Source organism: Carettochelys insculpta, chromosome 27, assembly GCF_033958435.1.
Source record: "Carettochelys insculpta isolate YL-2023 chromosome 27, ASM3395843v1, whole genome shotgun sequence".
In the NCBI taxonomy this organism is placed as follows: Eukaryota; Metazoa; Chordata; order Testudines; family Carettochelyidae; genus Carettochelys; species Carettochelys insculpta.
Genome location: NC_134163.1, coordinates 13,656,748 through 13,931,108, shown reverse-complemented (window position 1 = coordinate 13,931,108; position 274,361 = coordinate 13,656,748). Strand labels below are relative to the sequence as shown.

General features: G+C 50.8%; 6 protein-coding genes across 39 annotated transcripts; 1 reads left to right on the top strand and 5 right to left on the bottom strand.

Annotated features, from left to right (window-relative positions):
• Positions 1-4,436: 4,436 nt before the first annotated feature.
• Positions 4,437-8,330, bottom strand: LOC142002458 (cocaine- and amphetamine-regulated transcript protein-like). The gene is made up of 3 exons (XM_074978600.1): positions 8,211-8,330; positions 5,865-5,948; positions 4,437-4,544 (listed from the first exon to the last, which is right to left on the bottom strand). The coding sequence occupies exons 1-3, from the start codon at positions 8,328-8,330 to the stop codon at positions 4,437-4,439; spliced, it is 312 nt and encodes a 103-aa protein (XP_074834701.1).
• Positions 8,331-13,424: 5,094 nt separating this feature from the next.
• LOC142002315 (uncharacterized) lies at positions 13,425-21,299 on the bottom strand. 6 transcript variants are annotated; one of them, XM_074978326.1, is made up of 11 exons: positions 21,180-21,299; positions 19,169-19,240; positions 18,532-18,669; positions 17,914-18,108; positions 17,293-17,487; positions 16,625-16,741; positions 16,332-16,390; positions 15,699-15,762; positions 14,907-15,020; positions 14,455-14,540; positions 13,468-13,605 (listed from the first exon to the last, which is right to left on the bottom strand). In XM_074978326.1, exons 1-10 carry the CDS (start codon positions 21,225-21,227, stop codon positions 14,457-14,459), a joined length of 1,086 nt encoding a protein of 361 aa, XP_074834427.1. In that variant the 5' UTR covers positions 21,228-21,299; the 3' UTR covers positions 13,468-13,605; positions 14,455-14,456. The 6 variants fall into 6 exon arrangements, 4 of the variants coding, with proteins under 4 accessions (XP_074834428.1, XP_074834427.1, XP_074834426.1 ...); XM_074978325.1 differs by having other exon boundaries at positions 13,470-13,605; positions 14,451-14,540; XR_012642645.1 differs by having other exon boundaries at positions 13,553-13,605; positions 15,699-15,767.
• A 9,957-nt stretch (positions 21,300-31,256) lies between these two features.
• On the top strand, positions 31,257-33,447 carry GADD45B (growth arrest and DNA damage inducible beta). Its single transcript, XM_074978254.1, has 4 exons — positions 31,257-31,498; positions 31,621-31,722; positions 32,193-32,409; positions 32,674-33,447. Exons 1-4 carry the CDS (start codon positions 31,455-31,457, stop codon positions 32,785-32,787), a joined length of 477 nt encoding a protein of 158 aa, XP_074834355.1. The 5' UTR covers positions 31,257-31,454; the 3' UTR covers positions 32,788-33,447.
• A 50,573-nt stretch (positions 33,448-84,020) lies between these two features.
• Positions 84,021-225,336, bottom strand: GNG7 (G protein subunit gamma 7). 26 transcript variants are annotated; one of them, XM_074978115.1, is made up of 7 exons: positions 225,219-225,329; positions 200,679-200,755; positions 200,069-200,159; positions 194,083-194,128; positions 139,724-139,749; positions 94,411-94,529; positions 84,021-89,979 (listed from the first exon to the last, which is right to left on the bottom strand). In XM_074978115.1, the coding sequence occupies exons 6-7, from the start codon at positions 94,489-94,491 to the stop codon at positions 89,854-89,856; spliced, it is 207 nt and encodes a 68-aa protein (XP_074834216.1). In that variant the 5' UTR covers positions 94,492-94,529; positions 139,724-139,749; positions 194,083-194,128; positions 200,069-200,159; positions 200,679-200,755; positions 225,219-225,329; the 3' UTR covers positions 84,021-89,853. The 26 variants fall into 26 exon arrangements, 17 of the variants coding, with proteins under 17 accessions (XP_074834216.1, XP_074834217.1, XP_074834215.1 ...); XM_074978116.1 differs by having other exon boundaries at positions 194,101-194,128; XM_074978114.1 differs by lacking the exon at positions 194,083-194,128 and adding an exon at positions 179,255-179,314.
• Positions 225,337-241,493: 16,157 nt separating this feature from the next.
• Positions 241,494-255,722, bottom strand: DIRAS1 (DIRAS family GTPase 1). Its single transcript, XM_074978561.1, has 2 exons — positions 255,257-255,722; positions 241,494-245,784 (listed from the first exon to the last, which is right to left on the bottom strand). Exon 2 carries the CDS (start codon positions 245,758-245,760, stop codon positions 245,164-245,166), a length of 597 nt encoding a protein of 198 aa, XP_074834662.1. The 5' UTR covers positions 245,761-245,784; positions 255,257-255,722; the 3' UTR covers positions 241,494-245,163.
• Positions 255,723-261,946: 6,224 nt separating this feature from the next.
• SLC39A3 (solute carrier family 39 member 3) lies at positions 261,947-270,210 on the bottom strand. Of its 4 annotated transcripts, none has more exons than XM_074978570.1 (4): positions 270,171-270,210; positions 267,322-267,652; positions 266,232-266,732; positions 261,947-262,675 (listed from the first exon to the last, which is right to left on the bottom strand). In XM_074978570.1, exons 2-4 carry the CDS (start codon positions 267,526-267,528, stop codon positions 262,454-262,456), a joined length of 930 nt encoding a protein of 309 aa, XP_074834671.1. In that variant the 5' UTR covers positions 267,529-267,652; positions 270,171-270,210; the 3' UTR covers positions 261,947-262,453. The 4 variants fall into 4 exon arrangements, with proteins under 4 accessions (XP_074834671.1, XP_074834670.1, XP_074834668.1 ...); XM_074978569.1 differs by adding an exon at positions 269,283-269,345 and having other exon boundaries at positions 262,539-266,732; positions 270,171-270,203; XM_074978567.1 differs by having other exon boundaries at positions 262,539-266,732.
• Between the last annotated feature and the right edge of the window lie 4,151 nt (positions 270,211-274,361).

Below are 274,361 nucleotides of genomic sequence, written 5' to 3'. Positions count from 1 at the left end.
AGGGGGGAGCTGCCTTGAGGAGGGGGTGGGGTCTGGCTGTAGCTGTTGTTCCTGCCCTGGGGGTGCCAGAACCAAGCTGGGGCAGGGCTGCACTTACCCCAGCAGGACTCAGCAGCTGTTCCATGTGGCTCTGAGCCAGGGAGGAGGGAGCTTGGTGCTGCCCCAACAAAAATCTCAGCTCCTGGTGTGTGAGAATCCATTTCCCTGTAGACACTCGGTGAGTAGCCAGAGCACCAATACTCCCCTTCCCCAGGCTGCATTAAAAGGCTTGGTGGGCTGGATTCATTTCCACGAGCCCCCCCCCCACCTACTCCAGCAGACCTGGGCCCTGCTGCACCCCCTGTGGTGAGCCTGGGGTGAACCTAACACTCGCCCTGACCAGGCCCTTGCTTGTCCTCCAAGGGGCAGGATATCCCCTTGTTAAGAGGCCTGTGGCTGCTGCAGGGGAGCTGCTCAGTTTGCCTAGGGGTAGGTAAAGGCACCCCATGGGCCAGCCTAGGCTACACCCAGGAGTGAAGGTGAGTGACTAGTAGCTACAATGGAGCGCCTCCTGCTAGGTGGGAGGGGGCTGCACCTCGGTGCTATGCTCACCCCCACAAGAGGGCAGCATCCTTGGTAGCTCCAGGGGGGTGGGGGAGCAGGGGTGGAAGTGGAACCCAAGTGACAGCTGGAGAAGTTGGCTTATTTCAGGGCCCCCACAGCTGCAGGGGGTGGGGGAAACTCTAGTCCCTATGTTTAACTCTCTTCCACGCGCTCCTCCCATTCTCACCCCTCCCGCAGGGGAACAGGGGTGCCCTGCGGCTCCTTGGCTTGAAGGAGTTTCCAGTTGAGTTCAAGGGCTCTCAGCAGCCTTACCCCTCCCTCCCCTACTGCTGCTCTCAGGGCGTCCCTGTGCCACACACCGAACCCCAGGTAGGTTTCTTTCTCGCTGCTGGTGTTAGGCTGACCCCAGCCTGAGGTGAGCTTCCCCCTGCTCGAGGCTAACGCCTCATCTGGCTGAACTTGCTGGCAGGGGGACAGCTAGGGCAGGCTGGGGTTTGCTGTCCCTCTAGTGCAGCTAGGTGCTCCCTGAGGGGCCTGACTGCTAGTGGGGAAACTCCTGCAGCCAGCTGTGGCTTTTGGTGGGGTGTGAATTTCCTCCCTCCCGGGCAGGAGGCTTGCTCCCATGGTGCTGGGCCCTGGCTGTGTGCTAATCATGTCTCATGCATAAACAGCTGGGCAGGGCCTCCTCAACTAGCTGATTCCTTGCAAGGTGCTGGGGCTGGGCAGAGGATCATTAATGCTTCCCCTGAGCTGCCCAGGCCTGTGGGTGCCTTGCAATGAGCAGAGCAGCTCGGGTAGGGTAGGGGCTGTAAGCTCAGGGCCCTTTGCCAAGCAGAGTCCAGTCCTGCTGGAGCTGGTTGACAGTGGAGAAATCGGAGAGGGTCCAGAGGAGAGCAACGAGAATGATCAAAGGTCTCAAATGTGACCTGTGAAGAGAGGCTGAAAGAATGGGGCTTGTTTAGCTTGGAAAAGAGAAGGTTGAGGGGGGACATGATAGCAGTTTTCAGGTATCTAAAAGGGTGTCATAAGGCAGAGGGAGGGAACTTGTTCTTTTTGGCCTCTGAGGCTAGAACAAGAGGCAATGGACTTAAATTGCAGCAGGGGAGGTTCAGGTTGGACATTAGGAAAAAGTTCCCAACTGTCAGGGTGGTCAAACAGAATCAGTTGCCTGGGGAAGTTGTGGAATCTCCATCTCTGGAGATATTTAAGAACAGGTTTGATAAATGTCTTTCAGGGATGGTCTAGACAGTACTTGGTCCTGCCATGAGGGCAGGGAGCTGGACTCGATGGCCTCTCGAGGTCCCTTCCAGCCCTACTCTTCTATGATTCTATAACAGCCCTGTGGGCTCCCTCAGCTTCATTGCAGGGCTGGGTCCCAAGCTGGAGCCTAGGCCAAGCACCCTGCTCTGTCTCAGTGCACCTTAGATTGCTATTACCAGGGGAGCTGTTGGCAGGGGTGCTGGCACAAGGCCAGGCTGTGCAATGAGGAAACGGCCAGCTGTAGGCCTGTTAGGTATGGAGGGGAGCAGCAGGAGCCCCTGCTGAAGAGTTGCAGCTCCATCGGGGGCACTGCTCTGCCAAGCTTCCCCCAACAGGCTTGCAGAGGGGGCCTGCCTGGATGACAGCTGCGTACAGAGGGGCTTAGACCCTTGCCTGTTTGCTGGGGTCACTTGGAAACATGCCCCAGGCAGGAGCAGAGTTTGGCCAGGCTCAGGTGGGTCCTGAGCGGTGCTCCCTTGGAATTCCTCTAGCAAGGTGTGGAATAAATTTTATGCACCCCTGGAGCCACACAGTGTTTGAACCCCCTCCTGGGCAGCTGCCCCAGCACTCAGCCTACAGGCACTACTGTGTCAGCAGCCCTGGTAGCTCCTGCTGCAAACACCAGCTGCTGCATGCAGAGTTGAGAGCTGCTGCCAGGGGCCAGGTAGGGACCAGAGGCAGTTGCAAGTCAGCACCTCTGACCATCTCCCCCAGCACTACAGTGAGGAGGTGCCCTGCAGTGGGAGTGTTTGTAGAGGGCTGTCCCCCACCAAAGGGCTGAGCTAGCCCTGGCTCTGGAGGGGAACGTGCAGCGTCTTGTACCTGGGTGGGCCCCACCTGGCTGCCGTCACTAAGTCTCTGCCCAGACTCTCACTCTGCCTGCACCAGGCTTCTGGGGAAACTGGTGGAGCAGGGGAGGGGACAGCGGGGGAGCAGAAGTCACCGAAAAGAGGAGGCTGGAGACAGGTAGTTGGGTACAAATCATTTAATAGGCTGTGGGGATGCTGCACCCCCAGCCTGGGCCATGGCTGTGTGAGCTCCCCCCAGCTGGCTGCGCACCAGAGAGGGGGGAGGCAGCTGTGGAAAGAATCCAATCCCCTCCCTGACCCAGAGGTGGCTTCGCTGCTCTCTGCTTTGCTCTCCCTTCCTGCGGGGGCTGTCCTGGCTGGCTCAGGGGCACAGCTGGGTACAGCTGCTGTAACCACAGAACCTTGGGGGTCCAGCTGGCATGGGGGGGGCTAATAAACACAGGGGGATGGGCTCTAGTCTGGTCCTGCGGTGGCAGCTAGAGCATCCCTCCTGGGGCCAGGCTGGGCGCTCAGGAGCAAGGGGTGAGCTACATACATGTTTCACGGGGCTGGGGGAGGGGCAGTGGGCCCACCCCGTGGCCCTGCAGGCCTGCCCTGGCCACTTGCCTTGGGCTCTGCTCCTTTCCTGCAGCAGTCTGAATTGCAGGGGTGGGCTAGAGGAGGAGCAAGCCAAGACTCCCCCCACCATAGCCTCCAAGGAACTCTGGAACCCCACCCCCTGTGGCCCCAGCAGAGATGGGTGACCTGGTGTCTGGGGGCTACACTAACAGGGACTCTGGGGTGTCCCTGCCCTGGGGCCCCATGCTCTAAACCAGCACCAGGGGCCAAGGAAGGGGTGTGATCCCTGTTGCCTTCAGAGCTGGGGGTTTGTCCCAGGTCAACAGTAGAACTGGGGCTCCCGACCAGGGCCGTAGCCCCTAGGCTGGCCTTCCCCACGTTCCCTAGTGCCTCCAGCTCCCCGTGGGCACCATGCTACACGGCCTGACTGCTTGCCTAGCGCCAAGGGCCGGGGCTTTGGCTCAGCGGACACAAAGCTGATATGGGTGGGATGTTCCTGGGGGACTGCTGATCTCCAGGCTTTGCATGCAGCATGGTTTGCTCAGGTCCCCTTTCCCTGCCCTGGGGCTTCCCCGCACAGACAAGCCAGAGCTCCCCTAGTGGCCCTGCAGGGAAGCCCTGGGTGCTGATGGCACAGCATGTGGTATCCTGCCCCTCAGATTGCTTCTCCCCATGTGTGAGGGATTCACAGAGGGCTCTGAAGCTGCCATAGCTGATTCTGATGCTAGCTGACTCCTGAACCTTCATGCATGAGCCATGGCAGGGCGAGATGAGGCCAGAGAGCGGTGTGCTGGCAGCTGGTATCTTATGACCATATTAGAGCAACCCCCAGGCTGCTCTAGCTACAGCCACAGCCCAAGCAGAGGCAGGAGAGGCTGCAGCCAGCAACCACCCCCTCTGCACTGAGCAGAAACAGGTGTAACAGAGAATCTTTGGGCAACGTGTTTTCAGTGCAGGGAGCCCAGATTGGAGGGGCTGGGGAATGTTGAGTCTTTGCTGGCCCCACAGAGCTCAGGGGCTTGGCACCTCTGGAAAGCGACCAGGCTGGCTTCTCTCAGCACCTCTCCAGGGAGCAAAGCAGTGACAAGGGTTGCATGGAGAATGTCTTCCCTCAAGGGCTGGGGAGGGAACCTTGGGGGGAAGTGACAGGATTCTGCTTCGTAGCCCAGCAGAGAAACCAGCCGGGCCTCCTGCCCAGCCAGGCACATGGAGTGAACGGAGACAGAAGCTGCTCCCCTGCCTCTGGCCCTCCCACTCGTGTCTGCCTCACAAGCACTTGAGGATGTACAAGTTGCAGGCTGTCCCGCGGGGGCAGTTGCAGAGTCGCCCGATGCGGGCGCCTTTCCTCAAGGCGCACGGCTCTCCGGCGTCGCACTAGGGGAGAGAAGAGCAGTCGGGGTCAGAAGAGCCGAGAGCTGCTGCCTGCACTTAGCTCCTTCCCGGGCACTGAGCTGGTGCAGCAGGCTGGCAAATCAGCACAGAATAAATCTATGCAGAATAAATTTTGTGCACCGAAGCATGTGTGGATGTGCACCACCAATAGAAAGACATGCTACCAGCAGTAGGCACGCTGCTGAACATCTGGGCAACATCTGACTCTCTCCTGGGTGGCTGGCACCCAAGCGCTCAGCTAAGAGGGTGTGATGGGGTTCAAGGGTCCCCAGTTTCTGCACCCCATCCACTGGCAGGAGTGACTCACTCAGCAGGAGAGCAGCGGGTTTATTAGCCGAGAGGACACGGTGTCGTACAGAAGAGTCAGTGCAGCTGGCAGAGGCAGCCAGTCAAATCTATGTTGGGGAGAGGAGGCCCCGAGGGGCCCCCAGAGCTGGGGCCTTGCCCCCTCCTTTGTCTCTCTCTCTCCCAGCCCAAACTCACTGCTTCCAACTCCCAGTTCCAATTCGAACCACCTCCCCTTTGTCTGCAGCACTGAGGTGTCACCTGGTCAGCTCAGTTACCCTCAGCAGGAGCCCCCCACCCTCTGTGAGCCACTCAGGCACACAGGTATCCCCCACTCCATCTCAGAGGGACTGCTGGATATGGCTCCCTGCTCCCGATCGGGGCTGGTCACACTGCAGCTGCGGGTTAGTGGGAGGCCCTCAGACTAAAGGGAACCAGGGGCCTGCAGGATCCCGATGCACTGCTCTGCCCTGAGCAATTGCAAATCTAGAGCATGCGACCGAGGCGCTGATAGGGCATGGCCTTGTCCCTGGGTGTGACACTGGATGCTGGTTACATCCTGGCATTGTCCCCTTAAGAGCAGGCAGGCGCAGGGCCCTTACCCGGCTGTAGCCTGTGTTCGCAGAGCTCGGGGAGAGGGAGAAGCAGCCTGGAGACAGTTTGCTGCTTCCAGAGCATGGACGACCTGCCTGGGTGACTGCAGCCTGCAGGGCTCCACTGTATCTCTCCGCAGGCAAACCCAGGGGCTGGGGAAGCTGCCATGGCCGGGGGACGTGGGATGTCTCCATCACCGGCTGTGGGAGTTGCTGGCTGCTCCAGGTGCTTTGGCCTCTTTGGTCAGGCTCCCCAGGAGGAACGTGGCGCTCCAATCCATCCCCGCTACAGGGAGGTAACTGCCAGGCCTCACCCCTGCAGGGCAATTTCCTCACCACCTCCCCAGGGCAGATCAGCCCAGCCAGGGCTTCTTAAAGCCTCAGCACTGAGCCAGCCAGTGGCGGCGGGAGGGAAGGCACTTACCGAGGGCAGAGAGCCCAGCTTCTTCTCCACGGAGGGCAGCCGCTCCGCCTTCAGCTTCTCCAGCACCTCTTGGAGAGCTTCAATCTGTGGAAGGGAGAGAGAATAGGGCAGGTGCTCAGCAGGGCGTGGGCGACCTGGTCTCCAGCCAGCGCTGCAGCGGGGAGCTTGGATTGATCCCACCCAGGGGTCCCTCTAATTTTTCCATCCACTTGGGGAATAAATTTTGTGCTGTGCACCAAGGAATGTACAGCTGTGCACCACCCATATACACACAGGCTGTGGGCGCTCTGCCAATCAGCTGGGCAGCACCCGAATCTCTCGCCCAAGTGCTCAGCTCACAGGGAACATGGGTTTGCCCCAGCTCCAATAGTGTGGTTGACAGGTGGCTTCATCCAGTAGCACTGACGTGAAGGGAGGTCTGATAACACTGTCTCGCCTCCGGTGCTCTGGGGTGTGACGTTCTCACCAGCCTGAGCGCCGGAGCTAGGGGCCATCAGGGTCATCCCAGTGAAAATCAACAGGGGCCAGGAGTGTCTTGTGCGCCATGCAAGGCGCAGCCTCACCAAGGCTGCCCAGACACACGGGGCATCGGGAGGGGCGGCCCGGCACCGTGTGTCAATGGGTGGTGCACATTGGCACATGCCACAGCGCAAAATTTATTCTGGCTGGGTCAGTGAGTCTCAGGAAACGCCCCCCCAGCCACGTTTCTCCAGCCTCCCCTCCCGCCGCCAGTCACTCGCCTGTCTGTACCTTCCCAAAGCTGGGCCTCGCTTTGTAAAAGGGGGGTCAGTCTGCCCCATTCCTGGCCTTAGCCGCTGAGATCATGGGCCTCTCTCGCAGCGCGGCTGTGCAGTGCCTGGCACGGTGGGGCCTTGAGCCAAGTTCAGGCATCTAAGCGCACCTAATAAATCCTCTCCCTCTCGCTCAGGACTTTGAGGTGCCCTATCACCGCAATATTTCAGTGCTGCTTAAAGCCCAGCCTATTACCCATGACAGGCAGGGATCTCTGTAGCTCTCGCCCGGTAAAGCTTTGTATCATTCTCAACCAGCCCAGCAGCGTAACTTTAACTCCTCGAAGTTCTCCTCCTTGCAGCCCTTGGGCCCCTGAAGGAAACGTAACCCAAAAGGCCAGTTAGGGTCACCTGAGCAAGAACAGCCATTGGCTGGGGAACTTTAAAAACAGCGCAGCCAGCCAGTGGGGCGGCTTGGGAATTCAGAGCCAGGGGCCAGAGCTCTCCTCCCAGCTGCCTCCCTTGAGCAGCGACATTCTGGTTAACCAGTTTAAAGTGGTAAGTCAAATATTAAGAGCCCCCCCCAACCCCCCCAAGAAAACCTCCCCCTCCCTAATGCAGCTGCAGCCAGGCTCTAGAAATGCAAGTGGCAATCCCGTGACCCACTTGTTTTCTTTGCGCACCAAGCTGTGCCGAGAGGCAGGGAGTTAACCTGTTTGGAAGGGCACTTGCTGTTTGTTGCAGGCTGGGGTTGGCCAGCTAGGCTCTGTAAGAGGCCAGTTGCTTTCCTGGCCACACCTGCAGCAAACCCACGGCCATGAGGGATTTATGCACAGCCCAAAGTGGCTGTCACTGTCACCTGGCTGGCCTTGCCCCCTAGACCCCTCTGCAGGTGGGAAGCCCCGTTCGACCTAGCTGGGCTAGTAACAAGTGAGCCCCTCCCAGGAGTTCGTGATGAGCCCCTTGCAACGCCCAAGCGTTTAGCAAAGGACTTGAGCCCCTGCTACTGGGGCACCCAGAGCGTCTCTCCCCGTCGAGCTGGAGCTGGGAGTGCCAGCCCTGGAAGAGGCGTGCCGGCCAGCCTCGCTGGAACTAGCAGGCTAAACCCCCAGTGTAGCCCTGCGGTATCTGCCTCAGGTCCCAGCCAGATGCAGCAGCTTCCTACCTGCGGCTGGTCTCCCGAGCAGAGCTACTTGCCACACATCTGCACAGGCTGGCACGGACCCCCTCCAGGGCACAGGCCTTTTCAATGGGTGTTGGGCACAAATCTCAGGCTAAGCCACTGAACCAAGGCCACAGAGGGGCAGTGGCAGAGCCAGGGCATGAACCCAGCAGCCCAGTCCCCTGCCCATCCACCCCACCAGCAGTCCCTGGGAGCTGAGCACTTGGACAGGTTCAAGGGTCACCCAACTGATGAGCAGCGCGCCCCCCCCCGCAGGCGGCAGCATGTGCTTCTGTGGGTGGTGCACACCAGCACACGCCTCAGTGCATGGAATAAAATTTATTCCACTCATTGATGGAAAAGTTAGCGGGAACCCTGCTCCCCACTGGCCCTTGCAGGCTCCCCAGCTGCAAACCCCGCACCCACTAGTCGGGCTGCCCTGTCCCCACTTACCAGCTCCTTCTCTTGGCTGGGGCTGTCTGCAGCCCTGGGCTCCAGGGTCTCCTGGCCGGTGCCCAGCAGGAAGAGCAGCCCGCAGCCCAGGCAGAGTAGGCAGAGCCGGGAGCTGGCCATGGTCCTGGAGTTCAGCCCTGACCCCTCTCCGGCTGCTCTGCGCAAGGGGCTTTATACAGCGTGTGGCTGCGGAGAGGCACCTCCCCAGGCGCCCGATTGGTGGAACCGCAGCTCCTGGCGAGGGGGCGGCCCTGTCGGCCTGGGTGGGGGGAGATGGGGCTGTCACCTGTGATGGATTTTTAGCCCCCCCCACCCCTTCCTGCCAGCTCTCTGCCAGGCGCTTGCGTGGGCATTTCCCCAGAAAACGCCCTGTGGTGGGCACAGCTGCGCCCCGCACGCTACCAGGCTGGTGCCAGCAGCTCTGGAGACGTGAGCCACCCCTGGCTTCGGCACTGGCGAGGCCACAGCCAGAGCCTTGGGGCCAGTTCTGGGCCCTCCAGTATGGCAAGGGTGTGGACACACTGGAGTGGGGCCAGCAGAGGGCAACGAAAATGACTGGGGGGGGGGGCAGGAGCACATGACCTATGGGGAGGAGCTGAGGGGCTTGTTTCATTTGCAGAAGAGAAGAGTGCGGGGGGATTTAATAACAGCCTTCAACTTCCTGCAGGGGGGCTCTGCAGAGGCTGTGCTCAGTGGTGACGGATGGCAGAACGAGGAGCAATGGGCTGAAGTTACACAGGGGGAGGTGTAGGTTGGGTATTAGGAGAAACTCTTTCCCCAGGAGGGTGGTGCCACACTGGGATGTGTTGCCGAGAGCGGTGGGGGAATCTCCATCACTAGAGGTTTTTAAGCCCCGGCTTGACCAAGCCCTGGCTGGGATGATTTAGTTGGGGCTGAGCCTGCTCTGGGCAGGGGGCTGGACTTGATGACCTCCCGAGGTCGCTTCCAGCCCTGGGGTTCAATGGGGATTAGGACTGGCTGTGCTGAGGTGGAGCAGGAGCAAACTCCCCATTAGGGGTAATGCCCTCACCTGCCCGCCCAGCCCCTCCAAGCATAGGGCCAACCCAAACTGGCCAGCCTAGGCTGCCCCCCCACAACCTCTCAACAGTCCCCCCCTCCCCCCCACTGACTGGGCTACTGCTGTCCTCACACCAGGGCTCGCAGCTATCACAGTGCAGAGCATCCACCCTGGACGCTTGTATGAACCTGGAAGTGCCCCACGCTGCCAAGACAACCACCCCCCGCCCCCGGGCCTCTGCCAGCGTGACCCGGGGAAAAGGCCTTCCTGGCCCCAAACGTCAGAGAGCCCCTGAGCATGTGGGCGAGGCCCAGCAGCCAGGCCCAGGGAGTGCATCCACAGCTGCCATGCAGAGGCCTCCCCAGCTGTGACCAGGGGCAGGGTGAGGTTTTGATTCCCCTGGTTGAGTTGTGTGTTTCCTACTGTCCTGTAGCAGCACCAGGCGGGTGCCTCAGTTTCCCCAGGCACAGCATCCGTGCATAGTGGTGAGGGGAGTGTTGGCGTGATGACTTCTCACACATAGGCAATGGCCCTCCATGACCTTTGTCACCCAGGCCACCAGGTGACCCCTTTCTACCCTGGGAAACAGGACAAAGGCAGGAGGAGGGGCCTGGCTGGTTGGAATTGGAACTGGGCTGTGGGGTAGGGCAGTCTGGGCTGGCTGCAGAGGGAGGAAGGGGGCCAGGACCCAGCTTGGGGACCCCTCTGGGCCCCTCTCCCCAGGATGGATTGTCCTCACAGCTCCTGGTTCCTGTGCTGATAAGTCTGTTCTGGGCTGTATCCCTGTTGCCTGATAACCCCCGTTTTCCCTACGTGAGAGTCATGCCCGACTGAGGCTGGGGGGGCAGGGCCTGGGGATCCCCCCCCCCCTTCATGAAACCACCTCATGTCCCATTGCCATCCTAGGGTGGCCAGGTGTGGTTGCCCTCCTAGAAGGCTCCTCACACAGCATCAGCTTTCACCAGTCATCTTTCATGCCTGGCAACTCCACATCAACTTCAGCAGCTGGGCAGACAGCGGCCCCTGTAAGACAAGTGCTTGGGAGGCTGCTCTGGGGACAGTCCAACGCTTCCTGGCTGATTAGCAGAGCGACCAGCTGGCTTTGGTTTTGCTACTGGTGGTGCAGAACCACACATGCCTTTGTGCACGTAAACTTTATTCCACACATGGATGGACACAATGAGTACATAAGCGCAGCCAGGCTGGGTCAGACCAAAGGTGCATCTAGCCCAGTGTCCTGTCTGCCACCAGCGGCCACTGCCAGGTGCCCCAGAGGGAATGAACAGACCAGGCTGTCCCCTGTCACCCATCACCATTGGAAGGAACGTTGCAGGCAACCCTCCCTGCCTGCCCCTTTATTGAACCTGCATGTGGCCTCGGCTACAACCCAGCACCAGCTGCATTCAGGGGTCAAGCACAGCCAAGTGCATGCAGCCCTGACTGGAATTAATTCAGAGGCTCCTCTTGAGAGCAGCCCAGCTCAGTGGGTGCAGCTGAGTTCTAATCCCGTTACTGGCAGCTAACTGAGGCGCTCTTGCTTTTTTTCCTGCCTCAGTTTCCCAAATCTGTAAAGTCACTCATGCTGGTTCCGCCAGCCTAGCCAAGAGCAGGAGTCGCACAGCTGGGCACCCCATGTGCTGGAGCCTGTCGGGGGGAGGCCTAACACCTGTTTCTTTCACGCCCTGGGCCCTGTGAGGAACCCAGCTTGGCCGCACAGCAGGGGCTGAGCCTGATGGAGAGGCAGGTGGTGACGCAGGCTGCCTGGATCAGAGAGTCTTAGGCAGGTGGAGACGTGGCCCAAGTTGTGGGCGTAGCAGCTTAACTCCAAAGGTTGGAAAATCCATGGATCAAACGGGCCAGGCCTGGGCCCCTGAAGCTGCATCACATAACACTTCCCCTGTCAATACGCATCAGGGCTGATCCGCCAGGACGCCTGCTCCTCGCTGGTAAATCACTCCAGCTGTCCAGCCCCCGCAGGCTAATGGGCCAGTGGGGACCAGCCAGGCGCTGGGCGGCCATGCCGAGACCGGCACATGGGCCTGCCTCAGTGCATGGCGGGGGCGGAACCGGCAGAAGGGCTGGGGAAGGGATTTGGCTTCCACGGCTGCATCCTGGCTCTGCCCGGGGCACAGAGGGATGGGGCTGGGGCTCTGTGCCGGAGGCATTAAGGCCATGGGGCTCCGTCTCCTGTGATAGACCCTGAGCCTCCGGCTGAGCTACAGCTGGCCCCACACCAGCATTTACAGGTGTCATGTTAGAGAACCTGTGCTGGACGCTCATTCAAACCTGTGCAGTCCCCATGCTGCCAGGGCAGTCCCCCCCCCGCCAGCGGCTCTGCCAGTCTGACCTGGGGAAAATGCCTTCCCGGCCCCAAACATCAGGGAGACCCTGAGCGTGTGGGTGAGACCCAGCAGCCGGCCCCAGGGAGAACCACCTGCTGGCGCCTCCCCTGGAATTCGGCTGCCCGGGGTGGGTCCCACTGGTGAAGACAAGGCCCAGCTGGCTGGTGGGAGGAGGGAAGTTCCTGTGCCCCAGCTGGTGCTAGCCAGGCTCAGGGCCAGGCTGAGGGCCCCCTGTGCTCCTCTCTGGGTGTACGGAAACATCCCATGCACCCCCCAGCAGCTCACCTTCCCCGCATGCTGGGGCAGCAGTGAAATTAACCAGCCCACTTCCCTGTCCCCAGGACACCCTCCCAGGGGTGAGCGGCAAGTGCCCCTCACTAGTGCCTGGGCAGTGACACAGCCTTCCGGGCAGCTGACAGGCTAGGGAGCAGCAAGGTCTGGGCACAGCTCCGCTGGCAGCCGCCCAGAGCAAGGGCAGCCACTTCCCTTGGCAAACATTGCTCCTCCTGCCCGTTCTCAGCTCCTTCCCCTTTGCCAGCGCCCAGCCCCTCCCTACCCAGCCTGGCACCTTCCCAGGAACAGCTGGCGGCTGCAAGCTTCAGCCAGCCTGTACCCAGGGAAATCCGGGCTGAGCAGGTGGTTGTCAGACACGGACAGCGCTGCCTCCTCTCTCCTGCCCTCGGGAGACCTTCTCAAAGCTGCACCTGGCGTTCTGCTCTGGCTAGGCCGACCAGCCCGACCTAGCGCCAGGAGCCCCCTATCCCCAGCTGGCTTCAGCGTGGGGGGAGGACAGCAGCCCAGGTCAGGAGCTCTGCAAGTGAGCCTGGTGGGGGGGCTGGGGAGACACAAGCAGCTGGGGGCATCAGTCCCTGTGCAACAGATGATATTTTGTTTCCTTCTAATTTTTTTCCAGCCGGGGCGGAATAAATTTTACGTGCTTGGAGGCTGGTGCGGATCTGCACCACTGTAGAAACACAGGCACGCTGCCTGGATCTCTCCTGCCTGGATCTGCCTCAGCCTCCAGGGAACACTGGTCAGGACTGCGGGGCATTGGCAGAGCAGGGGGAGGGTTAATAACCCCTGGGGGTACAAGTGCAGCCAAGGGAGCGCAGCTTCCTACCAGCTGTCCCCAGCCCCAGGCCGGCGGAGGTCAGTACTGGCTGTAAACACCCTTTGTTCTGAGTCTTCATTGGCACCTGCAGCCAGGCCCCTGGGCGCAAATCCCAGCAGCTGGGAGCAGCGGAGGGGCAGGAAGGGGCTGGCCAGCCCTCAAAGCAGGGGAGCCCTGGCAGGCGCTTGCAGCTCCAGCCCCGCAACTGTGGCTGATGGATGTGGGACAAAAGCAGGGAGAACAAGAGATGGCAGATTCCCATCTGGGCTCCGCTGCTAGAGCAGCCCCCCCCGCACAGTGGTGACCCCCGGCTGCCGCTTCCTGATCAGGGCTGGGGGAGCGGGGGGAGGATTTAAGGCTATGTGGAGCCAGGGGCCTGGATCGGACCCTGCGCTGCTGCACTGCGGCAGCCCCATGCGGCACAGATGTGGTGGGAGGAACGCCAAGGCAGGGACAGTCTGTCCCTTTGACCAAGGCCCAGAGAGACACAACATGCCCAAGGCCGCCCAGGGAGTCTGTGGCAGAGCCAGGACTCAAACTCAAAACTTCCCCAGCTGGTTTATCCCTGCTGGGTGGCACAGGCCCAAAAACTGCACCCCCCCCAACCCCGCCCTGCCCCAGTCTCTCAACCCAGCACCGTAGCCAACCGGGGGCACAGCAGCACCCGTCACCCCACCCGGAGCAAGAGCCGCCTGGCGCACAGTGTCTGAGAAATGCCATTTATTGGACCTGCCGCTGGGCCCCAGCCGTCCCGTCTGCCCTTCCTGCTGCTGGGGAGCGGCGTCTGCACAGCACGCCCGGGGCAGGCGGGGAGCCAGAGCGGGACGAAGGCTGCGTCCCTCCTCTCCCTCCCTGGGGTGCACGCTGGTGAGTCCTGGTGCTCTAAGCACGAGTGCCGGGCGGAGACCTCGCACCAGGGGAACGCTGCAGAGGAAGAGAGGAAGTGACTCTGCTGCCCCCTGCCGGAGGCTCCCGGCTCGCACGGGGAGGAGGCTGCAGGACACCGGTGGGCAACCGTCCTCCCACAAGCCACGTCTCAAACTTCGTACTGGGCACAGGCGGGCTCTGGAGCCCCTGGAAGGGGCGGGACCTCAGGCTGGGGGGCAGGGCTACCGCAGGAGCATACGAAAGAGAATTGTGTGAGATGGACTTCATGGCACAGATGGAGAGAGAGAGAGAGAGAGAGAGAGAGAGAGAGTGTGTGTGTGTGTGAGTGAGAGAGAGAGAGACAGGGTGTGTGTGTGTGTGTGTGTGTGTGTGTGTGTGTGTGTGTGTGTGTGTGTGTGTGTGTGTGTGTGTGTCAGAGAGACGGGCTCTGTGTGTGTGAGAGAGAGAGAGAGAGAGAGACAGTGGCTCTGTGTGTGTGTGCGTGGCACAGACGGGGGGGGTGTCGGTGACACAGTGAGCACTGGCCGCTGCTGGGCACGTTTCTGCGAGAAGTCGCCCTCTGCCCCCCTCAGGGAAATCTGCCCTGGTCTGTTGTCTCCCCTCCCCAGCTCTGCACTTCTGAGTCACTCACCAGCCACGCTTCAGCCTGGAGCAGCTCCGCTGTGTGTCTCCTTCCTGGCCCCGGCTCTGCAGGGATGGGGCACAGGGGCAGGGGAACCCCCTGACTTCAGAGCTATCCCCCCCACCCCGCACGCAGCTGGCAGGGGCATTGGCAGGTCCGGGTGAGGCAGAGCCCTGTGCCACACAGACCCCATCTCTGCCTCCTGCCCCACAGCTGGGAGCCACCCCCATACCCCCAATGCACACAGCACCAACCCAACCTGCCCCTAGCTGCACGGGGACGACTTCTTCCGCCCTGGTCCCTGCTTCGGCAGTGGGGGCGCCGCCTCTGCCCGGCCTCGTCTGAGTCCCTGCAAGACACAGAAGAGTTCCCATGTAGCGTTCGACAGCTGTCAGCTCCAATCCAGCCCCGGACGCAGGCCCATTCTTCTGCCACGAGCCCCCTGCGCGTGCATCTCCAACCCCCTACAGCAAGGGGCGCCCCAGGGAGGTCGGCCCCCTCTGCCCAAGAAACCTTCTCCAGTTAGCGCCTCCCCCCAGGCTAACCTCAGGGCCGCAGGCTGCCTTGGGCAGGCTCAGCTCCGCCTGCTGCTCTCTGCAGCACTGGGGGGCCAGACCCCGAGTGGCTGACGCCTTCCCCCGCAGGGGGCCATGGTGCTGGGGGGTACGGCACCAAGCCCCAACCCCCGGGGGGCCCCTGCCCTGCCAGGCCATACCATGTAGAAGCCGGTGTGATACCCGCTCATGTACCAGGCCAGGAGCACACAAGCCAGACCTCCGCCCTCGGCGTCCTCCGGGTCCAGAAGCGGCGGCGGAGGGGGAGGGACCGCCTGGAACAGCAGCAGCAGAGTTCCTGCTCAGGAACCTTCCCCAGCCAGGCAGAAAGTCCCCTCTCCCCTGGAGGGGGGCCACGCTCGCAGGATGCGCAGGGGCCCTGGAACGTTACCCGACCTCCCTCCCCACACCCCCAGCAGCAGAGATCCTGTGCACAGACCTTCCCCGGTAACGCACAGAACCCCGGCTCCTCGGGGGGAGGGAGGAGGTGCTCCCAGGATGCGCAGGGGTCCTGGAGCGTTACCCGACCTCCAGCTGCTCCAAGGTTGGGGTTCTGCCCCTCCCTACCCGTGAGACACACATCCACAGCCCGCTGGCGCCACCCAGTGGCTGCTGTGTGCTCCAGTCGGCGCCACTCCCCTTACCCCGCCTCCCCCCAGCACAGGCAGGGGAAAGTGGGGGTGCAGCCGCGCCAGGCTCAGGGGCCGGGGTGGTTCAACCTGACCTAGCAGCAGGGAGGTCCCCTCCCCACACCCCTGGGATGCTGTTTTCCAGACCCAGCAGGCCCTGGGCGGCCGGCCAGAAGAGATGGCACAGCCCACGCTGCCCTAGACGCAGGGTTCTGCGCCGGCTGGCCAGTGAGAGCAGGAACAGCCGCGGCCCCGCTCCGGCACGGCAGGTGTTGCCGGGGGCTCTGTGTTTGGGGGGGCCCGAGGAGGAGCACAGACACTCACCGGGGGGCCGGCAGCTCGGTGGGGCGGGGGGCCGAAGGGCAGCAAGGGACCCGGCCACCAGGAGCTGCTCTGAAAGGGAGGCAGAAAGCTCAGGGGTTAATGGTCCGGGGAACAGAGATGGCCCCGTGGAGGGGGGATCCCAGCAGCTCCCCTCAGCCAGTCCAATCCTCCGGGGGACGTACCTCACCACTCCCCCCCACCCCCAGACCCTAACAGGCTGCCCCCTTCCCTGCCCCCACCACCCAGGCTCTGGCCACAACCTCTAAAGGGAAACACTCTTGGGGGGACAGACTCAGGGCAGGTGCTGGAAGGGGCTAATCCCACGAGCCCCTGCTCCAAGGGCCCCATGCCTCCCTCGAGCGGCTCTTGTGCGATGCCACTGGTGACACCACATGCCTACGGCACAGCCCGAGTACAGCCCTGACTCCTGGGGAGAGAGACTCCTGGCAGCACATTGCCCCCCAAACCCACACTCGGGGGTACTGGGGCAGCCCCCCCAGTGCCATGCTGAGCATTGGGCTCAGCTCCCCTTCTCAAGCCTGGGCAGAGCTCCCTGCTGAGACACCTTGCTCCCGGGCAGTAGCCAGGGCTCCCCCCACAGACGCAGCCCCGACCCCGCACATACAAACTGACCCAGCCAAACCCCGCGTAGCTTCCAGGCTCTGAGGTTGCAGCCGGGGGCTCCCTGGAAGCTGAGCACATGGGCGAGTGTCAGGCGGCACCTGGCTGGCTCGCAGAGCGCCCCCAGCCGGCAGCGCCTGCTCCTACGGGTGGTGCACATCAGAAAATTTATTCCGCCCATGGAGGGAACAAACCAGCGGGGACCCTGGCGGGCAGCCCATGGTGCAGGGGGAAGTGAAAGTGGTGGGGGCTGAGGTTTAAGCTCTCCGACCTGCTGTCCCACTGGGGCAATCCCGGGCGCTCACCTTGGGGGGAGGGGGGAAGCAACGCGCCCACTCCTCTTTCAGGCTCTGCTTCTTCCAGCTGTGGGGTGGTGCGTGGGGAGGGCCGGGGTGCCGTCCCCTGGGGGGCTCCTCTTCAGCCTGGCCAAGGAGACGGGTCTGAGCAGAGCGCGCCCCTCCCAGGCCCTGCGCCAGGTTTGGCCCAGCCCCCAGCAGGCGGCAGAGAGCACCAGACGTGCAACACCCCCCACCTGTCCCGGGGGAGCCCCAGAAAAGTGGGGGCACACAGCTGCCTGGGAGCGGTGGGGCTGCTGTCAGCACCGAGGGGCACAGGGCCGGGGGCGGGCGGAGCAGGACGTGGAGGGAAGGGCTGTGGGACCAGAGCTGCACCGTGCGGGGAGCAAGCAGGAGCCCAACAGCCTGGGAAGCAGGGGAGGGAGAACAAGGGAGCACAGGGAAGAGAAAACGGCGTTTCCAGCGTGTTGCACGGAGGGCTCGTGGCTGGGTAGAGTTAAGGGGAGGGGAGTTAATGAGGGCCTGGGGGCAGCTGCAGCCAGGGGGGGGGGGTCTGTCTACACTCGATAGCTCCCTCCCTAATCAGCCCTCTCTCTCCCCTCCCCCCGTGGCTCAGTCTTGGGGTGGGGGCTCCTTTAATAGCCCTGGCTGCCCCCCCCCCCCCGAGGGCCACTCACCCTCCAGCTGCCCAGGCCCCCTTCCAAGTCCCCGCTGGGGGGCAGCAGCTCTTCCAGTGCCTGCTCTTCCTTGTTCCCATAGCCGTCAAACTCCACCAGGCATCTCCCGGCCGCGGCATCCACCCGCCGCACCGTGGCCGGGTAGAGCAGCCCGTCCTCCGACCAGACGGCCCTGCAGGCATCGCCCGCCTTCCACTGGGGAGAAGCACCGAGCGAGCACACGTGAGAGCCTGGCTGCTAGGGATCCCCCGGGGCCCCAGAGTCTGTGTCTGCCTCAGGGTCCTGCCACACCCCAACGCGGGACAGCACCAGCTGCCTCCCGCCGCTACGGGCCTCAAATCGGACCCAGGCATCCTGACTCACAGCCCTGGGCTCTGGTCACAGGGGCCTGGTCCCCACCCCGCTCTGGGAACAGAACCCAGGTCTCCTGATGTTCTCCCCTGCGCTAACCACTCAACCACACTTCCCTCCGCTCCAGGAATAGCTTTAACCACCGCACCATGCTGCCTCCCATTCAGACAGGTCTCAGTCCCATCCTGGGCACACGACCGACCCCTCTGGCTCGGCGCAGCTAACCCGTCAGTGGCCCCACTAGCCAGGCTGCTCCCAACAGCACCTCACCACTCTCCGGGGCTCCGGCGAGCCACAGCTCTGGTCGGCAGGGAGCAGGTCCTGCAGCCGCTGCTCCTCCCGATTGCCGTAGAGCTCGTATTCCACCGTGCAGGTGCCTCGCTCCTTGCTCAGGGCCACAAGGCGAGCCGGGTAGAGCAGCCCGTCTTCAGACCAGACGGCACAGCAGGTGTCCCCCACCTTCCACTGCAGGGAGACACGGGGCCGGGGGTCGGGGTCGGGGCCACGGCAGGGCCACGGTCCGACCACAGCCCCCACTCCTCAGCAGGAGCCAGCCCACGGCGGTGCGATGCACACGCTGGTGTAGGATTTGCACTATTCCACGCTCTGCTCCCACCCCTGCGCTGACTCCTTGCCCTTGCTTCCCCTTTCCGCCTCCCGCTTCCAGCCACATCGCAAAGGCCCACCCCCAACCTGGGGGGAGGAGCCATGGGGAGTCCCGCCCCTTAAAGGGACAGAAACCAGCACACACCACCCCCGCCCCCAACTGTCCCTCCCAAGGACCCAGAGAGGAGGTGCTGTATGATGCCAATGGTATCTCCTGGCCTGTAGGAGCAGGATGGGCTGGTTCTACTGCATGAAACTCGCCTCCTTTTGCTCTGCACTCACCTGGGAGCCTTCCTCCTCTTTCTCCTCCTTCTCATCTTCCTCCTCCTCCTCCTCATCTCCCTCGCTGTCGGCCCCACTGGAGCCTGAGGACTTGGAGGTCTTGGATTCCCTCTCCTTGTCACCCGCTCCCAGGGCGTCCTGCAACATTGGAGAGGCCACAGCCGCTGAGAGAGGGATGGGGGTTCGGGGGCGGGGCCGGGACACCAGTGTTCCCTGGAAGCCGAGCACTTGGGTAGCTGCTGGAGAGACTGAGGCGCCCACAGCTGGCAGCATGCATTGGTGGTGCACATCCACACATGCCTGGGGGCATGTAAAAAATGTATTCTGTGCACAGGTGGAAAAAAGTAGCGGGAACCCTGGTCCCCACCTGTCTGAGAGAAGCTGGAAGGACCAGTCATTCCCTGCCGGGCTGAGGGGGGGCAGACATGGAGGGGACACCCCAGAACAGGTGGCCAAAGCCAGCTCTCAGACTCGCGCATGCAGCCAGGTCACTGCCCCACAGGGAGCAGACGGCAGCCTGTGCCCCAGTACCAAGGCGGCTGGGGTCTGTAGGATCTGAAGCAGGCGGCGGGTGGGCACAGCCCATGGGGGTCACGGGGGGAACTTCCCCAGATGTGGGGTTCAGAGAGGGCCTCACCTTATAGGAGCGGACGGCGCGGTCGTAAGAACGGATCAGAGCACAGTCGTCGGCCGCGGCGCAGTCTGTGTTCTGCAAAGAGCAGCGCCCCATTATGGGGGGCGGGGAGAACACAGCACGGCAGGGGGGGGCGTCCTTCCGCTGAGCCCAGCCACCCCAGACAGCTGCCCCAAAAGCATGGCCTGGGCTGACCGGCAGAGCGGCAACTGCCTGTGCCAGTGACCCCCTCCAGGGGCCACCCAGCCACACCAGTGCCGAACTTGCTGACAGGGCTCTCTCTTATTCCCCAGCACCCTGCGTCGTGGCCACACGCAACTCAGGTGGTTTGTTTGAAGCTCGCGGTCATTGTGGTCCCGGCATCGCAAGAGGTCCCAGCGTCCACTTCAAAATCAAACCCATTTCTATCCCACCGAGTCACAGAGGAAACCTTCAAACCATCAGCCTGGGAACGTGCTTGGGGGGGGGTTGGTCCCCGATTTTGCCTGCTTGGGGTACGGAAGGAACCTAAAGGCCTCTGGCAACCGCCAGCACCTCCTCTGATGCTTACACCCAAAAGCTACAGTCCCAGTGAGCCTGGACACATTTCAACCAACCCCCCTCCCCTGCCTAGAGAAACTGATCCACAGCCAGAAGGGCGTTACCACCATCTCACTCTTCAGCGGTGGCTCTCACCAGGCTGTCCGAGGTGAGATGGGGAACAGTCCAAAGTCACGCTGCAAGAAACCAGCAGAGCTGGGCATAAAAGCCCAGGTCTCTGTGGTCCCAGTCCAGGGCTCTGTTCACTGGGCCACACGGTCTGCGCTCGTCAGCCATGTACTTCCCCGACCATGACCCTGCCAAAGCTTCCTCTTTTGTATCCAGGGGGCTGGAACTCTGCAGGGCTACTCACAGGCTTAAAGTTAAGCACCTGCTTAGCTCTGTGCAGGCTCAGGGCCCCTTCTGAATGAATCAAAGCAGCAGTCTGACCCACCCTGTAACACAGGGTTCGCTCACTCCTCTAAACCCCAAGATACAAAACACAAAGAAGTAGGTTTGGCACCAGTGAAATCCTTTGTAATAAAACCAGGTCACTGCTGTGATATTAGAAGCAAAAAGCATACAGGCATTGCTACATCTTGGGGTCCCTGGACCCTGGGGGTCTGCGAGGGCATTGCAGGGGCTTCATGAAATAAATAAATAAATAAATGATCCTAGAAAACAAGTTTTAAATAAATTGCAAAGTTACGCTCAATTATTATTTCTAAATAATAATTAAACTAATTTCAATTAATTTAAATGAATAATTTAAATAAATAATTTAAATCTGATGAAGCGGGACTTTGCCCACGAAAGCTCATGCTCCAAAATACCTATCAGTCTATAAGGTGCCCCAGGACTTCTTGCTGTTTTTAAATTAAATATCGTCCCATTGCAAAGCACACGTAGTGGCAAGATTTGGCTCGGGTGGGGGCCCGCAAATGGTTTGGGGAATGACTGGGGATCCACAAATGGTTTGGGGAATGACTGGGGATCCACAAATGGTTTGGGGGGGGTCGATTGGGGGCCCACACTAGAGAAAGTTTGGGAACCACTGTATTACCCAAGCCACAGGGCAGGAAAAAAACACCAGCCTGACACTGACAGCCACCGGGCTGCCACGGCACCCCCTTCTCCAAGGGGCGCTACTGGAGTCCCCCAGGGTATTCTAACCTGCCCCCAGAAATGAAAACCCCCTTTAGGGAGGGGGCAGCCCCAGCGCTCCCTCTTTGAACTCAGCCTCGAGCAGGAAACTCCAGGGGAGCAGCTTTTTGTGAGCAAATGCAGCATTTCCCCATTGCTTTGCAAAAGGGGGGGGCGCAGAGTCCTCTCTGTGGGCTCCCCCCAAAAAAGGCCGAGGGAGGAACCCCCCCCCCCACTCGTTAAGAGCTTCCCCCTCCCCCCAAATTCTAGAGAGGCTGAAGCCCTGGGGCGTGGGGGCTTTTCAGCAGCTCCAGTGTCCGACCCTTTCGGGCTACAGCTCCCCAACACTCACCTGCTGCCCCTCCTTCTGATACACGATCTCCCCCGCACACTCAGCCATTGCACTCAGCGCCTGCGCCCCCAATACAACTTCTTGCAAAAAGCTCCATGCAGGTCAGGACCGCTGCAAGGCTCCCTGGGAAATGTAGTCGTCTTCGCCGCCCAGCAGGCTGGGACTCCAGCCCCCAGAAGGCATTGCTCTCCCCCGTCCCCCGAGTGGGAGCGGGCCGGCTGTTCCGCACAGCGCCCTCTGGCGGCAGGAGGCGCGCGGCACCGTCTTGCGGCGGCCGAAGTTCACAGCCTTCGGTGAGGGAGTCCATCGGTGTAACAAAGTGTGTCAGTGCTCAGCCCGAGCTGGGTTAGCTGCTTTAGGGCTGAGGTAGAGCGCTCTCACGGCCGGGGCCCTGAGGTCTCAGCTTCCACACAGGGAAGGCTAAAAACCAGTTAGCCCGGCTGGTATAACGGCTTCCTTGGGGTTAGACTATCTGGGAACCTAAGAGATTAGGGCCCAGGCCTGCCACAGACTCCCTGGGCTGCAGCTTTTTGCGTCTCAGTCTCCCACCTGTAAAATGGGGCTAATGATCCTCTCTCGTCTAGTTAGAGACGCAAACTCTTTGGGGGCAGAGACTGTCTCTCACTCTGTGTCCGCGCAGCACCCAGCATGGCAGGGGCCCTGACAGGGTCTCTACATCCACCTGGAAATGTAAATAAAAGTACTGAACAAATTCTAGCTGCCATGACAGACAGCGATTTAATAACACCTCCATGACCCGTGTCCCCGTAAGGTGTGAGCAAGGACTGCCTCCCAGGAGAGAATCCAAAGCTGCCCAGCTGATTAGCAGAGCACCCACAGCCAGCAGCGCGTATTGCTTCTGGTGGCGTGCCGCCGCACAGCTAATGTAGTTTATTCTGTACGTGGATGGAAAAAGTTAGAGGGAACATTGGTGGTGACGACTGCAGCCTCTCTGCAAGGAGGAGAAAAAGCTTTGGCCCAGGTGAAGCAACAGTTAAAGCTGCTAAAACTCTGCCACAACCAACGCTGCATGGGCTATTTCCCCAGGAAGCTAATTCACCTCTGGATGGCTTTAGGTCCACTGCTACCTTGGATGCCTGGTGCTGGAGAGGAGGGGATCCACCAGTGTTCCCTCTAATTTTTTCCATCTATGGATGGTATAAATTTTGTGTGCACCAAGGTGTGTGCAGGTCTGCACCACCCATAGAAAAACAAACTGCCGGCTGTGGGTGCTCTGCTAATTGGCTGGGCGGCACCTTGATCTCTCCTGGGCTCAGCTTAAAGGGAACACTGATGACCATGGATTAATGCAGTGTCCTGCACCCTGGATCAGGGCCTCTCTGACCTGTTCTAATACGAACAATAACGACTGACACTTTGAAACGTGCTGCAAATGCCACCTGGCCCATCCCATGATCGACACCGGAGCGGAGGGAGATGCTGGTGGTGTTGGAGTTCTGCCCTCCTGAGGGTTAGAAGCTTGAAAATGTGGGGCCCAGTTAGCTCTCGCAAAACACAAGAGCTCCCGCTGAGGCCTTTAAAACTCCAGGGCTGGCTGCACAGCCGGAGGAAATCACCAGCACTCTGGAATGTCAGTGGTGCTCGACTGGTTTGCACGGGTGGGTCGTGTTCCCCTGGCTGCCCTGGGGAATCACAGACATCTCAAGGGCTCATCAGATCCAGTCCCCTGCACTGAGACTGGACAAAGGAGCCCTGCCGGGAACCTGTCCCCACCGGTTCTTCCAACCCCCGGGGGACTGGGATTTCATGGCCATGGTTAACTCGCCTCTCCCCAGAAAGCTTCTCCCAATATCCAACCCAAATCTGCCTTGCAGCAAAAGGGACCGATCGCACCTTACCCTGCTCCCAATAGACATGAACAATCCGTCCCCTCTCTCTCTATCACAGCTTTCAGCCTATCCCCTGCACGGAACAAAGTCCCCAGGGTGCTGAGATGACTGAAGTACACCTGGGTTCAAACAGGAGCTAGTGAAGTTCATAGGTCCCATCGATGGCTAATCAGCCTTGGAGGCCAGGGTCATAACCCCCATGCTGGGATGACCTTAACCCTCCCACTGCCAGGAAGCAGGAGGGGTTGCTGTGGTCTGTACGCTGCCCATGAAGCTCTGGGGCAGTCTAGAAATCAGGACACAGACTAGAGAGGCCAAGGGCCTGTCCCAGACAGAGGTTCTTAGGAGTTAGAAACTCCCATTTCCTTGGAAAGCGAAGTTAAAACTGAAGCATGTAAGTCTGAGAAACTTGAAACCCCTCAGATCTAGTTCTTTCAACAGTGCCTGGTTCCTCTCCACGAGTCTTCCGGGCTGGGTTCTCTGGAAGCTGAGTGCTTGGGCGAAAGCCCAGGAGAGATTTAGCTGCCGCTCAGCTGATCCGCAGAGCAGCCACAGCTGGCAGCTTGTGTCTCCATTGGTGGTGCACCTCAGCATGTGCCTCGGTGCGCCAAATAAAATTTATTCCACCCGTGGATGGAAACAGTTAGAAGGACCCTGCCCAACATTTGTCTTCCAGCTCAGCATCGGGACAGCCTTCTGAACGGCAAGGTGCACCATGCTATACCTGGTGCGCTCAGAGGTGGGCACAAAGCCTGAGTGGCCATGGAAGAGGTAACGTTCCTAAAGGGTTGAGACCTCTGGACTCGGAGGAGCAGAGATGGAGAGAGAGAGATGTGGTCAGAACAGCCGTGGACGTGCAGCTGCTCTAAAACTGGCCCCTCCACACCCAGTGGGGACCTCTGTGATGCATCAACAAAATATACATAATGGTCAAAAGACCTACCTTCCTCCCACATACACACCACACCCCCTCACACACTCGCAGTGCACACCATCACCTGGCACGCCCCTTGCACACTGACATGGGGAACCATCACACAGAACCCCCTTGCACACTCACAGTGCCCACCATCACTGGCACACCCCTCGTACACTAACATGGGGAACTATCACACAGCATCCCTTTGCACACTCATGCAGTGCTGTGCATCACCACACAATGCATACTCACCCTGTGCAAAACTTGACACGGCCCCTTGCACTGCCACACTGTGCACTATCACACAACACATACCCCGTGCACACTGGCCCAGCACAGCCCCTTGTGCACTCAGGCTCTGCACACCTTCCTGACACACACCTCCACACTGTCGAAACACTGCTCCACTCCTGAGTCCTCCCTTCACACGTGCGCACCCCAAAGCCTCACACTCACACCCTGGGGCTCTCACCCCCCCCCCAGCTCTCCGCTGCACCGTGTCCCCTTCACACAGCACACACACATACCTGTAAGAGGTGAGCGCGCCTGCCCTGCCTCCCCCAGGCACCTACAAATACCCGCAGCACAGACCCTGTGCTCTGCCAGCAGGTGCTTCCCACACAAGGGAGCATGTCTGGGCCACATGCATGTGCTGGAGGTACACACCAGCCCAGCAGCCCCGTCGTCATGCCACCCCCACCCAGCGGCTCACACTCCTGCCATGCCGCTGGGAAGTGACAGCTGCCGGTTGCTAATCGCTGCCTGCAGCCACCCGTAGAGCCCGTGCACTCGCCTGTCCCTTCTGGCACATGGCAGCAAGCATGGCTGGCCACGTGCTCCCCCCAGACGCGGGGCGTGATACTCGGTCTCCATAGCAAGAGGCGGCAGGTACAGGCAGCTGCTGCCAAGCCCATTTCCAGCCAAGCAGGCCTGGCAGCTGGCTGGCCTGGAATCCCACCTGCACAGGGCCCTCCCCGTCGCGCCCCTACTTCTGCAGCTCCATACCCCAGGGGGGGACCAGCAGGGCTCCAGCCCCACCCACCCCGATTTGTGAACCTTGAGAGCCCCCCCCACAGCTGCAGCTTCCATCCTGCATCTGACTTGGCTGGGGTGCTAAGAGCAAGGGGGCAGGTGGCTTTTCACTGCGAGCGGGAGAGCTGTAGACCAGGGCTCCCCATAATTTTTTCCATCTGAGGGCAGAATAAATTTTTTCTGTACACCGAGGCATGTGCAGATGTGCACCTCCCATAGAAACACAGGCTGCCGGCTGCGGGTGCTCTGCTAATCAGCTGGGCACCACCTGAATCTCTCCTGGGCCCAAGCGCTCGGCTTACAGGGGACGCTGCTGCAGATGCATGTTCCTAGGGTCTGTATCTGCCAAACTCCTCTTCCTCCAGTGCAGACCAAGGCCAGGGCTTGAGCTCCCAGACCTAGGTTACTGGCAGCAGGGCTGAGCTGGGTCGAGACGACAGGAGTGGTGCTGAGCTGGTTCGAGCTGGCGAACAGGATCCATGCTCATCTCAGAGCTAAGCCAGGTGGTCAGTGCAGAGCACAGGGCAGACCCCAGGTAGAAATGTCTGTCTGGGACCTGCCCAGAGGCCAGGTCCTGCAGACGTGTAACATGTGTGCATCCAGGAGCCTGCCCCGTGTGCATGGCCAGCCACGCAACATGCGTGTCCACACAGGCAAGGGCAGACACAACACACGCATCTGTGGCCTGACTCACAAACAACATGGACCTGCACGCACACACACACAGACAACGCCCACCTGACTGCACACGTGTGTGCACAAGCCATGTATGTCTCCAGACGCATGCAGCTCACACTCATCCGCCACACCCAAGCACACAAAACACACCCACATGCCTACTCAGCAGATTCCCACACCAACACATGGGCTTACATGTGTGTTTGCACACGTTATATGCACACACCCACATGCAAGGATGCACGCTCCCCCGCCACACCCCCGTGCAGGCATGTGCACACGGCTTGCCCCCCACCCCCCAGCTCAGCCCCTCGGCCCTGGCAGCCCACATGGGCGCTGCATGGCAGCCTCGGAACACATGTTTCTGGCAGGCACCTACGATCCAGGGATTAAAAACAAGAATGAAGCAGCCACTACACAAGCGGTTGCTAGAAAAGCTGGATGAAGGTCAAGAGCAGAGCAGGGGAGGGGGCCCCCCCCATGCCCCACACATCACCTGGTCCCGCACACGCCGCAGCGGCGGCGGCGGCTGGGACTGACACATGCCCAGCACAATGGGGTCACTCAAGCGGCACTGACTGCCACTCACACAGACACGCAGGCTGCTCATCAGCCCCTGCAGCTGACGCAAAGCCAAGGGGCCGGATCTGCAGCTGGGGGTCAGCCGGCCTCACTCCTGTGCCCCAGCCTTTCCACCTCCCCTCGCCCTGAGCTGTCTCCCAGCTAAGCAGGGCTGCAGTACACCCCACCTCTGCTGCCAGCCAGGCACATTGACACTGGCTCTGCCCAGCACGGCCTGGCTGACAAAGCTCGGTGTCTCCTGAGGGTGAGATTTCTGGGGGTCGCTGGTTTCAGGTACTGCAAGGATGAGAGACAAGGAGACCAGGGGAGGAGAAGTGGGGGGGTTGGAGAGGTAGCTGGGAGGGACAGGGATGGGGGAGGGATGACATATTCTGGCGTCTGTCCTGACCCGGAGAGGACGTGGCTGGAGCTGGGGGCAACTCTCAATAATTACCCTTCCTCCCCAGTCTTGTTATGGCAACAGCCACTTCTGTTGCCCTGGCAACCAGGTAGGGGTCCCACATGCCACCTGAGCACCACACCCTGGAAGTTCTGTGGGCCCCAGCAGCAGGCCCAGCAGAGTGAGCCCCAGGCAGGGCTGGCGGGAGCTGGGGCGAGGTCTGATAGGAGGTAAGGTGCTGGGGGAACCAGCGCCTGAAGAGAGGCTGGTGGGAAGAGGGGGTGAGCCACCCCCGTGCCTTCCCTCCTGCCCACAGGCTCCTGGCAGCCTGCGGAAGCCGCTCCCCAGAAATGCCTCTTCCCAGGAGCTGAGCTCCTGCTCCAGCTGGCCCCTCCCAGGATGGGCTGAGTGCATCCTGCTGGGCAAAGTCCCTGCTCATGTGGTCCCCGATGGCAGCTGCATGCACCAACGACCCTGTGTCCATGCACACAGCAGGCTCGCTGCTCCATGCCTGTACCCCCTGCTGCACCCTCCAGCAATCCCTCTGCACCCAGCGCTGGAGCCCAGCCCCAAGGCCTTGCCACGGGGCCAGGCTGCACCCCTGGCATTTGGGGAACCCCCGGCCAACATCAGCCACATGCTCTCGCTGAAGCCCCAGAAACACACCAGCTGCCAGCTGCCTCCCCGGCCCGCTCCCAGGCTGGTGCTACTCTACAGCTCCCAGGCCAAGTTCATAGCAGGGTAAATCCTGATCAGCTCAGAGAAAAACACTGCACAGGCCAAGCCAGCGCATGGCCAGCCTGTGGCAGGGAACACAGAGCTGGCAGGATGCCCTGCCCCTACCGCTGGGCAGACACAGAACGTTCTCTGCCTGCAGCCAGAAGGAAGGGAGAACAACAGGATGGGGAGGCTGGGCCTTAAAAACACAGAGAAAGAAATCAGATCTGCCTGAGGCAGCAAGCGGAGGTCAAGTCAGTGGGTCTCCGCCTGCCTGTAGCTGGTATCAACTAGCTAAGACAAACACACAGACCCAGCTCCAGCCCAGCCAGTTGACTGTTCCACCACTGGATCCCCAAGCCCTGTGCAGAGCCAGTTTCATCTGCCCCACTGCACAGAAGGGGCAGGACCTCCGAGCCCACAGCAAGGGTGGCACTCAGTACCCCACCAAATGGAGGTGGGGAAAGTCCCGCCAAAGTTACTTGAGTAAAAAGGCAGCTGCTTTCACTTCTGGATACTTGAGTACAATAAAGATGGTGCCGTGGGTGCTTTGCTCAAGTAGTTTTCCAGCGGCACATGGGTGACTTGTACTTAAGTACCTTCCCCACCCCCAAAGCAGCTGCACTTTTACTCAAGTAACTTTTTGGGGACTTTTTCCACCTCTGCCACCTAAACAAAAGAGAATTCAGCAGGGAGCCAAAGGGAGGGCAGCGCTGCTGGATTCTTGAGTCCTTCTGTTGGGGGGGGCCACAGCTTAAAGAGGGGCACCTCTGAAAAGCAGGCCTCTTTCAGAGGCCTCAAGTTGCTCCCCCAGATCGGTGCCTGCTTTCTGTCACCCCCCCACCCCACACGATCTTACACGGACAGAAGCGTCAGGGGCAGCTGCGTTAGCCTGTAGCTTTGCAAATAACGAGCGATCCTGTGGCACCTTAGAGACTAAGCAGTTTATGAGGGCAGGAGTAAAAGCCACTTCTTCTGCAGGGTTTATGCAGCAGGGACAGTGGGGGATTCGTCAGCACGCCAGCCCAGCAGGTGACAGCAATTGGCCACGGCTGCATCCCCGGGGAAGCGTCCCACCCAGGTGCCTGTTCCCCTATTCACAGGATGGTGCTGTTGGACCAGCGTTCCCTGTAAGCTGAGTGTGTGGGTGGCCCAGAAAGGTACAAATGCCGCCCAGCTGGTAAGCAGAACCCCCACAGCCGGCAGCCTGTGCCTCTATGGGTGATGCACATCAGCTAATGCCTCTGTGCACAAAACAAATTTTATTCTGCACACGGATGGAAATGGTTAAAGAGAACAGTGTGTGAGGGTGGGGGCCGGGATCGCCCCGGGGAGAGATGTGGCCCACTAACACCACATGGAAACAAAAGACCAGACCAGGAGCCCTGCAGAAAGGGGCTGGTGATTTGTAAGTCAAGCTCATTTCTGAGTTCCTCTGTGGTGTCCCTGCGGGGCCTAGTACAACAGCAGCTGGCCCCACAAAGCGGCTTCAAGGTGCCACCCTACTGCAAAGAACGAAGCAGGAGAAGGCTAACGAGGAGCGGCGCTAACGATCCCCCACATGACATCCCCTTGTACCCATTACTGCAGGACTGTCTGCAGGGCTGGGAAGCCAATGGCAGGCCCTTCGGACCTGCTTTTAGCCCCCGTCCTGTCCTTATTCCCATGACCCAAGCTATGACCTTTGGCTAGGAGCCCTCACTGCCGGGGATCTCACCGCTCAGCTTCCCCCAGGGTGGCAGGAACTACCCCACCTGGGCAGGGCCCGATTAGCCAATGTCTGCAAGGCGCTTTCAGTAGAAAAGCTCCATGTGAAGGCCATGGGATTAACGGATTAATGGTTAGACTAAGGCAGCAGGGCTAGCAGGGTGTCTGCATCCATCTCAGCGTGCAGTGTCTTGATTTACCTACCCCCACCTTTGTCCCGCTGTCTGTCCATCCAGCCCCAACCGCGCCATCTAGCTATCACTACAGCCCCCCATCCAGCCCCACACATGCTCTGCCAGCCCTATATACACCCCCAGCTGTCTGTCCATCCTATATACAGCCCTCTCTGCAGCCATCCACTGAGCTCCATACACACCCATCCATGTCTATAGCCCCCATACCCTTCCCTCTATCCAGCCCCACACACACTCACCCAGCCCCACAGGCACCCCTCTGTCCAGCCCTAGAGGCACTCCTCTCTCCCACACACACCCCTGCGTGGATGCTTCCCACCTGCGCATGTACCTGGGGACTCGCACTGAGCTCCAGGGCGGGGCTGCCCCGGGCTGGTCGCTCCAGGCGCCCCCAAAGCCAGAGCTGCCCCCTCCGCGGCCCCCTGCTGCGCACGCCTCGCCCGCTAGGTGGCGCCCTTGCCCGCCGCGCGCGCCCTGCCGGCTCGGTTTGCAGCAGGCGCGCGTGGCGTGGCTGGGCGCTGAGCCCCCGGGCAGGGCACAACCGCTGGGCACCAGCCGCCCCGACCGCTGCAGCCAGGGCCGGTCACGGAGGCGGTGGGAACTGGCCTCTTTGCAGCCTGCCGCCCAAGCTCCCTCAACGCCCCCTCCCGCGGGGCATGCACTGCAGTCCTTCCGCCCCCCAGGCTGAGCGGGGGGCCCGCAGCAGCGCGATGGGGTCGTGCCCAGACCCAGCTGCTCCACTAGGGACCAGCCTAGCAGCCAATGGCCAGTAGCTCCGTCTGGGTTTTTTGCAACCCCCGCACGGGCTAATCTCCCCCTGCCAGCAACGCGCCTCCCTTGATTTAACCTCGGCCCCTTGCAACGCGCGCTCTCGTGCACCGGGGGACCTTTTACCTCCGCAAAAAGTTCAAGGCAGTTCAGGCTACAGGCCCGAGCGCCCCCCCCCCCCCCCCCCGCTTTGCAGAACGGACTGTGCTGATCTGCAGTTCCCGCCGCCCCCCCCACGGGCGGAGGGTGCGGGACAACCTTTGGCAAATGCACGCAAAATGAGAGAGCAGATCAAACTACACACTGTCTCGTCTGAGTTTCCAAAGTCTGTGAGGGAGCCGGAGATGGGGGGGAGGTTAATTCTCCTCCTGCAGTCTTGCCACCCAAGCTGTAGCAAGTATTCAAGCTAGGATTGTGCGCAGCTAACCGCCTGTGTGTCAGGAGCAGCGGCGCGCGCACGCGCGCGCGGCAACACTTGTTGTGAAACGAGTAACCGAGTTTTTGCAAACTGCAGAAACCATGACTGAGTCTCCAACCTCATGATTCACTCATCCTTTCCCCTGTACCGCCTACGCCACACGCTCTGCCTTGGCTGCAGACGAGACGCAAGGGTGGATACCCCCCTCCCCCACATAATTGGGGGCGCGGGGAGACAACGCGCCCTTTGCACCGCAGGGAACTCACTGGACGAGGTTGCTGTTTGCAGCTCGCTCGTTTGCAGCTAGAAAACGTTTCCCTTTTGCTTCCCCCCTCTTTGCAACATGCACCCCCCCACGGGTGGGGTCTGCCCCTGAGCAGCTGGCCGGGGAGGGGGTTTCCATTGGTTTGCATTTCACTGCACACCCTCGGGACAGTCAGGGCCTCTAAAAATAGCCTCTCCAAATTCTCCAGCCGGGATCTCTTGCGCCGCTTTCCCCTGGACAGACCCGCTCTGCAAACCTGCCCTCGGCTGCCAGGGCAGCGGTGTGGAAATCCCAGTCCCCTGCCCAACAGAGGAACAACAACTGCTGGGAAATTTCAATCGAAACTCTCCCGTTGTTTTGCTGCCTGCCAAAGCGGGGGTGGGGGGAAGGCCCCCGCCCCACGTGGGGCGCACGGGGCGCCAGTCACCCGCGGGGGGAGCCAATCAGCGGCCGCCGTGGGGTTTTCCCCTTTGTGGCCCGGGAACCAATAGGAAAGCGGCTTGGCCACGCCCCGTGGGCCAGGCTATAAGAGGCGCCCGCCGGCCCGGCCGCCTGGGTTCGGCTCGGGGTGTTCGGAGCGCGCGGGTGGCGGATTCGGAGCGGCGCCGGATTCGGAGCGGCGCCGGATTCGGAGCGGAGTTCCCGGCTGCGCGTGGAGGAGCGACTCCGGTGGATTTACTGCCCCGGCGCTGGGCTCTGAGCCTCGCGGCTCGGCTGCTGCGGCTCCCTCCGGCTGCTCCCGGCCGCTGTGGATTACAATTGCAATATGACCCTGGAAGAGCTGGTGGCCTGCGACAACACTGCCCAAAAGTAAGTGTCTCCCGCCGGGCGCTGCGGCCGGAGCTGGGCCCCTGGCGAGCCAGGGGGACCCCCCCTTCCGCAGCGGGGCTGGACTCTAATGCCGCCTGTCCCTCTTGTGCCCCTTCCCGAAGGATGCAGGCGGTGAGCGAAGCGGTGGAACAGCTGCTGGTGGCTGCCCAGAGACAGGACTGCCTGACGGTCGGCGTGTACGAGTCGGCCAAGCTGATGAATGTGTGAGTATCTCAGCGGCTTGGGGAGCAGGCTGGGCCCTGGGTGCTTTGGTCTGTGGGAGGTGGGGCTGTAGGCAGCTGGTGAGGGGGCTGGAGGATGGGGGTGGGGTCTGAGTTCCCTTGAATTTCCCATGGGGGGTGGAATAAATTTTGTTTGGTGTTTTGTTGTGTGCAGTGATAGGCCCTGGGTGCTCTGATAATCAGCTGGGGGGCAAGTATCTGGCTTCCTGGGGCTGCTGGGGCTTTAAGGCAGCTGGGGAAACTCCCCCTGGGGTGCATCTGGCTGTGAAGGGTTCGTGGAAAAAACGTAACTAGAGTCCCAGCTCTGGCATTGGCTGTGGAGTAGCTGGTGGGTGTAGGGAGGAGGCTGGAAGGCTCCTTAGATGGAGAATCAGTTGGGGTGGGGGTGGGGTTCTGAACTGAGCTCCCTTGCCCCCCCAATTCTGATGCCTGTGGCTGTCGTCCTCCTGCAGTGATCCGGACAGTGTGGTGCTGTGCCTCCTGGCCATCGATGAGGAGGATGAGGACGACATCGCCTTGCAGATCCACTTCACCCTCATCCAGGCCTTCTGCTGTGACAATGACATCAACATCCTGCGGGTGTCTGGCATGCAGCGGCTCGCCACGGTCCTGGGTGTGACCACGGAGGACAACAGCGAGCCCCGGGACCTGCACTGTATCCTGGTGACGGTGAGTCCCTGTTGCTAAGCAGTGAGAGTGTGGTTCACCCACCAGCCAATCGTGGCTCAGCCTTGCTGGCCTTGGCCTTGTGATGCAGGGCTGTGACTGGCAGCGGCGTGCCCTGGGGCTGAGCCAGGGCGTTCCAGGGATGTGTGCCTTACCTAATGACTTGTGGTGTGGGTCATGGCCGAAGCATGCCAGCCTTCCTAGCAATGGGCCGGCCTGGCCCATGTGATGCAGTTTTGCTAATGGGTGTCTCTTTCCTCTTTCCAGAATCCCCATACTGATTCCTGGAAAAGCCAAGGCTTGGCAGCAGTAGCCAGCTACTGTGAGGAGAGTCGCTGTAACAACCAGTGGGTCCCCTATGTCCCGCTGCTGGAGCGTTGAGTCGGCTGCTTCCTTTGGGCCTGAATGCGTCTTTTTAAAAAAACAACCTTTCAAAAACCAAAAAACCACCCCATCCAAACAAAAGCCAGGGAGCGACGGGGAGGAGAGCCCTAGGCTGGCAGCGATGGTGTGCATGGATGGGGAGGTGCGGCAGGGGCCTGGCAGAACTGAGCCTTCGTGACGGGGCTGTGACGAGCAGAGAGAGGCAGTGATCTTAAAGGAACAGCTCGCCGGAGCAGGCTGGCAGGAGACATGCTTGGGAGACTGACTGGCTCTTAGGAGTGTGAGGAGTGTTCAAATCCTGTATGCAAGGTGGTTTTTCTGACTGCAGAAGCCACAGATCCATGGCAAGAGACTGGTTTTCCCTTGGTTTCCTTTCTCTGCATTGGCTTGCAGAACGGGCGGGGGCTGGGGGATGTCTTGCCAAGGACTAATGTGGCAGGGTGGGACGAGACTGGATTTTATTTGCATCTGCTTTGTGGTGTGGACAGAAGATGCAAGGACTGATAAGGACAGTTGCAAACCAACTTTTAGCTTTTGGTGACTAGAACATTGTCTACTGTTATAAGCACAAGATTTTTTTTCTCTGTACTTGAGCCACAAAGTCTGAGTTAATCTATTCTTGTATGATGAACTTGCAATAAATTTCTGAAACTTAAATATCACTTCCTCTTGCATCTTTCCCCCCTTCCAACTGCACCACTTCCAGCTCTTACTCATTGCATCAGAGCAGAGTGTCCTGTACTGTGTGATTAGATCAGGATGTAGCTGTGTTCTTAAACCTGCTTCCAGGAGCCAGCTCTAGTCTCGCTTTTTTTGCAGAATACTGTGTGGCTTTCTGGCTCCCTGGCGCCACCACTTCTGTAAACTAACAGAGCCTTAAACACGCAGCAATTAAGGGCAGGCCTGTTGCAAAATGCCATGTGAGATCCTGCTGGGTGCAGCCTCCTGCCTAGTCTGCAGCCAAACAGGATTTCATCTAGTTTCGGGGTGTGGAGGACAACATGAGCCAAGTTTGGAGAGTGGGGACTGAGTAGGCAAGTGCTAATTAGTCTGAAGTTGACTCAAAGCTGTTTCCTCTTCCTTCCCCCACCACGAATTTGGGAATCTGAGGTCATCTGCTTTGACTGTAGATCTCCTGGGAGGCCCAGAAGTTGCTTTTGCCTGTACCCCACACTGCCAGCTTTACCTCCAAACACCCCTTGCTGGCTCTGGTGGTCCTGGGCCTGCCTTCTGGGTTACCCGCACAGTGGCTGCTTAGCTGTTAGTGAGGTGCTTGATTCCCTGGGTGCTGAGGGCACCTTAGAGGACAATGGGTACCTGCTGAACAAACCCTTAACTTGCAGCAGCCCCTTACCCCTGGCCTCTAAAGGATCCCTTGTAGAGACTAAGCAGCCTGCTGAACACTAGGGGAGAAGCCCCAACAGCTGGGGCCCCCCTTGCTGCTGCTGTGGGGGTGGGGGGTGACTGATTCTCAAGTGAATAACCCTGCAGAGCAGCCTGGTCTCAGCTTTGAGTTGCTGAGGAGCCAGCCCATGGCCTGTGCTAACCCAGCTCAGCCACCTGGGTACTGGCTGAAAGGTCCAAACCCCCTCTAGGTCCTTGTGGAGCAGGGTTAGTGTGTGGGAGAGCTGTGTTGGTCTTCCCCAAGACTTATTCTTTATTTCCCCTGCCCTCCAATCCACCCCCTAGGCATGAGGCTTCCCCTGGCTGGGGCATTACTAGCTCAGCATCCCATGCAGATGGGAGGGGAAAACACATGGGCAGGAAAGCCCCTCCTCCCTCCTGGCCCACTCAGCAGGGCTGTAGAGCTGGGTGAGGGCACCAGCTACCCTCTGCTGAACTGGTCCCTGGGTGTGCACGTAGCAGAAACAAGGAGCAAAATAGCCATACAGGTTTGTAATGGGGCATAAGGCCCAACTCTGGGCTATTGGCTGTGTTGAGCAGCTCACAAAATACCCTTTAAATACTGCAGGCTCAGCTAACCAAAGATCTAGCCTCAGCTGGGTCAGGTTGAGAGAGGCCCCCTCCGTGCTCAGGCTGTACAGCTTTCGATCTGTCCATGTCCAAGCTGCTAGCCTTGACCCCTTTCATAGACGGCGCAAGGAAAGTGAGGCAGGGGGCTTTCCACCCTCCCTGCGAGAGACCAAGTGGAACTGGTCTCCTGAGCCTCATGCTGACTCACTGGTTAAAGGTCAGGAGGAGATTCAGGAGTGAGTGTCTCAGATTTGGGGATGACTTTGATTGAGGGTCAGTGCTGGGTGCTGGCTGCCCTGTGGCATTCGCCTTCCTCCACTGCTGCAGCCGTGCTCCTGAGCTGCAGGTCTGCAGGGGCTGGCAAGCATGTGCGGGTAATAGACCTGAAAGCATTGCTAAGCAGGCTGGGGTATTTCCATGGGGGGGGGTGGTCCCTGGTGTAGGTCCATGCTCCAGAGCTCTGCCTGGTCCGTGAGCAGAGTCCCCTGCTGCTATGAGCTGCTTTCAATTCTCAGTCAGTGGGACCAGCCTTGAGGAAACAAAATTGAAGCCGAGTAGGTGGTTTCCTGTGGCCAGGGTTCCCCATGACAGCCCTGGAGGAGGGAGTCAGGTTCAGCAGCTGGCACAGCTGGGGACAGATCAGCTTGCTGATGGGAAAGCCTATTGCATCTGCAGGGAACCAAGCACTGGGGGAGACCCAAGGCAAGAGGAGGGCTTCTAGGAAGCTGAAACAAGATGTGGTCAGGGCTCTTCCTTCCACAGTGCTCAGCTCCCTTGCCCCAGACCTGCTGGATGTCCAACCACATCCTCCCAGCTTTAAGCCTGGGCATGTCCCTGTGTAGGACCTGCAATAAACACAGGTAAAACTGACCAATCTCCCTGGCCTGCAAGAAGGTAAGTCACATGGAGGGGGGAGCTTTGCAAACCTGGCAGACGTAGAAAATTGCATATGTGATGGCACATGCTGTGTGCAGGGGCTGGGGGGGTCATTGCTCACATACCTGCATCCCTTTGCTCAGCGTGCAACCTGTGGGTGAGACCATCACGCATGAGCATGTTGACATGTGCCAGCTCATGCATGCATGTGCTGTGTGCTTGTCACATGTAATTGGACGAGTCTTCACTGCTCCTGTTCAAGGTCTCCAGCTCCATCCTTCTGCAGGGGCTGGGGGCTGAGAGGGTCGGGAATGGGCTGGTAAGAGTCTGGCCACCACTGAGCAGGGGCCAGCTGAGAGCAGTTTCTACCCCTTGCACCCTGCGCTACCTGGCCGCAGGCTCTGCTCTCCAGCCCCACTTGCCGGGAGCCTGGCAGGAGGACGCCGAGGATGGGTGATGGGACAGACCATTGTCACTCACCCCCTGCCTCTGCAGAGACATGCCCATGACTCTGGCGGGGCAGGCCCCAGCTCGTGGGTGTGAGGAAGGAGGGGGCATTGCAGAGGGCACTGCCATGCAAGAAACTGGTCTTTGAGCACAAACTTCTCCCCTTCCCTGGGCTGCATGGGCAAGGGATGGCTCCATTGCCTTGCTGGGGCTGGCTGTTCCCAGCCTCCTTGGAGACCCGCTGGCTTCTTGGCAGCCCTGGGTCCCCACCCTGCCCTACAAGCTCTGCTGGGGGGGCATCTCACAGCCACAGACGCTCATCAGAAATCCCCTGCACCGCCTTCAGATGGAGGGAGACAGAACCCGGTGTCTCCATGATGAAGTCAGCACAATCACTAACCACACAGCACGGAGGCGGCAGGGTGCTGAGCGAGGCCTGCAGCCTGGGGTGGGGGTGGGGGTGCCGAAGAAGGGGACAGACATGCAGGATCTAACTAATTGTCAGGGATTAAGCCAGGGAGGGACAGAGGGCAGGGGGATTCGGTGCCCCCTCCGGAGACATCCTCCCAGCAATGTTCTCTAACTTTTTCCATCCATGGGTGGAATAAATTTTGTTGTGTGGGCGGGAAGTGCACCACCCACAGACACACAGGCTGCTGGCTGTGGGCGCTCTGCTAATCAGCCAGGCAGCACCTGAACCTCTCCTGGGCAGCTGCCTGAGTGTTCAGCTTACAGGGAACACGGCCCCTCAGCCTTGTACCCTCCCTGGGCCCTGCCCCCAAACCCGTGGCAGCCAACAGGCGTCTATCTTCCTACGCCCATTGGATCTCCTCCCATGTCTTCCTGGAGCCAGGGCAGCCAGCTGTCTGCCTGCTTCCAGCCTAAGGGTGGCACAGGGGTGAGGGGGGTGTGGGGCACAGCCTTGCCCAGCTGTATTACAGTGGGGGCGGGGCTGGGCCCTAGTGGCACAACACCCCTCTTTGCCCTATAGCTGGGGGAAGGGCTACCACAGAGCCCTGAGCCCCACCAGCATGGAGCCATCTGACCTGCCACTCCCTGCGCTACACCCATTCTGGGCCTAAAGCGAGGGGTCGGGGTGGAGTGGGGTGGGGACCATTACCTCGGGGTCAGAGGAGGAGGGCTGGGAGGCAGTGCCCCCAGCTTCCATGCTGGGCTCTGCCACTGATTCTCTGCATGACCTTGGGGAAGTTCCACCCTGGCTCCATGCCTCAGTTTCCCCACCTCCACTGTGGCAGTAGAGCCCACCACTGCCAGCAAGACTTGGCTGAACATCCCTGCCCTTGGGTCCCGGGAAGCGGGTGAGATGCTGGAGTCTGTCTGCAGGATCAATTGGATGCAGATGGCAGGCTTTCTCCAAGGTCCCCGTCTGAGCTGGCAGGGCCACCTCCAGGACTGCCTCCCCTAGGGCAGGGTGAACCTCACCATCTCACCCACACGCAGGGAAGGCACGCTGCCTACATAGTGCGCTGAGCGCCTTGGGGTTTGGCAAGGGACAGCGCAGTCACCGTCTCGGTTGGGGTGTGAACAAGCCCCCCTCTGCTCCCCCAGCACAGCCAGTCACAGCCCTGTAAAACGCCGGCGTAAATAGGCTCCCAGGGCTCTTAGCTGCTCCCCTCGTGGAGGTGGCATATGGAAAGAGCTGGGAGAGACCAAAACTTCTGCAGGGAGACACCAGCACCTCTCCCAGTGCAACTAGTTAATGATTCAGGCTTGCCATTCTCCTTGGAGCAAACGCCTGGGCCTCGCAAGTGTGTCAGTGTTCAGGAAGGAGGAAGAACTGGGGATTCCCCTAGGAGAACATGCAGGCAGTGGAGGACATGCAGAGTAGAGCAGCATGCTGCGTCTGATCTGGCAGCAGCTCCTGCACAGGCGGAAACGGCCATGCAAATGGAATCAGGTGGCCACGCAAACCGACAAGGAAGTAACGCGTCTGACTCCAGCTCAGTGCTCACCTGGGAGGCCCTGCCAGCTCAGCTGGCAACCTTGGAGAAAGCCTGCCATCTGCCTCGGATTGATCCTGCAGCCAGGCTCCAGCATCTCACCTGCTTCCCGGGTCCCAAGGGCATAGGGACAAGTTCTGGTGGCAGTGGTGGGATCTAGAGCACCCCGGGGCTGGAGCATCCAGCAGTATATGACTGGGATGCAGGAGGAAGAAGGGGAGCTAGTGAGATCCAGGTGTGCTGAAGGGCAGTGAGGTGCAGTTCCCCGAGGCGGCGTGGACCAGGACCAGGGTGACCCACAAAGACTCTGGCCCACTCAAGGGCAGCTCGTCCCCACTCTGTGCCTCCTCTGTGAAGCTGTGGTGTCTGGAAGGTGAATAAGGCAGCCAAGCCATGCCAGAGAAGCAGCTTAGCCAGACAGCTGATGCACCCCTGACAGCAGCCAGAACGCAGGGGTTGCAAATACGCTGAGGTTTGTGGCCCTGGGTGGAGCCTGCACCCCTCAGCGTCAGGGCATGGAGGGCTGGACAAACTCATGTGGAAATCTCCCCAGCGGGCACTGTTTTGGGTTTAAGGCAGTGCACTGCCTTAGCTGGGGTTTTTGTGGGCTTTCCCAGGGGCCTTCAGGCTGCAGGCCAGACAAGGCAGAGTTTGAGGCCATTGAAGGGCAGCAAATGCCAAACCCACCTTCATGCTGTAGGGCATGAACCAACTTCCAACCCATGCAGGTCAGGAAGCAACATTCCCTGTGGTCAGATTATCCCATTTCTGCCTCCCGCAGGGATCCTGGCATGTTCTCTGGGCACTGACTGCTGCCAGACAGCTAGATGGAGCCAGTCTGGCCATTCCTGCAAGCAATGGTGACCAGGCCAGCACCAGGTAAAGCCCTGTCCCAAAGATCGTGGAGGTCAGGCCAGCATTAGCCCTAGTCCTGATGCCAGTTGTGGGCCCCACCCTGGGCTGAGCTGGGCGCAGGAATGTACAGGGGCAGGCTGCTCCCACTAATCAGATAGAATAAAGGTGTGGCAGAGGAAGCCACTTTCATTTAACCCCCTTCTGGAGCCCTGAGTTAGAGCCTCAGTCTTTTCATTCAGACCCTAGATCCTTGCTCACATGTGTAACAAGGTATGTTGGGTCTCAGCCTAGCTCCCCTGGCTGAATCTTGCCCATAGTGCCTCACCAGCCAGCTCAGTCTAGGACTATCCCAGGAGCAGGGAGGACACTACAGGTCAGGAGTGAGGTGCAGGTGAGAACCCAGGCCTGGACCAGGGTTTGCTCTAAATTTTTCCATCCATATGCAGAATAAATTTTGTTATGTGCACTGAGTGCAGATGTACACCAGCAGTAGAAAAACAGGCTGCCGTCTGCAGCTGTTCTTCTAATGAGCTGGGTGGCACCCACGCACTCAGCTTACAGGGGATGCTGGCCTGGACAATCCCAGGTGAGTAGGTCAGGACAAAGAGAGGTGCAGTGGGGAGCCCAGCCTGAGGACTAGGCCAGCAGCTCACAAGGCAGAAGCCCGGTGGCCACACAGCCAGCACATCCCGAGGGCAGTTGTGAAGTCTGCTCACCCACGCACCTAGCCTGGGAAGGGTTGTCTTCTACGCCAGGGTGTCCTTGCCCCCCAGGGCCTGAGCTCCTTTGGAGCCAGGGTCAGAGCAGCCAGCTCGTCACATGCCGTCTCAAAGGGAGCTGAGGGGCTAGTGAGAGCAGCCCCTTGTGTGCAAAGCGTGCAGGCGGTCATTTCACGTAATGGTCCCATTGGCATGGTCACTATCACTTTGCACGACCCACGGTCCTTTGCACGTGGCACCATGAATCGCAAAGCAACTGACAAAGGTGCCTGAACTTCCAAATGGGGAACCCAAGGTAGGATTAGTCCAGCATCAGAGTCAGGAGTAAAACCAGGATGCAAACCCTCCTGCTCGAGATAACACCAGCCTCCCTGCAAGGAACCCAGGAGTGCTAGCCCTGCTCCACCTGGGAGACCCAGAAATAGAACCTGGGACTTAGGAATTCTAGTCCCCCATCCTGGTCCCCCTTATTCTTCTACCATAATCCAGATACCCAGAGGCTCCCGGTCCCCCTGTATTGGTTATTAGACCAGATGTTCTAACTGCCAAGCGCTGCTGGTCCACCTGCAGGAAACACCCAGCTGAAAACCCAGCTGCGGCTCTGAGCCGGCACTAACGTGTAACATGGAGGCTGCACAACACTTCCTACTTGTTGGTTTCACTCTTGCACGCGCAGCTTCCCTGCTCACGCCACCCCCCCCCCACTCACACACTCACACGTTCCCAGCTCCCCGGCCTTGCTCAGGGCTGCTTTGACGCAGCTTTTCCAGCGTCACCGCTTCAGATGACGACTCTTGTGAGCAAACACCATGAAAGCACCAGTGTGCGGGACGAGGGGGGGTTGCGGGGGGGGGGGGGTGTCCACCAGGCACTGACAAGGCACGTTCGTTAATGACAGCCCACCCGCACCTCGTGCCTCCCAGCCGCAGAGCTCCAAGCACTTCTCTACTATTGACCCGATGCAGCTCCAGAACTAGAATTATTTTGTCAGACGGGGAAACTGAGGCACAGAGCAGTGACTGGGCTGGCACAAGGTCATGCAGAGAAGCGCTAACTCCCAATCGCCCCCTCTAAGCACCCCAGAAGTGGCTGCATTTCAGTGCTGTTGCTGGGGTCATTTATGCTGCGAAGCACTTTGGGCTCGCAGCAGCTGCAGTCAGGATTGCCCTGGAATCCAGCTTTCTGTGTCCCTCCACCCAGCACTGTCCCCCACATCTCTCTGCAGCCCGCCCCAGCTTACCACCCCCCCCCACTGCCTCTGTCACTGCCACACCAACCCCTGGTGACCTGGGGCCTCTGGGCCTGTAGAACATTGTGTGCCAAAGGCCACCCTGCTCTAAAGGCAGGGACTGCAGGGCTGATAAGGACACCCGCCCTGCAAACTGCTGAAATCAGCTTTCACCAGCGCAGAGCGAGCAGCCTGCAGAGAGAGCTGCTGTTGGGTCTCTCAGAACAGAGGGGAACAAGCTCTGGTTTCCCCAGGCCCCTGCTTTTGGAGAGCAGGGTGCGGGGGGGAAGAAGCGGATGGTCATGTGATGTATGTTGCTTTTCACCCGCGGCGAGGGGTTGGTTGCAAAGTTGCCCCTAAACTGAGCACTTGGAGAGATTCACGTGCTGCCCAGCTGATTAACAGAGTACCCACAGCGAGCTGCTGTATTTCTGGCAGCGGTGCACATCCGCACACGCCTGGGTGCAGTAAAATTTATTCCACCCACGGGTGGCAACGCTGAGAGGGAACATTGATTGGGAGCCTCCTCTGAGACCAGAAGTAGTGCAGCGTTTCCTGGGCCAATGTCACCTCCAGTGACATCACACAGGCACGCGATAGCCTGCCGTGAACTCTCGCTGTTTACAAAGCTCCTTGTCTCCCGGCCTGTTGGGCTGGTATTAATTATTAGTTACGTGCCGGTAAGGTGTGGGCTCCTGCTCGCCACATTCCTCCCCTGGGTGGTTTGTTGTTCAGGGCCCAAGCAGTCTTTGCCAGGTTCAAGCCACCAGGAAGGGGCCTGGTGGCGGGAGGCAGGTGTGTCTGGGGCTGGAACTGGCTGCCAGAGAAAAAAGAATCAATGCGAATCACAACCTGTGATGGAGTGGGGGGGGGGTGCATGTGTGAGACTCAGGCTGGATGTGTGAGACAGGCAGAGCAGCTCCCAGCAGCTAAGGATGACCCTGGGGCTATAACCTAGGCTGGCAGGTAACACTTCTGCCCTGAACAAAGAGGACGGAGGAGCCAAAGGGGGTTTTTTGAAGCGGAGGCTTCAGTTAGATGCTGGGGGTGGGGAGGGAGCTGGAAGGCAGCCAGCTGGGCGAGGGGGGCAGCTACACCCCAGAGGGGCACCCTCGGGCTCCTCTCCCCAGGATGGGTTGGAATGACTGTCTCTGACTGCTGCACTGACACTTCTGTGAGAACTTGGGCCTCTGTCGCCTAATAAACTCCCTGTTCTACCTGCTGAGTGAGAATCATTCCTGCCCGCAGATGGGGTGCAGTGCATGGGGACCCCGAACCCCATCACACCCCCCCGGCAGCACAGACCAATGGAGAATCCCCCCGCCATGAGCAGGAGCAGCTGGCAGGGTGCTGAGCCCCTTGGGTCCCCGGTGCGAGGATGCCCAGTTTTGCGCACACACGGTTGTTCATGCACGTCGGGGGGGCACATCTTGGGCCACTCAGGCTGGGAGTTTCCACCGCTCCACAGCTCCCACTCCAAGCAGCAGGAGTGGAGCAGCTGTTGGTGCCCTGTCCTGATTTCACCTGCTGGCTCCCTCCCCTGCTGTTGTGTCCCAGTGTCACCCCCGGGCTGGGCGCACCACGCTCACTCACATGGCCGTGCACGTGTCTGCTGCAGCCTGCACCTCTCCGGCCACATGCACCATCCAGCCGTGGGCAGGGAGTCACCCTGGGCATGGCACGGGGGGGCCGGCTGGAGGGAAGCCCCTGCCTCGCTTGGAGGTTCAGCTGGAGGGCCCTGAAAAGCGTGGGCTGCGCCCGCCGTTCATCTAGAACCTGAGGAGGCAGCTTGGCTTGGGCCCAGCCTCACATGCATCCCCCGCACCTGCAGCTGGTGCTGAGCAGACCCTTGCATGCAGCAGGAGCACCGTACGCACGGCTTGTGGCCAGCACTGCCCGCCCCTGGGTGCTGCCTAGACCTGGCCATTGCACATCTGGGTGCTGCTGCTGCGCAGCTGATCCATGGCCACATGGTGCTGCCCGCCTCCCCCCAGGCCCTCGGCTCCAGACCAGACTGTGCCCAGCTCTCAGCTGCAGGTGCTGCAAAGCCAGCAAGGCTGACCCGTTGGCAGTGCTGCAGGGACCAGCTCTGGGGCCGCCACGCTGTGTTGTGGCTCCAGCAGCCGGATGCAGCCCTGAGTCCCCGGTGGCAGCTGCTTGTCCTGCCCTGCCAGCACTTCTCGGCCACGGCTGGGGACAGATACAACAGCAGCGGCCGAGCCTGGGACAGGAAGCTGCATCTCATCTCTGCCAAGCCTGAGTGGCCAGGGGAGGAGAGATGCCAGTCAACAGGACCTGAATGGGGCAGTCTGCCCTGCTCTAACCCCTAGACACGACAGCCCTGCAGAACTGGGACTGGGCCCAGGCGGCCTGACTCCCCAGCCAGGCTTTCCGCTAATATTTTTCCATCCAAGGGAGGAATAAATTTTGTTCTGTGCACTGAGGCAAGTGCGGATGTGCACCACCCATAGAAACACAAGCTGCTGGCTGCAGACGCTCTGCCAGTCAGCTGGGCAGCACCTGACTCTCTCTCGCATGTCCTCCAAAGCACTCAGCTTACAGGGAACACTGCCCCCAGCCTCTTGCTCACCCTGCCAGCTCAGCCTCGTGCTCTCACACGTCATTCGATTTGCACTGTTGTCACAGACACTCGGGGTCCCTGAGCTCAAGGCCCCGGCAGATTTGGCCCCTTCTCCCCACCCACCCCCCTGCCTCGCCAGCCCTGCGCTCAGCCTACGTGTGATGAAGTGGGCGTGTGAGGGTTTTATTCCCCTGGTTCAGCTACATGCGTTTCCTGATGCCCTGGAGTAACCTGAGGCAGGTGCCTCAGTTTCCCCAAGCCCAGCATCAGTGCACAGTGGTGAGGGGAATTTTGGTGTGATGACTCTCACACGTAGCCCATGGCCCTCAGTGGGCTTTGTTACTCAGGCCACCAGGTGATACCTGGGAAACAGGCTATCTGGTTGGAATTGGAAGCGGGCAGTTGACGAGTGGGGCAGTCTGGTCTGGCTGGAGATGGGGGTAGGGACCAGGGCCTGGCTTGGGGACCCCTCTGGGCCCCTCTCCCCAGGATGGTTGGTGCTGACGGCTTCTGGTTCCTGTGCTAAGTCTGTTCTGTGCTGTGTCCCCCTCGACCAATAACCCTCCTGTTCTCCCTGCTGAGTGAGAGTCACGTCCGCTTGTGGGCAGGTGCATGGCCTGGGGACCCCCGCCCCTGACGCTGTGACAAGGAGCCCGCTGGGGTTTGCCGTCCGGCTCTGTTTACATCCGTTTCAGGTGGCCAAGAACTCACCAGCCGCCCCACGCCTGGCGCGGTGGGTTGGAACTGTGGCTGGCCCTTTGCCTAGGCAAACCCAGCTGCGATTTCTCCTTTGTCTCTGCGGCAAGGGGCTGGCATCCCTGTGAGACGGGCTCTGCAAACACCCCTGGAAAACAACCGCGGCGCACTCACCGAGCGAGCAGCAGCCCCCACATCCCCACTGGAGAACAGTGGCTGGGTGCACGTAGCCAGGGGTTGGGTGGGGTGAAGGCAGGGAGCGGCTGCACTCTCTGCTAGAACAGCTGCCCAGGGGCCATGCACGGTGGCCTGTCTGCCCGTGATAAATGCTGTGCACACATACACACACACACACACGCTTGTGCACACACACATGTGCACAAACTCTCGCACTATTGTAAGCCAGAGCCCCTCCCCACCTGTACAGCCCCGGCAGAGCTGCCCCCAGAAGCCCCCACACCTCCGGCCCTCCACCTTCTGCCTCCCCACCCGTGCATGTCAGGTTGGTGCTCCCCTGTAATTAGCCACCAACATGCCCGGCTGCTGCTTGGCAGGCGGGGTGGTACCCTCGCTCAGACGTTACTCACCCCTGCTTGGCTCCAGCCCACGCTGACGACTCACAGCCCAGCACAAACAGAAAACAGCCGCAGGTACTTCCAGCTGCCCCGATGGGGAGATGGACAGGGATCGGGTTCAAGGGTCCCTTTAATTTTTGCCATCCATGCGCAGAATAAATTGTGTTCTGTGCACCGAGGCCTGTGTGGGTGTGCACCACCCACGGGGACTCACGCTGTCGGCTGGGGGCGCTCTGCCAATCAGCCGGGCAACACCTGACTCTCCTGAGTGACTGCCCTAGCGCTGCACGAACAGGAGCACGGCCCAGGGGCTAGTGCCCTAGCTGATTGCTACAGGGCGCAGGGGTGCACAGGAGCCAGCGTTCTCTGCATGCTGGCCGCTTATGCATCTGGTCAGCAGCCAGTCAAATGCTGCCCAGCTGATGAGCACAGCGCCCGTGGCCGGGTTTCTGTTTCTACGGGGGGGTGCACATTTCACAGGCCTCAGTGTACAGAACAATATTTATTCCGCATGTGGGTGGGCCGGCTTTGCGGGAACATTGAGGCAAGGAGCTGTGTCTGTTAGCCCAGCAGTGATGACCTGGTAGCCGGTGGGGGAGGGGAGAGAGAAACCAGTTCTGCTCCCGCTCCCTTTCGGGCAGCTCTCTGGGGCACCGTTCAGCCCCTGGTGGGAAGTGAGCCGCACAGTGCACGAGGGAGGCCAGGCGTGCCAGCTACAGTGCAGAGAGACCCCAGCCTGTCCTGGGTGCTGCTGCGGAGTTTTCACCCAGGGTAAGTGCCACAGTTCTGACCTGCCAGCGCAGGGAAGGGGCAAACCAGGCTCCTCCCGCCCTCGGGGTACCAGTCCTGGCTCACCCCATGCATGGGGCAAGCGAGAGGAAACAAGGGCACATGCACACGCTGGTTTCCCGCTGCAGGACAAGCCGGCCAGCTGGCCCCTTGTTGTGGGCTCTCACAGGAGGCAGCTTGGAGGCAGAGTGGCCTAGGGGGTAGCGCACCAGCCTGGCACTCCCCCCCCCACCAGGGTTCTCCCCCCCCACAGACAGCTGGGTGGCCCTGGGCAAGTTACAGCCCCGCTTTGTGCCTCGGTTTCCCCTCCTGCCTTTTGTCTGTTTAGACAGGCAGCAGTGAGGGCAGGGCCTGGCTCTGAGTCTGGGCAGCGCCTGGCACAACAGCATCCTGACCTGCTGGGGCCTCTTGGTGCTCCCATAACACCAGTGGCCTGGGTGTGGGCAGGGGTTTGCAGTGGGCCATCCAGTGCATGGGTGGGATTCCAGCCCCTCCTCTGCAGGGTGCCGCTGTCCTCTGCAGAGCCACCAAAAGGGCCAGGGAGACAGAGAGGGGGTCTGGTTGGGGGGGGCAGCAAGGTGGGCTGCAGATAAGCCATAGATGGGCAGGAATGTGGGGCCGGATGTGCCTCTTCCTGTCCCTGACAATGTCTCCATCCTTATCACGGCTGCTCAGCAGGGAGCCGGGGGGCCGGGAGCTGGAGACACTCTGGGGGGCAGCGCCTCTGGGATGGTTCAGAGCACACGGCACTGGGCTGCAAGGCAATGTTCCTGCAGCTGCTCCCTTGGTGAGCCACGGGCACGAGTGCAAAGCTGACGTGCGATGCTACTGGCTGGCGGTGGCACGGCTTTGCACGAGTGCAGTGGTCTTGCACGAGTGCAGTTCTGGGGAAGGTGGCAAGTGGCCTGAGATTTGCTGTGCCTGACAGGTTCCTGTTTACACCCTAGCAGCTGCACTGACGGGCAAGGAGTGGTTCCTGATTCACACGCACAGCCAGGCCCAGGAAGCTAGCCCCCGGGCCTGATTCCAAGGCCCTGCAGCTCATGCCTTTGCACCAGTGCACAGGAGGTGGAGGTGGATGTGAAACCCCAGCAAAGGGGAGCAGCAGTGTCTCCTCAGGGGGCAATGTAGGAGAGGCGGGTTCCCCTAGCCAAGAGGCCATCCCAGGCCAGAGGGCCTGACTTTGCACGGCCCAGCTTGTGTCCTCGTGCACACTCGTGCAAAGTGAATATAAAGCACTCCCTGTTGGTGTGAAACACACTTTTGACAGCCTCTGCAGCCCCCATGCACATTGCTTCACTGACCAGCCATGACGCATCACTCCCTGCCTGGCAGCTGAGCGACTGCCCTCCCTGGCCCATACTGCCCAGCTGGCAGGCAGCTGGCTGTGCTGTGAAACCAGCGTGCCAGACCCCAGCCAGCCCCTGAGGGCCCCTTGCTCAGGGTGTCCCTGCCACAAAAGCTGCCACTGTCCCTGCAGGCAGCAAGCATTGGTATATGGAGCCTCCCACAGGAGGGAAACTGAGGCAGAGCCAGGTCACAACACACCTGAGTTACCCAGTGAATGATCAGCTGACAATCCACCCCTATCCACTCTAACCACTAGTCCCCGCTCCCCCTCGGAGCTGGGGCTAGAGCACAGGAGAGCTGAGTCCCAGCCCTATCGACTCCAACACATTCTGAAGAAATCTCTGAGGTCGGCACCTGTCGCCAGGGCGCTGGCTCAGCACAGGTACGTGCCAACAAAATCTACACCCCCTCCCCCACCGGGTAGGTCACCGCCCCACTGGCGCATCCGCTTAAACATTGCCCTAAACCTCACCGCTGGGGCGATGCCTTCGGCCGGGCGGGGCTGCGCAAAGGGGCGCAGCAGCGAAGGGGTTAAAAGGGGCCGGGGGGGCCGGGGCAGAGAGGGGAGCAGAGCCCACATGGGAGCCTGAGGCTGATGCTGGGAGCTGGCAGCCACGTGGCCTGGCAGACCGGTTCCGTGGCCTGGTTCCTTTGAGGCAGCCCCTCCCCGGGGTGGGGAGGCCGGAGGGCGGCCGGATTTCCGGCCAGGTGGGAACGTGCAGGGGGATCCAGGTTGATCCCAGCCACGTGGGGGCTGCTCCAGGGACGCCCCCGGGAGCTGGTTATGCTCTGTAGCCTCTGGCTGGTCTTCCCGCCATGGCTCTGCGCTGCTGCCAGCTGCGGAGACCTGAGCGTGTCCGTGGGCTGTCAGCTGCTGCGGCAGCCGCCCGTGGGTGCTTGGGGCGGCTGCCTGGTTGTTTTCCTGCACTGAGGCACGTGCCGGCCTGATGCACTGAGGGGCGTCCAGAGGGACTGCAGGCAATGGGCCAGCGCCCTCCTCCGCTGGTTTGTGCCCACGGAGTCACGCTGGGAAAAGGGGCCCTGCCCAGCCCCCCGGGGTGTGTGACTGGTCCCACGAGGACAACCCAGCCTGAAAGCGCCTCCCAGCTGGAATCGGGGGGGGGGGCGGGGGGCAGCCACAGCACAGTGCACCCGCCTCAGATCTGGGGGTAATTGCCCCCCAAGTCAGTCTGACCCTTTCCCCTGCCTGCCCCTGCCTGCCCCCCCCGGCTGTGGCTGCCCAGCACCAAACCTCAGGGTCTTAGGGGACAGCTGGGCGGGGGGAGCAGCGCAGGGAAGGAGCTCGGAGCAGCCCCCCTGCAGCAGGGGGTTTACAGGCAGGGCTGGGAGCAAGGCTGGCGGCTTTGGTGCTGGGCACCAGGAGGGCCTGGCGCGGCCAGGCTGAGAGCAGGCAGCGTGGCCACGAGGAGAGTCCAGAGCATGTCTGTGCCGCGTAGCAGAGGGGATGAGGGAGAAGGACGTGTGGGGGGGGTCAGCTCCCTGCTCCCTCACAACACAGCCAGGGCTTCCCCTGCAGCTCAGCCTGGTCCCCAGTCAGGGTGCTACCCCCCCCGCAGGGTCAGGCAGGGCTCAGACTCAACTGCAGCAATAGCCAGACTTGCCAAGCAGCCAGAGAACAACGCCTAGGCCTGGCATGGGACCCAAGAGCTCAGGGCAATGGGCCAGGGGCTGTGCGTTTGCCGGGGGATGCGAAGGCTGTGTGTCTGCCGTGGAGCGCGTCAGCTCAGTGGGGTGTGGAGGCTGTGTGTGCTGGCAATGGGGCGTGGAGATTGTGCGTTTGCAGTGGGGTATGGAAGTTGTGTGTTTGCAGCAGGCTGCAGGCGCTGTGTGTATGTGCAGCAGGGTGTGAAGGTTGTGTGTTTGCAGCAGGCTGTGTGCATTTGCAGTGGGGTATGGAGATGGTGTGTTTGCAGTGGGGTGCGGAGGTTGTGTGCGGTGGGGTGTGAAGGTTGTGTGTTTGCAGCAGGCTGCAGGGGCTGTTTGCGTTTGCGGTGGGGTGCAAAGGTTGTACGTTTACAGCGGGGTGCAGAGGTTGTATGTTTGCAGCAGGGTGCGGAGGTTGTGCGTTTGCAATGGGATGCAGAGGTTGTGTGTTTGCAATGGGACGCAGAGGCTGGGGCCACAGAGGGTTACCTGCAGCACGTGGGGGGTCGACGGGGGTCTCTGACTGGCTGGGGACTGGGACCGGTGCCCAGCTTCCGGACATGGCTGGGGAGTGAGTCTGGGGAAGGGCCGGGCTCCGTCCCGGCTGGGAGGCAGGACAGCTTGTTCGCTCAAGCTGGGCATGGGGCCAACAGCTGGGGGAAGCTTCGGGGAAGTGACGGGGCCGAGTGCAGGCTCCTGGCCTTGAAGGGGCCCAGCCCCATTCTGCAGCAGGGCAGTGGGGCTGGCAGCGAGACCGGCAGATCCTGAGCTGCCCGAGGAACGAGGGGTTTGGCCCCTTAGCAGCACCCCACTGATGCCCACCTGCCCCCCACCCCCGTACACCAGCGTCCCCACCACTGCCAGCCAGGGGCCAGGGCCTCGGCTGTTGCAAAGTGGCTGATGTGAGTGGGGGAGAGGGGCTGGGCACTGCCCCCATGTGCCCAGTGCTGGTGCAAGAGAAGCAGGTGGCTGTGCCACAGACACTCACCGCTCACTCCTGCCAGGCACCCCCGGACAGAGGCGCAGGCGCACAGCCATGTATCGAGAGCGGCACATGCCCAGCCGGCGTGGGAGACCCCGGCTGAGCTGTACAGCTGCAGCAGGGGCAGGGGAGCGGGGTCTGGTACTTACGGTGGGGAGAGGGCAGGGAGTCAGGATCCCTGCATTCTATTCCCAACTCTGGGAGGGCAGCGTGGTCTAGTGGGTAGAGCAGGGAGGTGGGCTGGGACTCTGGACTCCTCAGCTCAGCGAGGAGAGTGTGGCTGATGGGTGGCCTCTTGGTAGCGTCATAGCAGTGACGTGCTGTGTCACCTTTGGCCGCCTTGTGCCTCGGTTTCCCCACCTGTACAGCAGGGGTGAATGCTTCCTGACCCCCAACGGTGGCTGCTGCCTCTAAGGACCTGTGAGGTCCCCAGACAAAAGGCGTTAACAAGCTGGACCGAGGCTTTACGAGTTCTTGAGCTGCTGTCCCGTACGCAATAGGTCTGGTTAAACAGCCTGCGAGGGCAGGGCTGGGACAGGGTTAATGGCGTGAGGCTCTCAGATGGGTGGATGGGGAAGGGGGACTGAGCTGCCGATAAAGCCAAAGGGAACAATGACCCCAGGGAGACAGGCGGAGAGACTACAATGAGTAGCCTGGTTTTCACAAGCGCTCAGCACGTTGCCCCCCCCGCGCCCCCCCACAAGTGTTCACAACTCAGAAGTGTGGCCCACAAAAGTCACGAGCTTGGCTTAGAAATTACGAAGGTTTCAAGAAAGTCCCACCTTTGGGGTTCTCCTTCTTCCCTCCTGCTCTCTGCCCCATTCAGGCAGCTTTTCACTGTGGCCAGGAAGGCAAGAAACATTGTTTTCTGCGTTGGTTGTCTGTGGAAGCTGAGCATCTTGCGCCACCCCAGGACTCCAGAGGTTGGAGGTTCAAGAAAAAGCACCAAAGCATTGCAAGATTCTTAATACAATCGTTAGCAACACTGGCACTGCTGATCGTTTGGGGACAGCCTACGCCTGATCCAGGGCTTGCCTTGCAAACCTCCTCTTTCAGCTATTTCCACCCACCCCTCTTTGCACACGCATGTGACTTCACATACGACGGCCCATAAAGCTAAGTGTTTGCAGGCTTGGGAAGGGGAGTGGTCCTTACTACTCCATTGGGCACCCACAAGCCCAACTGTGCAGCAAACCCAACTGCAGATTTAATTTAATTGTGAGCAAATTTAACTGTGAGCAAATTACGAAATCCTGCAAGCGGCTTGTGCAAACAGCCCGCAGCCTTTGCTAAGAGCCGGGTTGTTCAGCAAAGCCGCGGTCGGAGAGCTTTCCCAGAAGAGAATGACGTCCTTGGGAACACAGGGTGGCCTAGTGGTTAGGACACCACATGGGGCATCAGGAGCCCTGACTTCTAATGCCTGCTGTGATGGACGACAGTGGGCAAACTAGAGTTTGTCAGGGCGAGGCTGGTCTCTCACCATGGTTTCGTGCAGCACCTGACACATAGGACCTATCTGAAATGGTGGTGCAGGAAGCTGGGAGAATTATCCCCCTGCCCAAGGATGAAATGCTAGCATGGGGGGCTGAGCTGGGGGGGGGCACTTTCCCCAGATTTCAATTGCAAAAAAGCCCAGCACAGTGGGTCCTGTGCCACTGGGAGGCAAAGGATGAACGCCCCCTTACTTAACCCCAGCAGTGCGCCTCCTGTGGAGGGTTCTCTAGACTGATGTTTCTCAACCTCTTTTTACAAAGTACCCCTGTGAAAAGAACTAGAAGTACCCCCTGCACCCAACATTTTCAGCCACACGACATTTTCTTTCCACCCTTGCACCACGTTTGTTTAAACAACTTAATCATCGCTGGTTGGTTGGAAGAAATGGCCTGTAGGCAGCTTGCCATCCAGCTTACGAGCATGCAAAAAGGATAAATAAAGAAATTAGCTGAACGTAAAGCCGGTCCAATATTTAATGCATAAGAAGGTTGAGTAAAGCTGAGCTCATGCACCCGCTGGGGAGCTCTGTGTACCCCCGGGGTACACGTACCCCTGGCTGAGACCCATTGTCCTACACACCGAGTCATCTAAGCTCCCTGGTCCCACAGCTGCAGAAGCCACACACAAAGCCTCTGCTGCCTTTTAAGGCCTCACCTGGGAAAGGTTCTCCCCATGTGCCCAGCAGTTCCAGGCCTCCGCCTGGTGGGCTCACTCAGTCCCCAGCCTGAACAGACCCTTTCCACCTGGATCGGTGCCTACTGCCGACATCATGCAGTGACCCCCACCTGAGCAGAACAGCTGAGGGTCCCTCGCTGCTCCCCAGGCTAGGACCCTGCCTTAAGTAGGCAAGGAGGCAGTGTGGCCTAGTGGATGGAGTCCTGGATTCTGGAGGCCTGGCTTCCGTCTCCATCTCTGCCACTTGCATTGTTGGGGAATGAGGGGCAAACAGTCGCCCGGCCCCCTGCCTCAGTTTCCCCACTGGAGGCTGGCACGTGCTTTGCAATCCGTGGCTGAAAAGCCCTGAGTCAGCACTGGGTATTGTTATTAATTTATCGCTGACGAGCAAGCCCCTGTGCGCCAGCATCCCATTGCAACAACGAACCCGCCCGACCTCGACTTTTCCCAGCCCCCTTCGTCCTGCACGGCTGGAGCATTGCTTGGGTCAGTCCTGTCCCGTACACAGGAAGACGTCAGCTGATCCCTGGTAAGTTACGAGCAAACCCAAGAGCCATCTGGCCAGCAACACCCGGCCAGGAACTCTGATTGCCTCGCTCTGGCGTCACGGCCGCCCCCCGTCAGCGAACGGCCCAGAGGTCAGAGCTGCACGGGGCTGAGCCGGGCTTTCTTGGCACGGCCGCGGCAATGCGCAGGGCTGGCGGCCGTGCCCTGAGAGCGCAGCACGTCTCCTGCCAGGGAGGGAGCACCGCTGTGCCCCCATGGGAACCCTCATCCACGCCTGGCCTGCCCCGGATTCCGCGCTCTCCCGACCTGCAGGAACTGCCGCGTAAACATGGCTCTGCTGCACTCCATGTGCTCTGCCAGTGACCCGGGAAGGGCCCGCACAGGGTTCCCGGGGCAGCCGTGGGAAGTTGGCTGGCTCCTCCTGCGTCACAAGGCCGGGAGTCTCTGTAGGGAGAGGCGCCCTGAGAGGAGCCTGCAAACTCTGCAAGGCCTCTCTCGGGTGCTGCCACCAGAGCACCCCTATGCCTACCGCAGGCCCCCCCCTTTCGTACTCAGCCCCCCCCCAGCTTCCTCCCTTTCCCCAGTGCGGGAGTCAGACATGCTCTGACTCGCTTCTTTTCAAAAGAGTCAGCTAAGGAAAAAAACATTTAACGTCAGCTGGAGCCGCTTCTCCAAAACACAGAGAGCACGGGGAGGGGAGGACAGATCCCCCTGTCCCGCAGCCAGACTCCAGGCCAGGCAGAGCAGAGCAGAGCAGAGCCAAAGCAAAGGACGGGGCGATTACCTGGCGCTTCAGTTTCGGTGAACAGTCGGATACTCCGCTGCGAAATAAAGAGCCAGGAAGAGCTCTTGGAACTAGGTGTGGGATAAAGAGATAGAGCGAGAGATGTGCAGAATCAGGGCCACAGGACAGATCTCTCCCTGTTGGTCTTACCTGCCTGTGCCCTGCAGCCAGAACCCAGAGCTGAGCCTGGTTCCCCCAGCCCAGCAGGACTGGGCTGTGGCTCCCACCTGCCCTGGCGTGGCTCCCCCTGCTCCTGCCAGCATCCCTGGTTAGGAGTTGCATCCTCTCCCGGCTGTTCTCCTCTCCCCCCAGGGCTGCCCATCTCCCAACCCTGGGGCCTTGGCTGGACGGGCTGTCAAAGGGAAGGGTGATCCCGGTGATCCCTGGAGCTGAGCTCCTGGTATGCATGGGAGGCGCTGTGCCCCAGGCTGCCCTGCCGTGAGCACCCTATCAGCCAGCACCAGCCCCCTCTGCTCCCCACCCCACCCCACCATCTGCAGAGATAGGCCCCTCGCGTTCCGTCGGTCCCAGGATCTCAAACGTGGCCGGCAGACCCAGGGAAGACCCCAGGGCTGCTTTATGTGACAATAGGTCTGAGAGACCCCAACTGAGCTCAGGGCCCCCTTGTGTGCTCACTCTCTGCAGACAAAGGCCGGGGCAATGACTAACCCTAGTCTTTGGATGGGGAAACTGAGGCACTGGGTGATTAAGTGACTTGCTCAAGGTCATGTGAGTATTCTGTAGCCAAGCCAGGGACTCATCCCTGACCTGGGGCCCAGCCTACTGCCTTAGTCCCAAAACCAGTTCAAATCGCTGGACACTGAGCAGGCTTAGAGTCGAGCCTTCTGTGACCCCTTGGCTGGGGACAGGCTTTCACCTGGTTTCATAAGAGCGAGCGGGGAGGGTGGGTGAGAACATCACACTGTGGAAAGAGGGAAAAAGCCCCTCAGACACCTGCTGGTAGCAGGGGCTGATTTGTTCCCCTCTGCGGAGAGCTGTGAGCTGCCCAGGACACGGCCCTCAACCTGCCGGTCTGACCATATCGTGGGAATCTGGCTGGCCCAGAGCCAAACCCGTCTCCGAACCCAGATGCAGCTCATGCGGAGGGCGCAGTGAGAGCCACTGCAAAGAGCCGATGGAGGGGGTCTCAACGCTCCATGGGGCCAACTTCAGCGGCCAGACCCAGGTACCCCCGGGGGGAGCCAGATGGGGCTGGATTCTGCAGCATCCTGCCAGTTGTCACTGCTGAGTCGGGGCAGGGGCCTGGATCGTTAACCCTAGAAGGACCCAGTCTGATTGATGCATCTGCCAGCTGTGAACACAGTTTGTGACTAATCACCCCACGGTTCCTGTGTCGCGCCCCAAGGGGCAGGCAGGGGAGGGAAGGGTTAACAGAAGTTCACTGAACACAGACCCTGACCCTGTGGCTGCATCCCCTCCCCCCCCTCCCCCCGTGCCCCAGGCATGAGATACTATCACAGTGGGCTGAGACCATCCCACTCACTTCACCTGTGATGGGGCGCATGCTGTCAGCCTTAGCTCAGCCATTCCCCCTGGCTGCATCACCTCCCAGAGGTGACCAGAACAAGCTGTGCTGTCTCTGCGGCACTGGGGGATGTCACAGCTGCAACATTCACCTGTGTGATGAGCTCGTCAGGCATGAGTGACTCATTGCTGTGGCTGGCTCTGAACTCCTGCCTCCCAAGGTCCCAGGGTGTTATATAAATAACAACCACCTGGACGGTCCCAGCCGGGCTCTTAAGGCCGTGACAGGTTTAGGAGGCGATGCGCTAAATTCCCCGTGAGCCAAACAGGTGTGCAGCCGCCTGGGGTCGACCCTGCCCGACGCCCTCACCAACCCATAAACTTCACTGCTCTTACCTGTAGTCCCATAACATCTAGCGACACCCCCAACGACAGAGATCAGGGCCCCCCCCAGGCGCTGCACATGCTCTGCCCTGAAAGAGCCACAAGCCGAATAGACCAAAGGTGAGAGGGGAAACTGAGGCATGGCACAGCCAAGCCCCTTGCTCCCTGTCCCAGAGCAGAGGCGGGACTAGGTAGGACCAGAGCTGCTGCCCCCCCCAGCACAGCTTCAGTTCTCACTCCCGACCCACTTCTCTTTCCAGGGACTGTTCACTCCCTCTGGGGCACCAGGCATTGGCCGCTGTGGGCAGACAGGGCACTGAGGTAGAGGGACCCTTGGCCTGACCCGGTGTGGGCGCTCTTACGTTGCTATGAGCAGCGAGATGTTTTCCACCACTACCCCCTGCTAAACCGGGCGGCGTGGGGGGCAGGTCACAAGCCCTGGACTTTAAAACTCTTCAGCTTTGGTGTTTCTGGTTTTTTGCACCCACTGGCTGGCTGGGGGCGCAGTGAGGGGCCGGCAGGGCAGCCAGAGCCCCACACGACTGGCCCTCCAGCTCAGCGAGGTCACTGCTCCCGAGGCGATCTCCTGGGGTAGCGCAGTTTTGCTACCCATGTGGGCAGAGCAGCGCGGTGATTGGCTGCACGGGGGGCACCCGGCTCTCGCCGCATCCCTCCGCTCCTGTGCCCTGGCTTTGTGCGCAGGTCACGTTAGTGACATCGGTGAGTTAAAAACACCACGGAGGGAAACCTGGAATGTGCCCGGGCAGCGATGGCCATGGGCTGCAGGTTTCCCACCACCCTAGAGCCTCCTAGGCAAGGCTGTCGAAGAGCCTTGTGAGGGCCCCCCAGCCAGATGGCTCATGCCTCAGTTTACCAACTGCCCGGGTGAGGGAGCAGCGTTCCCTGCAAGCTGAGGGCTTGGTCGATGCTGCCTGGCTCATCAGCAGTGCGCTCAGGGCCAGCAGCCTGTGTTTCCATGGCGGTGCACCTCCGCACACACCTCAGCGCACAGAACAAACTTTCATCCGCCCTCGGAGGGGGAAAAAAATTAGAGGGCCTCTGGCTGGGGGACGTCACTCAGCAGCGAAGCTGGAGCCCTGGAGCACCACCCTGTGCCTTGGCCGGGTGTGGTCAGGCACCTGCATCTCAATGGGCGTCAGGGACCTAAATTCCTGCCTTCGTGATGCTCTCTCCTGCGCTGCCCTTTGCTAGTTCCTGGGCTGACTCCGCACCGGCTCGTCACGGAACAAGCCCCGGGGCGGAGGCGGGGTGGAAACCGCTGAGGGGCGGGAAGGAATGAGCAGCAGAAGCAGAGCGGCGTGGCTGGGGGGAGGCCAGGGGGCAAGGACGGGGGCTGGGCCCAGAACTGCCACTGCAGCAGGCCCCGGGGGTTACGCCCGGCTGGGAGCCCTGGGACCAGGCAGGCTGCAGAGAGGCCAGACGCAGGTTCCCCGTCCCGCCAAGCTGCGCTGTGGGCACTCGCGGGGCTGGGGCAATGCGTGCGGGATCAGGCCCAGCTAGGTGCCCCTCTCAGCTCATTCCCGGGTGCCCCCCACATGCAGCCTCCCAGTCCTCTCTGCTTGTCCCCCCCGCCCCAGAGCTCCAGGCAGCTGCCGCAGGTTGAACACCCTGGCCCTGCCCAGACCAAGGCGGCCAGGGGGAGGGGGCCGGGCCGGAGGACCCCCCCGGCGGCTGTGCTGGGAAGGGCTCTGGATTGCCTGCTGTGCCCTCCTGCCATCAGGAAGGGCAGAGGTGACTGGGGAGCCGGGGGGAGAATGAGGGCACCTGGTGGCTCGGGGGCCTCCGCACACACACACACACACACACAGGGCCGTGCATTGCTCATTACGCGCGCGCGCGCACACACACACACACACACACAGGGCCGTGCATTGCTCATTACGCGCGCGCGCACGCTGTGATGGGGTTCTGGGGTCCCCCAAGCTCTGCACCCCGGCCGTAGGCAGGAGAGTCTCTCACTTAGCAGGAGAACAGCGGGTTTATTAGCCGACAGGACACAGCATCGTACAGAGGAGTCAGTGCAGCTGGCAGAGACAGCCAGTTCAATCCATGTTGGGGAGAGGAGGCCCCGAGGGGCCCCCAGAGCTGGGGCCTTGCCCCCTCCTTTGTCTTTCTCTCCCTCAGCCCAGACTAACTGCCTCCCAACTCCCAGTTCCAATTCAAACCCCTCAGGCTCCACCTCCTCCTTTGTCTGCAGTACAAAGGTGTTACCTGGTTGTCAGGGTTACCCTCAGCAGGAGCCCCACACCCTCTGTGAGCCACACACACACACACAGTTATCCCCTACTCCATCACATCTCTCCCCCCTTCCAGACCGAACTGAGCGGGGTCACTCAACTGGTGACCTGGGGAAGTTCGGGGCTCTCCCCTTGTGACAGGGCATCGGCTGTACCCTCTGTTCTCCCCTCGATGTGCACCACCTCCACATCATAGTCCTGCTGGGGGAGGCTCCAAGTCAGGAGCTTGGTTTTGGCCCTTTTCATGTGATGCAGCCGGGCAAATCCCTTTAGTTCCCTTGGGTTGGTTGGTCTCGCTGCTTCGGCCCCGGTCCATCAGCCACGTTCTTAAGTCGGGCGGGCAGAGCCCATAGAGATGCTGCAGCACCAACAGATTAAACAGGTGTTTTGTGGTCTGGGTCCTGCCCCATTTGACCACCAGTCCATACAGCTGCTCCAGCCAATGTCTGGAATTCAGTTACAGTCCAGTAACGGAAGGTACAAATGCTTCCACCCTTGGCATTTAGCCAGACCACCACAATGGCTGTGTGCCTTAGTTTCCCCTTCCATGCCACACAAGAGGTTTGGAATGTTCCTCCTCATGTTAGAGGTTGCAAGACTAGTTACAGGGAACAATGGTGACATTTCAGAGTTACAGACTCCTTCAACATACAACTCATGCTTCTACATTAATGTTATCATGTTACATGGCTCTTTCCAAACACTTAGTGCATGGTACAATTTTACAGCTTTTGGTAGCAGCACCCCTTGGTTACAGCAGTCAGCGTGAGTAACAGAACAACCCCATTGCAACTGTACATTTACGTTGCTCTTTGGTAGACCACAACTTTTGTGTAACCTTCTTGAGAATCTGGTATTTTGGGGATAAATGGCTGAGGCCTTTCTTAGCACCATCAAGTTTTAATAGTCTCTTTTGCCCCCTGGGGTGGAAATTTGATCTCTTTGGCTGTGCCCTCCCTTTTAACAAGAGCTGGGCCATTGATGATCTCAGGGAGATGCCCCCTCCCAGCCAGTTTGGAAATTTGCAAACCAAACTGCTTTTTGAGAGTTGTTTTGTGAGTCCCAGATGCAGAATCCACATGGAGGAATCCCTGTTTATCCCTTACTGGCCCACCAGGCCCACAGCTCCTTCATCCTTCCACCTCCAACTACTGCCTCCCCATGGAATTAGAAGTCGAATCCAGTATGAGAATATAAGTGTTTCCACCATTTGGAGATGGGGAATTGCTGGCGCTCTCCTGCATTCTACAGAGATTGGCTGTGCAGCTGTTTTACTTGGTTCTCACAGGGCTGCTTACGTTCCCTGATAGTTTTTACTTTACTTGCACCAGCTTCCAATTCCTGAGAAACTTTTACCCTGCCTGCTTTGGACCCTTCCAGAGCACAGCCAGTGGTTTTACACTCAGGCAGGTCCTGGCCATCAGGAGCTGAAACAAACTTCTCCCCAGGCAAAGGGTTGCTCTGGCTCTTACAGACATGCACCTTTCCTGTTCACTCTCCTTCACCTCACTCCCATTTTCTGCAGTCCCCACAGACGGGTCAGGAAAAGTTTCAGGGAAATTCTCTTCCTCAAGAGCTCCGCCAAACAATAACTCACCCCTGTCTGGCTCCACAGGGGCACTGCTCCCTTGAGCCACAACCAGCTCCTGGGTTTCACCTACACCCAGGATCACTTCTGGCCCATTAGGCAGATTTCCACGTAATCCCCCTCCAGGCAGACAGCCAGTACCACCGGACAGAAGGTTAGGATCCCTTTCCTCCCTTCTGCTACCAGCTCCTTTATTTTCATCAGTCAGCGTAACTTCATTGCCCGTCTGTTCTTGTGTCCTGGCGAGAGGATGACTCTGGTAGGACAGAGTCCTCTCACCCCCTCCCAGTAACACCTCAGCATCAGGCAAAGAACAAGTACCAGAATCGTCTGGTCTCTGGGATTCCCTGATGATACTAACTGGATTAGACCAAGTTAAAGCATCATCCCCCCTGAGAGACACAGAGGTAGGCCCACTTCCCATCTGGGCTTCAGCTGCCCTCAGATCCAGCTCTGGGATCTTGGCTCCATCTTGAGCCCTCACAGGCTCAGGCAAAGGATTCACTTCCCCAGAAGCAGAAGCACTTTTCTTGCACCAAGGACCAGTGTCCTTAGCAGGGACACCACTGCCCATTCCAGAGCCCTTCCCTCTGCTCCAGCCCCCATGGCCGGATTCAGAGACACACCTGGAATGCTCTTTTCTGGTGGATCCTTCTCCAGCCATCCTAGGCTGGGGAATCTTCCTCAGACAATGGGCTAGTTTCCTAAATCTAGGTTCCTAAATCTGAGCCAGCCTTTTTAGGAGACAAATCTGAGGAACTCACTCAGATTGAAGTGACATTAGAGGAGGTTTTGGAATTAATTGATAAGCTGAATAGTAACAAGTCCCCAGGACCAGATGGCATTCACCCAAGGGTTCTGAAAGAACTCAAATGTGAAATTGCGGAGTTATTAACAGTGGTTTGTAACCTATCCTTTAAATCCACTTTGGTACCAAATGACTGGAAGACGGCCAATATAACACCAATATTTAAAAAAGGCTCTAGAGGAGATCCTGGCAATTATAGACCGATAAGTTTAACATCAGTACCAGGCAAATTAGTAGAAACACTAGTAAAGAGTAAAATTGCAAGGCACATAGAAGAGCACGAATTGTTGGGCAAAAGTCAGCATGGTTTCTGCAGAGGGAAGTCGTGTCTGTCTAATCTATTAGAATTCTTTGAAGGGGTTAATAAACATGCGGACAAGGGGCACCCAGTGGACATAATATACCTAGATTTCCAGAAAGCCTTTGACACGGTCCCACACCAAAGGCTTTTATGTAAATTAGGTGGTCATGGGATAGGAGGAAAGGTCCTTTCATGGATCGGGAATTGGTTAAAAGACAGAAAACAAAGGGTGGGAATAAATGGTAAATTTTCACAATGGAGGGGGGTAACTAGTGGTGTTCCCCAGGGCTCAGTCCTGGGACCGATCCTGTTCAACTTGTTCATCAATGATCTGGAAAATGAGGTAAGCAGTGAGGTGGCAAAGTTTGCAGATGACACCAAGTTGTTCAGGACAGTCAAAACCAAAAGGGATTGTGAAGAACTACAAAAAGATCTCAGCAAACTGAGTGATTGGGCAGCAAAATGGCAAATGAAATTTAATGTGGGTAAGTGTAAGGTAATGCATGTTGGAAAAAATAACCCAAATTACACGTACTACATGATGGGGTCAAATTTAGCTACGACAGATCAGGAAAGGGATCTTGGAGTTATAGTGGATAGTTCTCTGAAGACATCCACGCAGTGTGCAGCGGCAGTTAGTAAGGCAAATAGGATGTTAGGAATTATTAAAAAAGGGATCGATAATAAGACAAAAGATATCATACTTCCCCTATATAAAACTATGGTACGCCCACATCTCGAGTACTGCGTGCAGATGTGGTCTCCTCACCTCAAAAAAGATATATTGGCATTAGAAAAGGTTCAGAAAAGGGCGACTAAGATGATTAGGGGCTTGGAAAGGGTCCCATATGGGGAGAGGCTAGAGAGACTGGGACTTTTCAGTTTGGAAAAGAGGCGATTGAGGGGCGATATGATAGAGGTATATAAAATCATGAATGGTGTGGAGAAAGTGAATATAGAAAAATTATTTACCTTTTCCCATAATACAAGAACTAGGGGACACCAAATGAAATTGATGGGTAGTGGGTTCAAAACTAATAAAAGGAAATTTTTCTTCACACAGCGCACAGTCAACCTGTGGAACTCCTTGCCCGAGGCGGCTGTGAAGGCCAGGACTCTATTAGGGTTTAAAAAAGAGCTTGATAAATTTTTGCAGGTCAGGTCCATAAATGGCTATTAGCCAGGGATAAAGTATGGTGCCCTAGCCTTCATAACAAGGGCAGGAGATGGATGGCAGGAGATAAATCACTTGTCTTCTGTTCTCCTTCTCTGGGGCACCTGGCATTGGCCACCGTCGGCAGATGGGATGCTGGGCTTGATGGACCTTTGGTCTGACCCAGTATGGCCATTCTTATGTTCTTATGTTCCTCATTGGCACCTTTTCCAAACGCAGGCTTTGCTCTCTCCCCAGGCTGCTGCTGCTGCTGTTCAACACAGACAGACAATGGGAGACACTCTCTCCTTTGTCCCAGCCCCCCGGCTGGTCTCCACACACACACAGAAGGTGAAGCAGCTTCTCTCACAGACAACTTGCCATTCCCAGTGGATCAGCTGCTTTCCTGCACAGACACACAGGCACCTTCCTCGGCCCAGGCCTGGAAACCTCTTCGCAGGTCTGTCTTGGCCACTAGTAGATGATGGGTTGGAATCGCTCCTTCCCTCCTTGAGCTGCGGCAGGCCACTCGGTTCAGAACTCCATGCAGTCCAGGGTTCCCTGCCCCGATCCGGGCTCACCTCTGCAGGATTCTCCTTAACCCTCAGCTCCGCCACTGCACATCCAGGCTGCCTTGTTCAGCTCCTTTAATCTCGATTCGGTTTCCAGGTGCTGCCACTTCACAGCGGAGTTGCTCAGCGTGGTTGCAGGCTCTTAGGCTGATGCCCTCTGCACCCCACGATTCCTGGAAGAATCCCTTCAGTGTGCCAGGCTCCTTGCGGGTCACAAGCTGCCCGGGGTTAGGCTGTAGGCCCCTCCGCCCTCTGGGACCGACTCCAACAGACTCCCAGCGGAACCCCTTCTTCAGTGCGACACCCGCTCTCAGGGACCATGAGCACCCTGTCTTGGGAAGAACTCATTCAGCGTCAGCCTCCTCATGGGTCACTTGTTCCTGGGGGTTGGGCTCTCGGCCCCTCCACCTTCTGGGGCCGACTCCAATGGACTCCCAGGAGTAACCCCTCCTCGGGTGTGACACCCCTTCTCGAGGACCACGACCGCAGTTGCTTGGGTTCGGCCGCAGGCCCCTCCGCCTTGGGGAGCTGCACCTCACTGCCCTTCAGCACACCTGGGTCTCGCAGGCCCCACTTCTTCCGGGGCCCCGGTCACTTACTGCTGGATGCTCCATCCTCGGGGTGCAGAACATCCCACTCCTGACACCAGTGTGATGGGGTTCTGGGGTCCCCCAAGCTCTGCACCCCGGCCGTAGGCAGGAGAGTCTCTCACTTAGCAGGAGAACAGCGGGTTTATTAGCCGACAGGACACAGCATCGTACAGAGGAGTCAGTGCAGCTGGCAGAGACAGCCAGTCCAATCCATGTTGGGGAGAGGAGGCCCCGAGGGGCCCCCAGAGCTGGGGCCTTGCCCCCTCCTTTGTCTTTCTCTCCCTCAGCCCAGACTAACTGCCTCCCAACTCCCAGTTCCAATTCAAACCCCTCAGGCTCCACCTCCTCCTTTGTCTGCAGTACAAAGGTGTTACCTGGTCGTCAGGGTTACCCTCAGCAGGAGCCCCACACCCTCTGTGAGCCACACACACACACACAGTTATCCCCCACTCCATCACACACGCACACACACACACACACGCGCACACACACACACACACACACAGGGCCATCCATCGCTCATTACACACACACACACACACACACACACACACACACACACACAGGGCCATGCATCGTTCATGACACGCACAGCCACACACACAGGGCCGTCCATTGCTCATTACACACAAACACACACAGGGCCATACATCGTTCATCTCACACACACACACACACACACACACACAGAGGGCCGTGCATTGTTAATTACACACACACACACAGAGGCACACAGGCTTGTGCCTTATTCATTACCCACATGTATCTACACACACACACACACACACACACACACACGCACAGAGGCCCATGAATTGTTCATATCTCTTGCTCTGGCTCTCTCACACACACCCACAGAGGCATGTGCATTGTTTGTTTTACACACACACAGGTCCATGCATTGTTCATTACACACACACACACACACACACACACACACACACACACACACACACACACACACACAGGTCCATGCATTGTTCATTACACACAGCTCATTTCCCTTTGCCCCCGGGGCTGGCCTGCAGCGCCCGCTGGGCTCCCACCCTCCCTGCTTAGGGCTGGTAACCCCCAGCCTTTGTTCTTCCTTTTCAATTCTTCATTGTTCCTGCTCCCCTAGCTCCTTCCCAGGAACCCGGCCAATGATACCACCACCCCCTGCTTTGGCGGTTGCACTCCTGGGCTGAGCCACTTAGCCGGCGCTTCCTGCCCTGCCTGGGACAGGGGGAGCGGGGTGATCCAGCCACTTCTCTGGGCTCTGATCCCTTCCTTTGGTGGGGGGGTTACGAATCAGGGGGCTGCAGCTGAAGGCGCTGGACTTCAACCACCCGAGGGACTCTGGCCTCCCAGTGTTCCCACTAAGCTCATTCCCACAGGCAGACCTTTTCCAGTCCTGTGTGGAATAAATTTTGTGTACGCCAAGGCACGTGTGGATGTTCACCACCAGCAGAAACACAACCGAGCGGCGGGCGCTATGTGAATCAGCCAGGCAGCCCCCGACTCTCTCCTGAGCTCCCACCCAAGCGCTCGGCCTACAGGGATGCTGGCTGGACCCTAAGTCCCTCTGCGGGGGCGGGGGCGGGGGGTGGCTCCTTAGGCCTTGTCTAGCTGAGAACAAAGGGTGTTTTCCAGAACCAAGAGCTCCCAGCCCAAGCTTACTGGCTGCCAGGCAGTGCGTGCTAGCCCGAGACCAGAGGAACGGCTGCATCCCCGGCTAAGCCAGGGCCCATTCCCAGCCCTGGAACCCCCCAGGCCATGGCAGCCTGCCTGCCCTCCGCATGGCAGCGAAGCCCCGGGACGGGACGTGCAGACAGATCCTGTGAGAACCCAGCCGGTTTCCCAGGGTGGAGGCGGCATGTGGCTTGGCCAGCAGCAGGGAAACAGCCCCCCCCGACCCCCACACCCAGCTGGGCCTCGCCCCTCCCCCCCCCAGCGGGGAAACCACATGAGAAAGTGACATCATGTGGGGTCTCCCCCTGTTCCCAGCTGGCCTCGCAGGACGGGGAGGGGAGCGGGTGGCAGGCAGGGACGTGGGAACCGGCCTCCCCAGGGCTGGAAGGGGCAGGAAATGATCTCATGGCACCCAGGAGCCCTGAGTCCCAATCCTGGGTCTCAGTGGTGGGAGCTGGGGGTCCTGGCCGTGCTGCTCCTGGGATATGAGCCCCTTGCCCCCCAGCCAGCCCCCTGCCCTGGGTGACCTGGGCTCTCGTGAGCCCCAGCTCTGTACGGGACACAGGGTGCTCAGCACAGCTCAGGACGGGGCCCCTCCCGGGCCATCCCCCCAGACATCACACTCTCTCCCCCCATGCTAGCTGGGCCTGCGTGTCTCCCTTGCCATCTGGCCCAGGAGCATCTGACTCAGCAGGTTTGCCTGGCCCCTGGCCAAGCGGTGGGCCGGGGAGGGTGTCCCTTGCGGACTGAGCTGGCTTTTCCACTGACCCAGACGGCCATTCTGTCCTGGGGCTCGTCTGGTCTGGGGCATCTCAGCCAGGCCTCCGCCGCATGGATCCCCCAGCCCCATGCACCCCGCCCGGGCCCCGCGCTCCCCGGGCTGGAGACAGGAGCGTGGGGGGGGGGGGGGGCTGGCAGCAGACGGCTGGAAAGCAGATGGCAGAGGAGGAGCCAGGAGCGTCTGAAATAGACAGGAGGGGCTTAGCGGAGAGAGTGCAGCAGGGCCAGCCCCCCCCCGCCCCATGGCCGTGCCAGAGCCCTGTGCCAGCGCCCTGCTGGTGCAATTACCACACACGTGCACAGCCCTGGGCCCTATGCACACAGTGCCCTGCTGGTGCAAATACCACACACACACACAAAAAGAGCCCTGTGCCCTATGCACACAGCACTGTGCTTGTGCAAATACCACATGCATGCACGCCCATGCATGCACACACACACATCTGTGTCCTACGCATGCAGTGCTAGTGCAAATACCACACACACGGCACTGTGCTCTGCGCAGGCAGGGCCACGTGGGGGCAAACGCCCCATGTGGACAGCAGGACATGCAGCTCCCCTGCCAGCCCTGCCACCCTCTCTGCCAGGTGCTGGGGGCGGGGGCAGGGGGCCGAGTGGGAAATGTACCCAAGGTGCTGGGCCCAGAACCCCAGCTCCCCACCGGGAGCGGGGGGCGCCAGCAGGATACGGCCCGGCCCCTTTCCTCTCTGGGGACCTGCGCCCCCTCCTGTGCCCTGCCCCACTTGGCAATCCGCTGGTGCCCCCAGTGGGGAGCCTGCAGCGCCCCTGAGCTTGTGCCATCCTGCAGGGGAGCTCAGAGCTTTGGGGGGGCGGGTTCAGCCCGGGCCATGCTCTGTCTGAACCAGCTGCCAGCTCCCTAATTATAACCCAGGAGGCCGAGCCAGCCCCCACAGGCCGCTCCAGCGCGAGCCAGCCAGACGGCTCAGGGACTGTCCCACCACAGGGCTGCCACGGCCCGAGTGCAACACGGCCCCCCGGGCCCAGAGAACGTGCCTGACCCACACCTGGCTAACCTGACCCCCACCCTGCCTTGCCCCCGCCCGTGGCCGCGGCCGCCTGACTCCGAGTCGGCTGCGGTCTCGTGTCACTCTCTGGCCGGGGCCGGGGCCGGGGGAGCCTTCCCTGGGGTTGCCCAAGCCCTGGTGGTCCTGGCATTTCTCCCGCTCCCTCGGCGGAGGGCACTGGGGCAGCCGGGCTGCAGTGCCTTGCAAGGGTGCAGCGCGGCCGGGCTGCAGGGGGGAGAGGTGGTAGGTGGCCCAGGCAGTGGGATGGTGCCCCCAGCGCCTCATGGAGCAGGCAGGCAGCATGTGCCATGCCGGGGGCGGGGGCGGGCCCTCCCGCTGGGGGGCACAGAGGGACCCCCCCCCATTGCTTTCAGCCTTCACCGGGAGACGCCTCCAGCGGTTCCGGTTGCAGACAACCCTTCGTGTGGGCAGCCGATGGGCCCTGCCTGGAGCTGCAGAGAAGCTACGCCCACAGGGTAACGAGGCCTGCCCCAGCCTGCTCCCTTCGCAGGGCGCCAGCGGGGCACCTCCTGCCTATGGCAGCAGCCTTCCCCCTGTCAGTGCCGGCGGGAAAGAGCTACCCCCACTCACTGCAGCCAGGAGCCGGGCTGCCCGCTCGGCTTCATCTGCTGGCCCGGGACCCAGCTGTGGTAGGTCAGCTCCAGCGTTCCCTGGGCAGCCGCCCAGGAGAGATTCAGGGGCCACCTGGTTGATCAGCAGAGTGCCTACCGCCGGCAGCCTGTGTTTCTGTGGGTGGTGCACACTGCATAGGCCTTGGTCCACATAAAATTTATTCCACACACAAATGGAAACAATTAGAGGGAACCGTGGTTGGCCCTCTCACTGCTCCCCACCAAGCCTCACGCAACCCCCCAGGCAGCCAAGGATGGCCCTGGAGCAGTCACAGGAGGCCGGAGTCTCTCCGACAGGCCCGGCAGCCTGTCTCTGTCGCTCAGCCGCACAGGCGGCAAGCAGCCAGTAAGCCCCTGCCTGAGGCACACAGGCAGCCGTCTCCTGCACGCCGCTCCCCGCCCACCCCCGGGGGATCCCCTCGCCTGCTCTTTCCAAACCCTTCCTGGCTCGCCGGGCCCAGACGCAGGGTGGTTGGAAGGAGCCGGCTGCAGACACACACCTTTTATAAACAGCAGGGCTGACAAAGTCCCACTGTCTGAACCTCCCTCTCGCCGGGGAGCTGCCAGAGGCCGGGAGCGGAGCCAGCGGAGCAGCCGCAGGGCCTGGGTCACGCTCAGCGACGGTTACGCTGCGGTGGGGCCCCAAGTCTGGCAGGATCGGGCCCTGCTGTTGTGGGCCCTGCCACGGCCTGGAGGGGGCTCGGCTCCTGCAGTCCCAGCAGGAGTGTGGAGGGCGGGAAGGGGCAGAAGTCCAGGCCGCCCCGGCCTCAAGGGCTGGATTCTGCTCTCCCTGCTGTGTAAATGGGAGACTGCGGCCAACTGGTTAATCTCGCCAGCTGTCACCGACACCGACACGTCTACCACACTCGAGCACGTGCCCGCACCAGCACAGCCACACACGGCCCCGAGAAGCCGCACGCATCTGTGGCGGTGCTGGCCAGCAAGGCACCTGTGCAAACCCAGGCACGCTGGTGATACGTGTACTCACGAGTGGCACTGCATGTGCAACGCGACACAGCCCAGGCCACACCACTGCCACCTCCGTACCTAGCACAGGCTCACGTGGAGCGTGTAATGCAGCTCCATGGAACCGCCCTGGGGCTGTGCACAGGCACACTCGCCCCGAGCTCCCTGCACACACAAACACACCAGACTTGTGGCTTGCTTTGCACTGCGGAGGGCTCCATTGGCTCAAGTACTTCGGGACCTACATCTGCAAACACACCAGGCAGGCGGGTTCACACGCACAGTGCCCAGGCATGCACACACCTGTGAGCTGGTTCACATGTACGGTGCTTGCGCACACACATGCCTGTGAACAGGTTCGCACGGGTGGTGGCTGTGCACACACACACCTTTAAGTTCACACGCACAGGGCCCCTGCAAACGTGCAGCAGTGAGCAGGTTCACACGCGCAGGGCCCCTGCACACATGCCTGTGCCTAGGCAGGGGCTGGTTCCGCCCACACTGGGGTATGAGGAGCGGCTCCTTACCTAGGGGACATGCAGCAAGTGGGGTGGACATGCAGAGTGTGATGGGGGCTCCAGCCCCTTTCCCCCATTAATTGACCCGCCTCACACCCTGGCCAGCTGGGGACATGAGCGTCAATTATTCCTGGGCCACAGGTAGGGAAACCGAGGCAGAGGAAAAAAGACTCCGCAAAGGTCAAGCCACCAGTGAGTCACAGTGGGGCTGGGGACGCAGCCATTGCTGCCAGCTGCCCACCCCGCCCTAACCACTAGCCCCCACTTCCTTCAGAAGCCAGACGTTCTGATCTCCCGGCTGCCGCCTGCTGGAGCCACCACCCTGCTTCCAGACCTGGGGCTGCAAGCTGAGGCCTGAAGCCCTGCCCTCCTCTGCTCTGACCACCAGCCCCTACTCCCCTCCCGCAAGTGGGAAGGCAACGCAAGCAGCCCAGACCCAGCTGTTGCCTTGGGGTTTCCAGCGCTCGGCCTCCGGCTCTCAGCGCTGGGTTCGAAGGGGAGCTTAAAAGCCAGGTGGCTCCGACCCCAGCTGCATCACGCTCTCTGCACGCCCTTGGCCAGGTAGCACAGCCTGTCAGGCTGCAGGAGATCCTGCTCCAAGACAGCTGGGGCGCGCAGCTACCCCGAGGGCCCCCTGCCCCGACAGAAGCCGTGGAACATGACCTGGCTGTGCAGCTGGCCCGCACCCTCGGGAGCTTAGCAGGAATGTGGGTCAAAGAGCTCAGGTGCACCCAGGACATGCAGGACAAGGGCGAGCGGAGCCTTGGCAGCCCCTTGGCCCAGCAGCGCTAGGGGCTGGAGTGGCCTAGATAATGGAAACCAGGGGGACGGCAAAAGGCTCCAGGGGGGCGTCACCTGGAACACAGTGGTACCAGCTGGGCTGGGGGGGGCACCCTAGGAGCTGGCTTTCGGGGGAAGGGGTGTTAACACTTCAATGAGCCAAACAGCCCCACAGCCCAGCCACGGTTTCCAGCTGCACCGAGCGCCTGTAAACCACTTGGTGCCGTACGGCGCCCGGCTTACGGGAGAGGGCTGCAGCACAGGCTGAGCCAGGGCAAAGGCGCGACGGTTTCACAGCCAGACCAGCCCGTGCCGGGCTAGGGACGGTGGGTCCTGGCGGAACTGCTGGCAGCAGCTTCCCTCCCGCCTGCCCACTGGAGCCAGGACGTAGCACTCACACCACCGCCCGGCTGCAACAGGCTCCTGCCCCCTCTGCCCCGCCGGTGGGGGGGGCGCTCCCTAGCAGCCCATTGGGGTCAGGAAGCAATGACTGGGGGCCTGTGGGGTCCCCGTTTGTCCTCCAAAGAGCCACTGCATGTGGCAAGGGGAGGGTGACGACCCGCCCCCTCCGCAGGCTGGCTGGGACCCCTCAGCATCGCCCTTGGCGAGTTCCTGCGGCACATGGGTGTGATCCCTGCCCCCCCCGCCCCCATCCACAGGGTGGGAGTCTGGTGCAGGGCACTTGGGAGCCAGGACTCTTGCATGCTATTCCCTTCCCTCCCTGCACGGAGCCAGGGCAGAGGGAGTGCAGCCTAGTGGTTAGAGGACAGGGCTGGGAGCCAGGACTCCTGGGTTCTATCTCCCCCTCACAAAGGGGGTTATCCTGCAAACCTTCCAGGCGCCCTCTCCTGCAGGGCCCCCATGGGCCAGCGAGCTCACCAGGGGGGTCAGGCCTCTGGCAGGTTTGGAGACTTGCTGGGTATTGGGTCGTTCCCAGCCTGCCTGCCTGTGTTTTGGGTCACCTGTGCCTACGTGCGCCATGGGGCCTCCAGAAGAGATGCCAGGCCAGTAGCTGAGCTCCTTGGCTGGACACTGACCTTGGGAGGTGATTCCCCGGCTGAGCGAGGGTCCTGGAAGCAGGGGCCATGCGCTCAACCTGCAGGGAGCACCTGGGAGGTAGGACCCCTGGGCTGCATGCCCGGGTCTGGAAGGGGAGGAGGGCCTAGTGGGTAGAGCAAAACCATGTGCAGGCTGCACATCTGGGCTGGTTCTCCAGCTGCGGGACTCCTGGGTTCCTTCTCCGCCATCCCTCCCCCACGCCACCAGGGAACGTTCAGGTGTGATCCGTCTCTAGCCTGGGGTGAGACACCCCCCCACCCGACTCCGCAGATCTCGCTGGCCTCGCCGACAGCTCCTCCTGGCAGACCCCGGCCAGGCAGCCCCGGGGGTGTGGGGGCACTGAGCCTTTCCCAGCAGTGCTGGGGCTGCTTGTTTATTTGTCCTTTTCCCGGTGCGGCTGCGAGGGGGGGCGAGCGAAGCGCTGTCCTTCCCAGAAGGCCACAGCGCTTGGCAAACCACCCGCGGCCCTGGCACAGCCCCTGGGCTGTGGCGGAAGGGGGTGGGGGGGCTCACATCAACAGCAGGCAAACCAGGCAGCTCCCCTGGTGACTCAGCTGCGCAGCCCTTCCCGAGTCTGCTGGCAGTGGGCGCCAGGACCAGCCAGCTGCCAGCCACGTGCCACCTGGGCAGAGCCCAGGGCCCGATCCCTTGGGGTGTCCCCGCCCCCCGCCCTCCCTAACAAGGCTACTTGCCCAGCAGTGAGGAGCAGCAGGGGGCGGGCAGGTAAGTCGGGCCCCAGGTATGAGCTGGGGCAGGTCTAGGCAGATGCACTGTGCTGGCTGACTCAAGCCAACCAGCATGCCCAGGGCCAGGCAGAAAGGGTCGGCTCTGGGGCCCGGGTTTCCTGTAAGAAGAGCACTGGGGCGGCCGCCCAGGAGAGGCTCAGGTGCTGCCCAGCTGGTTAACACAGCGCTGCGGCTGGTAGCCTGTGCTTCTGTGGGTGGTGCACATCACACATGCCTTGGTGCACAGACCAAAATTTGTTCTGCACATGGGTGGCAAAAATCACTGGGAACCATGGCGGGGGCGCAGCTAGTGCCAAGCTGAGTCTCACGCCTAAGTCCCAGGCCACTGCGCACCCTCTGCCCCCAAAACCTTCTGCCCCTGAAGGATCCCAGACACAGTCTGCTGTGCCCTGTATCCCCCGGGGTGGCTCCTAGCCATCCCTGAGATGCGCCCACCTCTGCCTTGCAACCCAGCAGCTTGTGAACAGGAAACAACAAACCACCTCGCTGGAGGGTAAGAAGCGGCGCGCCCTGCCTGGCCCTGGGGTCACAGAGGGAATCGCCTTGGGCTGCGCTGGGCGCTGTGCGGACCAGCCCCAGTGTGGCCATCTGGGCTCACAGAGAGGTGGGACGGACTTCTGAGCCATGACACCGGCGCCCCTCCAAGGAGCACCACCGCCTGCCCATGGACGTCTGTCTCAGACCGGGCAGGTGCCGACAGGGAGGGGAGGGGACCTGTGCAAGCTGCTCCGGGCTGGGAATTACAGCTCCACCCATAGCCTGAGGGAGGCCGCACCAGCCCCTCAGCATCCAGAGCACAGGGAGCAGGAGCCAGGCCTTTCCCAGCCACTCCCCTCAGAGCAGGGCGGACGTGCCGGGCCCCCACCAGGGACAGGCAGTGTGCTAACTGGCAGTTTCCAGGGCCCCCAACCCTGGCACACCCCAACCAGAGCACAGGCCCCTCCTGCCCTTCCCATCCTGCCCAGCCGGGTCAGCAAGGGGCAGGCGGCTTTGGGGAGGGAGTTTCCACTGAAAACATCCAACCCCTCAGCTGGGCGACGGGAGACACGTGCCAGCTCGGAACAGCGCCAGGGAGGAGATACCCGCCCCCCAAAATAAACCCAGTCGGCCTCCTGAGCGAAGGGGCCTGACGCAGGGCCCTGGCGTGAGCGCGACACAGAGCCAGGGGGCCCATGCGCTCAGGAGGCTGAGCCACTCTGAGCCCAGCTGTTCGGGGTGGGAGGGGGGTGCCAGGAAGGGCAGGGCAAGGCTCCGCCCTGTCAGGGATTTTTCATCCCTCGGGCGTAATCGTCCCCGTGGGCCAGGGGAAACAAGCCTTCGGCCTTTAAGAACATAAGAACATAAGAACATAAGAATGGCCATACTGGGTCAGACCAAAGGTCCATCAAGCCCAGCATCCCATCTGCCGACGGTGGCCAATGCCAGGCGCCCCAGAGAAGGAGAACGGAAGACAAGTGATTTATCTCCTGCCATCCATCTCCTGCCCTTGTTATGAAGGCTAGGGCACCATACTTTATCCCTGGCTAATAGCCATTTATGGACCTGACCTGCAAAAATTTATCAAGCTCTTTTTTAAACCCTAATAGAGTCCTGGCCTTCACAGCCGCCTCGGGCAAGGAGTTCCACAGGTTGACTGTGCGCTGTGTGAAGAAAAATTTCCTTTTATTAGTTTTGAACCCACTACCCATCAATTTCATTTGGTGTCCCCTAGTTCTTGTATTATGGGAAAAGGTAAATAATTTTTCTATATTCACTTTCTCCACACCATTCATGATTTTATATACCTCTATCATATCGCCCCTCAATCGCCTCTTTTCCAAACTGAAAAGTCCCAGTCTCTCTAGCCTCTCCCCATATGGGACCCTTTCCAAGCCCCTAATCATCTTAGTCGCCCTTTTCTGAACCTTTTCTAATGCCAATATATCTTTTTTGAGGTGAGGAGACCACATCTGCACGCAGTACTCGAGATGTGGGCGTACCATAGTTTTGTATAGGGGAAGTATGATATCTTTTGTCTTATTATCGATCCCTTTTTTAATAATTCCTAACATCCTATTTGCCTTACTAACTGCCGCTGCACACTGCGTGGATGTCTTCAGAGAACTATCCACTATAACTCCAAGATCCCTTTCCTGATCTGTCGTAGCTAAATTTGACCCCATCATGTAGTACGTGTAATTTGGGTTATTTTTTCCAACATGCATTACCTTACACTTACCCACATTAAATTTCATTTGCCATTTTGCTGCCCAATCACTCAGTTTGCTGAGATCTTTTTGTAGTTCTTCACAATCCCTTTTGGTTTTGACTGTCCTGAACAACTTGGTGTCATCTGCAAACTTTGCCACCTCACTGCTTACCTCATTTTCCAGATCATTGATGAACAAGTTGAACAGGATCGGTCCCAGGACTGAGCCCTGGGGAACACCACTAGTTACCCCCCTCCATTGTGAAAATTTACCATTTATTCCCACCCTTTGTTTTCTGTCTTTTAACCAATTCCCGATCCATGAAAGGACCTTTCCTCCTATCCCATGACCACCTAATTTACATAAAAGCCTTTGGTGTGGGACCGTGTCAAAGGCTTTCTGGAAATCTAGGTATATTATGTCCACTGGGTGCCCCTTGTCCGCATGTTTATTAACCCCTTCAAAGAATTCTAATAGATTAGACAGACACGACTTCCCTCTGCAGAAACCATGCTGACTTTTGCCCAACAATTCGTGCTCTTCTATGTGCCTTGCAATTTTACTCTTTACTAGTGTTTCTACTAATTTGCCTGGTACTGATGTTAAACTTATCGGTCTATAATTGCCAGGATCTCCTCTAGAGCCTTTTTTAAATATTGGTGTTATATTGGCCGTCTTCCAGTCATTTGGTACCAAAGTGGATTTAAAGGATAGGTTACAAACCACTGTTAATAACTCCGCAATTTCACATTTGAGTTCTTTCAGAACCCTTGGGTGAATGCCATCTGGTCCTGGAGACTTGTTACTATTCAGCTTATCAATTAATTCCAAAACCTCCTCTAATGTCACTTCAATCTGAGTGAGTTCCTCAGATTTGTCGCCTAAAAAGGCTGGCTCAGATTTAGGAACCTCTGTAACATCTTCAGCCGTGAAGACTGAAGCAAAGAAATCATTTAATCGCTCCGCAATGGCACTGTCTTCCTTGATCGCTCCTTTTATATCTTTATCATCCAAGGGCCCCACTGCTTTTTTAGCAGGCTTCCTGCTTCTAATGTATTTAAAAAACATTTTACTATTGTTTTTTGAATTTTTGGCTAGCTGTTCCTCAAACTCTTTTTTGGCTTTTCTTACTACATTATGACAGTTAATTTGGGAGTGTTTATGTTCCTTTCTATTTTCCTCACTAGGATTTGACTTCCACTTTTTAAAAGCTGCCCTTTTCTCTCTCACTGCCTTTTTAACATGGCTGTTTAGCCATGGTGGTTCTTTGTTAGGTCTCTTACTGTGTTTTTTTATTTGGGGTATACATTTAAGTTGGGCCTCTAGTATGGTGTCTTTAAACAGTTTCCATGCAGCTTCCAGGGATTTTAGTTTAATTACTCTACCTTTTAGTTTCTGTTTAACTAGCTTCCTCATTTTAGTGTAATTCCCCTTTTTGAAATTAAATGCCAGAGTGTTTGACCGCTGCGGTGTTCTTCCCAACACAGGAATATTAAAAGTTATTATATTGTGGTCACTATTTCCAAGCGGTCCAGTAACAGTTACCTCTTGGACCAGATCCTGCGTTCCAGTCAAGACTAGATCGAGAATCGACTCTCCCCTTGTGGGTTCCTGTACTAGCTGCTCCAAGAAGCAGTCATTTAAGGCATCAAGAAATTTAATCTCTGAATCCCGTCCTGAGGTGACATGCACCCAATCAATATGGGGATAATTGAAATCTCCTATTATTACTGTGTTTTTTATTTTGATAGCCTCTCTAATCTCCCTTAACATTTCAGCATCACTATCACTGTCCTGGTTAGGTGGTCGGTAATATATTCCTAATGCCATATTCATATTAGAGGAATGAATTGTTATCCATAATGATTCTATGGAACATTTTGATTCCTTTAGGATTTTTACTTCATTTGATTCTATATTATCCTTCACATATAGTACCACTCCGCCACCCGCACGACCTGTTCTGTCTTTCCGATATAATTTATATCCCGGTATGATAGTGTCCCACTGATTGTCCTCATTCCACCATGTCTCTGAGATGCCTATTATGTCAACTTCCTCCTTTGATATGAGGTACTCCAGTTCACCCATCTTATTAGACAGACTCCTAGCATTAGTGTAAAAGCATGTTAGAAAACTACCACTATTTATATGTCCGCCTTTCACAGATGTGGTGGATTTTTTTATGCACGATTGTTTCACATCTGATCTTGCCCATATATTATTTCCCACGTCATTACAGGGGCAGGTAGACTCTAAGAGGTACATAGGCTGCCAGTGAGCAGCCCCTGTAACGGTCACTCTGTGTCAGTTGGTTTTACCGGTAACCTGAACTCACAGACATTTCAAAATCATGGATTTGAAATCCAGGCTCCTCATTGGACAAAGGTGAGGCAGCTTCTAGAGGAGGACCTGTTTGAAAGCAGGACCTTCAGAATGTTCATATGTAAATAGCCTCATGAATAATGTATGAGATCATGGAATATAAGGCAGCGCCGCACAGCGCTCGCCGGCCCTTGGTGCAGATACGACTCTGCCACCTACACGGGGAGGTGCTGGCCCCTGAGGCGTCCACCAGCCCCAGGCCAGCTGCCTCCGAGGCGAAGCCTTTTCGAAGACTCCTTGAAGCAACTCCATCTCCGCCCAGCAGGGCCCGCCTGCTGAGGTACCAACCGTACCTAACACACTAAAAGAGCAAAGGCAGCAGCTCTGAGGTAAATTAGGCGGGAGGCGAACTGGCCTCACCCCTAGGGTGAGGTACTGCGCTCCTGCCTGTTAGCACCCGGAACCTGCCATCACTGCGGCACCCTCGACCTCGCCGCCAACAAGCAGCTCAAAGGTGGATCTGGTGTGTGACGAACTGGCCTCACCCTTAGGGTGGGGTACTGCGCACACACCAGCTGAAGCTTAGAGCCTGCCACCTTCGCGGCACCTACGCTCCCGCCGCCCGCCATCTTGATTCTTCTTCACCGGACTGGACTCTGACAGAACTGGACTTAGACACGTAAACTTACTTTACTTTTATACCCACTCCCACCTGGGAACTTGGGACCCTCTACGAGGGAGCGGAGGGTGGCTCCTCTGTTGTTCCCTTCCCTGACGAGGGGAGGGAAGTACCCGGGGACTCAACCATCTGTGGCCGGGTCTGGACATTCCAGGCAGGGATTACCACTGCAGCCAAATACCGGCACATTTAGTTAATAATTGAGGTACGTTGTGAAGGTTTAAGTTGTTATAGTTACATTACTCTTAATGTCATAAAGTATAAATTTTAACTAACCCTCTTCCTTTATCCTTTCCCCCTTATCCTTGCTCACCCCTACTCCATATACTGCAGGAGAAGGCACTGCCTCCCTGTCTCCCTATCTGTTTATCCTACCCAGTGACCTGGGAAGAGCACAAGCCTCCCAGGAACACTCGTTGGGCCCATTAAGAGGGTACCGGGGACCCCTACAAAATAAAGGGACAGTCCTGACTGGCTCTCAGGCACCAACCCCTTGGGTCGGGCTAGCAACCCGACCCCGCACGGAGGTGGGGTTTAGCACCCCCACCCCGGCTCTGTAAGGAAACAGCAGGGACCTTCTAAAAACCTAATAACCCTCATCCCTATAAACCTCTCCCCCTCCTCTTTTATCCCAATAATCAAATCCTTTTTATTTTGCGGAAAAATAAAAACCAGTTCAAGACTTAAGACCAAGCTGCCAAATGGATACTGTTATGAATGTACGTATCATTAGAGTATAAGAGAGTTACATTTAAAGAGTTGTTACTTGTTATAGATTTAATCCTGTTGTGTTTTTTAATAAAGCTTGTAGTTACTTTGTTTAAACCAGTCCACCCTTGTCCTAGTCTCACTGCTCCTGCTAGCCACTCCCTTCCAGGAGGCTCGGGGCGGAGTCCAGGCGCTCACCTGTGTGGGCATTATCCGGGCTGGGTTTTGCAGCAGGGTTTTGGTTTGGGTCCCGGCGTCCAACGCATAGGGAGTCTGCTCCCTTGTTCAGGGACTCATTAAAATATTCTTAATTACTTTCCCATCCAGAGAGTCCCGTCACGCCCATCTTCCTGGGAAGCCGAGCGCTGGGGCAGCCCCCAGCTGACTAGCAGGACAGGTTTGAGGGTCTGGAGCCCCTCACCCTGGGCAGGCAGAGTGACCCTGCCAGCCTGAGCAGCTGCAGCTCCAGGTGGAGGTGAGGGGTGCCTGGCCGGCCGGGTTCCTGCAGCCCCTGGGTCTGCCCCCTTCCCCCAGGTTAGCAAGGGCTATAGCTCTGCCTGGCATTATTTCTAGGGCAGGGAGACAGCACATATCTAATTACCCGGCTCATGCCCAAAGCAACCACCACAGAAATGCAGCCCCTGCTGGGACAGGGCCCGGCCCCTGTCTGGACAGGGATCCTTTGGCCAGTGCTGAAATGCAGCTGTCTCTGGGGCAAGGCGCAGAAGCTGTTTATAACAGCAATTGTTGTCTGGTGCTGAAAAATGGCTGTCGCTAGAATGAGGGTACCAGCCCTGCTCCTGGGCTGGCTCAGACACTGAGCTAGGGGAGTCCCTGGTCAGGATCCATTTCCTGGGGCTCCCCCATGGGGCGAGGGGCTGGATTCTCCCCAGCTGCCCCCAGGGAAGCTCAGGCCTGGGCCAGAAATGAGCTCAGCAGAAACCTCCCAGTACAGGTCCCAGGGGCCAGCAGCTGCATGGCCGGGACTTTCCCCAGGGGTTTCTGGAAGGAGGGAGAGTCCAGAACTTGGGGTGGGGCCCTGATTGGGGGGAGCGACTCTAACACCCACCCCTTACTTCTCCAGCCTGGGCTGCCTAGGGCACTGCAGACCCTGCAACCTGACACTGCCTTTGGGACCACTAAACACCAGACTGCTGCTACCTCGGACCCAGGAGTCCTGGGTCCCAGTCCCCTGCTCTGACCAGCAGGCCATGCTGCCACCGACTGGGCAACCATACAAGCACCCAGGCAGAAACCAGCCTGAGCGTATCCGCCACTACCGAGCCGGGGGAAAGTGGGGCAGCCACAGAGCAGCAGATGGGCATGTTTGGCAGGAAGGAGGCAGGGGCTGCGGATGACCCCGCCGTTGGGACCAGCCCGGCAGGCTCAGGCCTCGAGCGGGTCTCTCTCTGCAGCCAGAACGTCACTGTCACAAGCCAGCCCAGGCCCCCCCAGGCAGGAAGCACAGCACGCACAGGGAGGGGATGACAACAGGAAGTCCCCAGCTAGTGGTGGCGTCATGGGCTGCCCTCATCCGGAGCTGTTCCAGTGCGTTGCGGACCAGCCCCTGGTGTCCCCACAGCGTCACCCCAGGGGGAGCGGCCGTGTGCCCCCACCGCAGCTGGGGGCGGGCTCCCCCACAGCCTTGTGTAGTTCCTGGGCATCCCCCTCCCTGCAGCGTGGGAGTGAGTTCCAGTCCCCTGGGGCCCCCCAGGCATGGAAGGGGGCTGCCAGCGTATGGGGGTAGCTACATGGTCAGGTGATAGCCCACTCTGTCCAAGGCCCTTCCCCTCCCACGTGCTGGAGACACCCCCGCCCACCTCCGGGAAAGCCTGGACCCTCTGCAGAGATGTGGTCACCCGCTTGGCGGTGGCCTGGCAACTGCGCAACACCAGCCCCATGCTCAGTGCGCCTTTGCCAGCTGCGGGCAGAGAAAGCGGGCGACCTCCTGGCCCCTGGTCCTCCAGCAACACGTCGTTGGGGCAGGATCTGGGCAGCTCGGCTGCCGTGCAGGGCACACGCCGGAGCGCCAAGGCTGCAGCCCAGGGTGGGTGGGTGGGTGTTAAAACCCTGCAAGCCAGTGCACACCTGCAGGTGCCTGGGAACACACAAGCATGCACACTCGTGCGTTTCACGTGGAGCCGGCCGGGGCAGGGGTGGACAAACAACTGGGATTAAGGAGCAGCAGTAGCGTTTGCTGCCAGAGGATGGGGGGGGGGCGGGGGCGAGAAAGGGCTAGAATAGCAGGAGGGGTTGCGGGGCAAGGCTGGAATGGTGGGGGGATGGGTCTGGGGACCAGGGGGCCCTGCACATAGCGGGGGGCAGCAGAAGCTCTTTGGCTGTGTCTCCTCTCGGCCTGGCCCTGAGGCAGCGCAGGGAGCTGTGCCCTGTTGAGGAGCCGCCGCAGAGCTCCCCAGGACCAGCACAGCTGGGAAATAACCAGGCGGTTGCTGGCTGGGGCCCCTGCATGTGTTCCCCTCCCGCCCTGGGCCTGGCTGGCTCTGCACTGCCTGGGGCGCGTGAAGAGCTCTGCCTCAGGCCAGCCGGGAGGTGCCAGGCGGTTCCTGCCCTCTGCTGCCAAGGGCCGCCCCTTAGAGCCTCGGGGAGGCTAAAAATAGCTCCGGCAGGCCGAGGGCGGCTATTTTTAGCGGCAACTCAGAGCTCTGGTCCATCAGCAACTTTCCCAACACGGCGGGTGCTGAAGCTGCCGCCAACTGGGCCAGCCTGGGCCCCGGCCATGCTGCACCCAGAGCCCCCAGGCTGGGCATTCCGGGCTCCCCCACAGGCCTCGGGCCGGGTGCTCCCGGCTCCCCAGGGGCAGCAGCTGGGGCCGGGGTTTCTTTCATTCTTTGCCAGGCCGAGCTGCGGCTTTTTTTGCGCTGACTTGAGGTTTCCTTTGAAGACAGACTCCAGGAATCCTGGAGCTGAGCTGGGGTTGGGGGAGAAGCACCAAGGGAGGGAAAAAATGCAGGCGGGAGAGGATGGCTGGGGGTGCAGAGCGCCAGGACTCCTGGGTTCTCGCCCTGGTCCTGGGGGCAAGTGGTGGGTTGGGGGAGGGCAGAGCTCGGACTCCTGCTGACTCAGCTTCCCTCCCTGTAACACGGTCTTGATTTCATCCCCCGCTTTTGCAATTATCTGGGGCAGCCTGCAGCTCCCAGGCCTCCCTCACAGGGGCCCAAGCAACAGGCCCAAGCAGCACCAGCCATAGGCACCGGGCTGGAGGCAGAGCCCTGGGGTTGGGGCTCTCCCCGCATAGCCCCTGGCTCAGTGCAGCCTGGGGGCCGGGTGAGGCTCCCCCCAGACCCAACGCACAGCCCCAGGGCCATGCACTTGGGGAAGCCCCACGGTGGGAAGGCTCCTGCTGGCTGACCCCGGGGAGGCAGGACCGGCTGGGCAGCTCCTCAGCCAGCACCTCCCAGCAGGGGAAGAGACCAGGGCAGATCAAGCAGCCACCGCACCCCTGAGGGCCCTGCTGCAGCAAATGGCACCGAATGGTGAGCTCAGCTAGCGCAGGGTGGGGTGGGTGGCTGGTCCCCCTCACGGCACAGCAGCGGTGGCCTCCCCTTTGCCCCGTCCAAACCAGAGCTCTGCCCATGGCCACCAGCAGCATGGCCAGGCACAGAATCCAGATCTGGGGAGTAACCTCGCAGCGCTGGGCCCCCACCAAGCACCCAGGCCCAGCCCAGGCATCCCAGCCAGCATGAGTCTCTTTGCAGCTGCTGGGAGCCCAGGGGCTCGTTGTAGCAAAGCTTGTGGCAGGCGGTCGGGGGGCGAAGACGAGACAGGCAGCCAGACCACTCGCTACTCGCACCCAGGGCCGGCTGGCTCCCAAGGCACCTGGCCCACAAGGAGCTGCCCCGCAGGGCAGCAGGAGTGGCTCCTGTTGGCCAGCCCCAGCACTGCGTGGGGGGAAACCGGCATGGGAGAGTGGAGGTCGGATTGGTGGGAGAGAGAAAACACCTGCAGCGGCGCAGGGGAGGGGGCAGGGCCCCAAATCTCAGGGGACTGGCCCTGCCCTGGGGGACAAGCAAAGCGGGCAGGCCCATAGCTCATCAAGGCTGGGTGCCCAAAACCCTTTGCAGCCCCCACCCCCTGGCTGAGCTGCGACCCCACTGGAGCCCCTGCAGAGGGGCCCTGCCCCAAGCCAGCTGCAGCCTGGGGAGCAGGAAGGGTGGCTGGGCTTTGCAGCCAGCCACCTTGGGCCTCGCCTCGGAGGAGCTCGGCCGTTCCACGCTGGATCCAGGAAAGAGCCCGGCTGCCGGGGGGTGATTCTAGCAACGGCCCAGACTGGGCGGCTGCCAACTGTGCTGGCCACGCTGAGTGCCTGCCAGCGGCTACTGCCCAGTGGCCGGCCTGCGGGCGGGAACCGGGGGCTGAGCTTGTTCAGTGAGGTAAGCGGCTTCCCAAACGCCCGTGGCTCAGGGCCTGGCTTCCTGCCCTGCCCTGCGAGCCCCCAGCTGTGAGAGCAGGGCTGAACTGTCCCCCCCAGCCTGCACCCCCCCCACTGCACCCCAACCCTCTGCCCCAGCCACCAAGCTCCCTCCCGAGCCTTAGGCATGTTGGGGGGGTGCTTGGTGGGGGGAGGGGGTTAGGCACTGAACATCCTGGGCACCAAAATATTTCTGCTGAGCTGCCAGCTACGTGGGAGACCGTGGCTGTGTCACGGGGGGGGGGGGGGGGGGGGAGTTGGCTCCAGTCCCACCCGCTTCCATTCTGTCTGCAGCGCAGCCGTTCCGGACAGACGCTGAACAATCCCAGCTATTCCAAGCATCTGCGGTAACCTCCAGCCCGGGCCAGCCTGTTTGCCAGGCACATTCCTGCCTGGGCCGGATGGCTGCGAAACCGCTCCCAGCCTTTCCCCAACAGGCAGGTGGAGGCATTGGTTTGTTCCAGGAATTCAGCCTGTCTGCACCAGCCCCAGGCGGGTGGCATCAGTACGAGGCCGGTCAGGGCCTCGGGCTCAAGAGGGAACTGAATGCAGACCGGCCCCAAGGCAGCACAGAGCAGGAGCAGCTCCCTAGGGGCGTCAAGCAGCTGGGACAGGCTGCGCACAGCCCTGGGGCCGGCTACCCTGCAGGGAGAGGACCCAGGGCCATGCAGCTCAGGGCAAGGCGTGGTGCATAGGAAGCGGCTCTGCGTGATGCCAGAGCCATGGCAAAACTTCTGCCTGCAAGCCAACACCGTGGTGGGGCGGGGTTGTATGCTAGCGGGAACACACCGGAAGCCCCCGGGCCGCACCACTCTGCACACCCCAGGAGATGAGCCCAGGCTCCAGCGGCCCCCTTAGCCTGGTGCCCAGGGCTGCCTTGGAGCCAGCACAGGTCCTATTTGAGTCACACCGAGCAAGGAAGCTCCCAGGGGCCGGCTGCCCCCAGGGGCCATCCCTGCTGCAAAGACCAAACCGAGCTCAGCCAGGAGGCCAGAGCTGGACTCAGAGTACATGACAGGTGGGTCCAGCTCCTTCCAGTCCTATGGTGCGACCCGAGGGGGTAGCCCCAGGCTGGGATTCACTACCAGGAGGTGCAGACAGCCCCTGGCAGGGCAGAGGGCACCACTGGTGTGGAGGGAGCTGCTGAAGGTGGGATACTGCTGCAGGGAACCAGCTTTCCTGCTGCCCAGGTGAGGTGCAGTACCCATGCACGGCTCGGCAGGCCACTGTTGGCTTCACTCCAGTCCTAGCTGCAGCCCGGGGCTCTACCAGGGAGAGGTGGCCTTGCAACCCTCTGTGCGTGAGGGGGGCCCAGCTGAGTTCCATGCGCTCATGCACTGAGCAGGTGGCATCCGCTCCACCCCCCCGAGCACGGTGTAAAAGGAACCCGCATTTCCGGCCTAGGAGCTGGGCACAGGCAGGCAGCAAGAGGCTGATGGTCCAGGCAGCTGCTGCCAACAGGAAAGGGGAGCTCAGCCCAAGGCTCGGCTGCTTCCCCTTTCGGAGAAGAGGGGAGGAACCACGTCTGCCCTGGGAAGAAACTCAGGCCACGCCAGGGCCCAGCCTGCAGCCACCTGGCCCCGGCTTCCTAGAAAGGCTGCGGATTCCCCTATCCCCATCCAGCTCAGCTGGCAGAGAGCAGCCTGGGGCTTTGAGGGGAGACTGGGGCTCCTTCCAGCACAGCCCTCCAGGGCTCTCTTCCCAGTTTTGAATGGAGAATGTGAGCTCGGGGCACCTCTGGCCTAGCCCCTCCTAAGCCTGCTGGGGCGGGAGGTGCCATTTGTGGGTCTGGCCACAGCAGGACAGCTCCAGGCGAGAGCTACCTGCAGCCTGCCCCACCCCACGAGAGAGAGGGGGAGTTGGAAAGGGGGAAGCCAGGGGGACACTAACACGGAGACAGGCCCTTCCAATCACACCTTGTCTTTTGTGCTCCAGCAGCCCTAGGAAACCCCTTCAAGCTGGGTGGGTTCTGCTGGCATCAGAGGGGCTGTGGACAGCCTTGCCGCTGAAAGTCGCCACGAAGAATCCTCCTGCCCCTGTGACAGCTGAGGCCCAAAGGGGTTTGCTGGAGGCAGCGGCAAGGGCAGAGGTGGCTTGTTGGTCCCCCCTCCAGGCTGCCCGTCCTGCAATGGGGGGTGGGGGGCAGAATCCTGAGGAGCAAAAGAACATGTGTGTTTGGGGGGTGGGGGGTTGCTTCCAGAGCTGCAAAGCTGCAGCGCCCAGTGCAGGGCTGTTTCTGGACACCAGGAAAGTGCAAGTACGGATGGTTCTTGGCAGGCAGCACTGAGTGGCTGGAGCAGTGGGAGCGGGCAGGGCGCTGGAGCAGTTTTTGCAGTGGGGTGAGGGGTGAAAGCCCCTGAAACATACAAAATCCTGTGTATAATGGAAGCCCCTTCAAGCTGGGGGGTTCTGCAGCGCCTCCTGCCCCCTTAATTCCAGTAGCTATGCCAGGGGCAACAACAGAGGGAAAGGAACAGTGGGGAGGCCTCAAACTAGGGCCACAACCCTGAGGGTCACAAGAGACAGCCCTGGCTTGCAGGAGCTTTACCTAGTTGCAGGTTTTTCAGCTGGCTGCTGGCTGGCATGGCTCAGACGTCCATCAGTCCCTCGGTGCAGCCAGGAGCTGGCAAGGCAGACGACCTTGCAGGGAAGCAGCTGCCCCGGGGGTGGGGGCAGAGCAAGGAGTGGGAGGCAGAACTCCACGGCAGCAGCTGGTGATGGTGGCAGGAAGAACAAGCGAGCGGCCTCCCTGCTCTGGCAGGGCCGGCGAGTCATGCCACAAACGAGCCCTGGCCCCGAGGCCAAAGCCTCTCCTGGGGGCACACAGGCTGCTGGACGGCTCCCACAGAGAGCCTGGGGGCTGGAATTGGGCCTGTCAGTTCCTGCCTCTCAGGACAAGCCCAGAGGCGGGATGGTCAGTCAGGGCAGGCGTGTGGTGTTCCAGGACTGCGCTCCTGGCCGGGGCAGGGCTGGACTTGCTGCCCCAGTTCCATTCTGTTCTGTTCCAGTGATGGGCAGGACAGGGCAGCAGCAGATTTGCTCGGCCCTGGACTGCTGTGAGGGGCTGAGGAACCACACGCTGCGCTTCTCGCTGATGGGAAGAGCCTGTGAAGACACGTTTTCACTTCTGCCCCTTACACTGGCACATCCCACCCCGGAAGAGATTCTGCCCAGAAAGCACTCGAGGAATAGAACCGCCACCACACAAACGTCAACTACTGCTGAGCCAGACCCTCAGGTGGTGAACAGCGGCACCGAACTCAGCAGGGATGATCTAATTCTCACCAGCTGCACACCTTGCCTGTGGTGTTAGTCTCTGGCTCTGTCCCTATTCTAGGCATTCAAGACAACATCGGGCTCCCTATTCAGGGACTAGGGCTGGCTAGCAGGAGGGGTGGCTCTCCGAAGGATCACCAGCACGCCAGGTAAAATGAAAAGTGAGCCTTTTTATTGTGTTATCAATTCACTTTTGAACAACAATTCCACAAAATATTAAACACTGTGCGAGAAATTGGTCTATGGCACACCAGAAATAAAAACCGGAGATCCAAAAATGCAGAACCTACGTTACAGACACGGATTATTTCCTAAAATGCAGTTTTTACAACCCTCGATTTGCATTTGGCAACAATATCAGAGTTTGGCAAAAAATAATCATAATCAGAAACCAGAGAGAACTGAAGAGCAGGTAAGTGTCAGACGCGTGGCTTCCCCTTCTGAGGGCACAAATGCAGTATGTTCTTAATCTAGTTAAATAAAGTCGACTTTTTAAGTACTCGTAAAAGGAAGAGGGATTTTTGTTTCCCAGAACTGGGCAACGAGTGACGAGTTCCCCACTGGCACTTCCTAAGGACAAGGGGGGCCACACCGGAAAGCCCCTTGGGGATTGAAACACATGGGCACAGTGCGCGAGGCTCAGAACTCACTACAGTATCAAAGGGGGTTGGCTTAGTAGAAGCACCTCAAGCACAGTGCTCATTTGGCACGGAGACTGCTGCATGCCCAGGTCCACAGACGAGGTGTGTGCACACAAAGGGGGCAGTTGCCTGGGGCCCGGAGTCTTAAGGGGACCACGGCTTTGGCTGCCACCACTGCTACTTTGACAGCGGCAGCAGCGGGAGCGCTGGGCCTCTCTGAAGAGTCGCGGCAGTACCGCACTACAGGCCTGTGAGGGAGGGGAGGGCGCTCAGTGCCGTAGTCTGTGCGGCGCTAAGGGCTGACTGTCCTTGGTCTCGCCCCTTTGGGGCATGGAGCCCTGCCCGCCCCCCAGCATCTGCGGTGACTGTGTCAGGGCACCAGAGCGCTGGGGGCACAGAACTGCTCCGCCGCTCTCCTAAAGGACAAGCGGCTCGAACAGCTCAGGATGCTGGTCAGAGTTAGGTAAGTGGAGCTGCCTTTGCTCTTACAGGAACAGGCCCAAAGCTGGATCCTGGCGAGACAGAGCACTGGCGTTACATTTGTAACCAGGGGGCTGCTTGAGGGGAGAGAGAAGGGAAATACCCCAAATCCTGGGAAACCTCCTGCCTGTCTGTGGGACGTTCCAGGAGTGGGTGAGATGCCTGGCAGCGAACGACCTGCTCTCTGCAGCTAGAGGCAACAGACAGGGCTGGTGAGCCTCTCACTGCCCAATTTGTTGGGGTCCAGACAATTGGCACACAGCAGGGTAGAGCCTCCTGCCTTCTTGCTAGCCCAGAAGAAAGTCCGCCAAGAGGCGGCTTGGAGGCGGAGGGGCATAGGCTGGCTTAGAGACGACATCCCTCCCTTTCTATTTTGGGTAACAGCTTTGCCACCTGCTAAAGAAACCTCAGACAAATCCGGGCATGAGCTTGCCACCCAGAAAGGTCTTTTTGGAGCCAGTGCTGAGCTGGCACTGGCCGTCCAGCCACTGATTCAGCTCACAGAAGAGGCACCGCTTCCTTCCTCCCCCCTTTGCATTTCAGAGCACTTAAAAAGTCCTGAAAGTGTCTTTTTTTTTGGCAAATGCACTAACAAAGTACAAGCAGCTACTGTAATTTGCACTTATATTTATGCTATACAAAAACATCTACAGTATGATCACCCATTTACTCAGACAAGGGAAAACTAAAAAAAGTTGAAGATTTTCCACCTAGAGACAAGTCACCAGCTGAAGATGCATCAGATACCCAAGTGGCAAGGGTGCTTCCACCCCTCCCACCCCACTCGGAGCTGGCTCTTCAAACTCCTCACCGCACAGGGCATGCTCTTGTGCAAGAGTCACAAAAACGTGGTCTGGCTCAGGGGGGCCAGAGCTGCCAGCTTCCCCCCATCTGCCTTCTCCCAATATTCTTTGCATAGCTCTTGTGGGGAACCACCACAACACTGCCTGATCGTATCAAGAGTGTTGGCTTGTCTGTCCTGTCCCAGCCCCTTCCTGCCCACCCCCACCTTCTCAAGCACTGTCCCACCCCAAAAGACCATTCCCTTGCCCTCTCCACACATGGGATAATATGGCACAGGCTTGGAGAGTAAAGGACCACCTTCCTCCTGCCCCAAAGGGGACGGCCTGTTGGATTCAGACAGAGGGAGGAGGTTAGGTGAAGAAGGAGCAGAACTGGACATGCCAGGTAGAGAGAGGAAAAGAATATTGGCACTGACTTGCTGGACTGAATTCAAGAGCAGAATGCCGTGTGGAGGAGTCAAGTGTTGGCAGGTTACATGATTACTAAAGACCAGTGCTGCAGACACGGTATGGGAGTGTGCTTGACTCTGGGACAAGAAGAGTGAGCTTTGGGGAGGAGATGGCAGTGGTGAGGGGCTGTTGGAGAGAGAGATATGTCATCACCTCTGAGGTGCAAGCTTTGGGAGACTCGAGATCTAATGACCTTAGCACGCCCTTCGCTTGGGTCTGGAGTGGAGTAGAAGTGGATCACTTCTGAAGTAACCTTTGCCACGAGCTTTCTCCTGCGCCCATGAAGAACCCAGGTCTTCTGGCTGACCTGGAAATTCATGCACTGGCTTCAATTGCCTCTGATAGCACCATGCACTGTTCTCTAAAGCAGAGGAAGAATCAGCAATCTGGAGTAGAAAAATAAGGCTGGAACCATAATAGGTTAAGAACAGAAGGAATCCTTCATCAACAAGAGAGCCCCACTTGGGAAACCCAGACAGACCTGGGGACAGCATTCATTGCCCACTACGGGAGTAACATTCAGAGTTTTAAATCGCATGGGACAAAGGAGAAATAAGGTCTCGCCTGCCCATTCCATGGGAATAGCTGAGCACACAGGAAGCCCCAAAGGCAGTTGGCTGCCCTGGGAGAGGCCCACTGGGCTTCTAAGATGACAGAGCAAGTTCAACCTTGTGCACTGGTTCCCTGCACAAGGGAGAGGAGTGGCGTCAACCAAGCATGCCATGGGGAGCCAGACCTTCCCAACTGCTGCTGCTCTCTGGGGCACACCAGTGAGGGCTGGGCAGGAAAGGGTGTTGGCAACTTGCTACGGGACAGCTGGCTGATTTCAGATCTGGAACCAGGCTCCTTGGAAAAGCTGGTGGAAGCTCACCGCAGGGCCCTGGGATAGCCAGGTGAAAGCAGACGCAGGCCATGTTCAGTACACACGGCAGTCTGGAGTCATGTTACAAATGTGTGATATCCCTTTAAAAAATTGTTTAAAAAGGCAAATGATCATGTAATAAAAAAGCTGCCGTCAAAAGAGCTGAAACCCAAGAAATCAGAGCGTTTCCCTCCTGCGTGACAGAAGCTGCCCGCCCATCCCACGCCAGCCCTGTCAATCGACTGCACGATCAGGTCCAGGGGAATGGCTTTCCGAAGAGGCTGACTCAGATGCTCAGGTCTCCCTGGCAGTACATCTCACACTGACTGGGTAAGGATGGAGTGTGTTACTTGCCAAGCCAACAGGCTCTGTGCACACACGGAGTGATAAAAGGTTCCCAGCCAGGGTTCTCTTAAAGGGTGGGTGTCCTGACTCTGCTGTTCTCGCTAGAGATTTGAAGCTCTGTTGTGGCACTAACTGCCAGCTCCCCCACCCTTCTTTTCACTGCCGTCAGGCGGCATTCCAGGCTGGAGCATCTGGAGATGGAGCACAGCCTGTGTTCTAGATCTGCCTTTGAGTGTGTCACAGGCTACACCACTTCCCTCCAGGTGCACCAGGGACAGGAGCAGGGTGCAGGTCATGCGTAGGCTGGGCTCCAGGAATAGCCCAGGTTGCTCGTCTGAGTATGACGAGGTGTGTGCAGTCTCCACTACTAATATGCAACTCTCCTCTCCCGCAGACCACACCTTCAAAGAGCCCAGCTCCTCCGAGTTCCCACCAAGCTCAAATGCAGGCTCCCCTCTAGCCTTTCTCGTCTATGGCACTGACATGAACCTGGCAACAGGAAGCCATCCCTGCCCCGCCGTCATCTGCGGGCCTCAAAAATGCAAAGCACTGGGCTTGTACTGAAGGCTTGGCCATCGCAAACACGTCCAGCTCCTGGGACAATGGCTCAATGTGGTGGGTTTCCAGATTGGAAGCTCTTTTCCTTCTCATCCCGAGCACAGTCTGGACCCAAACGTGGCAAGAATAGGTTTAAGTGGGTGCCCCATGAGTCAAGCGGAAACAATGAGTATTGGCACCTTGAAGTGGTCAGTATTCAACTCCCACTAGAAATCAGAGAGGGGAAATTGATAACTGCTCTGCTGCCTCAGACACTTGTTCGGCCCTCTGGAGTCAGCTGCTCCTGGGCATTCTCTGGAAGGGCAGACCTAGGCCCGACCGTTCAGCTAAAGCAGACGCTAACGGGCAGGTTCTCTTAGAAGTTGGTGAGCGAATCTGGGGCTCTGCCAGAGGACTGTCTGGAATTCTGCTGCATTCCTATAAAATGTTCCCTGCATGCTCTCTGTGGTAAGAGATCTAGCTAGGAGGGAAAGGCAGCAGTACTTCCCTGAGCTCTGATCTATCTCCCAAGCACCATGCTGGTTGCACTGCAGAGGAGGGAGTGCTCGGAACTGGCATGCTGCAGCGAGGATCCACACAGCACAGTTCAAGGCCCTGCGACACATTCACAACACCTAGGAGGAGCCGTTACCGTTGCTTGCATCCTCCAGCGGGTGACAGACAACGCAGAAGTGACTCCCTCCCTTCTCGCTGGCCTGCTCTGCGTCAAGTTGGCTCCCACATTTGCAGTGATTGCAGTTATATTGGTGAATGAAAAACTAGTTACATTTCCAATTTCCAAGAGATGGGAACTGGTGGATTTAATACTTCTTCCTGACAGCCTTAATCCCTCTCCCCAGCCACCAATGAACAGGTTCAAATGCAAGAAACAGATTCTCATTAATCACTAATGAGAGGGAAGGTGTTCTGGGAGCCTAAGGCAGCCAGTTCTAGTGTTCTGGACCAGGAATCTCTGAAAGGACAGCACAGAAAAGTTTCCACAGGCTACTGCAGATGAGAAAAAATCCCACCTCCCATCCGAAAAAGGCAGAACAATCCCAACGCAGTGACCTCAACCTTGCAATTCTACTGGGAAAATAGTGGTAACGACGTACAGAATTAAAACACCGAATTGTGACCAGAGGGTGAGAACACCCACATCTCCTCTGCCTTGGGCCAAGCAGAGAGTCACTTCTGTTTTCATGGCTGAGGGGTTACTCTGAAGAACACTCTCCCACAATGGGTGTCGTTTGTTACAAATACCATCAGATCAGGTGATGCTTCAGAACCACAAGCTGCATTTCATGGAAAGAGAGTCAGGATTTTGATACGCACTGTAATGCGCCTCTCCCACCACTAATTGTGAATTTACTAATTGGTAACATCCATTCTTCCAAAAAAGAAATTTAAAAAACCGCCCCCCCACCCAAAAAGGAGAAAAAACAAAAAACAGAACGAAACAGATTGAAACTCGTTGGAAAAGTGAACTGGAATAACTAAGTTGAATCCAAAGCACACCCGAATACTTTAAAAAGGCTGAAATGCCATCTTTTTAAGAGGCTGCAAATCCCACTGGCAAATGCAGTTAAATTCTTGTTTCCCTCCCCCTGCTTGAAACCGGAATTAGTATTAAGTATGTGCCTGCCTGATGCTGTTTTTAAATGGAAACCCTTCTTGGTATGGAAACCGCTCAGGAGTGGCCGAGCCCCTTTCGGAACACTTGAATTTGAGATTTTTAAGTTCTATATAAATCCAACATTTAGTGTTTATCCCTCTTCGCAGTGTAACACTTGGGACTTGGTTTAAATCAATACAGACCGGTGCCCTGCCTGAGAGAGAGAGAGAGAGAGTGAGAATGAGGAAAGCTATAGGATGATACAAGGCTTTTTGTCCTTAAAAGGATTCTCCGAGGCAGGCACTCCAACCAGCAGGGGGTCGTTCCTGGCATGTTGCTCACAGTAATTCATTAGTTCAGAAGACGCTTTGGAGACCTAAATGTTCAGAGAGAAAGACAGGATTGAGTGAGAATGCCTCAGATAGCCCCACAACCTCCCCACAGGCACAGCATGCACCAGACCAGCTGCTCTTATACACATTGAGTTGTGCAGCTGTCCAGCAAGCATTCTAAGGGGGGGACAGACTGGAGTTTTAGGGTCAGTGAAGTTGCCACTCCGTTTCACAAAGGAAACGCTACAAAACTGGCCACTAGAAGTAAAAAGGGGGAAACGAGCACAGGAAGAAATGCCGAAAGCAAAGGTATAAATCAACTGAAGCACAAGGGAAAACTCATTCTAGGGAAGAGTGCGCACAAGCTTTTCTAAATTATATTCCCCCATCCCATAAGTAACTTCTGCCATCTTTAAGGACGTTAGGAGATAATGCATGCCTGGAAGTGGTCATTCTCTGCTGCGAAAAATGGAGGGTTGAAAACCACAGCACTGAAACCATTAGAAGCTGTTACTTAAGATTCTGCTTATTTTAGTTCAAAGATTTATTCTGAGAACTTGGATCCCAGAGTAAGAACCCAACCAAAGCACTAGAAATGGAAGAAGGGCCAACTGGGACGCACCTTTTAGTAATTAGAAGACAGGGATAAGTGGTTAGTTTTAAATCAGAGAGGTTTCAACAGCTTTGGAGACCGTGCTTAACACTGCATCCTTTGATACTGACTTAATAGCTGGTTGTACACAAGGCTAACACAAAACATACAGAATCATCACATCCCAGAGAGGTTTCTTCTGGTCCCAGATGAGAATCACTCATATTTGTAATAGTTTTATTCTAGGTTTCTATTTTAGCCTCCGTGCCTGCCCGCAATCGCAGAATGAACAGAGGTTTGAAAATAAAAAGACCCATTAAATTTAATTCATCCCACACCCTTGGGTCACACAGAATGGCCCTTTAATTTGCTTACTAGTACTCTGTCTGCACCATTTATAACTGACACAAGCAAAGGGGCTTCCACTACTGCTCTTGTGAGAAGATTTTAGATGAAGATCTCACTGGTAGGAGTAATTAAGTAAATAACTGAGGGCAAAGAGAGCCTACAGGGTACCCTCACCCCAGGACACAGGCAGGACACCTCTGAGTCCAGAGGGCAGAAGGAGAGCTTGCACTGGGAGAATCAGCAAATTGGAGTATTTCAGTAGCTAAACCTTCAAACCCAGATTCAGCAAACCACGGCCCAGAGGAAGAAAGGACCGTTGCTGGAGGCACTGGGCTGGAACTCAGGAGAGCTGAGTTCAGTTCTGTGCTCTGCCGCAGAAGGACTTGGGTAACTCGCTTAATCTGTGCCTCATTTCTCCAGATCTGCCTTCCCCCCCTTGCTCCTGAGGGCAGGGATCACTGCTGTTTATTCACACGGCACCTCCACAACTGTGGATGGAGCCTAGAGCAAGAGGGCAATGCTGCAAAAAGCCATAAAAGCCCAGGAGTTGTGGCAGGGCTCTAACACAACTGCCACCCGCTGCCCTGACCAAGTATGTGGCAGGAACCATGTAACTGTCTGGTTTGCAAACAGCAACATGGTCAGACCTCCCACCTACTCACATGTGAGGCTTGGGGGGCAGGAGGGACTTTTGTGGGTCGGGGGCCACTGACCCACACAAAAGTCAGTTGGGGCCACACAAAAGCGAGAAGCAAAACCAAAAGGAACCTAAAACTTTTCACTGATGTGTTCCCCAACTGAGAAGCAAAAGATTCCCCTTCGTCCTCTCACTGATCAGCCCCACAGCCATGGGCAGCCCAGGCTAGCAGATTTTGTGGGCTCCCCCAGGCTCTCAGTTGGGGCCAAAAATGAGGGGTTCTTTTGCGTGGGGGAGAGGGCAGCCAGGAAGCAGGCTGGGGGAGTCTGGGCAAGAAGAGAATGCAGGAGGAGGCTGGAGATGTTGGCTCTTGGGGGAGGGAGGGTGCAGGAGCAGGCTTGGGGCTGGGTGGTATGGACCAAAGGGGGATGGGTACAGGAGCTCCCCTCCCCTATTACTCCCCAAGGGGCTCATCCTATCCTGGGCTGGATTTAAATGGAACTCCCTCAGTCCCTCATTGGGCCACATTAAAGCATCTGGGCAGCGTGATCCAGACCACATGCTGGGGGTTCTCCACCCCTGCTCCTAATTCTAGAGCAACAGTGGGTGGGGTAATCTTGACAAGACTTTCACAGCTTGAAAGCCCAGGCACTGACCCTAACCACTAGCCGATTTACGAACAGTTGAACGGAACTGATGGAGTAGGGAGACACACTAGGGAACCAGGAACAGCCTGTATGTGAGGTGTGGCTGGATGGCCCCGTGGGTTATTCACGAACTGCCGGGGTAGGGGTGCAGGAAGAGGCCACGCAGTCAATTGGGACAGTGGTGTATAAAACAGAAGTCATTTGTTCCCTGCTTTTCTGAGCAGCTAATCCACCCTCCTGGGGCCAAGTCAGAGGAAGGGCATCGGGTTAGTATTTATCTTCAGAGCTGACAAAGTTTTAGCAATCGCGCCACTCAGAAGCGCACCTTTTCCTCCCCTAACAGAAACAGGAGTTCACCCACATTTGTGTGCAATGCAGACAGAAATGTCACTTATTTCAGCTGTGAACCAGCCAGAGGAGAAATCAGAGGGTTTAGAAGGAAAAATAAGATGATGTGGGGGAGGCAAAAAATCATAAGCAGCTGACCCACTACCTCCCAGGACTAGGAAATTGATGGCTTCGACAGGGCTTGGTTTGTCTCTTTAAAAAATAACCCTAAGCTGGTGCAGACAGAACATCTTAACACGTGCTAAGGCTGGAGTGTTGCAGTCTGGCTATTATTGTTCTTTCCCTTGCAAAGCCTCACCAAGAAGCGCAAAGGCACATAACTATACACAGGCCCTTCTTGCTCTTCCCCACACGCAGTTTTAGAGCTGAATGGTAGTGACACTTAGCAATACTTGCAGACTCAGGAACGCCTACCCCAGGAGACCTGTAATTTGCTGTGTCTTCCCCAGACTGGCCTCACAGATCAGAGCATCACTGGAGTCTGGAAAGTGATGCCCCCTAAAAACAGCTCCAAAACCTCAGGCTGGGTTTTAAAAAGAAATCCAAAGCTTAAGCAGCTCGGCCTCACCATCAAAAGCTCCAGCTGATCAATCAGTCCCTGCAAGAGTTGCAGGAACTGACAAAGAAAACATTCTTCCACCAGGAAGCATTTAAATCTTAAACCGGGACGTATTAAAATATATTTAGCTAATATTTTAGTTTTTACTGTGTCTTTCTTCACCATCCGAAGGTATGTTTTATTTTTTTTCTTCTCTGCTTGCTGACAGGAAGTGATTTTTCATCAACACTTCTCTGCAGTTACCCAGCTACCCACCTTTCCTCCGCTCCCCGGGAGTTTCACTTCCAGCCACTGACAGCAGAAACATTACAATCTTCCTGGCCCTGCAAACCTGTGCATACAAAGCAAGTCGTTTTCCAGATTTATAGCAACACTGCTGGCCATCCGGCTGAGAAGTGTGGTTCTTCCAGAGCACAAGAGCCCAGTGTCCTATGAATGACCTGGCATGTCTTGTTCATTGGGTGGAGAGTTCAGGACAGAGTCACAGGAGACGGCAGAGTTTGCAGGTAAGGAGAAGGAATAAGAAATGACAGCAGCCAGGTAGTACAAGGGGCCAATGCACAAGCTAACACCTACGTCCTTCAGCAGACACTTCCCATTGGAAATTACATGCTCAAAAGAGATGCTGCAGTCTCCAGTCCTGAGTAAAAACCCTGAAGTATCCTCTCACAGCCACCATGCCTCCTGGAAATTGGAGAGAAGGCACAGAGGGCATATTCCCTGTGCCCAGAACAAATTCTCCAGGAATGCTGTGGTAAAATGCCTCAAACCAGAATTTAACGTGTGTGTGCATACAGAGATGTTGCATTTATTTTGCATTCCAAGACACAGCAGTGCAGCCCTAGACCCTTTGGCAGAGGTTATGAACCATACTCAGGCAGGTCAGAGAGAAATAAAGGTTGAGATGGTTTGTGTAACACTCACGTAGGAAGCTGAATTCACAGCTGCTGCAAAACACAAGTGTACTAGAGAGGATACAGCAGCATTTGCCTCCTCTACAGAGTGGTCTGAGGAAAAAAGAGTTGAGGGAACTGGTTTTGCCCCATAGCAGGACTATAACGGTGACTGAATGAACTTCCAAACAAGCATGAAGAGAGCAATCTGTACAGCATAAAGCACTACATCTAGAGAGGCAACCTGCAGCTGCTTCTAGAGCCTGTCCACAGGCGTGAAAGGAAACCTGCTAGCAACAGGCCAGTGGCAACATGGAGAGGACTTAAGTTATTTGTCCATAGCCTATTCTGGCACAGGCTAACAAGCACTGTATGTGGATGCCCTCTCCCCTGCCTCGTAACCACAGTGAGAAAGATTATGCGTGCGCGCTCCTCCCCACCCCCTTCTCACCTTGATCCTCTCAATTCCAGCCTCGATACGGAGCTGCTCCACCAGCTTTCGGGCCTGAGCTACGTTGTTAGTTGTTGACATTGTCTGCCATCAGTTCCAGCCCCCTGCACTTGAGAACACTGCAACAAAGACAAAAGAGAGCGAGACAGAAAAGTAGGATTTAGAAGTGGAAGCTTCACTCTGTGTTACACAACCTCCGAAAAGGGAGTGAATTTCACCTTGTCTTCTTCACACTGAACCTCATGGAACATATAAGTAGTTCTTGTTCAGAACTGCAAAAAGACACCCATATAACCATTAGGAGGACAGCCCATGTAATACATTGTGGTTCCCCACCAGTTACCTGTATTAGATATATTTTGAATAAAATAATATATGCTTTTTGATATTATATGTATACATATACACACATACTTTATAAATATATGTTATGTACATAGAGGGTGTGTCTACATGAGCCCCCTCCTTTCGGAAGGGGCATGTTAATGAAGGAGTTCAGAAGAGGCTAATGAGGTGCTGCCATGAATAAGCAGCACCTCATTAGCATATTGGCGGCCACGGCGATTCGAAAGCGCTGCTTTCGAATCGCATGCCACCCATTAAGCCAGGGGCCTTTCAAAAGGACCCCTCGGGCTTCAAAAGCCCCTTCTTCCCATTTGTTTTGGGTCTTTGCCCACGAAAGCTCATGCTCCAAAAAAATCTATTAGTCTATAAGGTGCCACAGAACTTCTCATTTTTGCAGACAGAGATTAACACGGCTACCCCTTGGATACTCTGCAGTCACGGACGCAGCAACACATGAGAAGCAGCAATGTTACCCTTTGCCACAATTTCAGCCTGACCCACTTGGCAAAATTTGCTCTGATACCTGCAACTGAACAATCCCAGAGGCTGTTGCTCCATTCATTTACCCCAGGGCAGTTACAGAAGAGACATCTGAAAAAAAAAAAAAAAAAAAAAAAAAAAAAAAAAAAAAAAGCCTCTTCTGCATCTCCTGACAGCGACTCACCCGTGACCTGAAGGCAACTGTTGAGACCTGAGAGGAGAGGGAGGGAAGATGGCATTGCTTCCCATCTTGCAACTCTGATGCTCATTGCCAAACCCTTGGTAATTGCAATTGCACTTAAAAATCAGACCAAACACCCGGCCCGAGATGAGATCTGGGTGTGTGGTTCAGGTCAGCTGCTGATGGGGAGTCCCTGAGTGTTAGACTTAATGCACAATTTTTCCAACTGAGACAGCTTCAAAGCAGACACTGAACTGCTCCTTTTAAGAGAGGAAAACAGGCATCTGTCCTGCTTAAAAATCTCTCTTGGTCTAAATATAGACATGGAAAGGGTGTACTCTAGACCAGAATGGCACATGCTGGGGCTGTTTTGCTTGGCAGAATTGTGCAATCCTCACTGAACTTTTAGATCCATGACCAATTCTACTCATGAATTTCATTTTGTAACGTCAAATGCTGAAGAAAAACAAACGGCATGTCAGCCAACATTACTAATTCTATTATTAGACTACTCCCTAATGCAGCAGGGAGGAATTTATTTGGAAGTTTCCTTTCCTACACACTGGAACATGTTATCGGTGCAACATACCAAGCCTTAACACAGTGCTAAGGCAGAATTTGTAATCAATTTAATAGGGCAGGAAAAGCTCTCGCCCTGACCACCCAGCAGAAGCAAGCAACTTAGCCTATATGGAATTTCTGGTGTCTCAAGAAAGCCTGCAGCAGAAAGTAGGTCTTGCCCCAAATTGGTGGGGTCTGCAACTAACGGAATCCAGACTGGGACAGCTCTGCAGGTTGGGGCACCATGGTGTCGAGAATTTAAAAAAAAAAGTGATGGGCTCCTGCAAAATCCTAAGCAGCTGTCTCAGCGCACAGCCTCACCAGACTCAGATGTCACAATCTCGAAACCTTTGCTTCCCCCCCGGCCAATCTGCCTCCTTGAGACTGCTTACAAGAGTGCTTGGCACAGCCCTTTTATGGCTCAGCACTTTTCTAGACAAAGTCTGAGTAAGGAGCTAGCGTGAGTGGGAGGCTTCAAGACTGGATCATTTTCCCCACCAAAAAGCAGCCACAGTTCCACCTCCCTCTCTCACGCACAGAGGTTTGAAAATAGTTGCTTTAAAAAGAAGCATTTCTAGATTGTACCAACACAGGGGGACCATCCACCCTGTTTGTACCGGGACAGTCCCTTATTTAAACTGTTTCACAGGCATCCTGACTTCTTCACAAAAATGGACAAACTGTCCCATATTTTGCAGGGCTCCTGGTCCTTGGTACCCATAGTCTCAGAGAAGCAGCCCCCACTGCTGGGGAGCTCCTCTGTGGGGCATCTTCCCTGTCCCCAGCCCCTCACCAGGAGGCTGTAGAACCCCTATTCTCAGCAGCACCCCCCCACATCCTCTACTCACCCTTGTTGGGGGCTGCAGAACCGCCATCCCGGTACCTCGCCATGAGGCAGTAGTCCCCATCTCCAAAGGAGCCCTGACAAGGAACAGCAACTCCCCCACCCCCGAAGCTGGCGCCCCGTATTTGCCATGGATGGGGCAATGTGGTCACCCAATACCAAAATAAGCTGCTCACTGCAAAGAGCACCTACTCTTTAATGAGGTTTGCTTTCGTAGCGTGAATAGAAACACGGCAACTCTAGACTGCCTAACAAGCACTGACAAATTCAGAACAGGAACACCAGTGACCTGTGATTCAACCATGTATCATCTATATAAAGTGAACTTATCCAGCACTGAACTCTTATTATCCAGAGCTGGATATTAATTTACTACTACTGCCAATGGATCCAGTGTATTAACTGTGTGAAAGGCAGGTTAGTTTTCCCCTGCTCCCTGCTGGTTTTAGTGTGCTGACAGCATGTTCGGGTCAACAGTGTCTCATTTACACATCTGAAGAGAGTTATAGACTGGTGAGATATACATCCTGTTGGATAATAGGCCTACTATAAAAAAGGCAGCTATACTGAAGTACTGACTACAGCAGGGGTCAGCAACCCCCGGCACAGGTGCCAAGAATGGCATGCAAGCCAATTTTCATTGGCATGCAAGGAGGGAGCTCAACCTCATGCCTCCTCTCCCATGAAGCCAGGAGCTTGCTCAAAGCCACTCATGCCACCAGTGGATTAATAAAAGACCAGCTACTGCTACCAACTGCCATCTAACTGGTAAAGCTCTGCCTCTTCATTTATTAGTGAAGCTGTTGTAAGTTGGACTTCTAGCGACTTTAAAAAGTATCTCCAGCACTCGGACAACACAGAGGTCAAAAGACCAAATATCAGCACTCTGTCTTGGAAAGGTTGCTGACCCCTAGACTACAGCATTTGGGCCAGGAAAGAGATAATATAGCTAAATAGTCATTGTTAAAATATTAATTGCTCATCTGGATAAGGACTTAGTACAGTGTTGAGGGGGGAGACATTATCTCGCCCACCTTCTCTCTCTAGGATCCTGGGACCAACACTGCTACAACGCTGCAAAAGAAAAATACAGATCAAGCATCCTGCAGATCAACATGTTGCATACAGCATAACGACCCTGTGCGTTTCTGTTCAGAGGTGGCACTGTGCAGCTTTTTTTTGGCTGGGCTGTAAAATGGTCCTTGTTACCTCAGTGCACCCCAGGATGGAAGCTCAGAATTTGCTTTTGAATTGAGTTAACCCAAGTTAAAATAAATCGTGGTTACAGTTATATGGACAAAAAGCAGTTGATCATTATTGCAAGATTACATCACTTTATTCCACCTTTTCATTTTGTATCTTTTCTGCTTCACCTCTTTTTTCACAGTCTAACTGCATTCTTGTGAATAGTAACAGAGAGCTAGACATGCTAGTCTATATACTATCAAAACAAAAAAGCAGTCCAGTAGCACTTTAAAGACTAACAAAATAATTTATTAGGTGATGAGCTTCCATGGGACAGGCCCAGATCCATATGCGTTGCATGTGCAATGAAATCAGCTGCTATTGTGAGGGGATACAACTGCCATTCTAAGAAGGATTTCTCATCCATGCAGTTACTTTGTGTGCAACCCCAGACAAGTCTATTTTCTGGGCACCAGTTTCTCCATTTGAAAAAATGGGGCTGTCATCTATTTGACTAAGACTCCAGTAATGCCGGGTTGGTGCGGCAAAGCTGTTTGCCAAAACTTCTTTAATTTAAAAAAACAATTCCTACTCTCTACAACTGTGAAGAACCCCCTCCAAATGTGACCCACAAAATAGCTGTCCTTTTGACTCTACAAACAACAAAGCAGGACAATTAATCTCCGTTAACACTGAAGCCTCATTATGACAAACACCAACTGCCAACTACACTTTGGTGATCATTTTAGCACAGTCGTGGGCAAACTGTGGCCTTCTGGGGTTCTACCTGCAGCCTGCAGACCTCCTGTCTGCTCCCCTCCCATGAACGAGCGCCCCACACTTCCTACTCTGTTCCATCCTCTCAGAACTGGCATGTCACAAATCTGCTGTCCGTGGCTGCTCAAGCTATGGCAAGCGGAGGCCAGAGGGTGAACCAGGCAATTCATGGTGCTCCGAAAGTGCTGGGAGGGAGAGGGAGGGGTAGGAAGAGTGGGGCACCAGTGTACAAGAGGTGTGGGGGAGAAGGAGGCAGATAAGGGGTCTGCTAGGCACAGGTGGAACCCCAGGAGCTGCAGGCAGCTGTGGCCCACTGAAATGGAGGGCCATTCGCACGGTCCACTCACTGTTCTGGGTTGCCAATCGCTGCTTTAGCAGAAACCTTCAACTATTCTGGAATTAGTTTAGGTAAAGGTGAAGTTGTGCTACTTCCCCCTCCCTATAGACTGTTGGGCACTGATCTTGTAAGGGCTAACTGATATTGTCATAGCACTTTGCTTCCAAAATATTCTGAAAGTGCTAAAAGGCACTTTGGAATCCTTCAAGCTGAAGATGGGTGGAGAAATGTTTCATTTGCAAACATTTTATCATTGGCGACATATAACGCACCATCTCCAATCAGTCTTAGGTTTCTTGGGCACTTGCATGCTGCTATTCCTGATTATTCCTGTTGGAATCGTGTCTTAGCTCTGCGTACTGTGAAATGTAAAGTTACTATAGCCCCCAGAACAGAGCTGAATTGTGATTCATCTCAACATCCTCCTTTTCAGTCCTGAAGCTGCACAACCTGACGTTCCCTAATTCCCAGTCCTGAGCTCAATCTAATACATCACGCTGCCTTAATCTATAGGCCTCACAATCTACCACTGACATTCTCTGCAATGGAATGTGCCAGTTGCTTGACAGTGCAGATCAGGGATACGCAACTCTCCGAACATGAGGACAGTGAAGTTTATACACAGCGAGGAAGTCCAGGCCTAATATGTAGTGGGACAGACTGTGAATTAATACAATAGATCTTGATGCTCTTTGTACTGACAAGATGTGCAAGGCAGGCAGAGGCGTGCTCCTAAGTTAGGATAACGGTCTCTTGAGAAAGCTATCACTTGTCTAAGGAAGAAAACCTGCCCACATAATGCCAAGTACCAGTCTGATTACTTTGGTAGCTTCAAAGAGTATTCCACATATTTATGACTGTTGTATCGTTTAAACAGACTGAGAAGCATTCTGCATTGTCAAAAGATAGATAGCAAGAGTGAAGGAAATAAGTCCAGGCAAAACAACTTTCCTGGTTACAAAGCATTTCTCATTTAGTTTGACATGACAGTCGTACAAAGATACATCCGAAATGGAGGTGCCGTAAACATGAGACACTGGTGACATTTACAAAGCAGGAACAGTAAAAGCTACTGTTCCCCCCCCGAATTGTCTGCAGCCCAAATACAACAGTGCTAAGCTATCACCTGAGAACCAGAAAGTTATTCTGCTGATTTAATTGCCCAAACTGAGAACGCACGCACACACACACACGTTAAGTCACATTCATAAAGAAAAACAAGTTAAATTTTTCAGCAGCTGTGATGTTCCTCTGTAGCATGAACATGAATATTAGGTAGGAAGTGGGCTTCAACTGTGATTTTGTCACTTGAATCTGTCACTCTAGCTTTTGTTTTCTGGAGAAGAAAGTACAGGTCGAACCTCTCTTGTCTGGCACCCTTGGAACTTGACTGGTGCTGGACAAGAGAATTTGCAGGGTGACATAGGTCGATATTTTCTAGTACATCACCAAACACTTCCACTGCTTACTGGGCTCACAGAAGACATTTGGGGTAAATTACAGCTAAATAACAGCACAGAACACAGAGCCAAGACTGGTGGCTGTAAACAAACTTTATAGGACTGCGGGAATCTTGGCCACACTCATGATAAGTGGTCATCTGCCTAACTAAAATAATGCCCGATTACCAAATTTGCCGGACAAGAGTGTGCTGGATTAGAGAGGGACAACCTGTAGCTACTTCTAACTAGGAAAACTGCATGACAAGTGCAAAAATACATTGTTTGGCCACCATTAAAGCCTGATCTTGAAATCACTGAAGTCTGCAGGAACTGCGTGAGAACAATGAGAATGTCAAGCAGACAAGGGTGCAATGCAGGCATCTCCTCCCCCATCACCATCACCCAAACCTCCTTCTTGGACAACACTTACTCATTCATGTTTGGTTTAGCCTGAGTTTTGGACCTTAATAAACTGAAGTCTTCACACTTGTTTACAACAGTTGCATTAAACTCACCACCAGAATTTACATCTCCCAACTCCCACTAGATTTATGCCCCCATTATCTGTTCATGCATTAACAAAAAGGGGTAGATAGCTATCATAGCCAGTGGGACCACGGGTGAAACTAAAACTACAATCCTAGCTTCATTGGACATTATTTACAGATAATCTGACCAAAGAGCTGCTTTGTAATGCTCATGAGATCAGCGCAGAACGTGTAGGACCCAGCTCTGCAAAGAGTCAAGACCCCTCTACTCCTATCTCAGGAGCACGAGCTGCAGTCTGTAGAGAGCAAACTAGTTTTCCCGAACGTGAGCAGGCAAAGGGACTTTCTGAAGCCATGTGCCATCCTAATTTATGTGAATTTGTGCCAGTTTCTGGGGTTCGTCATCACTGGTTGGCACAAAACCACCAACTGGAGCTCTGACGCGCAGAACAAAGGGAGACAGGCATTATTGATGCTTCTGTGTGTTGCGCCTGTTGTTCTTCTAAGCCCGGATTCTTTTTTGTTTTAAAAATACAAACTGCTACAATCCATCTCTCCACTCCTGCCTATTGCTATTATATAAAAATACTTCAGATGCCATCTTTGGCTTTCGCGCACCGCATGCCCTGCACTTTTCCAAGCGCACTTGATATCTGTACTGGAGCAGAATAAAATGTTCAGTCCGGCCCCACTGAAAATGGACACAAATGCTGTTAAAATGGATTTCCAAGCTGCGGGCCAGTAATCTCCATGTGTTCTTGTTCACTCAAGAAGATACATTTGAAGAACACTTGAGAAGCACCAAAGGCCCCAGTATAGTTTTTCCTTTCACAGTCAGACGAAAGGGAAAGTTAATTCCCTTCACCATTATCAGTTATCTTGCACTTAGCTTCCTTCTAAAGTAACTTTGTTTTCATTTCTATCCTAGCAATTTGAGCTGTGGTGACAGGACTGGGACATTTCACCTGAAAATCCCAGACAGCATTCTAAGCCTGGAGAGCATTTCAGTGCAGGGGCAGGAAGCCATTGCTAAGAGACGGAGGTAGGAATAACTTGCTTCTCTACATGCCAGGTTAAAAACTAGGCCACAATGCCAGAAAAGGCTGACAAATGCAAAAGTCAACAAGCCTATGGAGGAAATGCAACTCCAGCAGCTGCGCTGCACATCACGATGCCCAGGGTTTGCATAATACTGCACGGGTTTTTCTGATTTCTCATCATTGCTACCACTGAAGATGGCACTGGTGAAAGCAGGGACAAGGTGCTGCCAATCAGTGTGCAGTCAAGAGCAGCTCTGAGGAGGGTTAGATGACAGCTGTTAGAAGGGGGGCAGCCCTAAGTGGATGACAGCACTCCCGCCTACCACTGTTATGAAATGGTGCAGCTGCTAGGGCTGGGAAGCTTGTGAGGACTCTCCTCTGGGATTAGAAAGAGTTTAGTGGGACCACAGGCAAGCTGTTTCACCTGCTGAGACACATTTCTTCATCTATAAAGTAAAGATGGAAATACCTGCCCATCTCATAGGGATATTGTGGGTGTACTAGATTAGTATAATGCACTAAGATGACAAAGCCATACTAACCCAACTTGGGGAAGACATCCAAACTCTGGAGGAAAGGTACCACAGGGAAGGACAATGATTTCTTACCACAGATTCAGTCGAAGGTTGGAGAAAAAAATAAATAACTGCTTGGACATTTGTTGTTTGCTTCCAGACTTTATGACTGGCCAGCAGCTGCTCTTATGGGCTCCTTTTACAACTCCTGGAGAAGCAGCAGCACTGGAAATTAAATGACAAGGAGCTTTGCAACAGGGAAAAAAAAACCACCAAAAAAAAAAAAAAAGCTAATGAAACAAGCATGGCAACTGTGTGCATTTTCTCAGCTGCACTGCATGGCTTCCTAGCATAATTTCTATATAGCATTTTCAAAATCCAATGAGAAAGTTAGAATTATTTACAGTTCTGGTAGCCTTACACTGGAGATTTGGCCAAATAAATTTCCTCAGCTCAGCAGTGTACAACAGTTATGCAGCTTGGATTACAACACACATCCACTGCTCTTCCATTGCTCCAAAAGCACCCATTCAGCACACACCCAGGACCCACCAACAGCTGTGCCCTCTTGCGAATAAAGAAGCTAGGAATTTTTGTGTAACCACAGATCTAGTCAAGCAGGCTTCTAGTCTTAGCTGCATGGTGGCAGTGTGTTCCCAGGCTTTCAGAACACCTCAGGTCAGTTACTTTGAGAAGGTGGTAGATAGTTTCATTACCTCTCAAGCTGGAATGTTTCAGGTAGCCACCCTGTCATGCAGGTCACATTCCAGCACTGCTTTGTCAGGCAAGTACTGAAAAAAGATTTCCGTTACCCTGGCAAATAATTGACTGCACGCGTCATTAGCAACTGGAAACCATGAACATAAAAGATCCATCAGCATGCTGCATAGCACATGAAAGGCTTGGGATTACTGTTTCAGGACCTTTAAGAAGTCCAAATAAACTTCTAAAAATGTCATTTGGCAGATTTATAATGGATACATAAACAACCCTTTGGACAAGGACCTTAAGGAAGTATGTTTGAGCATTTGCGATCTTATCAGTCGAGTCAACAGGCTTGCTGGGCCCCTGGACAAAGTGGGGGACGAGGGTTGCAGCACTGAGCTCCTGGAAGGGGTGGGACCTTGGGTAGAAAGGGTGGGTCTGGGACAGCCAGCCTGCAGCAGCGCCTGGAGTACCCCATGCCATCGGCTCCCTCCTGCTCCAGCATTCATAGCTGGCCAGAGTGCATTGCGCACGGCAATATGGAAAGAGGCACAAAAGAATCTTTAGACATCTGTCAAGGAAGATCTTTCTATTCTGTCAGCTGTATTTGTGATTGCAAAGACAGAGTATTACTGAAAACTGTTCAGAGTCCACAGACTGTTCTGCGTTTGCTGAGGGACAGGGTAAGGGAGGCCATCTTTTATTGGACCAACTTCAGTGTCAGATTTTCTGATTTCCACTGTATGGAGACCTCTGATGGTTTCTTGTTTGAGGGAGGCCCTCCTGAGGTATGTAAGGTGAAGGAAACAGCTCCTTGGTTTTTCTGAAGCTCTCCTGCGGAGCTATTCAGAGTACTCAAAGTTGCATCTGGTGGTCAGAAGGTTAGAGATAGTAAATCCTTTGGGGATGATGTTTTATTTCTTGCATCAGGAAGTAGTTATTTCTGTTTAGTCTGGCTTCCTTTTTCATGTTGGGAAGTTTCCATTTTAAACAGCAAAATTCAATATCTGGCATATTGCTTGCAGTGTCGTAGCCTTGTCGGTCCCAGGATAAGAGAGAGACAAGACAGGGGAGGGAATATCTTATAGCTACTACAAAGGCAGCTGCTGGGAGAGAGGGAAACAACTGAAATTAACAAATACAACACAGGTATCATACCAATAGAAGACATTACCTCATCTACCCTGCTTTCAGTAATCTGGGATCAACAGGTTGATACCACCACTGCAAACTGCTTTCCAATCATGACTCAGCAAATCAAAGCAATTGGAAAAAAATCTCTTGCCTCATTCCTTTGCCTCGGCAGATTTTAACTCCCTACTGCATCTCTCCCTTCTCCAACCCAGCACACCAAAGAAAAAGAGGGTTTCTGCAGGGAAAACAGCCTGAGTTTTGGAAATATTTACATTAGTATGTGTCAAGTTAAAACTATATGTGTATTCACGTCATACGAGCACCTACAGCATGGCTAAAAGTCACAAGTTTCAGAAAGTTAAGTGGTGAGATTCTCTGCCTCTCTCGCCATTTTCTACCCCAACAGCACAGCACTCTGAAGACTTGAAACAGGGAACAAACAACAGGTTGCGACCACCTGGTCACTGGAAACTCCTTGTTGAAGAGGTGGTATGTCCTATGCTTACATACTACAGCGATAACACTTCCTACTTAGCAAAAGCTGCACAGACCCATGGAGGGAATGGCATTGCTGCACCTTCCTTAATGCAAGCAAAACACAATGAAGGCAGCCACTGGGAGAGAAAGTGATCAACACAATTAAAAACACATACGCAAGTGCAACACAGGTACTGTACTAACCGGCAGTGTTTGGAAATCTGTCTGAGGAAAGAAGTGTTGAAAGTAGTGGGGGAGTCTTGCAGCAAGTGGGCAGCAAAACAAGAATGGAGACGAGGGACTGAGGAGACAGAGCTGGACAGCGGAAAGAATTTTGACTTGGAGGGGGGTTGCATGAGTTCCAGGAATGGGATAAAAGCAAAACTGACCATGAAAAACAGAGTAACTCTAGACTGAGCTGTGGGAAGGTCACTGTTTTCAATTAACAAAACATGCAGATCAGTTAATTAAAACCCATCTTTCACACAGGATACAAAACATATCTTACTAGGGTACAGAGGCATGTGATAGACACCACTGCCCCACAAACCAGTTCTTTTGATCTAATGATTGGTTAGCAATGGGCTGGAGAAACCCTTGCAGAAACAGTCTCACGTAACTGTGACAGGAAAGAACACAGTTCCCTCAATAAATCAAACAGTGGAAAGGCTCAAAATAGAGAAATCTGCTTGTAGATCAGCCTATTTAGAATATATAAATTTCCTTGAAGGGGTTAAAAAAAACATACCTGTCTTTTTAGAGTTGAATATATAATAAAATGCTCTGCACAATGTTTATTACTGTTTGGACACTAACATACATGTTGATTTCTGATCCATAAATTGCACTGAAATATTAAAAAAAAAAAAATGTAGTCATTAAAAATCCACAGCTTTCAAAACCTGAGATCACTCCAACTTCTGTTTTGTTATTCCCATAAACTGTTCCAAATCTTCTTTCACTATGGTCCCCCTACTCCCAAAGCAATTTTTTCATGCCCAAGGTAGTTTCCAATTCCAACGACTTTAGACTTTATAGCAGTGAAACAATTGCTTTGCTGAGTCACACACAATACAATGATACCAGTGATGACTGCACTCAGCTGTGAGAAATCGTGACTCAGTACATTAGAGTACTGGGGTGGAACAAGATTCACAGAACAACCCGGCACTCAATCTTAATTTGCCTTTTAAGGATTATTTGCCCACTTTCATACCCGTGAATCCTTTCCATCAAAACAACCTGCTTCCCTGTCTGAACATCGGCTTCAAAATTAGCTCAGGACTGTGAGACTCTAGTTCAGTGCTGTTACATGGCAAACATATTAAGTGACACAGTTTTCACTTCATCTTGGAATCTAGTTTTCCCCCATTCCTCCCCCAATATCAAGAGCATTCAAAGAGCTGCAAGATCCCCTTGCCACCCCCTGCACCTTGAATTCTCTTGGTGCAGTATCCAAATTAAGAGAATGAAGCTGCCATATTCAGAGCATACACCAAAAAATTCACAAGAGAAACCTGACTTGTCCTGTCATGTCTTTGTAGGCAAAGTAGGAGGTGAGGTGTCCTGAGCTGATTTACAATGAAAGACTGACACCCAAAGCAGTTTAATAATTTACATCATGTATGAAATGGAATGCTCAACAACAAATCCCTTTCTCTTTTATTCAGTCAGTGCCACCTCCGCCCTCCAACCCACAGGGTGCTTTCTAGATTAATGACAGGAAGTATTACAGTAGGAAATAAATACGCACTGATCCCTCTGGTTTCGGAATTCTTCCCATACCTCTCATAGCTGGGAAGTAGCCACTCCTCACTGGCTACATAAACAAGTTAACATCTGAATTGTTTTGGTTTTGTTTTTTTAAGTATTAAATCAAAATAACTTAATTCGGATGGATGTGCATGGATGTCATGGAGCTCAACACGCGACATGAAAAGCATCTCAAGAATGCACTTTGTGATGCTGAGGGAGCCTGCTTTGGTTTCACATCCCAAATCTGCAAGGCTGACTGAACTGTCTCCCACACATCCTATCATCCAAGAGCTGATGGAACTGACCAGGGCATAAGCACAGCAGATGCCCCTGGGGAGTGTACTGATGAAATAGACGTCTAGAGAAAGATTTGAGAGAGGAGGACAAATTTTGCCTTGAGGATCAAATTTAGCAACAGCTTGTAATTTACTGAAATGTGTAAGCCAGCCGCTGCATGTTAAAATCTCCTCACTACAGCAGTGTGTGTAATTCAGGATAAGAAAATCACCAAGTCGTGGAGCTCTGTGTAAGCGTACACACACATTCACACTCAAAGACATCAGTCAGTTCCCCACATGAACACCATTCTGAATCAGCGACCTAGCACTGCTTTCATCACCAGCACTCTATTGCAATATTGTCTGGCAGCCTGAAGTAGGTTCTGCACTTCATCTGTGGCCAGCAAGGATTTAAGGAGAGAAGTGTAGGGGAAGAGGGGAGGCAGTATCTGCACATTCAGCCCTGTTTCTTCCTTTCCCCTCTCAGATTCTCATCTCAGGTACAAAAGGCACAGGCACCAAGACGATATGGAACCATAAAGCATCACAGTTTAAAGGCTAGACTGGGGAAGCCTCTGACTCAGTTGCCCATTAGGGTTTGACATCCTGAAAGAGACCATAATTCTCATTTTAATCCACCTCAATTTTGCAGTATTTCATGGGGGGGGGGAGGTAGGGGTCAAGCCAGTTATATAGATCAGAACAAGGTTGAGATGAGGCACCATCAAAATAATTCTGCACCAGTCGTGGGCAACCTGTGGCCCACTGGGGCACCACCTGTGCTCCACGGGCCTCTGGCTGCCCCTTCCCCCATGCACCTCTCAAGTACTGGAGCTCCCACATTTCCTAAACCTCCCTCCTCTCTCTCACACTTTTGGAGGCAGGAATTGCTGGATTTCAGTGCCGTCCCTGCTCCTTCTCCTCCGCTTCCCAAGCTCAAACAGCCGTCAATCAGCTGTTCACAGCATTCTAGCTCAGGGATGGGAGCGAGAGGAGCAGGGATATAGCATGAATCGGGCAACTGGTGGCTCCAAAAGTGCTGGGAGGGAGAGGGGCGATTTAGGAAGTGTGGCACTCCAGTGTCCAGCTGCCTGGGAAGCCCATGGAGGAGGGGGGCAGTCTGGGGAGGGACGCGGGGCCACAGGTGGAGGAACACCAGTGGGCTGCAGACTGCTTTGGCCCACTGAGGTGACAAAGGGCCACACCTCCAGTCTTCCCACTATTCCAGGTGGCCCATCACTGTGCTACACCCACCGACCTTCACCTTAATGGGGGTATCATCCCCAGGGGCCAGATCCAGCCACCAAGCATTTCTCTCCTGCCCACCGCCAGCTGATTAGCAGAACGTGTGTCTCGTATATCAAGCAGCTCACTTCCTCCCACCTGCTGCTCCTAGAATTCTCCTGCCAGCTGTGCAGACGGAGAGTGGGGGAGGGGAATGGGTAGTGCTGAAGTCAGGGTGTTCTCCTGCCCCTGCACCCCATCTCAGCAGAGCAGGGGTTGGGGAGGAGACACACAGCAGAGCTGCTCCAGTCTGAAGCACGGAAGTCAGTGACAAAAGAACAGAACAGGAGAGATTTCCCTTAAGGAGACAGAGGGTGGCTTCTCTCAGAAACTTACCCAGCTGCAGGCAGCACACACACGCACACACCCAGTCTGTGCCCCACACACACAGGCACTTTCACATGTGCATGGCAGCACACAAACAGTGTGTTTCTCTTTCATTCTCTCACACACTGTGGTCCCCAGCCCAACCTTCTACTCAAGGCCCCGCCCCTTCCAGAAGGCCCATAACCAGCCCGTCACCAGTAACAAAATTGGTGTAGTGGCCTGTCTGTGAAAATTATTGCCCATTTAACAGATACTTGGGACCAAGCACCTGCAACCGGAGCCAGATTTTCAAGAGCTCAGCTCCCGTTTAGATACAAATAATAATGGATAGATTAGTTGAGCTCCTGAAACTCTAGCCATTCTTAAGGGCCAACGAGGAGTTTAACTCTAGAAAAATTTGCCCCATAAGCGAGGATGCTGGGCACTTGAAAGTCTGGCCCTGTGTTGTTTGCTGGGACTATTAAAAGGGAATTTGTAAACGCTCTCCCATCTAGGAATGGCTTCCTCAGAACATTGTTTAGAGTAGTACATCACTTCTACCTACAGTTCAAGTGAGGAGAGGGTATCAGAGCAACCACCACACTCCAGCCAGACAAGGTGCGGGGGGGGGGGGGGGGAGCCAAAAATCCACAGATCTATGGTTCAGGAAGAGCATATCAAACCACTGAGCAGAGACCTGGCTTCTGAAGTTCTTGCAGTTCAATGTAGATCTGTCCTGCCATAGTTGAAAGACAACCATGGAAATAATCTATTTGCCAACTTCCCTCAAAATCCTTCCTTGGTACACGCATACCACTCACAATGATACCATAACTGCCTGCCTCAAAATATTTACAAGACAATGGATGACCCTCAGATATCCACTCCAAAACGCACTGTCAAACATCCATTTCATCCTCATCCCTAATAATTTTCAATTCAACAACAAAACACTTTATCCAAACCATAGGAACAGCCATGGGTACTTGGATGTTTCCCAATATATCAGCCTCTCTCTGCGCCATTTCGAAGAGGAATTTCTGTGCAACTGCATCGTGAAACCAGTTATATATACGAGCTGCAGCAATGGTAGTTTTATTTTCTGCACAGATGACAAACTCTCAGATTTCCACCACAACTTCAGCTGTCACCACCCGCCCATTAAACTCTCTCTAAAACACACCCAGGCTAGCACCAACTTCCTGGATGCCATTACCAGCTTTAACAATGGAAGACAACTACACAAGAAACACCCTAATTAACACGCCTACCTTCCCAGATCTAGTAACTACCACAAACACACCAAGAAATCCGTTATCTACAGTCAAGTACTCAGATAGCACAGAGCATGCACCAAGGAGGTGGTTTGGGTTTTAGACCTCAACACACTTAAAACTACCTTCACCAAACAAGGACACTCCAGAGAAGTTCTCACGTCATGGGCCACTCAGACACTGTGAGAATCTGCTTCAATATAGAAGCAAACCCCCTTCTGCCCATACACTGACAGCTGTCACCTTCCACCCTGCTCTGGAACCCATATAAGGTATCAGACAACAGCAACCTATACTTGATAGGGACCCAGCCCTGAATGAAGTCTTTCCTGAATCCCCTATTCTGGCCTTGAAATCTCTCTCCAACCTTATCAGAAGCAAGCTCCCTGCAGACCAGGACATGCCATCTCGTAGCAGGTACCAGGCCCTGCCAGAACAGATGCAAAATCTGCAGATCCCTCCCCATTATTACAATCATCAACATGACCCACAATACACCTTTCAAGATCCATCTCATGCCTATCAACATGTGCTGCACCTCAAGAAGTCCACTAACTGTCTTAATAACTATTTGGGTGAAACCAGACAACGATCTGACGCAGGAAAATGAAAAAGATGGTCACCCGGGTGGTGAGCACTTTTCACAAAGCAATCAATCTATATCTGACCTACTGATCCTCATCCTCTAAAGGAAACTTGTTTAACACTTTCAGAAGATGAGTCTGGAAGTTTAAATTCATAACTTTGCTAGACACGGTCTTAATAAAGACACTGGATTTTTTTATTACTATCATCTATAACCCTTTAATAGCCTTATATCCTATGACTATGGAGGATTGAACGAGCCACCTCATGGCCTCTTAGAATATTTGCATATTACTTTTGCTAAACAAAGTCTGACCTCCATTTAGCTGCGACCCTGACCTGAGGAAAAGCTCATGTAATGTGAAAGCTTTTCTCTCACACAATCTGAAGTTGTCCTGTGCAGCACCTTAGAGACTAACGAAACCATCCAAAGTTGGTGTAATAAAAACCGTTCTTTCAATCACCTGTCTAATAACAATTAGTTTTCAATCTGCATGTCTTATATATGGTAAATGATTTATCATCACACAGCCTCCTAACATTTTTTTAAAGTGAGGACAAGGATCCAAAGAAAATCCTCATTTGCAGATCCCTGGCCTGTACTGACCCTGGAGGAAAAAAGAGCTCTTCCCACACTGCTTCTGGAGGATGGCCAGGAGTACATTGGCAGCTAGTCCAGAAGCAGAGCAGGACTTGACAAGAGGCAATGCACATGTTGCTGAACTGATACTTAGCACAAGTCTTGAACCCAGTGCGAGGCTGCTGCTTCAGGAAAGCAGGAGGGGGATGGAAACTGGTAACCGAGTGTACACTCATTTGGTGGTTATTTCTTTTAACGATGACCTCATGCTTTTTGGAACAGAGAGCGGCTGTTGGGTGATGGATTTTACTTCTTGTCTGGGGAGAACAAAGCAGGCTCCATTTTTTCTACACTTCCTGCATCAGTAGCTCAACAGCTGAATGAGCTATTGAAATTTTTCCTGAGTGCTGTAATTTTTTTTTTAAACCTCCAAATTTCCATGGTGTGACAAACAATACACGGTAAGAGCTCTGCAAGAATCTCTGCAGACAGAACCATATTTTGGGTTGGGGCACACAGCCTTAAAGGGACAGGGTCAGGTAAAGTTACAACCCCTCCTCTCAGCCCATTTCACTTTTATTCGTTAAGAGGGATTAATAAACTCGACAGAAGTGTCTGCATTCTGATTTGGGCTTAATCATTTCCCTGCAGCATTTACAACTCAAACACTGCAGTGCAGTACTAGGTACAGGAGGACTAGCAAGTGCAATTAATCTAGTTTATTTTCTCAACAGTAAATATATATATGCATACAGACACAGATTCTCTGCCCAAGTGTTTCATCTAGAGTTAGGACTCCACAGTGCTGGTCACTGAACACCTCTCAAAGAATCCCAGCTTAGAGGACTTGCAGCTTAGAGTATGTCTGCACTGTGAATCATACAGCATCAACACTGCAGGGTCTCCTGTGTAGTCAATCACTCTTTGCTGACAGGACATAATGGTGTCCACACCAGCACTTTTGCTGGTGCAAAGTACATAAGTCAGGGGTGAGTGTGTGTTTTTTTAAAACTGTCACCAGTGCAGACAAGATGAGTGAAATCAAAGCAATGACTGAAAATCAGTAAGGGCTTGCAATGGTGAAAAGAGAAGACAAAGATTTCAGTAAGGGGCAAAGAGAAAGTTCTCAACTGAGCTATTTTATACTCTTCTCCAATAAGCATATGGCTAGTGGGAGAGCAGCACAGGAGGTTGTAGAACCAGCTTTGCAGTGAAAGTGCGTACTATACATGGTTGCCAAGTTATAACTGTACAACCCTTGTAAAAGTGCCAAGCAGTTTTCTTTGACGTCAAAACAAGAACTTCTGTGTTGAGGGAAAGTAAGTGTTAATTGATAAGAATGTTGAAAGGTGCATGGGTGGATGCTGCAGTTTACAGCTAACAAACCCCAAAAATATTCAAATGGCCACGCCACTCTGACCTGAGAGATCGGGGCTAGCTTACCACTGACAAATATCTCAGTGAAGCTTGCTGACTGAAATGAAAGCTCACTGCCTGATTAAAAACAGCCAGTAAAGCACAGGTGAGGTCATGCTAAAAAAATATATGACTGAGTGACATTACGCAAGATCACTAGAATATTTAACAAAAAATTCTCTCTCTCTCCTCTGCTGGGAAGCAGTACAGGCTCTGTTCCTGGAAGCGCTGCTCATGAAGTAAAAGAGGATTAGCAACTGTATAAAATCAGAGAAGGAAATGAAATTACACACATCAGATCTTTTCTCTAGCTTCAGCTCTATGGAGTTGTTCTTAAAGCTACATGGTGTGATTTTTCTCTTCTCTTTCAGGCACTTATTTATACATTAACATCAATTTAAGCGATATTTTGAGGAAAGAGACCATGGGATCAATAGCAACCATCGCCTAAGATTCATTACTTGCATAACTGTTTGGAAACTGGAGCAGTTCAAGGGATTTGCAAAGGATTCTGGGAGGACAATACATCTTAAGAGGTCTATAGGTCCATTTCCTTTCCATTAAACAAGATGGGAACTAGCTAGAGCGATTACAAAATTCTTTAAGACAGCATCAGCCACTTCAGATGCATAGGAATTAAAGAACACAGATTGGGCCTTGAACTAGAATGCTGTTATTTGCAAAATTACATGGTAAACTTTAAGATTCCACAGAACACAGTAGATTAATTCACACACTACTGCAGATAGGTCTGGTGTTAAAAGCAACTCTCCCTCACTTTTCATTTGATCATTAAAAAGTCCCAGGTGTCAAGTAGGTCAGGACTTCAGGTGCCAATGCATTTTCACACAATCATAACCTTCGTACTGTTGAACTCTGTGCCACCAGCTACATCCCAGTTTACAGCAGTTCTACTTCTATCCAATGTGTTTTGGTTTAAAAAAAAAATCATCCATTGCAGCAAAAGTGGGAAGCTAAGTCCATGCACAGGTCATCACCTGGTTTCACCACCCAGGAATTCTTTTCTAACTAATCTCGTACTGGTCTTGAAATGCAAGAACAGAAGCAACTGCATGTTCAACATGGGCTGCCTATTTGAGCCACCCCCAGACACCTACAAGTCCATGAGAACCATGCAATTAGTGTGGTTCACATCAATCTACTCCCTGAAACCAGCCAACGTGGCTCACTCATCCGAGTAGACAGATTTGATTGTTTTTTTTTCAGAAGATCTGAAGCTAGCCCTGGGGCTTTAATAACAGTCCATGATGTAAGAGAGCTAGCTGCTTATATTGCAATGCTCCACTACACACAGTAAACGCTTTCGTATCTGGCATTCTATTGTCCAGAACTCTCAAATAACCAGCATTTTAGCCGTAAGTAAATTTTAGTTACATTTTCCATAAGTACAGTATAGTAAGAGTAAATACAAATACAGCAAATACAGTATAAGTTTACAGTACTCTATATACATTTGTTTGTTTCTTAATAGCTAACCTTGGTTTTTTTTAGTGCTATGCATTGCAATGTGTGCATTAGATATACCTCTCTATTATCCGGAATATATAAATTTCCAGCAACCTGCTGGTCCTGGGGATGCTGGATATGAAAGAGTTTACCATGATTCAGTGTAGACAAAGTGCTAAGAGTCTTTGATTTCAAGATGTGGAGGGATTAAGATTTTGGAAGATGCATAGTCAGGATCTGGGATCAGAGCAAGACTTCTAACATTAATATCTTCCATTGTGTGCACTTTAGTTAATTTTGGTCAAGGAATAACATATAGGTTGAATCTCTCTAATCCAGAACTCTCATCTGGCAACATCTGTAATCCTGTGTGATTTTAGTTAGCTAGCTGACCACTTATGGGTGTGGCCAAGTTTTCCATGGCCCTATAGAGTTTGTTTACAGCCACCTGCCCTGGCTACCAGTGTTCTGTGCTGTTACTTACCTGTAATTTACCTCTAAATATCTTCTAAGAGCCCAGAAAGCAGTGGGAGTGCTGGTTATGTGCCAGACAACATTGACCTCCCATGGCCCAGCAAATTCTTTCTTTCAGCACTGGTTAGGGTCCCAAGAGTACCGGACGAGACAGGTTCAACCTGTACACTGAAGATCAGACTACTTGCACAGGAAGGGCTCAGATCCTGCCCGCTGATTTTAACAGCAACCGTATGTGTTTGGTGCCTTTGAAAATCAGGCCATGGAGTATCTACTCATCCTCCTAGTCATTGGAACAGCTGCCATCTAGAAGGTCTTGATCAGTATTAATTAATTACACTGTCTGTGAGGGGAGGGAGAGGAGAAAAAGAAACATACTGATAGAAGCTCATGAGTTGAGTATTAGTAGCTGTAACCCTGCAGCCCCAGCTCAGGAGTAACAGCTGCCTTGCAGCTCAGAGACAAAACTACAACACTGCTATGGCCACACAGTCCGCAACGCGGAGCTCATTGCTGTGTAGCCAGTGCTGCGTCCGCACCTCCCCCTCCTCTATTATCAGAGTCACTCTTGCTTTAAATCTTCCCACTTTTGCTCACCTGTGGTTTAGTCTCGGCTTTCCTTCTTGCTTACACCATCAAGTTTTGTGGTGAAATTTGCCCATGTGCAGAAGGCCGCGACAAGGCATATGAATCACTTATGTCCCACTTAGAAGCACTATTTTGAGGATTTACCAGCATCCAGTGCTGAATTTCATCCCTGGTGCTCAAGACTCCATACTGCAGAGAGGAGTAGGACAGTTCCTCCTCTTTTTACTCTGATTCAGTAAAATCCTGGAATTGTTTGCAGACTTGCACCTGGAATACTCTAAACCCCACAGCTGTGCAACAGTTTTGCCTAGTAAATATTAAACTGCCATTTGCATAAAGGCTTTTAAAGATAAGGATACTTATAACCTTGGAGCAACAGATAGGGTAACCCAAACCCAAAAAAATCTGTGACACTTCCTAAAGAAAAAGGGTCATGTCTTCATGAAACAGATATACTGTACAAAGAAGTTTGAGTAGTTATTTTTAAACGCTGAAGAGGTGCAATAATTTTCAAATCATGGAACATTTACGCGGGTTAAGAGTCATGCTTGCCCACTATAGCCGTGTCTACACTAGCCAAAAACTTCAAAATGGCCATGCAAATGGCCATTTCGAAGTTTACTAATGAAGCGCTGAAATACATATTCAACACCTCATTAGCATGCGGGCGGCCGCAGCACTTCGAAATTGATGCGGCTCGTCCAGACGGGGCTCCTTTTCGAAAGGACCCCGCCTACTTCAAAGTCCCCTTATTCCTATGAGCAGATGGGAATAAGGGGACTTCAAAGTAGGTGGGGTCCTTTCGAAAAGGAGCCCTGTCTGGGCGAGCCGCGTCAATTTCGAAGTGCCGCGGTCGCCCGCATGCTAATGAAGCGCTGAATATGTATTTCAGTGATTCATTAGTAAACTTCGAAATGGCCATTTGCATGGCCATTTCGAAGTTTTTGGCTAGTGTAGACATAGCCTATGAGAGTATAAACAATAGCCAGTTACTATATAATATATATGCTTTTAAAAAGAGGGCCCAATGAATTAGTGTTTACGTTTTAATAGCTTGCCCTAGACAGACTCTGCGAAGCATTTTATTAGGACAATTCTATGCAAGGGCTTAACTAAATGATATACTGGATCTTTCCTTGAAAGTCCTACAAAACTCAGTGCTGGTATTCTGCAAGAATATTTGGAGATACAGCAAAAAGTAATACACACAGCAAAGAATCCATTTTAGGAAGAAGAGGCCACAAGAAATAGAGCTGTACTACATCCCAGAAAGGCAGCTCTATACTATTTCGCTTACTACAATCACTTTGATACACCACAGTTACGAAAATAACTGAGCATATGTCTTTAGACCTTGAATTAGGGAAGCAACCTTGTTAAACATAGTAATTAAGCACATATTTAAATGCTGCCCTGATATGGAGCCATAAAGGATGGACTGTTTTAAGTGGAGAGGTTGAGAGCTGAGCTTAGCTAAACCACCAGAGAGACTGTAATTGATAGGAAGGGGGCGGAGTCTTGATAGTAACCCAACAACTATCTGGCATGTGTAAACACTAGGGAGACTGGGAATTCAGAACCTTTTTTAGAGTGGACAAGAGGGTATTGCTAGGAGTTACAGGACCAGATTAAGGAAAAGGAAGTTTAGGCTATCAGGAAACTTCCCTTGACTTTTTCATAGTCTACTTGACCTGAGTTGGGAAATGGTGGAGGTAACTCTGAGACATAAAAGAAAAACAGTAAGGACAAAGCTTTGAACTATGGGCTAGACTGGGCATTTCTACATACAATACTGTGTTAGTAGAATCAAGAGGTCAAGGATTTACACAGAAGGGAGACAAGTTAAAAAAAAAAAGTGTACTATGCAAAGAGGAAAGCAGATTTTACAAAGAATCACAAATACAAAGCTGACAACACCTACTAAAATTAACAATTCTGCTCCTAATTGCTCTTAGAATAATTTGTCCCAGATCTGAATTGACACCAGTTGAAAAACAAAATTTCATCTTTCCTTCTCTGCTCTGCAGCTCCTGTGCATGTTTCAAGTGGGTGGAAAGGTTTTGAAATTAATCTTCTTTTCTGAAGATGAGCAAGCACATCAGGAGGGGAAAACCCCTCCAGGTCCTGGAGCCGCATTTGTTTTCCTTCCTTACAAAGAGTGCCTTAAACTGAGGCTAATGTTAAATGTCATGCATGCGCAAAACTCTCATCGTCAGCAGCCAAGGAGCAGCCCAGCACTAAGCTGAACCTGAACTTGTCTAGAAAGTAAATCTGGACAGACACATACACCAGGTGTAAAAACAACAAGGCCGTCCTCTATCCGTCAAGAACAGGACGGATCCAAAATGGCTAAAGATTACATGCCACAGTTTAAAGCCAAACCCTTATGGAAAAAAGGCAATGCCCGTGTGCAGTAAACTTAGATCAGTGGTGGGGCTCCATCAGCTGCCATGGACCCCTGGCTGTCCCCCCACTCCCATGCACCTCTCTCACACTGGGGCAGTGTTTCCCAAACTAATTTGGCCACAACCCTGTGGGGCTTGGAATAGACTGATGAAACACACACATGTTGATCGGGGAGTGGGGACGCAGGGTTTCATACAGGAAAAACTACCATGTGCAATGCTCAAAAGATGATTTAAAAGTTTGTAAAAAGACATCTAAAAAAACTAAGAGCAAAAAATAAGAAAATCATCTGAATGAATAACTAATGTCCTTCTGACAGGATGCCAGTTAGCAGCCATACAATTAAGTATAAAAATTAAATACTTAACCCAAAGCAAAACGTCAATATAACAAGCAAAAGAACAGTAAGTGTTGTTCTTTTGTACAAAAATCAAAAGGACAATATTGTTCAGAAAAGGACTGTCCTTCATTAAAGCTTAAACATTTTTATGAAAAAGAAATGAAAAACAAATTCGGTATGGAAAATATTTTTCAATTTTGTGTTATAAATTGGTTATTTTTACAGAAAACTACTGGAAAATAAAAATAAGCAACCTAACCCAAAAAATAAGTCATATTTGACAATTTTTTTTTTTAAAAACGGGAAGAGTTTTTGCATCTGTTGATCACAAATCCACTTAATGGTAGGAACGATGCTGGGGAGTTGGATCCTCATATCAGGTGCAGCATCACGTGATTTCTCAGAACATGACTCAAGCCAAAACAATCCAAATTGACTCAGCTTGTTTTGGCACAAGTTGCATAATAACAACTATACTATTATGAATGTGTTAAATATTAATGTACCTACAATCTAAATACTATTCAAATATCTGAGTATTTTTGATACACACAATTTCATATTTAACGTTTTAGAAGGAAAGTATCATTAGCATCAGAATTTCTTCTGGGAACACCTATTCCCCTCGCACGGAACACCAGTGTTCCGCTGAACACAGTTTGGGAAATGCTGCACTGGGGCACTGGAGGCCACACTACTGAAGCCTCTCCCACCCTCCCCCAGCATTGTTGGAATGCTGCAAATTGCCTGATTTGCACTGCAACCCTGCTTCTCCCCCTCTCTTCCAGAGCTGGAATGGCATGAATCAGCTATTTGTGGTGCTCCAGCTCTTAGCAGAAGGGAGAAAGAACATGAACTGAGGTGATTTGCATGCTCTGGAAGTGCTGGAAGCGAGTGGAAGGAGCATTTAAGTGTGGGGTTCCAGTGCATGAAAGACATGGGGGAAGGGGGTCTATGGAGGAGGGGTTGCACGTGGAGCCCTAGTTGTCCATGGGCTCCTGCTGCGGCACATGGAGGTGAAGGAGGGCCACTCATGCAGCCTGGTTTTCCTGCTTGTCCATCCTGGCTTCAGATGCGAAGAGCATTGTTACACAGAACTAAAAACACTCCATTTTGCTGCCAAAGTCTGTATGTGAGCCCCAAGAGAGGCCAGCATTTGACTGATTAATAAAAGTTTGGCATCATCTCACCAATGGGAGGGGAGAAGAAACATAGGGCTGAAAGCAGTGATCTGAGATATGGAATACAGTAACAGAGCAGACACTGAACTATGTATGTTTAGGTCATTATAGCAAGAGGATGAAAGCTATCTATGGTCTTTAAAACACATCTTTTCTTATCGCAAACTAATTTGGTTTGCTAGAATAAAAGCTCCTATTTAGATAGATTTATGCTAAAAATATTTTACCTGGTTAGTAGGCACTGAGGCATTAAATGGCAGGTATCTTTGCTCACCATCTGCAAACAGAATGCCCTGCTTTTTACAAATCGTTACCACTAAAATGTAATCTCTCCCTGAAAGAGGCTCATACTGTTACAAAGTAAACTAGCCACCTATAACCAGAGAGTTTATAAAAATACCCTGCACAATACTGCAGTCAAAGCAACCACTGTGAGGAATACACCCGTGAGCATCAATCTTTTTATAGCCCTGATTTACAAATGGCACTGGGACAGTCAGAGCTCTGACAAATAAATTACTGTGTGTGGGGGGGGAATATTTACTGAAGCTTTGCACAGCTCTGTCTGAGAGAAATGGAAAGGCTACGGCATGTGGTTTCATCGGATTTTAAGTTTTGATTGTGGAAAATGAGTTTGCTGGGAATGACATCAGAACCACAAGTTATAATATCCTCATTGTATGGCGAGGCATAACAATCTCTTGTTCAGTCACTGCTACTTGAGAGCCTAAGACTACTGCTAAATACTAGAGGTAATATAACCATTAAAACTTTCACTGGCACAATATGCCCATAAGCAATTTTTTTTTAAAGGTAGTTACTGGAAGAAACCTTGGTTTCTGAATTATTGCACTAGAGGTACTAGGCCAGCAAAATTCTTGCTCTGTTTTCTAAATAATCAACTTGGCAGAAGCACAGCTGTTATGTTACTGAAATCCCGTGATAGCAGACCTTCTCAGAACTGGCTTCAAAGTACTGCAAACATTTTTTTTTCCCCAGCTACTCTGTTACATCAAAATGTTAGTAGTACACAAACACTTACCTGTTCTCTATTAGCCTGCAGTTATCGTACTGTCAACTGTTATGTATTGGGCTAGCCCACTCTAAGCAGGACCAGCTCAGAGATTAGAGATTTCCAAGGTGCTATGTAAATCAATGGCAGTGGCTTAGGTAAGCAGTCTTCCCTCCAGAGCAGTGTGGAATTGAATTCCCTATGTGGCACTGGGCTGGTTACAATCCAGCCTTCCAACGCATCTAGTGGGGCTGGTTCCGCTAGACACCAGGAACCTGCTCTGCAGAAGTAATACCAAGTATCCACAGGTCCAGCTGAAGTCAGTAGGAACTCATCATCATCATCAATAACCGTGGGCTCTGCGCCCGTTGGTGTCTGATGCCTCTCTCACTATTTCCTTCCATCTTTCCCTGTCCAGTGCAGAGTGGCTTAGTTTCTGTAGACTAGCTCCAAACCGATCTACTACATCATCTATCCATTCTCTGCGGGGTCTGCCTCTCCTATTCAAACCATCCATTATGCTGAATAACAGGGTCTTGATTTTTCGTTCATCATTCAATCTGCAAATATGTCCAAATAGCTGTAGCTTCTGTTTTATAACCTTCGGCAGCAGGTTCTCTTTTGGCTGTATCTTCCTATATAATTCCTCATTGGTGACCTTCTGCATCCATCCTATTCTCAGAATCTTTCTGTAACAACTCTCTTTGAACGCCAGTATTCTTTTTTTCGAATCTTTCGTTATCACCCATCTCACATCCGTACAACATGCTGCTGAATACAAGACGCCCAGCTTCGTTCCTAAGCTAATTGCTTTGCTTTTCCAGATCTTACAGGAGGAACTGGGGAGGCTTAATCGTTTAATTAAAAGACAAGGTCACAGGTCCCACAAAACTTAAGAACAAATCACATGACTCCTGGTTGCCTTCCCCTGGAATCCAGGCCAGATCCTTCGTACTGAAAGAATCTTTCCCATTTTCTTTATAGATCAGTTTGTAGACTTGCTGCAAAGACCTAAGTGCTTAGGAACCAAGAAGTCAACATCTCTGAGCTGTCACAGAAGTTGATCATCTACATTTATAAGATTAGGCAGCCAGGTACTTCATAGAAGAGTTCACTATATCTGGTTCAGCACCACTTTAAAGTCACTTGTTAACCGGTAGGGTACCATTTAAGACTCATTTCTTTGTTTAGGCTTTTGTCTGCAGGAGAGCCAAGAGTGGCGTGCCATGGGACTTGTCCTGTACGACGAGTCTGCACACAGATGCGCAATTAAACATACACGTAGTCAGTGCAGGGGGCGTCATTCCCCTTCAACACATCTTCTGCAGCTTCCCAAATAAAAATGTAAGCAATGGCCTCCTCTATAAAATCATGACAAAAATCCCACGCGCTAGTCAGGCTAGAAAAAACATAAATCACTATAAAAAATGTTTGGACGTCACAGATTCAGTCTTTTACAAGTACCTGTGTAAGGAGGCTTCTGGTCGAGATATTTCCCAGAATTTTTTCCCCCCCAAAAACGGACGTTATGACATCTATTTACTTCACTGGAAAGCCCTTTGTCTCAGTTTAGGGGCAAAAAATCAACTATCAGCTCGACACAACTGTTCTTAGTTCAGCTTCCACATTACTGGGAACCCACATTCAGACAGTGCTAAGCAAACAAGGAATATACTGACAAGCCCTTGGATGTGTCATGGTGAAGTTCATACCTACAAAAAATTTATCTGAGAACATGAGCACCAAACATACATGAACCTCTTCCATGCGCTTTGACAAACAAGTAGTACAGTAAGCTACACCAGAGCTAAACAGGCTACAGAAAAGCACACCTATAAATCACAGCGTGTTTTCTGGTTGTCACAGAGTAACCTTGTGCACATTGTACATTCAGGAGGAGGGTTTACAACCTAATGCTGCATGACAGAGCACTTGCCAGAAGCACAGGCATGATGTGGAAGGTCAAACCAGCTGAGTCAGCCAACGTGGTTTGCACAATCTTTGCAGCTAGAAAAGTTTTTCCCCACCCCCCACTCCATTTTAAACACCAACTGGGTTTCTCATCTACTGCTTCTTAGGAAAAATGTTTGTCAGCTGGAAATAAAAGCAGACTCGGCACTGCAGACCTGGGGCCAACCAACCCAGCACAAATGAGAATTACTACAATTGCCTCCCCTATTCTGCTACCCAGGAAGACTCCAAGGAGATGTCCTTCTTGGAATGTATAGCTATGGCTCTGTTCTGCCAAGCCAACTAGTGAACATCAGTGTAATATGACATCAACATTTTTACCAGCCTAAGTGGGATCTACAATGGGCTGATGTAAGAGTCATGCAATCTTCCAAAAAAAGGCCTCTCTGGTGTAACCCTTAGCACTACTCTGAAACCTGTCAATCAAAACTGCTAATTTGCTCATGCGAACCGGCATTTTCGTCAATCTTGTGTAAGTCAGAAAAGCTAATTTTCCAGTTTCATACAAACATACTCAGTGTAACATCTGACCCTTCATGAGAACACCTTCCTTTGCCTTACAATGCACCTTTAGGTCAGAAGTGTCTGTGTATAAACCAGCACCTATTTATTCATTGTATCTGCTATGCATGTGTCTGGGTCACATCTCCCAGCAGCACTGCTAACCATGCAAAGATTTGCTGCAGATCCACTGGAGTTTTGGAAGACTGAGATGAAATTTATTGTCACTCATGCACACAGCGGTGATCTAAAATTCCCATTGGAGAACCCTTACTACTGGTGATGATGGGAGTGGCAGAATGAGATCGGTTTAGAGATTCCGGGTTGAATGGCAATACAGTAAGGTCTCAGAGTTATGCAGGGGTTCTGTTCCACGCGCCCTCACGTAAACCTGGATTTCACGCAAGTTGGAGTCTGGCTTCTTCCCTGGCAGAACACATGTTCGGCAGCTGGAGAAGCAGCAGCAGAAAGGGAAGTCCTGGGGTGGGGGGAGCAGTTGGGGAGCGTTAAGCCTGGCAGTGGGTTGGGGCTGTGGAAGGCGGGCGGGGAGGTGGGCTAAGCCTGGGATAGGTTAGGGCTGCAGGGGGGTGAGGGGTGGAGTTGAGCGTGGGTGGTGCGCTAGGCTGCGGGGGAGACGGGGAGTTGAGCCAGAACCAGAGCCGTGCCTGGGTGGTGAGCCGGCGGGGGGGGGGGGGGGGGGCGGGATTGCACCAGAGCTGCAGTGGGAGGGAAGGCAGCTTGTGAGCTGATGGGGGGGGTGGGTCATACCGGAGCCATGTGCTGGCAGGGGGGATCGTAGTCTTGTGAGCTGGCGGGGGATTGCACTGGAGCTGCGCAGGGTGGTTAGGCAGGTAGCTAGCTTGTAAGCCAGCAGGGGGGTTGCGCCGGAGCCGTGCGGGGTGGGCAGGCAGGTAGCTAGCTTGTAAGCCGGCAGGGGGGTTGCACCGGAGCTGCGTGGGGCGGCGGGAGTGGCTTGAACCAGAGCCACTTGCAGGTGGTTTAAACTGGGCTGGAGGGTGGGGGTCAGGGTCAGACGCATAAGAGCGGGGTTGTGCACTCTGAGTTCATGTACTCTGAGACCTGACTGTACTGGCTGTTAAAAAATCTTAAGTCAGGATGAGCAAGTTAGATACAAGAAGTGTGTGTGCTGTTCTGAAAGTCACTGGATGTAACTGTACTTTCACCCACATGTCACTGGAAGAGGGAGACAGTGGTCACAGACCATGTACTCAGGCCCCTCTAGAGTTACATCAGAAGAACTGCATGCAGGGGGTAACGGAACAGAAGCCGGCTACTGGGACAAATAGTCCAGAGCGTTTCTCCTCTCCTTCACCAAACCTGCACCAGAATGTGTTTAACACGCAATGTGGGATAAAAACCTGACTAACTGCAGAGGACAAAATCCTTTTTGTTGCAATCAAGTGTCTGATAGGACAGTCTCTGCAGACCCATTGAATAGTGGCCGAGTTTTCGCACAAAGACATTTCTATGAATTTAAATGCAGAGTAGTCGCCCATAAATTATATGATTTAATGTGGGGACACCCACGGCTCTTGACATTCTAAAGGACAAATGTTACACAGTTAATAGCGACCACCTCTATTTTTAGAAGGACATTTCATTTTGACCAGTCAAACTTGCACAACCACCAGGAGGATACATTTCTTTTCTGAAGAATCTTTGACCTAGATTTCTCAGACAGGAAGGGTCTTTTTCTTCATGTCGCAGACTGCAGAGCCTCATATAGACAGAAATAAATGAACTGTTGAGGGCTCTCCCATTGACTCTGGTACTCCATCAGCAGGAGAATCATAGGTAGAGTCAAGAGGAGAGCACCTGCCACAGACTCACTGCAGTAAGTAGTTGAAAGCATTTCAATTTCAGCTGCATTCAGTTGAAGCTGCATAACTTAGACTGGTGACCTGCTGGTAGTGCAAACCAGGTCTTTATGGCCTTTTCAGTAACATCACCACTTACAGGGCCAAAAACAGAGAGCAGAGCTTTATGTGCACTAAGCATCTGGGTGTTTCTACAATCAGAGTAAGCACAGGGATTTAGATGTCACTGCGCTTTGCAGTTATGGATTTTAAATGTTTGACGTGATGGAAGACGGACACTACGTTTGGTAAGTAACTGTATCCAATTAACACCTTTCAGTGTCACATTCTCTGCTACCCAAGGCATAGGTGCTGATTTCATGGGTTCTCGGGGGCTGGAGCACCCAGAGGTAAAACCCCACCCATGGGCGCCAAGCTCCCTGCCATGCTTCGCATGCTGACCAACAACTCCCAGCACTTCCAGAGTGCTGCAAACAGCTGATTCACAATGTTCAAGATCCGGGGGTGCGGGTACGGATATGGGGAGACATTGTGGCAGGAGTGAAGATATGTGGAAGGGGATGGAGCGGGTTCAAGCACTCCCACCCTGCAAAAGGAGGAGTCCACACATATGACCCATGATAATGCAGCCTAGGAAGCCTGTGAGATTTTAGGCCTCCATTTCCCAGCATGCCATGCTCTCTGCTGCTCCTACTATTCAGTATATGGCAGGGTGGCTTAAGGGATGAGGCCTGCCACTAGACACTGTTGGGGTTCAACCATAAGGCCATAGGAGGAGGAAGTTTTGGCCAGCTATGCATCTTGTTGCTGGATACAGTCCCTATTCAACATTAAGTTCTGCATGGAAGCTACTGGCAGCCTGGAATCCAAGAGCTGGGAAGAGGAGGAGATGGGAAGCACGGATCAGGGTAGGAAATAGGGCAAACTCCGAGAAGAGGAGAAAAATAAAGACAAATAATTGAAGTGGGAAATTGGAGGCAGGGAGGGAAGTAAACTAAAGCTAGGGGACACATTCTCTGTGGAAACAGTTCATCCATTCATGCACTTAGCTACCTTTCCCATGCACAAGGTGGGGAGCCGGGTGGGAGGGGAGAGATCTGAAAAGGCACTATCCTCAGCACTTTTGAAAGTTGCAATACACCCCTGTGCCCAGCAAAGTTTGGGCACCGCTCCATGGTACAATTAAGGTAATTTCCCCTCCCATTAATATTGCCTCCCCTGTTAATTACAGCTTTCTTAAAAGTTTGAAATGTGAGCTGTTCCTTAACATCACACGTGTTTACTTTGTTCTTGAGAACTGCTCTCATGAATGCCACCTTGAGTTCACCAAGAAGGATTTTTCTCCTCCCTTAACCAACAGTTGCGTGCTTTTTCTGGTCACAGAAATTGGGGGAGGGGGAGGAGCAACCAAGATTTTGAGCCTAATGACCTTGAAACTAATCTTCTGTGGTTTTCAAAGCTTTTTAGACTAGGGACCCCTTTCACACAGCAAGCCTCTGAGTGTGAGTCCCATAAATCAAAAGGGGAGGTATAATTTAATTTTAATGGGGGCTTGTGAGTATCAGGCCCCCAGAACTGACAGTGCTGAGACTTGTGTGTAATCACTTTGCAACCCCCTTAATGGGTTATGACCCCCAGTTTGAGAATCCTTGCTTTGGACCTTGTCAGACTACTGTGGCATGGGATCAGGAGTTCATTTGAAAGGAGGGGTGTAGCAGGAATAAAGGTGAATAGCAGACACAGGAATTATGGCTTTGGGGGGTTAAGTGTTCCCTCACGCATCACCCCTGAACTGACAAATGCAGAATTATGTACAACAACTCAGCATTGAAAATAACTGCACTGCATTCAATGCAGTCCTATTTCTTATTCAGTCAATTGCTCAAACAAGTTTGGTTAAAATCTGTGGGAGATAAAGCTGCTCACTTCTTGTTTACAACATCACCTGAAGATGAGACCAGATGTTCACAGGGCACCCTTGTAGCCAGCGTTGCAATATATTTACATACCAGATGCACTAAAGAGTCTTACAAAACAAAGCAGCAGAAATGTAGCACTTTAAAAGGCTGACAAAATGATTTTTTTCAGTGATGAGCTTTCGCGGGACAGACCCACTTCATCAGATCAGCCCTATGAGTCTGTCCCACGAAAGCTCATCACCGAATAAATCATTTTGTCAGCCTTTTGAAGTGCTACATTTCTGCTGCTTTGTTTTGTTGGAGTACAGGCTAAAACGGCAACCTCTATGTTACTCTACAGACTCTTATGTCCTTCATACTTAAACAATCAGCTCCAGAGGACATGTGCTCAAGCTGATGACAGGTTTGACTCTATAATGATCCAAAGGAGACCGGACCAGTTCATGTTCATTTTCATCATCTGAATGAGATGCCACCACTAGAAGGTTGATTTTCTTTTCTGGGAGTTTGAATTCTACAGTTCTCAGAATCTTGCTCCTTTAAGATGTCTTTGAGCATGCTCTGCACCTCATCCCTCTAAGATTTTGGAAGGCACTTCACATTCTTAAACCTTGGGTTGAGCAGTATTTGTCTATAGAAATCTCATATTGGTACCTTCTCTGCATTTTGTCAGATCTGATGTGAAAGTGTTCTTAAAACAAACGTGTTCTCCGTCATCATCTGAGACTGACCCAACAAACTATATCTCCCGGAAACATCCGAAAGTATGGCTGAATGAAAAGTAGGACTGATTGGTCCCGAAGGCTTTAAATTTTAAAGTTTTACACTGTTTTGGTTTTGAATGAAATTAGGTAACAAAATATAGGTTTGTAAATTGCGCTTTCACAACAAACTCTTGCACAACAATACTTCCATGAGGTGAACTGAAAAATACAACTATTCTAGCTTATTTTTACAGTGCAAATATATGTAATCAATAATATTAAGTAAGCACTGGATTACTTTGTATTCTGTGTTGCAACAGAAATCAATATATTTGAAAATGTATGAACACATCCAAAAATACTTAATATATTTCATTTGGTATTCTGCTGTTTAGCAGGGCGATCAAAACTGCAATTAATTTTTGAGTTAGTTGCATAAGTTAACAGTGATTAATCGATAACTGTAACAGGAATGCTTTGGATAAAAATCAACTGCTTCAGAAGTGTTTCCTAGAAGTCATACAGAGCAAAATGTCACCGATTTCTCCAGAAGGGCACTGATGTCTAACATGAGGACAGCATCTTCACAAAACACACTGTTTTTACTACAGCTGCACTTGTTTAAGTTAACCGAGCTAGGCTGTGAAAATACAATAAAGGTTCCTTTAACAGCGATCACATACGCAACATGGGACAATCCCAAACTTTCAGGTGTTAATTTCACAGGCAACGAAACCGAACTAAGCAGGTGGTGGAATCACACCAAAAGGCATCACGGAAAAAGATTTATTGCTCAATTAATGGTGATTTATCTTAAAATAAAAAAATGTAATTGGAGATCCACTTCTAGGAGATGTGTAAGGGACCTCAGGAGGTCATCTAGTCCAGTCCCCTGCCCTCTTGGCAGGGCCAAGCACCCTCCCTGACATCTATTTGCCCCAGTCCCTAAATGGCCTCCTCAGGGATTGAACTCACAACCATGGGTTTAGTGGGCCAATGCTCAAACCACTGAGCAATCCCTCCCCACATTTAAAAAAAAAAGCTAGTTGCCCCACACCCCTGGATGGCCTCCTTAAGGCTTGAACTCACAGTCCTGGGTTTAGCAGGCTACTGCTCAAACCACTGAGCTGTCACTCCCCTCTAAGCCAGAACAACTACACCTATATCACAGGTGCTTTTTTTGTACTCACCACCCTCCCTGCCCCCATACACCAACAGTTTTTCAATCTATGTGAAACGAAGACAAGAAAGAAAGTGGTGAGTAAGCGAGCGCACACACGTTTCTCAACACTGCAGATTTCTAGGTAAGAAATTTTCAAGTGGAGCAACACTCCAACATCCAAGGAACCACAGGAATCAACTGAAAAGACAAGAGCAATATTTTTGTGAACACACTTGTGCCACGGACAACGTAAGTACCATGAACCAGGTGAACCAGTTCTTAAAGACAGGGTGCCAAGACAGTCTGTTTCCAAAGCAAGTTAAATGTTTCAAAACAGAGTAAGAAATATACCAGACATTGCTGCAAGGCCTCCAGACACCAAGTAAAATTACTTCAGGCAGTGAGAGTGGGGCACCTTCCACTTTCTAACATAACCCTGGGAATCTCTCAATGACCCTGCGTCATGGCAAATGCAATCGCTGGTTGATTCAGCATCCCGTATGGTGGTACAGAGTACTATTTAAACCTCTTAATTAGAAAGGACAGTGATTCAAAATAGAATTAAGCAACCAGCATGATCTGGAAATCATTAAAGCTTTGTGCACAATGGCAGGGAAACTGCTCCCAGCTCTAACAAACCATATTTGAATACAGCTTGAATCTCTCTAGTCTGGCAACATCCAGAATCCGGCATGATTTTAGCTAGCCAGATGTCCATTTGTCATGCGTATGGTCAAGTTTCCCAGGGCCCCATAAAGTTTATGTACAGCCACCAGGCCTGGCTCTCCGTGTTCTGTGCTGTTATTAAACTATAATCTATCCCAATGTCTCTTAAGAGCCTAGTAAGCAGAGGATGCGTTGGTCTTGCCACTAGGCCATATTGACCTCCCTTGGTTCAGCAGATTCTCTGGTTTGGCACCAGTTAGGTCCCAAGGGTGCCAGACTAGAGGTTCGACCTGCACTTTTCCTTGCTAACCCTCTTCCTCTGACTTGTGCCGCTGACAGGGCTTTCTCAACACAGGGAACAGTAGGATCCATAATTCCCCACCGATGCTTCTGAAAAGCCCACTCTATAGTACAGTCAAATTCCTAAACAACTTTCCAGTACCAGTGTATTACTTCCGGGCTGCCTGCCCTAAAGAAGCCTGGAATGGACAGTGATGCACAGCATGCCAGATAGGAGCCATCATTCTGCAGGAAAACACTTTGAACCAGCTATCGACTTTAACAAAAGGGAAGGCAAAGGATGACAATGAGCATTCCGCACACCAGTGACCATTACCTGTGGCAAGGCAGAGCCACACAGTGATGTATGTTTGAGTAGCTCCTGTAACGTTTTATTGCTCTTAAACTGAACCAAGTGAAGCAGAGAGAAAGACCGTCCTACCGCTCGTGCCTATAAATATTTGATTCATGATGCCATCATTGTAAAGTGACCTTTGCATATCAGGTTTCAATCTCACTCAGAAGTAATCACTACTACAGTAAAGTTCACAGAGCAGCTAGGTTGTACTAAAATATCCTTTTCAATCCATCCACTCTTGTTCCTTTATGTCCTCTCGCTGCTCCAGAGCCTGGTGATTCAAAAGGGCCAAGGGCTGCCCAGCCCCACCCCTTCTGCCTGAGGCCCTGCCCCACTTCTGAAGCACAGAGCCATTCCCTGCCGCACCTAGTCCAGGGGCTCAGAGAGGCTGTCAGCTCCCCTGTCTTCCACCCTTGCAGATATCTGGCTTCCCTTGTAATCAGGCTAAAGCCTCCTGCAGCTTGTTCCAGTCTAGCCCAGCAAAACATTCTTGAAGCCCTCGTATTTCAGTTCCGACCTTACGGGACAAAAAATGAAGCTTGCAGAATGTACAGCAGCACATATGATAAAGAGGCAGGTGGGTTTACTGTTTTACCCTTCCCCACCCAGTGCCTGTCTTGTTTAGATAGTCCCTGTCCTACAGTGCAGTCTACTACTTTGCATCACACCTTGCATAACCAGGCATCATTCTTTGTTGGCCTATAGGTAGTACAGCAATAATGGCAGCAGTAATTGCCCATGTAATAGGAAAATACATTTACTAATGACACCAAAAAACCAAACAATCAGATCATCTATATACTACAGTTCCTAGGCAAGTTATTTCTTTGGAAGTGGCTGGAGATTTATAGTATCCATGACACCTTACAGAGAAGCAACAGTTGGCATCTCCTCCTAATGGTATGACAGAAGATTTCTCAGTATTTGTGTTCCAGTAATGCCTAAAGGCAGGGCCATGCCCAGAGGTGTGTGGGGCCAGGAACAACCCCTCCAACACCCGTATCCCAGGCATGGGCTCCAGGGCCACCCTCCCTGTAGTCCCTACCCCCACCTCTGCTTTGCCTCCTTCCTGCCCCGACTTGATGCCTTCCGCCAAACTCCACCCCACTCCTTCCTTGCACCCCTTGCCAGAAGTCAAGTGACCAGCTGGGGGATAACAGTTGTCAGGCCCCTCTGCACTTGCCAAAGCGGCAGAGGCCAGAGACACCAATCAGCCTGCTCCACCCCGTTGCCCATCTCCAAGCTTGCTGTGCTGCACGGCAGTGCAGGATGTGGAGTGCAGTGGGCTGGGAGGTGAGTGGTGGGGGCTTCTGGGTTGCTCCAACTCCCACTGTTGTAATGTTGGGGACCCAGCCCCTCCTGCTGCCCTGTGCCAGGCACTCCCAGATAATCTCCTGGGCCACCCTGCACCCCATAGGTCCCATCCATATGACAGTTGAGGCAGCCGCCTTGGGGCCCCCCAAAGTGCCGAGCCTGGGGTGGCCACTTGGAACCATCCTGTGCAAAGGAGAGCTCTGCCGAGAAGTCCCAGCTGATACCAGGGCTTCACTATTTTATAGACAAAATAAAATAACAATCCCTGTCCCCAGCAGTTTACATTTTAAATGAAAAAAGACAGAAGGTGGGTGGGAAAATGAAGGGGAAGTGAGCAGGTCCTGGTCATTCAGCAGCTTAATGGCAGAGCTGCAAACAGAACCAAGATCTTCTGAATCTTAATCCAGTGCCTCAACCACTGGATTTTTCTGACATGGCCCAAGACAGACTGCCTCAGTAATGGAAAAACAAGTTCAAAAGGGTAAAGCCAGATGCCCTAGAAGTCTGACACATTAATGGTAACTCCTCTGCCAGGCTCAGTCTCATTCATATTTTGAAGCTGCTTCACTCCCATGTATAGTCAGCTCCTGGTAATTTCACTAGAAATGTGCTTGACCTTCTGTAGTAGTGCCATTACAGAAGGACAGTTAGCACCAGTGCCTTTGTTCATGTTCTATAAAACAAAACATACTGGTATGACAACAGCCTTGTGACTCTTTCTATACACTAACCTTGTTTTCTTTAGGGCTATGTCTGCAGAGGGCAAAAGTGAGATGCCCACAAAGGACTCAAAATAGATTAGCAGGGGAAGCCAAGATCCATTAATTAAGTCAGCAGCAGGCAAGTAAAAATGAGGATACTTGTTTCCTAAACCATCTTGGTGGACTCGATGACTACTTTGCACTTGTTTCATCCATCAAAGTAATTACCCTGCAGCATGTGACTGCAGTGTCTGTGTAGCTGTTTTCACGGAAGCCTGGGTCTTTCGGTAATGCCGATGACTGCAACATCATGTGAGGATTTGCAACTGAGGAGCAACTCCCACATGGGCCATGGAATCTGCCAGGCAGGGAAAGGAAGCAGAAGGTCGCTTTCTTTTGTCTCTTTTACAGGAAGTCACATCACGTGGGCTTGGAATGAGTTCAGGAGTTGAGCTAAGGACTGAGTAGCTGTAACTAGTTTAAAAGAGTTCTAGACTACAAAGGCAGGGAGACAAAAAAAAAAAAAAAGGGAACTGACAAATTACAAAACAGGTTATACAAGGAGAGAAACAAGTAATGAACCTTCCTGCAATAGCTGACCTTCAGCTTACAATTTACAGAGCTGCACGTGTTTAGAAGATCTAATACAGACTAGAATATAAAGCCATTCAAACGTCTCAGTTTTACACAGAATGTTTTCGAAAAATTTTTGTTGCAACAGATGCCATGTTAGCAGCCTGTTCCACAAAAATAGCTATACTGACCTGACCTATAAACTAGTACAGTATGAGATTTGCTTTTATAATATACCATGCTTCAGAATTCAGCTATTTTTATATAATACATTCCACAAATGAGAGTTTTCATTCCTCACAACAGAATTGCTGCCAGCAGCAGCGTGTGTAAAAAAAAAAGACCTTCTCCTTTCTCCCTCACCACAACCTAACCTGAAAACACTTAATAGGATGTTCTAGATCAGCCCTGTTTGCTTACCTCCCAGCATCATATTTAACTCCATGAATGTTCAGTCAAGGTTACAAAAAGAGTGGGAAAGTGGAGGAAAGGAGGAGGAGAGGAGAAAGGAATAACCAGGGTGACAAACAGGGTATATTTTCAAATCAGTTCTCTCCTCACTGGTTTAACTCATAATTAGAATTGTGGATTTAAAAAAAAAAACAAAAAAACAAAAACACACACCTTCTGCATTTGTATTTTTTATTTATATTCCTAAAGAAAGGTTCATTCGCCCTGATTGGTAACCAGTAACCCTGCTTATCTGCAACCATATAGACTTTACTCTAAATGTGGCACTTTTTGCTGATACTGTCAATACATTTATTTAAGCAATTAACATGCCAACAGTAAATTTATACATTAAACTGTAATTGGTCACCAGGGCCAGATGGTGTTCACCCAAGAGTTCTGAAGGAACTCAAACATGGAAGTGCAGGACTATTAGCTGCAGTATGTAACCTATCACTTAAACCAGAATCTGTACCAGATGACTGGAGGGCAGCGAGCATGATGCAAACTTTTAAAAAAGGCTCCAGTGGCAATTGTGGCTATTGCAGGCTGGTGAGCCTAATTTCAGTGCTAGGGAAATTGGTTGTAACGATATATAGAACAACGAGAAGTCCTGTGGCACCTTATAGACTAACAGATTTATTGGCGTATAAGCTTTCATGGGCAAAGACCCACTTCATCAGATATGTGGGTCTTGCCCACGAAAGCTTATACGCCAATAAATCTGTTAGTCTATAAGGTGCCACAGGACTTCTCATTGTTTTTGCAGATACAGACTAACACGGCTACCCCTCTGATAATACTAAAGAACAGAATTCTAAGTCACAGATGGACAAGATTTGTTGGGGTAAGAGTCAACACAGCTTTTCGTTTTTGTTCACCATAGGACCAGATTTTCAGAGGTATTTAGGTACCTTAAGCTGCAGATAGAGGCCTAGCAGAATTCTTAAAACTCAAGTTTTGGAACTTTAGAAAACCCAGTAGGCCCCTTTTCTACCTCTTCATGTGCCTATGAATATCCAGCCTCATGTCCTTCAAATCTCAGAATTAGCAGACCTCTTCCCCATAATTTTGGTTTTTAGTCTTAGATTTGAACAGGGAAAACAAGCTGTCCTGCTTCTTAAACTCCCAGTCAGTTTCCCAACTGTGAATGAATTAGTCCAACTGAAGAAAGTTGGCTGGACTGAATCCAGAAGTAATTAAGATTGAAGTGCAGAAAAGCTTGATACTTGAAATACTTACATTTGGAAAAATAGTAATAACAAGAATTCACTCCGTTTTAACAATCGAACACATAGATATGTAGGCAGTACATGACATTGTGACATTATTTACAATGACTGAGTTGAGGTCAAATGTTAAAGTTGCTCCCAAGCATGCATTCTATATAGAAGAGCAGCACCCTTTAACATATTTGAAGAGGGCTCACTACAGCAGCACATTTACATTATTTTGTTGTAGTAAATGTAGATCCTATCAGGGCTACCTTAATTTCAAACTGAGTATTTAGTAGTATTAAGCAGGTCTACTTTTCAAAGAAATGTCACTTAAATAAAAAAAAAAAATCTGATCCACATAAAACTAAAATTGATTTAACGACCAAACTTGTATCTGCCCTGGCCCAAAACACTTCAAGCCTCAAAACACACATATTTACTTGTCAATTACTGTAGAAAATAGATTTCAGCCTAGAAACCAGTAGGGCAACCAATTTGTCTAGCTCTTGGCAAGAAACAGTGACGGATGACCTCATGTCAGTGTTACAACCCAGTGCTCATCTCACCATGGCACAGTATGGTTCCTGCTGAAGACTCCGGACGTACCAGGAAAGGACTGTCCTTATTAAGAGAAGTAAACCTTTCGGTACAAATAAGGGTGATCCTCTGCACATGAGTTAATATGAGTTTGTTTCAATTTCACTGTTTCTGATTAACCCGATGTGTGGATCCTTACTCCATAATAAATCTATGTTACTTTAAATTCACATGCTACTATAGTCAGAAAGGATTTTCAGTTTTAGCTAAGCACTGATTCCACCTCCCCAGCTTTAAATCTGCTAAAAATAATTATGTCACACTGCCTACACTTCAAAAGGTTTACATAAGAACAGACTGATACAGGATTTAAATGTGTTTCAAAAATTTAAATAGCTCTCTCCAGAAGTTACTACACACCCACCAAATTTAGGTTCTACTTTGCCTATCAAGCGACTGAGTTGAGGCAAAACAATCAACTCTGCATTGTTTTTGTTACAGTCATTTCAGATTGAAGTAAAATGTGACACAAAGGTCTAAGTCAGTAGTGGGCAACCTGGGGCCCATCGGGGTTCTATGTGTGGTCCACAAGACATTTTGTTCACCATTGTCACACAATTCGTCCTGCAGGGGGGACAGAATCCAGGAGTCGCGGCTCCCAGCAACCCTCCACTAGACTCTCATACATACCCCTCCCAGTGGGGAGGGCAGAATAGAACCCAGGAGTCCTGACTCCCCACACTTCCAGACATCACTTCATTGTGCTGCCACATCACCCCTCTCCCCTCCCACCTCCCATTTCCTCCTCCCCCTTCCAGGATCTGAACCACAGGTATTCTCAGATCAGGGACGTCCTGATGAAGGAGGCTGAAGTGTATTACCAAAGCCACATGCACATAAAGAAAAAAGACACACCAAGCGCAGTGTGTGTTAATTGCACACAACATTGACTGTCAGAGCTGCATGCTCCCTCTTCATCCAATCAAAGTGCTGCTATGGTTCAATTGGCACACCCCACAAATTCTAGGTATGCCACTATAGTTAGCAAAACTACCCTAGCCCAGGAGACCTTTTATGTTATGACAATTTTGCAGTCCATTGAGATGAAGGAGGGACACCCACATGGCTCATCTCACTAGCCTAAGTTGCCCATCACTGGTCTAATTCCAAACCTGCAGGCTCACATTTACAGCATTGCTACTACCTTGGATCCAGTGTGCAAAGGGTATATTTTGCATCATGATCAATGCCGAAAACCAGACACTTGAGACTGGCACAAGTGGTGGTAAGCACCACACCCTGGAGAACTCAACATCCTGTGCTTATGCAGAGATGCATCCTATCATGCATTCCTCTGGGAATATTACTGGAAAGTTTTACCATTTGAATTCTCCTACGCAAGAAGCATTTTTGTGAACTGTTTATGTATATATAAAATCACCTTCTCTACATCTCTGGGGGTGGATGACAGAATCATCCTTTGCTGTTTGAACAAAATACTCAAATCATATGTGCCACTTTGCTGGCTTGATGAAATTGTGCACAGTTCAGGATACCACTCTGGACCATTTTAGACACTTCATGAATTTTCAGAGATTCCAAATAATTTAATGGCTAAAAATAGACACTGAAAAAGTTAAGTAATGTGCCATGTGATACATTACACAAAGCATAAAAACTTTAAGTGTATGAATTTGTAATTTACCTTTTCTGTTCCATCCTCTCTCAAGGGTTTCAGTGTGTCTATCATGCATTCTAACACAGAGAAATGACTGATCGTGCTTTTTCTATTCCTCTCTGTTCCACACACAGAATGCCAATTCTTTAGATTTCACTAGAAACCTGATGCTAAGTTGAAAGGTTACTTATTTGTACTGTGATGTGTAGGGTACCTCTTCATAAATTCTTTTATTTAAATATAAAATACAAATATATTGATCCCTACTCCCATGTTTTAAACACTAATTCTAGCTATTAAGCCTAGCAAAAAGTGTGGTCACTTCACTAAATCAATTTTTATAAGACAAACCTAACCGAAATCATGCCTGGGAGCAATCTTCCTTCTAACCTTTTCCATCCATATGCAGGATTTGTTTTCAATGTGTGGAATAAATTTTTATATGCACTGAGACAAATAAATGTTCACCACCCATAGAAACAAACCCTAGCTGTGAGGGCTTTGCTAAATCAGCTGGATGGCCCTTAACTTTCTCCGAATGGCTTCACAAGTACCCAGCTTACAAAGAATACTGACTGGGAGTGTTCTGAATATCATATTTACATGAACTGGGAACACACATTGAACCTCTCTCGTCCAGCACCCTCAGGACCTGACCAGTGCCAGATGAGAGAATTTGCCAGACCACGGGATGTCAACAGTGTCTAGAACATTACCAACACTTCCACTGCATACTGGGCTCTTAGAAGACATTTAGGGGTAAATTACAGCTAAATAACAGCACAGAACACAGAGAGCTGGGACTGGTGGCGGTAAACAAACCTTATGGGACCACAGAAAACTTGGCCACATCTAACTAAAATCATGCTGGATTATGGATGTTGCTGGACGAGAGCATTCTGGATTAGAGAGGTTCGACCTGTACCGGTCCCATTAGAATTCTGTATTTTGTACCACAGAGAGTGCTGCAAGCAAGCATGCTTTCAATACTAATGAAAAAGAGTCCTAGCAAGAGAAGTGCTTATGTTTTCATACTGATTGGCTTGCTAACAGAAGCCAAAAAGGTATCTGAGTCAAAGTTCAGGTATGTACAGCACTAAAAAACAACCACCCCCCCCGTAAGACATCTAGCAAAGGGCTTTCAAAATTTTCCAGTGTGGACCACATTTAGTACAGTGCATTGGCTTAGACCACCTGCCTTCCAATTATAATTACATGGCAGCCCCATGGAACACCGAACTATGCAAACTACCATACACAGAAACCTTGTGGCCTATCTAGTAAAAATTATTAGTACCAGATGTTTCAGAAGGGTAGAAAGACTTATAACCTGCTCTCTCTCTGTGTGTGTGTGTGTGTGTGTGTGTGTGTAAGTAAAAATGTAATTGTCGGTTTAGGAGCTGGCAAACCAGGTGAATTTATCCTTTCCAAAATTTTGCTTCCTTTTTCCAAAGGGACCGCATGTGTTCTTGTCCATGTAAATGTCAGATTTTCCTGAATCCACTATGCTCTTGGCTTCAATGACAGGCGAGGGCAGCGAGCTCTTCAGGTTAAGAGCACGGCATAGCAAAGCACTTCCTTTTATTAGTTTTAAGTTTGTCATCATTCAGCGTCCTTGGAAATCTCTCTCTTTGTTTGTGAATTAATGGGAGAGGATAATTAGGAGCACCAGTCTGCACTTTTGGCCTTTCTTCATTTTGTATACCTGTCATGTACCACCTGCACCCCAGCCAGTCTCCATCTTCTCTCTTTTTCTATGGAGCTTTCTTATTATTCTCCCCTAATGCTCTTCTATAGCCTTTCTGAAGCAGGGAGATCAGCCATGAATATATTTCAGGCAAGGACATGCTGTTACTTATACTACTGCTCCTGGCACATAATAGTTGCAATGTCTGAGAATTTATAAGAGCTTTTATTTTTAAAAAAAAAAAAAAAAAAAAAGGCGCTATTTCAGAGTGTTCTGCTCATCCTGCCAAGTTTCTTACCCCAACCCGATGTGTTCCAAAGGTTTCTACAAGAATTTTGCCACCCTGTGGCAGACAGACAGTTTGTGCAACATGGGCCTTCTACAGTTCAGCAGGCATAATCACTGAAGCATCGCCTCTCCATCAAGTTATGGGATAGTTTGGTCAAAAGCCTCAAACTCCACATTGGGGTGCTATGAGTGTGAACAGAGAAGAGAAAAGCAGGCAGGGCCATCCCTAGTATTATTAAATGGATGCCACTGTGCTCAACAGCATCCAGGGAGGGGGTGATTTATTAGAGATAGGATATTACAATTTTCATCAACACATTAATGAAATGCTTTAACTAAGGTCTGGTCAACTAACACAGTACATTAAGAAACTGACAGTATGTACCATTGGGCTGGCAAATGCCTGTGAAATGACTTCATTACCAGCTGAACAGTAACAGAGAGATAGCCTTGCTAGTCTATATACTATCAAAACAAAAAAGCAGTTCAGTAGCACTTTAAAGACTGGCAAAATAATTTATTAGGTGATGCGCTTTCATGGGACAGATCCACTTCTTCAGATCATAGCCATACCAGTCTGTTCTGGTACGGCTACGATCCAAAGAAGTGGGTCTGTCCCACAAAAGCTCATCACCTACTAAATTGTTTTGTTAGTCTTTAAAGTGCTACTGGACTGCTTTTTTGTTTCACTACCAGTTAAATGGCTCTTTCACAAGTTCATTGTTCTGCTAACAGATCTAGCAGGCTTTTTCACTTTTAAGTTAACAGCTCCTCTCCAGAGAAACAGAGCCATATAGCATATAGAGGAAGAGGTAGAAGGGTATGCATTAAGACCCAGTGATGCCCCAAATTTTCTGGTGTCCTACACAGCTGTGTATTCTGCATATGGCTAAGCACAGCCATGAAATCAGGTACCCTGAAATAAAAAAATAGCCAAATAAATCTAGACCCAGGTCCACAACATGCATTGTGTGCTAGAGCAGGGTGCTAAGGCGGTAGTGGGGAAGAATTAGGCTTTGATGTGCCTCACTTTACTGTTGTGGGAGAAAGAAAGAGCTGGTCCATGCATCATGTAATTTAAATCTGATGCAGAACCACCCATCGGCAACCTGTTCTGCTTGGCTGTGTCTACACATACCACCTCCTTTCAGAGGGGGCATGATAACGAGGCAGTTCGGAAGATGCCAATGAGGAGCTGACATGAATATGCAGTGCTTGATTAGCAAAATGGCAGACACACGCGATTCAAAAGTGCCACTTTCGGAACACATGCTGCCCCTGTAGATGGGGGCCTTTCCAAAGGACCCTCTGACTTCAAAAGCCTCTTCTTCCTATTTGGTTTTAGGAAGAAGGGACATTCAAAGTCGGGGGGTCCTTTTGAAAGCCCCCCCATCTACATGGGCAGCGTGCTTTCCAAAAGTGGTAGTTTCGAATCATGCGTGGCCACTATTATGTTAATGAGGTGCTGCATATTCGTGTCAGCTCCTCATTGGTGCCTCTTTATCATGCCCCCTCTGAAAGGAGGGGGCATCTGTAGACACAGCCCTTGTCAAGAACAGTGCTTTGAAGACCTCTTTTGAAGGGATCTGTGTGTGCAGCAGTACCCCCTAAAAGCCATGCATTGTGCAACCACTCCGGAGAGATTCAAATACCACTCAGCTGATTAAGAGAGCACCCACTCATAGGCTTGTTGTTTCTCCTGGGGGTGAACATTCCCACATGCCTCAATGCACATAAAATTTATTCTACCCTTGTATGGAAAAGATTAGAGAAAACAATGGTGTGCAGCACAAGCCATTTCACTGACTTCTGCCTAAAGACTCGCGCTACAGGTCTAACGATATGATCAATTTAAAGGTCAGTTTGGTTTGAATATCAGAGTTCTCATGGCTATGCAGTACTATACAACTGCAATCCTTCTTACAAGACACACATGTATGCTATGAAACAACATGACATTGTAGTTATACAGCTTTTTAAGAAAAGGGCTTAAAATGGCCAGTGGGCACATACCTTTTCTCACGGTTCCTGGATTATTCCTGAAAGAAAAAAAACAAACATTGGACATAAGTGTTACCTTGAAATGATCACACAAAACAAATTAGTATGCACTCACTTCTTTCACAACAGAACTCAAAATGCTGCTAAAATGTTGCAGACTGCACCATCAGATACTGGAAGTCCCACAGTTTTGTAAACAGTCTAACTGGTATCTGATGGCACAAAACAAACCTTCCATGAAGAAGGGTCAACTTCAGTTATACAGTATTCAGTAAATCACTTTTTAGCTAGAGGCGGAAAGTCAAAATGATGCAAGTGATGTACAAAACCGAAGGCAGAAAGGAGACATCCAAAGGCAAAAAGGTATTCGGGCATGCAGCAGAGCTGAAGCCTGAGACACTCCATGTTGGCAGGGATCGGGGCAGAAAACGGATGGAACCAGCAGGGCTCTGTAGCATGGTACATTTTTCACATAACCAGCATTCTTTATAGAGTCAGTCTTTTCAAACATTTATTCCGCTTCCTCGTTTCAAAAACACAAACGGGAAAAGATTGAATCAAGTTTATTTACCCATAGCCCTGAGTGAGCTATTTTGGCAAATTCAGTTGGCTTTGCCTGGTATTAAAGATTGAGATTGTATTATAATTCCTAAGCAAAACTTTTAAACCAAAAATATCAATTTGTCAACACTAAATATTTTAGATACCTTTACAAACTAACAAGTTTTGTGTACTTCCAACTTTGGGCTCTAGTTTTTAGAAAGAACTAGCAGAGAACCTAAAGCAAGCTGAAAGGTAGAAAACCATAACCTCCCTATCAAGCAAATTAGCCTAAAATGGAACAAGTGATAGGAACATAATTACAGGAACCAACCTGATTTGCTGGCATGCTGTTTTATTACACTGTGTGGTGGGGGCACTACAGGCAACAGGAAATTGATACCCCGTGATCAGCTCACTTGAAATGGCCTAGGAAAAGGGTGGCCTTAGAAGGGATTAATGGAATTTTACCAGGCTACTTATGTACACAAAGTACATTTCAGAAACAGGTCAGTATTAACTGTCAGGCCTTAGCTTGTTATCTGCTGCAGGTTCAACAAGTGTAGGATCAAGTTTGATAGCCCATGCATAGCCTTTAATTGCACAGCGCAAGGCTGACAGCCACCACAGGACCCAGGCAAGGTGGGAAGGGGGGCCCAACTCTGTGTCCTGGAAGGGGTGGAGCGGGGCCTAGTGTAGTAAGCCCTTAACACCACCCAGACCCTGGCACTGCCCCACGCCACCACACTTCTGCTGCAGCTATACAGACCAACACTGCTGTGACACTTCAAAGAGGCCTGGGCAACTGCTTCCTTTGCCCTCCGCCCCCAGTCAGCAGGCCTAACTGCACCGGTTTTATTTGTCCCAGTATTAATGCCCCTCGACAAAATCCTTTGTTCCATGCATATGTTTGCCCATTTTAAAAAGGATACATGTTAAAAAGGTACACGTTATTGTACATTCTTAAATGTGCATCTTTCATTGAAAGATCTAGTATATTTTTCCATCATTTTTACCTGCCAAATTTAACCCTGGCATGTCTCTTTAATCCTCAATTTGCATGCTTGCAATTTAAAGCTCCTAACTTAACTTGTTAAAAAGAAGCAAGACAGAACACATTTCTATCCCATGAAACAGAATTTTACAGTGTTGCTAAAGTGACTGACTGAGAACAACCAATGGTCTGTCTACGTCTACCAGAAGTGTGTATGTAATAGCAACCAGGGTTGGATAAATTGCTAAGGAAGACACACGCTGCCCCTCAAATCCATAACAAGAGCATGATTACTGGTTACTGAATTCTTTCATCTGGGAGAGCAAATTGTAACGCAAAAGTTACCAGTCCATTTTTACAACTAACATACGATGGCCATCTCCCAAAAAGCTTACAACTGATGTAATGAACTATTTGTTCTTACAGCTGATGGAAAATGTAATCAACACCTGCTGTTATAAGAATACAAGGTATGGGCAGCCCAGAATTTTCTCAGGAACTTTAAAATCATTTTGATAACATAATCCCACCTGCCATATTGCAGTTAAAATCAGAGGCACATGCATATGAGAAGCACATAACCAGCAGTGTAAGACACGGATGACAATATTCAATATCTTAAAACCCTCTGCACTGTAATTTCAAAGGAGAGTATACGCTCATTTAACCAGCACACATTCAACAATTCACCTAGTCAAAGGTGGCTGGAGATCAGGAAAATGTGTTACAATAGGTACAAAACAGCCTGACACATGCTTAATTTCTATGTGGCTCAGTTTCAGATGTAATTTGCTGCACTGAAGCGTGTTGATCGAGACTGCTCAGCCTGTGCCAGTGCAATGAGATTTCAAGCTCTCTGGAGAGCTACTGTAAATCTCTAAAGAGAAGGGTGGGATGGGGGAAACAAAAATATTTGCAAAAATTAAACGGGATGCTTTCCACAATGGCTAGAGAATGTTTTTCAGGCCTTTAGCCAACACTGCTTCAAAGAGAGTAGAAAAGCGTGTGGGTCTCACAACTCTGTACATGAACATTACAAGAAAAGAGACAGGCTCAATGAAGCAGCTAGGCAACAGTCATTTTGATGCTGGAGAAACTACGTCAATTGGCTGCATCACTGCTGAGGCTCTGGGGTCGGGGAACCCTCCTACAGCGTATCACTGCCCACACAGTGAGTTCAGTTTACTGTTCTTGTCCTCTGTTCTATAGGCTCAGAGAGGGGGGGAGGAGGGGGAGGAGGAGCAGCAGCAAAAGCCAAACATCACTTCTCACTGGAGTGAAAGGACACAGCTGAATCACACACTTACACACTCACACGAGTAATAAGGCAAAAAAAAAAAGTCAGTGTGGTTAGAAGGTTAAATAAAAAGGTAATACTGCAAAGGACTGAACTGTCACATGCTAAGCTAAAGAGTTGAACACAGTGCAAGCTACTATCATGCACAAAACAAAGCAAGCAGTCCTGTAGCACCTTAAGACTGACAATATTATTTATTAGGTGATGAGCTTTTGTTGGAAAGACCTGAAGAAGTGAGTCTTTCCCACAAAAGCTCATCACCTAATAATACTGTCAGTCTTTAAGGTGCTACAGGACTGCTTGCTTTGTCTTGTGAAGACAGACTGACACAGCTACCTCGCAGACTATTATGTACAAGTTCATCTGAATTACACTTTAAGACCTCAGAAGCTGACCACCGAACGAAAGATGTAGCGAATCTCACATGCCATTCTGCTTCTACACAATGAAGCTGCAACTCAGACTTCTGGAGTGAGGTATAAAATTTACACAGGATCGTTTTGGTTCCCATACTAGTCAATCCCAGTTCAAGCAGATTTCTGTGGGATGAAGCACAGAGTGCACTGCGATTTCTGCAACTTGCACTCACTTGAGTGTATGTACTCAAACAGAGCAAGTCAGGCAGGGGAGGGCAGCACACTGACAGCACACACTTGCTTTAACAAGCTTTTCCACACAGCTTTATTTGAATCTAGGAGATCAACTACCTGGTAGAAACTTGTTTTGCAACTGGCTCCTGTGTGTCTGCAGAACTTAAACATACAAAAAAGACTTAACTAAATCAGAAACGCAGTGTCTAGCGACCATGTTCTACTCAGAAAGCTAATCATCAGTGCCCCAAATTCCAAGAATTAGTTAAAACAGGACTCTCTTAGTCTCATTTCCCATCCTGATCTCTAGAATGAGTCTGGTGACCGTCCCATGGATGCAGATCTAAAGTTCACCCCCTACTCATGCCATAATGCAGTAATGACTTACACTGAGTCATTCCAGGACAGACTTTTTTCTCATTCACTCCAGGACAATGAAAAACAGCAGCAAAAAGAGCAACCACTCAGAACAGCAGGTCACTACCCAGAATACTGCTGCACCTTAATTTGCCACAGGCACTGGAGGTATCAGATTCTAGTGTACGGACCATGTTGACTTGTTAGTGGCATTTTTCAGTAAGCCAGAAAATCTAAGGTGGCTAAGCAGTGCCACAGGGTATTAACGGAGAAATTCAAGTTAGTTACAACCATTCAAGCAGTTTTGCTATGAGAACTTATACAGATGACTTTTAGTCTTTGCCTGTGTAGTCTCTGGTCTCACACAACAGATTGCTTACATATAAACAATGTGATACAGACAACAGACTCGCTTAATTCCCAAAGCATGTGGACTTTGCTATGACAGTTTCTGTTCCTCTGAACAAGCTAAAATCAGTGTTGATACTGACAGCACAAATAGCATAATTAGTTCTGAAAACAGTCTCCAGAGTAGAGAAAGCTTGAATTCATGGACATTTAAGGTATTTTTCCTATCACAGTTCAAAATAAGTGAACTGTCTGTTTCTATAAAGTCATTGGAAACTATACTAAAACAATTTCCTATCACTTGAACAGTGGTTTATTGCTACAGGTTGGTCGTTGATGTTTAATGATTAGATTTTTTTCCCCCTAAACAGCTCTTCAGATAAAATGTTATTTTGGATCCTCCAAAAAGGCTGATCTTTGCAGTGTCCCACTGAAAAAAGAAAGCTTATTCATAAAATTCAGATTCCACATGCTTGAACTAGAATGGTTTAGAAAAGACAATGCAGCGTCAATTGGTCTCTTCAACACGTGTTTTTAAAACAACTTTAGATAGGGAGCTCTTCTGGGTGGGGACAGTGTACTGCTTTACACACCATTGGGCACCAACCGCAATTGACTGACTGATCCTGGGGAGTCGCCCAGTCGATTGAGCTGACAGGGTGGTGCCAGATTAAAGTGGCAACGTGTGGAGCCACATGACCACGCCCCCTGTCGCCCCCGGGGCACGTGGGCCCCACCTGAAAGCAGCAAGTAGAGGCCTGTGTGGATACAGATTACTCTCAGACAGACATCAGCATCCATTCATTTGCAGGGCTCCCCTCCCAGGAGATGCTGCAGCACAACGAGAGGAGGATGGTACTGCAGCTCCTGGGAGCCAGTGCCAGCAACTCCTCCTAGCCGTGAAGCTACACCACTGCCAGCAAGGCTGTACGATTCCAGACAGAAGAGCCAGTTGGGGGTGGTTCACCTGCACGGCTAGAAGGAGCTGCTTGGGCAGGCCACTCTTAGGGACAGCAGAACCACAGTGCTCTCCTTCGGCTTCTCAGAGGAGCTGCTGCAGAGCCCTGATTATCAGCAGATGTGACTGTCTATCACAGGATGCACATTTGTATCTGCAAGTGGCTCTAGTGTTGAGGCAGGGACAGCGGGAGCCTGCCTCAGCATCACTATGCCTTCCAGCAGGAGCCTGCACCATGTGCCAGCAGCTCCTTCCCTACAGCCAGCACCCTCTTCTGCACCTGGGCCCCAGTCCTGACCTTCCTCCCAGAACCAGTGCCCCAAACTTCAGTCCCGAGCCCCCTCCCAGAGCCAGCACACACATCCTCTATTGCACCCCAAGTTCCCTCTTGGACCCCAAACCCCTACACCAGCCAAGTACAAGTGAGTGAGGATGGGGAGACTGAGCGAAGTGGGAGAGGGATGGAGTGCAGGGGGCAGGGCTTCAAGAAATGGGAGGGGCCTCAGGGAAGGGTCAGAACCCATCTTGGGTTACCCTTAAATTCCAAAATTATCTTGGGCAATATAAGGCTGGGGACCACTGCTCTGCACAGTACCTAACACATGCTGGTCTTCATCATGCTTGATGCATAGGCACTGCTGTAACCATGGTTAATAATATTCTATGTGGTTATAAAATGCTAGCATGAGCAATGCATGTTAACAGCAGTAGTCCATTGCAGAAAGAAAGGATTTATTTATATACAGAAATAAAAGCGGGGCCGACTCTGGTTATTTGCTCCATCACAGAGCATTACATAACATTCTCTGGAGAACAGCCATCATTACAAAATAAGAATAATTGTGAATGTGTGAAAGCACAGGGGTGCCTTGTAAGGCCAGTATTGAGTGGAGACTGTCAGCAACTTGCAGAAGCAGCGCCACTGAGAGTAGCCATCATTTTAAAAAGTTAAGTAACTGCACAGAAACCAGTCAGAGCGCTGCAATTAAAGACTGGGTGTGAAAATGAGCATTAGAATTTCACCTCAATTTGAGTCTTAACTAGATTATACCTTGAACGTCAAATGTCGCAGAAACATTAAACCAAAGGGAAGGACAGTTTTGAGAAGATTATGTACATGGGTACATTGGAGGTGGCTGACAGCTGCTTTGACATTAACTATTACTATGGCTAAAAAATCACCAGGAAGAACATGCATAAGTCTTCAGTGTCTTACTCCCCGCCCACACCCGCCCCCTTTATCCACCCCCTCTATAAGGTCACAGTCATGCTAACCCTCAGAGTAAAACTGCCACACATTCCACTCGGAGTGGGCTGTTTGTCAAATGGTGCCTACATTTGTCAGCTGAGCAGCTGAGGCTAGTGAGTCGCACTGCCTACTCCCCCGGCCTGCAGGAATCTGTGAAGTATGTACAAGCCTCTCTCGTATGCACACATGCAGGCTCAGTCTGAGTTTTTGTTTTTGCAGCCAAATGTGCAAAGCAAGAAGAAAATCCATCACCTGATAGTCATTTTAATAAACCTGCACAGAAGTTGAAGATAGAAACAAGTGTGTGGGGCAAAGAATTGAGGTGAAGGGTTTAAAAATCCACTGGGACACATGCTCCTAAATTCACTAGTGCCTTTGAAAAAATCTAATCTTAATCCAGGAAGAGCCTCCTCCTTATTCAAACTCACACCAATTTCAGAATCCTAAAGGAGTAAGTTCACAGAAAAAGCAACTGAAGTCTTTTTAAGGACTGCTGCATTTTGACAGTTTACAGAATGCTGTAAATGGTTGAGAGTTAAGAACTACTGTGCTCAGCATCCACACTTGGAGGCACAATCCTGCGGTGGTGCTGAAAGACATCAACTCCCACTGAGGTCAGTGTGTGTAGGAGAGTACTTATCTCACAGGATCAAGACTCTGGGCTCCTCCGATGATTTTAAAGAGCAATTACTAACCGAATGGAGGAGAAAGGTTAAAAAGAGGAAAAGTCCCCACTTCCCACTGTGCACATGATAGTTTAGTGTAATTCTGGATTAAAGGAGCAAAAGGGTTTTACCTGAAAGAACACAGTATGTCACAGCAAGGGGCAACTGTCAGTGAAGTTTAAGTATTACTAAGACACACCGATGATCTTTCTTAGCACTGTTTAAAATTAGTTCAATTCTTTATCCAGGATGACTGATAAGGCAGCAGGATGCTGTAGCTCCTCCCTGTTTCCACCCTGTATTAGTATCTAATTTAGGATTGAAAGAAGTGCTGCAATTTGAAGTGTGGGTAATTGCCATGGAGAGAACGTAATATGAATGCCCCAGAGAGCATTTCTTACTATTACCCACCTCACTTGAAGAAAAGGTAAAAGGAGACGCAGAAAGCTAGAATGAGGAGCCAGGCGGAATTAGTCACTGAAGACTAAAAGCATAATCACAATATATTTAGTACATGCATGCTTTCACCCCTCCTCCATGCTCACGCAATGGATTTCAATACTCCACAGACATAGTGTGTAGAGGAGCCCAGCATTAAAGTAAATGAAGTAAATTAATTCTCTGCCAGAGAACGCAATTGGTCTGACAACAGACAAGGAGCTCCCATTGAATGGAATTGAAAGCACCAAGGAAGATGACCAGGTCACTAGGAAACTGCTCCCCAGCATGGTAGAAATAATAGCTTCATAGCACACAAAATTTCAGTCTGGAATAACGGATAGTCTCCTGTGATAGGAATATTGCTCTGTTTTATTCACCAAGGAAGGAAGCAAGCGCTAGCCAGAAATAGGTAGTAATGAGATGTGTCTGTTCTGACCCCTAGTGCTTTGTCATCCAATGTAAACATCCCTTAGGTTCGCCACTAATGGGGGAAACTGCCCCTGAAGCTCCCGCTGTGGAAGGTCAGTTTTCTCCTCTCATAGCCCAGCCATGCTAGAGGCAGGAAAGCCCTTCCATAGTCTCCTATGGAATCCCTGCACTGATTGTCTCTGGCTCCAATTACAGTAACAATCAACAGCTACTTCTAGTGTGCTTGTGCATAATGTTTGTTATTGAGAACTACATCTGGTGGCTAACAGATACGGAGAGGTAGCCGGGTTAGTCTGTCTTCACAAAACCAAAAAGCAGTGCTGTAGTGCTTTAAGGACTACCAAAATAATTTTGAAGGTGATGAGCTTTCCTGGGACAAACCCACTGCTTCAGATCAGAATGTCCAAATTGTCTGCTTCCAAATGCTGGGAGAGCATTATTCATTCTTTGGCCTCATTAGTTTACAGATTCTGCAAGAGTGACTAATTACACAATCCCCACATTTAAAAATACCACAATCTAGGCCATCTGCAGCATCACAAGCTTTGGCACGAGCCAGACTGGGATCAAGACTACAGAATATAGGCACAAGACCCTCAAACAGAGGTAGAGCTAGGATATGTAAAGGAAAGCAGTAAGTATGGGCTTGTGCAATCAGGAAGAATCATGTGACAGCTAAGGTGGCCCCCTGTTGCAGTGTCTTGCTTCGCCCTTTGAAGATGCATTTGAGAGGGGAAAGTTGAATAGCAGGCTTTCTGACTCAGTGTTCCTGCTGCAAGCTCACTTTACACTGTGGATAGGGCTACAGCTCAGCCCTGTGGGAAAATACACACCATTCAAAGATAAACACCCGTTAGTACTGGATGAATCAGTGTCAGTCAGCTCAGTCCCTGACTACTAGGATGCAGCACAAGTCTGCTTTTCTGAAATGCCAGAGTAGGAGTATGAGGCTCATTAATGGCTCATCAAGTGCCTGAACAGTAAGAAGACTGTGTAAGTCAAGGCAGTGCCATGTGCAAGTCAAGGCACTGCCAAATTCTGGGGCTGGCTGAGGATTCAATTAGTCTCTCTAAAACAGGAGCTGTTAAAAATAAAAGTTAATTTGGTTACAGTAGAATAAGACACACCACTCAGTTCAGAGTCTGCAGCAAGGCAGACTGCAGCAACCAGACAGGCCAGGAATGTGCAATAATTTTTGAGAGGGGGCACTCCAAGATTTTGGAAAATGGTCAAGGGATGCCCTTCTCTATGGGGGGTGGTGGTTCCAAGATGGCAGTTGGGTGCAGAGGGGAACTTGGGGATGGGGACTGGGGTGCATGAGAGGATTCTGGCCTGGGGGAGGGGTGCAGGAAGGCTGACAGGTCTGAGAGGGAGTTATGACCTGGGGTCAGGGGTGGAGGATGCAGAGAGTTTGAGTGGAGATCTGGGTGCAAGGTCCAGAAAGGGGCGTGGGTGCAGGAGAGGACTCTGGCCTGTCAGGGAGGGTGGCAAAGGAGCCACATGAGGTGCTTACTGAGGCAGCTCCTGGCCAGCAACACTCTCAGGCAGGCTCCTCTCCCTGCCAGGAGCCCCAGACTGCCCAGGCCAATAGGAATGGAGAGATTTTGCCACAGCATACAGTGCCAGAGGGAGCAGCCAGCTGCTTTGAGTGGTGCTGGTCTCTGCCCCAGGGGCAGGCCACAGGCCAGATTACAACAGTTGGCAGGCCAGATCTTGCCTACCCCTGCTGTAGGCCCAGCTCTGCAGTATTTTCTTTCACATCTGGAACTTTATTTTTTAAAAATAAACTCTCAGCTTACAGAGGTTTTCCATGGGGTGCATGGGGCAAGAGGAGTGAAAGATCACAAACCACTGGGCAGTAGGAGGTGGGGGGGGTCAATTAAAAAAAAAAAAGATTAAACGGGAAAAACAAAGGACAGAGGAAGCATCTGTGGGGGAGTTCCTGGCAAACCATGCAGCAGTGGTGATTGTTTCAATATTTAAAGTCACTTTGAAGGTAGGTGTCTCACTTCAAATGAGGTGTACTTTAAATCTGCAATGAGTGAATCATCACCAGGAGCAGAACACCACTTTCACACGACCCACCAAAAACCATTTAACTCTGATGCCAGCTCAAATTGGCTGATAATTTAGGAACTGTGCTGCAACAGTAAAATAAGATGCATATTTAAACCCACACCTGCATGGCTCAGAACTGCAGGCAAGCCCAGTACAGATAGTCCCCTGCGAGACTAACCATTGCCAATTTAAAAAAAAAAAAAAAAAGCAAGCTCTGGACTTCTTAATGGAATACAGCACACTGGAATCCAGACATTAAGGGAGCAGCCATGGGAGAAGAGGGGAGGTTGTCACCTGGCACAGGGGATTGGGGTAGGATAGCTCAATCGTTTGAGCATGAGCCTCAAACCCCGGATTGTGAGCTCAACCCTTGAGGAAGCTGTTTAGGGATCTGGGGCAAATTGACTGGGGGGGGGGGGGGGTGTAAATCAGGGATGGTGACAGGTCCTGCTGAGAGGGCAGGGGACTGGACTCAACATCTCAAGGTCCCTTCCAGTTCTATGAGATACGTATCTCTCTCACCAGCAGCTCTTGGTCTCAGCCAGCTTCTGTTTCTGGTGGGAGAGAAAGGCAAAACTGGGGCTTCTGTTTTCAGAGGGGAGGGATAGCTGAGTGGTTTGAGCGCTGGCCTGCTGCAACCAGCTCAATCTTTGAAGAGGCCATTCATGGACCTGGGGCAAATACATTTAAAAATAAATCTCTACAGGATGGTGATAGGTCCTTCCGTGAAGGCGGGAAACTGGACTCTATCACCTTTCAAGGCCCCTTCCAGTTCTATGAAATAATATACAGAGATATACCTAAGGTCCTCTCATGGATCAGAAGCTGGTTAAAAGGTAGGAAACAGTAGGAATAAACAGTCCAGTTTTCACAGTGGAAAGAGGTAAATAACAGCATTTCCCCAGGATCCATACTAAGACCACTGCCATTCATCATATTAATAAATGATCTAGAAAAGTGATAGAGAGGTTGCAAAGTTCGCAGATGATAAAAAATATCATTCAAGAGAGTAAAGGCCAAAGTTGACTGTGAAGACTTACAAAGGGCTCTCACAAAACTGGGTGACTGGGCAACCAAAAGGCAGATGAAATTCAATGTGGATAAGTGCAAAGTAATGCATCTTGGAAAACAAACCCAACCACACAAAGGAAGACCCAACATTACCGTGAATAGTTCTCTGAAAATACCTGCTCAATTTATCCCAGCAAACAAAAAAAAGTGAATTGTGTTAGGAGCCCAAGCCATGAGGAAACGGAGTGGTAAACCAGATAATACCGAACACTACTCTGTAAATCCATGGTACATATCCACCTCAGTACGTGCACACACATTAAAGACACTGTGATGGTCCAGCTTGGAGGGAAAAAAAAATTACACAACAAGGTGCAGGCAGGCATTTTTATAGAGGTCAGGGAAATCACGACTCGTGTGGAGAAAAAGAATAAGGAAGTATTATTTACTCTTTCATGAAGTACAAAAATTAGGCATCACCCAATTAACAGGCGGTAGGCTTAAAAGCAAACCTAAGCAAGCACTTCCTCACATAACACCCCACCAATCCATGCAATTTGTTGCCAAGAGATGATGTAAAGGCTAAAAATGTAACTGGGTTCTAAAAAGGATTAGATAAGTTCAGAGGATACGTCCACCCATGGCTATCAGCCAACATGGTCGGGGACATACACCCATGTCTGGGTGTCCCTAAACCTCTAACCACCAGAGGCTGGGATCACTCAGTAATTGCCTGGTTGTGTTTGTTCCCTCTCAAGCACGTGGCACTAACCCATGTCAGAAGACAGGAAACCAGGCTAGATGGCCCACCGGTTGAACCTAGTATGATCATTTTCATTCTTGTGACATTACTGTAGGAAAAAGTTCACCCACTTCATAACTAGGGCTGCAAAAGTGAAGCAGAGTTCGCTGCTCCACCAACATTGTTTTCTTTAGTGTGTTCCACATTCCTTTGATGACTGCAGTCCATTAAAACAAATGGAACATTCCACTGAGCCATTCCCCAGAATCAGAGGGCAGCGTGTAAAAATAAAATTAACACAAAGGTTGGCCATAGCAACTATTAAAGAGGGAAAAATCCCAGAGTCTATCTGCGGTCCCTTTGTTTTTCAGATTTTTCTCCCAGTTAAACTACTAGTGTTGGTGAATGGTTAGAAATTAACACTTCATACACTGTGGCAGACACCAATGTACCTTTACACAGAGCAAGTTGAATAGTAACAGAGCGATACCCATGGTAGTCTATTTACTGTCAAAACAAAAAAGCAGTCCAGTAGCACTTTAAAGACTAACAAAATAATTTATTAGGCGGTGAGTTTTCGAAGTGGGTCTATCGCATGAAAGCTCACCACCTAATAAATTATTTTCTTAGTCTTTAAAGTGCTACTGGACTGCTTTTTTGTTTTTACATAGCAAGAGCGTGTTAAAAAAGACCTTTGGAATGCTTGGGAGTCAGGTGTTATTCAGTGCAAAAAGAGTCTAATTTTCAGTGCTTTAATTGGTTGGGTATTACCACTACTGAATGGAGGGGTAAAAATTAACACCAGAGTTATTCAAGTCAAGTGGCAGAAGAATGAAACATGCCAGTGCTCCTTGTCAGACACCTAGTCCCTCACGGCCAAGCCAGACAAGCAGGGTGTGTTCTGGGCATGGTGTTAAAATGAATTAGGCCTTCAGCTCTTTTAAAACTAAGTGCACCAAACCTATCTCTAGCACGCTACCACCCACAAAGCTCCTTCAAGCTTGAACTTTGCAGGAGTTGCTAAGGACATGGGTACAGTGTGTCAGTGTTAAGGTCACTCTGGAGTTTGTGCACAGTAGAGGAAAGGGAACAAAGGCTGCCCCAGGATTCTAGTTCAGAGTCAGGCCTTGTCTTGAGTAGGATTTGAATGTGTGCTAACAGGCTATTAAGAGGCTTCTCTAGATGAGCACAGTCTAGTTTAGTCTTCTGAGGGCTGCAATGCTTTGGCCTGATCCTGGTGGAGTATGGTGGCAGCTAGTGTTTTTTGGCTTGTGCTCTACTGGAGATCAGACAATGATCTAGTTTCTCTTCTGGACTTAAACTCTAGGAATTAAATGTGTGTTAGGATGCGTCTTTGCAATTGAGTTAACTCCAGCTAGCTACACTTGAAGCCTTCTCTTGAATTAGCTTAGTGTAAGTGAGAGCACACACAATGGGATAGAACACTTGGGCTGCCATGATCTCCCTAGAGGGATTTTTGCCCTAAGCCTCTAGGAATTCTCTTCCCCAGTGAATTAGGAGATAAATTGCCTGAGCTTCATGGGCAGAGGGGAAACTGAGTGCTTGATAATTCTCCAGTTCCTTCCCACAAGTAGAGCTAGCCTATGTTCACACTGCAGAGTCATCTTAGCAACTGACTTGGGCTAACTCAAGCTTTTGGCCCATGTCACTGGTGGGTGAGCTAACACAAGTTCACAACAGCACCTGAGAGTAAAGAGTGTGGGTGGGGTACACAGGACTCTAATTATAACTCAGTTAACTTTGCAATGACAACAGATCTTTAGTCAAGGGTAAGCCTCAACTACACCCTCACCCATCTCCCAAGTTTAAAACTTGGTGCCTTTTAAGGAACATTAAAATGTGTCACTATCACGCTTCAAGCTACATAATTACAGGAACAAAAACGCCATCACGAAAAGTGATACAATGTTTGAGAACATTTCTCATACCCTGAGGCCTTAGGATAGAAGACTGACAGACACTAAATCAACAGGGTTGTAGACTGGGAAATTCAGTTCAACAGTAAAGACTTAATCCTCATTTTTCCCACTTTTGCTGAAATCACAAAAATGCTTAAATATTCTTATCGGGGGTAGCCATGTTAGTCTGTATCTGAAAAAACAATGAGAAGTCCTGTGGTACCTTACCAAATAACAGATTTTTTTGGATAGTAACAGAGAGAAAGCCATGCCAGTCTATACACTATCAAAACAAAAAGCAGTCAAGTAGCACTTTGAAAACTAGCAAAATAGTTTATTGGGTGAGCTTTCGTGGGACAGACCCACTTCTTCATACCATAGCCAGACCAGAACAGACTCAATACCTTAAATATTGAGTCTGTTCTGGTCTGGCTATGGTCTGAAGAAGTGGGTCTGTCCCACGAAAGCTCACCCAATAAACTATTTTGCTAGTCTTTAAAGTGCTACTTGACTGCTTTTTGTTTAGATTTTTTGGAGCATGAGCTTTTGTGGACAAAGACCCACTTCGTTGGATTTCACTTACCTCTCACGACACTCAGCCAGAAGCCTGGAGAAAACTTTCTATTGAAGTCTTTGGTTCATTACAACTCGAGCGCGCGTGCGCGCGTGTGTGTGTGTGTGTTTTCTCACTAAAGAGTCTGAAATTCAGCATCTGCAAAGTGAAACCCAACAGCTTAATTTCATTTTATCTATTCCTAGAAGGGTCACCTGCGGGTATTCCCCATTAAGCAAACATCAGCATTAAGATTTAACTTTCCCAGAAATGTGCTATCGACCCCCTTCTGGTGCTTTACTCCCCACCCACACACAACAAGGCTGTTGGATACTCAACTTCAACTCAGAACAAGAATCAATTTAGAAACCCCCAGATCTGGCCCCCCTATTCTATTTTGGAGGCTTTTAAGTCTCAAAAGTCATCCACCTACATACTATTTAACACAATGGGCTCCTGTAGGGGCAAAGATGTGCCTACCAGCCATGTGCCTAACTACAAGCAGTTGCACCAGACTCACTGTACTCCCTTGGCAATGAAGATCTCACCTAAAAAGACAGCTGTCTGTAGAGAATTTTCAGCAATTTGCTACCATTTGTCTGGAGTCTGAGCCGGATTAAATACTAGTGCAATGGTGGAAGACTAGATAATACCTTTGTAGAGATGATCAAAATGTTAAAAGCTTATTCATGGATAATTAGTCACTGCAGTAGAATTTTGTAACATACTGTTATCTTGCCAAGATCTCAGACTATAGCATTCAAAGACTTGTTTCCAAGTGGTCCTATTCTGCCCCACCAGAAGATAATTGAAAGCAGAACAGCATTGTTAATGTTGGGGTATTTAAACACGGCTACATTTCCATGATGTTGAAGTTGAGTATAAATTTTTTCTCCAGGAGTGAACACTTTGGTTCCACAGCGTTTCACTGCTTCCACCAGATCCTCAGTTGATATCAATGTGTAGAGCTCTACACACGTGACATTAATGGAGGGATACCAATGTGTTCCAGGTTAAGGGCTCCTACCCATGTGAATAGCTACAGAGGAGGTAGCTGTGTTAGTGCATATCTTCACAAAACTAAAAAAAAGGAGCCATGTAGCACTTTAAAGATCAACAAAATAATTTATTAGGTGATGAGGTTTTGTGGGGCAGACCCACTTCTTCAGACCTGGAAGCAGATCTGGAAATATTTCCAGACCTGAAGAAGTGGGTCTGCCCCACAAAAGCTCATCTCCTAATAAATTATTTTGTTGGTCTTTAAAGTGCTACATGACTGCTTTTTTGTTTCCCTACCCATGTATTTACAACGTAAGAACTCTTTTGACTTGTAGGTACTTTCTGGCAGTGGCTAAACAACGACCCACTGCACAAAAGGCATAACACAGAGCCTCAGATTTATGCCACACTGCTTAACACAGAGGAATAACTTAAGACCAAAACTGAATAGGTGGCTATTAGCAAGGGGTAAGGTATGGTGCCCCTAGCCTTTTGTCGAAGGCGGGAGATGGACAGCAGGAGACAAATGGCTTGATCATTGTCTTTGGTTCACCTCCTCTGGAGCACCTGGCATTGGCTACTGTCGGCAGACAGGATACTGGGCTAGATGCACCTTTGGTCTGACCCAGTATGGCCGTTCTTATGTAATGTTTTGGAAGATTTCTGAGTGCATCAAGAGCACAAAGCATGCCAACATCACCAGCTCCAGGCCTTCACTGCCAAGCATTCAAAGCATCTGCCCCAAGATAGAAGGAAATAAAGCTATTTAACCTGAAGGACTGGACAACCAAACTGCAAGGCTGTAACCCGGTGATGTGCAAGTTAGACTAGTGAGTGGGTCGCATGAGTGGCCCTTAAACTCAGTGGGCCATAAGAATGACATAGCCAAGACAGTGTCTTGGGATAGGGCAGTTTTGCTCACCGCAATTGGGTACTAGAACTTATGGGGGTGGTGCCAAATGAACTGTAGCAGTGGTTTGACTGGGTGAAGAGGGAGAGCATAGATGTTAGATGTTCTCTTTAGTAAAACCAGAAGGGAAAAACAACATGGACAAAAAGCAGTGGAAACCCTGTGTGAGGGCAATGGTAAACAAAATGTCCCAGGGCCACACACAGAACGTCACTGGGACGCATGCAGCCCGCAGGCCGCTCCTCATTGCTGTAAGCTATGATTAAAATCTGCAGAAATAAATCTTACATATTCTACACATTAATATATTTGTTTGAGTAAAACTAGCATACTCCTCACTTCAAATACTCGCCTGCTGGGCTCCTCTATGCGATCTGTGTGGCTCCAGAACACCCCTTCTTCAGAACTTGTCACACCCGAGAAGCGTGCCCAGCCTTGCTCAGATTGCCTACGCTGGGGTTAATATTTTAACCAGATTTGGTTTTAATTAACAAACCTCACCCTTTGGATATCAGTTTACCATTCTAACATCTAAAAGGCCTGATTTTAGTTTGATCTTCGCAACTAACCCAAAGCTCAACTGAAGGCTAGTGAGACAGATTCATCTAAAAGTAATTTAATAGGCTGCCTGGCTTATTGGCCTTGTGCAAGGCTCTTCAGTCTAACATAAAAAGCTGCCTCCACATTCTAGCAACTTAAAGAAAGGGCACTCGCATCCAAGGTGTTACAGCTAAGACATGCAGCTATGCTATGGAATCTGACTTGATAACTGCTAATTGAAGAGTTTGCTGTTAAATACAGAAATACTGCACAGGACCAGTGTGTTGCAGGACTGTTAGCTGATACACTGAAGATTGGTAATCAGTTTATTAGGCCGGGAAGCAGACTCTCTAGCCTATTAACAGAAGTATCTGAGAGCTCAGCAACCAGGATCTACTATTTATTCCTCACCCAGTGCCACTGACTTAGTAGTTTGGTGCCAAAGGAGTATTCCCCTTTTAGTAATTACCTCTGCTGGAAGAATGGGTAAGGTCAGTAGGATGAATCCTTTGATGCACTACTTGCTGCACTGTGGCACATTAAAATTCCAGGCTGAGAGTCAAGTAAGGACACAGATCCTCAGTTACACCAAGAAAAGTTCAGAGTGCGCTATAAAGGACCTGTGATGCTTCATGAAAAGAGAGGTCCCTCAGCTGATTTCCAGTCAATGCCCCACTCTGCAAACTACCAGGTTCTCTTTAGTCAGATCTCAACCCCACAGAGTTTTCCCACCAACAGGACAGCAGTTATCAGCTCCCCTTTCATTACAACGAAGAATCTAAATTAGTGAAAAAACAATTCCTCCACTTCAGGGTGGCAATTATTAAGGTACTGCTAAAAAGGTCCTCCCAAGATGACCACTGCCTCCTGCCCCCTCTTGTAGAGCGCTCATTGAGCCAAGGGAGTTGTTTGTCTTTGCTCTCCATTTGTCATCCTCACTGAAAGAGCACATGAGTCAGAGGCTGGTGCACCACAGATACCACTGATAAAAGCATACTGCATTTGGGAATATCAGCAACCCTGCAGAACAAAGAAGCACCTAAAAAAATAAATAAAATCCCCACATCCTATCTATAGGCCCCCAAACAGCTTCTCCAGTAAGTGCCTGTTAAATGTCACTGACTTTAATCTTCACATAATCATCAATTTCTGAAGAACAACGGGAAGTCCTATGGCACGTAAGAGACTAACAGGTATTTTGGAGCATAAGCTTTTGTGGGCAAAGACGTGGAAGCTTATGCTCCAAAATACCTGTTAGTCTATAAGTTGCCACAGGACTTCTTGTTGTTTTTGCAGATACAGACTAACACAGTTACTCCTCCGATACTCATCGATTTCTAGTTGTTCCAGATTAACTCCTGTGCATTAAAGGAGCAACAACAAAAAATAAAGGTCATCAGCCATAAAAGCAGGGACATAGCTTTGACATTAAAATCAGCCCAGGTAGTTATTGTGAACAGAAAGAGAGAGATTTTTTTTTAAGTTATTACTATTTTTTTCCCCTCTCTCAGGTAAAAGAAGAATGCCCACTTGACATTTTTTCCAGGGGAGGACAGAGTCACTTGTTCAAAACAGAATAGCTAGGAAATACAAGGCACTACGAAAAGCAGAACAGTCAGAAAAGAAAAGGCTTTCATCTAATGTTGAGGAGTGAGTAGGTTGGAAGCTTGACCCAATAAGCAGAAAATTGGCCTTCTAATCCAACCCTTACTAGGCTGACTTGTGCATGCCTGGACAAGGGGCATTATTTAATAACATAAGAACGAGCATATTGGGTCAGACCAAAGGTCCATCTGGCCCAGTATCCTGTCTACTGACAGTGGCAAATCCCAGGTGCCCCAGGGTGAGTGAACAGAACAAGGAATCACTGAGTGATCCCTCTCCTGTCATCCATTTCTAGCCTCTGACAAATATATGCTAGGGACACCACTCTCACTCATCCTACCTAATAAGTATTGATGGACCCAACCTCCCTGAATTTATCTAGTTCTTCTTTGAACTCTGTTAAAGTATTGGACTTCACACCATCTTCTTGCAGTCTTCCACAGGTTGGCTGTTGTGTGAGAAAATACTTAAACCTGCCAGCTCTTAATTTCATTTGATGACCTGTAGTTCGTATGTTTTGGTAACAAGTAATTAACTTTTCCTTGCATGGTGACAAGTATCAGAGGGGTAGCTGTGTTAGTCTGTATCCACAAAAACAATGAGAAGTCCTGTGGCACATGCATCTGCTGAAGCAGGTCTATGCCCACGAAAGCTCATGCTCCAAAAAATCTGTTAGTCTGTAAGGTGCAACAGGACTTTTCCTTGTTTACTTATTCCCTTTCTCTATGCCTGTCATGATTTTATAGACCTCTATCATATCCTCCCTTAATCATCTCTTTTCTAAGCTGAAAAGTCCCAGTCTTTTTACTCTCTCTTCATAGGGCACCCTTTCCAAACCACTAATCATTTTTGTTGCCCCTTTCTGGACCTTTTCCAATGCCAATATATCTTTTTTGAGATGAGGAGACCACATCTGTACACTGTATTCAGAGGGGGGTGTATCGTGGATTTATTTGTACCTTACAAAAGTCTAATACAGTTACGAGACAAGGTGCGATGAGGAAGCAGCGTTCCCTATAAAATATGTGCTTGTGCAACAGCTCTGGAGAGATTCAAATACCAACCAGATGATTTACAGAGTGCCCACAGACAGGTTTTTTTGTTTTGACTGGTGATGCACATTCACATATGCCCTAGTTGGATAACAAAATTTACTCTACACACAGATGGGAAAAAAGATTAGAAAGAATATTGGTGTGAAATCCAACTTTCTGCCTAAAATAATTCACCAGGTTGTTTCTATACAGTTTGCACAAATTAAGCAAAAATAGATTGTCTGTGCAAAATCCTTGTGTGGGCAGTCTTATAACCAATTTAACAGTGGCTCCTTAAATTTGATGCAACCCTCCTGCTCATTTCTACAAACACTTAAGTACATGTCTAGCTTTGCTCACATGAGTAAAATCAGCCACCTGCCATGTTTACACATTCAGGTCCTTAATGAAATTGCCACCTCTCTATCGTCAGGACAATACAGTGCCTGCATTTTTAAACGTGGCTTGTAGAGCCGTATCTTTTTGACCAGTGATATTCCAGAGCTGTGAATGTTTGATGCCTTCTAGCAACCCTCTCTGAATGAGAAGTACAGCTTGTCTATTTTGGTACACAAGAGAGAGAGTTGCAGAGCAGACTGTGTTCTGACCAAGGACAGAACAGGAGTCTTCCTTCGCAGGCTCACAGTGCTGTTGGCAGGGCTACAGAATAGCCAGGAAGTTCACAATAAAGCAACTGCTCACCCAACAGCCTTTGCTCCTACAGCAGTGTCACATTTTGTACGGCATTAACCCTATTCATTAAAATGATAAACCAAAAAAAAAACAAAAAAAACTTACGCACAGATGACTAAAGAAGGGTCATAGACAGCAAATGCTGCACGAAGTAACCTCACTCAGTTGCTTTAGCCCTTGAAGTTTTAACACATTTTTTCTGATTAGAGGGTTGGAATGAGCGTACCTGAAAGGAAGGTTCTTTGAGGGAAAGGGCAAAAAAACCCAACAGCAAAAGACAGGAAGGAGCACGTAGGACATGCAAAAGCAACATAAATACCAAGAAAGGCCCAAAAGCTACTACATATTCTGTCAAATCCTACCTTCTGCAAACACTGCTATTCCTTCTATAGCATGGGCATAGTCGTTACACTCTGGACATAGAAAACAGCTAGTTTGGGCTTGCAGTGTATAAAAAACTGGGCTAAACTTTGTCACCTCAACCTGTGCCCCTTGGACTTATACAGGGCTGTAACCAAATTTTATGTCAACTACCCAGCAATACCAAGTCATATGTTAAGCTGTGGTCACGGCGGCCTCGTAGTGTAGATGGGACCTACCTGAGATACTGTAGTTAACCATGATGTAACTTATTAGACATTCAGAAGGACATGTTGCCTCCAGATTAGCCACACCATCATAAATGAACTAAATGGGTTCAGGAGGTCCTCCTTCCTGTGCTCAGAGCAGTTATCTCCCTTGGCACATCCCCCTGTAGCATCTCCTTTGCCTCCTTGCCCACAGCTGCACAGAACCTGGAGCCTAACATTTCCCCTTATAACAAGCTCCCAGGGTTCTCAGGCTAATGATGTTCTGAATCAGCCACAAAGGCTGGAGGACAACAAAAAGCACTGCTATCTGTACACAGCCCTAGAGGACAGGGCTGCCTCTGTAATGCTCACAAGCCAGCCCAAGTCTGCTCCAAAGAGTCCGCCAAGCTCAACACACACCACAACAAATAGCACTGGGCTCTGTTAGATCCAAGATGTTTTTATAATCAGGCCTTATGCGCGGAGTCTCAAAACATCGTTCCTATGAAATTCAAGTTCTAAACTTTAGAAAGGAACACAGCCACTCTCATCTGAAAGAGCCAGGATCCTGACGTTTCCTTTCCTTTATTTTGTTTTTAATCATTCTGCAGTAAATTAGCACAAACTTATAACTACGAAAGTCACAAGAATTAGCTTGCATTTCTTATGAGTGAATTCCAAGTTGTCTACTTTACTGAAGCACTCATTTACTTTAAATGTTGAAGAGAAGGTAGAGATGGTTAATCAAATACCTTCTGCTTTTTTAAACTTTGCAGCTTCCACTTAACACACAGCAGTTGTACCTGTGATTACTGGATGTAAGTACTGCTGGATGTCTCTGGAACACACAGTACCCACTGTTATTAGTGTGTATATGACTGAAATAAAGTTAGATGAATGGTCACTGAAAATGCTGGTACGTCTAGACAGATGGTAAAAAAGATAATTACTCTGTGTTGGAGAAGTCATACTTGTATGGTTAAAATCCAAAAAGGAAGCAATCTTGCATCCTAAATAGCTTGTAAGCTAAGCTCAACAACAAATTCTGAAACCCATGGGTACCTTGCACATAGGAGTTTTTCTTCAGGCACTATCTTTTAGACATAACACCTGCAGAACTAGCTCTTATCAAAGCCAAAGAAACCTACCCATTTAAAATTTTAAAAAAAGAAAAGATTCAGATGGATTGAAAAGCACAATGATCTGAATGGACACACAGAACAGCTATTTTTTTTTCAATTGGTTGAAAATGCATACCTTTCCGACAGAGTGCTTTACTACTTCATTAAAGAATCTTTATATTTTGGGAAGTGCCAAGCATTTGATCAGGAAATGAATCCAGTTCTCAGTTTCATCCTTTCCTGTCCCAGGAGCTGGCAAGAACGTGGGGCAGGCACTTGAGCGTGAATGCAGTATCTTGTGTTACTGCATAGCAACCCCCACCAGCTGATTGCAAAGCAACATGAACTGCCACACACCTGAGGACAAGCTGAGGGAAAGTCAGTCTTCCAGAGATGCAGAACTCTTGGGTATTTACCTACAAGCCACCATAATACTTAATAAAACAGGTCTAAACAAAAACAAACTGCACCACCCCCCACCTGTCAAAGCTGCATTTTGTAGTCAGCTGAGGAAGCTGATTAGACCCTATAATCATTATCTTAGGAGTATAGTAAACCCTTGATTTAATAGAGTAACGGGGGTGGGAAGAGGCGTCCGTTAAACCTGGGTGTCTGCTAAATCAGAGGGTTTACTGAGACCCACCCTGCGAGGCTCCCCCAGCCCCCCCCCCCAAAGACCTGCTACTCACCTGCTGCAGGAGGAGCCAGAGCCCAGTGCTATGGCTGGATCTATTGGACCCCAGGTGGCTATAGCTGGTGGGTGTCTGGAGCCACCAGGTGCCATGCTGCTGGAGCCAGCTGGAGCTGCCAGACGCCACGCAGCTAGAGGAGCCGCCACCACCACCACAGCCATCACATGCTCCTCTTACCAGGGCTGGGGGCTTGTGCAAGTCCCATCTGCCTGTATACGTGCCCCATCCGTGGTGGGAGGAGCACACGGCAGCTCTGGCAGTGGCAACGGTTCAGGCAGCGATGGGTCAGGTAAGTCTCTGAATTTTTTTTTTTTTTTTTGAAGTGGGGGGGACGGGAGGGATTTAGGATTTCACGGCCCTGATTAAGCGAGCTTTGGGAACAACATGCATCTGGTGGACGTCCACTGTTCCCGAAGTCCACTAAATCAGGATCCGTAAAAATCAAGGGTCTACTGAAATGGAAGATTCACACGTCCACAGAAGGTGGGTTCAACACTGCCACAAAACACGCATTTCTCTTGTGGATGGGCTCTTAATGCTCTGGAAGCCAATCAAAGCCAAAACAAACAAAACCTAAAACAAGAAACCCCAAAAACACAGGAATTACCAAGTTTTCCAGTCATATTTTGAACATAAGAATGGCCAAACGGGGTCAGAGCAAAGGTCCATCTAGAGCAGTGTCCTGTCTTCTGACAGTGGCCAATGACAGATGCCCCAGAGGGAGTGAACAGAACAGGCAGCCACTAAGTGATCCCTGCCCTGTCATTCATTTCCGGCCGCTAACAAACAGAGGCTACGGACACCATTCCTCCCCATCCTGGCTACCAGTCTTTTATGGACCTAACCTCCACAAATTTATCTAGTTCTTTTTTGAACCCTGTTAAAGTCCTGGTCTTCACAACTCCCTCTGGCAAGGAGTTCCATAGGCTGACCGTGCATGGCATGAATAAAAACTTGTTAGTTTTATACCTGCTGCCCATTAATCTCATTTGGTGATCCCTAGTTCAGAACAGGAAGATACACATTCTCAAAATAGGAGTGAATGATGTCAACAGGAAAGGTAAACATAGAGAGGCTGCTTCATACAGTCTTCCTTCCTAAGTGAAAAGTGCAGTAAATACTACAGGTTGAACCTCTCCAACCTGGAAATATCTCGTCCGGCAACAACTGCATGACTTTAGTTAGCTGGATGATCACTTATCATGGGTGTGGCCACGTTTCCCGTGGGCCCATAAAGTTTGTTTACAGCCACCAGTCCTGGCTCTCAATGTTCTGTGTTATTTAGATCTAATTTACCCCAAATGTCTTGTAAGAGCCCAGTAAGCAGGGGAAGTAGTGGTAATGTGCTAGACAATATTAACCTCCCACGGTCTGGCAAATTCTCTTGTCTGGCACCATTCAGGTCCTGAGGGTGCCAGACAAGAGAGGTTCTACCTGTAGTTCTCCAGCCCCATGCAAGTTTCATTTGGTTTTGCCTTTGTATCTGTCTTTTCAAGATCATGTTGCCTGCCACACTACCAGACAATATTCCTTTCTTCTCCAACTCAGAGTTAACTTTCATGCCCATGTGCACGATGCACCCAATGTTTTGAGCCTTGAAAACTACAGTCTCTTTAGCTCCCACAGCTGAATTGCCTTCTCTTCAGAATGCAAACAAGTCCACAGCAAATTTGCAGTCTGGTGACAGATGATCAAGGTCAGGACAACTTGCATTCACACAACTAAGTGGAGAGATGGGCTGTAAGCCCAGAAACTTCAAAACTGCTTGTTTGAAAGTGTGCACAGCTGGGACCTTAACTGAGTGTAAATGGGTGAACAGGGAAAAAAAAACAAAAAAAAAAATCCAACAGCTGACTAATTATAAGCTTCATTACTTGGGGAACAACAAGAAGTCCTGTGGCACCTTACAGAATAACAGATATTTTAGAGCATACGCTTTCATGGGCAAAGACCCGCTTCATCAGATGCATCACATGGTTGCTGCCTCCATGAGCTTACGTTAATGCACACTTCTCTTTCCAGACTGGCAGGAGAATAATTCTCTCCATCACAAAATAACTCCGTGATTTTGGTCAACTGAGCTCCTCTGTCAATTTACAACCCTGCCAACAATGTGGGAAACTCATTACCAAAAACAAACAAATGAGGTGTTGGGTGTCATTAGCCACTTCTTGCCTACCTCAACAAAGGGCTGTGCTAAGCTACTTCCCAGCTGACTACCCTGCCTTATGTGGAAGGTGCTAGTTTGGCTCCAAGCCTGAGAGTCACAAAGCTGGATTCAGACTACTGCAGCAGTCCATTCCCAAATACCCTTAAGGCCTTGTTGCATAGACAGTGACCGCTTTTGTGAAGGCAAGAGCATCCAAAACAAAAAAAATGCTTTATCTGCTCCCTTGCCATCACTCAGCCTTAATAATCCACTGGCCCTTCACACTAAAAACGTGGAAGCAAGACTGCAGCTGAACCTGCCTGGCAGTGACAGTTCAGAGCACAATATTGGGAAAGCCAAAAGAAAATCATGCACCACTTCTGCTTACCCAAAACAAATGGAATTCTTCCTTCCCCCAACTCCCACCTCACTCACACAAACAGTGGCAAAGAACCCAGCACTTTCTGATGCTAGACTACCAAAACACGCAATCGCGTACAGATGATTTTCTCCCCTTCCTGACTGGGCCTGGCTGTAAATGGCAGGTAAGTTAGTTTGTAGCTGACTATTCAGTAGTACACTGTGATATTTTTTGCATGCCAATCTGCTGGCAGGAGGGCAATGTTTGGAGACCATAAATATCTGTGTTCCTAGAAAGCTGCCTTCAGAGTCCTTCAGGAAGTGGATACAAATCACCTGCACCTTTCTTCAGCATTAGAAGGGAAAATGCATTTCCATTCAGAACTCGCCACCTGAAGTAGCGTAACTAACCTATGGTGTAGGTGCTTACATGGGGGTGGGAGATACCTGCCCTTGTTGCCTTGCTGAAATAAGCACTTTGTTTATCACTGTCCCCCACGCCCTCTGGGTGGTGAGTGGACATGAAGTAGACTATGGCTACCTGGATGTCACATGCTTAGCACTCCCATTCGTTGGCAGGAAAACACGCCAGAGCAGAAGGCCGTTTCTCAGACCCTCCTTAGAACCCCCATCTAAATTAAACTGTCCATTCGTTTTATTCAATGGTGCTTTGCTGAACACAGCAGGCAGCCAACACGCAGAGGCCTGGCTCTGAACTGTACGTCAGCAGTGTCTGTCATGCCACATATTTCTGTCCCACTTGGGACTACACAAGTAGTATTTTTGTTTTCCATTAATCCTTTTGTCTTGCCAGTTCCCAGAACTACCCCTGGTGGTAACACAGTTGGGCATCTTTTTGAAAACGCAAAAGATTTCCCCTCCACAAAGGCCCAGGGCCCATGCAGAATGCAAGACAATAAACCAGTGTAGAAAATAACGACATAATGTCACTGGAAAGACACGGGATAAAGCGAAGGCACCCGAGGTTATGGAGGGGAACCAAAAGGAAAGGGCGACAGGAGAAACTATTACAAGGCACTGGTGTCTGAACAGGGATAATCTTTCCAACAAATACAGCTTTGTGGCTAATGTATGTACAAGCCAAAAGCTAAAAAAGGATTCAGTAGGCTTGATTTGTGTTCAGATGGTCTCTGCAAATCACAGAGATGCTCGGTGCTACAGTTTTGCTAGGTTTGTACTCTTCAAAGAAAATGGGGTCCAGCAGCAGACAGGATCTTGTAAGCATGAACTTAGCATGTGAGTGCTGTGAACATGTTAGCCTAAGTATTTAAATGAGCTGGAAGAAAAATCATTTTCAAAAGGGGTGGGGACAACTGTTCTTGGTAAGTTCCATCCCTGTGGATCCTCTGCCCTTTTAACTGCCAAGTGAAGTATTAAAGGACAGCACACTCAGAACACTCTCTCTCCAAAAAAAAAATGAAGCCCTGAAAAGAAGTCCAAGGTAACACTAAACTGAAAACAAGGGAGAAAGGGATGAAAGGTAAAACAAAGACAACATTAACTGCATTGTACCATGCACAAACACGATGAGTTCTGTTATTTGTTAAATTGACAAGGAGGTTAAAAAAAGGAAAGAACTGGCCTGCCCCAAGGGGACGCCAGTTGTGGAAAGCAAAGCTCAAGTAGTGCATTTTTGGAGAACAGAAGTCATAGGAGTACTGAGAAAAGACTGCTAGTATGGCCTACTGGGAAAGACCAAACAGTGAGCTCATTTCTTTTAAGCTCAGTGGATGGAAGCAAGTCAGAATACCTGAAAAGAAACCAACTGTTAGCATTGGACCCAGTTTTAAAACCAAAAGCAACTGGCTGAAGTTCAAACTGGATAAAATAAGCTTTGATTAGGAAAAACTGACAGCAAAGTTAATTGCACAGTGGAACAGTTTTCATCAAGACAGTTGTGGCGTATTCTTAACTATCATAAGGACAAACAGCATTTTGTCTTCAATTCCCAAGATTGCCAGAAACTCAGAGTAGCACTTCACTGTTGGAAAAGTTTATCTGTGTGTGCCCCTCCAACTAGGTTCTGCGCATCAGCAGCTTTACAAGAGACGGCATAAGCCAGAAGTAGTGTGTGTAACACCACAATATGCATTGGTATCATGACTGGTAATAATGGAGTCATTTAACCACAGAAAAAGAAGGGAGGAAGAAGGGGTAGATAATTATATCCTTCTGTAATCATAAATTCATAGCCATTAGATTATGTTCCGTAGGGCTACTTTTAATCAGAAAGGTGCAGTTCTATATAATCATGACTGGTACGGAGAAAGAAAAGTTATTTATATATGTTCCCATAACGCAAGAACTATGGGCCATCCAATGAAAGTAAGAGGCAGCATGTTTAAAACAAACAGAAGGATGTTTTAATTCACGCAACGCACAGTCAAGCGTGAAGCTCTTAGCCAAAGGGTGTTGTGAAGGCCAAGACTAGGACAGAGGTCAAAAGAGAGCTGCATAAATTGATGGAGAATAGGTCCATCAATGGCGATAAGCCAGGATGGGCAGGGAAGGCGTCCCTAGCCTCTGTTTGTCAGAGGCTGCAGGTGGATAACAGGAGAGGGACCACTTTACGATTACTCTGTTCTGTTTACTCCCTTTGGAGCACCTGGCATCGGCCACCATCAAAAGACGGGACACTGGACTAGCTGGATCTTTGGTCTGACCCAGTATGGCCATTATTGTTCAAGTGCCTTGTTCAGGCTAAGAAGAGATAGCCTGACAGATGTAAGTAGGTGGGAGTATGCAGACCAGACTTTGGCCTTAGCTTGGTAAAAAGTTTGTCTAGCTTAGAAGATCAATGTGTACTGAGCAATATTCTTTCTATGTCAGTTTCCCATTCTTGAAGAATGCTTGTCATGTGAGGATGCTGACGAGTCCTCTGCACCATACTTCCTAGAGCACTAGAATTTTAGACTGCTCAACGCTTGTTTCAGGTGTATGTGAAGTTCATACACAAACTGAATCAGAGTTTGCCAGTTAACAATAGATGGTTGTATCTATGATTGTAACTGACTTCTTCCTCCCCCCAGGCCAACAGGCTAAGTTAAACAACAAGATAAACAAAAAGCGCAAAGATAAACAACCAGAATCCATATTTTCTCTAAATCAGAATACCACCTCTTCCTCTGAAAAGATGTTCCATAAAGGCAACTAAACGGAAGCCAGATGGGAACTATAAGGATACTTGCTTCCCCTCAATGTATTTTCAATCCACGCAGAATTAAGGCATGGGGTATAACATTTCACCACCAGCGGTGACATAATTCCAGTGGAGGACATAAAGCCAGTGAAGGCTTCCATCTTACAAGCCTTCAGGAAACTCACAATTTACATGGCTGTGACACACTGACATGTCAAATCTTATGTGGGTCCCTCACAAAATAAGCTGTGCTGGCCACATATTTACACTGCAGCAAAAGCTCATTGTATATCAATGAAAGGCTGCCAGTTCAAGTGTTGCTCCTTCAGAAGTTTGCTGCATAAAATCTCTTGCATCACAACTTTGCTAATTGCCTGACTGATGCATACCTCTGGAATTATATTCAAGACTTATTGGTGATGTCTCTCATTGTTACAACCATCCACTGTCAGCCAACAGAGTGCTAATGTAGCCAGAGCACTGGTGTTCTTAATCAGCACATCATTTCACCCTGCGCAATAAAGGTCTGACAAGTATGGTTGTTAAACACTGGTGACTGCCTAAGACCTCCCTAGTCACTGCTACCGATGCTGGGGCTGTGGTAATAGGAGCACACCATGAGAGAATTTCCCCCAAAAGTTGTGAAGACAAGGCCAAGGAGAAGGTCTTTTAGCCTACGTCTATGTGGCAAACCACTGGCAACAGGGCGTGTGTAGCTGAATGCTGTAGTGTAGAGCAGGTTATTCCCACTGCTAGTCTTTCCCCACAGTTGGCCTGGCTGTGGCAGAGAAAGACTCCAGCAGCATGATGCTACATTGAGACCAGGGCAGCTCTGTTTGGCCACGCGTGGCCCTTTTGAAGCACACAGCCACAAGGTTTAGGAGTGCCCTTACTCTATTCCCCAAAGCAGTGCCTCACCATTTAAACCAGAGGCCTCAAATGCATGGTCCAAGCAATTCCATAGTTCAGCCCATGCATGGCTGCTGGTGCGTATCCTTCCCGCAAGTCCAGCCCCTTGCTCTTCCTCCACATTGCACCTCCTTCCTCAAGACCCCTCCCCCAATGAACACCTGGAGGATTATTGGGGGCCTACAGCATCAGGAGCTGTGGGGAAGTGGAGCACACAGCAGCCTCTGCTCTGCTCCCCTGCCATCTCCCAGGCCAGGCTGGTCACTCTGCTTCACCAAGTCAGTACAACACCCTAACTGCATGACTGCCTGGCTTGGGAGATGGTGGCAGAGTGTGAAGGCCAGGGGACCCAAACCCTGCCTGCCCAGGGACCCACAGACTAACTCATCCATAGGACGCTTGGGGCAGCCACCGTAGGGCCCTGCTGAACCATCCTATGGATGAACAGCTCTGCACATGCAGAGATTTGCTTGCAATGGTGCAGAGTTCACAGCCAGAAGCCATTCTAGCCCTACTGCACTTCCAATAGTGGCACTGGGGGCCCCAGAGAGAAGGGGTGTAAGTCATACAGAGCCGGCAAGTGGGGAGTGCACTAACTGGCAGATAGGGCCAGGAGAGGTGGGCGGGAAACGCGCACGCATGCACGCACGCACGCACACACACACTGCCAGAGATGGGTGCCTCCTGGCCCACTAGGAAGACTTGAGACCCCGATGTAAACTAATTACTTTGGGAGTGGGGGGAAGAGGCAGGAGGAGGGACAGAGTTACGTGCATACTCTGCCCACTGCCCCATGAAGGCAACATCTACACTGTACTCTTGAGCAGTTTACCCTGGTTAGCATTTTAAAGATACCTCCACTACTGAAGTGCTGCATGATGCCACAATCTGCCACAACATAGCTTGTAAATGGCCCTTTGAGCCCAGGATTAGGCTTGTTTTAATCTGAGAACTACAACTTCTCCCATTAATACATTTTCCAGATGCAAAAGTTCATGATGATAAGGGTCTGGGAAACTGCTCGGCTGAAGAGAAAACTGTCAAATCTAGCACCTTACTGTGGGAAAGAAGGGCCATTTTCCAAAGCTAATGAAAACAGAAAGGTGTAAACTCATTTGAAGAAGTGAGGCAGCCTCCCCATACTAGAAGGATAGACAGATGAAAGGCATTGCTTCTGGGAGGTTCTAGAAGGTAACAATCCCACCAGAAAAGGGCCAGCTTTGAAAACATTCCCACTAGCAAATAAATGTACATGGATTTCCCAGGCAAAGTCCAAGAGCGTTGCACAAACGCTCTCACCACCAGAATTCAGGACTTTCCAGCCATCTGGTTGTGTGTCTGCCGACTTCCCTGCAGCACAGATTTTTCATTCCTGTTCACAACTGTGCTAGGTGCTTCACCGAATACACACAGAAGATGGGCCTCTGCCCAAAAGGTCTCAGTTAAAAGCTGGGTCTACAATTGTGCCAGCATGTACAGTACAGGCACTATACACCCAACCTGGCAAGGGTATAAGCAGTTGTTTAGATGCTAAGGAACTGCTTGTGCAAGTAGAGTTACTCCCAGGACTGTGACAGCCTTCACCAGGCCCTGAGAAGAGTGGGCAGGCTTGGCTCCAGGGCCCCCAAAGAGGCAAGGCCTTGGGTGTAAGGTGCCGGGCTGAGGACTAGCCTCCCTCCCACCCCAGCCCTCAGTGCTGCCCTGACTGTGCCATGCTGGGCTTTGGTAGTGATTTAAAGGGCCCACGCTAGAAGCTCAGAGCCCCAGGCCCCTTTAAGTCGCTGGTCCTTGGAGCAGCTGCCACATCAGTAGGCCTAGATATGCCAAAATCTAGCATGTCTACTTTGCATGGCTCCCTACACTCCCTACCTACATTTCCCATATCTACACTGCTGTTTCTAGCAGTGCTGTGTCCTGCTGCCTCCCGGCTGCTGAAATCTTTTCCCCATCCAGAGAAAGACTCTGGCAGCAGGGAAAGGATCCAGCATGAAGGTGCTGCCAGAGCATTGCCCTATGCCTCCCCTCAGCTGCACAGCGCTATGCACTGCAGCCTGGACTTTACGCTGTGGTGAAAGGCAGGCTGTCACGCATGCCATACAAGCCACCAGAAGAGCAGTACTTCCCTATGTCTGTGTTAAACCTGCTGCCTGTTAATTTCACTGGGTGACCCCTTGATTCTTGTGTTCTATGAAGGGCTAAATAACACTTCCTTAGTCACTGTCTCCATGCCAGTCATGATTTTATCTATATTATAAATATAAAAATAAAAACAGCCCTCCATAAAAATATCCACCCTTAGTCATCTCTTCTTTTAAGACAAACAGCCCTGGTCATTTTAATTTCCCCTCACGTGGAAGCTGTTCCATAGCTCTAATTATTTTTGTTGCCCTTCACTGTATGTTTTCCAATTCTAATATGCCCCCTTTTAAGACTGGGCAACCAGAACCACAAGCAGTACTCAAGGGGTACATGTGGCATGGATCTGTAGAGTGGGTTTTTTATATTTTCTCTTTTATTCACCCTCTCCTAATAGCTCCCAACAGTGTTCCCTATTCTGACTGCCACTGCACATTCAGCAGATGTTTTCACAGAATTACCCATAACATCAACAGCTAATTTAGACTCTGTCACTTCATGTGCGTAGCTGGGACTAGGTTTTCCAGTATATATTACTTTGCATTGATCAACACAATTTTGTCTGCCATTTTATTGTCCAGTCACCCAGTTTGAGACCCCTTTGCATAGTGGCCTACATTTTGTTTTGAGAGAGACCAGGCCTCTAAAGAATTAGCCTGATCTCCTATAACTCCAGTTCCCAAGAGGGGTTAGAAACACTGACAAGCCAAGCAAAGTGAAACTTTCCAAAGCTCACATCAGCCTCTTCCCAAAATAATTAACCAAAGTAATTTACACTTCAGAGTCTTTGGTTCTTGCATCTGGTTGGTACTCAATATGATCCAACAGTGAATATAGAAATAAATACAGGTTTTAAAAAAAATTCTCTGGAGCTCAAGGTATATTTGTTATCCTATACTCAGAGGAATTGTTCTCCAGACATTTCTTCTCAACTAGTGAGACAGAGTTAAGCAGTAAACAAGTATGCCTTAGTTTGCTCTGACAATCCTTTGCTTCTGCAAAGTAAATGACCCCTAGACTTCTTCATACTTAGAATGGCAGAAAGGGATAATAAAAATGCTGCCTCAAAGTTGTCAGAAATGATGTCTTTTGAGTTCAGGGCTTTCTGAAAAGCTGTTTCCATTGCTGCTCTGAATGGCTAGATGATGGGCAACAAACCCTTTGAAAAAATATTTTTATTTTGCAAATCCTGGTGTTACTGAGTTTGCAGACATGACAGTTACAAAATCTTGCAGACATCTCAGCAATCCCCACGCAAACCTTGCTGCTGAGGGTGTGGATTTGGCATGAATCATGTCTTTACTGCCACAGAGAAAGGAAAAAGGAGGGGAATTCCTGGCAGTATGGACCACTCCTGTTGGCAGTGTTCTGCATCCCCACCAATACTTTATAAGGAAATATCTTGGATGATGTGACTTCTGCTCATGTTGCTAAGTTTTATGCATTCTATTTTAGAGGCTCTCCAATGAGGTGACCGTCATGGGCATTTCTGCAATATGCTCCACCCAAGGGTTATCTGCAGAAATATTTATACAAACCAGCACTTCTGAAGATCATTTCCTCGCACTGCACCATCATTCACTTTGACAGGACTTGGTAAGCAGAGAGATGAGCTCTCTCTGCTATGTGGCACTCAAATGCAGAACCACTGTCGCCATTATCAGAAAAAGCAAAAGCAGGCAAAGCCTGGGGAGCTGGGCTTTTTGTAAAGGGGCACAAGAGTCCCCCCCACACACACACACACAGAGGTCATTAACATGGCTGCAGCTGTCCACAATACCACCACCTCATCTCACCCCTGCTCAACCTCCCAACAGAAATTAACATGAAGAGCAATGCATTGGGGGGAGATGGGTTACATGCACATATACCATCCTACGGTGTAGAATGGAGGATCCTGGCATAGGGATGAGGGAACGGGGCACAGAAGAGGGAGAGAAGGTGAGAACAGGGGCAGAGAGCTCTGACTGAGGACAGAATGAGGGGCAATACCTGATAGGGAGAGACTGTTCCTCCATCCCCTCTGCACCATAGCTGGTGCCTACAAAGCCTCCCTGAAATAAGGGCATAGGAGACTAGCATGCCAGGAGCTTTTGGGGAATGGGGTGCTGCATGGAGCTTCTGGATATGGGCAAGAAGCTTGGCTAGCAGCAAGGTACCACGTGTGTGATCCTTTAATTAAAAACACCTCCCTGCGCTTTTCACAGGAGCAGGAGGTGTTAATACCAGTATGCCAGGCAAGGTTTCAATCTACTCCACGCTGATTTGGCCTCAAGTGGAGCACTGTGTTCAGTGCTGGGCACTCCATTTCAGGAAAGATGAATAGAAACTGGAGCAGGTCCAGAGAAGAGCAACAAAAATAATTCAGGGTTTGGAAAGCATGAGCTGTGAGGGAAGACTGAAAGAACTGGGTTTGTTTAGTTTGGAAAAGAGAAGACTGCGGGGGACATGACCGGAGCTTTTGAGTGTCCAAAAGGATGTTATAAGGAGGAAGAAAAATTGTTCTCCTTAATTTCAGATGATAGGACAAGAAGAAATGGGGTTAAATTGCAGCAAGGGAGATTTAGGTTGGACATTAGACGAACTTCCTAACTTTAAGCACTGGAATAAATTGCCTGGGGAGGCTGTGGAATCTGAACCACTGCAGATATTTAAGAGCAGGTTAGACAGACCCTGCCAGGGATGGTCAGATGGTGCTTAGTCCTGTTGTGAGTACAGGGAAATGGGTTTGAGGACCTCTTCAGGTCCCTTCCAGAACCACAAAAAAGGCTCCCACTCTGGGCTCAGGAGGCCTGTGAAGATTACAGCAGGACTAAGAGCCACCAGAAGGTGCAGAGCCATGGCAGCCAGCCCTCAGCACTGCTTGCCCCTCCCCCAAACCCCTCAGGAACCCCTGGAGTGCCTGGCACAGCACTCCAACAGCAATTGCAAGGGGCCTGGGACTACAGCCACCACTGTCGCAATAGTAGCACCGGAGGTGGCTAGGAGCCACAAGCCCTTTAAAATCACCACACCATGGGGCAGTTGCCCCTTTGCCCACCCCCATTGGCAGGCCTGGACAATTTTAAAAGACATAGGGAAGTACTGCTGTGCTCTTTTAGACACCTGCTCCGTTTGCTAGTTAACTCTGTAGACTACTTGATGTCCCTGAAAACAAGACATGCTAGAAAATGCAGTTAAAGAAATCCAGACAGAACTGAATGTCCTCTTTTGCCCAGAGAGACTGAGGTAAAAACACAAAGTTTGCTTCCACCAACTACATGAACTACTAAAAAACAAATCAATCCAAACCCACTGAAAAGATAAAAACCAGCATGTTGGGAATAAAAGCAAGGAAGACTGGAAGAACAGGATGTACTATAATCTTTAGACTCCGGAGAAGAGTTGCACCAGTTCTGACTTTTTTGGCCTCAAGAGCAACATGTATTACAGCAAGCAGGAGGGAAAAAAAATTGTCCAGAGTTATCAGCAGTGATAAACACAGGTGCCGAGTGGAAACCGAGGAACACCTCTGATTTAACAGCCTCATGTCCAAATGATTTCTGTGAAGTGTTAACCACGGAGCTGCTCTTGCATACCTCTTGTGCCCTTCCACAGCTACAAGACGTAATAAAAACAAAACACTGAATTCCGCTGGTTAGGACTGGATGTGAAGCAAAGTTCTTCTCACAGGAAAGAAGAGCTCAGAAATGAGATCTGGTATACACAATATAAAGGAGGAAGAATTCAAAACATAGTTGATTTCTCCAGTCAAAGCTGCCATCAGTCATAAAAAGAACTTTCCCTCCAGACTATTAACTGAAAAAGAGCTTGCTGCCTAATAAGCAAACTGCAACAGCACTTAATCAGATGGTATTTTGAGATTCAAAATTAATTCTGCACACCAGGCTACGACAACAAGCAACTTAAAGTGGTCAACAGCTACTTTTTTTTAGTAAGTAGTAAGGAAATGTAAAATGCCACAGGGGAAAAAAAAAAAAGGTTGAATGTAACTAATAAAGGTGTCTGTTAATTTAAGTGATTTGGAGACAGTTCCTAAGCATCAAAATTTAAACAGATCCTAAACAAATGGATCAGTGTAGAGGAAAGGAGGAATGCTATTCTAAGGGTTGTGGAATGCAGGCTCAGACGCAAGAGGAAGCCAAGCAAAGAAGCTGTATAACGCACCCTGAACAGAGATAGGAGACTAACTGAAAATATGCAAAGGCACCACTGCTGTAGCACTTCTATACTTCTCTGTATTTAGAGAAATCAAATAGCTCTGGCAAAAACTCAAGGGTTCTATGTACCTCAGTTCTACAACTTGAACAAAATATGAGTTTGACATTTGATAGGGGGCTTTCATACCAGGAATTATTCGGACAGACATGAAAAGAATACCCACAGCTAGATTGTTTGGTTAAATCCTCCAGCAAAACCTCAGAAGTTCTGCACTTCAAAAACACACCAAAAATTTACAGCAGGACAAAGTTTTCTTGTCTTGTCTACAAGTTCAGACAGTCAACTAGATGGAAGAGCACAACTCAGCGATGGTTTCCTATCCTTTCTGCAACAAGGAACTTAGTTTCTGAAGTCTTCAGTTTGCACAGTACAATGCAGGCCAGGTTTTAGAGATCTCCTGTGCCACATGAATTAAGGGATTTGTTGAAATTCATACCAAAATGTGTTTTAATATAGGCCAGTGATGGGCAAACATAATGGTGAATGGGCCTCATGAGTGGCCCTCAGTGGGCCACAGCAGCCTACGGTTCATTGAGGCTCCACTTGTGGCCCCCACATCTGCTGTCTGCCCCCTCCCCCTCATGCACCACTTACACATTGGGACACCACAGCCCCACACTTACCTGCTCTGCCCAACCTTCCAGCACTTTTGGAAAGTGCAAATCACCCGATTCACTCTCTGTTCATGCTGCTCCTCCTCCCTGCCAGAGCTTGAACAGGTGCAAACAGGTGCACAAGAGGCATGTGGCAGAGAAGGGAAGGTGGGGTGCCACAGGTGGTTGCATGGGCCCCAGGCTGCCCACCACCAATACAGGCTAACTCAACAACTTAGTAAGCTGCAAGGTGGTGTTGGAAGCAACAACAACAGACCCACAGTTTATGTTTTGGACAATTCAGACATGCACAACCAACATAGCTATAACCACCTAATTTCATGCACATAAAGAAATGAGTTGCTATTATTATTCCACAGGAAAGCAGAAATCAAATATATTCATTCCATCTCTCCGTCTCTCAAGCTCTACTACTAAGGGAGGGTGTTACCATTGAAGTCCATTAGATGTCACTAACCCAGTTCTGCAGGCTGTGCTCATCATGTACAGGACAGTGAAGTATCAACTTGGTAATTAAACTGTCACTACAATACAAATGCAGTCACATTTGCAAGGAGACTAGATGCTTCCAGGAAATGACATGTTTGAATTATTCTGGCTGTTTGCCAACTCAGAGAGACACCCTGGAAAGCTAACTGCTTGTGCTGTAGTAGGACCACTCATCTCCTCATCTGCAGCCCCTCCAAAAACATTTGTAGTCATTTCTCTTTGTGGAAAAAAAAACAACCAACTATTTTTGATGGAGGAGGGAGATCAGTTAGGCAAAAGGAAAACAAAGATTACTGACTACTACCCATTGCACAGAGAAAAACCACATCAAGATTTCAGCTGCTAAAGGTTAGACCAACATGCAGGTGGAGCGTGTGGGAGGGCGGCAGGGCAAAAACAAGAGGCAATGGAGACTGACTCAGCAGACAGCTCACCCTCTCACATTATCTCTGATCTCAAGGAGATACCAAGCACACTTGCAAATGTGAGCTGGAGATGGTTTATATAAGGGGTCTAGATTTGGCAAAACCTTTGATTGTGTGCAGAGTTTACAGAGCAGGGAGATGTCAGTCATGTTAGGAAGCCCAGGAGCACAGAGAGATGAGAAATTGTATTCTGAGCCAGGAGTACAACAGGGGCACTTTATGAAATAAGCAATAATCATACACATTTCAGGGGTTCAGTGCTAGTGAAGGACATCCTTCTCACACAGTATTTTGGGGGGTTAGATAAGATAGTGAAATCTCTCTCAGAAAGCAGGTGAAAGTGTGTTATCCAATGATTAGACTAGGGGACATACAGTTCCACCCTTGCTTCTACTGGTCTTTGAAGGGAAGTCACAAATTCTGTGCTAAGAATCTAAACCAGGTGTGTCCAGCCCGCGGGCCGCATGCGGCCCTGGACAGCTAGGAATGCGGCCCCACAAGATCATAAACTTTTAACATTATTATGTGATTTATATACATTAACTACATTATCTCTTCACTCCATGCGGCCCAGGCAAGCCAAAAGGTTGGACACCCATGATCTAAACTTTCAGTTAAGGAAAGGTCTTTCTTTGTGGAGGAGGCAGAGTGTAAGTACCCACCAGCTGTGGTCCTACAGGGAGACCTCTAGACCAGTGGTTCCCAACCTTTTCATTAGTGTGCACCCCAATCATCCCCCTAAACTGTTCACAGACCCCCCCAAAGCCAATTCTAGCTGCTATGTACAGTTCATTAAACCAAAAAAAGGAAACCACAACATAGATTTTCAGACAGCAGTTAACATTATTGGAAGATACTTATTTTAAAAAATGATTGTAACTTTGCAATTTGCTTAAACCTTCTTTCCTATAATCATTTTTATTTCTCTTATTTCTTTCCATGGACCCCCAGAAATACCCTTGCACACGCCCAGGGTCCGTGGACCCCAGGTTGCGAGCCGCTGCTCTAGACTAATTGAAGTTAAGGAAAGTGGACACCTAATTTGCAATAGAAAGAGACTTTTCTTCAGTAGATATAAAGTGAGTTTGCTTCATTGTCATTCATTTCAATGATATCATTGCAAATTCATATGCATATTTATAAACAGTTTAAGCACTCTGCCTTGCACTCAGCTGGTTCCCAGGAACCCACATGTCTAGAGGGAATCTAATAGGTTTACAGGAACCTTCTCAGGATTTTCTTAGGAAGAGATTTGATCTTCACATGGTAGCAATGCTTTCCTGTAAGCTGAGTACTTTGGCAACTCCCCAGGAGAAATGTGGGTGTCACCCCACTGATTAGCAGAGTGCCCACAGCATCCACAGCTGGCAGAATGTTTCTGTTGGTGGTGCACATCAACATATACCTTGGTGCACATAGCAAAATTTACTCAGCCCATGGATGGAAAAAAAAAAAGAGAGGGAACCCTGCATGGTAAAAACCTTTTCACATTTTGGGTGAGCTGCTAACTACTGACCAACCACACAAAGTTTTACTTAATTTCTACTTATCTCCCATTCAAGCTAAAGGTATCAAGACAATGCTGTAAGGTCTTCGGCAAGATCCAGGAGAAGCGTCTACGGGAACCATCAGTTTTCTATTCTGACACTTTGGGTTGGTCTATACTCGGAAAATAAGTCGACTCCCGATATGCAATTCTAGCTACAGTAATGGCGTAGCTAGACTCGACCTATTATAAATCGATTTACCTGACTGTCCTCACTAAGGAAGGTCGATGGGAATGTTTCTCCCACTGATCACCCTTTCTCCCTGTGATAGTGAGGAGTACAGGGTCAAATGCCAACCACAGACACTGTCTTAGATGACCTAAATGGAACCCCAAAACGATCAGCCTCTGAAGTGTCAATCCACTGATAAGTCTAGATGTACTGTGTGTGCAAAAGGCTGCTCTGACACGTGCCCCTGAAAGAAACTCATTTCTCAGAAGCCACAGAATAGTTAAATACTAACTGACTTTCTGCCCCTCTGCTCTCCGATTTGCTCACTTTGATCATAATTTTTCTGATTTGTCAACCTTGATTACTATTTTTGGTTCTCTGTGCCTTAAATATTGAGTCTGTTCTGGTGCGACTATGATCTGAAGAAGTGGGTCTGTCCCACGAAAGCTCCTCACCTAATAAATTATTAGTCTTTAAAGTGCTACTGGACTGCTTTTTTGTTTTCATAGTATATAGACTAGCACGGCTCTCTCTTTTTTACTAACTGAAGAGTATTTTCAGCTCAGTCTAGACTTGGTAGCCAAAATGTAAAAGGCTGTGCATATAGTCCCCGAGTCACTCCTCATATTCATGTACAAGAGCACAAGCAATAAGGAGTAGACATAGTATGTGAATAATGCTTCAGAGTTTAATACCATCTCTATGGCTACTGTAGCATCACTGCACAGCTAATCAGTATCAGATAAAATCCATTAGCCATGAGACAATTTTCTTAAACTGCCATACTAGCTTCCAACCCCAGCTCCTTCCCAGGAATTCTACAGATAATCAACACCAAGAGCAAAAAATGTTCAGCATGCAGTGAGTAAGCCGCCTTTAAAACACAGCCACTGCACAAAGGTAGCGTAACTGCACGCTACCTAGTTTCTGGCTTGGAATTTCACTGTATGAGATGGCAACTTCCTTATTTAGACAATTTGAAAAACGTAAAATTAAAAGGGAAGGCTTGGCTGAGAATTTGCATAATTGGTGTCTGCTCCTTGCTTACCTAACAGGAGAAGAATTCTGTCAGACAGACTGTGGTGTTCAGTCCATGGGATTCTGGAATCTGTGGGCCAGAAACACCACATCAGCTGAGATGCAACAGAACCAAAAGTACTGCCACCTGGTGGCTTCCTTATTTTATTGAAAATTTAAGTCTAAATATATTTTTCCGCAAAATTGCTTAATACTCTAAGGCTTCTCTAGAGTGTTCTGAACATTCACCCTTAAAAAGCAATTCCCAAACATACCAACTGGATTTAGTGCAGAGTAGCAAAATGAGTTGCAATCCGCACCTCAAGTCAGATGCAAGTTTAAGTTTAAAAACTCTCAGTAAGACTTGTTTAGAAACTTGCATACTTTACTTAAGGTTAGATAAAAAGGCCAGTATCAATAGCTTTGGAATTCAAATAAGCAGCATTTTAAGTCCTGAAACCAGACTCAACAAACTCTTGCATATCCAGCATTCTATTATCCAGAACTCTCAAATAGCTGGCATTTTAATCGTAAGTGTTTTTTCCATAAGTAGAGTGAAAGTAAATACAAATAAAAACAGCAAATACAGCACAAGTTTACAATGTACAATACTATGGTTGCTGGTAAATAACTCTGCATACATTTGTTCTTAATATCTGCTCTTATTTTTCTTTAGTGTTATGCATTTGGTATACTTCTCTACCATGCACAATATTTGAATGGCAACCTCCCCCGCTCAGGGCTGCCAGATATGAAAGAGTTTACCATAAGTGGTTTAACAGCGACATCTGCAGATCAAATGGGAAAAGGCAACAGCATGCAGTGTACCTTCTCTCACACTTACATGAGCTGTTCAGCAAAGACAGGAAATTTCCTAAGGTACATGAGAAACCTGAGTCCCTGGCTATTGTGTGCTTCTTTTTTATGGTCTATCTCGTACAGCTGTGAACTTCTAACAGTTTAAAATACAAAAGGATTTGATAGTGCTGCATGTTTCTTATATCAGTTTCCCAACTGCTTCCATTTTATCTGCAATACTTATGAGAAAAGTACACTGGTGCTCAGATAAAACCAGTGGGTTACCCCAATACTACACTGCTGAAAAGTAAACCAGTATGAATAAGGGGCAGAAGTGGGAAAGTTACTTTCTAGTCCCATCTCTGCCATAGGTTACCTGTCAGAGGCTACACCTACACTACAAAATAAAGTTGAATTTATTAAAGTCAACTTTGTAAAACTGGGTTTTATAAAGTCGAAGTTGAGTTTCTGCACCTGCCCACAAAATCGACTTAGTGCGTCCCCACTAAATCGCCAAAGGTCGACTGTTGCAGCAGTGCATTGTCAAAACCTATCCCACAGTTCCCTCAGCCCTGTGGCATTCTGGGTTTTCTTGCTGGTGCACTATGGGCAAAAAATGCCCAGCAAGCGTTTATGGGTGCGTGGTGTCATCTTCCCAGAACACATTGCCCTCATTCCCCTCCTGTTGGAAACAAACAGTCATTTTTCTGAAGTCTCTTTGCCCAATGAGAGGAAATTGTTTGAGTTGCCTGCATCGTGTCCCCTGCAACACCAAGCCATTTCCAAACATCCATTGCCGGGACTGTGCTTCGTTCTGTCCCTTTTTAAAAGAACAATGACTTTAAAAAAAATAACCTGACTGTCCCATGTTAACAGGTCGCTCAACTAATTCTACTGCCACGCCCACCCCAGTGAAAAAACACCAAACAGGTGGGCTTCAGAAGCTGAAGGAGGAAAAAAAGGGGGGAAACTAGTTTATTTTGGAAGTGACACAATACTTAACTAATAGTTGAAAAGTCCTTTGTGACTTCTGTATAAAAGACATTACCTATTTAAGTGTTACAACATCAATCCGAACAAGGAACACTTTAGTCCATAACAAAAGAACTGGTTACTACCAGCATTCCATGCACATGCTGAAGTCAGTTATCCTGCAGGAGAGCTCTTAATAAATTGCAAATTTCATATTAGGGGGTCCCCAGAGTAGCAGTATTTGACATTTATACAGAGTCTTTCATCCCCAAAGGGACTTCACAGCACTTTGTGTACACAAACACCAAGGAAAGGTCATGACATCAGATGCACAGCACAGCAATTGTGTGTGGGGAGGGAGGGTGGGAAGGGTGTGGATACCTGCCATTATGAGTCCTAGAGATTCTTCAGCACCCACACAAAACAGAAAGCCTCTTGAGATGGAAAGATTCACACAGGACAGAACTGCATGAGACTCCGCTTTATCTGTTTCAGGAAGATAGCCAGTCTAAATCTATCTTGCTGGGATTCAACTCAGGTTCCAAAAAGAGTCTATGTAGTGTGAGAGAGAACTTAGATCTTAAGTATTGATCTTTCAAAGCAGCTGCCAATTCACCCACCTAGCTCTCAATGTAATGAATTCTCAGAGGTAGCTCAGCATCAGGAATAAACTGCAGCTGGGGTCAGTGTTCGAGTTAGAGAGTTAACAAAACAAGACAGGCTTTTGAAGAGGTAAATCTCTCCAAGGAAAGTCAGGTTAGAGTATGAAGAGTTTGGTGTGAGGTTGTATAGCAAGGGTCAGCAACCTTTCCAAGGCAGAGTGCTGAAATCTGACCTTTTCACCTGCATGTATGGTCCCAGTGTTGGTGATACTTTTTAAAGTCACTAATAGTTCTACTTCAAACAGCATCATTAATAAATTAAGAGGCAGAGCTTTACCATGGAGGTGGTGGTTGACATCATTAGCTGGCCTTTTGTTAATCCACAGGCAGCCATAGCTTTGAGCAAGCTCCGGGCTGCATGGGGACAAGGGTCAGGACTGAGCTCCCATCTTGTGTGCCGATGAAAATCAGCTCACATGCCACTCTGGCATATGTGCTGGGGGTTGCTGGCCTCTGCTGTACAAGCTGTAAGGTTGAGTAGACTGATCCCAGAACATGACTGTTTTATCAAATTACATATAGATTCAATTATGTTACTGATATGTAACTTGCTAATCTGCCTTACATAAAAATCACAGGATTTTAATTACAACCATGCTTCATTATATTAGTTGGAGTTCACTTCTTGCAGGATTAGTCAGCACTACAAGACAATACTTCAATGCTGAGTGTGTGCACAGAAGATTGGAATGAGTGATTTAACACTTGTAACAAACTGGAAAGATGCTAACACAATGCTCAGGACAACAACAAATTGCAGTTTTGCTTTGCTAGACACTTCCGAGAGTGAGCGAGCGAGGCTTCAGTGTAATCAATGTGATACCATGGCTGTTCAGGGAAGCCTGGCACTTAAAAGCATTTATGGAGGTTGTTGCCGCCACCACAGCCATTCTGCTTAATTAAAAATTATGGGGATGGTATGACATTTCCAGTACTTCTCATGTATTCTACTGCAGTGTAATGAATCCTGAAATACAACATCTGAAAGTCACTTTTCTCGCTGATGTTCCTGTACTACTGGTTAGTCAAATACTACAGGGGCAGGAAGGAATCTAGCTTCCTCGATACCCAATTAAAGAAATTCCCCAAAAGAACTGGAGGAGATGTCTGAACACAGTGAGTGTTACTTAGAGATCTTAGTACAGGTTGAAACGCTCCAATCTGGAGCCTCTCTTGTCCAGCAACAACTGTAAGTTGGCCGAACAACCACTTATCATGGGTATGATCAAGTTTCCCATGGTCCAATAAAGTTTGTTTCCAGCCACCAGTCCTGGCTCTCAATGTTCTGTGCTGTTATTTAGCTGTAATTTGCCCCTAAATGTCTTCTAAGAGCCCAATAAGCAGCGGAAGTGTTGGTAACATGCTAGACAATATTGACTTCCCATGGCTCAGTAAATTTGCTTGTCCAGCATCAGTCAGGTCCCAAGGGTGCCGGACGAGAGAAGTTCAACCTATAAAAGAAAGATTCAGTTTGCAGGGCACATTCTGAGAGCTACGTGCAGCAAAGCATATTTACAGGCACTGTGAATGAACAAGGCATAAAGATCTTGGACAGATGTTGAGGTATCCTGGATCCATCAAAAGGACTGTCAATCCACAAAAAACCACCAGAAGGATTATACAGAATGGTGTACCGTGGCTGCAGACTTCCTATATTGGAGATGGCCCATTCTCTCTCCCACTTTGCTCCTATATGACTCTTCTACACACCCAGAAGTAAGACTTCTAAGAGGATGAGTGATACCTATTGCACAATTCCATGAGCCAAGAATGCAATCCCTAATCAGCAAAAATCCCAGCTTGAAGGAAAGACAACCAGTCAGATGCTAGAAGAAGAGTCAAGACCAGCTCAGAGAATGACCAAAAGGCTGGCAAAGCTAGGGGTGCAGCACACCAGCATGTTGGCGCACCTTCAGCTGCAAGCACATAAATCTTTAGCCCCAATGTAACCTGGTATACAACTGAATTGCCACTGGGAGGTTTGAAAGACTCAAGTCCCCATGTTTTGGTTTGTCATCCTGACAACAACAAACCTCTTCCAGCTCTTCTTCAGCTTAGCAGGCCCCAGTGATTGTGAGCTCAAAATTATGAGTCACTTTATAAAATGAACTAGAATGCACAGGATTAATAGTCACTTAATGCATCATCCATTTAATGTGGTACTGAGGTTACAAACTGGGGTGATGTAATTTGCCCTATTTACATGGTGATTTTACTGAACAGAGACTTGGATCAAAGTGAATGTAGGACTTGTTTATTACAACAACAAAAACAACCGGTTCACAATCATATGAATTTTGTGTACCACTTGATTCCTTTTGAATTTTAAAGCGTCATAAAAACACTGGTAAGGGATCTTTTTAACATAAATAACATACGTGCATGTCCTAGAGGTCAAGCTGTGTTCTTGTGAAGCTCAAATCTGACTTGGCAGCACCTGAAAATATCAGATCAGTCATCTCCCACTTCAACTAATGGATGAGTGAGTTCGGTCAGAAATAGCAACCTGCTCTCAAATTCTCTGCAGTCTGGTTAGCTGATCACATTCAATGACTGATTCCATTATTTGTGCACCAACACCAGGGTTGGTGCTTTAAACATCTCCAACACTGCCCCTGCCCCATTAACAGGGGACCTAAACAAACACTAAAAAGAAAAAAATTGTACCTGTGTAATGCTGATGGGAGAATTCACACAACAGCACTTACACATTCAAGTCCCTTATGATCTTTAGTCTCTATGGCTAAAAGTGGCTCTGGTGGCACATCTAACTTTCTCAAGCAGCAAGGGCAAAAGACATCCTAGGCCATGATGTTAAAAGCTTGAGAGGAACCAGTAAAAAGCATGATTAGTTTCTATATGTATCAAGAACCTCCTGTCCTGCATCACCTTCCCGACTCTATTTAGGAAGAGCCTGCCTGCTTACCAGTAAGACATTGCTCAACCTAGTTCCGGCCAGCACAAATTTGGTGGGGGGGGGGGGGGAGAGAGAGAGAGAGAGAGTGTGTGTGTGTGAATTCCAAGAATCCAGCTGAGCTGAAATCTAAGCTTGTTTTCCCCACTTGCTGTCTCTACACAAAACAAAAATATTCTGTTGAGCAAAACCACTTTACTTATGCTTTTAGCTCCACTGGGCTTTCCATCCATGAATGCCTGGCTCCTTTTACCTTGCTCAAATTTATCGAAGCCTCGTCAACATCACATACCTTCCGTATTCTGGCTTGAGGGAAGTGTTTTAATCAAATGCCATTGTATTGAGACAAGGTAATAATTCCTGCAAGTTCTGCATCATAGGCAAAACTGCCAGCTATCACTACAAATAGTTTGGGCACCTGCAAAATTCTCTGCCATTTCTAATAATGTGTTATTTTCCCTTTGGTTTCCTACAATACTAAACTAAGATGGGGATGAAGAGAAAAACTTGAGACACTGATAATTTTACAGCGCTCTGCTGTAGCAGTTTAGCATTATTTTGGGAGCTTGCAGAAAATTTCCTATAGAGTTTAATGCACTCTCCTTTTTGCTACTAACAGGAATATTTGCATCTATGTCAACAATCAAAAGGCACCCCTTTCCGTTCTCTGGACACATGAGTTAATTACTCACTGCAGGAAAATGTTTATGTGCAAAGTAAATGTAAAACCCTCCAGATACAGAAGAGCTCCAGTCCTCAGACCCTGCAATCTTCCAAAACCACAGTGTCCAATGTGCTCTCTGTTCACCACGTGTGACACACTGGATAGCGCACTGCAGCAAAGCGGCTCATTGGAGCTGCACACATGGAGTGCCCTCCGCCAACATGCCCCACCACTTGTTGGGACGAGCACGTGGTGGGAGCTGCGAAGGTGGCTCCTCCTGCGGCTCACTCAGGGCGGCTCACTCAGGGCGGCTCGGCTCTAGTGAGTGAGAAGCAGTTTGCACGGAGGTGTGCATGCCTGACTGAGGGGGCAGTGGCTGGCTGAAGGGAGGGGTGGCTGTGGTGATTGCTAAATTTTGTTTTGGACACCACTGCTCTAAAATGACCCTGCATTAGATTCAAAATGTTAACAAAATCAGGCTCTGGATGTGACCTTTAAAACAGAGGGTTCTCACAGTTGCAGCCAGCTCCTCTGCCCTTTTAGATAGGAAATTCCAAAACAGGACCTCCACTGATCCTAACAGCATAACCTATGCAAAGGCAAGAGGCAGACTCAAGAAATTAGGTCCCAAACCACTCAGTACTAGGCAAAACAGTTAGGCTTTAGGCAAAGAAGCAGCAGCAAAGAGACAAAAAAAATGAACACGAAAAGCTTGCTGGTAGAGATCAGCGTCCAGAGCAACAGCACAGGCTGGGAGATCAAGCAGAGAGATCAAATCTAAATGAATGCTACCACCAAGATGACTATTGTCAGTTTGGCTCCTCTCAAAGCCTTGTTTTGGGACCACCACTGGGGCCCAGACATTCTTCAAAGTAGGTCAAGGCACCCTTCATCACTTTCACAAGCTCAGCTTATACCCAATACGTCCTGCCCCGTGAAATTTCCATATTAGCCATGTGCTCCTTTCTGAGGCAACATGGGAACCAGTGACCCTCCAGGGAATTAACCAGAGTAATGCTAGCAGAGGACGAGCAGTTGGTTAGAATTCCAAACAGGGAAGAATGAGGGGAATGACGGATGCCAAAGTCTGAGCCATTGGCTTGGTCCATCAGATTCTCACTGAAGCAGCAAAGACCTGCTTGGTTTGACGCAAGTTCAAATCTCAGCTATGAATGTGTACCAATGATGGAGAGGCAATCCTACTGAAATGCCAATGTCATTGGAGCACTTAAGTCAAAAGTAAAGGAGAGACAGTGACACAGAGAGGGAGACAAAGGCAGTGGCTGTTGGGGGGTTGTATAACACAATACTAGCTCAACAATGCGGGGAACTGCCTACTACCTCTGCACGGCTTCTGGTAAGGGTCAACTGAAAGATAAAAGGTAAGCAAGAAGTGTTACCAGCCAGTAAGGATCTGGAGCAGCGTTTCCCAAACTTATTTGGCCACAGAACACTATAACTATACTATTACGAATAGTAACAGAGAGGGAGCCGTGCTAGTCTATATACTGTCAAAACAAAAAAACAGTCGAGTAGCACTTTAAAGACTAACCAGATTTATTAGGTGAGCTTTCATGGGACAGACCCACGTCTTCAGAGCATAACTATACCAGAACAGACTCAATATTTGAATATACTATTATGAATAGCATACTATTATGAATGCATTATACATATTAAGATACTTACAATTTAAATATTGCTCAAGATAGTGCTATCGACTAATCATTTTGCATTGACACTACAGAGAGATTTCCAACATCCAGTACCAAGGACTGCAGACCTACACACTGGCTGGATAGAAAAAAATAAAAGATTTAAAAAAAAATGGAATTTTAAATTTAAAAAAAATCAGTTTAAGTTTTAAACATAACTACACAATTTTTCATTTAAAAATAGGTTGCAGGTAAATCCCATTCTGAACATACACTTACAGTGTCATAAAAATGAATTATTGGTTCTAGTCTATCCAGCCTAACTACTAACTCCTGCTTCTTTAAAGTTCTGAGCTTTCAATTTCTGTCTTTAGCAGACTAAAAAGAAACCTGTGCAAATTCAGACACAGGCCAGACAGGACTGTTTTTGTTCAGTGCTTTGTTGGTGTTGGACTTTGGCCAAGCATGACAATATGACATGAGACATTGTCTTAGTAACAGAGACAATAGAGAGGCAAGGACAGAGGCAGCGGAGATAGGAACTGTGGCATGGACTGGAAAGAAAAAGGGAAGATGCTCAGCACACACACAGCTTCCTGTATTCCCCCTCTCCCCATGCTTTTGCCACAGAAAAACTGCCATAGTCTTTCTTACACCCAGATCCTATCTGGGAATATTTTGGAGAAATTTGTTCCTTGGGTAAAAAGGAAAATGTGTCAAGAGTGAGCAGTGCAAGATGATGATACAGGGTGTAGTTGCAAAAATGAAAGCTCATAAGGAAAAATTATTATTAGATGAAAATGACATGGATGAAGATGGAGAGCAGTCTGAGTGGCTCAGCTAGTTATAATTTAAATAATACATCATTCTTCAAGACTCTGTGACTTTTAGTGTGCGATTTGACAAGAAAGTTTCCAAAGTCGTTTCCTGTATTGGATGTTGCTAGAAAAAAAGTTTACTTTGGCTAATCCTTATGGCTCATTTAATTTACTAGTTTAGAATTCATCACTCAAGGATACAATACAGAAAGCTACAGGGACAAAGGGTGTTCTATCAGTCTGCTGTAATTTAAATGAATAATAAAGCAACTATGCACTTAGGCTATTTCTATGCAATATCAAGTGTCTTTTATAAGGGAAAGGAATGACACACTTTCCCAGATGTCTTGCTTCCCCTTCCTAGTTGGTCTCGGTATAACAAAGTCAAAGAACTGATCTCAGTTCAACAGCATAAAACATAACAGTGAAAAATAGTCAAAGCAGCTCAGAGAGCAGAGAGACTTCAGCCAGGCCTCCAAGATCCAACTGTAAGAGGGATAATAAAGTAATTCAGTAACTGGATTCCTAAAATATCCTCACCAGGCTCCCAACCTACCCAATCTTTTATAACTCTACTACAGAATTTAACTGACAGTAATACAGGGCCAGGGGAGTGTAAACAGTGCGATCTTATCTGCTTCTCCCCATACAATTTAAATGAAATTAGCATCCAGTCCAAAGCTGGGTTGAAACTACTGGATGTGGTTTTACACCAAGGAACTGTAGAGAACATTATGGCTTCTAATCTGCAAACAGATTTAAATAGTAAGGTACTTTGGCCCTGCGAAGTATGCACAGTTGTTTAAATGCTTTGACTGTTCAGTAAGGTGAGACAAATAGTAAGCTGCTAAAAGGAGTCAAACCACCATTTTGAAACTGCATACGGAAGCTCAAGGGTTGCTTTATTTGAAGACTCAACTCTCTCACCAGAGCACAGCTACATTTTGACGAGATGAAGCTGTACTGAGTAGAGACAACCGGTCCCCTGCATAAGATGGGAACATAATAGGAAGAGATATCAAGCTCCCCATGCAGTAACATTTTTGAAAGTTCAACAAATGAATGTGAACAAGTCCTATGCCCAACTTTGCAGGTTTGTTAAAGCACAGAGAGCAGCACGTCTGCACTGATGTTATGAACACCACCAAATGAGAACTTCCTAAAACACTTACATCTAATTAAGGGGAAAAAATGAATTGATATGAACAAGCATCGAGCTAAGGTTTACTCTACCAGTAACTGTCAGAGCCTCTTCAACATATATTACCCTGAGGCTGATGAACAGTTCAGGTATCAGGAGTGCCTGTGGGAATGAACAGCACTGCCCAGCTCACAAACTCTTAATATACCAAGAAGCACCCTTAATCTTTTAGCAGTTATAAAGCTCATCATAATGGAGTACCAGGCCAGTTTGTTACAAAAGCCAGAGGGCAATTATAGAGGCTGTTCTTTTCTGCAATCCACCTTTTGGACAAGTGTAATGGTCACTCACTTTCCACTAATCTAGTGATCAGATGATGCACAGGCCATTCAGAAAACGTTGGCTGGCAGAAGGGAAATGACCCCAAAGTTTACATAAGAAGGGCAAAAGCAGACATAGGGAACTGTGGTATGGCTTCATATACTGGACCAGCTGGCCAAATGTAAGGAATACTTCAACTATAACGACCTCCTCCACACACCAGGTGGCACAGTAAGTGTTTTAAATCATCTGCTCGAGCTCCAGTTTCCAATCCCAGAAAAATACACTTCCAAATTCCAAAACCTTCCCAAAATGTTGAACCTTTTATTCCATAGCAATTGCAGCAAGCTCTAGTGAGAGAAGCGGGGCAATGGGAAGTTTTGATTCAAGTTTCCTTTATGGTAGTTTAAAAAGGAGCAGGCTTTCAGAGTCTTGGCAATGTTTGCAAAGGCTTTTGTGAGGGCTTTTAATTACGTCCTCAGACTGTGAGGTCTGCAGGGCTGTATGCAGCACCTTGCACTACTGCTCCCAAACCTGGCTGAAGCAGTTGGACACCTCAAGGTAGCGGTTCTATTAATTACTAATGAGGAAGCAGAAAGGCAGAACATGCTTACAATCAGCTGGCAAATCATATGTTTGGACTACAAGCTTCATGTCTCCTGTTATACTACAGCCACATAACACATTCAGCAAGGCCCACTTGCAAGAATTTTACTTAAAGCATAATAAACAAATGGCTGTTTTGTTTACTCTGAATAGAAGCTTGTTGCAACAGTTCATTTTTCCCCTGCCTGGCTTGTAAACAGTGCAAGCACGTCAGTTCCTAAACTCGGAGCTGATTAATAACATATGTGGCTGCTGTAATCTTCATGCATATTTAGTCCAGAAGTCTACACAAGAATCGAGGGGTGAAAGCGCCTGCATAATTTGGAACAATTCTCAGAAATACAACCCCCTCTTCAAATCTTCCTGATAAACAAAGTACCACCTTTGGTGTTTTCCACAGAAATAAGCATTTTGTTTACAGGGCTTGCAGAATTCCACTCCAGAGGTTAGCCTGTTCTTGCTCTGACGGATGAAAAACAAGCATGACCTTGGACTGTTGCAAAAAAAAAAAAACATCGACCCCCCTCCACACACACACACACACTCCCTCGCTCACAGTGCAGAGGTAAAGGCGGACTCATCATGCGGTGTGACCAAGCTGACCAGGAACAGAAAGAATGAGAACATGAAATCCTGTTTAAAAGTCAACATCCCTGCAGGGAAAAACAGAAGTCCCAGAGCCAAGAGAATGAAATGAACTGGATGCCACTCCTGGTTTAGTTCACATTATGTGGTTTGCACTCATCATTTCTTAGCTGGTGAAATGAATACAGGAAGGCAAATGCCCCACTAGTATATTGGCTGAAGCCCTCACTGTTTATCACAGCCCTCCTGTGGAAGGTCTGTCCCAGCATTCAATCTTTTACTCATTACCACAAGGCTCTGAAAGACCCCTCATGCCAGAAGCCCTTGCTCCAATCTGCTCAGGGAGTGGATAAACATACAGAGACTCCTTTTAGTACAAATAAGGCATTTTGAAAGATACCCAGGCAGTAACCTAAATTCTCTTCAAGCCTTCCGTGTCTTCCGGAAGCACACAGCCAGCAATGCACTCGCCCCAGGGCACAGATTCAAGCCTCTAAATTCAATGCAAACACAAGACATACAAGAACAGAAGCAAAGCAGAGCTTTTCCTCCCAAGGAAAAACCCACAGGTTGGAATTCTTTCAGAGGAAACCTCTGGCACAATCTCTTCCAAAACATTCTGTCAGGTGTCTGGTTAGCCTCATGCCTGGAGGACACACCCCAAACCTGGCAGCTCATGGGAAGCAGACTGGAAGGAGACCTCTGTTGCAAATGCTCATGATTTGGTTAAACCTCAATTTTTGCCTTTTAATTTTTAAACCTCAGCCTTCAGTAATCTTGCGATGAAACAATTGCAGGGATTTGGTTTTCAAGTTTCTAACCCAGTATCTCATCTTCCAATCGTGGCTAATGACAGATGTCCCACAGGAATCAACAGAACAGCGATCCTTACCCATGACCCACTCCAGCTTTTGACAAGCAAGGCCAGGGACACCATTTCTATCCATCCTAGCTAATAGCCATTCATGGACCTCACCTCCATGAATGTATCTAGTTCTTTTTTGAGCACTGTTACTCTTGGACTTCACAACATCCTCTGTCGAGGAGTTCCAAAGGTTGACTGTTTGTTGTGTGAAGAAATACTTCCTTTCGTTTAAGCCTGCTACCTAATAATTTCATTTCCTGGCCCCTAGCTCTTATGTGATGGAAACAAGTAAATAATTTGTATTCTGCACACCAGTCATATCCCCCTTAGTCTCCTCTTCTGTAAGCTGAAAAGTCCAAGGCTTTTTAATCTCTCCTCATAAAGGCAGCTGTTCCAAACTCCTAGTTATTTTTGCTGCCTTTTTCTGGATTTCCAATGCCAAGATATATTTTTGGAGACAAAGCAACCACATCTGCATGCAGTACAGTAAGGTCTCAGAGTACGTGACCCTGCTCTTACACAGATGTCCCCCAATTCCTACTGTAAACCCTGGAAATGCAATTTCCAGTTGCACTTAACTCACCCTCCCCTGGCCCTGGCTCAAATCCCTCCCCCAGGCCCCCCCCCCCCGCTACCTCCCCAGCTCCACTCACCACCCCTGCACAGCTCCTGCTCATCTCCCTCTCCCGCCTCTGGCTCTAGTTCACCACCCCTCAGGCACAACTCCGGCTCAACCTCCCCAGCCCCAGTTCAACCCCCCGCTGGCTCACCACACGCACGCGGCTCCAGCTCCCCACCACCCCTCACACAGCTCCAGTTCAAACCACCCCTTGCCCTGCCCAGGTTCCAACCCCTCACGCACAGTCCCATTTCCATCTTTCTGCCCCAGTTTAAACCCCCACCATGCATGGCCCAAGCTCAACCCCCAGGAGCCTGGATCACCATGTGAGCAGGGCTCCAGCTCACCTTCCACCCCCATGCACAGCTCCAGCTCAACTCCACCCCTCACCACCCTGCAGCCCTAAACCCCCGCACAGGCTTAGCCCCCACACCCTCACCCACCTCCCGGCTTAACCCTCTCCAACTGTCCCCACACCCCAGAACTTAACTTTCTGCTGCTTGCCCGGCAAAAAGCTGGACCTTCCACTTATGCAAAATCTGGGTTACGCGAGGGTATGTGGAATGGAACCCTCGTGTAACAGGGTCTATACTGTATTCACGATGTGGGTGTACCACAGATTTATATCAAGGCAGTAAGACATTCTCTGTCTTAGTCTCTATCCTTTTTGCAATGAGTCTTAACGTTCTATTTGCTTTTTGACTGCTGCTGCACATTGAATAGATGTTTGGTGAGAACTAATCCACAAGGAGTGCAAGATCTCTCTCTAGCGGTAAAAGCTAATTTAGCCCCTCTCACTTTATACCTATAACTGGGACGTTGTTTTCCCAATATGTATTACTCTGCATTTATCAACAAGTCCCAATCCAAATCAACACCCCATTGCTGTAGGCACAGTACAAGCCCCTGAAGAACGTACAATAGGTAAAAGTGGATCGGAAACAATTGAAGGGACTCACCCACATTCACAGCAGGAAACGGAACGCAGGTCCCCAACTCCTATTCCAATGCTCCCGCCACTGAACAATGCTGCCTTTCATTAGGCAATGAGAGATGCTAGGTACCACACTCATGGAAGATGAAGAGGCAGACAGCAAAAGGCTTGCTTTTTGGATGCAAATAGAACTTCATTTGCTACATTGCTAATCAAGTAACTTAGGGACCTGTTACACAGTCTACCAACAGGCTAATTAAAGCATCATTAATGCCAATTAATTTGACTCAAGCACTGGGACACATTCTCGCATGATTCTGATTCATGGAAGTACTGTAATTTTGTAAGTGAAGTAACCATCTAGTACGTCATTATGGCTCACCTTGTAATATTCACTTCTGGGCTAGAAGGTCACAGACCCAAGGCCCATACCAGGGCTTTGTACATCACTGTTACACCAGCGTTACATAGGAAAAGAGGATGATGCATTGTTGAAGGAGCAGTTGCTCAGGAGAGATACTCCATATACAGTTGTTGTAATTGGACAGTAAGAATGCTAGCCAGGTACTACATACCAGAATTATAAGGTGCAATCTACTGGCAGACCAAGTTACAAATCATGTCACTTTTCTGAGAAGCCCAATATATTTGAAATCAGCTCTATCAGCCAGTTTTAGGGGGACTGCAAGCACTCCAAATACAGGGGAAGCTGATCCTCCCACCACCAGCTTCCCTCTGCTCCTCCCAGCAGTCTTCACATTTTTCATCACTAAGGGTTGGTCTACACTAGGCAGGTAAGTCGATTGCAGATATGCAATTCTAGCTACGGCAACTCCATATCTAGAATCGACTTTCCTGTCAACCTTGCTTAGTAAGGATGGCCAGGTGAGTTTCTCCCATCGACTTCCCTTGCTCCTCGCGACAGCAAGGAGTACAGGGGTTGACTGCTGACCCCTGATAAGTCGCATTCGTGGGTCTCTACCAGGTGCACAATCCTAAGCAGGTCAATCTTCCAGGTAATGTAGACATGGCCTAAGAGTATGACCCAGAATTCTCAGCAAGTACGCTGTGGCTGCTGTTTCATCAGATCACGGAGCAAGTTGCCGAAACATTACAAATGGCAACTGGCCTGAGGATAATGGGTTCCTGAAAATGGGAGGTTTTAGGCACTGGGGGAGGGGGGAGCAGCCTTCTCTCCCTTCCTACTGTTCTGATCCATACATCAAGTGGTCAATACTGAGAGATGGAAATCTATAAAACCCATTCAAACAACCAGGAAATTAGGTTACTCAGCTCCAGTCACACCTGCTTTTGTAGACTTACTCAGCTACTTGCGGGCTTCTCAGCAAGCCTGCAAAAAAAAAAGGAGAAAACATTCTAAATAGGTCAGCTGCTGGAAACCAAGGAAAGTAGGAGAAAGGTATCTATGAACACATACTGGTTCATAGGGAGTCGTAGGGGGAGGGTGCACAGAGAAAGAGGTAACAGAAGTTCAAGAAATGTTGCCTGGAAACATAAGCTCTCGGGAAAGAGGCGTTTAAGTAGCAAAGAGATCCTGCAGAGACAGGTGTGGAAACCGAAGGGTGCGGGGAGTGGGGGGAGAGGAGAGAAGAGGAGAGGAGGTGTGCTTTACCACTCCCAGGTTCTGCTCTTGGCCCTGGAGCTCTGCTCTCACACTCCCTTGCCCGAGCGTTCCAGCTGCCAGTGGCACCTGGCTGCTCTCAGTTCCTCTTGGCCTCATGCCTGGGGCATCACAGGTGGAGTGACAGCTGCCCCCAGCAGCCAGCCCCCAGCCCCCAGCCCAGAGCTCTGCTCCCAGACCCAGACCCCAGCCTTGTCCCTGTTACCTCTATCTGCCTCACCCCAAGCCACAGCCCTTCTCCTGGCCCCAACTCAGGGTGGGGGTGGGGGGGAGGAAACTTAAAAGGATGGGGGAGGGGAGAAAGTCTGTGGCAGGGGCTTGGCTTTCGTCAGCAGCCCCACTGTGAAAAAAAATCTTCCAGCATCACTGTCTGAAGAAGAGATAGCCAACATACCCTCACAAAAAGGTAGGTGCTGACGGTCAAGACAAGCACATCTGCCTACCCAACCGTTTCACTCCCTTAGCAAGGCATTGTGGGATACTCAGAACAAGAGACAGTATACAGCCATGCTCTCAGGCTTTGTCTTTCTATGAATGAGCAATAGGCGAAAAGGATACACAATAAACCCCACAGACATCCCCATTCTATCTACAAGAGTTAAGTCTTTAAAGAAATAGGACAAGCTACTTCCATCAAATACTTGAGGTAACATACCCTAAATGATCTCTTGATAGCTATTTAAAGCCTTGGAAAAATGTTACACTGCAATCACTCGGGAAAGCATAGCGTCCATGGAAAGAACTGAATTTATGTTTCACTGGTAACACTGAACACTATTTTCAAAAACACTAACAAGCACGCCAGTTTCCTCCAACTGGCTGGAAAACTAAATTTACAAAAACACTAAGGAAAAAAGTAGGTTACAGTAATAATCCTTTCCTTGGCTAAAAGACATACTAGATGATTTCCAGATCTTCCCAGTCTCTAACAACATCAGCAAAAACATCATTTTTCCCCCTTTTAGGGGAAAAGTAAGTAGTGGGGAGAAGAGATGATAAAACCCCTAGAAACATGGCCATATTATAACAGTAAAAGGCTGCCCACACTTTGGCAAAATAGCTTCAAAGGTCATCTGCCATTTCTGCCATAGAAAAAAGCATTAAACTCACCATCAAATGTGGCACACGTTCAAGCTGGGAGTTTGTTTTCAACACTTAACGTGTATTTAGCTTTTAAATAACATAGTGAAAAAATGTCTGCTGTGTAACTGGATGAACAGACTAAACTAACCACTCTCAATGCTTTCAATCTTCCCTCATAGGTCATGTTTTCTAGACCTTTAAATCATTTTGTAGCTCTTTTCTGGACCTTCTCCAATTTGTCATTATCTTTCATGAAAAGCAGTGCCCAGATTTGGACACACTACTCCAGCTGAGGCCTAATCAATGTGGAGTAGAGCAGAAGAATTACTTCTCGTACATTGTTTACACCATTCCTGTTAATATTTCCCAGAATTATGTTTGGATTTTTTGGCTGGAGTGACACTATACCCCTTTCTGCAGTTCTCCCTCCTAGAAGATTTCCCATTCTACACATGGGAAATGGATTGCTCTCTTTTCTCAGGAGTACTTTACATTTGTCCTTGTTGAATTTTTCCTTCTTTAACTCAGACCATTTCTCCAGTTTGTCTACATCATTTTGAACTAAAATCTTATCCTCCAAAACATCTGCAACCCCTCCCAGGTTAATATCATCCCCAAAATTTATCTGGGTACTCTTGATGCCATACCTAAGTCACTGATGAAAATATTTAACAGAACTGGTCTCTAGACCAACCCCGACAAAACCCCACTCGTCATGCTCTTCCAGCAGGATTGTGAACTGATAACCACTCCCTGGGCACACAGTGCATTGTAGCCACTCCAAACTAAGACTGGCCAAATGGAATGGCACACAGGTTCCTGTACTGATACTGTTAACAGGTAAGTCTCATTGGCCCCCAAACCAATGCTAAACTACTCCTTGAGCAAGGTGCTCATCCCTTCCCAAGCTATACTTTTGGGGTTAACCTGAGTCCATCATTAGAGAAACTTTAAAAATTCAGTTGTTTAATACAGAATTGAGGGATTACAAGACAGTGAAACATGGGAAAAAATCTTTAGCCAATAGGAAAAGACACAGAAACAAGGTTAACAGTGTTTTAGATTTGCAAATTCCTCCAAGCACAGGTTTTTATTTCAGAAGCTTCTGAGGTTTCATTTCAACGTGCTTTCATGTTATACAAGTGCCCTAACTTCTAGAGGCTGATGTGAAGTCAATGAGACATTTCAGAGACAGTCAATTAATAAGGAAACTAGACAAATATCAGTGAATCTTGAGAAAACATGATACTCCCGATACAATAGTGAGAACTGGAACAGGGCGACATAATTTTTGCTGGATCTAGGTCAGTAACCGAGCAATCTTCATTTAACTTCAGGAAGAGGGCAATCACCAGAATTTTTTAAAAAAATTAAAATTGGGCCTGCTAAAGATTGTTATATTTTAAAAGACATACTGGTTGTGTACAGCCTTCTGAATGAATTCCATTGACAAAACACTGGTTATTCATCTAGAAGGGCTGAATGGAACAAGAGAGCTCTCAAATGCATTCTGAAAATAGAAGCCAAGTCTAGCAATGACATTTCAAACAGCTGCCCTACTTCAGGAATAAAAAATGCTACACAGCAGGAGTAGGAACCTATGCTAAAGAAAGAGGATAAGCACCCCCCCGCCCCTCAGAACAACTCACCACTCTAGTGAACATGTCATTTTTTATTTCAATGTGCAGGGACTTACATGGATCATGTCTATATATTGAAACATATTTCCTGTCTGGAATTATACAATAGAGAGATGAGAGAGTAACCACTTCTAGAGAAATTATCAGCTAGCAGTGTTACTCTCCGGACCAGACAAGTTGATGCCAATACAACATGTCCTGGCCTACTGAAAATTAAGACATGAATGTTTTCATTGCCTCTCTCTTCCCTCCCTGTCAGCCCATTCACTTTCATTATGTTTTGACTCAAACCAGCATTTCATTACAGTCCACAGGAGGGCACTCTCCTCCAATTATGCGAATGCTACTTGGGATACATTTCCCAGATACCAAATACACTTCTTGCACACTGGTGGCCAACACAAAAATGGATTGGGGGGCAGGGTGGAGGGGAGACAAAAATATACCACATTCTTCCCTTATAGTGAAGCAGCCTAGCAGGACATTTTGGATGTCAATACACTCCATTTCTGCTCTCCTTTGGAAAAACTGGGGGAACTGCCAGTCATGCAGATATGGACCACGTGATTGGTATAAATATCACTCGGGCCTCCTTTCAGCAAGTGAATATCTGCTAATATATCCTGGGACCAAGGATCTTAGATCACTATCAGAACCAGTTAGAGAGCTAAACAGCTTTCCCATATGCTGTGAAGTGCAAGTGCCAGGGACATACTGCCCTCTTGTGACAATTCTAGAGTTGTTAGCCAGAATCTATTACCAGCAACAAGAAAAAGACGAGGGGGACTAGCATATATCAATGGCATTGCTCTCTGAAAAGTATCAGAATAAGAGCGAAAGCACCTCTTCTCAAAATCCCTTGCTGGTGAGTTCAATCTACTTGATTTCTAGCCTATGTTTGCTTTCAATTCCATGAGGACTTGGTTTGGAAGAAAACAAGTATGAGGCTGAATCACTTGAATAAAAGGGACAGGTCTAGAGTGGAATCAAACCACCATGCAGGTCAGTTTTATTTAATAAACTTAACGTATTTCAAGTCACTATCACTATTTTATGATCCAAAGAAGAAAAAAAGACCAACTAATCATTGTCTGACTAAACAGTGACTACCAAGAAATCTATGTAGAAATATTTGAGGCGTATACACATCAACGAATGCGAACAAAAAATTTAGTGAGAATGTAGTTCTCCCTCAGAAACCAGTCTAGCCAAACTATCTAACGCTCGGCTAAGCAATGAAACAAATCACAAAGGCGGCAAGGGGCACGAGTGAACATCAGGGAGGGAGACGTATTCAGGAACATAATATTGGGCTCTCAAATGGGTGAAAATTAAAGTGGAAAATTTAGGCTGAACACAAAAATAATTTGAACAGTACAATTCAGTAGCCTTTGAAAATTCTGCCAAAGAAGTCACCCCATAAACACATTTTAAACACTAGAATGAACACACAAAGGAGAGGGTTCCACAATCTGAAAAACTAAAAACATTACAATTCTTATGAAGTGTCATTTTTCATTTTGTGTAGAACAAGGAAGGGAGGGACGAAGCAGTGGATAGGGCCTGGTGTCCCAATGGGGGATGAGGAGGCAGGCAATTTAAAAAGGGTGCTGCCACTGTAGCGGTAGCTGGGAACTCTACCAGGTCCTTACAAAGCCAATGGAGAGGCTGCATGCATGGACACATGGATGGCAGGTTGAGGCTCCCCCTTGCAGGGGGACAACACCCCAATTCCACTCCTTCCTCTTACAGTCCTCCGCAGTGGCTGGAGACAGGAGACTCCCCCTGCCTCCTCCCTGGGTCAGAGCTGCAAGCCTCCCCTCCCAGAGAAGCCCCCCTTGTGAGAGGAGTTCCAGGTTGGCTGCAAACCCCCTGCCTAGAGAAGCCTGGAGTGCATGCCTTGCCATCCGCCCTGCATATACAGCAGAGGAACACCAGGCCAGATGGCACCACACCTCTCCCAGACCTGACCTGCTCTGGAGAAAAGCAGCTCTTCAAAGAGGCTTTCAATACACCCTGTGTAGCTGAGCAGTAAATACTGCCAGACTAGCTGTGGGGAAGGGAGGGGAGGCATGTCTGCAGTTGGCATGGGGTTCCTCCAGGCAGGTGGGCAATGAGGCTTTGGTCAGCCATGGGGCCCTCTGTCAAGGGGCAGCCACTCAGGGTTTCTCGGAGGGACCAGGGCCTTGTGGCTGTGGCCAAGGAAGAGGGACCTGGGACCCACTGATTATTCTGTTCTAGGGCCTGGAATTGCTGTTGGCAGACTCGGCGAGGGTACTAGCTTGGGATCTGGGAAACCTTGTTTGATTTCCTGCTCCACCACACATTCTTCTGTGTCACCTTGGGAAAGTCACTGAGCCTTTTTATGACCCTGTTCCTTGTCCTTGTCCCCCAGATAGCAATGTTTCCCTGCTTTACCACCGTGTCATGAGGCATTCAGATAGGGCAGCCAGAAGGGCCATGAAGACAATCCAAGAGTCAGTATTTAGCCGTTTCATAACATTTCACATTCATGGATTGTTTGTACACTGTGCCCTTTGTACAAGTGTAGACCCAGGGCAGTCTTATGGACTTCTCCCACAGCAAATTCTAAATGTGCAGATGTGATCTAAAAAGTTCGACTGTTCCATCAATTTTCCTTGCGATGCTCAATTCAGGTTGCCACTCAGCATTACCTAGATGACCCATGAACTAGGATACTCACAATATGATCCCAAAGTTAGAGACCTGTACATCCTTTCTTGCCAAAAGAGGCCTGAAGTGCAGTTGCAGCTTGACACATCCTCCAAAATGCACCAGAGAGCAAACAGCTATCTCAGCCTTTCAGGGTGCAGCCCAAGCAAAATGCACGAAGATTTAGCATTTAACTGCTATTAGGACAAAAGATAGTTCAAATAACTCTCTGTACATAATGCTGAAAAATTACCTTTCAGAATAAACACGAAAAGATCTTGCAAGAATCAGCTGTATACACTGCTATTGTAAGTTTCCAGCAAGAAGAGTGTTACAAGGAGCATCTGGATTAGGGTAGAAGGCAGACAACCCTTAGACAGGAACTGGTACTATCTGTTTCAAACATACATTTCTCCCAGCTCCTCTCTGCCAGATATCCCCTAGTACTGTGGTGGTCAACACACTAGCCACTCACCATGTGTAGCTATTTGGCCAGTTGAGCGTGACTAGTTGACTTGAATAATTAATATATTTTCATAATAATGTGACTAGTTCACTTTTGAACTGTTTGGATACCACGGCCATCTATCTTTCCATCTAAACCCATATCCTTTATAGGGGACCAAACAAAATCCAGAACATACAAACAATGTTTAATAAACCTGGGGCAAATCTTAGCCACCCTGGCAGTCTCTCTGATTGGATTCTAAGCTTATTGCTACCCTCCTCCTCAAGCCACCAGGGAGAAGCAATTAAACAGTTCTCAGTTTTTGAAATTCAGGGATTCCTACACCAAAGAAACTGACAAGAGGCACAGTAGTTACTTTAGCTGTCTTTTGTGGTGTACTTAACACAAAACATACCTGTGTAAAGGATGTCAAAACTACTTTTTTCAGCACCAAGGTAGCTGCTTTCTCTGGCTTGACTGAAGACAACCTTCCTTAACGAAAACAAAACAGAAGAGAATTTACAATGATAGTGAGGTACTTACTGTGTTTGACCAGAAACTTTGTTGGCACTGAATACACTTGGTAGCTATCACTGCTCCCAGAACAGCGGATGTCCTGTGTAGTCCTACAGCACTGAATCTAACAGATATTGTGTTTCCTATTTGGCAGGCATTTATTATAAGAAGGGTGATAAAAACCACTTTGCACTGATTTTTCAGAGATTGTGTAGGATAGGCAATTTTTCCTCCTATTAAGTTTGGATGGTGCAAAAATACTTAAATAATTATGATGTAATGTTATAGTTTACTATTCATGCTGGTTAGCTGAGACTTTGATCACAGACACCAATGAAGACTGGAGCTCTGTGATTAAGTACTTCTTAGTTGTTCCTCCAGATGGCTCCCTCACCAAAATGACTGCCATTCATAAATACAGGGATTTGTTTGTTTGTTGAAATCTACTGTTAGGCATAACAAAGAATGAAGAACAATTCTAAGTGCTTAGTCAGCCTTCAACTGAGGTATATCAGAACTTTTCTCCTCCTGCTGAGTGTAATAGGGATACCATGGAACTGGTCACATACACGTAACGTTTTTCTGAAGTCGTAAGAGAAGATTTCAGAGAGATGAGCCAAAAAGTGCAAAACATGGCATGAAGACGGGCACTGTTAAGAAAAAATAATAATGAAAACTCTAGAAAGATTTAGCCATAGGTCATGCCTACAGCACTACTCCAGTTTCCTTCCTCACCAGAGCAAACACGTAGAGCCTAACGAATCACAGAAAATAAATGTGCACTTCAGCAGTTCTCCCCACCTGAAAACATAATTCTGAAAGATTTTATTTGCAAGTCTCTTTTCTTGTTCTCTGACCCTCAAGGACAGAACAGGAAGTAATGTGTTTTATTTATATCACAACAGATCAAGATTAAATCTCAAGGAAATCTTCCTAAATGTCAGAATTGGAGAACAATGGAACAAACTACCTGGGCAAGTCACGGAAGCTCCTTCACTGGGGATTTAAAAAAAAAAAAAAAAGAGGCTGACAACCATTTGTTTTGGATAGATAGACACAACAAATCCTGCTTCTTAGCAGGGGGGTTAGATTACGTAACCATTGTGGTCCCTTCTAACCTTATCATTCTTTGATTCATTATAGCAAATATATAGTTTCCTATAAATTGAGCTGTCTAGATACTTTTCAAATGTAAGCCAGATTGGATGAGACAACACTATTTGCCATGTTTTCAAAATACAGCCAAACGTGCTGAGACCTGAGAATTGTTAGTTATATACTCACAGATCTGTTCACTATTTTTCAAAAATTTAGCTCCAGGAGAGAAAAAAAAAAAAATCTAATTTCTTGCCCAAAAATCTTTACTGTATTTGATTACCTATTACAATAAAATCCTTTGGCAAAATCTTAAGTCCTTTGTGGTCAAGAGAGGTTTTGTTATGGACTTCAGTGGGGCCAGAATTTCAATCCTTGCATTTAAACATCCATAGGCTGCATCTACATTTGCAAGCACTTTTGGGGGGGAAAAAATAAAGCAGGCCTTTTCTAAAAGAACCCCTGGAGCATCTACACACAAAATACACTCTTTTGATCTGAACGCAGCACTTTTTCCAGTGGCCCTCTTCCTATCCCAGATGAGGAAGAGCACCTTTTCCTGAAAGATTCTTTCAGGAAAAAAAAATTGTGTAGATGCCCCCCCCCCCCCTTTTTTTTTTTGGAAAGACATCCTCACAGGTGCTATGTGGAGGCTCTCTATCAAAAGAGTGGACTGATTTTTTTTAAATCCACTTTTGTGTGTGTGGACATGCTCTTTTGAAAGAGATCTTCCGAAGAACTTCTTTCGAAACGTTGCTGTAGTGTAGACATAATTCATGTCCATAGCTTCAAATGGTATTGCAGTAGTTTACTACATGATGGCAGGAAGTTGCCTCACCTTTTTCCCTATTTTTCCAGGGAATGGTTAGCCAAGTTGATTCCTCCTGGACTGAAGCCTTCTGTAGAGGTTACATTTTTGAGATATTGAGGGGGCAAAGGGAGAGCAAGACACCAGAACTGGATTAGTGAATGAAAAGTGTTTAACAGAAGAGGCTTTTCCCTCTCTCTTTTGGGAGGTGGGATGGGGTGGGACGGGCTTACCCCTTCCCCCCGGCCCGACAGTGTCGTTTCAAACTATCCACCATCTTAAATCACAGAATCATCATAGAATTCTACGGCTGGAAAGGACCTCAGGAGGTCATTGAGTCCAGCCCTCACCTAAAGCAGGATCTACCCCAACTAAATCATCCCAGCCAGGACTATGTCAACCCGGGACTTAAAAGCCTGTAGGGATAGAGATTCCGCCGCCTCTCTTGGTAACACATGCCAGTGCATCACCGCCTTCCTGGGGAAATAATTTTTCCTAATATCCAACCTATACCTCCCCCTGTGTAACTTCAGACCATTGCTCCTTGTTCTGCCATCCGTCACAGTTGAGAACAGCCTCTCTCCATCCTCTGTAGAGCCCCCTTGCAGGAACTTGAATGCTGCTATTAAACTACCCTTTACTCTTCTCTTCTGCAAACTAAATAAGCCCAAATCCCTCAGCCTCTCCTCACACGTCATGAAATATTTAGAACTGAGAGACATTGAGGAGAGTGTACATATGGTCAACTCAGTCCCTCCTCACCCAAGTGTCAGCACTGCACCATGACTGTCAAGGTCACAGGTCTGTCACATCTACGCACAACAGGGGCTGAGTCAAGTACTACTGCAGTTTAGTGAGGGGGAAAGCAAGGAAGCTGTGCACGCTAGTTTAAAGGGCGCAAGGAAATCTTCTGCTCTGAGACAGGGTCAGCAATTCTAACTCCCAGCCTCTGTTCCTAACTGTGCTGTGTGACCTGTGACCTTGGATCTCAATTTATCCCCTCTGTGAAATAGGTGCCAAAATGCCCTTTGACCTGGGGTAATGCAATTCAGCGTTTGTCATCCACATTGACACCCTCTGCTGAAGAGGGACCCGCTAGCATTGTATTTTTATAGGACATGTGTGAACAAGCTTTGTCAGCAAGTCGCCCCTCTTGAGACTGTTGATGCTGCTCCACCAGCAATGGCACAGGTGGGCATGCTCATGTGAGCAAGCCAATTGCATTTTCACTAGTTCAGTCATCTCCGTCTAATCTGTGCAGACCCATGGACAAAAAAATACCAGTTACCTTCTGAGACCCCTCTACATCTCCTGTAGTTGTGGGTAGATTTGGGGGGTAGGTAGGAGAGAAAGGAGAAAAATCAAACAGCCGAAAGTCAGAGATACCTACTAGTTAAGACACACTGACTGCAGTCAAAGGCAAGTACGAAACAGTATCAAGCCCTCATTTTACTGGTGGGGTGAGGGGTGGAAGTCTCTAAAGTCTCTTCAAGTTTTGCTTTCTGTTGCCCAGGCTCAGAAAAACATCCCATATTATCAATCGGCCTGCTCGTAGGCCACAGTGTAACAATACCATTCTTTATGGTTATACATTCTATCTTCATGGCAACAGTTCAGAAAATACAGATGCTGTTAGCTCATGTGATAGCAAGCAACTGCAGCTCCTGCCTCCTAGAAAGGCTTCTTGTTTATGACTTTAATCATTAACTGTTTTTAAAAAAATATTTCTCTACGTGCAGCCAGCGAGGTGGCTTGACATACTAAAACAGTGATGCATGTCAAGCTTTAAAAAGCCAGAAATCATTACTGATAATCACCAGGAAGCTAGGGAAGATTACTCCTATTATGAATCGTCCGGCAGGGGAGGCAGGTTCTCAGGCAATATCAAGAGTTGAAAACAATCATTGATCTGGAGGGAGATCATTGACATAGTTTAAAACGGAGAGGACATTATAAGAATACTGATACCCTCAGGGTGCTAAGGCAAACATGGTCTTGTCATTAACAGTTACTGAAATCTAAGGGAAAGTTATTCCACATGATAGTAGGTAAAGAAGTCCATAGTTTGAACTTCTCTAATCTGGAACTCTCTCAATGAGCAAAATCCATAATCCAGCATGATTTTAGTTATACAACCAATTATGGGTGTGGCCAAGTTTCCTGTGATCCCATAAAGTCTGTTTAAAGCTACCTGTCCCAGCTCCCAGTCTTAGGTACTGTTATTTAGATGTAATTTACCCCTAAATATCTTTGAAGTGCCCAGTAAGCAGTGGAAGTGTTGGCAATGTGCTAGAAAATATTGACCTCCCGTCATTCAGTACATTCTCTCATCTGGCACCGATTAGGTGCCACGGGTGCTGGACAAGAGAGGTTCAACCTGTACAAACTACTGTATTAAAATCTAAAAAGAGGGATTTATTTTCCTCTGTACCCCAAATGTCTCAGGGTTGTGGTCTAGACATAATTAGAAGTAAAATCTACCAAAGATCATACAGTTTGTGTGGAATCCTGAGTTAAGCAGGAACTTCAGGTTTCTGACTCCCAAATATCTGGATCTTGGGAGAAGAAAGAATGGGATACCTGTGCTGAATCCCCTGCTGTGGCATCTTCAAAAAGCATACTGCTATGGGTAATCAGGCAGGAGGCAACTGCTACTGGAGAATGCAAAAAACAACATATGACCTGGAACAGAGATAACTAATGTAATTTTTGCTCCCAATAAACTGCTGCTCCATGCCTCCAAGAATATATGGAAAATCCATAAAGTTTCACGTAATAGGCAGAGGAGCGGAAGCTGTATTGGGAACACCATATGCTTCAGCCTTCTTCTGTGGCTTTTCTGTCCGAGTCCATTTATGACTTTACCTCTAAACAGTAGCAAAAACTGACTTACTGGTTACTAAATGCAGACACTAAATGATTTAAAGGATCATTAACCCCATAGAAGTACAACATCTCTTTAACACAACACAGAAAGGTAACAGCTCACTTTCAGTAAATGAAACTTTCTACAACTCGCCTCATTTTGACCATTAAACAATAAACCAAAACTCACCAAAGGCCCTGCATTCATATGTAAGCACATTGTTGTTATGTGCCAGGAGATGCCTCTTGAGTACTGATCATCTTCGCTTGGTCACAAAGAACTTGCTTTATTTTGTTTTATGCAATGACAAAAGCCTATGTAATTTAGCAAAAAGGCTACAAAAGCACTATCCATTTCCATCTGATTTACAATCCAGTGCAATGAAATTGCAATAATGACCACAGAGCACTCACTTAAGCATCCCAGGTTATTTCAGTATTTCGCTCTATTATTACAAAGGATAAATCACACTGGTCTCGAGGATATTACCATATAATTAAATACACTATCTGCTTTAGCAATGCAAAGGATTACAATATCTAAGCCTTTTGTGGCTATTAAGTCTTTCTGAACATTTAAAAAAAAATCTGTTTATAAACTAGTAGTACCCTGCCCTTCTATAGTATTTTTCATCCAAGGCTCTCAAAAGCTTTTCACATAAAGTATTAATCATTGCTCCCCACAGGGTTCTCAGCTTCATGATGGTCTAACCAAGTTTTAGTAACAGAGAGAAAGCTGTGCTAGTCTATATACTATCAAAACAAAAAAGCAGTAAAGTAGCACTTTAACAAAATAATTTATTAGGTGAGCTTCCGTGGGACAGACCCACTTCTTCAGACCATAACCATCCCTGAACAGACTCAATATTTAAGGCACAGAGAACCAAAAATAGTAATCAAGGCTGACAAATCAGAAAAAAAATATAGAAGGACCCGTGTTGGTCTATACAGTATCAAAACAAAAAAGCAGTCAAGTAGCACTTTAAAGACTAACAAAATAATGTATTAGGTGATCTTATAAACAAACAGAAGTGGGTCTGTCCCATGAAAGCTCACCTAATACATTATTTTGCTAGTCTTTAAAGTGCTACTTGACTGCTTTTTTGTTCAGGAAAAAAAAAATTACCAAGGTGAGCAAATCAGAGAGCAGAGGGGCAGGGATTAGATCAGTCAAGAATTAGATTAAGCCAAGTATGCAAAAGAGCCTCTATAGTATCCCAGAAAATTTACATTCCGGTTCAAATCATATCTTAATGTGCCAAATTTGAATATGACAGAGTTCAGCAGTCTCTTTTTCCAAAGCAGTGTGAAAATTCTTCTTCAGTAAGACCCAAACTCTTAAATCATTAACAGAATGGCCCACTCCATTAAAACGTAGACTAACTGGTTTGTGGATCAGGAGTGTTTTGATGTCTGTTTTGTGCTCATTAACTCTTTGTCTGAGAGAGTTTGAAGTCTGTCCAATATACAAAGCATCTGGGCATTGTTGGCGCATGATGGCATATATGATGTTTAGTGATCGTAAACAGATTATGCTGATTACTATTTCATCATTCACTGTTCATAACAATGTATCTACTAAATGACGGCCCAGGAAGAACTTGGAAGCGAATTATAGCGTAAGGGCAGCTCTTAAATCTGTTGCCTTTGCGACTATGCTAGAGAAATTCTTCATTAATAACTTGAACTGTAAGGTACAAACAAGAATCAGATAAATGTTTGCACCTTTCTACTCCATGCATAGGTGTGGCATCAGACCCCTTCTCAGGCAATGCACGAGAACTATTAGGAATCTATGTGGTTTTTAGAGCCACTTAGAATATGTCAATGAGAGAGAGAAAAAGAAAAAGAACCTAACACTATGGAGGTGGCCGGAGGGAACAAATCATTATGTTGATAAGTTCTAGCAATATGATCTGCTGGTGATGCAAGTTACACCACCACAATTTAACAGAAATCCCTGGAATTCTTAAATATTTAACAAACAAGTTCTTTCCCTGTAATTTTAGTGACTGACTTGAGAAAACACCTATGTACTTTACCCCAGGGAATTAAAGAATGTTGTTTTCCCAAAGCTATCTCCTCATAAAAGCTAGCCCACTAGACGTTTTATTGATCTCTCTTCTGTAGCATTTGCCCAAAATACTCTCCTCCCCCCATCTGGTATTTTCCCCATTCCCTGCATAAACTGGAGTTAGTCTGTTTAATAATTCTCGTGTGTGTTCACTTGCCTTTGCTAGGAGCACCAGTTGATCTACAATAAATGTTGATGTTACATAAACTAAAGCAGTTAGAAGCAGGTTTGCTCCAGATTAGACATGAATATGCTGTCTAAAGTGGTGATAAAGATAAGGTATTGGGATTATTTCTGAAGTCACCACTCTTAATGTCACTAAATACCAACTGGTAGCAACCCTTCCATTGGGCACCTCTTCTAGAATTGCCACTCACACAGCAGTAGTTTGGAGAGCATTGCAGGACAATAGCCAGATGTCACCTGGCTACAGGCCTTGCCCCTTTCTTAAGGAGCCATGATCTACCATAGCTACCATTCTATCAGATGCCAGGAATCAAAACTGTGTTCTAGAGTCAAACACTCTAGGTACTGGAACAGAGAAAAGTCAGGTTTGGTCTATATTAGGAGAATAAGTCAATTTTAGATACAAAATTCTAGCTATGGCAATTGTGTAGCTAGAATCAATTTATTGGAAATCGACTTATTTGACCGTCTTCATTTTAAGGAAGGTTGATGAAAGCATTTCTCCCGTCATGATAGTGAGGAATACAGGGGTTGACTGCCGGCCCCTGAGAAATCAATTTTGCATGTCTTGACCAGACATGTGAAATCAAACTCTGGAAGATCGACCTGGACCAGGTCCATCTTCATGGAAGTGAAGACAAGCGCTCAGTCTGCCATACCTGAACAAGAAGCTTTGGGTAACCTATTTCGTCTTCAACTTTGGGCATCTAACTTGGATAAATTACAGTAATCACATCTACTGGCAATCAAGTTGGAATTACATTCACAATCCTCATAAAAATAGGAGCAACAGCTGCTGCTGGCAGAAGACTGGGATTCTCTAGCATTTGAAAGCTTTTCCTTCCTTAATTAGATCTGTTTACAGTGTCAGATTACAGAAAAAGTAAACTAATATTTATAAAGCAGATTAGCAACAGATCTTTGTAAATCCAATTTGGCAAATGAACATCTTTCTGTGAATATGAAGCTTATTTGTCAGATACTGATGGCAAGGACAAGAGATGGGTCAGAAATCCACATGCAATTTTCTTTTAATAATAAATAAGAATTTTTTGGCAAAGTTACGAAAATACATGGACAGCTCACAGAAACCCCTGAAAAGAGTATTTAGAAACAAAATTTTGCCCATGTATTTGCAGGATTCGTCCTCTATCATTCACATGAAAAGTAAGAATTCCAATAGAGACTGTCTGGTTTCTCAGATGCATTTTGTAGCTTTTGTTTCTGTAGTTAGTAGTGTATATAGATAATTAAAACTTCTTAGGGATACTTTGAGCCAAAAGGTCTGCAGAAACTATGGTAATCAGAATCTACATGGTGAAATTTAAAAGGGCACTGAACTTTAATACTTGTCAGTCTCAGAGACTGTGTCCGCTAACTGTGCCACTCCCTCATATCATGCTGTTGCGCCAGTATCTGACTTCAACTTTCAACATCCTATGGGAGCAGCTATTGTTTTTTAAGTAAGTTTAACAAAATTTCTGTCCTCCAACAATTTTTCCTCAGATTAAAATATCTCCATTATGACCGGGAAGATCTGAAACCATTAGAAAGTTTGTTAATAAGAACTTCCTTTAATACTATTAATAATGGTAACGTCAAAGAATGACTTTGAGCTACATAAGATCATATTTCACCAGCATCGACAGTATTATCCAATCTCTCCCAGCTGTTATTTACTGAAGAGAGTAGGAAGTGGTTATTCTCAAGCTACAATGAAACCACAGCAACCTCTTACAAGAGACTAGAGAGTGGAGTAACCTACAGTAATATGCACAATAAAAGCAACTAATCTCGTAGGATATTTATTAGCACAAACATCACTTTTTCCAGATCAGTGAGATTCTACAAAAGTTAAGTTACTGGTACCAAGGCCTTGGTACTGTGTAAACTATTCCCAAAACGCAGCACCCTCCTGATTGCTATTTCAAGTCCCGGGCCTCTCTAACGGAACCTGACAAAATTGTATCATAGTTGTCCAATATTTCCAGATACCCACTAGGACAAAACCATCAACACACAAATCCATTTCCCTATCAGTGAAAGACTAATGCACTTATCCAAGGCAACACCACCATCCTTTCCTAGATGAAAATAAAGTAGTAAAAAAATGCATCGCTATTTATCCTAACAAACCTTTCAATATTTTCTACTGAAATGATTGCCTATTCCAAAATAAAAAGAACGAGAGGCTAATGAAACTATTTCCCAAAAATAATGCCCACTCATGCATCTCATGAAGCAGGTCTTTGCCCACAGAAGTTTATGCTCCAAAATATCTATTGGTCTATAAGGTGCAACAGGATTTCTTGTTGTTTTTGAAGATACAGACTAACACAGCTACCTCTCTGATACTTTTCCCAATAATGTAAATCATGTTCACTTATTTCACACATAGAAATGTAAGATGATGCTATTAGCTATCGGGTGATTCAAAGACTCAGTCAAGTAGACTGATTAGGCCTATCTGCCAAATTATTCCTAAGCATAGGATATTTAACCAAATGGATTATGAAAGAACCATAATAACTAACAGAGACACATGCAGGGAGGATGGGAGAGATCAAATGTTCTCAAACAAAATTATCCACTAATATATAGAACTTGTATAGTACAAGCTCAGAATTACAAACACTTTGGAAAGAGAGGTTGTTTGTACCTCTAAAATGTTTGTAAAAATGTTACGATGATTCTTTTGAAAGTTTACAACCAAAAACTAACTTAATACAGCTTTGAAACTTTACCACACGGGAGAAAAATGCTGCTTTCCCTTAACAACAGAGAGTAAGCCATGCTAGTCTATACACTATCAAAACAAAAAGCAGTCAAGTAGCACTTTAAAGACTAGCAAAATAGTTTAGAGCTTTCGTGGGACAGACCCACTTCTTCAGACCACTGTCCCACGAAAGCTCTAAACTATTTTGCTAGTCTTTAAAGTGCTACTTGACTTTCCCTTAATGTTTTAGTACTTGACATTTAACAGTACCGTATTGTGTTTGCTTTGGGCAAGGTGGGATTTCTGCAGCTGCCTGAGTGTGTATGTCGAGTTTGAAAATGAGGTGCGTTGTTGAGTGGTTCATAAGTCTGAAGCTCTCATGTCATTAGAAATTCAAATGATGTGTTAATCTAGGAGTAAAATTTTCGAAAGCATTCAAGTGACTTAGGAGCTTTTTTGAAAATACTATTGAAGATCCATCCCTGTGAAGAAAGGCAGAGCATGTGGTGATAAGGCCATGGAACTTGATAACTCAATCAGCACCTCTTCTGAAGTGCAGATCCTTTCGATCAGACAGAGGAGACAGTTACAAGGCTATGTCTAGTCTAGAGGGATTTGTCAACTGTTTTGTTGACAAAACCTGTGGAACATCCAGATTCCCAAGGGTGTTCTGTCAACAGTAAGTCAACAGAACACAGCACCTTTGTCGACAGCTGTATCCTGCTCACCATTAGGAAGAGCATCACTGTCGACAGAGATTTGTCAACAAAATGCCATTCTGGACCTTCTGGGTGGTCTTCCATTGACAGAAGAGGCTTCCAGGACACCCAACAACTCTGTCTGCTGTGCTTCCAGGTGGCTGTTTTGCCAATAGAGCAGCCGTGCAGTCTGGCCACTCTCTGTCAACAGAGTCAATCACTCTTTCGATCTAGCCGCAACCATCTGTCAGAGGTTTTGCGACAAGATATCTTCTGATGCAAACTTTGGCTGACAAATCGCTCTAATCTAGATATAGCCTTGCTTATTTATGTTCATTCTTGGCAAGGACAAGCACCTCACTTTAATAAGGATCCTCTTCTCTTTCCAGCCATCGATTTGTTTAGAGTCCATAATGAGAAGAACCTGTACATCCTGTAACAGTGAGCTGCTGAAGGTGACAGGCTTACCAAATCATCTATGCCACCACTGCAAATGCTGAATTTTCCAAATCAATTTGCTGCTTCTGTGCATGGGCAGCTCTTAGTGGCCCCAAGAGTTTGCAGACTGTAACCTGCTGCTTTTTATGATCCAATTGCCACCAGACTTCTAGCCAGAAAGATAGTTTCTTCAGACTCTCAAGGTTAGACTGTAGTCTCCATTGTCTGTGTAATGAATTCTGCCTAGCCAAATTACATTCTTGTTACAGTCACCTGCTGCAGCTCACATGCACACATTTTTATACTAATTCTACAGCAAGCTTTTCCTTGTCCTCCATAAACCCTTTGAATTGCTTTTGCTCTATATAGCTGTTTAAAAACAAATTTTAATCTAAACCCACAGGCTACTTTTCCAGTACAGGACTGCTGTATAAACATTTGGAAAGCCTCTGATTCATCAACACGGATATGCTGCAAACATGGAGCCACTGCTCCTGTTCTGCCTATGCTAACTAATGTAATGCCCTTTTCAGGATGCACCACAGCATTCTGTGGCCAAAACCCTGCACATAACCCAACCTTGCAACTGCCTTTTACAGATGTTAGTCAGCTTCTAGGACCTCCATAAATAGTGCCATGTTTAAGGAACAGAATCTAAACCTTAACTGGCTCTTACACAGTTCCTTTATCCAGGCAAAGGCTACACACTTACTGAAAAAAACATGCCATGGCACCCCTGTAGTATGTATCAAGAGAAAAATATAGAATCACAGCAATATAAGGCTGCAAGGGACCTCAAGATGTCATCTAGTCCAGTCACGTGTGCTGCCGTCACCAAATACTCCTAGAACACCCCAACAGATATTTGCCTCACCTATTCTTAAAAATCTCCAGTGGCAGGGATTCTACAACCTCCCTTGCAAGCTGACTGTAGAACTCCACTACCCTTACAGTTTGAAAGTTTTTCTGAATAGCTAACCTAAATCAGCTTAGCCCAATTACATCTTGTCCTACCATCCATGGGCATGAAGAACAATTGATTACTGTCCTCCAACAGCACTTAACATATCTGAAAACATAACAGTCTTCTTTTCTGAAGACTAAACATGCTCAGGATGGTTGGTTTTTTGTTGCTGTTGTTGATTTTTTTGGTTTTCCACAAAGGTCAGATTTCCTTATTTTTGTTGCTCTCCCCTAGGCTCTCTCTCCAATTTGTACATCTCTCTCCTGAAATGTGGTGCAAAGAACTTGACACAGTACTCCAGCTGTAGCTTCATCAAGCTAAGTAGAACAGGACAATTACTTCTCCTGTGTCTCACAAAAAACACCCCTGAACAATACCAGTCTTTTTTGCAACCATATCACATTCCTGGCTCAATTTGTGAGCCACTGTAACCCTCAGATCCTTCAAAGCAGTGGTATACCTAGCTGGTTATTCCCCGTTTTGTAGTTGCACATTTGATTTTCCTTTCTAAGTACTTTGCACTTGTCTTTACTGAATTTCATCTTGTTGAATTCAGAACAATTATCTCATTTGTCAATGTTGTTTTGAATTCTAACCCTGTCCTCCAAGTGCAAGCAACCTCTCCCACCTTAGCATCAGCTACAAATTTTACAAGTGAATTCTACACTCCTTCATCCAAGTTCTTAATGAAAATAACTAGGATGAGACTTGGAACAGAGCCTTATGGGACCACACTAGTTATTTCCACTGTTTGATGGCAAGCCTTTGATCAGTACTCTGAGTATGGTCGTTTACCAGTTGTGTACCTGCCCTACAGTAATTTCATCTAGATCACATTTCCTTGGTTTGCTTAGGAGACCGCCATGTGGAACCTGCATCAAAAGCATTATTAAAATCACACTCTCACCTCAATAGAGTTACGTATTGGCAGGAGTGTAACCTCTATAGAAAAATGTCTGCAAGTGAGCATCTTCAGAATGCAGGGCAGAATCAATACACCCTCAGTAAAAGGAGGTACCTATTGCACACACTTAAGGGGAGTAAAAATGAAAATTTAAAAAAGCCCTCTACTGCAATTCCTACTACAGACATGCTTTCTCCAGTCTGCTTGCAAAATAAATGGCACTGCAGCAGCAAATGCAGGTCTTCATACAAATGAGCAGGGTACAGGATATACAATCTGAGGGACACTATTGTGACTGACAATAGGTCCAACAGACTGAATTTAGTCTAGTCAGATGGTCTTCTTAGCAAATATGAAAGTGAGGTATCTGAGAATACAGAAGTTAGTCTGATCTTTGATTTGTTTAATGAAACCCCAGACTCTCTCAGTATCCATCCCTGCCTACAAGATTTAACACAGTTGAAACATCAAAATGCACGGGTTGGAATCTAGACTAGCAAAATGTAAATTCAGGGCAGCCCGTGTCCTTAAGAGGACCAAAAGAAATAATCACCTCAAACAAGGTCAAGAAAAAATAATTCACATATAAATTGCTGAGTACCTAAACGAAGCTCTTTCAAAGTTGAATTACATCTGTAATTTCAAATTATAGTACGATACATAAACTTGCCAGTTTTAGAACGCTCTGATAGAAAAGGAAAATAAATCAGAATACACGGTAAAGACTGTTCTACTTTAAGGGTGCCAGAAAAAGGCAGACACTATGGTACAACAAGATCTCAAACCCCAATGCTCTCCAAACATCCATACTAAACCATGGAATTAAAACCTATGTTGTCACCAGGGAAAGCAAAGTGAACAGCAAAATTCGTGCAGCCCGTAAAAGTGAAAGAATTATTAAATAACCAAATTTTAAAAAATGATTATCCAGGTCCTCTCCACAATTCCAAACTCCCCTCCCACAAATAATCTCTAAACTATAAAATTATCTACATAATGTACTTACCTATCTATGACAAGGAAACAGCTTTCCATTAGAGCAATGATACATGTGGCTAACCCCTCCCCTGCTTGGAAAGGGCTTGCAACACAGACAAAAGGCTGCTTTCATCAACCCTAGAATGTCTCCTTGCAAAAGACAGGAATAGTCCATCAGTGTTAACCTACTGTGCTCATGAAGAAAGAGTGCCCCTTGGGTATTTACAGCAGTCCTTCTGGCAGGACTAGTGTTTTCCATTCCCTTTGGCTGAAATAAAGTTTTAATGCTCCCTTTTGTTCATTAACCCAAGGAAAAAAATATTTCTGCTTTCAGACCTTTACCTAAAATACAATAAAAGTTAAGTAATCTGCCAAAAAGGGTTCTTTTCATCCACCCTGTATGCCTTTGTCATGAATTCAGAGAATAAATAAGCCTAGTTACTATTTCACCAGTCACCACGAACAAAATTCCACCCTCTGCAAAAAAAAAAAAAAAAAAAAAAAAAAAGGAATTACAGCCCTTTTATACTTCTCCAGCCAGTGTAATGATGCACTTTTTAAAAATAGATTAGCTACTTTTAATACATACCCTTGCTGCACAGAACCATTAATGTATTCTTATGTAAGCTCAGATGCCATCCCCACCCTCAGTTAAAAATCTAGTTATGTCGTGGATTTTGGTTATGATAAATTGAGATTAAGTGGAGGGCACTGGGTTCAGCACAGTTAGTGCCATAAAGTACATTCTTGGAGCCTGTCAGATGCCGGACTTCTCAAACTAAATGGTTGTATCCTGCAAAGAAGGCAGCAAAGCATGTTCTTAAAAATCCATGAGAAACTCTAGATCCTCCAAACTAACAGCATGAGGGGAAAGAAAAATGTTTTATATACATTCTGCTGGGAGCATTCTGACTGCTCCAGACTTACTGGTTTTAATGAGAGGCCCCTGGACTTTGCAAAATACCACACCGTAGAAACCATTTGCAAAGTGTTAAAAAACAGTCCAACAGATTTGTAAACTGGAAGAGTGTGAAAAAAGCCGGAATGGATCAATTGTACAACTTGGGGTTTGTTTGTTCATTTGTTTTTTTCCAGATCAGTCCAGGATTCAACTTAATGTTGGAGAGAAACTACCAAGAAACAAATTTCTCAATAGTCTGAAAACAGCCAGTGGCTTTTCTATCAAAGAGACAGCATCAAGATTTTAAATAACTCTGAGGAAAGGGAGGATTTTGGACTGAAGTTTCTACATCCTCACCCTAGACAAAAATAACCAAGAATGCCAAGCATTTCAACACAACACATTAGATTACTGCAATTAAAAAATTATCTGAAATCCAGACATTTTGAATTAAGGATTCATCCTATGTTAACCATAGTTGAAACCATGATTCTTCACACCTTGTCACACTAGATCTAACTTCCCCAGAACTTTTCCTTTCCCTCACTACTTGTTTTGTTACACTTCATGATGTTCAACATCCATTCTTCCCATTCACCCTCCAATAACTTATACACTATCCGAGACCAATTTAGGTCTTGTCTACACTACACAGGCTTTACTAGCACAGCTATCAGCAGGGGCTCCTGGTGTAGACACATCATATGCTGATACAAGGAGTTTCTGCCAGTATAGTAGCACTGCCTTCTCATGCACATTAGGCTAACAGAAGCTCTCTGTCAACATAGCTGCTTCTACAGCTAGCTGTTTCACAGAAATATCTGTCAGCTCTGGGTATGATTTTTTCATACCTCTGACCAATAGCTATGCCTATAAATCTCTGTAGTGTAAACCTAGCCTTAAACAGGATGCTAGATAAGCTTCTAATCTGCATAGATATATGCGATTTCTATGTTCATTTCATCACTGTTTCCAGGGCTACTTCTTTCCTTTTCCGATATCAATAATTTAAGCCAGTTATAAGAAACTTCAACAAAACCAAACTGACAGATTCCCAAAACCATGTGGATTAAATTGGATTCTGGACTAACACATGCATTTTCAGTTGTGGTCTCAAATTTCTACAACTTTCCTTCCAAACTGGACTACATTGTCCTATTCCTGTTGGACAACCTTCTCCAAAACTGTTCAAATATTATTCCCTTGTTTCGGCAGGGTCTTGTGAACGCTACTTGCTTTTTGCTGCCACTTCATTTAAAAAAAAAAAAAGAATATTTATGGAACTCTTGTTTCCCATTTCCAAGCAACATGGCCTCAAGCAGAAAACATCACTGGTAACAAAAGATTTGTTCCATTTTTATTTACTACAGCTAACAGGTATTAAACAATGATTTTTAAAATACTATGTATTGAAAACACCCCTTTTGTGTCCAGATTTAAAAGTCAGTATTTTCTAAAAGGAACCCATAGGTCAGGATTAACAGCATAACTCTGCATATGATTCAATGATTGGAATGATGACAATGTTTAATCTGGATTATCTGGCAATTAAATCTGATTATATTAACCTAACACAAATCTTTCTGCAGAATGCCGCCACAGGGGCTCAGTACACTCATATGTCACAGGAAAAATTACTTGCCAACATTTTTTTTTTCTGGAGACACTAAAAACTTCCTATTGTGATGAAACTGAAGGAAAAGAACAGTGATCATTTTGAAAATTGATCCAAACTCTACCGGTCAGCCTCTGCAATAGAATAAACTTTCCTATTTAATGGAGGAGACATTTGCTCTTAAATATCCAAGCAACACTGCCTCCTTGAGCGGGATCTCTCTCTCTCACACACGAACACACAAGTTACTTTATACATGCAGGCATATGATAATATCAGAGAAGTGACTGTTTATTAACCTTAATTAAAGGGTTTTAAACATCTATATTTAAATTCTGTAACTATCTGCCATAGAACTGTTTTTAAGTAGGGAATTATATATAATCTTAAAGTTAATTGAGTTTGCATTCTGGAATATTCAGGTGTATCACACCTATCATCACAATCCTCCTTTTCGGTAATCCACTAACAATAATGATCTACAGAGCAAAGGCACCATTCCACTGCCAGCCAAAACAGAAATTACACCATAAACACACAGCAAAGATCATGGGATCAGCCACCAAGCTAGGAAGAAAGAGCTACTTTCTGTAAAAGCAATTTCTGAATGACATATGCAGAAAAATATTTGCCTAATTTTAAAGAGGCAGCAGCAGAAAATAAGGATGTGGATTGCAAAGAGTTAACCCATGTTGGTGGGGAGGTGGTGCTAGAGAAGAGGCCACAGGGAGAACAGAAAACACACAAGCATTAAAACTGTAAGAGCAAGGAAAGCAGAAATGGACAAAAATCCTGCAGGGCCGGGGGTGGGAGGGGATAGCAAGCACCAACCTCAACTCTTCTCTGTGTTTAAAAACAGATGTTAAGCCCTCTGAATGGGATAAACTGAAAAACCTTTTGAAGAACTTTAACAGAATGTCAGTTTCACAAATTTCACATGCTGATTGTTGCACTGGTCCTCATGGGAAAAAAAGAGGGTTGTCATGTCTCTAGCAACCAGAATAGGACTGGGAAAAATACCTAGTATGATGAAAAACCATCACCTTGCAACGGTCACAGGCCCTATATTCTTAACACTAGCTTCAGGACAGAAAATTAAAGAAATCCTCCTGGCACGACGACCCCGGTTCAATTACTGTCATCTTCACACTAAAAAGGGTAAGTTATTTTCTAGGAGGGGACGGACGGACACTTTCTAGCTTTTTCCTCGTACTACAAGAATGAGAAAGCAAAGCAGTATTTGGGTGACCCAGGAAGTTTCAGGTTTTACATTTTTAATGTTTTAAACAAAATAATTCTTTTCAAGCACATGCCTGAAAAACCTAAAGGAAATGTCAGGATAACTATCTCACCCTTATGTCTATTGGTGGATGAGGGGAGGGCAGGCAGATAATGAGACAGCATCTGCCTTAACTAAGTTTCCTGCCTGGTGTCTCAACACTAACAGTTTGCTTGAATTTCCTCTTTTTTCATAAACAGTAGTTTTTAAAAGCTGTTCATAGAAAGTATTTAGAACCAATTTAGATCAAAGATAGTAATGAGTTATTGGCACTATTTCAGTCATAAACACATATTTAAGATCAGCTGGATACATGCAACCCAGTTCAGAAAAAAAATCTGTTTTTAACATGGAAACCAAAAACCACATTCCACACACTTAAAAATTACCTTAACTTTGTACAAGCAAGACATTGGCATTGAAGGACAAGAAACATTTCTTTTTATTAAAATACATGCCAATGTAACAAATATTCAACTTTAAAATTAAGCAGATTTTTCTCTTATTTTCAAGACCATCTGTAGTCTCTTCTCAGAGCTTAAAATAATTTTGATTCTACTCACTTTGCGGGTATAAAGAAACTGAATATATACAAAAATTAATATTTAAAATAAGGCTAAACATACACATTTGCCACAATAATCTATCCCATCACATGTGAAATTTGCATTCTAGAACCTGGAAAACTCATGGGCGAAATAAATTCAATAACTGGTGCATTTAAAGAAAACTCAAAATATATATCCAAGTGTCAGTCTATTTTTGTACATTTTGTTTAACTACCATTATGGGGGCATATGAACTTCACACTGGTCAGGGACAGGCTAATCAACTGCATGAAGCCACCAGCCTCACAATACCTGTGCTGAGCATGATGATTTTGCCTACTAGGAACTGACTGGTAAGCATCAAGCCAAGCCACTGCTGCTAAGAACCACCTGAGAGAAAGGGGACTGAGAGCTAACCCAGCAGGCCCAAAGAGTCTCCTTTTGTTTGCTGGTCCTGGACATGGGGACTTCAGCACCCCCAGCAGGCTAAGGTACATCCATGACCAGTGTCCTGAAAACTCTGCTGGGTAAACAGAGGCACAGCTGCTACAGTGCCATACCACCTCCCCCACAGTTGCCTGTTTTTGCTAAACCAGAGCAGGCAGGAAAATGAAAACTTGATGTGATGGCAGTAAAACCTACAATGCTGGGATTAATATTGTAGGCTAGCCCAGGATAATTTGGGACAAGTCCACTATTAGATATGCATATGCAATGAACAAATTCCCACTAAACTTAAAGATGTTTCATGTGTGACTCCAAGGGCAGAATTTGCCCCTTTGAATTTTATCTATGAATACTTTTGCAGCAAAATTAACATTTTTAAACAAGCATGAAGACTATGGGTAAAACTGATGCGCTCTTCAGCTTTGCTGGTAGTCCTCTATTAATCATGTGAGACCACACAGAATTCTGGGAAAGAATATTACTTACATTTTTCTTAAAATTCCATTCCCTGCCCCCCCTTTAATTTCTTTGACATTTTGCACGTCAAGAGATCTATAAAGGAGGAGGAAAATATCACACATCACCTTGGCAACACAGGTTAAGGGAACTAACAGGTGGTAAATGCTATCAGTAGGGTGACAAACCAGTCATACCAGCTATTCTTAAATTCAATACTTTCTGACGACCAAAAGGTCGGGTACTACCCCAGTTAAAAAAAATAAGCATGTGGCTAAATACACCAGACACGGCAAATGATAACTGAACACTTTACAACAGTGAAGCCTCAACCCTTCAACTCTTAGCTGTTTTTAGAGAAGGGGAACCCAGTACCTTGTCTAGGCAAAGGATTTCAAGCATTCATAGCTAGCCACCACTCTAGACAGACAGGTGCCAACCTCTGGCATTGACAGGTGCAAACTGCAGTTTATAGCCTAGGGATCCTAGCACTCAGCTTGAAACTCTACAAAGGGCTCACTTTTCATATCAGTAGTTTCTCAGAAGGACTCTGATAAAATGATGTCCCCCTATGGCTGTTGGAGAGGAGTTCTCTTCCTACCTCTCAGATGCCTTAACTGCAGAATACCTCACCTGCTGTAGACTGTTTCTCCGCTCTTCCTGAAGCCACCATTTTGGGGCCATTTTCTTCCCCCAGAGATTGTCTTTTCCAAGTAGCATGGGAGTTTCTCTGTATGGCTTGTTTTTCAGCTTTACTACTACCAGCAGGGCTCTGAACAGCAGCAACAAAACTGACCGCTTGTCAATTCTGCACCACATCAGAGTCTGCAAATGCAGTAAGAAAGTACTACACAGGCCCACATTTCTTCACAACTGAAAGGGCATAGAGACTTTTTTTTTTAAAAAAAAAAAAAAACACCACACACACACACACAAAACATGGCAGCTGAAGTTTTATTTCTCTCCGCTGCCTCCCAAACATGTCAGGTAAAACTTCCCACTAGTTACAGGTGAGAGGACAATTGACTATTTTAAGCCTTGAATAAATCATAAACTATGCTAATGACAACATGTTAAGATGAGGCATTTCATCAGCAGGAAGTCTCTATGGACTGTGTTAATGTCTGTGTGCTAATGGGATGTCTTTCTCTGTGAGGAATCATGAGTCCCCCATTACCAAAAGTGGCAAGTTCAGAATATGCTCAAGTCTGAGGACAACAGTGTCTAGTAGTTAGAGTAAGAGCAAGCGTCTGGAAGCCAGGAGCAAGAACTCCCCAAATTCTCATCAGTTGAGATGCTATTTTCCCAGATCTTAAGTACTTACCCAGACCCACATTACAGCAGTATCTAAACCCCACACAATCTCTCTTTTGTTTACCCTCAGTACCTCTGTCAGATAGTAACACTGCCCTTATCCCATTTTCCAATGAGCAACCCTAACCCAGAGAGTTTAAAATGATTGCCCAAGGTCACAGGAAAAGTCTGTGTAGGGCAGGGTATAGACCCAGGACCTCCCAAGTCCAAAGCTAGTACCCTAACCACTTTCTGCTTATCCCAGATTAGAACAAGCCACTTGTGCCTCAGTTCCCTAGCAGTAAAACTCCATGTTATGAGCATTTAGTTAATGCTTTTAAAATATTTTGAAGACCAAGTGATGAGCATAAATATTACATCAAGGGGTAATAGTAAGTGTTACAAATGGAACAGATTAGGTACATTTAAAATCATCTTCCTATGGAAATTGTAACATGTTACAACACTTGCAACACTGCCAGAAGTGTCATTCTTGTTTGTTTTAAAACTACAGAAGGTATGAGAAAAAAAAAAAAAAAACTTATATGAAAATGTATTTAAATATTTAACCAGTTACTTTGTATAATATAATTCATACTGGTCATAAATATAGTTGAAATAATCTATGTTAACATAACAAAGCAGCAGAAATGTAGCACTTTAAAGACTAACGATATTATTTATTCAGTGATGAGCTTTCGTGGGACAGACCCACTTCATTGACCTAATGAATTGGGTCTGTCCCACAAAAGCTCATCACCAAATAAATAATGTTATTAGTCTTTAAAGTGCTACATTTCTATTGCTTTGTTTTGTTGGAGTACAAACTAACAGGGCTACCTCTCTGTTACTATATTTAACATAATCAAGTTACATTGCAGCAGATTGTTTTATGAAGTTGTTGCTGACTTGAGCCCCAATCCTACAAAGTTACCCACATATTGAAGCCAGCAAAAGTATACACAGTGCGTGAGTTAAGAATATGCTTTAGGCTTGTAGAATTAGTTCACTGTGACACTGTTGTAATGCTAAGGATGTTGCAAGACAATGTTCTTCAAAACAAAACGAACACAAGAACAGTTACCTGAAGGCTGGACTCAGCTGAAATATCAAGTATCTGACTCCTGTGGCCTTTCAGGAAGTCAGATCCTCTACAAGTAAAATCAGCAGCGTTATATGTGCCAGATAATGTTTTTGACATACTTACACCTATAAACAAATAGGTCTAGGTTATTAGTTTCACCAAGAACCATCCATCAAGTGCAATTCCACCCAAACGCTGTATTAATGGAGAATATGAACAATTCAAAGCAATCACTAATGTAAAAAAAAGCTATAAAGAAAAAAATAAATCTAATACTAGAATATAACCTAATTAGTTATTTTCCCCTTTGTTTCCATCTTAAGATCATATCTGCTATCAGTGGTCTAGTACGAGGGTAAAAACTAGAGTGTGGATACTCCAACAAACCCTAACCAAACAACTTTGAGGGGAAATCCACTGCCTCCAGAACCAACCGTAACACCCTCTCACAGAAAAACCTCTTGCCTTTCTAACCCCTCCTGCTTACCCAAGAACAGATGTCAACATTTGGTGACCCCTTTCTTCACCACCTCAGCCTGAAATTCAACAGGGGCTACATCTACACTAGCCCAAAACTTCAAAATGGCCATGCAAATGGCCATTTTGAAGATTACTAATGAAGCACTGAAATACATATTCAGGGACTCATTAGCATGAGGGCAGCCGCACCACTTTGAAATTTGCACAGCTCGTCCAGACAGGTTCCTATTTCCCCTATTTCTAAGGGGATTTCGAAGTTGGTGGGGTCCTTTTGAAAAGGATCCTGTCTGGACAAGCTGCGCAGCAGCGAGTCGCAGCAACTTCAAAGTGCCGCAGCTGCTCACATGCTAATGAGGCACTGAATATGTATTTCAGTGCTTCATTAGTAATCTTCGAAATGGCCATTTGCATGGCCATTTCAAAGTTTGGGGCTAGTGTAGACACAGCCAAGGAGGTAAAGAAAGAGAATTTACCTCCCTTGTTTGCAACTCCTACAATACTTGCCTTGCCCCCTCATCCCAAAATGAAAAACCTTGATCATCACTTTTACTCCATTCTAAATCATCCAGCTGCCTATATCTTCTCCAAAATACTCCCCAAAACACCAGGAAAACTACCTCCTTCAACCAGTCATTGGCCCCTTGTCAGTGATATACCCCTCAGCCACATATTTAACAGCTCTCCAATACTCCACACCTTGCTACCTTTCAACTCTCAAACTATCCCCAGAATATTCTGATATTTGTCACATACACTACAACCATGCAAGCTTATCTGCATGTTGCCAGTCCAACATACCCCTGGTACTACCCCCCCAATGCTCTCCAGTTACAGTAATCCAGTTGTCCCCAATAGCCATGTTATATCCCCAAGGGCCCACTTCCCAGTTACCTATGAAAAGATCCTAACCAGCTCCCCACACTCCTCCTTCATTAATAATCCTGACAAAGCCCTTAATTCCCCCACTTCACATCCCTACTGCCTTATTACCGTAGCACCCCCAAACTCACCCATCCACATGCCACCACCTCCTTACCCACCCCAAAGGATTCCAACATGCCCCCTCATTACCCTCCAGCCCCCAATCACACATTCAGTTACTCCCCCAGGATCCTCATGTGCCCCCTACTATGCCACTCTCCCTCCCACAGGCCCTTCTCTTTACTACTCAACTCTCCATATACACCCTTCTTGCCCCAGTATTCTCAAGATGTCCCCTTTCCCACACACCCCCTCTCCCCTGGTTTCAGCATCCCCCAGTATCCTCACATGCCCTTATTCCTCCATTAACCCTAATGCAAATCCCCTTACTATTCAGTACCCCCTTATTTTTCCCACTCTATTACCCAGTAAGCCCACAAGTCCCCTTATCACCCCAGTACTCCTTGTTACCCTCTTATCCCCACACCTGCCTCCCCCTCTCCCTCCCACATGCCCACCTCAGGTATCCCTTAACCCCTAACCCTTCATTTCCCATTTGCCCACTCCAACCCCTCATCCCCCACACCTCATACCTTTCATCCACATTCACACCCTTCAGCACCCAGCACCTGTTGATCCCCCCACTCCCTATTCCTCTTCTCCCATTCCCCTCATGGCTACCCCCAACCCAAATCCCACCCAGGACCCATCCCCCATGTCCATCATGGCCACCTCCACCCCTCATAACCCTAGGACCCACCCATCCCCCTCATTTCTAGTTCCACCTGATATCCTTCCCAGCACCTGTCCACCCACTCATCCTCCCTCGGGCCCCCCCCATGATCTGCCCTTCCCCCACTCATCCTCCCTCAGCCCCCCCCATGATCTGCCCTTCCCCCACTCATCCTCCCTCAGGCCCCCCCCCATGATCTGCCCTTCCCCCACTCATCCTCCCTCGGCCCCCCCCCCCATGATCTGCCCTTCCCCCACTCATCCTCCCTCGGCCCCCCCCCCCATGATCTGCCCTTCCCCCACTCATCCTCCCTCGGCCCCCCCCCATGATCTGCCCTTCCCCCACTCATCCTCCCTCGGCCCCCCCCATGATCTGCCCTTCCCCCACTCATCCTCCCTCAGGCCCCCCCCCATGATCTGCCCTTCCCCCACTCATCCTCCCTCAGGCCCCCCCCCCCCATGATCTGCCCTTCCCCCACTCATCCTCCCTCAGGCCCCCCCCATGATCTGCCCTTCCCCCACTCATCCTCCCTCGGGCCCCCCCCCCATGATCTGCCCTTCCCCCACTCATCCTCCCTCGGGCCCCCCCCCATGACCTGCCCTTCCCCCACTCATCCTCCCTCGGGCCCCCCCCCCCATGACCTGCCCTTCCCCCACTCATCCTCCCTCGGGCCCCCCCCCCATGACCTCCCCTTCCCCCACTCATCCTCCCTCGGGCCCCCCCCCCATGACCTGCCCTTCCCCCACTCATCCTCCCTCGCCCCCCCATGACCTGCCCACCCCTCATAACCCCTGGACCCGCCCATCCCCCACACCCCCTGGACCCGCCCATCCCCCCTTCCGGCCCTGAGGGTCGCTGGGGCGGGGGCTCCACCAGGCCGCGGCCCGCGCCGGGGTTTCCCTTCGCTCCCTTCCCGGGCTGGGCGAGGGCCCCCCGCGCGCCCGGCCCCTGCTCACCCTGCGGGCGAGGGGCGGAGGAGGGGAGCCCGCCGCCGCGGCCGCCTCAGACACCAACCTCCGCCGCGCAACGCAACCTGCTGCCGAGCCCCAGCCGGGGACAGGGGGAGCCCCCGCGGCACGACTGACAACCCGGTCCGGCCAATCGGCGGGCAGCACCTCGCCAAAGAAGGCGGGGCCCAGCAGGGCCGCAGGGTTAGGCTGCAACCTTCTTATCGGGGCCGCCAAGTAACGGGGAGCAAGCCGGGAGGGGCCTGGAGTGACAAGGGACGTAGCCAATCAGAGCACAAGGAAGGCGGAGATATTCAAATGAGGTATTGTTAATATTGCTGAGCAGTGAGATCCAGGGGCCAGGCGAGCACGGCTGGGGCTTTGTTTAAAGCCACCCCTGCACCCATCCGTGCCACGTGCTCCTGCCACGAGCAGCTGGTGGGTGGCCTTGACTGACTTCTTAACCAGCATCCACCCCGGGAGCCTCTCTGCAGCATTGCCAGGACCAGGGTTTTCCTGCTACTCTTTCCCATCCACGTGCAGAATAAACTTTGTCCTGAGTACCGAGGCGTGTGCGGATGTGCACCACCCATAGACACGCCTGCTCTCGGCTGTAGGTGCTCTACTGATCAGCCGGGTGGCCCCTGTATCCCCCCTGTGCTCAGCTTACAGGGAACAGTGGCCAGGACCCATTCCTGGGGCACTCAGTGCCGCCAGCCATCAGGGTCAAGTCTCTCAACCCCGGCACCCCAGACCTGCAAAAACTGGCAGGACTGCACTGCCATGGGGGCTTTTGCCTGTCTAAAAAGACCCTCCCCCACGCAGCGGCCCCAAAGTGACATCACAGTACCCACAAAATGCCCTCATGCAACCCCTATTGCCTCTAACCACCAGCAAGGGGCTCAGAATGTAGCCATGAACCGAACCAGCCAGCCCAGCCTATACAGGCATTGTAACTAACACCTACATTTCACCTTTATTTTATTTTCCACGTTTCAAGGCCATGTTCGCAAGGCCTTTACCAAGGTAAGTAACACAGGTGTATAGGGATGAGCCAGGAGAGGATCTGACCCTGTGAATCGCGCTGAGGGCCTGGAGGATCTCTCAGCTGCCCGCCTTCTCTGCCTGCTCAGGAGCAGGAAGTCATGCGCCCTAGGGCTCCCAGGCTTGAGAATGAATCAACTCCATATATCTATATATATAGACTGAGCCATCGATTGATGGATCTCATCTTGCACCCATTTTGGATCCTATGCCTTTTTTTGTAATGCCTGGCTATGCTGACTCTCAAAGCATTTGAGAGCCTGGGCAACAGTGTGCCACCAGAACAATCTGTCCTGAGCTATAATTTCCAGGTCACTGGGAGATATGCTGCGTGACTTGGCATGGGCCTTTAAAACACCTTTATAACTCTTACACTGATCCCCAATGTTCCCTGACTCAGAGGGGTACCTGTGTCCATCTATAGCTTCACAAATAACAAGCAGTCTTGTAGCACCTTAAAGACTAACAAATTTATTTGTTAGGTAATGAGCTTTGGTGGGAAAGAAATGGGTGTTACCCATGAAAGCTTGTTACCTAACAAATGAATTTGTTAGTCTTTAAGGTGCTACAGGACTGCTTGTTACCAATGTTCCCTATTAGCAGAGTGCTTGGATGAGCCGCCGAGGAGAGGGTCAGGTGCTGCCCAGATGATTTGCAGAGACCCCCACAGCCAGCAACATGTTTTTCTACTGGTGGTGCACATCTGCTCATGCCTTAGTGCATGTAGCAAAATTTATTCCACCCTTGGATGTTAAAAAATAGAGGGAACAGTGATGCAGCCCCTTAGCTCAAGATCCTGCTCTCAGCCAGCAAGAGACTCAGGCTTAGTTAGATAATTTTTCCCTCTCGTGGTCCCTTGGCTGAAGACAGCTAATTTAGAAAGTCCATGTTAAACATTTGACTGTGTCCCAACTGAGCACAAAGGGTTTGTAGTCTGTGGTTCTGGCCCTGTGCCTGGGGGTGAATTTCCTCCTCACTGAGTAACTGATTTTGAAATTTACTAATTTATTTTTGGTCCCAGCGCTCTGGATGGCAGACTGCTGCCTCGTGACATAGCCCAGCACAAGGAAACATCCCTAGAACCGCCCCCCATCATCCCCAGCTGGTTTCTGGAGATAGAAATAAAGTGCCAACGTAGTACTCAAAGCCTTGGCACTGGCACTGCTATGCTTTTCATTTGAGGTTCTCCAAGTACTCTGTGAAGGTAGATAAATATAACCTCACTTCACAGATGGGGGAAACCAAGAAGGAGAGCAGAGATGACAGAGCCAACCTCACATCCAAAGTCTGCAGCAGAGCAGGGAACAAACAGTGACTCTCCTAACTCCCAGTTCCCCGGCTCTAACCACCAGACTTGCCTGCCTCCCAAAGGAGGGACCCAGAAGGTGGCATTTCAAATCCATGTGGCATGTGCTCATGGCTCAATACAATTAAATAAAAGGCACTCGTGCTGCTAGCAAGCATCTCTGGAGACCAGAAAAACCAAACCCTTTTGCATCAAATCCTTCTGACTGCAACTTTCTTTATAACCCTCTCATCACACCACAAAATGCCTGGGCTCTCTCTTGCAGCTTCTGTACTTGTGTGTGAAGCACCTCATCTCATCTGCTTTATTTCCCAGAGTCTGACAGGCCCTCTCAGAGACCGACGGCAGGCGAGAGCAAGAGCTCAGGGTTCAGTGGAGGATTTTTGATATTTCACTTATTTGTGCTTTTAAATATCAGTGATGGCTGGCGTGAAATTTACCAGCATTTCACCCACACATAGCCCTGTCGTGCTTGGAAAGGGACCATCCCACACATGTGCCAATAAAACCTTTATTCCTCCTCCACCCTTCCCTAGTCTAGCTCTCGAGCTAGGCGCGGGGGGATGCTAATGACTGCAGTCAATGCGCTGTGGGAAGATGCCCATTTTACAGCCCCACAGACAAAGGGGATTCTGGGGTGGCACTAGCCCCATGCCCATCCCCTGCCCCCCCCACCTCTGCCACAGTCCTTCTCCACCCCATCCCTGCTTGTGCCCTATCCCCCCCACCCATACACCACCCCACCTATGACCCATTCTCTCCCCTCCTGCTCCAGCCCCTCCCCTGCTTCGCTCTCACCCTGCAATGGGTGCAGGGCAATCATGCCAATCCCTCAGCCCTCAGAGCGGTGCAGTCCAAGAGCAGTGTGAACTAGCAAGTTCATGCTGCCCTCTGGCCGTGCCACCCCAGGGGAGAAGTGGGACTGTCCCTGCACCCACTGGAAGCAGCAGTGAGTGCCCTAATGCTGGGGGATTGCAGGTAACCCTCTGCACATCCCCATGCATCTCCTCTGCCCACAGAGGCTGAAGCCCTCTGATTATTCCCCCCACACTCACACACTCCACCATGGTGCTTTATTCTGACCCAGGCAGGACATGCCGTACAAGGGCCAGGGGAGAGAGTTGGTAACTTTAGAGCAGCCCCAGAGGCTGCTCTAACTTACACCCAGGATGAGGTACGGTCCTGCCCAGGCCTGGAATACAAGGAGCACAAATGTGGCTTGAAGCCTCCCTAAGAATTGAAAATTGGGCCCTTGGTTCTTGTTCAGACTTGCATTTGCTTTCCCCTCTGGGCACACAGGAGTTATCCCCATTGGCTTCAGTGAAGGAGTTTTGGATGAGCCAGGAGAGGATCTGGCCCTGTGAATCAGACCAGGGGCTGGTGGCTCTCTCAGCTGCCTGCCTCCTCCGCCTTGCTCAGGAGCAGAAAGTCATGCTCCCTGGGGCTCCCAGGCTGGGGAATGAATCAAGGCTTTTTATCACCTCCCCCCATCCCCCAACCAGCTGCCAGTCTCATGACTGGGTGAGGGTGACCGAGGCCCAGTGGCACCAGAGTCTCTAAGGCTGGAGCAGGAGGCCTTGGGAGGTAGAACTCCTGGTTTCTGTACCCGGCTCTGGAAGGGGAGGGTGGTGTTGTGATTGCAGCAGGCAGCTGGGATCTTGGCCTCCTGGGGTCTCTTTCCAACTCCATCGCTGTCTTGTTGGGTGATCTAGAGCAACTCATTTAGCTGCCCCGTGACTCGGTTCCCGCTTCTGAGAAGCGAGCCTGGTACAGTGCATTACCCAGCTTGCTTGCAGGTCACTGGGAGATTTCAAGTAAACACTCACGTAGCCCTTCGTGATCCCACAGACAGCACCACTGGGCTGTGGCAGAGGAGGGGCTCCAGGGATGGGCTGTCTCTCTGCCTGCCAGGCACGCAAGAGGCTCTGGAGGTCACTGAGCTCTGCATCCCAGACAGGGACTATTAATCAAGGGATGGGAGAATGACTGCAGCTCTGAGGCAGCAGTGACTGATCCAGAAGATCGCTGCCAAAGAGGAGACAGCATCCCCCAGGCGCACCCATCCCTCGGCCTGGGGACTGGCTGACTTTTCAGGCTTCAGCGAGGCCTGTAGCCTGACTCTGACCCGATTCAGGCTCCCCTGGGCGGTACGCAGGGGCAGAAGATTGCCTGGGCCTGAGGTCACAGTCCTGGTGCAACTGGTTCTCTTGGTGTGGAGCTAGCAGAGCCATCCAAAGCCACCCCCTTCATCTTCTGATGGACTGGCATACCCAGCCCAAGAGAGACATGCTGGGCATATGCTTGGGTGGCCCTGCATTGCAGCAGAGCAGAGCAGAGCAGAGCAGAGGGCATAGGAGTAGACCAGCCCAGAAGGTAACCCTGCATTTTGGAGCAGGAGCCTGGGACAAGGCCAGAGGGGGCTGGATCAGGGCAGCCCACCTCCCACTTCGCCAGCTTCCAGCGGCTGCTCCTCCCAGCTCGGCAAGAGGGAAGCAGCCTGCAGGCCCTGCGAGGTGGATTGTAAGCTCAGCACAACTTGCCTGACAAAGCCGCTGCCCACAAGCCCCCAGAGATCAGCGTTCCCTGTAAGCTGGGCACATGGACAGCTGCTCCGGGGAGATTCAGATCCCGCCCAGCTGATTAACAAAGCCCCCTCAGCTAGGTTTCATGTTGCTGTGGTGGGCCACAGCTGCAACAGCCTTGGTGCAAATAAAAATTAATTCCGCACATGGATGGAAAAAATCGGCACATGCTCGGAAAAGTTTAGAGGGAACGTTGCCAAAGATCCCAGTGGGTGAGGGGCAAACACCAAGCAACACCCCCCACCCCCGCCCCAGACATAGGACTTGTCTAATCGATTTGGCCCAGGCTAGCACCTGGCCACCAGCTGGCAGGCAGACAACTATTGGAGCCCCCTGGAGTCAGGCCCCAGCTGCACCTGCACGGCAACCTGCGTGCCCTGGATCTAGACTCCCACCCACTCCCCCATGAGGGGAATAGTCCTTCCCTCCCTGGCACAACACCACTTTTATTCCCCTGCACACATGGGACGGTGCCTGTCTTGCTCCGCTCAGCCATCTGCACTATCCCCTGGGATGGGAGCTCTGCTGGCTGGGCAGGGGCTGGGAAACCTCTTGGCAAATCAAGTCATTAATTGCATCTGGCATGTCACAGGCTCCCTGCGGGCAGCAGCCTCTGGGCTCTAAGTGCTGTCAGAGTAAATGACTGGGAGGATGCAGTCCAAGTTTGGCCATGTGTCTGTGAACACCAGGTTAGACTCCCTGGCCCAGGGCTTGACCCATAGTCCCTGGACAAACGGGAAATTCCACTAGCCTAATAAATAGCAATGAAAATACACTGCACCTAGCACAAAGGGTTCCCAGAGAGGGTTCACTCTAATTTTTTCCATCCAAGGCATGCGCGGATGTGCACCACCCTTGGAAACACAGGCTGCTGGCTGTAAGCACTCTGCTCAGCCATTGGGCAGCACCTGACTCTCCCAAGCACTCAGCTTATGGGGACCCCAGTCCCCATTGCTTTGGCTAACGAGCTAGTCCACCACAGCACAGAACACAACTGCAGGACCCTGTGCCAAAGTGCCAGCCTGCACAGAGCAGGCATCGCCACACGGTGCAGTTGGCAAGAGCTGTGCGTCAGACCTCGCTGCTTCTATCAGAACAGGGCCAGACTCTCAGCCAGCCCCGCCCCAAAGGTGTCAAGTCATAGACCACCCCCTCGCCACAAGTGTGCACAGAGCCAGCCAAGCCAAAGGCCTGACTCTACAAACCTCGCAGGCAACCCCAGAACTTAAGGCAGGTTGAATCTCTCTCACCTGGCACCCTTGGGATTGGCTCAGTGCCAGATGAGAGAATTTGCTGCATGATGGGAGGTCAATATTGTCGAGCACATTACCAACACTTCTGCTGCTGACTGGGTTCGCAGAGGACACTTAGGGGTACGTTACGGCTAAATAACAGCACAGAACCCAGAGCCAGGGCTGGGGGCTGGAAACAAACTTTATGGGACTGGGGGAAACTTGGCCACACCCATGCTAAGTGACAGAGAGCTAGCTGTGCTAGTCTATGTATTATCAAACCAAAAAAGTGGTCGTCACCTAGTAACTCAAATCATGCCAGATTACAGGTGTCGCCAGCCAAGAGAATGCCGGATTGGAGAGGTTCAACCTGTCCAGGAGAAATTCCAGCTGCACTTCCATTAGTTAACATGTGTTTGCTGGAATGGTCCGATCCTGTAGTTTCCAATGTCCAAGTAGCACACAGGGCTGGAAGACGGATTCTTTTCTCTGTAGCCCATCTGCAATCCATTTTGTCTCCATCTGCAGTGGTGTTCTAATCCGCTTCAGCCACACATGGGTTTAAATCATCCCCCACAGCCGTTGCTAAACCCAAGGCCAGCTGCCACTCCCAGCTTTGCAGAATATTGGATCTGCCGGAGCAGGGATAACAGATGTGGCATTGTCTCGCTGGGGTGACCGAGAAACAGCATGCGAAAGGACCAGCCTAATTTCACTCTTCCAACCCCAGATCTTAATCAACAGAGAAGTCAACTAGATTTGACATAAGAGCCCTTGTATTGTCCTCCCTCCCACCTGTGATTTAGTATTATTTCAGTGTCGCACAGGATGAGTAGATAGACTTACAAAAAACAACCCCCAGCCTGTGAAAATTAACATTGTTCAAGCCCCAAATCCAGCAGAATGCTTAAATATTTGCTAAATCGTCCCTGGGGGTATGATGTGCTGAAATGTAAGTAGGTGCTTATGTGCTGTGCTGGATCAGGCCGTACCAGCTGGATTTCTAACTCTTAACCCCTCAGGGTTCCCAGCTGCACTTTTGGACAGCATCATGTTGCCCCTTCCTGGGAGAGATTTGCAAAAAATGCCTAAGTGATTTAGGATACGGGCTTATCTGCAACCCCTGCCATGATGCCGTGTAGAAAAAGGAAGAGAAATAAGCTTGTGGATTTGGCTCCTGGCTTGTTGCTTCTGGTGTCTGTGCCCCAGCTGCCTGCTTGGTAAAGTGTGGCTGTGCCGTCTGTCAGTGGAGGCCAGATCAGCTTGCTTGGAGGGAGGAGCAGCCTGCCAGACCTATTGCTTTCTATTACTTATATATGCTCTCCAGTGAGGAAATGAATTCACTATCACCTCGGGAAAGTGGCGTCCTTTCCATCGAGCATGTGCCTGTTCCAGCACCAGCTCTGCTTTATTACTCTGCTGCTGGTTACGTAACCCACCGATGCTAATTGTTCTGAGACAAAATAAAGTCCAGTAAGACGGAGCACACCCATCAGCAATGAAAGATTAAAACAGGAGACTGGAGGGATGTTGTCCTTGTCCTCAGAGCAAGCCATAAAATGCGCCCCCAGGAAATCCAGAGGGAAGGCCGCTTGGAAAAGCAATCTCACCCCATTCAAGTACAGAAAAGTGGGGCGGAGCCCCTGACCTAACCGCAGCAACACCACACAAGTCCCACGCATCATGACGAGGGGGTTTCTGTATGTGTGACCCCAACTCAATTAAACTGTTTTTGCCACCGCACTGTCACAGTAGCACTTAACCTTGGAAGTGTCCGTGACGCCCGAGTCAGCAGACCTGACCTGCGCTCGAACTCTGCTGCTCAGCTTCCTCCAGGAACCGAGTCAGCAGCTGGCAGGGGCTGAACTCGGGGTGCTGACTTGAAGTGGTTTCCATCAGATGCAGTTGCAACAAAGTCAGGGGGACTAGGGATTCTATTCCCCTTGTTAGGCTGCTTGTGTTTGCTCCTGGCCTATTCTGGGCTGCATTAACGGGAGGGGTTGTGAACAAGACACCAGAAGTCATTCTTCCACTCTGCTCCACGCTGCGTCTGCCTCAGTAGGATCATTGTGTCCACTTCTGGGCACCACATGTAGAGACACTGGAGAAGGTCCAGAGAAGAGCAACAAAAGCAATTAGAGGTCTAGAAAATACGACCTGTGAGTGAAGATTAAAAGAACTGGGTTTGTTTAGTTTGGAAAAGAGAAGGCCGAGAGGGGACACGATCGCAGCTTTCAAGTACCTAAATGGACGTTACAAGGAGGAGAGAGAAGAATTATTCTCCTTAGCTTCTGATGCCAGGACAAGAAGCTCAAATTGCAGCAAGGGAGGTTAAGGCTGGACATTAGGAAAAATGTCCTAACTGACAGGGTGGTTAAGTACTGAAATAAATTGCCAACGGATTTTGTAGAATCCCCATCATTGGAGATATTTAAGAACAGGTTGAATAAATCTTGAAGATGGGTGGTCGAGATGGTGCTTGGTCCTGCTGTGAGGGTTCAGGAATTGGACTTCATGAGCTTTCGAGGTCCCTCCCAGTTCTCTGATTCCCATTCCCTCTGCGAGAGCCCTGTGTCTTTAAACTCCCGCAGCAGCATCACTCTTGGGACAGCTTGTAACAAGTGACCCCTGGTGCGTTCAGTGATCGCGCAGCACTGAGGGGTCTTGCTGAAGATCCACTTTATTCTGCTCTAGGCAGAAACAAGCACAGCCATCATTAGAAGTGATGGCTGACATTGATAATGAGCTATCAGCACAAATTAAAACACCTATTAACCAGGGGTGACCGGTTTATACACTGTGGACCTTTCATATACATTGCAAACAACAGTGACAGCTGGCAGGCTTTGCACATGCAGCCAGTTAGATCCTGATGGAGGATGAGCAAGCACTGAAATGCCTGATAGATTTCACCGACATTACAACATGAAGACACAGCTCCTGCCTGGCCTGGGAAGTTAATAGGTCAGAGTCAGTTAACCTCACAAGGTTGCACAATAAATCTGAACTGAAACTACAGCCCAGCCCAGCAGGTCCAGACCTGATCCACGCAAGCAGAGGCGCTCCATCTCTTTGGACTCAGACCTCATTTGTAAGCCACGATGGCCTGCCGTGACTCTGTAAATAGCAGCACAGCAAAACACATCAGGCTCGCTGAGTGTTTCTTCCTCATGAGGTAACAGACACATTAACGTACTAAGTACAGGGAAAGCACACCTTGTACAGCTGCTGCTCCTGCCTTGCAGGGGCTGGCATGGCTCAGCTCAGCTCCTTGCTCCAGGTAGTGTAGCGCCTGCCTGGGGTCCCAGCGCCGCTTTGAGGGGCGGGCCCATTTTGTGGTGTGAGTGGCGTTTCAACACGGAGCATGGGGTCACATGGGGTCCGTCTGACCCCCCTCCATGTGGCCCTTTGACTCATTCCAGCAACCCAGTTTGGGGGTGTGACCAGTGTTCCCTCTAATTTTTTCCATCCACATGTATAAATTTGCTGCATGTACTGAGGTGTGTGTATGGATGCGCACCACCAATAGAAACACACACTGTCTGCCAACCAGCTGGGCAGCACTTGAATCTCTCCTGGGTGGTTGTGATCCATGGGATGAGAAACCCTGCATTGGAGCTGCACCAGCCAACCTAATCATGAAACCTCTCTGCTTCTCTCTGCCCCATCTGCAAACTACTTCCCTTGCGCTCCTCTAATCCCGTACGGCCTCAGCCCTCATCAGGCCAGGCTCATTCTTACAACTCCTTTTCCAACAGGGTGCTGGAGTGTTGCAGTCCTGCTCAAGAAACCACCTCCCTCTGCCTGACTCACAGGCTGCCTGCAAAATACTGGCCCACCTGATGGATGCAAAGCTGCTGTGTCGTTATTGATCAACACGGGTCTGTAACAATAGCAAGAAGAAGCACTATGTGTCCAGACAAGCTATTTGGAAATCACTGGGTGCTATTTCAAAACGCATTCTTGTGTGCAGCTTCGCTGGTTTGAAATAAGCTATTTCGTAATAGCTATTGCAGATTGGATTACTTTGAAACAACACTGCTCTGTAGTCAGTTTCGAAACTGGAGGGGTCGGTGAAAGTCGTTTGTTTTGGTGGCGTTACTATTACAAGTCCAATGCCCTCTCATTCCAGAATAACAAGCTTTGTAGTGAGGATGCAAAGTTGTTTTTGTTTGCTTTGTCCCCGGAAAAAAAGGGGTTTTCTGCAAAAAAATAAAAAAGAAAGGAAGAAAGAAAAAAACACCAGTGTAGACAAAGCCGAAGAGGAAAACATAAACCCTGCCAAAGGCACAGAGCACAAACATAAGAACATAAGAACATAAGAATGGCCATACTGGGTCAGACCAAAGGTCCATCAAGCCCAGCATCCCATCTGCCGACGGTGGCCAATGCCAGGTGCCCCAGAGAAGGAGAACAGAAGACAAGTGATTTATCTCCTGCCATCCATCTCCTGCCCTTGTTATGAAGGCTAGGGCACCATACTTTATCCCTGGCTAATAGCCATTTATGGACCTGACCTGCAAAAATTTATCAAGCTCTTTTTTAAACCCTAATAGAGTCCTGGCCTTCACAGCCTCCTCGGGCAAGGAGTTCCACAGGTTGACTGTGCGCTGTGTGAAGAAAAATTTCCTTTTATTAGTTTTGAACCTACTACCCATCAATTTCATTTGGTGTCCCCTAGTTCTTGTATTATGGGAAAAGGTAAATAATTTTTCTATATTCACTTTCTCCACACCATTCATGATTTTATATACCTCTATCATATCGCCCCTCAATCGCCTCTTTTCCAAACTGAAAAGTCCCAGTCTCTCTAGCCTCTCCCCATATGGGACCCTTTCCAAGCCCCTAATCATCTTAGTCGCCCTTTTCTGAACCTTTTCTAATGCCAATATATCTTTTTTGAGGTGAGGAGACCACATCTGCACGCAGTACTCGAGATGTGGGCGTACCATAGTTTTATATAGGGGAAGTATGATATCTTTTGTCTTATTATCGATCCCTTTTTTAATAATTCCTAACATCCTATTTGCCTTACTAACTGCCGCTGCACACTGCGTGGATGTCTTCAGAGAACTATCCACTATAACTCCAAGATCCCTTTCCTGATCTGTCGTAGCTAAATTTGACCCCATCATGTAGTACGTGTAATTTGGGTTATTTTTTCCAACATGCATTACCTTACACTTACCCACATTAAATTTCATTTGCCATTTTGCTGCCCAATCACTCAGTTTGCTGAGATCTCCTTGTAGTTCTTCACAATCCCTTTTGCTTTTGACTGTCCTGAACAACTTGGTGTCATCTGCAAACTTTGCCACCTCACTGCTTACCTCATTTTCTAGATCATTGATGAACAAGTTGAACAGGATCGGTCCCAGGACTGAGCCCTGGGGAACACCACTAGTTACCCCCCTCCATTGTGAAAATTTACCATTTATTCCAACCCTTTGTTTTCTGTCTTTTAACCAATTTCCGATCCATGAAAGGACCTTTCCTCCTATCCCATGACCACCTAATTTACATAAAAGCCTTTGGTGTGGGACCGTGTCAAAGGCTTTCTGGAAATCTAGGTATATTATGTCCACTGGGTGCCCCTTGTCCGCATGTTTATTAACCCCTTCAAAGAATTCTAATAGATTAGACAGACACGACTTCCCTCTGCAGAAACCATGCTGACTTTTGCCCAACAATTCGTGCTCTTCTATGTGCCTTGCAATTTTACTCTTTACTAGTGTTTCTACTAATTTACCTGGTACTGATGTTAAACTTATCGGTCTATAATTGCCAGGATCTCCTCTAGAGCCTTTTTTAAATATTGGTGTTACATTGGCCGTCTTCCAGTCACAAAAAGAAAAAACAAATTCTTTCCCAGGGTCATGGCGCTTCTGGGACTTCTCTTGACGTCTGACATGCAACTCAGAGCTCAGCTCTGCCATGTGGATCTGAAAGGAGAACAGGTGATTCAGCCCTCTCCAAGCCAGCCACAGCGGTGTGTTCCCCTATCCGTCCACGTGTCAGACATGAAAGGCAAAGGCCCCTCCAGGCTGACTGAGGTATGGCCTCTGGGAGGGACGCTGCCCAAAGGGAAAGCAGACAGCAGCCCTGACTGGCAGAACTCAGAGGGAACAATTCTCCCCTTGCCCTTCTCCTGGTGCAGTTTGCAGTTCATCCTTTATGCAAAATGCACAAACATCTCTTTCATCATCTCACTGCAGCAGGAGCCCCCAGAGCCGCTGCCTTCAGCCGAACGTGTGGCTGATGCGAAAGGGAGAGGACCAAAAAATGCAGGGAAATGGGTTATTTTAGTTCAGCTTCTCTTCCTGCTCAGTTATGGGACATATGAGGAAGGAGCAGTGGGGAGGGCCGGGTGGGGCGAGCTGCCCAAGTGGAAAGAAGGAAGACAAGACCTGCAGGGATCAGCAGCCTTTCTGCAGCTGTGGGCCGAAATGTGACCTTTTGACCTCTGTGTGCCGCCCGAGCGCCGGTGAGACTTTTTAAAGTTGCTAATAGTCCTACTTACAACAGCGTCATTCAGAAATAAATGCAGAGGCCGAGCTTTCCCGTGGAGGTGCTGGCTGGTATCACTAGCTGGTCTTTTGTTAATCCACGGGCAGCCTGGCTTTGAGCAAGCTCCTGGCTGCGTGGGGGAGCAGGGGTGGGACTGAGCTGCCGTGCTGATGAGAACTGGCTCTCGGCATCTGTGCCGGAGGTTGCTAACCCCTGATGAGAGGATGGGAAGAGGGAAGGGAGCAAAACTGCGCTGGACACTGACAGAGGCAGCAGGTTTGTGGCGGGGGTGTAGCTGCATTGGTCCCAGGCTTTCAGAGACAAGGCTGGGGAGGCAATAGCTTTCATTGACCCGTGAGCTGTTGGCAACATTGACAACCTTCCAAGCTCCACAAAGCTCTTCTTCATGTCCCCAAAGGCCGCCAGAGCAGCTGTGCGATTGTAAACACGGGGCAGGCACCAAAGCCGGAGTTTAAAGGGTTTGGCGTGTGGGGTGCTGAGTGCTTGGAAATCTGGTCTGTATTTGGGTCTCTAAACACACTTGCAATCAACGTGCCCCCTCGGTGTTCTCCATCCTTGTGTGGAACAAATTTTGTCCTATGCACCAATCTATGGGCAGACGTGCACCACCCATAGAAACACAGGCTGCCGTCTGTGGGCGCTCTGCTAACCAGCTGGGCAGCCCCTGAGTTGCTCCTGGACGGCTGAGGCAGCCGTTAGACAGGGCAGGGCTGAGCTGGGCTGCAGGAAACCAGCCGGGGAGACAGCAAAGGGAAAAGTGGAACGGGAGGAGCCTTGGCACATACAGTGGCAGGGCTGTGCTAATGGGCTGGGTTGTGTGCAGGGGCACTGCTGCCCCCTGCTGGCTGCCTTGCCAGCCTGGCACTTGTGGGCGTGTCAGCAAATCCCTCTGCCCGGCAGGTGCCCCTGCCTGCTGACCCGGCCAGGAGGCTTTTCTGGAGCAGGTTTTCAGTTCTAGCCCTGGTCGGGATTAGCGGTGGGTCTCTGTGCACTATGCAGGGAATTGCTACTACTGGGAGAGGAAAAAAAAAAAAAAAATCACACCTCCCTGCTGGGCTTGGCAGGGGCTGTTACAAACGTACTGCCAGCCCAACAGCCGGCTGAGAAGCGCTCACCTGGCTAACTCAAATCATGCTGGATTCCGGATGGCGCCGGATGAGAGCGTGCCAGATCACAGAGCTGCAGCCTGTACCACCTCGGGATGCATGAAAAAGGGAACCCCCGGGGCAGCAGAGAGAGAGTCTGTGTCCAGCGTGGGTGCGCCCGTGGCTGGGGGGCCGTGCGCCATTCTGGGGCTCCAACTCTGAAAGGCAGCGGATACCGTGGAGTGGGCCTGAGAAAAGCCCTGGGAAGGATTAGAGGGTTACAAACCCCCCTTGGAGTGAAGGGAGGCAGCTCGGCCTGGTTGGCTCACCAATGCAAAGGCTAAGGGCAGGCTGGCTCCCAGCCCGGCAGTACCTACCCGAGGAACAAATACTGCCCAAGGGGCGCTTCCGGCCAGCAGAACGAGGCCTGGGCGAGGTGGCAGTTGGAGCTGGCCGGCTTTGATGGGATGCCCGGGGTGAATGTTTCCCAGGGAGGGTAACTCGCAGAGGGGCCGAATGACCCCAGGGCACGGTGGGTCCCCTCTCAGCAATGCCCACCTGCAGCCTGGCTGCACATCGCCCAGCTGTGCTCTCCAGCCCGGGCGATGCAGCCGGTGGGAGGGGACGACCTCCATGGCCCCTTCCAGCCTGGCTGACGATGACGCTGCGTCTCACCTGCCTCTGCCATCTCTTGGCCCCCCCTCACCTGAGCCCCAGCGCCCACGTGCCCCAAGCCGCCAGCTTCCAAGCACCCAGGGAGCAGATGGTTTCCACGGCAACCAGCCCGAATGACGCATTCCCGCGCTGCCAGCTCCTCTGCCCTTCCCCCCGGGGCACCTGCCACCGAGCGCTGACGGGGTGGGGGAGGGGCAGTGACAGGCACCTGCCTTGGCCAGGGGAATAGCAGGGGCCAGGTGCTGGGGGAGGGGACCTGGCACAGAAAGGGCGGGGGGAGCGTGCACAGCTGTGGTGCCGTCACGTGCATACGCTGAGGGTGCACGCACAAGGCGCCTTTTCCTCGGTGTAATGCTGGCGTGGTCCCGCCCCACAAGAGGGGCACAGCAGCGATAGCTGGGGACAGCTCGCAGCCACTCCCCTGGACACGGGGCCGCTGTGGATCAGGGCTGGGGGCTGCCCCGAGATGCTTGGCGGACACCAGCCCTTGTTCCTGGCCCTGGATCACTGTGCACGTTCCCAGCCCAGGGCTTCTACAGACACACACACATGCAGGCACACCCCAGCAACTCCCTCCATCACACCCACAGCCCTGGTGTGCTCCTATGGGCACAGCCCAAGCCACACCTGCCCGTCTCATCTACACACAAACACACCTCAAAAGCCTCTGAGCCGCTCACCCTCAGGCCGGTGCCCCCTGCCCTGCTGTCTCTCATGCTTGTCTGAGCAAGGGTCCAGCCTTCACGCCCTGCTGAGCAGCGCGCTGGGGTCCTGCTCCCTGCCAGGTGGAAACAACTGCCTGGAGGCTGAGCCTTGGGGCAGGGGGAGCAGCCAGCAAGAGCCTTGCACAGACCGAGCCTCTGTGCCCTGCCAGGGGCGGGAGCCTGTGGCACAGACAAGGGAAGCAGGTCTCCTGGAGCAGGAAATTCCTCTCCCCTTTTCTTATTGTCTCATCCCCAACGCCACCTGGACCAGCACAGCTGGCCTGAGACTCCAGGTGGCAGAATGGGGGTGGGGCTCTTTAATAAGGCAGCGGGTGCCTGTAGCCCCACCCCCTGTGGGCGGAGCCCCATGTTAGCAGGTAGGGGGGCACCTTAGGAGTCCAGGTTTGACCTTCTCCTGGAGCTGGTAGGTGGGGGCCCAGGAACCAGCCCCAAGCAGCTGGGAGGCCTGTGTGGAAGCTGAGACTCGGCTGCTGCAGCTCATTCATTTGGGGGCAGCCCTGTCATTGACCCCGAAGCAGGCCAGCTGGTGGGCCTAGGATGACCCCATCCTGGTGCAGCTGATCCCCAGGTTATAAGCCTAACAGACTCTGCACGCAGCAATGTTCTCTGCAGTGTGCGGAAGGCCAGAGCGGGCAGCGTCTCAGCTGGGTGAAGCACTCCTCCTGGGGGCCGCCCGCCAGGGGAGGGGTGCGGGATGGCTGGCATGGAGAAGGGTGAGCGTTTGAATTGGGTTACAAAAGTCAGCACAGAAACCAGCTTTCCCTGAATGCTGAGCGCTTGGGCAGCCACCCAGGAGGGAGTCAGGGGCTGCCCAGCTAATTAGCAGAACCCCCACGGCCAGCAGCCTGTTCCAACTGGTGGTGCACATCCCCACACATCTTGGTGCACATAACAAAATTTATTCTGCCCATGAATGGGAAAAAAACATGGCGGGAACCCTGCTGGCAACTGCTGCGGGGGAAGCAACAGAACTGGGCAGGGCAGGGCCACAGGACTGGGTACAAAGACCCTTGCTCCAGGGGCATCAAACCCAGCCGGAGGAGGGCTGAGGTTCCTGCCAGCCTATGCTGGCATCCACAGACCACACCGACCCTGCAGGAGTCCAGGAGTAACGTATTTATTTCAGGAAGACTAGTTCTAGAATCAAGGCTACATTGTACCATCGTCTGGTTCCTTTCCGCCTGTTTGTTCAGTTGGTTTTAAAAAGCCCGTAATGCATGGGAGCTAGTTACTGATCTCATGCTGGTGTCAGGGGGAGAGGGAGGGTCTAGGCAGGACTGGTATTTACAATGCAAGGGACGATCAGAGTTTCAAAGCACCATACAATTTCCAAGACACCCCTCTCTGGGCGGGGACTTCACTATCATCAGTCTCACACAGCTGGGCACGTCAACAAACGCCTTGTGCCTCCTTCTTGGTATTTTTACCGGGCCGCGTTTCAAGGGCAGGGGGACAGGTGGGTGCTTTGATAAAACGGCTGGAAGCCTGGCCCCCCCCCAGCCAGTCCCACCGCCTGGGCTTGGCTTTCAATGAACAGCCTGATGCCCCAGGGCAACCAGCAAATGGGGCGACCCCCCATTTGGCTGCCCTGGACGAGACACGGGCTGAGCATGGCTTGGCTGAGGGGCACATGTGCTTCTTTTGAGTCAGAGTTTCCTTGCTGGGGGGCCCTGCCAGCTCCCCTCAGAGCCATGAGGGAGGCTGCCCTGGAGCTGGGAGAGGCTATTCCTGAGGGATCGGCTTCGCAGTGGCCACAGATGCTCCAATCCCCCCAGGGAAGCCAGGAGGCAAACCCACGCCCCATGGCACCCACCCCAGGGACAGCCGAGGCCCCTTCCCCTTTAGCCGAGCAGACGGTCCCTGGACAAGTTGCCCCAAGGTGCTGGTGGCCCTTTGCGCCGCCTAGGGGATGGTTTCGGGGGGGGACAGAACATCCTGTCCTGGGCAGAGTTGGGCAGGGCCAGCCTGGCCAAGCCAGCCAAGGCCGAGCTCCACAGGGCACCAGAATCCTCCTGAGCACAAGGGAGCCCCCGGATCCTGCCCAGCTGGACGGCGCAAGGGGCTGGGGGGAGGCAGGGAGCCCTCCCTCCTGTTCTTCCAGCTGCATGCCCAGCCTGGCGTGCCCTCCCCGAGGCCAGACCCCTGTGGGTGCCTAGTGAGACAGCCCCTAAGGTCAGTGGGGATCTGCACCAGTGCAGGGAGCTGGGGCTGGGCTGCCCTGGTGGCTTTGCACTACAGGATGGAGGAGGTCAAAATCCGCCCCGCTGGAGTGGGGGGCAGGAAATGAGGTAAAACCAGGACAGAACTTCTCCCCTTCCCTGGAAATCGGCCTCTCCTGGAGTTTGCCACAGTATGCAGCTTCTCTGTCATCACTGGCTCCATCCACGTGGCTGCACCGACGTCCCAGCCACAACCGTCCCCAGGGCAGCAAGCCCCCGGCAGGCGACCCAGCAAGGCTGCGGGGGGTGAGGTGGGGAGGGGGAGAGGCCCCCGGGCCCTGTTCCAGACCTGCTCTGAACGCAGTCCAAGACTCCAGCATGTGGGGTGTGCCCCTGGCCACACCTCCTTCCCCAGGGCCCAGCAGTGCAAACCTGGGGTGGCCCCTCAGCGCTCCCCCCTTGTGCTCGGTCAGGGCTCCTGAAGGGCCCCACACGTTGTGCTTTGGCTGGCAGCTGCCAGGCCGCGAAAGGTTAAAGAGTGGGGCGCCGGGAGGCTGGTGAGCGGCAGCTCTGCCGCAGAAAGGGGCCCAGGCTGCAGGGTGGAGCCGCAGCCCCGGGGCAGGGGAGGGGGTGGAGTCTGGGTCCAGCTGGGACATGCCTGGGGCCATCCCCACTGGACATCGCTACCTCTGAGCCTCTGCAGCCAGGGCAGCTTGTCAAAGACCTGGGGCCAATCAGGCTGCTCCACAGGGATGAGCTATCCCAGCCCCGGCCGCCCCCGGCTGTCGTGGTGCAGGGCAGAGCCCAGCGGTGGACGTGCACGGCTGCTGCGCACTGGCAGGAGGGGCCTGTGGCATCAGGAGTGCGGGGTGGAGGGTCTGTCTCAGCTGCTTGGCGCCCACTGGAGCAGAACCTGTGCCACCCTCACAGCTGGCTGGCTGGCGCTCCCGGGCATGTGGCAAAGGCTTCCTCTCCCTCCCCAGGCTCTTGATTCACAGGTCGGGGAGCTGGGCCACGGCCCTCTGCAGGCTGAGACCGCCAGGGAGGGAGGCGAGGGAGCAGCTTGGGAATCAGACATCTCCCCCTGGAGGGACTGAGCCCAGCCGGGCATCTAATCCACGTGCAAACACGAGGGGCTGCGTGTGACCCCGGGAAGGGTGGGAGCCGGGTGTGCACAAAACACACAGCAGTGCATGCGCCTGCAGGACAGCCGGCCTGCGGGTGCCCCCCATGGCGTGGGCACAATAGCCTGTTTCACACAAAGAGCTGCCTGCTTGTGCAAACGCCGACAGGCACCCGGGACGAGGGACCTCAGGAGCTCAGTGCAGGAGCCTCTGGAGCTCGAGCTAAATGCTGCCTGGCTCTCAGCTGGGCTGTAGGACAGACTCACCCTCTCGCTGGGTAAGTGGGCCAGGTGCCACTCCAGGGGCCGGCCAAGCCCCCCCGGCACGCTCCCCTCCTCCTTCGCCCCCGCCGCCCCCCGCACATGTGCTGCTCTGGTGGCCGCCGATGGCCTCTCCCGCCGTGCTGGCCCTTTGGCAACAACAGCAGAAGGCCAGCGGGGAGAGGGGGAAGCAGCCCCTTCGCTCTGACTGCCCTGCCCCATTCCCAGCTCACAGCTGCCCTGCACAGAGTCCTTCCCACTGGGCTCTGTCTCTTCCGGCTGCTGGTCCAGGCCGGCCCAGCCCCTTCTTGGCTTGTGTCTCTCTCCCTTTAATCTGGCCAAGCCGAGGCCTTGGCAGTGCCCTTCTCCTGCATTTTGTCTCTCACTCTCCAAACATGTGGCCGCTTAGGAATCTGTGGAGCTCCCACACTGCCTGCTCGGCTCGCGCCCGGGGCCTTGTGCGATGCTCACTGCAGAACCAGCAGCCATGCCGAGAGCAGCCTGGGATTGTGCTGTGGTTAGTGCTCTGGACGGGACAGACCAGGCTCGCTGACGGTCCTTCCGAGGTGCCAGGGCAGTGACGTACGTCAGGTCCCCGCCTCGGGAACCGCGCGTGTTCCTTGGACTGGCAGGCGGTCAGATTTTCGGGACGGGCGAGAGCAGGCTCTGCCCCCTTGCTTGTCGGGCTGGCGTCTCCAGGGGATTAGGACCCAAAGGAGGACCGACCCCTGTGCATTAAAAACCAACCCACTACGTCATCAGGGTAGCAGCTGTCTCTGTTCCTTTCGCGGGGGGCCAGGAGAGGGGGATGGGAGGGGCTGGGTGTCCACTGCAAGTCTCAGACAGGCCTCTGGGGGCTGCGTCCGATGACGGAGTCGGAAGCCAGAGTGAGGCGGAGGACAGGGCCAACGCGGAGCAAGGCGGCTTCCCGCGGCGTTTCCTCAGCCCCCTCCACGCACGCCCCGTCCGGCTGCCGAGGAGCTAAGGGGAAAGGCAGGCTGTGCTCCGGCCCCGACCCCCCGCACGGCACCTCTGGAGAGCAGGACGACGGCCCTCGTCCCTGGCGGAGGGGCTGTCGCGAGCGGGGACGATGGTGCCGGCTGGGCGAGCGTCTCTGGAGCAGACACAGTGATCGGATGCAGTGAGGGGCAGGGAGAGGGGCAGGCGGCCGGGTGCTCGGACGCTGACGTTTAAACCACTAGGGTGGGGAGGAGACAGGGGCCCGTCTGGCGCTTTACATAAGGCTGCATTTCCCCTTGATTTTGTCTGTCCTCTTCTGCTTGCTGGAGCGCTTGCCGTCGATGTTGAGGCTCATGTTCCGGCGCTTCTCCAGGTTGAGCAGCTCCTGGAAGAGCTCCTTGACGTTGTAGTTCATCTTGGCCGAGGTCTCCATAAAGGCGCACTTCCACTCCTTGGCCACGGCCTCCCCTTCCTGGCTCTCCACCTCCCGCTGGGTCTCGTCACACTTGTTGCCCACCAGCATGATGGGGATGCTCTCCATGCTGCCCTTGATCTGTAGGATCTGCTGGTAGATGGGCTTCAGCTCCTCCAGCGACTGCTTGCTGGTGACGGAGAAGACCAGGATGAAGGCGTGGCCTTTGGAGATGGAGAGGCGCTGCATGGCTGGGAACTGGTGGCTGCCCGTGGTGTCGGTGATCTGCAGGGTGCAGACGCTCTTGTCGCAGCTGATCACCTGCCGGTAGGTGTCCTCGATGGTGGGGATGTAGGTGTCCCGGAAGGTCCCCTTCACGAAGCGCAGGACCAGGGAGCTCTTGCCCACGCCGCCGGCGCCAAAGACCACCACCCGGTAGTCATTGCTTTGCTCGGGCATTGTGACCGGGGGATGCTGGCACACCTGGAAAGGGGCAGAGAATGAGACACAGAGTCAGGGGCAGGGCTGGCTCTAAATTATTCCATCCTGGGGCAGAATAAATTTTGTTCTGTGCACCAAGGTGTGGATGGATGTGCACCACCCATAGACACACAGGCTGCCGGCTGTGCTGTGGGCACTCTGCTAATTAGCTGGGCTGCGCCTGAACCTCTCCTGGATGGCCGCCCATATGCTCAGCTCACAGGGAACACAGGCTATGGGGTAGGAACAGAGAGAAAGGGGCCGGCACACCAGGGTGGGATAGGCCAGGCTGGCTGTAAGTCTGGCCACCCAGCGTGGCAGACAGCTCATCGGCCCAGCTAGTTCCAACCATAAACCGCCAAAACCCAGCTCCTCATTGCTCCAGATCCTCCCCCAGCACTGCCCCACCTCCCCCGGACCTCCCACCTGCCCTGCCCCACCCCCCCTGAACCTCCTGCAGCCCTGCCCCCCACCTCCCTGGAGCCTCCCGCCAGCCCTGCCCCACCTCCCCCAAACCTCCCACCAGCCCTGCCTCCCACTTCCGCCCGCCCCCCAGTCCCCTCTTGCATTAATAGCTTGGATTTCCCTCGCCCTTGGGACGCTCATGCCATCACTTCACCCACGAACCTGCAGCCACCTCTGGGGTGGAGCCTGGCAGCTGTTGAACAGCAGCGGTGGCACAGGTGAATCCCAGACTATGCCCCCTGCTGGCAGGATACAGGAGTGCAGGACAGTCTGTGGCCTGCCATAGGGAGCAAGCAGCCAGCTCTGTAGGGGGCTGGCAGGACAGGGGAGCCAGGGCACGGCTGTTAGCGCTGGTCCGGGGGGCAGGATAGCAGCGGAGTGGGGGGAAGGCTGGAGTCCCAGGGTACAAAACCCTGCCCTGAGCAGAGGAGCAGCTGGCTCCAAGGTGCATGGAGTGGGGGCAGGGCACTGGCATGGGAACCCCAGGGGGGTTTGACTTGCACAGCCCAGATCTGGGAACCTGTGGGTGAGAGCTGGAAGTGGTCCCGACATCTGAGCACACATCCCCTGGGCCGCGTGCCCCCCGGACGCTGAGCACTTGGGCGGCTGCCCAGGAGAGGTTCGGGCGCCGCCCGGCTGATCGGCAGAGCTCCCAGCCCGCAGCCTGCATTGCAACAGGCGGTGCACATCCGCAAGCACCTCGGTGCACAGAACAAAATGTTTTCCCCCCATGGATGGAAAAAATTAGAGGGAACCCTGGCTGGGGCCCAATCCTGGTCCACAGGCCTAGTCCCATGGAAGGTGCTAGAGTTACTCACTTGAGTAGGAATTACCCTGGTGAGCAGATGGCAAAAATCAGGCTTCTGCATGTTCCTTTGGTATCATCCAGGGGACCCAGCTGAGATCAGGGCCCCGTTGTTCTGGGCACGGCCCAGAGACACGGGGAGCGCCAGTCCCTCCTCACAGCCTGAACAAAGGATGGCTCATTAACCCCATTTCACAGAGAGAAAACCGAGGCCCAAGAAAGCCATAAGGCCCACGTTTTCAAAGGCCTAACCCCTTTAAATATCAGGGCTTGGCTGCCTTGCCAAGGCCACAGAAGGCACTGGCAGCGGTGCAGCTCTCGTAGCACCTAAACTAACCTTCCGGTACCGCCGCCATGTGCCCATGGGTCCCTGAGTCCACCCCACCAAACCCTGTTCCAATCCTTTCCCTTCCGCTAGTGCCTCTCCTCTTGGAACGCGCATCCCTCGGTGCACAGAGCAAAATTTATTCCACACATGGCTGAAAAAAAAGTCGAGGAAACGTACTCATGGCCCGCGGGGAGCAGCCACGAACCTCTGCCCTCCGTGGGTTTCCTTTTTATCTACGCAGCTCAGCTTCCAGCCATTGCCCAGCACCAGCCGATGGACCAAGAGGCCGGGCAGAGAAGTGTCTGGGAGGGAGGGTTTCCTGAGCAGTCCTGCACTGCCAGGCAGCTCGGCACAGGTCCCGGGGGTCACGGTCGCACAGCAGAGTGTGTGTGTGTGTGTGTGTGTGGGGCATGGTCGTAAAGCAGAGTGTGTGTGTGGGGGGGGTATGGTCGTCACAGCAGAGTGTGTGTGTGTGTGTGTGTATGTGTGCGTGCGCGTGTGGAAAGGGGCCAGTACATCCAGAGGAACTGGAAAAAGGTGTGTGTGCAGCGGGGGAGATTCTTTTCAATTCCCCTGTCCATGATAGTAAAGGCACCCGCTTCTTCTGCCTCTGCAAAGGGCCAGCCCAGTGCTGGCTCTGAGCCCCGCCCCAGAGCCGGGGATAGAGACTCAACTCCCAGTCCCCCCTCTCCGACCACCACTGCACACTTGCTGAGGTAGGTCACTGCACAAGACCCACGCCAGCTGCCTGCCCTTGAAGCATCCTTGCTGGCTTCGTCCCACAGAGAAAACCCCAGGCACCTGCCCTGGCATGGACCGGGCAAGAGACCAGGCAGGAGGCTGCCTGGGGTGGACTTCCCAATAATAGATCAGCACTTTCTATTTCTGTAAGCGGCCACAGTGCAGCCATATGGCCGGTTTGCTGCCATTGGCGCAGCAGCTGCAGCGGGGTTTGCTGCAAGGGTTCGAGGGGACAGGGGCTGGCTGGCTGCAGCCCCCTTTGACCTCAGGGGGCCCTGGCATGGAGTTAACTCAGTGCAGCAACACAGAGCCAGCGGCATTACAGCGCAAGGTTTGGGGGCCCCAGTCTCTGCTCAGTAGCAGGACAGGCGCCCGGGATGCTGAATGCACTGCTGCCAACCAGCTGGGATCGTGGCAGACAGTCTGAGGATGAAGGCAGCTGCAGGGGGCCAGCTCCCCATTCTGCCCCCCAGCCCAGGCAGGGGCAGCATGCAGATAAGTCAGGGGAGTAAAGGGCTTCAGCCAGCAGGGCTTTCAGCTCCGCCCCCTGGCAAGCCGCAAAGGCGTGAGAAATTCAGTCGGAGGGGTGGCACACATCCCTGCCTGGGAGACTGTCAGGTCTGGGAAACCCCCGGCTGTGATTCAACTCTGGGGTGAGCACAGCACAAGAATGATCAAAGCAAGGGGCCCAGCTAGAGCAGAGCGGAACCCAACCCGGACCCTGGCCCTGCCCTGATTTGCTCTGTTGAGCTGGGGTGGAGGTAGCTGTGAAATCAGGTGGCCTTTTGCCTCCCTAGGGGTGCAGCCATGCAGGTCTCAAAGCTCAACGCAGACCAATGAGACTCACATACCTTTTGACTTTGACTTTGATGGTCAGTGCAGACCAACGAGACACACGTACCTTGCATGCTCTGGTGGACGATACAGACCAGTAAGACACACACACACACATATCATGTTCACTCTGATGGACAGTGCAGACCAAAGAGACACACATGCTGTGCTCACTCTGACGGAGACTTTCCATTTGTCCTGCCCCTGTACTTCTGACGGCTATTTTAAATTCGATGTCCGCATTGTGCCGTCATCCATGGAAACATTAAGAGTTTACAAGTAAAGGGAAGGATTCTTTTTAACTAACAGTATCAAATGCCACCTGGGACAGAAAAGTCGTATCCAGGCCTTCTAATAGGGACACTGGAAACAAAGGGATGTCATTCCTTTGGGCTTTGTCGTGTCTTTTCCACCGCTGCCAAGTGCCTGCAAAGGCCCCCTAGGCTGGCAGCCTCTCCCACAAGCCCTGCACTGACGTGACTACACAAGGCTGCAGCAAATTGGATCCAAACCTCCCACGGTCAGAACCCCGTTGATGCTGCTGGTGATTTCTGGGGCAGAATATTGCTGTGACTGCAGCCCACCAAGGTTCCCCCCGTGGAGAGCCGGCCCTGCTGGGCTGGGCACTGCACAGACCTGCCTTGTCCTGAAGGGCTCACTGCTTAATCAGACAAAACAGACCACGGGCAGGCGACTTACCCAACCCAGCAGAGCTGAGGTTCAACCCTAGGAGTCCTAATGCCCAGCGTGGGCCCCACTCGGCCAGCCCCCCAGCAACTTTCCTCTAACAACGGCATTTCGTTCACATCCCTTCCTGGAGGAGCAGCAGGAGCAAAGCCCCATCTGCTGCATTCAAGCCAGCAGCAGCCCTGCCTCCGATCGGCAGATCTGCTGAATAAGCAGCTGCCATTTTCACACAGACATTTGCCTCTGTTCAGCAGCAGCAGCAGCAGCAGCAGCAGCAAAGGACAGTCTCAATCAGCCACTTCCGAACCCTGGGGACAGCGGGAAAAACAACAGCCCCCACCGGGAGCTGCGGTTCGTCCCCTCGCTGGCACGTTGCATGACCCAGCAGCCCTGACGCCAGCTGGAGACCTCAGCTGGCCCCATCCGTTATGGATGGAAATCGCTGCAAATGGCAGAGCTCGCGGGGAACGGCCTGGCTCACCAGTCGGTTTGGCTGAAGCACATCACTAGCGACTCCAGAGAAGTCGGCGCAGCTCTCTTGGAGGGGGAAGCCAGTGCGAGTGAATGAGGAGGTTGGGAATGGGGCAGGTTTGGCGGCACAGCCTAGAGGGTAGAGCACTGACTGAGGAATATGGCCAGGTGCGTCCATCCCCTGCCCTGCCACTGACCTGGTGGGTGACCTTGGGCAACTCACTTCACCCCTGGGATTCCCCATCAGCGCAAGAAGGACCACAAGACCGACCCTGAGTGCAACTGATGACAAGGGCTTGGGATTAGCATCACTCACAGGCAAATGGGAACACAAGCCCACGCTGCAGCTGCCAGAGAGCCAGACTCGAGCTCGTGCACTAAAAGGAGTAGAGTGGGGATGTAACAGCTCCATTGGGGAGCTGGCCCACCTGAGCTCAGCCCCACAGGTTTGGGGCAGTGCTCCCTGTCAGCTGAGTGCTTGGGTGGCCGCCCAGGAGATTCAGGTGCCCAGCAGCTGATTAGCAGAGCGCCCCCAGCTGACCATGTGTGTGTCTATGGGTGGTGCACATCTACACAAGCATCAGTGCACAGAACAAAATTTATTCCCCCATGGATGGAAAAAAGTTAGCAGGAACACGGTTCTGAGGGACAGACCAGCTGTATGTGCAGCTACTTTCTGGACACTGGCGGCTCGTGCCAGTTGTAGTCTAGACACAGTAACCAGCATGATATTAACTATGGGTTGGGGGCTGGGTTTCAAGGTGTAGTTCCCCATGAGTAGAACTCTGGGCAAAATCCGGTCACCTTGATAGAGTCCTGGACAGGTGCTGCTGAACGCCTGTAAATATTCCAGGGCTCAGTGCAGACAGGGACGGTTGGGTTAACACCATCCCAGCTGTTCCCCAAGGGACTGTTAACCACAAAATCCCAGCCTGCCCTGGGGACCAACTTCCAGCAGCCACAGGGGCCAGTGTGAAGTGATGGTGAAACATGACCAGGTCACAATGGCAAACATCGTCCACCCCATTTGCACTGGTATAAACCTCTGTGCAAGGAGCTGGCAACCTGAGAATCAAGCTCAGACCTCGTTAGTTACTCTGGCGCCGGGAAGGACATGCCTAGATGGGATCTAATTTGCAAGGGAAGATAAGCTGGCATGAGATGAGCATCCTTTGCTTTTCTGTAACACACCAACACCTGAGCGCAGGGCAGGGCCAGCCGGGGGCTCCTGTAGTAGGGATGCCACCGCCCCAGCCCCCCAGGCTGGCAGAGTCCCAGAGTGCCTGTCTGTCTCCTGGCAAAGGCCAGCTCTTGCTATTGGCCTTCTAAAGCATCAGGTCTAAACTGCTGCTTATTGGGTGGCCCGTGTGTAATGAGTTTGCTCAGCCTCAGCCCTTCCTCCCAGTGCATTCAGCTTGCAGAAGCACTGCGCCCTCAGCCAGGTCTTCCACAGTGAGCAGCCCCCAGCGGCTCCGGATGAGAATCCACCCCCCCACTGAAAACAAGAGAGAACCCATCACCCTCAACAGAAAACAATGAAGAATTCACCCCTCCATTGACAAAATGGAGACTCCCCCCCTCCTCTGTTACAATGGAGAACAATGGAGAATTTACCCCTCCTGCACTGGGGAATTGAGCCCCCACTGAGAACAATGGAAGACTTGGTGTTAGCTGCACAGTCAGCAGAGAGTAATCAGCCTAGAGAAGGCTGTTGGGGGGTACCCCTTTGTCTCTCCCCTGCTATAGGCCCCATGCAGGCTGAAAGTCCCTTGACCAGCTGGCTGGCCGAGGCAGGCCCCATTCGCCTGCCCATGGTGCTCTTAAAACATCCTGGTCTGTTCGCACCTGTCTGAGCAGCTGCGAGTTCACCCAGCGCTCTGCGGTAAGGAGGCCTCCCCTAGCCAGTGGTGGAAAAGTCCCCCAGAAGCATCTGACACACTGACCGGCCGGTTCATTTCCCTGTCTGGCTGCTCCCCCCGCCAGTCAGCCCTTTAAACCATCCTCGGTCAGGCTTTTTCTCTAGTTCATTGAATGCTGGCGAGAGACAAAGCAGGGGGAGCTGGGAAGACGGGCATGTGGTAAGACATTGGAGTGGGCTTGTTAAACAGCTGCTGCACTCCAGCCCAGAGGTGGCTGCATTTCAGTGGGGGTGAGGCAATTCCTTACAGGCAAAAGGGGCGAGGGGAATGGAAGACACTCCTGTGAGGTGGCACAGGGGGGCAGTGTTGGGCTTGTGGTTAATGCTGATGGGTGCTGAGCACTTTGGGAAATCTGGCCACACCCGTCAGCCACCTCGATGGAAGCAGAGCTCTCCTGTAAGCGCGATCCAACGGGAACCAGCCACTCCCAGGAAGTGGGGAGCAGCCAGGCGGGTCCAATTGTGCCCCCCACATTAATTAGCTGTTACTGGGGTGTTTCGCTAGGGGGCTATTGGGCTGTGGATGCTGGCTCTGCAAAGCTGTTCTAGACCCACCACCCTTTTTGCCCTGTGCAATTTAACTCCTCTGGTTTCTCTCTCCCAGGGCAGTTCAAGCACTGAACCAAATGCACTTCCCTAGCCTGCCCCTGCTTTGTGTGGGGACTGGACCCTCTCTGCCTGACCTCCAAACGCAGCCGGGAGCTGGGGTCAGGCCCCTGATGCTGCAGCCTTTTCCAGTGTTTTTTTTTTTTCCTCTCTTCTTCTGCACCATTCCCCATTCCCTGCCCTCCCGTGAGCTTCTCTCCAAAGCAGAGTGCCAACAGCCTCCTACCCTGGCACCCTTCCAACCTCACGCTCAGGTCAGCCTGGGTGCAAAATGAGGTGGAATGAGCTTCTCAGCCCTGCTGAAAAGGCAGGTGGGGATCTCGGACAGCTGTGCCGGAGCAGGAGGGAATCACTGTGGCCATGCCAGTGATGTCTGCTTTATTGTGCATGGAGAGACAAAGGCCAGGGGTTTGGAGCGTCAAACGCAGGACTTGGAGCACTGAGCCAGCCTTGAGCAGAGGAAAATGACTTCCTGTGTCTTGCTCGCAGCACTCCTGTTAATGCAGCCCAGAATCTGGTTTACTATTTTGGCTACAGCTCAGCTGGGGTGTGTTTGTGTGTGTGTGCCACACCCCCTCATACGTGCGTGTGTGTGTGTGTGTGTGTGTGCGCACGCACGCACCACACCTCTCGCCTGCTCGCAGGGGGCAAAGTGCTGAGACGTCTCCTGCGCGCACGCAGGCCCCAGACAGGAGTCAAGGGACCAGGAGGAGCAGCCAAGGGGGCCTGAGCTGCATCCTGTTGCTCTCCTCAGCTATATCAACAGCTCATCACCACGCCCTCCCCTGCCCAGGGCAGGGTTCCCTCTAACGCTTTCCACCCATGAGCAGAATAAATTTTGTTATGTGCACCATGAAACGTGCACCACCTGCAGAAACACAGGCTGCTGGCTGTGGGCGCTCTGCTAGTCACCTGGGCGCCACCTGACTCCCTCCTGAGAAGTTGCCCCAGCGCTCACTCACAGAAGCCTGTTCGGGAGGCAGCAGGGTGCAGAGGAAGGCTCGTTGGTGGTGCTGGGCAGCCTGGGTCAGGCCCTGACTTGCTTGGCCAGGGGAGGCTTGTTCTGCACTGTGTCCTCACAGCCTGATAACCCCTCTGTTCTCCCTGCTGAGTGAGAGCCCTGTCCGCCTGTGGGTGGGGGCAGGGCCTGGGGACCCCCCACTCTGTGATGGGGCCTCCTCCTGGCCCCCACTGTTCCCCCCTTCCCCTCTGGCTTTGGCAGGGTGGTGTTGGCCAGGGGGTGAAAGGAACTTCCCAGTGGGCTCCTGCCATATCGCAGCACCATCCAGTGAACCCCAGTGCTGTGAGATTCGCCTGAATCTGGCTGATCTGGGATCTGGTCACAGCCCCTTGGCCAGCTAAGCACTGGCTAGGGGAGCATCCCGGTCTCCCCCGGCGCTTGCCAAGCCATGGCCTGGGAGACGCCTGTGCGTGCCCTCTGCGCGTCCGCAGGGAGAGCTGGAGCTCTGCACACACACACCAACATGTGCAGCCCAGTGACACGTGTGTCTGCATCCACCGAGGAGGCGAAGACGTGGGCCTGCTCCGAGCGCCTCCCTAGCCCCACACGGGCACCACCCGGACACGCCTGCACCGTGTCCTGGAGACCTCCTCAACTGCTCCAGCCCGCTGGGCCCGCTTTGGTCACACGCCGCACCAAACCGCCCTGGACCGCCACCCTCCCTCTTGGCTCTGATCCCCGGGGGCAGTGACCCAGGGGCTGACTGGGGGGCTCCGGGAGCAGCCTGCTGCCTAGTGGGCCTGTCGGCCAGGGTGGGAGTTGGTTTATATCGGTTGCTGCAGAGGCTCAGATTTGCACCGGGGGAGGGCCCTGCTCGTCCGTAGCCGCAGAAACCTCCAGCAGTCCTGGGGCACCCTCCAGACCGGCCGCTTTCTTGGGGTGTGAGCTCTGGTGGGCCAGGCCCACTTCCTCGGGGGCAGATCCCTCGGGTCCCAGGCATGGGCGTGGGAAGCATCTGCCCAGGCCGCTCCCGCTCCAAGGAATCGGCTGCCCCAGAGGTGCCCCGGGATTTCGCAGGGCTGGGGCTGCGCGGGTGACCCCGAGGGGCAGCCCCAGGGAAGCTGCCCCTCTTGGGGCCCGAGCCGGAGCCGGACCAGGGGGAAAGCAGCGCTGCGCCCGGCCAGCCGCAGCCCGCTCCCTCCACCGCTGCGCGCCCCGAGGCGCGGGGCCGGCGCTCTGCGCACACAGGTGGAGGCGCCTCCCGGCCGCAGGCCGAGCCAGGCCGGCTGGAGACGTCCAGGGCTGCGGCCGGAGCTGCGCGCACAGGCAGGGGGCGTGTGCGCCGCGGGAGCGGGGGACTGAGGACAGCGGGGTGGGGCTGAGGGCGGGGGGGGTGGCTCGGAGCGTAGGGGTTACAGGGGCTCCGGGGATGGGCGCAGAGGGGGTCTGAGGTCAGGGCTGGTCCTGCGGATGGGGGGTGGGGGCTGAGACGGGGGGGGGGGGGGGGGGGCTCAGCAGATGGGGGTCCGAGGACGGGAGGGGCAGATCGAGCTAAGGGGCTGGGGGTCCCTTCCCCCCCAGGAGGGATCCGGGGCTCGCCGTGCCGCCCCGCCCCGCCCCGCGCTGCAGGGACCCCCGCCTGGCCCGGCGCTGCCTTACCGTGCGCCCGGCTCCCCGCGGCTGCTGTGCTGGGGCGGCGCGCTCCGGGCCCGGCTCGGGGCCAGCAGGCAGCGGGGGCTTTGCTCATGGGGCAGCGGCTCAGCCTCAGCCCCCAGCCCGGCCGGCTGCGGCTCCGGCTCCTCCCTCGCCGCCCGGCGCGGCCCCGCCAGCTTTGCGCACCGAGCCGCGGCTGGCGAGCGCCTGACACCGGCAGCCGAGGCGCAGCTCCAGCCCCGGGGGGGGCGGGGGGAGAAACTCCGCCCCCGGCCGCTGGGGCGGGGGAAAGGAGCCTCTGGCGCAAGGAAGGTGCTGCAGCCCTCGGGGGGGCGGGCCCGATCCCCGACCTGGGGGAGCCCCCGGGCCAGGGCGCAGGGTGACCCCCGCCCCGGGCGCTGGGGCTGCGGGGAAAGGCGCCCAGCACCGCAGTGACCTTGCGGGGAGCTCCCTCCCCGGCCCAGCCGCCTCCAGAGACGGCTCCCTGCGGCCGGAAGGGGCCTGAAAAGGCCGGGCAGGCGCAGGAAGGGGCAGCGTTAAGGGGACCGGGCGGCCCCGGCCTTGGGGCGGGGAAGGGTTTTGTCCCCCGCAGGCACCAGAGCCGGGGCCCGGGCAGCCAAGCGGCAGCGGGGTTCAAAGAACCCGAAGGAGGATTTTCCTTCCCCCTGCGCACCGGCCTGGGGAGCTGCTGGCCCGGGCTGTTGGGGAGGCCAAAGTGGGGCTAAAGAGCCGGGAAGTTCCTGGCGGTGAGGCCCAGCAGGGGCTTTCAGCGGCTGGGCAGTGCGGGAGTCCCTGGCCTCTGCTTGGCAGAAGCTGGGGAGGGGTCACTCCCTCTGGGGCCCCTGGGACTGGCCAGTCGGCAGAGAGAACACTGGGCCAGATGGGCCTTGGCTCTCACGCGGCTGGCCGGTCTCAGGGCACTTGAATGTTGCATTAGGTTTGGTTTTTGGTTTTGTTTTTGTTGCAGTGAGTTCCCAAGCGCTTTGGAAGGGAAGAGGCTGTCGCCGAGCCTCTTCCCCTGGGACTCCCTACAGCTGCGTCTTCCCTCTCCTCTGATGTTTAGCTGGGGAGCTCTGTAGGGCAGGGCCCATCTTTCTGGCCCATCTTTGGCCAGCGCAATGTCCGTGGCTGGAACGCCTGGCAACCAAGAATATTTCGTCCCCAGAGGTGAGCTTCTGCAAAAGTTACCAGTATGTTGTAAACAAGGAGGAGGGGCCGGGTGGTAAACAGAGGCTGTTTTGCAGCCTTCAGGGAAGTCGGGTTCAGAAGAGCTCTGGGTAGCATGGCTTAGTGGCAAATGCAATGGCCAAAGGGTCAGGAGCAGAGTTCCCAGTAACCCGAGCACTTGGACAGCCACCCAGGAGAGATTCAGTTGTTGCCCAGCTGATTAGCAGAACACCCACAGTCACACACAGTGGCACTGTGTGTTTCTATGGGTGGTGCACATCCACACACCTTGGTGCACATAACAAAGTTTATTCCACCCATGGATGGTAAAAATAGAAGGAACCCTGGTCAGGAGACCAGATTCTGTCTCTGTCCCTGGCACAGACCTTAATGAGTCACGTTCTTGGGATTCTTAAAGGAGTCAACAGGAGGCAGGAATTCTATCCCAGTCATCAGTGCCCTGTGCCTCAGTTTCCCTGTAGAATGGGGAAGAACATTTACCTGCCAGTGTGAAAAGCGCTGAGACCTACCCAAGAGAAGTCCCCGAGAGGAGCCAAGTCATGTGATTCTGGTTTCTCTTTCCATGGTCTGGCTCTCTGCAGGAACCTTTCAAGCGTGTTGTCCAGTCTAGGGTTTGAAAGTCCCAGGTAAGCCCTGGGTGTCCCCCAAGACTCCTGGGGGATCACTGCACAGCATCATGCATGTCCATGCTGCAAGCTCTCCTGATGGCTTGCCTGTGTTTGGCCGATTCTCAGCTGGTGTCACCGCACACGGTTCTGCTGAGCTGGGCTGATTTACATTAGTTGGACATCTGTCACTTCATTTTGTCCCCATCTGCCTATCACTGTATTGGCCCTATTGCCCCTAAAAAGCAACAGGCCAATTACTGTGATGTTGCCAGCGAAGGTCTGGGGGGTCAGAACTGATTTCTGTTGTTCAGTATGCAAATATATGCAAATGATGCACAGCCAGGCGTTGCTGGATCTTTGCCAGGGCAGTCCCCCACCATCACATCTGGCCACTGCTGACGGGACCTGGATGAGACCTGGGAGAAAGTGACCTCATGTGACAGGTGGGTGACAACCATTACGCAAGCACTGTCTCCGGGTGGGTGTTACCAGCTCATCAGGAACAGAAAGGTTTGCAGGTGCTGCGGAGGGTGAGGGGCTCTGCCTCGTTTTACAGGGAGCAGAGTTCCTGAGCAGCCCTATGGTCTCAGGGGTGAAAACCTAATTCTGTTCCCACCTCTCCCCCAACGTCTGGCAGCAGCTCAGTGAGAGTCACTTCCTGCCTGTGGTTCTCCTACCTTTTGCCTATTTAGACCAGTTTTCCCAACTTTTTCTCGAGGGCAGACCCCCTGACGCCCGCCGGCAAAGCCAGTTCTAGCTGCTAGGTACACTTCATTCAATAGATCAGGAGACTGCAAGGTTGCCTTTTGGACAGCGATTCACGCCGTGATTGGAAGAGATTTCATTTAAAAGCACTGGCTCGTTACGCTGCATTTATTTAAAACTTATTTGCTATGATCACTTTTATTTAACTTTTATTTTTTTCACGCACCCCCTGCAATGCCCTCGGTCCACAGACCCCAGGTTGGGAACCCCTGAGTTAGACAATAAATTCTTTGGCTGGGGCTTTTTCTTTCTGTAGGTGAGGGCTTTACAGCTGCTGCTGGGTTCTGATGAAGAGTAGCTCAGAGCTGGGATCATGTGGCCTCAGCGAAAGAGGTTTGTTCTGATTCTGGCAGTTGGCGGCAAGGAGAGAACTGAGGCCTTCCCTGCTTCTTCTTTTTTCCTTTTTACATGAACAAATCTCTCTTACTGGCGTAAGTCTGGCTGCTCCATTCGCCACTGAAACAGCCCCTTGAATCCCCATAAGCTCCAGGCCTCTAGCAGCAGTGAGTTCCACTGGCTAATAACACATGGCATAAACAAAGCCTTTCCTGTAGCCCTGTTCTTTGAAAAACTCCCCGGTGACTGACATGAATAATGTGGCTCTGGTGTAGCTCTCTGGCACGTAGAGGTGCTAATGCGTTTAGATGATATTACACACAGACATTCACACATAACCACCTTTTTCCGCGTTGGAATTCTGGCTCGGCCCTTTTGCTACCGCAGATATCACCACGCTGCTGTTCGGGCAACTGCAGTTATGACCTGTGGTGGTCACGGGCTGAGTATTTTTGAAATACTGGGCTTGGGATTCTCAGCATGTGCCATGAAGTGTGGGGGGCCCCCAGGCCCTGGTCCCTGTCCGCAGTCAGGTGTGACTCACAGGGAGAACAGGCGGGTTGTCAGGTGACAGGGACACAGAGTAGAACAGACTTGTCAGCACAGAAACCAGAAGGCATCAGTACAATCCATCCTGGAGAGAGGGGCCCAGAGGGGTCCCCAAGCCGGGCCCTGGCCCCCCTTCCTCCTCTCCAGCCACACCAGACTGCTCCACTCAACTGCCCAGTTCCAATTCCAGCCAGCCAGGTCCCCCGCTCCTTTGCCTGTTCCCTGGAGAAGAACAGGCTCACCTGGTTGTCTAGGTTACAAATGGCACAGAGGCCCATTGTCTACATGAGAATTCATCACACCAAAACTCCCATCACCAACTGTGCATTGACACTGTGCCTAGGGAAACCGAGGCACACACGGCTGGTTGCAACAGGACAGTAGGACGCACATGCAGCCTAACCAGGGGACTGAAATCCTCACACACCCACTTTCAACACACACGAGAAATACAACAGAAACGTGCCGGAGCAGCCTTACCGACGAGGCCTTCAGATATAAATGTGTTGTAACTAGTACGCAGCACAGGCCATTCGTGTCAGAGCTTACCCAGGCGCGTTACAGCTGCGAGTGGTTGTCTCCCTTTGGTAAGGGTCCCCGGGCGTGAGCCAGGAGCGGCCAGCTCCTCTCTTGCATTGGGTTACAGTGCTCCCTGTCACACCAGCAGCTGCCCAAGAGCCAGGCGTTTCTTATGGACGCTGCCTTCCGGCTCACCCACCGACAGTGCAGTAACCGGCTTACCCATATCGCTGTGCCTGGGTTTAGTATTGGTACCAAACACCGGACAAGGCTGTTTAGAACAACGCGTGCCCCAGTGAGACCAAACTGTCATTGACCTAAATTATGGACCGTCACAATGGCCCACATCACAAAATGTGTTCCACCCGTGGACGGCAAACAGAGGGAATGCTGGTCCTTGGCCCCTGCAGCTCTCAGTCCCAACAGACGAGCTTGGCCGGGGGGAGGGGGAAGCAGTGACAACTTGCCTGAGGTCATGGAGTGGCTCCCTGGTGTCCAAGGGCAGTGCTCTGCCCCCAGCCACACCCTGCTACAGAGAGCTGTGAAGTTGCCTCTTCGGGGTAGTGGGGCAAAGTTCCAGCCAACTTGTTCCACCTGTGCAGGGAATAAATTTTGTTCTGTGCACCAAGGCATGAGAGGATGTGCACCACCAGTAGGACCACACATGGCCAGCTCTGGGCGCTCTGCTAATCAGGTGAGCAGCACCTGAACCTCTCCTGGGCGGTTGCCCAAGTGCTCGGCTTCCAGGGAACAGTGCGAGGTGGACTGGTTTTGCGTTTGCTCAGAGAAGTCTGTTCAAAACTCCGGGAGACTTGAAACCAGCCCTGAGATCAGCCTAGGAGGTGGTGGCGCTCGGCATGAATGAAGCAGCCACGGCTGGGCTGTGGAGCTGAGCAAACGGAGCGAAAACAGGCCTAGCTCCATGGAGGGCCCACAAGCCCTGATCCCGGTGGATGGGGCTCGCGAGGCCGCTCCAGGCCGCTCTCCGAATCCCCGCACGGGGCCCGGCGGGTGGCTGCGTCATGCCTGGCACAATGGCAATTAAAAGCTATTAATAGCTGCCTGGCCATTGCTGAATGAGCGCGGCCCCCATGCAGCTGTCAGCACAGCTCCCATTGAGAAACACAAGCGCGTAACAGCCCGGAGCCAGCAGGGAGGGGTTGCTGCATCCGAGGGAGAGACTCCTCCCTGGAGAGGCAATAACAGGATCCTGCTGCGAACATGGTGCCGCCTGCCCTGATTACATGGCATGGTCGGCAGTGGCCCCCGGCAGAGGGGACGGTCTCTCCCCCTGCCAGTGACGCCAGGCTGGGATGTGGCTTAGGGAACACATTTTGGTCCCCTCCCCCACTGCTTGGCGTGGAATGAGCCAAACCGTTATCCATCGAAAAAGAAATCCCCCCCCCCCCGATCGTTTTACCGGGGGCTGGCGTTGCTCCTCCTCCCCTCCAGGTCTCCGGCGGGAGGGAACCCTGCACGCCGCAGAGAGGTCTCCAGGGCTGCTTCATGTGGACAAGGCATTGGCTTCCGAAGCCAGGGGCTGGGGGTGCACATCCGGGCTGGGGCGAAGACGACCCTTTCCCTTGATGTTGTGAAGACCAGGACCTTAAAATGGTTCAGAAAGAACTAGGTAAATTCATGGAGGTGAGGCCCACCACTGCCGTTAGCCAGGAGGGGTAGGACGGTGTCCCCGGCCTTTGCTTGTCAGAGGCTGGGAATGGAGCAGGGCTGGGATCACTTGGCGATTGCCTGGTCCATTTGCTCCCTCTGGGGCATCTGGCATTGGCCTTGGCAGACAGGATGCTGGGCGGGGTGGGCCTTTGGTCTGACGCCGCCTGGTCGCGCTTAGGGTGTTACGTTCTCAGTCCCATTCCTGGCCCAGCGAGGTACTACTTCCCGACTACTCCACCGGGGCTGTCGGTGCTTTGGCAGAGAGTCTTTTGTTCTGTCTGGCCAGCACAGCTAGGTCCCAGCCCATGACTACAGCTGCTGGTGCATGGTTAGGTAACCCCCGTAACACTGCGTGGAGCATGGGTCATCCACAAATCTCCTCCACTTCACTGTGTTGCTGGTGCTACAATCTAAATAAATCTCCAAGAGTTCGAGTTGCTTTTCAGTGTACTCTCTAGCCTCGGTGGGCCTATCCGCCACCGCCCTGTGCCCCACCAGAGCGGAGGTGCTGTAGAACACACCCAGAGAAGGGACCTTGGGCACCCACTCAGCACTGGTGTAAATGATTGTGCGAAACCGCAAGCAGCTGGTCCTCATAAGCCAAATTCCTACCTGGGATAAGCCCATAAACTCCAGGGAAATCAGGTCTGAACTGAGCCAAGGGCTTTCTGCAGTGAGCCAGGCCCAGGGTGTAAATCTGGAACTGGGCCATGGCCAGCATTCCCTGTAAGCTGAATGCTTGGGCTGCCACCCAGGAGAGAGTCAGGTGCCGCCCAGTTGATTAGCAGGGTGCCCACAGCCACCAGCGTGTGTTTCTATTGGTGGTGCACACCCACACATGCCTTGGTGCACATAAAATTTATTCCACCCTTGGATAGAAAAAAAAGAGAGGGAAAGCTGGCCATGGCCTGGAAGGCTCTGGCCGTATGTTAAATGCAAACTGCACATTGTAAAGCACGTGTGCATGTCATGGGGAACCATCTGCAGCAGCAGACCACGGCATGATGCAGGCAGAGCAGCCCAGAAACTAAACCAATCAAGAAAGGAGCAAAGTGTTTATTGGGAGCATTTAACAACCCCACCCATAACCGTTGCAAGTTGCCAGCTACACCGTTAAATAAATATTCCCCTCGCATGCGTGCGTGGATCACGGCAGTGCACAGCACAGTACCAGGAAAGGTTGGATTTTGACAGCGCTTTTAGCCACCTTCACTCCCCCTGTAAAACGAGCTGCATTTGTGGCTCTTACAGGCTTAAACCCCAACCTCTATCAAACCAGACACCAGTCTCCCTTGCAAAGGGCTCACCCCGTCCATTAGCCAGCAGGAGACCAAGCAGGACGAATGATAAGCCTCGCGCGCCCCAGGCCCAGCTCCCAGGGGCCCTTCTGCAGGGATTTTACCAGGTACCAGCCATCCTGCTAGGACAATGTGTTGGTTTCCGTCGTCACCTGGGCTATGGATTTAGCCTGAGAGGATCCTTCACTTGCAGGGAGCTGCTCTCCTCTGATGAACAAACCGAGATGAGCAGGTGCTCCCACAAGTGCTGGCAGAGGCATGTGGGAGCGTCAGTAAAAAGGCAGGCCAATGCCAGTGCTTCGCCACAGGGGACAGGCAAACCTGGCTCCAATCTTGAGATTTTGGCTCCTCTGACAGGAGAGAGGACAGAAGGGATATCCAGCTCTGCGGCACCTCTGTTCTCCTGGCCCCGTCACCCCACCAGGCGCAGCCCCAGGGCACTGCGGAACCGACGGGCCTGCAGGACTGCTCCCTTCGTAATATCTGGCCAGCTGGAGGGGTTACGAATGGGGGAGGAAAACAAAACGCTCTTGAACAAATGGGCAAGTGAAAATCCAGGCCCCCACCACCACCCACCTCCACTGCCTCGGAGGGGCTCAAATCTTCCGGCCACCTCCCTCTGAGAGGGGGCCTATGCATGGCTGCCGGGTCTGCAGGCACTGATCAACATCTGTTCGTGCCTTTATAAAATGAACAAGCACCCCGGGAATCCGCCCATCGCCTCGCTTGCTTCCCATTAAAGCCCATCTCAAACACGGTGGGGCCCGTCCTCCCTGCCTACGCAGCCCCTCTTCATGCGGAACACTCAGCACATCTGCAGCGGGGACGGTAACTGGCTAATTCTCACAACACGCCCGGGCAGCAGGATAATTATCAGCAACCCCTTCTGACAGGTAGGGAGACTTAACGGGGTCACGCGGGGAGCCTGGCAGAGTCTGAATTAGCCTCAGAACTTCTAGACCCATCACCCGGGCTCCTCTCACTCCAGGGGCAAGGATGATTCAAGACCCAAACCCACCTGACAGATCCCCGATACGGTACGAAGGTGGCAAGGGAGGGCAGGAAACACAGCAGGGTTGGGCAGTAAGTGTTTTTGGAGGGGGGCATGTCAAGACTTTGGTAAGTGGTCAAGAGCCAGACTTCTCTGTGGAGGGGGCGCGGGGTCTGGGATGGAGGTGGGATGCTGACAGGAGTTTGGGGCAGGGGACTGGGGTGCAGGAGTGGATTCTGACCTGGAGGAGGGGGTGCAGGGGAATGGGGAGTTGTGATGAGGGGCTCACTGGCAGAGGGTTTGGTTTTTGACCTGGGTCAGGGAGTTGGGGTGCAGAAGGGGTGCCAGGTGCCAGCTCTGGCTGGGAGGCACTTACCTAAGAGGTCTCCTGGCCAGCAGCCCAGCAGAACCCTTGGGCAGGCTCCTTGCCTGTCACACCCCTGCCCACCGCTCAAAGAGGCTGGCTGCTGGGGCCACGTGGGTGTCTGTGCGTCTCCACCAGCTGCCTGCACCTGTTAGCATGGCCCAGGCAGCTCTCATTGTGCTGGAGGCAGGGTCACTGTGCAGCGTCTCCCTGTGGGGCATGTGGCCTGCAGGAGTCCAAGCTGGACCCAGCGGCTGATGGCTGCGAGTGGGACGTGCTGCGCAGCAGGCAGGGAACCTGCCAAGTGTCCCACAGGGCCAGTGGCTGCCCAGAGGATCACGGCAGCTCAGCTCTGAAATGCTGTCAGGCTGGATCTGGCCTGCAGGCTGTATTCCGCCTGTCCCTGAATACGCCATACAGGGCATCAGACACCACAGCGCACACTCCCTTGCCACTCGCCTTCTGCAGCAGCTGTGTGGTTTTCCCATCAGACTGATGCTTGCACATGCCACATAGAAAGCAGCACTCAGACAGCTCTAAGTCATTGTGGACTCTAGGCCTGTGTCTTGCCATTAAAGCACTGAAGAGGCCAACGTAAAGGACAAGCCATAGAAGCAACAGGCTGGGACGACTGCCTTGGAGCCAAGTTGCCATTCGGTGGCTAGCCAGGAGATCAGAGACAGCAGGTTTAGAGCACTGCCTGCCAGCAACTCTGTATCTGGGAACCAAATTGGCACATCGAACCAAACTGCATTTTAATCCGCCCTTCCTAACTGGGGTCCTTTGATGCCTCAACTCACGCGTTCAACAGGTCCTTCAAAGTTAGCTTCATGAATGCTGGCGTTCTGTAGCAAATTTAAATAGTGGTAGCCACACACCATCCTCGTCAGTCACCACAGGGGACACGTAACAGCCGTGGGTTGGGAGGCGTGGGCTCATGGGATAGGTACTAGCCATGGGGAGAGTTACTGCCATCTCATTCCCTTGGAAAGGGCCAGTGCAGAGGGCAAGGCTGCAGGAAGGCCTTATGAACGTGCCATTAATGCTTCCAAAGGATTCCACTCGCCTCTTGGAAGCCTGCGATTCCCCGGAAACCTCACGTAATTAAACAGGTGTGAACGTCCAGGGCCCTGGAAAGTGTGTTATTTTCTTAAGATTAGCCAAGCAAAAATAACAGGACATTCTCAGACCGCCTGCCTGTTTCCCCTGAGCGCACGCGCGTGCAAACACACACACAAGTGGGATTTTGTTATAAGTATAAAAGGAGGAAGCCCAAGTCCAATAGTCTGCTCTGAATTCCAGAGACAGCCTACCAGCCCAGTGGGCTTCTCAGATCAAATGTCCCAAGAAGCCAAAGCTTTGTCTTGCAAGGACAGAGCAAGTTCTGCTGGTATTGAACTGGTCAGGAAGGTTATAATTGGCTCTCCCAGCCCTTCCCTATCTCTGCAACCCAGGGCTGCACTCATTGATCAGTATAAAACAGAAGCAAATACATTAGCACAGAAGACATGGCTTTGGGAGAGTCATTTCGTGTCCATCTCAGGGTGACATCCCTTCACCCCAACACACCCAAAGTCAACCCCAGACAATTTAAATAATCTAATTCTGTCAGTTGCAAAGGTCCACTCGATGCAAACCAAAGGCCGGACGGACAAGACTCCGAGGCGGCTTTGGAAAGGGTTCTAACACTCAGTTTTTCACAGCAATATGTCACCCAAACTCTTAGGGAGTCACATCGGTGGCTGTGCAATGAAGGGCCAGACACCAGGAGTGGAACGCGACCGGAAGGCGTGAAAACGATTCTGATCTGTTTCTTTCACTCATCTCTGAGGAATAAATACCAACTCGATGGAACGTTTGTGGGCTAACAGGAGCTCTGCCTGCAGAGGATCTGGGCCTAGCTCACACCTAAAAGACATTTGGTGGATCCCAGAATAGGCCATATTTCCCGGCCAGGCTTCTCCTCAAAAGTGGCATGAGCAGCTTAGTGCTGCCTGGCCCTCCGATACCTCAGCTTGCCCTCCGTTTGATTTCTCCATCGCCTTCCTCCTGTGTGGACCCCAGGAACTGAAGGAAGGAGACATAGAATATGAAGTCAGGTTACCCTGTGCTGGGGGGCAGGATCTCTAGACAAGCAGCAGAACACGCAGCTAACAAGGTCCTTTTTGACAGGAATGTTGCAACCAGCTACTTAACCACAAGCTCCAGCCATCTCTGCACAAATGTGTGGACCTGCTCTTCCAACAGGTGGGACCAATGACTTGGGACACCTCTTTCAGGACACCCCCCAGTCCTATTTCCTTTGCACCTCCCGGGAACAATTCTGAGCTTGCTTAAACACCTCCCAGACTGGAATGTTTCTCTGCATCTCTACCCAGCTGGAACAGGGTCTTGTACTTGACACCACTAAAGATGGGGTGGAGCCAAGGTTTTCCATCCATCCCTCCGGCTTTCACCACTTGACGAAGACAAGCACCGCCAAGGCTGCGTAGCCCAAGACCAGAAAGAGGACCTTCAGCAGGCGATCGTTCTTATCTTCCAGTTCCTTTGCCAGGATCTCGAAGAAGGTGATGAACAAGAAAGTTCCCCCTGCGATGCCCTGTAACAGCACAGAGGCCACACTGCTGGCCACGTTCTGGGCGCTCTCGATGCCCATGCCGATCCCGATGCCCAAGGGAATCATCAAACTCACCGTAAGAGCTAGTTTGGCAGCGTCCTTCAGCGTTAGCGAGATCTTGGCCATGCTGATACCCAGGGCCACGGCCACCAGCGTCTCATGGATGGCCACGCCTAGGAAGAGGCTCATGACCCTGCTCCCTTCCTCCTGTAGGCCCAGGGCCAGCCCCTCAAAGATGGAGTGGGCAGACAAGGCGAACACCAGGCTGAAGAGCCGCAAGGGGCTGGACTGAGATAGCTCCTGGACGTTCAAGCCGTGGCTGTGGGAGTGGTGGCTGTGCTCCTGGTAGAGCGTATGGCCTCGGGAAGAGGCTATGAAGGGGCTCTCGTATTCTGAGTCGCTCCCAACGTCTGAGCCAGCGTTGAAGGTCTCCAGGTCGATGAAGGAAGGCTTCTCCTTCCGAAAGGTCAGGATGAGCTGCTCCACAAAGACGGTCACAAAGAAGCCCATCAGCATGATGGTCTCAGCCAAGGGATAGTCTGTGGTCACGTTCCCGAGCTTGAGAACTTCTTGAAGCTGCAAGAAAGAGAACAGGAACCTGCAGTGAAACGGGCTGCGTTATTCACCATTAGAAGTGACATGGGGAAGGGGGTCTCTGCCCTAAGCCTTAAATGTTTTAATGTACAGGCTGAAACCACAGCAGCTTCCCAACCACGGGCGCCCACCAGGACATAGCAGGTTTGTGTAATGGCGTCTCTAGGATCGTCCTCCTTGCTTAGAGGATCAGCCTCTTTCTGGGAATCCCATGCACAGCTTCTGTTCAATGGTTAATTTGCACCGAGACTAGGTCTAGTCTCACATACATGAGTCTGGTGTTAAGGGCAGCCCACGCAGGTGTCCTTACGGACAAGGAGTAAAAGCCCCAGTGAGGCCTACAGTTATACAGGCACTAACTGGAGGAGCAGAGGGTTTAGTCTGGTAAAGATGTAGCTTCCTGAACACACTGGGAAGCCCACGCCTATGGCACCGTTCTCATATTGGACGAGACTTCAAGCAATGTCACGAAAGCCGAGGACTTTCCCAGATCTCCATGTCAGCCCAGCAGGGACTAACTGGAGTCAATACAGCATCCGAACAAAACCCCAGTGAGCTGACTCCCAGCTACCTTTACTCGTACGGCGGGCAGCAAGGCGTTGAAGCAGGTGGCCAGGAAGACCCCTCCTCCGAAGGAATTGCAAAGGGCAATGACCTTTTTGGAGCGATGAGCTTTCTCATAATCAGCTTCTATTATTTTGACGGGCAGGAGGGACCCGACCAGCATGAGGAAAAAGACCCCGAGCAGGCACAGAACTTTGGCTGCTTTAATGTTCATCTTGGCTCCTTGGGGGACGACCCCTGCCAGAGACTCTGTGAAAAGTGAGCTTGGGGGTGTCCTTCAGAGAGTTACTTTAGCTGTTATATCAGCATCCAGAGATTCATGGTCTTCAGTTCACCAGCTGTGAAAAGGAGCAAGATAAATGAAATTTTCCTATTTAAATAAACAGTTATACTTTCTAATACTGTTCCTTTCATTGTAAACTTGCATTTCAGTCTATATACAGGACTTACTTCACTCACCACTAAAATGCAACCATCTCTAGGTGGGAGGGAAAAAAATAACCAGCACAAATGGGGGTAAATAAAAGGGACATTTTCAAAGTTATGACACAGGCCACATTCATATTCCTGTAAAAAGCACTAGAGGATCTTCAATATTGAGTAGAGAAAGCCTCATTTTTAGGGCATTGAGACTACAGCTACACAGCACCCTAGACGTGAAATAAGATACACAATTTGCATAACTGCGTCTCCTATTTCAAGTTTATTTTGAAATAGGTGATTGAGGCAGTTAGCGCTGTCCACACAGCGCCAGATGTCGAAATACTGTGCTAATTAAAGGCATTCGTTACTCCTCCTGTAACAAGGCGGACAGGAACACCAAAACAACGTGACCGTTATTTCAAAAAAATATTTTGAAATAACGGGTGCATTTCATAGACGCAGAGTAGCTATTTCGGGAGGCCTTGGTATCAGCAGTGTAGACATAGCCTGGGTGACCCAGGCACAGTAATACACAGAGAATGTAGGTGCGCAGTTGTAGGTACCGACCCTGCAACTGAGTTTCGATGGGCAGAACTTTGCACTCACCCAAATTCAGCTGCAGGATAAGGGATTTAATTCAAGCCACCTTGGAAGAACATTGCTTTGCCTATGGAACTCATAATTTAGGTCGCTGAAACTAAAATCCACCTTTGATGTTTATGTGGTTTTCTTTTTAAATTTCACTTAGCTGGTCAAATTCAGATTCTTATGCCTGTAGTGTAGTGTTGCTATATTTGGGCTTAAAATCCCGAGGCAATGTTTGGGCTGCCAGTTCTGCAGGTGAACAGCTGAGTTATTTAAAAAGCTTGTCTTAAATTAAATGAATAAACAGTCCTGAATCCACTGGTATCATTAGATTTTGAAATATGATAATTTTTGTACAGCAAAAGCCCAAACCATCTGTGTATGCCCCTTTAAAGGGAAGCTGTAGGCAGCTATTTCAGTGTTTATTCTTTGTTTTGTCACAGAGTACAATAACAGAGTGCATGAAAGAACAAACAGATGGCAGCTGCAGAGAAGACAAAGATGGAAAACTCAAGATCTCTGGATTATTGTAAACAATTTACTCTGAAACATAAAAATGCCTCATACCCCCCACAGCATCTGCATCCAGAGTGCAATTTGTATTCCACAAAGCACTTTAAAAGAAGAAATGAGTAAAATTAGGATAAAACATTTTAAAGGTATACTACCGTCGAGGTTTCCCTTGAGATCTAGAAATTAGGCAGTGGGATTCCAGCTCATTTTCATTAGTAGTGTACTGAACTAAGTTACAAAGGCGCATGAAAACTGGACTGGGGGTGATGAATCAAGTTTGCCCTTTGTAAAGGTTTTGATTTCCAGGACAAAGTCATGATGATGCTGATTCCATGTTGTCATACAAACATGACCACACTGGGATCTCTGAAAATGTTTGGGAATATTATTAATGCCTTCATCTCATATGACAGCCCTATCAAACTGGGCTGGACGTGGCAAACTTACACTGAATGGTGTTCTGATGGAGAACAGTGGCTCCTGCATTCCCAGGCAATAAAAAATGCTGACCTAAGGCAAGAGGGATGGAACCCCATCTGCATTTTGTAGCAGCGGCTTGCTGCTATCCCTCACTTACGGCGGGGAGGGGGATACTATCTGCAGAGCTTTGCTGCCTTTTCAGAGCATTGAGTTGGCAGGACATTGCACCATCCCCATACACCTAAAATATGGCTCAAATTGTTTCAAGGCCCTGCCTGCCTTGGGGTTTGGGAGAAACCCCGCCAGCTCGTATAGTCAGGCCTTAGCAGGATAAAGTCATTTTGCGCGTCCAGGCGGCAGATCCTAACCCCTGCCTTTGCCAGTCCCACCTCCTCAAATGAGCCCCAGGTCCCTAGTGCCAGACTCTCCCCAGCACCATGGGTCCTTATAAGACTCATGACTGTGTGGCCAGATGCCCCGGGGGCCCCTTGGCCACCCCCCAGCTCCCGGTCTCTGACTCCCATGGGGTCCTAGCCCGCAGAATGCTCTAATGGCCCAGGCTCCCCCACAACACCATACTCCCATGGCCCCACCTGACCTCCTCTGTAACCTCCCCTCCCACCAATGACCCTACTTGACCTCCCTTTCAATCTCCCCTCCCCCCATGGCCCCACCTGACCTCCTCTTCAACCACCCCTCCCCCCAATGACCCTACTTGACCTCCCCTTTAACCTCCCCTCCCCCCATGGCCCCACCTGACCTCCTCTTCAACCACCCCTCCCCCCAATGACGCCACCTGACGCCCCTCCCCCCACCTCTCTGCCCCCATATCGCCCCTCCCCCTCCCAGCTTTCCCCACACCACGTCTGCCTTCCCCCACCCCTGGAGGCTCCGGGGCGACCCCTCCGCGCTCACCTGCGGGATCTCCGCCCGGCTCTACCCCCGCCGACCGCGAACATCAAGCCCCGCCCTTTCCGGAGAGGTCCACCTGCGACTGGCTGCTAGTGACGCCAGGAATGGAACCGCCGTCGCTCACTGGCTGCTGAGGACGCCAATCATCCCCTCTGGCCACGCCTACCACGAGGAGAGGAAAATACCACGCCCAGCGGCCGCTCCCGCGTGTCACGCTGAGGAGGGCCCGACAGGAAACAAGCGCCCGCTGTGAAGCGTTCCGGGGCCTGTTGTAGAGGCTGCAGCGCTGTCCAGCGCCATTGGGTGCTGAACGCGTGCGAATGGCGCTGGGGGTTTCAGCAGGGGAGGGCCGAGGGGCTGGGACGAAGGGAGCTGCTGCACTCCCTCTCCCACAGTGGCTCCCATTAAAGACAGGGCTCACAGGTTGGCTGAGTGGCTTTCAGCAACCCCAGGAACATGGGGAGAAGGACTTGCATTTCTAGGGCCACCTCCACCTCTATTTGGGTGATTGTGAACAAATCCCCTCCCTGCCTGTGTCTCCTCAACTAGAAAATCATCCCCCCTCTGCCACTGCCATAAGGGGCAGCTTGAATGAGCATGGAAAGCTCTGAGGGCCCCTACCCCAAAGCAGGTTCCAGCAAGGGAGGAAAGCGTTAGCCACGTCAGACAAGCAGTTGACAGAGGCTTCTGCTCTGACAGAGAAAACACGTGAGCAGAGCCTGCTGGCAAATTCAGCAAACGCCTTGCTAGGGGAAAGCCAAAGCCTCCCCGCGTGCGGGGAGAGGGAATAGTTGAGCCCTTCTATCAATCATTAGAACAGATAACGTAGGAGGGAACAAAAAGAGCAACCTGCTGAAGCAATGTGAACGTGAATGCTCAGAACAGCAGCCACCCACACACAAAGACACCACCCTCATTGGTGTGGACTGGTTCCCTAGCTAACCGTCTCAGCATAGGTGCGGACAATGGAGACTGAACTCTGTTCTATCAGTGACAGTGTGGTGGGGAGTAGCACTTATGGGAAGAACCTATGCCATCATTACCACTGCTCTTCCCTTGAGAAGCTGGGGAATAAGCAGGTCCTCTCAAAATTGTTTAAACCACCTTTGTCCCTCGACCTTGTAGGTGGATAGTTAAAAATAGAGGTAAGAAGTGCCTCCTTTCCACCCCAAGAGATGCTCCTTAGCAAATGACTCACCTTCCACCTTACAGATCTGGATTTCTGCTCACAGAAAGTCCAACTACTGCATTTGCAAACAGAAGAGGCATGGTTAACTCCAGCTGACACATTCAAGAACAGCTTAGGAAATGTCCACCTGTACCAAATATTTCTCCATCTTTTGGCAAAACTGCACAAGGCAAGGAGCAATTAAACACTTGTAAGTGATGGCAGGTGACCCTACATAGCGTCCTCTATTAGTTCTGCACCTGCAAGACTACCAGACAGAGCCTTCACAGCCACACATAACCTTCCTGCCTTATAAGTAACAGCTAATATTTCGACGCACTAAGTGCTGTTTTTTCCTATTAATTTTGTTTGGTGAGACTGGAATCAGTGGGTTGTAAAATACATGCATTTTGAAGAACATAAGAAGGGATGGGACGTGTCTGCCATATTGAATGGGTGTGTACACAGAAGAGGGAAGGAAAGTGGTTTGGCTAGAATAAGAACACAAACTTAGGATCAAGTAAATGAAAACAGTGAGGCTGAGCACCAAGGAAAACTTTCCAAACAAAACTTTTCAAGCTGCACTGGAAGTACTGGAAGTTTCATCACCACCCTGTGGATTGAATTAAGCCTTAAGAAAAATTCATGATCATTCCTGAGAGTGAGTGCAAGACAGTGGAGAGAAATTGGCACTATCCCTTAAACCACACATCTTCATCTCAGACAGCTGTGCTTCTAGCAGGAACTGGGCAACCAGGATGATCTCACATGGAGAAAAGTTAAACTGCATTGCTACCGTCTCCATCAGCTGCCGGTCTGACCCATGCAGGTAAAAGTAGCAAAGGTGAAAGTGAACAGGATGAGCTGCAGCATTCCTGGTTGATGAGTGAAGGAAAAGGAAAACAATCTGCACCTTATCATGCAAAGGAGGTTTTGGAGGCAGGGCGGATGGACAGGCAGACAGTGGAGGCAAAGAAATCCTCTCAAGCTAACTGGAAATCTGCAAAGAAGATGAACAGCAGCTGGCTTTGGGACACAGAAGACTCTCAATACACAAAGGTGCTGCTGGGAAGGACAGACATTTATAAAGGAATCAGTGGAGTGAGACAGCCAGGCAGGCATAGGCTGCACTAACCTAGCAGGCAAGCGCTCTACCCTACAGGCAGGCAGGATGAATAATGAAGCAAGGCTGCTCAGTAGAGAAGAAACAGTCAAACAGAACTTTTCCCTTTGCCAGCTCACAAATGACGCAGCTCCAAGAACCCTTTGCTTTTCCATCCTTTTGCACCTGAGGGTTTGGTGACTGGCTGAGATGACAGTGGGAAGGTGGGACTGGGGGAAAGGAGGAGTTCTGCAGTTAACATCACAGCTGAATGAATTTAGTTACATAAGTGTAGCACTCAGAATCCACAAGGGAGAGTCAAGGCCAAGGGACATTGTGGAACACATTTCTCTAAGGCCACGTCTACATTGCCTGGTAGTGACACATGAAATCAACCTGTCAGAGATCAGCAGTCAAAAAGGGGTAAGGGAGGTCGATGGGAGAAACTCTCTGGTTGACCTTCCTCAGTGAGGACAGCCGGTTAAGTCAATTTCTGATGTCGGTTTCACCTACACAACTGCCCTAGCTAGAACTGCATATCTGAAATCGACTTATTGCCCTAGTGTAGACCAAGCTTAAGCCTTTATTACCTCATCAGGCTCAAACTTCCCAAGCCTTGGTGAATTGATTAAGATCAATACCCACTACTAAGGTCAACTCTAGGAGTAGAAAACAGACATAGCCACTTTCTTAGCTAAAAGCTTCAAGCTTTAATCTTGAAAGTCCCATTTTCTTCTAGGCCTGCTTTAGCTCACACAAAGGATTTTGTCAAAAGGCTGGTTTTCATATATCAGAGAGGTAGCCGTGTTAGTCTGTATCTTTGAGAACAACAAGTAGTCCTGTGGCACCTTATAGACTAACAGATATTTTGGCACAAAAGCCCACGAAAGCTTATGCTCCAAAATCTCTCAGTCTATAAGGTGCCACAGGACTTCTTGATTTTCATATAGTTTCCTTGGATGATTCATCCAACACAAACTAGATTTGGGCCTACACATTTCACATGGGATACGAGTCACCCACAAGATGGGAAACTCCTTTTGTCCCTAGGAAATTAGACATCGGTGCTAGGTTGCTGTACTGCTGAGAACAGAAAAATAATCAGCTAAACACACCAGCTCAGAGCTGGCAAGACAGTCGCAGAAATTGTTTCCTGGTGGGAATGAAGTTATATTCAGGCTTGACAAAGGCTGCTCTGCAGATCTGTCTTTTTTTTTTTTTTGCCTCTGCACAAAGTAATCATGAAGAAAATAGAAGCGACAAGTAACCTCAAAGGCAGGGAAGATGTTTGAGAATGGAGCCACAGGTGGGGGCTCAGTTACAGAGCTGGGGGCTATGGCTCTGCCTGAGAACCTCATTGCCTCCACTGGGCCATCAGCTATGAATGGCTGATACCAAGGAAACTTTTGTTAAAATGGAGCCAAAGTCAAGAGTACTCTCTACACCTTCAGGCCCAAGATGTTCCAGCCAGGAGAGGACACCCTTGGCAAAGCAGAGAGGTGCAAGGGACCCTCTGAGACCTCAAAGTCTTCTTGAGAAGTGACTCCCATCTCTCTGCCTGCAGGGTTCTTAGGGCACAACTCCCCTCTGGAAGGGATAACCATAGCTCTGGCTAGGGATGCTACAGTGGCATCAAGCTCTGGTATCTTGCCAAGAGGGAACTGTGGTTCCCGAGTCCCATAGAACTTGGTCATTTTTGTTCATGGGCTTGCTCCTTTTGGGGCATTTCTCCTTCGTCCATGACCATTCCCTCAGTGGAGAAATGCTGGGGAATGGGAACCTTAAGGAGGATTCTCGGGGGCAGGAAGCATTTACTCTGAAGGGTGAATGTGACCAACAAAAACAGCCTCGCCGCACGTGGCTTCAGATTTCGCACGAGAAGGTTAAAACTTTTGCCCAGTTCTGCTCTGCTTCAGAGTCTGAC

Coding starts and splice junctions, on each gene's coding strand:
- DIRAS1 (XM_074978561.1), bottom strand. CDS start 245,760: ATGCCCGAGCAAAGCAATGACTACCGGGTGGTGGTCTTTGGCGCCGGC.
- LOC142002315 (XM_074978326.1), bottom strand. CDS start 21,227: ATGGCTGAGTGTGCGGGGGAGATCGTGTATCAGAAGGAGGGGCAGCAG. Junction 15,763..16,331: donor GCTACGCGGGGTTTGGCTGG/GTCAGTTTGTAT, acceptor CTTTCAGAGCAG/CTCCTGGTGGCCGGGTCCCT. Junction 15,021..15,698: donor ACCGAGCTGCCGGCCCCCCG/GTGAGTGTCTGT, acceptor CTGCTGTTCCAG/GCGGTCCCTCCCCCTCCGCC.
- SLC39A3 (XM_074978567.1), bottom strand. CDS start 267,528: ATGAACATTAAAGCAGCCAAAGTTCTGTGCCTGCTCGGGGTCTTTTTC. Junction 266,733..267,321: donor TGCCCGCCGTACGAGTAAAG/GTAGCTGGGAGT, acceptor TCTTTCTTGCAG/CTTCAAGAAGTTCTCAAGCT.
- GADD45B (XM_074978254.1), top strand. CDS start 31,455: ATGACCCTGGAAGAGCTGGTGGCCTGCGACAACACTGCCCAAAA. Junction 31,499..31,620: donor TGCGACAACACTGCCCAAAA/GTAAGTGTCTCC, acceptor CCCTTCCCGAAG/GATGCAGGCGGTGAGCGAAG. Junction 32,410..32,673: donor TGCACTGTATCCTGGTGACG/GTGAGTCCCTGT, acceptor TCCTCTTTCCAG/AATCCCCATACTGATTCCTG.
- GNG7 (XM_074978110.1), bottom strand. CDS start 94,491: ATGTCAACAACTAACAACGTAGCTCAGGCCCGAAAGCTGGTGGAGCAG. Junction 89,980..94,410: donor CTGGAATTGAGAGGATCAAG/GTGAGAAGGGGG, acceptor CTGAACATTTAG/GTCTCCAAAGCGTCTTCTGA.
- LOC142002458 (XM_074978600.1), bottom strand. CDS start 8,330: ATGGCCAGCTCCCGGCTCTGCCTACTCTGCCTGGGCTGCGGGCTGCTC. Junction 5,949..8,210: donor CCAGCCAAGAGAAGGAGCTG/GTAAGTGGGGAC, acceptor TCCCTTCCACAG/ATTGAAGCTCTCCAAGAGGT. Junction 4,545..5,864: donor AGCTGGGCTCTCTGCCCTCG/GTAAGTGCCTTC, acceptor TCTCTCCCCTAG/TGCGACGCCGGAGAGCCGTG.